General features: G+C 45.5%; 8 protein-coding genes and 2 long non-coding RNA genes across 21 annotated transcripts; 2 read left to right on the forward strand and 8 right to left on the reverse strand.

Moving 5' to 3' along the window:
- The first annotated feature begins 594 nt into the window (after window positions 1-594).
- YTHDC1 (YTH N6-methyladenosine RNA binding protein C1) lies at window positions 595-23,017 on the forward strand. Of its 3 annotated transcripts, none has more exons than XM_079949548.1 (17): window positions 595-755; window positions 6,518-6,619; window positions 7,573-7,904; window positions 8,016-8,391; window positions 9,945-10,034; window positions 10,512-10,565; window positions 11,209-11,303; window positions 11,862-11,970; window positions 12,057-12,174; window positions 13,898-13,982; window positions 14,864-15,030; window positions 17,241-17,323; window positions 17,916-17,952; window positions 18,036-18,075; window positions 18,165-18,227; window positions 20,666-20,800; window positions 22,020-23,017. In XM_079949548.1, the coding sequence occupies exons 1-17, from the start codon at window positions 728-730 to the stop codon at window positions 22,236-22,238; spliced, it is 2,133 nt and encodes a 710-aa protein (XP_079805674.1). In that variant the 5' UTR covers window positions 595-727; the 3' UTR covers window positions 22,239-23,017. The 3 variants fall into 3 exon arrangements, with proteins under 3 accessions (XP_079805674.1, XP_079805675.1, XP_079805676.1); XM_079949549.1 differs by having other exon boundaries at window positions 6,518-6,607; XM_079949550.1 differs by lacking the exon at window positions 10,512-10,565.
- An 814-nt stretch (window positions 23,018-23,831) lies between these two features.
- Window positions 23,832-54,369, reverse strand: LOC307200771 (UDP-glucuronosyltransferase 2A2-like). Of its 5 annotated transcripts, none has more exons than XM_079949679.1 (6): window positions 53,595-54,369; window positions 33,991-34,139; window positions 30,644-30,775; window positions 27,772-27,859; window positions 25,996-26,215; window positions 23,832-24,888 (listed from the first exon to the last, which is right to left on the reverse strand). In XM_079949679.1, the coding sequence occupies exons 1-6, from the start codon at window positions 54,352-54,354 to the stop codon at window positions 24,609-24,611; spliced, it is 1,629 nt and encodes a 542-aa protein (XP_079805805.1). In that variant the 5' UTR covers window positions 54,355-54,369; the 3' UTR covers window positions 23,832-24,608. The 5 variants fall into 5 exon arrangements, with proteins under 5 accessions (XP_079805805.1, XP_079805802.1, XP_079805803.1 ...); XM_079949676.1 differs by lacking the exon at window positions 53,595-54,369 and adding an exon at window positions 47,402-48,319 and having other exon boundaries at window positions 23,835-24,888; XM_079949677.1 differs by lacking the exon at window positions 53,595-54,369 and adding an exon at window positions 40,868-41,763 and having other exon boundaries at window positions 23,835-24,888.
- An 853-nt stretch (window positions 54,370-55,222) lies between these two features.
- On the forward strand, window positions 55,223-84,878 carry LOC307200772 (UDP-glucuronosyltransferase 2A2-like). 2 transcript variants are annotated; one of them, XM_079949680.1, is made up of 7 exons: window positions 55,223-55,539; window positions 66,673-67,564; window positions 70,340-70,488; window positions 75,973-76,104; window positions 78,201-78,288; window positions 83,934-84,153; window positions 84,422-84,878. In XM_079949680.1, the coding sequence occupies exons 2-7, from the start codon at window positions 66,829-66,831 to the stop codon at window positions 84,690-84,692; spliced, it is 1,596 nt and encodes a 531-aa protein (XP_079805806.1). In that variant the 5' UTR covers window positions 55,223-55,539; window positions 66,673-66,828; the 3' UTR covers window positions 84,693-84,878. The 2 variants fall into 2 exon arrangements, with proteins under 2 accessions (XP_079805806.1, XP_079805807.1); XM_079949681.1 differs by lacking the exon at window positions 55,223-55,539 and having other exon boundaries at window positions 66,665-67,564.
- Window positions 59,258-59,701, reverse strand: LOC307201093. Its single transcript, XR_013832523.1, has 2 exons — window positions 59,543-59,701; window positions 59,258-59,340 (listed from the first exon to the last, which is right to left on the reverse strand). It is a non-coding gene; the product is annotated as an uncharacterized lncRNA (long non-coding RNA).
- Window positions 84,879-89,264: 4,386 nt separating the features above from the next.
- Window positions 89,265-89,878, reverse strand: LOC307201137. The gene is made up of 2 exons (XR_013832576.1): window positions 89,604-89,878; window positions 89,265-89,435 (listed from the first exon to the last, which is right to left on the reverse strand). It is a non-coding gene; the product is annotated as an uncharacterized lncRNA (long non-coding RNA).
- Window positions 89,879-94,678: 4,800 nt separating this feature from the next.
- Window positions 94,679-106,023, reverse strand: LOC307200779 (UDP-glucuronosyltransferase 2A2-like). The gene is made up of 6 exons (XM_079949704.1): window positions 105,203-106,023; window positions 103,618-103,766; window positions 102,629-102,760; window positions 102,186-102,273; window positions 99,902-100,121; window positions 94,679-94,988 (listed from the first exon to the last, which is right to left on the reverse strand). Exons 1-6 carry the CDS (start codon window positions 105,936-105,938, stop codon window positions 94,700-94,702), a joined length of 1,614 nt encoding a protein of 537 aa, XP_079805830.1. The 5' UTR covers window positions 105,939-106,023; the 3' UTR covers window positions 94,679-94,699.
- An 18,763-nt stretch (window positions 106,024-124,786) lies between these two features.
- On the reverse strand, window positions 124,787-136,348 carry LOC307200782 (UDP-glucuronosyltransferase 2A2-like). Its single transcript, XM_079949713.1, has 6 exons — window positions 135,556-136,348; window positions 133,992-134,140; window positions 131,662-131,793; window positions 129,635-129,722; window positions 127,615-127,834; window positions 124,787-125,240 (listed from the first exon to the last, which is right to left on the reverse strand). The coding sequence occupies exons 1-6, from the start codon at window positions 136,313-136,315 to the stop codon at window positions 124,961-124,963; spliced, it is 1,629 nt and encodes a 542-aa protein (XP_079805839.1). The 5' UTR covers window positions 136,316-136,348; the 3' UTR covers window positions 124,787-124,960.
- Window positions 136,349-148,220: 11,872 nt separating this feature from the next.
- Window positions 148,221-168,833, reverse strand: LOC307200604 (uncharacterized protein). 3 transcript variants are annotated; one of them, XM_079949201.1, is made up of 8 exons: window positions 168,693-168,833; window positions 163,362-163,419; window positions 161,775-161,868; window positions 154,560-158,024; window positions 154,188-154,529; window positions 152,389-154,157; window positions 150,972-151,028; window positions 148,221-148,360 (listed from the first exon to the last, which is right to left on the reverse strand). In XM_079949201.1, exons 1-7 carry the CDS (start codon window positions 168,706-168,708, stop codon window positions 151,016-151,018), a joined length of 5,757 nt encoding a protein of 1,918 aa, XP_079805327.1. In that variant the 5' UTR covers window positions 168,709-168,833; the 3' UTR covers window positions 148,221-148,360; window positions 150,972-151,015. The 3 variants fall into 3 exon arrangements, with proteins under 3 accessions (XP_079805327.1, XP_079805328.1, XP_079805326.1); XM_079949202.1 differs by lacking the exon at window positions 150,972-151,028 and having other exon boundaries at window positions 154,746-158,024; XM_079949200.1 differs by lacking the exon at window positions 150,972-151,028.
- A 3,881-nt stretch (window positions 168,834-172,714) lies between these two features.
- LOC307200926 (sulfotransferase 1B1-like) lies at window positions 172,715-186,804 on the reverse strand. Of its 2 annotated transcripts, none has more exons than XM_079949998.1 (8): window positions 186,622-186,804; window positions 183,220-183,420; window positions 181,309-181,434; window positions 176,834-176,931; window positions 176,564-176,690; window positions 174,315-174,409; window positions 173,608-173,788; window positions 172,715-172,907 (listed from the first exon to the last, which is right to left on the reverse strand). In XM_079949998.1, exons 2-8 carry the CDS (start codon window positions 183,365-183,367, stop codon window positions 172,795-172,797), a joined length of 888 nt encoding a protein of 295 aa, XP_079806124.1. In that variant the 5' UTR covers window positions 183,368-183,420; window positions 186,622-186,804; the 3' UTR covers window positions 172,715-172,794. The 2 variants fall into 2 exon arrangements, with proteins under 2 accessions (XP_079806124.1, XP_079806123.1); XM_079949997.1 differs by having other exon boundaries at window positions 183,220-183,410; window positions 186,622-186,803.
- Window positions 186,805-194,041: 7,237 nt separating this feature from the next.
- LOC307200903 (sulfotransferase 1 family member D1-like) lies at window positions 194,042-220,320 on the reverse strand. 2 transcript variants are annotated; one of them, XM_079949956.1, is made up of 9 exons: window positions 220,154-220,320; window positions 217,400-217,555; window positions 207,321-207,469; window positions 204,049-204,174; window positions 203,575-203,672; window positions 200,909-201,035; window positions 198,293-198,390; window positions 197,471-197,651; window positions 194,042-195,900 (listed from the first exon to the last, which is right to left on the reverse strand). In XM_079949956.1, the coding sequence occupies exons 2-9, from the start codon at window positions 217,471-217,473 to the stop codon at window positions 195,788-195,790; spliced, it is 966 nt and encodes a 321-aa protein (XP_079806082.1). In that variant the 5' UTR covers window positions 217,474-217,555; window positions 220,154-220,320; the 3' UTR covers window positions 194,042-195,787. The 2 variants fall into 2 exon arrangements, with proteins under 2 accessions (XP_079806082.1, XP_079806083.1); XM_079949957.1 differs by lacking the exon at window positions 217,400-217,555 and having other exon boundaries at window positions 194,043-195,900; window positions 220,154-220,310.
- Window positions 220,321-248,019: the final 27,699 nt, after the last annotated feature.

Consider the following 248,019-nt stretch of genomic DNA (forward strand, 5'->3'; position numbering starts at 1 on the left):
GCGCCGCGCCCCGTGACGCCCTGTGGGGGGGGGGAGAAAGTGAGGGGCGGAACTTCGAACCTCGCCTCGAACCCTTTGCAACTCGCGTCTCTACGTTTTATCTCTATGGCGATCTTTTCATTTACCCCCACCCTCGCGAGAGAGAAGAGCGCGTACGACGCCGTGAGGTAACGGCGCCACGCCTTGTGACGCCGCGCGCGCGAGCGAGAGAGAGAGAAGAGCGCGTACGCCGTGAGGTAACGGCGCCACGCCTTGTGACGCCGCGCGCGAGCGAGCGAGAGAGAAGAGCGCGTACGACGCCGTCAGGTAACGGCGCCACGCCCTGTGACGCCGCGCGCGCGCGCGCGAGAGAGAAGAGAGCGTACGCCGCCGTGAGGTAACGACGCCACGCCCTGTGACGCAACGCGCCGAAGCGGCTCCGTAGGGCCTTGTGGGAATTGTCGCGTAGGAAGTATAAAGCCGGGAAGGAGGAGGCGGGGCTTTCGGGAGGAGGAGGAGGCGGGGCCGCGAGGGGGGGGAAGAGCCTCCATTTTGCTCGGCGTCCTGAAGGGAGCAGCAGCTCGTGAAGGGGCCTCCCCGTTGGCCTCCCTCGCGTCCTTCGCCTGCGCCGCTCCTCTCCTCGTCTCCCCAATACTCCTCCGCCTCCAGAGAAAGCCGCCGTCGCCGCCGCCGCCGCCACCGGTTCTTCTTCCTCCTCCTCCGCCGGGTTGTGGGGGCGGGGAGGACGATGGCGGCCGAGAGCCGGGAGGAAAAAGGTACCGCCGGGTGTTTCCTTTCCCCTCAGTCCCTAGGCCGCTCGTTGCCATGGCAACCGGAGCTGGGGGGGTGGGGGGAGCGGCGAAGGCCCAAGGTATGTGGGGAGGGGGCGGGGAGAGAGAGAAAGAGAGACCTGAGGGCCTTACTGCTGCCTCCGCCCCCCCCCCCCGGGAAAAAAGTGGGCAGGGGGGCGGCGGTTTAATTGCCTTGAAATGAAATGTTACTCGCCATCAGCCTTCGGGGGGGGGGAATTGGGGCGGGGGGGGCAGTAAGCTTAAGGGATGGCCGTTTAATAGGCCTTGAAATATTGGTTCTCGGCCTTTGGGGGGTCACGTTGGGGCAATTGGGGGGCATAGGTTGGGGGCTGGATGGAAAGGCAACGTTGTTGCGAAAGCAAGGGGGAGGCGTAGGGTGGGTGCTGGGGCTTTAAGGGGGTCAAAATGAAATTCAAGATTTATTTACAAAAATATTGTAATTTGGTTGAATGTTAAGAAGGATGCTAGATCATAAATAATTGCCCACCACTGAATTAAATCTGAATTTGACGATAAGTGAGATTAAGGAAAATACAAATTTTTTTGGAGAATTGCTAGATTTTATGTAAATGAGCGGAGATAAGATTGCAAACAAGTGGGTAATTTGCTTGGAAAAAAATTTTTTTGTAACGATGTAAGTGCGAGCGGAAGACGTGAGGGAGTCCAAAGAAGTGGCGAAATTATGTTATGATATAATGTTGCTTATTATTTATGCATTTGTATTCAAAAAACTTTAATAAATATGTATTTTTTTAAAAAAAGAAAAGAAATCTTGCTCACCAAGATTTTGAGGGTATTTTATTTGTTTACTGGATTTATGTACCGGCTTTGCAGAACAAATTCAAAATATAAAACCGCAATGTGTATAATCAAAGTAAAAGGAACTCAGTAACACACACACAAACCCTTGCACCGCCTTTCCGTAGTTAAAACCAGTCTGGAGACAGCTTACAAGATGAAACGTTTTGGTACACAACCGGATTGAAACAGTTGCCACATAAATCGTAAAAAAAAGGGAAAAAAGTCTTATCAGTTGTTGTTGGCATCTGTCTGTCTCAGAAGACAACGGATGAGGGCGCATTTGGGGTTAAGGTCAAGCTGTTGGATCGTTACAGCAACAAAAATGCCCCAGCCCATTGGTGCAGCCCAGCCATTGATCTCAAGTAGGAAACATTTTAAGCTTTCCATTTAAAATTGGTTAAAATAGATAAAAGATATAAAAAGTACGCAGCCAAACTGAACAGTTTCTGCATAAATCATATTAATATCTAAAAATTAGAATTGATGTTAATAACAGCAACAAACCCCTCCAGCGAAACATCCTAAGCAATGGTGCAGTCTAGCCATTGGTTTCAGGTAAAAAATGTCCGCAGGCTGTTTGTGCTTTAAAATAATGATTTTTTTATAAAAAACACACCTGTTTTTTAAACAGTCTCCTAGTGAGTTTTGACTGATTGCTTTCATCCTCCTCCCTCACATTCCGTGAATATTAGCTAGTAATCCTGGCAATTAAAGTTAAAATGCTGCTGTGTTCTGATAACATTTCAGTAAGACTTATAACTGCCCTGTAAGATGGACCACTTCCGTTTTCCTAATGCAGATGAGAATGAGAGGATAGTAGTGTACCTAAGACCAGCCAGTAAGTTCTTGGTTGGCCTTACGTATCTTGGCTATATTATAAAGTTCAGACACTTGGCTGCTATGTTAAACTAGCTTTCTGTTTTTTCATATATATACACGCACACAGCTCTTAGGCAGGGATATTATAATATTATACTAGTGACCCCCTCCACTGATTCAGCTGATGCTGACTAGATTTGTGTGTGTCCCTTCTAGTTGGTGTACAATAAAAACAATAAAACAGCTGATCTGTGTTATTCCCATGTCATGAGATGAAGTACAGCTCTGCAGCGCTTGAAGCTTTTTGTTTGCCTGTGTTAGAGATTAGGTTTATGTTACTGTGCTATTCAGCATTTATTCAAACTGCATTACAGAATAAGATAAACAGTGGAGGAAATGTGGCGAGCAAGAAGGTATCTGAGGTTAGAGGTGAAGGCTGCAATTTGAAACATACAAGATTTGATTTAAATGATGTAAAGTCTGACAGGACTTCTTAGTAAATCTGGGTACCATTGAGCTGCTTACAAATAGAGAAGACAGAGTGGACAATAATATGGTGAAGCAGGCTTACCTTAGAAGAAGGCTGAACTAATACTTGGACGGTTTTAAAAGAGGATTAGACAAATTAATAGAGGATAAGGCTATGTTCTATATCCATTTTTGGAGGCTATGTGCCTCTGAGTACCAGTTGCTGGGAATAACAAGTGAGGAGAGTACTGTTGTGAGTTCTGCTTATCAAACACTTTGATAATGGGATTTTCATAGAGTTGGAAGGGACCGCAAGGGTCATATAGTCCAACCCACTGCAATTTAGAAATCTTTTGCTCAATAAGTGTCTTCAAGCCACGACCCTGAGAATCTCTTGCTCTACTGACTGGGCTATGCTGGGCTAGGTGGGACTTTTGCCTGATCCAGCCGGTTATTACATTCTTTTGGCCATGTTTAACTATGCAGCTTGACCACTGGCATAATTATGTATTGTTTATGTACATACTTGTTTCCTAATTAGATTAGCTTTAGTAATCCTGTTACAACAAGAGGGACAGCTTCTATTAAAAGCTTGCTTTTTGCATCTAATAGGAGCAATATGACTGCAGAGCAGTGACTGCAGCAGTTCTGCATTGTGTGTGCTGAAGGGAATTTTATCTTGCATGGCCTGGTTTATGTAGAAATGTATTGATGAGTATGAAGCAAACGGAGCGATAGTATATCTACCAGCTGCATACTGGGGCACTCTGTATTTAAAGGAGTAGTATCATGGACGTTCCACCAAAAATTTATGTTGGCCTTCATGTATTTGAGGTCTACCACATCTCCATAGCTCTGTTGTTATGTCTTTGCAGTTGTATCTAAGAGGAGGGGTCAAGGAAAGGTCCTGAGCTGGTCATAAGCCATCCTACTTTGGGCCTTTTCCAAAATACAGGTTAGGGTATTGTTATGCAGTAATTAATTTTATTGGCAATTACTCTAGTACATAACAGTTGCTTGTTTAAGATAAACTGCTACAGATTTTTTTATCTAAATGGCACACCAGTAAAATACACTGTTCAAGAACAGAAAAATTGTTTCGGATGCCCTGTCCTAAAAGCATTAGGGTGTTTTAAGAAGAAGAAGAATGATGTTTACAAACACAAAAACTAGAGCTGTATACTACAAGATGTTTGGTGGTTTAATTAACAAAGTCACCTCTGAAAGATTCTTGGGCTTGGGCAATCTTCCAATAAGAGACTGTGCTACCTTGCAGTCCTATGTCTAATGTATAGATGGTATGCATTGTTAATGAAACACAGTGGTGCGGGAGATAAATGGAGCTCTGGTCATTCAGGACTCCCAACACTTAAGGGGTGTTTTGTGCAGATGTCAGGATAGGGCAAGTGTAGATAATGGAAGACAAATGCAATTTGCTCCTGATGTCTCATATCCAGAAGGCTACAGGTCTCTGGCATTAGCTGAACCTTCCAAAGTCATCATCAAAAACAAATTTCCGTGAAGTACATTAAAATAGGAGTGGTGTTAAGTTAGGTCCAAATTTAAGATTGTTGGCACTTAGACGTGGTGAGTAAACCAAGAATGCCTCAAGGCAATGAATTATTTTAAATATGAAAATACTCCCCCCTCCAAATAGATCTGAGTTTCAAGAGACCATTGGATTGAGGTCCCAGCCATACCCCACAGTTGCCATTAGTTGAATATTGTCTGGATTAGGTTTTAGTCTGTATGCCTGTATCACTGAGAAATCATTGAGAAGCTCTTGAAAACCAAAGAGTCCAGAGAAGCTAGAAATATAATCGATTTTTCAAGGCAGCTCCATTTTTAATGGAGTTTTGTACACCACATTAACTGTACTTGAATCTTTGGTAAAACTCTTTGAATTTTATTGTAGATAATTAAATGTAATAATGTTTGTCTGTAGTTAGTAATGGCTTGGTACTAGTCTACACATGATTTGTTAAAACAAATCAAAACTGCTCAAGGAGATAGAATTATGAAACAAATTCTTGCTGTGGTTCATCTTAAAGTAAAATGATTGCCTGAAATGGAAATTTCAGGAATTGCAGTCCCTCCTGTTGCATGCCAAACCACTTTTCAATATCGAAGGAAGTTTGAAAAGGTGTTCATGATATGACAGTAGGGATCTGATTATGTTTTTTATTGTTTTTAGATATGCTGTAAGCTGCTCAGAGTGGCTGGGGAAACCCAGCCAGATGGGCGGGGTATAAGTAAAATAATTATGATTATAATTCTAAAAATGGAAAAGTAAAAATCTATGTGCACCAGTTGTTGGGATCCTAGTCCATATTTTTACAAGCTTTAATTATACGTGGCTGCCTGAGAAGAGGTTAGCCAGAAGGGGGAGGTGCCCTCAACTGTTTGACTCCTCCCTTTACAGAACTTGTTCTTCAAGAACCATTCCACCCGTCTGTATTTTCAGGAAAGGTGGCCTAGGTACCATATAGTCTTCCCTTCTGGGAATCACTGCTCTGTGACTAATATAGCAAATACTACAGGAAGTATGGGGCATCCCTGTCAGATTCCCCCAAAATATTACTACTTTTTCTAGTAGTGAATGATGGGCATAAAATCTAGCTCTTTAATATACACAGCTCTAGGATGAATGGCTCTGCAAACCTGTGAAGGATCACAGTTGTTTTTTTAGGAGGCTGTTCCTTACCTAAGAAATTTCATGAGAGTAAAATCAGTGCAGACTCATCCTAGCCTCTATGCCTTCTTTGATAGTCCATGTTTGTCTAATTATGGCCCAGTCTGTGGTCAGGAATAAATCTCAACTGGCTGGTGTGAATAAAGGTTGCACTTAACATATTAATCTAATTGCCATAATTGTATTAAACATTTTAATGTCCTGATTAGGGTCTAAAGCAGGGGTCGGCAAGGTTTACCTTGCCTGGGCTGGTTCACTCCAGCGGAGATCCAACCGGGGGCCAGATTGCATGCCTGTGATTTCTGGCATCTGCAGAGAAGCAATTTCCAGTGTCGCAGAAGTGAGTCCCCATGCTGTGCTGCACTGGTTTAGCGCAGCGCGTGGAGACTCACCAAGCAGGCAGTTCAGTTCGAGGGCGCCTCCTGGGTCGGTTAAACGAGCCCAGTGGGCCGCTTGTGGCCCATGGACCTTAGGTTGCCAACCCCTGGTCTAAAGCAAGCCTATAAGATTTACCAGGTCAGTTGTCCCTTATGTAGTTTAGGGATTAAAGCAACTGAAAGATAGATGAGAGGTTTGTCAGTGAATTTGGTTAAACCTGTAGTAGGGAGTTCATCCATATCTTGCTTCTCCCCAATTTAAACAGTTTTGCTTGGCAGTTATCCAATTTAGTCTTGTGAAAAACTGTCTTGCTATTCAGTTTTCACTCTTAATTTTAGAAAAGCTTCAAATGGGTGGGCAGATGTAAGTGCTGAAAGATAATGTGTGGGTATTGGATTTTAGTATCACTTTAAACCATTTTAACTGCTCATTTGGTAAGAGCATTGCAGCGGGTTGGTCCCTTCCAACTCTAGAATTTTGTGGTTCTAATTACACTATTCTAATACCATTAAAGCAAACGGTGCAGCTCTTCTGAATGCCATTTCTTAACCTTGTGTTTTGTTTACAGATGGCGAACTGAATGTTCTGGATGACATATTGACTGATGCACCTGATCATGATGATGAACTGTATAACCCTGACAGTGAGCAAGATAAAAGTGAGAAAAAGGGTATGCTACTTTACTAGTTGGGTGCCCTTTTGAAAAGGTGGACAGCAAGATCAGCCAACCAGCTTGAGGGCTGCTGCCAGGGTGCACAGAGACTTGTGCATGCCCACTGGGCAGCCCCTCTTTTTCCTAAGAGTTCTTTGCTCTGCATTACAAATTCTTTTTGAAGTATCCTTATCTCCCTGCCACATTTGATTTTTTTCGAAGTCAATGTGAGCTATTAAAGTAAAATATGTCACATATATGCAAAGAACCTGCTGTGCCGATACCTTGGTTGTAGCCTTCATATCTGAATGTTTTTAAAGGCTTTAAGATCCTTTGTGGAATATGGCATGCCGAACAAGACAGTACAGTTTGCTAAAAAGCAAGTACTGTCCTTGCTTATAAAATATTAACAAGTTGAAATAGTTTTCCTTCCTCAAGCATGTAATCTTGGCTCTTTGGCTATAGAAATACATAGGGAGTTGTCTTTCTCCTGAGGAAGCCAGAAGCAAGGTTCTATTTCAGCTTATTTCCCAAGTCAACTTTCCACAGCCTGGTGCCCTTCACATGCTATTGGAATGCAACTCCCATAATCCCTGATCATTGGCCATACTGGCTGGGCCCAGTTGGAGATGTGAGTCCAATAACATTTGGAATGATATTACACCAGGGTTTGGAAGGGCTGTCCTAAGTTGTGTTTTGGTCTTTTAAGTCATTCCAGCCATTGGTCATCAATTTTCTCATCTTTAAATAGTGAGAGATACTAGGATTTCCAAGGAGGCAGTTTAGTTAACACAACATCCCGGTTTTAAACCTAATAGCTTTATGTGCTTTGTCTCATGCTAAATGTGAAAAAAGTTTGCTCATCGTGCTTTCTGAAGATAGCTTTAGCAGCGTTTTGTTAATGCTATCAAGTAACTATGAAATGCTGATTTCAAAATTTGTTGGTGCTTTTCTGAAAAAAAATATTTCAGGATCCAAAAGGAAAAGTGAGAGGATGGAGACAGCTGAGAGCAAAAAGCAGAAGCCTTCTGTGCATTCCTCGAGGCAGTTGCTACCCAAACCTCCAAGCTCATCCGTTAGCAACAACAAGCGAATAGTGAGCACAAAAGGAAAGCCAGTATTGGAATATAAGAATGAGGAGTATCAAAGGTCTGATAGGAGCAAGCGCCCAGAAGGTGACAGAAAGATGCGTATGACAAGCAGCAGCTCGAGAGACACCTACAAAGGGCAACCTGAGAAGGCATGCATGAGGAAAAGAGATGCTGACAGAAGGGCAAAGTCTTCCACTCCAGATACCTCTGGGGTAAGCAGCGGCTTTTGCAGTCATTAAATGCATCAGTTCTTTAAGGTGCTTGCTCCGAACTCTCTGTGCATCCTGACATGTAAGGCGTTTGTTTTATTCTCATTTAAACAGAGGCTAAGGCATGAGGTGGACAGACAGCCAAGCAGGTCCAGTCACTCCTCAAAAGAAGAGGTGAACTCCGAGGAGTACGGGTCGGATCATGAAACAGGCAGTAGCGGATCCTCTGACCAAGGAAACACAGAGAATGAGGAGGAGGAGGAGGGGATGGAGGAAGAAGAGGAGGAGGAAGACGATGACGGGGAGGAGGAGGAGGAGGAGGAGGTGGAAGAAGAGGGAGATGATGAAGAAGAGGATTATGATCAAGATGAAAGGGATCAGAAGGAGGGAAATGATTACGACACACGAAGCGAAGCTAGTGATTCTGAATCTGAATCTGCATCCTTTACTGATGGGTCAGTCCGATCTGGTTCGGGCTCGGATATATCAGGTAGCTGATATCATTTCTTTCTGCTCTGGGTCTTGTCATATTCAGTTATTTATTTCTAAATCGTACTGCAGATGATTGGCTCTGGTGTGAGAGAGCACCACCAGTAAGGATAGCACAGCAGCAAAGTGTTCATTTTTGTCCAAAGGGCTTCCTATGGGCATCTGATTGGCCACTGAGAACAGTGTTGGACTAAATGGGTCCTTGGTCTCATCCGGCAGAGCTCTTCCTATGCTCTGGTGCTCATTAGTGTCTCTCTAAGCAGTTTCCTTCATAGTGCTGGTCTCTTGGCCAGAGGCTGTGAGGAATGGTGGAAGTGGAAACATAAGATGAGTTTTCTGGTGGTGTACTTTAGGTTACATTCCTTTAGGGGGAATTTCATGGGAATGAAAAAAGATCTTCAAACCAGTGTGTCACACAGGTTCTACTTACGTTTCAATTTGAATACTTTTATGTACCAGTGTTCGTAATACTAGTCTAGGTTAGCCTTTCTCAGTCTTGGGTCCCTAGATGTTGTTGGACTACAACTCTCATAATCCATAGCCAGCAAGGGATGATGGGAGTGGCAGTACAACAACATCTGGGGAACCCTAAGTTGAGAATGGCTGGTCTGGGTGTATTTCTGTGGTGAAAGAATTGATTTTTTAAAATCATTTTTTTTAAAAAGAGGAGTAGATTATAACTGAAGAAACATTAGTGTTTCCAGCAGTATATAAAGCTAGTTGGCACATTCTGGTTTAAAAAAACCTGGAAAGAAACAATTCAGAGCAAAGCAGCTGAGTTTTAGCTGAATTTCAAACTTCTAGCCAAATACTTACGTTCTATTAATTTATTATTGCTCACATTTTATTTAAGCAATGTCCCTCCCAACTCCGCCTTCCTCGTTTTATTTTTTTGGTGCCCCTAATTGTCCCAAGTATCGTGACAGGGACAGTTCCATTTCAGAAGTTTTGGAATAGTGTTGTCAATGTGATGTGTTTGTCGTGTCACATGGCTAGATCATTTGAATAACATGGCAAACACCCCAACCAGCATTGTAGGTTCACATCCATGGTGTGCGGAAGAGGCAAGCATACATACCTGGCAATGTATAAATCAGGCTTTAGGGGGATGTGTTTGCTGTATTTCTAATAATGTGCATAAACTATGTGGTCCAGGGGCATGCTGGGACTCCAGCAGGAGGCCTGATCTATATCAGTCGATTTCTTGACTTTGTGAAGACCTCACACTCGTACACACGTGTGCACACCATACCGTATCAGAAACTGCTTTTGAAATTTCTGTGTGTTTCAAAAGCAGCTTTCCATGTAATGTGGAATATTGCTGTTCAAGGCAAAAAAAAAGTTTAAAGCTCCTTTGCGCTCTGCAAAACAACACCATGGATCTTTAGATCCTGACTAAAGAATGAAGGGCTAATGAGATGATAGTTCTGAATGTTGAGAGCCAAATATGCATTTAGCTAATGTAAACTGCATTGACCTTCTTGCAATCATTCCTGATAAAGTTTTTCGTGTCGGCCTTAAAAGTACTGCTGTTGCTTGTTTTGATGGTCTTAGATGAGAAAAAGAAGGCGAGAAAAAGAGCTAGAGGCATCTCTCCGATTGTTTTTGATAGAAGTGGAAGCTCTGCATCAGAGTCATATGCAGGTATTATTATGTTATTGCTTATCTTACTGAAATGATCTGTAGCAAAACCCTTGAACTGCATTTTCCAAAATAAATAGTGGGCCATAGAAACCTATTGGACATGTAGCTAAATAGTGAAAATTGGTATTTTGGCATGTTCTGTGTGAATAATTTGGGGAAGTAGGTTTTCTTGTTATGTTAATGCTATTTTGTTGCTTAAGTGGAATTTTCACTTTTTAAAACTTGGAAGATGATGATTCATTGACTAGTTTTCTGAAGAGAAAACTGGTCCACCAAAACAAACAAACAAAATGAAACAACCCAAAAATCCAAAACAAACCCTCGTGCACATTGAGCAGCATTCTTTGTGTGTGTGTGGGTGCGCGTCAGGAGGAATAATTTGTCATGAATGAAAATAGTTATGTGAAAAGGCTGTAGAATTTATATCGTATCTCTATTAAGGCTCAATCTGAACAAATGTACTTTGGCTAAACACAGGTTCAGAAAAGAAGCATGAGAAATTATCATCTTCCGTTCGTGCTGTCCAAAAAGGTATAATTTAAATTCGATTTTTTTAATGCATGCTCCCATTGCAAGGTGTTGTGGCAAGTCTTTGTTAACATACATCAAATGTGGTAATGTTCCGATGTATAGTGCAACTAAATCAAGTGAGCAAATTGTATTGCCTCTCAAATTACTTCTTGCATGCATCTTCATAAAGGCAAATATATATATCTTGTTGCTGAATTGGCAAGCAAAGAAGTAATGAAATGGTGCTGTTTGAAAGATAAATTTTTGTAGGTTCTTCATTCAAGAATGTATTTTACTCCAATAACCAGGAAGCAAACATATCGGAACATTACTGATGTTGCATTGGCTTTTTACTTGAAATAGCTTATTTTGCTTTCTACGCTTAGCATTGCATGCTATGACACAGATTTCAGGTCTGAAATATGTGGTATTCAGCTACTGACTTGCAGCACAATTCCTCAAAATTTGGTCACATAGCTTCAATATATTAAAATGGAATTTGTGCAGGAGACCAATATAAGCCCCTCTGAAGTGAAGAATAGTTGTACCACAATATAAAAGGGCTTGTCTCACAAAGGGGCTATAAATATGTGTTGGGTGTTTACTTAGGAGATGCAGAGGGAAATGCCAATAAAATTACATTTTGCTTTGTTTCCACCCCCAGACCAAACTAGCAAACTTAAATACATTCTCCAAGATGCAAGATTTTTTCTTATCAAAAGTAACAACCATGAAAACGTCTCACTTGCCAAAGCTAAGGTATGCCACATTGCACTTACAGACTACGTTCATTATGAAGATAAAGCTCTGATTGCAGAATACGGAATACGGGCAATTGTTCTTTTAATTATCAAGCCTTTATTTAGTTCTCTTAGCTCAACCCTGTCACAAAGAAATAGAATTAGTTAGGATCTCACCAGCTGTATCTCTGTTACTTTGAATCTGCTGGGAGCCTTGTAGAAAGAAAGGGGAACAACAAATTCTGGTTTAATGCTTTATTTTTACTGTTTAATGCTTTCCATAATGCTTTGAACTTAATGGATTATGATTTTCCTGGTCCTCCCCAAGCTTTTGTTGGATATGTGAGCATTTATGAAATATGAAGCTATATCAGTCATACTGGCTTGCCTGTAGTACCTCAGTTAGAGATATTTCTCAGCTGTCACATCTTTTAACTGGAGATTACAAGGACTGAACTTGGGACCTGGTGCATGTCAAGCATGTGTTCTAGCACTGAGCTAAGTGCAAGGTGTCCCTGGTGCATCCATTGAACAGTTTGGGTTTTATAAATTGCGTGTCTGTTTCATCTCTCTACAGGGTGTCTGGTCAACCCTCCCAGTCAATGAGAAGAAGCTCAATGCTGCCTTCAGACAAGCAAGGAGTGTTATCTTGATATTTTCTGTGAGAGAGAGTGGGAAATTCCAAGGTAAATAAGAGGGAATGCCTGCACTCAACTTTAACCCAAAGTTGTTTGGGTTATGTCGTCTCATTGCAGTGTTCCGATTCTTTCAGGATTTGCAAGGCTGGCTTCTGAATCCCATCATGGGGGATCTCCCATACACTGGGTGCTACCTGCAGGAATGAGTGCAAAAATGCTGGGAGGCGTATTTAAGATAGATTGGATATGCAGGTAAAAGGGTTAAAATGTGAAAATTCTGGTTCGTAATGTTTACTTTCGGATATTCTGAGTAGGTTCACAAAGTGTATCCTCAAAATAGACATGATTCATTTGCTGGAACAATAGGTTACCACCCATTTGCATAGTCTGGAGATAGTTCACAGATATCTCAGTTGGTAGAGCATGAGACTCTTAATCTCAGGGTCATGGGTTTGATCCCCATGTTGGGCAAAAGATTCCCTCATTGCAGAGCATTGGACTGCATTATCCCCACGGTCCCTTCCAACGCTATGATTCTAAATGACTTTGGTCTTAGCAGAAGGATTATTTTTGCCCTACCATGAGTAGGTTATATATCTTTTGTCTTATTTTTGCCACGCTTCAGAGATTTTGTTATTAACCATCATCTTCATAGGTGGCAAAATATTGCCTTAAATTGCAGGTGGCGCTGTGGGTTAAAGCTTCAGCGCCTAGGGCTTGCCGATCGAAAGGTCGGCGGTTCGAATCCCTGCGGCGGGGTGCGCTCCCGTTGCTCGGTCCCAGCGCCTGCCAACCTAGCAGTTCGAAAGCACCTCCGGGTGCAAGTAGATAAATAGGGACCGCTTACCGGCGGGAAGGTAAACGGCGTTTCCGTGTGCGGCTCTGGCTCGCCAGAGCAGCGATGTCACGCTGGCCACGTGACCCGGAAGTGTCTCCGGACAGCGCTGGCCCCTGGCCTCTTAAGTGAGATGGGCGCACAACCCCAGAGTCTGTCAAGACTGGCCCGTACGGGCAGGGGAACCTTTACCTTTTTATGGTCTTGCAAGTGTGTGTGAGAGAGAGAGAAAGAGAGAGAGAGAGAGAAAGAAAAAGAAAGCCCCCAACTGATTATGTAAGGCTCTTGATAGCTGCCTCTAATGCATGGATTTTGAGACATTGAAGTATAGGATGGGAATAGGGAGCCTCTTTCTCCTGCAGTAGGATGTCGTCAGAAATTGACTCTCAAGATGTTGACTTTCAGACTAGTAGTCTATGAAGCTGGGAAGCCAGAGATTGAGCTGCAGAAGATTCATTCTTCACACACCCCAATCCTGTCGTTGAAGTCTAGCTTTTTCAGTGTTTTGCATTGGTTTTCTCTTGTCTTTGAAAAGAATCAAACTTCTCATGAAACACATATTCTGTATTGAGTTATGAATGTCAAGCTTGGTTTTTGTCATCACCTGAAATGTTCAGAATAGTGATGGGTGAGTTTCCCCAAGTCTTAATTTTAAATCAAGAGAGAGAGAGTTTCTCAATCTGGGAAGATAACTTAATCCTTTTGAACATTTTTCCAGTATTACTACTATACTAGAAGTCCACATTTTTTCCAGTAGTGCTGGAAGTCTACATTTTTTCATAGTTTGTTTACTTCCCAGAAAGTAATAGCAGCATGCTAGGTGTTAAGAACGCTGCCAGAATGTCAAAACAGTGTGGTGGGTAGGATGCAAAGGCAAGGCTTAAGTTTCCTTCTGGCGATAGAGAACTTGCAAGGTTGTCCTGCTTGCTTTGTACTAAGGTGAGCATTACGAACCTAACTCAGTTGGTCTTCCAAGCTACACTTTGATAATATTTATATCTGCCAGTTCAGAATGCTCATTTTGCTGGTTTGCTGTTTTCTTTTTAATGTTCAAGTTATAGTCCATAAAAGCATCTTTGTATAAGATTTAATTTAAATGCCAAATACACAAAATGTATTACATGTCACTTATACATTTAGGCGTGAGTTGCCATTCACGAAATCTGCTCACCTGACCAATCCTTGGAATGAGCATAAACCAGTAAAGATTGGACGTGATGGACAGGTTTGTCATTTGTGTTAATTATTCCTCTTCAGTATCTTAAGGCCAGTAGTTAAAATTTTGGAATGCCTTTGTTCTTATTTTATTTTATTTTATTTGATACTCATTTGAAAGACAGCCACCATTAATCCAAGCACAAAGAGATCCTAGACCAATGATGAGTAGTAACCTCTTAGAAAAAAAGTCACAGCAAAATATCTTCTTTTGAAGTATCTTGACGTGTAGTCCATTCTTTATTAAAGCTACTGTTAGGCTACTTTCTGCCAAAAGCGGCCTTGAATCTAGATGAACTGTGACTCCCACCATTCTCAAGTCTCTAAAATGGGTTCATTGTGAGGGAGAAATATAGGCTCGTTCTCCTGCTATACTAACTGGGAGGTAAGGTCTTGTGGAAAAAGCAGCCCACATAGACATGATTTCCTTCACCTTGCATGGGTATTTGCAATCTCAGTGTGCTTTTTTAAAAGATAGCTGTAACACTATTTGGCATGCTGCAAATACAATTTTTGATAGCTAACAAAATAAAGATCTGCACTCTTTGTTGCTTCATGGGCAACATATGTCCTAAAATTCCGTAAAAACAAATTTACCTAATCTATTTGTTTGTGCCGGTGAGCTTTTGATCCATGATTCTGGGCTACACATGTTGGTTGAACAAGGTATGTGATACAACTCTTTCTTACTTAGGCTGTAACATTTTTCTAGAAATCCCTCTGTTGGTATTTATAGCTGTTTCTAGTATAACTTTCTCGTAGAAATCAGCAAAAACATGTCGTTAAGCGTTATACTTCGTTGTGTCCATCTGGTTGGCTGCAGAAGCTGTCTTTGGAAAATTTGGATTCATTCAGAGTTCATCTTGTAAAACGAGCGTTTAACTGTTCCAGGAAATTGAGCCTGAATGCGGAACCCAGCTTTGTCTCCTATTCCCTCCCGATGAAAGTATTGACTTGTATCAAGTCATTCATAAAATGCGGCACAAGAGAAGAATGCATTCTCAGCCCCGGTCAAGAGGACGGCCATCCCGCCGAGAGCCACTCCGAGATGTGGGAAGGTTAGAAACGTTCTTTGGACTGATAATAGGCACATGTGTCAGAATTACGTGATGGAGGAATGTGATTCATCAAAAAGCTTTCCCTGCAATCAAGAAGAGAGAAAATCCTCACATCAAGCTGCATGGACGGGTTTGTGGCTTCATTGAGGATTTCACACTGTCCCCCCTCCCCCAGTTTGTCACTTTCAAGAGGAAAACGGGGACCTTTGGCTCATGCAGAAAATACGTTCTTGTAAACCTAGCTTAGACTAGATCTTTGGTCAGATAATGCAGATAATCTGTTCGTGTAGGTAAGCGGATTTATCATGAGCAGGCTAGGTGGAGGAAGAGCAAGTCTGTGTGTTCAAAAATGTGTTAATATCTTGTAAAAGCCTTTTCTTTCAGGTATATCTGGATAAGCCTTGTCAAAATATGGGACTTTTATCAGGATCACTTATAATTTTGCAGAAGATGACCGCCTCATTTTGAGGATAAAAATATTTGTGTTATTTTGCTGTTCAAGAAGAGCGTGTTTGGGACTGTCTCAAATTGTATCACCGTGCTGTGGTTAAGCCCATTACCAAATATTCTCTCACATCTTGCTGAGCTTCTGGAAGCCGTAGGTTCTCTCCAAAGGGGGAGGAAGTGGCCTTGGAGACCCGGCAACAAACCAAAAAGAATGGCTGTTGCTGTGTCTGTATACACAACCTTTCCAGATGCTGGCAGCACCTGTGGACTTAAGAGTGGTTTTAGAGGATCGCCACGATTATTGATCACTGCTCTATGAACTTGCCAACATTCCCCAGAAAAGAGGGGTATATCTTGTTACAGAATTGGAGAAGTCTTTGCAAAGGACTGATATAAGCCCTTCTATATCCATCACGATTCCCTGACCCCCTGTGTAGCCACTTTGCTTTCTGATAAATCCAAAGCCTTTCCGCTAAAGACTGTGTAGTTTGGGCTGAAACCTTTTTCGGTTGCAGTTTCCTGTTTGTGGAAACGTCCTGTGGTAGGTAACAGATATCCAACGAGCCCCCATATCCTTGCTGTTTAAAAAAAAAAAAAAGGACACCGTAACCTGTAGGTAGGAGGAATCCTGGCAGCACCCCCCTTTCTTTGGGCATAAGAGGACTGAGCAGCGATGGCTTTTGAAGTTAAGCCTGAGAGGTTTCCAGTGCAATAAAGTATTTACAAGTGAAGGTTTTGCAATGGACTGCAAACTATACATTATAACACCACCACACCTTCTCAAGCCTGCCAGGGCCTCCATTTATGTATGTGGCTTTCAGCTTAAAGTCAGTAGTTGGACTACTATATGAACTGTTACTATCATATATTATACCGGTCGTAAGTGCACACTCAAACTACAAGAAAGCGGTATGTTTATTCTTTACACCAGCTCTTATTTTCTAAATCTATTTCTGCTGTACATACAGTTGCTTTGTTTGCTCAGAATTGTGATACTTGCTTTTAAAATGGTAATGCAATATACTTTAATGGTAGTTGGGGAGGAGGGAGGGGTAATTGCCTATGGCCTGTATAATTGTTTCACCTTTTGATGGTGTATTTGAAGGGTTGGGGGGGGGCATTCGGTGACCTGCTGGTGGTGAGCAAAGGAGAAACCCAGTCTGGCAGCTGCAAAATACCTTCTTCAGAAAGCACAACCATTTCAGCTAGTAATATCTCTTAGCTCTAATCTTGAGAACATAGGAATAGGCAATATTCTAGAGATCCTTCCTGGCTAGTAATCTTTGTATGTAAACCGGGGGCTGGGGGGGGGGGAGAGGGATGGGTCCAAATGATATCAGTCCAAGTGAGGCAGAGTATTTAGAGGTTTGGAACACGTCCGTAAGATGCATCCAAATTGTGTGGCTCTGTGCTTGTAGGGCGAGCATCAATATAGCAATTGCACAAGTTACAAGTAGGTTTAAATTAGGTTTATGGCTACAGTTCTGTGTGTAACGGAGAGTAAGCCCTAAAGAAATAGGTTGGAATTAAGAGGTATGGCTAAGTGAAGGATTTCAGGTTCTTTGCAACCATAAAATGCCAGTTAAGCATATTTACATCAACACAAGAAAGGATTGAGCGGTGAATTTGGTAAGGCTCACACAGCTGCCTGGGACTTCAGAAACCTCCCAGAAAGTCGTCCTGGGTTACCTCCTGTTCCTTCTGAAGGTATTTACTTTAAGGTTGCTCCAAACAATTGTTTAATTATTGTCTAATTTATGTAGGCGTCGACCAGAGGATTATGATATTCATAACAGCAGAAAGAAACCAAGGATTGATTATCCCCCTGAGTTTCACCAAAGACAAGGTTAATATCTCGTTATGCAAATACATTTGCACAAACGTACAGATTTGTGTATTAACAATTTTGACTTTGTGTAGAATGTGAAGTTTGAAATAAAGCTTTGAGGGTGCATCAGGGCTCTAGTTAAAGCTCATTTTGAATAGGAAGACTTAACGGAATGTGTGGGATCATGGTGCCCTTGGAACATGGTAGGGGGATCTAGCTTAGAGCAGAGACAAAAATGTTATAAATGTCCTTACTTCTATTATATGAGTGAATATGTAGGTATGTCTTAATCTCCTCAAAGCAAGCTACATTGTACTTTTGTTGATGTTTAGATTAAATCTTGGCATCAAGCTAAAATGACCAGATTCAACATTCTTTATCCAATAGCTAGATAATTACTGGAGTCTGCTCTATTCTGCTATAAAGAAAAACTTGGTACATTTTAAAGCTCCTTACACAAATTGTTGAAGCCACCATTGGGAACAGCAGAATTACCTTTCCTTGTTCTCTTTGCCAAGGCAGGTGCATGCTTGTGGGAAAGATGCTAATTTCTGTTTATATATTGCTATAGCGTTAAATATGATATATAATGCTGCTTGATTTCAAACAGGCTATATAAAGGATCCCAGATACCAAGATGCAGACAGGTAAGAGATGCTTTAGTCTTTGTTTATTTTACGCTGCGGTAACTTAGCACTGTGTTTAAATTCACAAATCTCATTCCCAACAGACGATTTTCAGGAGTGCGCAGAGACGTCTTTTTAAATGGGGTAAGTGTCTGCCTTTTCGTGTGCTGTAGCTGCAAGTGCTTTAATGCTGCCTGTGTTTATGACATTCCCTGTATGTGTTTATTTTCCAGTCCTACAATGATTATGTGAGAGAATTCCATAGCATGGGTCCGCCGCCACCCTGGCAAGGAATGGTTTGTATTTTTAAATGCACTTTACTTTTGACCATGCATTTGATTGAATGCATTCCTTAGAGTAACGATGATAAGGGTAGTTCCATTTATTTTTTATGAACTTCCTTAGGGATCTAAAAATGACAAGCGATTCCTGCTGAATCAGACCAAACCCATCTAGTCCGTCCAACTGCATGCCAATAGGAAACCCTGCAAGCCAGGATATAAGCGTAGAGTCGTGCTCTTAAATCCATGCAAGAAAGATGTGCTACGTATAAAAGAAGCACTGGTGGGAAAGAGCAGGCAGTATGAAAGAATGATGTCGGGGGGCTACCAAAGTTGTAGCAAAACAAGGCCATAGAAAAAAGAGGGAGATCTGCAAGCCTGATACTGTTGAAGTACAATTGGGAGGGACACGGGTGGCGCTGTGGGTTAAACCACAGAGCCTAGGACTTGCCGATCAGAAGGTCGGTGGTTTGAATCCCCGCGATGGGGTGAGCTTCCGTTGCTCAGTCCCAGCTCCTGCCAACCTAGCAGTTCAAAAGCACTTCAAAAGTACAAATAGCTAAATAGGTACTGCTCCGGCGGGAAGGTAAACGGCGTTTCCGTGTGCTGCTCTGGTTCGCCAGAAGCGGCTTAGTCATGCTGGCCACATGACCCGGAAGCTGTACGCCAGCTCCCTCAGCCAGTAAAGCGAGATGAGCGCTGCAACCCCAGAGTTGGTCATGACTGGACCTAATGGTCAGGGGTCCCTTTACCTTTACTTACAATTGGGAGGGGGCACAAACCAAAGGAGGCGGACATGGAGCAATGGATCCAAACTACAAGAAAGAAGATTCCACCTAAACATTAGGAAGAACTTCCTGACAGTAAGAGCTGTTCGACAGTGGAATTTGCTGCCAAGGAGTGTGGTGGAGTCTCCTTCTTTGGAGGTCTTTAAGCAGAGGCTGGACAACCATATGTCAGGAGTGCTCTGATGGTGTTTCCTGCTTGGCAGGGGGTTGGACTCGATGGCCCTTGTGGTCTCTTCCACCTCTATGATTCTATGAGGATAAAGAGGACTTGGCATGCCTAATGGCTGACCTCTTCAAAAGGAAAACTGAATCTGGTGGGGAAGCTGCACCTAGAATGCAGACTGGAGTGGTCTGTTTGGGGTGCATGGAACGCAGGGCAGGCAAGATTTCTTTAGGAAGGAGGATATACCACAGCAGGCCCCACTTGTAAAGTACACTTAGATAGTATCCAGGTAAATCATAGAATCATAGAGTTGGAAGAGACCACAAGGGCCATCGAGTCCAACCCCCTGCCAAGCATTAAATGAACCATTCAATCTCAGAAGTTCCCAAACTGTTGCAGTGTGTCCGGATTTGTGGTTGGAGATGGAAGACAGCACAACCATACAACATCTTGCACAGGGTTACAGCGCATAGCTGTCAATATTTCCCTTTTTTAAAAAGGGAAATTCCCTTATTCCGAGTAGGTTTTCCCTTAAAAAGGGGGGGAAGGTTGACAGCTATGTAACAGTGGCTACAAGAGGCAGAAAAATCATTAATTGGTCGCCAAAACCCTCAGCGATTTTCAAGTGGTCCAAGACAGGAGAGTTTGTAAGCTTCTGATCTATGTAATAACATTGAATTTCAATGTTCTGGGTGGGTTTGGTATCAAGACACTTGTGTCAAACTACAGTATCTGTTCAGCTCCAGCCTCTCACCTGCTTTTGTAATCAGTTCTAAGCAAATGCATGCATATTGATTTTGACTGTAACATTAAGAGCATGTTTTTGGCATTGCGATAATCCTCACCCCATTCATCCTCCCTAGCATTCTGGAAGCCTTTTATTTTACTTTGCAGAACATAGCCCACAGTGGCATGGTGATTATCCCCACTGCCAGTTTAATTCTGCACAAGGTATGGGTGCCCCTTCCACACGGAGAATCGTGTACATAGTATGTTTGTACCTATACAAATTACACTGTTCAGTCGCTGCAGCCTACTCCTGTGTCTGGTTGTGGAAATGTGGGGTTAAGTGTACAGTTTGGGCTAGTTATTAACCACTATAAGACCATATTTTTTATTCTATAAGACTCACTTTTTCCTTCCTAAAAAGTAAGGGGAAATGTGTGTGCGTCTTATGGAGCGAATGCAGGCTGCGCCGCTATCCCAGAAGCCAGAACAGCAAGAGGGATGGCTGCTTTCGCTGTACAGCTATCCCTCTTGCTGTTCTGGCTTCTGAGATTCAGAATATTTTTTTTCTTGTTTCCCTCCTCCAAAAACTAGGTGCGTCTTATGGTCTGGTGCGTCTTATAGAGTGAAAAATACGGTCTTTTAGCGTGCCACACTCAAAGTGCCATTGAATCTTTGAAGCGCTTTCTTTATTACAGTTGCATTTCAGCGTTCCTTGATGCCGATTGTGTTCTAAGGAGGAGAAATTTAAGTGAATAACACCATTTTCTTTTTAGCCTCCTTACCCGGGTATGGAACAGCCCCCCCACCATCCCTACTACCAGCACCATGCTCCGCCACCACAAGCTCACCCTCCTTACTCAGGGCACCATCCCATTCCACACGATGCACGATACAGGGATAAGCGGGTGGTAAGTATGCCCAGAATGGCTGGTACCATGCCAGTTGAGGATCATGGGCAGATCTTATGCTGTCGAGAGACCTCTATACAGTCTTAAGTGTCAGGCCTCTACGTTCATTGAAACGTTCAGTGCGTGTTCTGTCACATTTTAAAGCTGCCGCTTGTGCCAAAATAAATAGTAGAATGCAGGCACATGAGACCGGAGAGCAAAACCTAGGTTGTTGTTTTGCAGAGTTGTTGCTTTTGCACATGCCCATCACCGATATTTTTGCATATGCTCCCAAGTTAGCTTGAGCCTTGAGAGTCTCAGTTGTTGAAGACTTGGAAGATTTGCAAGAAGTATTTGTATGTGGTTTGAGTTTTCCCTTTCAAAAGAGAAACTACGCTCCAGGTGCATGTTGAATCCCGATACAGTGGTACCTCCGTTGTCTCCGTTGACAAAACGTTTCGGAACTCGAACCGTCTTCTGTAACGGATTACATTCGAGAACCAAAGTATTTGAACGCAAAGCCCGTTTTCATTTGTGATTTGTTTTGATCCTACTTTTAAAGATTAGCATAAGGAATGTTAAAAAGGGACGTGGGTGGCGCTGTGGGTTAAACCACAGAGCCTAGGACTTAACGATCAGAAGGTCGGCGGTTCGAATCCCTGTGACAGGGTGAGCTCCCGTTGCTCGGTCCCTGCTCCTGCCAACCTAGCAGTTCGAAAGCACATCAAAGTGCAAGTAGATAAATAGGTACCGCTCCGGCGGGAAGGTAAACGGTGTTTCCGTGTGCTGCTCTGGTTCGCCAGAAGTGGCTTAGTCATGCGGGCCACATGACCCGGCAGCTGTACGCCGGCTCCCTCGGCCAATAAAGCGAGATGAGCGCCACAACCCCAGCGTCGGCCATGACTGGACCTAATGGTCAGGGGTCCCTTTACCTTTACCTTTATAAGGAATGTTGGAGGGTTGAGGCCTCCGGGTCCATAATAATATCAGTACATTGGTGGGTCAGTCCAAAGGTCTGTCTACGCCAGCATCCTCCTTATCCCAGATACCCATGAGAGACCCTTAAGCATCATTTGAGGGCAACAGCCTGTCCTGCAGCATTACCTAGTGACTGGCATTCAAGAGGCATTCCACCCCCGATCCTGGAGGCAGCATAAAGCTATAGTGACCAGCAACCTTACCTGTGCTTTGTAGCTTTTTAAAATTAGGTGATCTATAAAAACATTTCTGTCTCCTACAGCATGATTATGACATGAGGGTAGATGACTTTCTACGTCGGACACAAGCAGTTGTCAGCGGCCGAAGAAGCAGACCCCGAGAACGAGAGCGGGATCGTGAGAGGGATCGGCCCCGGGATACCAGAAGGGACAGAGATCGGGATCGGGGGAGGGAGAGGGAGAGGGAGAGGATATGCGATCGGGACAGAGACAGAGGAGAAAGAGGAAGATACAGAAGATAATGCATTGCGGAACTGCAGTCACTTAAAGCAAAGGCTTGTATATTTGTGTGTTTACAGGTAGTAAACTTCTATTTTCCTCTGTCTACCTACTTTATTGTGTAGAAGGATTTATAATTGACCCTCTTTGTTCTAAGCATGCAGTAAGCTGTGAACTGGAAAATCCCCATCGGCTAAACAAAAAAAAACAAAAAACGTGCAAACTTGACCCTTGAGTTGGTGACTTTCATTTGAGCAGTTTTGAAAAAGTTTAAAGAAGGTAGATTAATGATCCCTATGTGTTTATCTTAACTGTAATTTAATCATCTGTTTGTTTGAGTACCAGTTGACAACTGCCATAATATTTTTGCTTTTGTTTCCTTCCATGTAGTTTTTTACATGATTCTGTGGGGGAAAATGCTGCTATCAGGTATGCAAATACTGGGTGTGATGGTTTGGCTGTATGTCCGTGTTGAAACAGCCACGTCTTGGTTTTTCTGGTTGTTCCTTTTTTATGAGAAAAAAAAACCTGTAAGAGTCAAGCTTGTTCAATAATGAAAGCAATATTAAGATGACAATATTGATATCTAATTTTTAACCTTTTAAACAGCTTTCCTGTGTTCTGCTGGCATTTTGGTTAATGCTATTGTTTGTTCGCCTCTCCCACTTCCATATTACACCCCCCCCCAAAAAAATGTCCATATTGTTTGGAATGTCCACCGTGTGTGTGTGAGCACAAAATCTTGCTGTATTCTACATTGCTACCATTTTTTTTATAATAAATTGGTAACACTCAACTTTCATGGATGTGCATGTTTCTGATGAGTTGTTTTGTTTTGTTTTTGAAGGGGGGTGGAGCAAAAAAGCCTCGATCTGAAAAGGTCACTTCTGGCTCAATAGATCCCTTATCTATTACTGGTGCGGCAAAAAGCGGTTTTAGTATGCTTTAAGTTGCATCCTAACTCCAGATGGGGCAGTGGTGAGCCCCATCTCTCCCTCCCCTGACCTGACAAAGTGCCTCACATGGACTGAATTTGCACTCTCTGAGCATCTTCAATTTACTATGTTTCTGCGATGGACAAAAGAGTTCCTGGAAAGTAGAAAGCTTGAGACACATTGACTTAGGAAAATGGATAAAATTCATTGTGGAGGAAGAGATTGGGGCGGTGAGCGAGGTGTTATGCATCACTGAGAAGTGTGTTCATAATGCAAAAGCTGGACAGGGGCAATGTTTCAGAGGTAGCAAAACCTCCATCTGGGGAACAAGAAGTCCACTAAGGTCAGAGCAGAGTTTGGGTTTAGAGTTCTGGGCAGAGGGGCAGCATCACGGGGAGATGATGGCCGGGACAGAGAGCTGTCCTATTTATGCAAAGCAAAAGCTAGGATGATCTTGTGGTAGTGACAAAGGTGGTGTGATGGAATTTTGTGCCATGAAAAGCGGAATTGTATGTACATCCATCTTTGGCCTCGCTCCTATTTTGCTAGTCATGGTGAGGGGTAAAGCAGCTGGTCGGGTACCCAAACCTGAACTGCAAGCATTGCAAATATTCTGAGCTTTTACTAGATATTTCCAAGCATACTGTTGCTGACATAAAGGCGAAAGTTGTGCATATATATATCCCTATGATCCTGAGGAAACTGAATTCTACACCAATATTTATTCCAGTCCTGAATTGAAGTGTGCATGCAGCTCTATCACAATAATAAAAAAAAAATATTCTTAAGAATTACAATATTAATCATTTCAGCAGATGTGGAATTAGACACATTTTTTCCTGGATCACTGTGTCATTATTGGAATGGCTTCGGTGCGGACTATCCAGCATGTGGGACTTAAAACATTAAATTTTGCATTTTTAGTCCATTGATTCCAAGCAGATTCAGGCATGGCTAGTGTCTGTTGGATCGTATCGATTGTGCACGTGCTGTACTCCAGCAGCAGGTGACAGATGTCCACAGGAAACCTTAACTGCTGTGTTTCAGAAATAAACGGTTCTCGATCTTGAAAAGGACCACGTTGTTTATGCGATTTCCCAGTTTAGCAACACTTAGATGTATATTTTGAGAGATTCCTAGAGAGTGTCACTGCCTCCAAATAAAAAGGTTCTGTGCTACGTTGCCAGTTGTGGAGTTTTACAGAATAATCTCAGTTCAAAATAAAAATGAGCGCTCTCGAAGTGTGAACCATCATCAATACATACAATACTCAGGTGCTGAATGGAGCAGAGTTAAGCTTGGCTTGCTTGTACATCTGTTTGAGTTGAAAAGTGTGGCAAAAAAATTAGAAGTTTTAGGTGCAGTTTTCATAAAGGGGGGGGGGGGTATTAGCACATCTAGTCATGAGCATGCTGAATAATGCAGGCCACACAATGATGACCGAGTCCCGGGGGTAAGTTACTCTGTTTTTGTTTTCCTAATGATCCTGCCACATTTCCGACAACAAAATGAGCAGCATTTAACAGCAATGAATATGAAAACTGCCATGCAACCGATCAAGAAGGCAATGACGTCCAGGGAGTGATACTGGTACCAGGTCAAGTGATGGGCAGCTGCTCTCAAGTGCTTGGCACCTTTGTGGCGCATGACAAACTCAATCCAAAAGACAGCGCGGTCTAGCGGCTTTATCGGTTGGTCGTGGTGGATCTGTGACAGTCTCATTGCATTTTCCTTATATCTGGAGCATTGGGTAAAGATAGAGAAACAAGAACAAATTAGTATAGAGCCAGAACTCGGAGGACTGCAGTCTTTAATTGCTCCCAGGATTTGAAAATAAGACTGTTGTGGCAGCTTACTAACTAATGTATTATGGCAAGTAACCCAAAGAAATTAAGGGAAAACATTGCTCTGATTTGCCTATAACTTCTGCTGATTTTCTTAGGCAAGTGGCCTTGTGAATGTTCCAGAAACATGCTATGTGCATTTTGTAGACTGGTAGCGTCATTTGTTGCAAAAATCTGAATGAGTGACTGACAGGCGCCTGAAATTCATAGACTGAAGAGATTGACTACCGTTGCAGTGTTACTTTTGGCTCCATAACCATATGGGGGACTGAATAGAAGGGAACAAGATACACTTGCCTTTCAGGGTCGTCTGCACCTCAGACTGAGGGCAAGAAGTAAAAAAGGTAAAGGGACCGCTGACCATTAGGTCCAGTCGTGGCCGACTCTGGGGTTGCAGTGCTCATCTCGCTTTACTGGCGAGGGAGCCAGCGTGCAGCTTCTGGCTCATGTGGCCAGCATGACTAAGCCGCTTCTGGCAAACCAGAGCAGCGCACGGAAATGCCGTTTACCTTCACGCCGGAGCAGTACCTATTTATCTACTTGCACTTTGACGTGCTTTCGAACTGCTAGGTTGGCAGGAGCAGGGACCAAGCAATGGGAGCTCACCTCGTCGCGGGGATTCGAACCGCTGACCTTCTGATCGTTAAGTCCTAGGCTCTGTGGTTTAACCCACAGCGCCACCCGCGTCCCTACAAACGCCCGAGCAGGGAAGTGAGGGCAAGAAGTGTTTGGGGGCAAAAGCCTTGATGAGTTCCATAGTAGAACAAAAGTCAGAAGCTAGATTCAAATGTGGTTTTGGCAAGAGAAGCAAACACTTGTGGCAAGAAGACGATCACAGCAGGGCAGGAGGAAATGGGGTCAAGTGGGAATGGGCTTGGTTATAGAATATTAATAATATGTGCTAACGATTTCTCGGCTACATTTTTCTCTTGCAAAACCTATTGCTGAAGTATCTAGCTTGCTCTAGGCATGGTATAGAGAAGGCAATCTGTCTCACTCACGTGGCATTGTGAATGACAGTGTTCACAGCATCCACTAAGTCTTCCGTTTTCATTGTATGAATGTCCAGCTGTACAGCCATTCCCTTTGCCTTCATGTGCACAACATTATCGGGTTGGTCAGCAAACATGGGGATCCCAACCATGGGAACACCATGGTAAATAGCTTCATAAATCCCATTGGTTCCACCGTGTGTTATAAAGGCTTTCGTCTTGGGGTGTCCTGGAATGGGAAGATGGGTAAAATGTGATAAGGAATCATTCATAAATTTTCCCATCTATGTACCCCCCCCCAAAAAAAAATTTTGATACCACTGCATACTTTGTGTATGACATGCTATTTTTTCACTGGTTCCAAGACCCCAAAATGCCTAATTTCATTGAAATATCCGTTTAAATTTCCCTATCCTATACAGTCGTACCTTGGTTTTCGAACAGCTTAGTTCTCAAATGTTTTGGCTCCCAAACGCTGCAAACCTGGTAGTGACTGTTCCGGTTTCCAAACTATTTCTGGAAGCCGAACATCCGACGGCACTTCGGTTCCTTCCGACTGGCTTCAGGAGCTTCCTGCAGCCAATCAGAAGCCGTGCTTTGGTTTGAGAACATTTTGGAAGTCGAACAAACTTCCGGAACGGATTCTGTTCAACTTCCAAGGTACGACTATAGTGGTTTATATCTTTTGATTACCATTTTCGCCCATATTTTTCTCAACTAGTAGTCAGTTGTTAAGAAAAATATGGGCGATCATGGTAATCAAAAGATATAAACCACTAGTAGTTGGGGACGTGGGTGGCGCTGTGGTCTAAACCAGAGCCTAGGGCTTGCCTATCAAGGTCGGCGGTTTGAATCCCCTCGACCGGGTGAGCTCCTGTTGCTTGGTCCCTGCTCCTGCCAACCTAGCAGTTCAAAAGCACGTCAAGTGCAAGTAGATAAATAGGTACCACTCCGGCGGGAAGGTAAATGGTGTTTCCGTGCGCTGCTCTGGTTCGCCAGAAGCAGCTTAGTCATGTTGGCCACATGACCTGGAAGCTGTCTGCAGACAAACGCCAGCTCCCTGGGCCTATAGACCGAGATGAGCGCGCAACCCCAGAGTCGTCCAAGACTGGACCTAATGGTCAGGGGTGCCTTTACCTTTTTACTAGTCAGTTGATACCTGCTGAGACCTCCAAACTATCACAACTCCAGCTGCTGATAACATGAGACCAGCACTGAAGTGACTTCTCTGGGGTGCAAGCCTGGGCAGTGTGTGTCCTGGGCTCGGCCTCACGGATGTGGTTCAAAGGAAAACAGAGCAATATAGTTAATGTTGTAAGTTATGAGTGTCTTGACCTGTGCAGCTGTCCCATACAAGGCTAAAACCTGCAACTATGGTGTTAACCAGCACCACGCTCTAACCATCAGAGCTATCCAAAGATCACAATGCTTTAAGATCTGGACTCCATCTGATAAAAGCAGATTATTGCAATTGATTATTGGTTACAGCATTCAGGCTTAGTCCAGTTGACATACAATCCCTTAATATTGCCATTCACACACACACACACAAATGTGTTTCAAGAATTTTCAGTGCTCAAGCACAAAATAGCACTTTCTAAAATGCACGTATTTTGCAGTCACCCAAATTATGAATACTTGGAAACTCGGGTTTTCAAATACATTTTGTGGGTTCCACAGTGCTTTGCGTGTGTAGTTTCCAACATGGAAACGCAGAGGTTGTATTTCCTAGCAATTGTCAGAATGGAGCAATGAAGCCAATGTTTGCAGCATAAGATCTCTCACCAAGAAGGTCGTTTTGTGGGATCCAGTCATAAAGTCTGGTGTTGGCTCCTAATGTGTCTGGCCTTTTTCCTTTGTAGCGCCAGAGAACCTGGGATTTTGGGGGGGGGGGGGCAGGGAGAAATGAAAGAATAATTGCAAAGATAATTAAGCTTGATGCTGGCCTGCAGGTTATATTGACCTTTTATCAACACAAAGGAAAGGGAAAAGATTAAAAGTTAAAACATTGAGCATGAATACAGCTAAAGCCGAACATATTTTTAGCACATTGCTTAAGTACAGTGGTACCTCGGGTTAAGTACTTAATTCATTCCGGAGGTCAGTTCTTAACCTGAAACCGTTCTTAACCTAAAGCACCACTTTAGCTAATGGGGCCTCCTGCTGCTGCTGCATCGCCAGAGCACGATTTCTGTTCTCATCCTGAAGCAAAGTTCTTAACCTTAAGGACTATTTCTGGGTTAGCGGAGTCTGTAACCTGAAGCGTATGTAACCCGAGGTAACACTGTATATGCTTAAATGCTCTCTATAAAAACCAGCGCTTCAGCAGTTGTGGGGTTTTTTTCTTTACACAAAAAACAGAACCAGTTTTCTTTTGAAAAGCTCAAATATGTGCCTAAATGGCCAACAAGACTTAAGTTCTATTCTGTTCATTGATCTATTAATATGTGGAGCCCTGGTTGAGATTGTACCCCATCCTAGACATAATGCTGTTTAATTAAAGTGTGAGGAGAATACTTATTTATATTATGTCTTATATATTTTATTTAGCTAAACTTTCTCCAGTGTTATTTTATGTCCCATATTGGTATTCAGTGGACATTTACTCCCAGGTATCTTCGAAAGGTCGGCGGTTTGAATCCCTGCGGCGGGGTGCGCTCCCGCTGCTCGGTCCCAGCGCCTGCCAACCTAGCAGTTCGAAAGCACCTCCGGGTGCAAGTAGATAAATAGGGACCGCTTACCAGCGGGAAGGTAAACGGCGTTTCCGTGTGCGGCTCTGGCTCGCCAGAGCAGCGATGTCACGCTGGCCACGTGACCCGGAAGTGTCTCCGGACAGCGCTGGCCCCTGGCCTCTTAAGTGAGATGGGCGCACAACCCCAGAGTCTGTCAAGACTGGCCCGTACGGGCAGGGGTACCTTTACCTTTACCTTTATCTTTTCCCGGAAGAATTAGTACATCATTTGCAAAGTAACTTTTGCCTCTTGCCCACTATGTTAAAGGGAAGTGGGGGGTGTGTGTGTACAGATAACTTCAAATATATAAATATATATAAAAAACGGCTTCATATTTCAGAGAAGTATAGCATCCTGAAAATATCACAAACAAAAGTCAAATGAAAAAATAAGGTTAAAATTCCACATTTGATAGCAGCATAGATAGCAATTGCATATGATATCCTCTCAGACATCACTATAAACTGAAATCACATATGAGGACCGTAACGACAACTACTATTTATTAAATTTGTTAGTCATTTTATCTTGCCCAAGGCAACCCAAAGCAACCTACAAACGAAGCAAAACCCCACATATAGAAAACTAAAGCTTTAGAATCATCCCACCCATTTCTAAAAGGCCACAGTTGGTTAAAGGGCATCCGCCGCCACAGAAGAGACCTGTTCTTATGTTGCCACGTTCCAAACTTCTCATGGAGGGTACGCATGGAGAATGGCCTCAGAGGATGATCTCATTCAGGGGTCGGCAACTTAAGGCTTATGGGCCACAAGCGGACAATGGGGGTCATTTAACCGGCCCATGGACCCCCGCCGGGCACTCGGTTGGCTCCCGTGCACTGCGCTAAACTGGCGGTCCGCCTTCCATGATGCTGGCTGGAGCCTCCTGCAGCCAATGGGAAGTTGCGCATGCCTCCTCCACGCCAGAAGGAGTGCCAGAAATAGTGTTTGCGCATGCACGGGCACTCCAGTCCACTGCGGTGTCTGCGGGACCATGAACCGGCCCAAGCCACAACAACTTTGCCAACCCCATATGGTTGGTTCATATGGACAGAGGCGCTTCTTTCAGTATTGTGGTCCTGAGGTGTTTAAGGCTTTATAGGTCAAAACCCAACACTTTTAATTGGGCCTGGAAGCTAACTGGCAGCCCATGAGGTTGGACCAGGATTGGTGTTATATGCTCAAGCCATCTTGCCTGGGTGTGAGCAACCTGGCCATGGATTCTACAGAGACAGCCATTTCTCCCACACCCAATATGCAAGCATATTTTTTATCCATGGGTAGGCAACTCCTGTCCACCTAGCAGTTCGAAAGCATGTCAAAGTGCAAGTAGATAAATAGGTACCACTCCGGCGGGAAGGTAAACTGTGTTTCCATGCGCTGCTCTGGTTCGCCAGAAGCGGCTTAGTCATGCTGGCCACATGACCCGGAAGCTGTACACCGGCTCCCTCAGCCAATAAAGCGAGATGAGCGCCGCAACCCCAGAGTTGGTCACGACTGGACCTAATGGTCAGGGTCCCTTTACCTTTATCTTAGGCAACCATAAGGCCCGGGGGCCATATCCGGCCCAATCGCCTTCTAAATCCAGTCTGCGGTCGGTCCGTGTTTTTACATGAGTAGAATGTGTGCTTTTATTTAAAATGCATCTCTGGGTTATTTGTGGGGCATAGGAATTCGTTCATTCTTTCCCCCTTCCAAAATATAGTCCGGCCCCCCACAAGGTCTGAGGGACAGTGGACCAGCCCCTTGTTGAAAAAGTTTGTTGACCCCTGTATTTTATCAGTAGTAGGAACACCCTAGCCTCTCCCACTTTCTTCCCAACTGAAGCATTGTGTTCACTTTTCCAAAGTCCAGCATACAACTTTTTTATATATACCGGTATATATAAAAACAAACAGCACGAAGCAGGCATCCAAAAGAACATACCTTCTGTGGAAGCTGGCTGAGGGCCAATGCGATCATGTTCCCCTTTTCCTCTGTTAAGTTTTTTATCATTGAGCCCAGGGAGAAGACCACAATGCCGTGTTCTCCTGAACTCTGGACAAATTTTTCCATTTCCTATTAAAAGGCAAAAGCAATTAAAAGTAACGTTCCCTCTGCTGCTTGAAATGCATACATGACTAGCTGTGGTAATCCATTTTTTCTTGGCTTGTTTTATAAGTTGTGCTGTAATAACATCCTTAACATTGGCCGTGCTGACTGGGAAATGGGAGAGATCTTCTAAGTAAAGCAGAGTGTCTAACATTTGGAGCACACCAACGTCTGGAGGGCCACAGGTCCCCAACTTCTGAGAGAGAGAGAGAGAAAATAACTAAAATGCAGAAGACAACAGTAGTGAGGAATTTAATTTGTGAGAAAGATACATTTTTGTTTAACGTCAGTGGAATTTCATCATTCATCATAAGGTGGCAGTGTCCCCCAGCAATACCGGTACATGAAATTCATCTTCCAGTTTTTGAGAATTACCTTGAAAGATATACTTACTACTACTGATAATAAATATCAGGCTTCAGTTAATGAAGTGTTTTTGTACTACTAAGCCTATGGTATTTATGATGATAACAAGGACAAAAGCTGCTTCTCCTTCCTGTTACGGTTGTCAAGTATTAAATCTTGGGAGCATATTTTATAGCTTTATGAATTGCAGTTCATATATAATTTTACTCTGCCTTTGTCAACTTGCCTTATTTGACAAGTTGAATCTAATCCACATCGTGTGTGTGTGTGTGTGTGTGTGTGTGAGAGAGAGAGAGAGAGAGAGAGAGAGAGAGAGAGAGAGAGATTGGGGAGGGAATTAAATCCCAGTAAACTGGTTGGCTACTAAGGACCCTGAATATAATAATGACAACAAGATCAATATTAACACCTGGCCTAGTCTAACATTATCAGTTCTAAAGTACCAAAAGGGGAACTGATAACTAAGGTGTGATGGCCTGGGAATCCGATTCAGAGGCTGAACTGGAGGAATCCCAGCCTGCACAGGAGTCCCCACCTCCAGGGCCGGCTGAGCTGGAGCAGGGGCTTGATTCTGAAGCGCCTGCACCTGTGCCAGATCCTCAGGAGCAGGAACCAGGTGAATCCACTCTGGCTCCGGAGGTGATTGAGGACCCATTGCCTGCAGGTGCTCCCCTCCCAGCCCTGTCAGGGGAAGGTGAGGTTGCCTCTGGGTCCAGTAACCCTTCAGCCTCTCCTGAGCTGCAGAGGCTCAGGGCAGAGAGGCGGAGGGAACTGGTTTCTCCCAGGAGGAGTGCTCGCCTTAAGGCCAGGAGAGGTGGGTCACCTGTGGGCCGGGACCACCCTAGGCCCCATAGGAGATAAAGGCCAGTCAGCCCAGTCCCAGGTTGCGGGAGCAGCGACGTTGGAAACCTGTTTCTGCCAGCACCCAGACCTGTTTTTCCGGAGTTCCCGACCACACCCGGCTTCTTGCTTTGGACCCCACTTCCCCCTTGGTGGACAGTCTCCAGACCCTCGGCCCAGGACCGGACTTTGATCATGCCTCACGGTAACCCGCCCCCTGCCCCCCGGGACCAGCACATAAGGTCTTTCCTGAAGCTGCCTACAATGGACTGTTGTTTCACAGAGCCATTCCTGGCCCATGGTCTGAAGCCTCTTTCTTGGGGCTGTGTGATAAGAGTGGCCCTTTAGAAGAAGAAGAAGAGTTTGGATTTGATATCCCGCTTTATCACTACCCGAAGGAGTCTCAGAGTGGCTAACATTCTCCTTTCCCTTCCTCCCCCACAACAAACACTCTGTGAGGTGAGTGAGGCTGAGAGACTTCAGAGAAATGTGACTAGCCCTAGGTCACCCAGCAGCTGCATGTGGAGGAGCGGGGAAGCGAACCCGGTTCACCAGATTACAAGTCTACCACTCTTAACCACCACTCCACACTGGCTGTCTTTAGCTGCTGAGCTACTGACTTGAGGGCCCTCCTAGCACTCTGATGGCTCCTGAGCCCTATTCCCAGCCTTTTGCTGCACCACACCTTGTGCTTAAATATGTCTGGGGCTTGAGTGGGACTGACATATTTGCCCACTCCACTTTCAGAAGCGAACGTGATGCTGGCAGGTTAATCATCTGCAGCCCCAACTGCAATCTCTTTGCAGCTTCTAGAGAAATCTGAAATGGACTGAAACCCAGACCAGAATCCATCCCCACATAAACATGGGACACAATCCATGTCTCTGCACAAGCTCCACTGGGATGAACACAAGATAGTCCTGGCTTCCTCAACCTCGGCCCTCCAGATGTTTTGAGACTACAATTCCCAGCATCCCTGACCACTGGTCCTGCTAGCTAGGGATCATGGGAGTTGTAGGCCAAAAACATCTGGAGGGCCGAGGTTGAGGAAGCCTGAGATAGAATGTGTCCTCCATGTCAGATCTATCCATCTTCCAGGCTTCCACTCTGAATGTCACCCCTGAATTTGCCCCTCGATAAACCTTCAGATATGGATGCTGTGAAACCACCAGCTACCTCAGATTTGGAGCTGATATTCAGAGCAAGCCCATGAAAGAAAGCCTCCACATATATGTAATTAAGGGGAAGAAATGGAGGCAGTGAGAGATTTTACTTTCTTGGGCTCCATGATCACTGTACATGGTGACAGCAGCCACGAAATTAAAAGATGCCTGCTTCTTGGGAGAAAAGCAATGACAAACCTAAACAGCATCTTAAAAAGCAGAGACATCACCTTGCCGACAAAGGTCAGTATAGTAAAAGCTATGGTTTTCCCAGTAGCGATGTATGGAAGTGAGAGCTAGACCATAAAGGAGGCTGATCGCCGAAGAATTGATGCTTTTGAATTATGGTGCTGGAGGAGACTCTTGAGAGTCCCATGGACTGCAAGAAGATCAAACCTCTCCATTCTGAAGGAAATCAGCCCTGAGTGCTCACTGGAAGGACAGATCCTGAAACTGAGGCTCCAATACTTTGGCCACCTCATGAGAAGAGAAGACTCCCTGGAAAAGACCCTGATGTTGGGAAAGATGTAGGGCACAAGGAGAAGGGGACGACGGAGGACGAGATGGTTGGGCAGTGTTCTTGAAGCTACCAACATGAATTTGACCCAACTGCGGGAGGCAGGGGAAGACAGGAGTGCCTGGCGTGCTCTGGTCCATGGGGTCACGAAGAGTTGGACACGACTAAACGACTAAACAACAACAACAACAACAACTTGTCTTCGCCACCACACATCCTCCCCTTTCCTGGTGGTGTTTTGAAGGAGAACCAGGCACGATTAGCACGACCAGTTGATGGACAAAGGAGGGAATTACCTCTGGCAAAGGCTTGGCTGGCTGGCAGTGCAGACCCCCCACAAACTCAAAATTGGGTAGGAAAGGTCGCGGGAATTCAAAGTCCCAGTAGGTGCGAATCAACCAGATCTCTGCTTTCCCCATCACTTCACATAATGTTGTGGGTCTCCCTGTTGAGTGAGAAAAAGGAAGGGGGGTTAAATTCAGCTCGACTCTTCTTCCCAGATTCAACCGCTTTGGCAAACTTGCTTCCAGAAACACTGTGGTTCAGACATTACATTTCAGCAATGTAAGGTGCACCTGAAAAAAGAAGAAAATAAATGTGAACCACAACAGGGGACTGAGCTTGCAGAAATGCATGTACTGCACATCCTTGCTTGTTAGGATTGGAATGGCTCCTTGGTAGATACTCTTTCAGCGGCACACCCAAGCTCACTGTTGTGTAATAGTTGAAAGAACCCACTGCTTCAAAGTCAGGGTTGATAGCTGAAGGCACATCACTGTTCCTTCCAATCTGCTTAGATCAGCTTTCCCCAACTTGGCTCCTTCCTGAAGTTTTGGACTACAGAGACCATCAGCCTTGGCCAGCATGTCTGCACTGACTGGGGCTGATGGGAATTGTAGTCCAAAACCTCTGGAGGGAACCAGGCTGAGGGAGACTGGCTGAAACTGCATTTCTCAGGGTTTTTGAGACCTTATGGGCAAATTCTCAGTGACCCACTAGGAAAGAGTTTGGAATGAACCATCTTGAATATATATATATATATATTTTAAAAAAAGGGAGGAATAAGAAACACCTAATACAGTGATACCTCAGGTTACATATGCTTCATGTTACATTCTCCACTAACCTCCGCTAACCTCGGGTTAACAACTTTGCTTCAGGATGAGAACAGAATCGTGCTTTGGCGGCGCGGCGGCAGCAGGAGGCCCCATTAGCTAAAGTGGTGCTTCAGGTTAAGAACAGTTTCAGGTTAAGAACGGACCTCCGGAACAAATTAAGTACTTAAACCGAGGTACCACTGTATTGAAAAGGAAACACAACGTTTATTTTTCAGGAAGGATCACTTCCTGCTCACAGGTCATTCCTATATATCTCACATAGTTGTTGTCTTCCACTGCCCCAATTCTGTCATATTTCTCCCATTCTTCCACTGCCAAAAACATTCCCAGTGCCCTCCTGTGCTTACGATGAAAGCAAAAGAGGAGCAGTGCAGGATCAGACCGAAGTCCATTTAGCCCAGCCTGGTTTTTGCAACAGTGGTTGGGCAGATCTGCTTGTAGCAAGTTTCCAAGCTGGGCTTGAAGGCAATGCCTCTGCTTCCCTCTCTCCTTTCCCAGCACCTGGTGCTCAGGGATATATACTGTACCACCTTCAAACATCTGGTTGTTCGTTGAGGAGGGCTGAGTTAGCCTTCACATCTCTTTGGTTACACTTTTTAAAATGCACCCCTCAAGAGTCCAGTATCTCGGTTGGCAGGTGTCAGGAGCCGGTTGGCAATAAATCACACAGCGTCAGTAAAGTTAACTCTTTATTCAAGGAAACATGGTTGGCTCAGGAGGCCAGGCCTACTGAGCACAGCAACTCTTCCCGGTAGATCTTGCCCCTGTGAGGCCGTTCCCTTCTGTGTGTCCTCACCTTCCCAACAGCTCCCTAAGTCGTCTCCTCCCCTGGGTACTTTCCAAGCAATCTGAGCATCCACCAGCATGCCTATCTTTGCCCCATCCTCTTCATACTTCTTCTGGTTCTGGGTGACCAGGCAGGAGGGGAGCTGGTCACAGCAGGAGGGGGAGACCCCCTGGTTTCTTCAGCAGCCTGCCTCATCTCTGCTTCATGGTCCTCCTCTTCTCCAGCCTCCACTTCTGCCTCTGAGTCTGAACTGCTCTCTTCCACAGCCTCTTCCTGCTCACTAAACCCTGTTGCCTCTTCAGCTTCCAACACCTCCTCCTCCCGGTCTGCTCCCTCTTCTCCCTCTAGCCACTCATTGTCTTCCCATCCCACCCCCTGGGCTCTGAGCCTTCTTCCTTTGGGGGTTCCCCAGCTGGGGCCTCCCACCGCTTCTCTGCGTCCAGCCAGTCCATGACACCAGCCTCAGCACCCACTTTATCACATTAACAGGAAACCCAGAACTATGCTGGGTGCACAGCCCACTTGCTGCCACTTGGCTCTTCCCCTGCTGCTGCCAGCAAGTAAACAAACCCGGAAGGGGATGGCTCAGTGCTACTAGGATCACAAGCCAGCCTCAAACTGCTGCTTGTTACTGGTTTTATGACTCCTGGCTTGTTTAAAGTAAAATGAGATGAGCCACTGTTGCTCATGCCATGCATATTTCTCTGTCCCGTTATCATCTGTGGTCAAAAAGGTTTTGCAATCTTTTTCCGCGTACTTCAAAGCCCCACAAATCAACAGCAAACAACAGCAGACCCTGTTGGCCAAAGATGCTAACATTTTCAACTTTTTGGGGTGGAAGCATCAGAAGATAGGAAGCTGCCTTATACTGCCTTGGTCCATGTAGTTCAATTCTGTCCGCACTGGCTGGCAAGGGCTGTCCAGGGGCCTCACTCTCACAGCCACCTGGAGATGCTGAGAACTTTCTGCATGCAAACCTGATGTTCTGCCCCTGAGCCACAGCCTGCCCCAGAGCATCTGACTGTAACTTTGGATAAATAAAACCCTGGCACCTCTGAAGAACAAAAACCCTACAGTTTGCCTAAGGTAAAGGGACCCCTGACCATTAGGTCCAGTCGCGGACGACTCTGGGGTTGCGGCGCTCATCTCGCTTTATTGGCCGAGGGAGCTGGCATACAGCTTCCAGGTCACGCAGCCAGCATGACTAAGCCGCTCCTGGAAAACCAGAGCAGCGCATGGAAATGCCGTTTACCTTCCCGCCGGAGCGGTACCTATTTATCTACTTGCACTTTGATGTGCTTTCGAACTGCTAGGTTGGCAGGAGCAGCGACTGAGCAACGGGAGCTCACCCCGTCGCGGGGATTCGAACCGCCGACCTTCTGATCGGCAAGTCCTAGGCTCTGGTTTAACCCACAGCGCCACCCGCGTTCCATAAAGTTTGCCTATACTTACCTAAAATCTCGCTGTAATATCGATCCCACTCGCTTGCCAAGGAATACAGGAAAAATCCATCGTTGAAAGCATAGAAGAGGACATTTTTCATCCTCTCAACAAAGCTCATCCTGTCACTCATCCCTCCAGTGCTGGCACCGACGTAGGAAGGAGGAGCTGGGAGTTGTCCACAGAGTCTCTCCATGCTGTTGCCATCTGAGAACCGCAAAGTGTACAGAAAGGGGATTCCGAGCAACTCGGCCAGCAGGTCACCACAAGGTGTCAGTGGGTCTGAGATGAGGACGTTAAAGCCCTCCTTCCTCAGCCTCGCTACCCGCGTCTCATTGTGGAAAACGCTGTCGCAGACCTGTTTGGACACTTCTTCGAAGGAAGCAATTAATTCTCTCATCTTCTGCATAGCTTTCCAAAAAGGGAGCGTGGGCAACTCATACGTCGCTACATCCAGGAATTTCTGCAGAACAGCTGACACCTCCTCTTTGGTGAAGGTCACAGGCAGGACCTCAATGTGGTAAGAGGAAGACGATGCCTCTTTCGGATCGATCAAGTAAGAGGCTGAGGGTATCAACACCGTCACTGAGTGGCCCCTCAAGGCCAGCTCATTGAGCATCATCTTTATATTAATCCAGTGGCTGCCATCTGTGGGCCAGACAAGAACTTTCCCACCAGAACTGGTGCTCCAACAGCACACCTGTAGCCAGAAGAGGATGAGAAGCTTCTTTCCCTGCATAGCAGCAAACAGAAACGTTTCCCCAGCAGAGTGACAATGACCCCAGCTGATGATTGCACAATTAAATAATGAGTCTATTTGCCCAGCCCTAAGCAGAGCAAAGATCCTTTATGCGGTGATTATCAATGGCATGTAACAAATCCCGGAATGGACTGCTTCAATACAGTTGTACAGTGGTGCCTCGCAAGACGAAAAGAATCCGTTCCGCGATTCTCTTCGTCTAGCGGTTTTTTCGTCTTGCGAAGCAAGCCCATTGACGGCTTAGCGGATTAGCGCTATTAGCGGCTTAGCGGCTTTTAGCGGCTTTTAGCGGCTTATCAGCTTAGCGGATCAGCTGATAAGCGGCTTAGCGGCTTAGAAAGGGGGGGAGGAGGGAAAAAAAGTCGGAAAAACTCGCAAGACATTTCGTCTTGCGAAGCAAGCCCATAGAGAAATTCGTTTTGCGAAGCGCCTCCAAAACGGAAAACCCTTTCGTCTAGCGGGTTTTTCGTCTTGCGAGGCGTTCATCTTGCAGGGCACCACTGTACCTTGGTTCTCAAATTTAATCCATTCCAGGAGGCCATTCGACTCCCGAAATGGTTCCAGAACCAAGGCATGGCTTCTGATTGGCTGCAGGAGCCATGGAAGCCACACCGGACATTCGGCTTCCGAAAAACGTTTAAAAATTGGAGCCAAATTGGAGTTCAGGAGCCAAAACATTCGAGTTTAAAGGCATTCGACTTCTGAGGTTCCACTGTATAGGCTATTCAAAAAGATAACGTCAAGTCACTCCCTCTACTAGATTCTTCATGTAATATACTGCTCGTTTCTGAAACTAGGCTCCCATTCTCAAAAGGCAGGAAATGGAATGGAAACTCCATAACTGATTGAGTTAATTGTGATAGCTGAGCTGGTAGAGCATGAGATTCTTCATCTCAGGGTTGTGGGTTTGAGCTCCATGTTGGGCAAAAGATTTCTGAATGTCAGGGGAGTGGACCAGATGATTCTTAGGGTCCCTTCCAACTCTTACGATTCTATGAAATGATAAGATTACCTGCATGGCATTGTGCGATTTGTTCATCCGTCTAAAACATTTGTCACCGGGTCTTCATTAATAAATAACAATAATATTTTTTTTATTTATACCCCGCCCTTCCCGGTTCAGAAAACCAGGCGCAGAGCAGCTAACAACAAATTTAAAATGCTTAATTGATGCAACAAAAAACAGCATAAAATACAGTATAAAACGTGAACAACAATAAAATTCAGAATTCAAAAATCAATTTAGGGGGGAAATCCATGCAATAAACATTAGATGATCACCAGGGCTAGCTGGCTATTTTAGTCCTATTTGGGCCAGCGAGGAGACCAGGGGAGAATTAGCTGTGGGATCCCAGAGTGGGTAATCTTCATAAAAAGGGGGAGGGGGAGGGAAGGAAGGGGAATAAAAGATCAGGCTAAGTTCAAATTGAAAACCAGGCAGAATAGCTCTGCGGAAGGAAGTTAAATCCTGCTGGGCCCTGGTCTCATGGGACAGAGCATTCCACCAGGTCGGAGCCATCACTGAGAAGGCCCTGGCCCTGGTGGAGGATAGTCTGACTTCCTTAGGGCCCGGGACCTCTAAACTATGATTATTCATGGACCTTAAACTCCTCTGTGGGGCATACCAGGAGAGGCGGTCCCATTGCTGCACTGCTGCAGGCAGTCTCAGAGTGGGGAACAATACTTAAAACTAAACCGATACAATAAGACACAGCTAAATATATCAGGGAAGATAGACTAAAGGATTCCACCCAAGGCCTGATACCGCCAAAGTTGTGACGTTTTGCTACGGGAAAGGCAAACCTGCCAATGCAGGAGAATTCCTTTCCGGCCCTTCAACAGTGACCTTGACGTAACAGCGCCTGCATACCAGTGGAGAAAAGGTTAACCTGCAAAAGAAGTCTTAACTGAGGGTGGGTAGGGTGGGAGAAGCTGTGGAGCCAACTGACGATTCCCAGGTAAGATCCTCCCCCTATTGTGTGGGCAGGTAGTCCCTCCCCCTACCTGGCCTGATCACCTTGGCAACGCCTCCCCAGGCGGGACTGGGCAACTGACTGAGGTACCTTCAGGTATCCCACCTGGGGGGAGGCGAAGCCAAGCCTTTGCTAATGGTGCCACATAAGGTCCAGGGGGCTGCGCGTGACCATGCAAAGGGCGCCACCCCTTTAATGTGGGGAGCAGTAATTGTGGAATGCTCTGCCCAGGAAGTGGTGCTGTGGGTTAAACCACAGAGCCTAGGACTTGACAGTCAGAAGGTCGGCAGTTCAAATCCCCACAACGGGGTGAGCTCCCGTTGCTTAGTCCCTGCTCCTGCCAACCTAGCAGTTCGAAAGCACGTCAAAGTGCAAGTAGATACAGTGGTGCCCCGCAAGACGAAAAACCCGCTAGACGAAAGGGTTTTCCGTTTTTCGAGGCGCTTCGCAAGACGAATTTCTCTATGGGCTTGCTACGCAAGACGAAAACGTCTTGCGAGTCTTGCGAGTCTTGCGATTTTTTTCGCTTTCCCCCCCTTTTTCTAAGCCACTAAGCCACTAATAGCCGCTAAGCCGCTAATAGCACTAAGCCGCTAATAGGGTTGCTTCGCAAGACGAAAAAAACCGCAAGACGAAGAGACTCGCGGAACGGATTCTTTTCATCTTGCGAGACACCACTGTAAATAGGTACCGCTCCGGCAGGAAGGTAAACGGCGTTTCCGTGCGCTGCTCTGGTTTGCCAGAAGCGGCTTAGTCATGCTAGCCACATGACCCGGAAGCTGTACGCCGGCTCCCTCGGCCAATAAAGCGAGATGAGCACCGCAACCCTAGAGTCGGTCACGACTGGACCTAATGGTCAGGGGTCCCTTTACCTTTACCTGCCCAGGATGGCAAGTCTAACACCATCACTATCCCTGCTTGGTTGCCTAAACCCCCATTCCATCTCAATCTTCCACTTCAGCACTGGAGCTGGACTGGGTGAAGGACCAGGCAAACTAGAGAGCGAAGCAATACAACAGACATGTCTCCATGCATCAGAACTTACAGGTGCGGATGTCAAAAATACAGTAACCAAAACTCGGAGCAGGATCTTACCTAGAACATCGCTATAGAACTGATGCCAGTCGCCATAGAGAACTTGATGGTAGAGGAAATCATTTGAGAGGTAGAAGAGCATGTTTTGGAGTCGCTCCACGAAGGACATCCTGTCTGTTAGCGCCTTCATGCTTGCAGGCACATAGGATGGAGGAGCTGGCAATCCTCCACAAAGACGCTCCACTGTGTTTGCCACAGAGAATCGATAGGTGTATATAAATGGAATCCGCAGCTTCTGAGCCAACAGTTCTGCACAAGGATAGAGTGGGTCTGCAAGGAGAACATCAAATCCAGCTGATTCCATCTTCTCCAGCAGTTTCTCATTCGTCACAGCCATCTGACAGAAAGTTTTCTGCCGATGCATTGTCACAGTTACGATGTCAGACAACTTGTTGAAAAACTCCCAGTAAGATAGTTCATGAACATCATACGTCATAAAATATATTAAGTTCTGCAGGAGATCTTCCATCTCTGCCTTTGAGAACGGAGTGGATATCACTTCTATCTGGAAAGGAGAAGGTTCACTGGGGTCAATTATCCGGAAGAATGAAGGCAGGAGCACAGTCACTCGGTGGCCTCTGGCTGTGAGCTCATTCGTGATGAATTCCATATTGATCCAGTGGCTGTCGTCTGCTGGCCAGATGAGGACATTCCCACTGGAGGCTGAGCTCCAAAAGAACACCCAAACCACAGAAAACACCAGCAGCCGTTTTGCTGCCATTGTGTCCTGGCTTTCCCACGCTTGATTCAGAGAGCTCCAAGGTGGTTGTGACAGGCTTGGGCTAATGCAGGGCACTCCTCTAATCTGTGCCTCTCCTCCCTGTTTCACCTTTCCCGTACTTTGGCACAGAGTTCGTCAAAGCAAAGGTGGTTTTCTGCTACAGCAAAATCCTGTTACAGATGGCATAGCATGATCCTGTCAAAACGTGGGTTCATGATTGTCACTCCGCCTAGTTACGAAACAGCCTCTCTGCTCAATGTACACTTTTGCTTGTCTTACTAGGAATTACTCTCAGGTAACCTCTCTATGGGGAAGTGGGTGGTGGCGCTGTGGGTTAAACCACAGAGCCTAGGACTTGCTGATCAGAAGGTTGGCTGTTCGAATCGACATGACAGGGTGAGCTCCTGTTGCTCAGTCCCTGCTCCTGCCAACCTAGCAGTTCGAAAGCACGTCAAAGTGCAAGTAGATAAATAGGTACCGCTCTGGCGGGAAGGTAAACAGTGTTTCCATGCGCTGCTCTGGTTCACCAGAAGTGGCTTTGTCATGCTGGCCACATGACCCGGAAGCTGTACACCGGCTCCCTCGACCAATAAAGCGAGATGAGCGCCGCAACCCCAGAGTTGGCCACGACTGGACCTAATGGCCAGGGGTCCCTTTACCTTAACCTCTCTATGTGGTCCATAATATTCGCACACAAAACTTGAAGCAAATGAAATGGTTTTCCTATAAGCACAGGACTGGAGAAACCTTTTTTTGCTTGTGGGACCATAGTTTCTTCTGGTCAACTGTGAACAGTGGCAGATTGAGGGCAGCGTGACCAGTTTCCCAGCACTGGTCAACATGCCATGGGGGGCATCGCAGGGCTTTGCAGCTATGGCGTAGTGCACATACAGAATGGAAGGTTGGAGGTTGTGATGGATTTTGGCTGAAATTTGAAAGACCAAAGTCCACACCTACCGTAAACATCAGCCTCGAATGCAGAGGCACCTGCCGTTTTCAAAGAAAATGGTTGATATTTAACAAAGTCCTGCCCAGAGCAGACTCACTGATATTAAAGAATCTAAGGTAGTCCGTCACGTCCATTAAGCTCAATAGGTCTACTCTGAGTAGGGCTAGGTCTAAAAATCTCTGGCAACCCACTATCCTTTGTTGCTGAGGTGCTAGGGCCATTCCCAGTGGCTCTGATGCCTAAAGCCTACAATTAGACATATAGAGAGTGTTTCTAGCATACACAGGTGGGGAGATGCAAGCCAAGATAGAGTAAAGATGGCTATTGGTTAAGATGACATTCTCCTGCAGTTTCGTGCAGCAGATGAGGCTGCATTCTCTGTGGTGCTAGTGGTTAAATGAATCAGTGTCAACTGCTAAGGGATGCTGTGGAAGGAACAAGATTATGTGGGTAGTCACTTTCACAAGGCAAGTCTTGTATTGTCTCCAGTTACATCAATAAGGCTAGGGGTTGTTGTTGTTGTTTAGTCGTTTAGTCATGTCCGACTCTTTGTGACCCCATGGACCAGAGCACGCCAGGCACTCCTGTCTTCCACTGCCTCCCACAGTTTGGTCAAACTCATGCTGGTAGCTTCGAGAACACTGAATCATAGAATCATAGAATCATAGAGTTGGAAGAGACCACAAGGGCCATCGAGTCCAACCCCCTGCCAAGCAGGAAACACCATCAGAGCACTCCTGACATATGGTTGTCAAGCCTCTGCTTAAAGACCTCCAAAGAAGGAGACTCCACCACACTCCTTGGCAGCAAATTCCACTGTTGAACAGCTCTTACTGTCAGGAAGTTCTTCCTAATGTTTAGGTGGAATCTTCTTTCTTGTAGTTTGGATCCATTGCTCCGTGTCCGCTTCTCTGGAGCAGCAGAAAACAACCTTTCTCCCTCCTCTATGTGACATCCTTTTATATATTTGAACATGGCTATCATATCACCCCTTAACCTCCTCTTCTCCAGGCTAAACATGCCCAGCTCCCTTAGCCATTCCTCATAAGGCATCGTTTCCAGGCCTTTGACCATTTTGGTTGCCCTCCTCTGGACACGTTCCAGTTTGTCAGTGTCCTTCTTGAGCTGTGGTGCCCAGAACTGGACACAGTACTCCAGGTGAGGTCTGACCAGAGCAGAATACAGTGGCACTATTACTTCCCTTGATCTAGATGCTATACTCCTATTGCTGCAGCCCAGAATTGCATTGGCTTTTTTAGCTGCCGCGTCACACTGTTGGCTCATGTCAAGTTTGTGGTCAACCAAGACTCCTAGATCCTTTTCACGTGTACTGCTCTCAAGCCAGGTGTCACCCATCTTGTATTTGTGCCTCTCATTTTTTTTGCCCAAGTGCAATACTTTACATTTCTCCCTCTTAAAATTCATCTTGTTTGTTTTGGCCCAGTTCTCTAATCTGTCAAGGTCATTTTGAAGTGTGATCCTGTCCTCTGGGGTGTTAGCCACCCCTCCCAGTTTGGTGTCATCTGCAAATTTGATCAGGATGCCCTTGAGTCCATCATCCAAGTCGTTGATAAAGATGTTGAATAAGACCGGGCCCAAGACAGAACCCTGTGGCACCCCACTAGTCACTCTTCTCCAGGATGAAGAGGAACCATTGATGAGCACCCTTTGGATTTGGTCAGTCAGCCAGTTACAAATCCACTGAGTGGTAGCATAGTCAAGACCGCATTTTACCAGCTTCTTTACAAGAATATCATGGGGCACCTTGTCAAATGCCTTGCTGAAATCAAGGTAGGCTACATCCACTGCGTTCCCTTCATCTACCAGGCTTGTAATTCTGTCAAAAAACGAGATCAGGTTAGTCTGACGTGACTTATTTTTCAGAAATCCATGCTGAAATCCATGCTGAAATCAAGGTAGGCTACATCCACTCCGTTCCCTTCATTTACCAGGCTTGTAATTCTGTCAAAAACCGAGATCAGGTTAGTCTGACATGACTTATTTTTCAGAAATCCATGCTGACTATTGGTGATCACAGTATTCCTTTCTAGGTGCTCACAGACTGTTTGCTTAATGATCTGCTCCAGAATCTTCCCTGGTATTAATGTCAGACTGACTGGGCGGTAATTATTTGGGTCCTCTCTTTTCCCCTTTTTGAAAATAGGGACAACATTTGCCCTCCTCCAGTCTGCCGGGACTTCGCCTGTTCTCCAGGAATTCTCAAAGATGACTGCCAGTGGTTCTGAGATCACATCTGCCAGTTCTTTTAATACTCTTGGATGCAGTTCATCTGGCCCTGGAGACTTGAATACATCTAAACTAGATAAGTATTCTTGTACTATCTCCTTAGTTATTCTGGGCTGTGTTTCCTCTGCTGAATCATTTGCTCCAAATTCTTCAGGTCGGGCATTGTTTTCTTTATCGGAGAAGACTGAGGCAAAGAAGGCATTGAGGAGTTCAGCCCTTTCTGTGTCCCCTGTTTGCATTTCACCATCTTCTCCTCTGAGTGACCCCACTGTTTCTTTGTTCTCCCTTTTGCTACGAACATACCCATATAAGCCTTTTTTGTTGCTTTTAACCTCTCTAGCAAGCCTGAGTTCATTTTGTGCTTTAGCTTTTCTGACTTTGTGTCTACACGTGCTGGCTATTTGTTTGAATTCCTCTTTGGTGGTTTCCCCCCTTTTCCATTTTTTGTACACATCCTTTTTTAATCTTAACTCAGTTAAAAGTTCTTTAGATAGCCACCCTGGCTTCTTTAGGCACCTTCCATGTTTCCGTCTCACTGGTATTGCCTGAAGTTGTGCTTTTACTATCTCCCTCTTAACAAACTCCCAGCCATCATGAACTCCCTTTCCTTTTAGTATTACTGTCCATGGGATCTCACCCAGCACTTCCCTAAGTTTTATGAAGTCGGCTTTCTTAAAGTCAAGAAATTGAGTCCTAGTATGCTTGGCTGCTCCTTTCCACTGTATAGTAAACTTCAGAAGAGCATGATCACTCGCACCTAATGATCCTTCCACTTCTACCCCACTAACCAGGTCATCAACATTGGTTAGGACCAGATCTAAAATGGCTGTTCCTCTTGTTGCTTCTCCCACTTTCTGGACAATGAAGTTGTCTGCAAGGCCAGTGAGGAATCTGTTTGACCTTATGCTCTTGGCTGAGTTTGACATCCAACAAATATCCGGGTAACTGAAGTCCCCCATTACTACTATCTCCCTTCCTTTTGCATGCTTGGCCATCTGTTCCAGGAAGGCATCATCTATGTCCTCCGTTTGGCTTGGGGATCTATAGTAAACTCCCACAATGAGGTCACTGTTATTCTTCTCTCCCTTAATTTTGACCCAAATGCTCTCACTTTGGCTTTCAGGTTCTAAATCTTGGATCTCTTCACAGGTATACACATCCCTGACATATAACGCCACTCCTCCTCCTCCTGTCCAACCACCTCGTCCTCTGTCATCCCCTTCTCCTTGTGCCCTCCATCTTTCCCAACATCAGGGTCTTTTCCAGGGAGTCTTCTCTTCTCGTGAGGTGGCCAAAGTACTGGAGCCTCAGCTTCAGGGTCTGTCCTTCCAGTGAGCACTCAGGGCTGACCTCCTTAAGAGGTAGGGCTAGGGGTAGTCTTGGGTGAAGAAATGTCAAGGGTAAGAATTCACTCCTGCTCTCAGAGAACCTAAGACTCCCTCACCTGGGGTGATGCCTCTGCCAGACAAGGAAGCAGCAGTGGCAGGCTGCTTCCCTGAACCTGTAAAGATGAGCAGGTCCTCAGGCAATGGGAGGTTGCTCACTGCTGGGCTGTCAAGTACAGGAAAATCCTGGCTGGCTCATAAGAGCACACCTCTTTCTACCTTGTCCTGAGCCTAGCACCTTCCAACTCGGGCTAGGTGTCTTTCCATCTCCTGTCCGCATTACCACTTCCTGCGTTCTTATATGCTCCACCTCCTGTGCCTCATCAGACCACTGAAAACGGTCCTAACTTAACCAGCCTACCATGCCCCCTCACCCCATCAGAGTGCTTTGTGGATCCAGCCAGCAGCTAGGCCATAGCTGTCAACTTTCAGATTTGAAAATAAGGGATCAGCAGCCTTGAAAATAAGGGATCAGCAGCCTCACCTGTCCCAGGGACAGTCTACGGGATATCTAACAATCCGGGATAGCAGGAAGCAGCGGGAAACGGTGCTGAAATAAGGGAATTTCCCACACAAAAAAAGGGAAGGTTGACAGCTATGAGCTAGGCAGGATCGCTGTAGGGGGTTGCACAAGCAGGTGGGCATCTTTGAGAGTCTCATTTGGTCCATGTGGACTAAACCAATTCACACTTTCACAAACCACCGCACAGAATGGAACAGAACAGCTAGAGTCAGATATCACACCTCTCAGAATTTCATCATGTAGTTTTTGGCTCAAGCAAGGCATAAAATACTTGTTTTTAAATCGTAGCCCAAAACGTGGGCAGTGGATACAGGAAATATAAGCAGACGTTATCTGAAATATGGTAACAGTGTGCATCTCTGCTTGCATTTTAGTGTGATATATCCACAAATTAGCAAAAAAGAATAACTTACATTTCTGCACTGTTCTTCTACAAAGTGGGGGTGCAGAGTTCATTTGTAGCATCAGAAAGAGATGTACAGGTAAGGGGAGCTGAAACACCTCTTACCCTTGCACTAGATTCATACCTCATGCTCAGTTGCCTAAATTCTGCTTTCCTTGCCATCTCCCACCTCAACACTGGAGCTGGACTGGGTGATGGACCAGGCAAAAATGAGGAAAACCACAGCACAGAAATGTGTATGTGAAACAACACTTTTTGATGTTGATGTCAAAAATACAATGACCCGAACGAGGAGCGAGCTCTTACCTAGAACATCACTATAGAACTCATCCCAGCCTTTATATTGAACGTGCTGGAATAAGAAATCTTGGAAGAGGTAAAAGAGCAAGTTTCGGACCCGCTCTGTGAAGGACATCCTGTCTGTTAGTTCCCCTGTGCTAGCAGGCACATAGGATGGAGGAGCTGGCATACATCCACAGAGACGCTCCACTGTGTTTCCAAAAGAGAATCGATAGGTGTATATAAATGGAATCTGTAGCTTCTGAGCCAATAGTTCTGCACAAGGAATGAGTGGATCTGCAAGCAGAACGTCGAAACCAGCTGATTCCATCTTCTCCAGCAGTTTCTCATTTGTCACAGCTATATGACAGACTGTTTTGTATCGACCCATCACATGTGTTACTAAGGCATTCAACTTGCTGAAAAATTCCCAGGAAGAAAGTTCTCGGATCCCATAAGTGCATAGATGTATGTAGTCCTGCAGGAGACCTTCCATCTCTGCTTTTGAGAATGGAGCAGAAATCACTTCTATCGGGAAAGAGGAAGGTTCACTGGGGTCAATTATCCGGAAGAATGAAGGCAGGAGCACAGTCACTCGGTGGCCTCTGGTTGTGAGCTCATTCATGATGAATTTCAAATTGATCCAGTGGCTGTCGTCTGCCGGCCAGATGAGGACATTCCCACTGGAGGCTGAGCCCCAAAAGAACACCCAAACCACGGAAAAGACCAGCAGCCATTTTGCTGCCATTGTGTCCTGGCTTTCCTCCACTTGATTCAGGGTGATCAAAGGTTACTGTGACAGGCTGGGCTTGTTCAGAGCACTCCTGAATTTCACTGCTCTCCACCCTGCTTAAACTTTGCCGTTCTTTGGCACAGAGACTTTCCAAGAAAGGAAGGTTCTCTGCCGCAGGAAAATCCTGCTGGGGATAACATAGCATAGTTCTTTCGAAATCCGGACTCCTCCTACAGCAAGTAACAAAACAGGTTCTCTGCTCAGTGGACAAGTTTGTTTATTTCTCCAGGAATAACTCTGAATGAGTCATCCAATGGCTTCAGCTAAACTCTCCATATGGCCCATAATATTCACACCTAGAGCTCGAAGCATATGAAATTGTTTGCCTGTAACTCAGGAGTGGAGAAATATTAACATGGCAGCAAGGGAAAAGTTGTGGCAAGTAGATATGAAATTTACTGCCCGTTACACACTAAAGGAAAACTATTTGAAAATGATATGCAGATGGTATTTAACACCTAATAAACAGGCTGAGATGTACAAGACTGTATCAAATAAATGCTGGAAAAGCAAACAGTCCAAAGGGTTATTTTTTTCATACGTGGTGGACTTGTAAAAAAGCAACAGGCTTTTGGGAAATGATACACAATGATACACAATTTTACGTCATAGTTGTAGCGCCCCCTGCAGCGCTCCTGAGGCTCCGCACCCAGCCCGAAATCCACCTCTGAGCAACCATGGTGTTGTAAACAAAAACTGCACGTTCCTATCACAATGGTCAGCCTAGGAGAGGTCCTGGCATGTCCATGCTATCTCAACATCCGCTGCTCGTGGGAGACAGCTCTGTGGGTTGGGTCAGGCCCCTGCTGCACCACTGATCACAGCAGCGGGATAATTGTATCATCTCTTTTTTCATTCCATCACTGTCTTGTTAGAACTGGAAAATAAATAGCTGACTGCAGCAGAATAGTGATAAGAAGCTCAGGGAATGTGGGGTCAAGGGGCCATGCAACTTATTATGCCAACTGCAGCAGGAATTAATTCTGCTGATAAGATAACAATCCTCAGATTTGCACAGGAGCCAAGGGGAGTTGAAGAGGCCCTGCAAGGGGCAGGATGGAACCCAAGATACACACACACAACTTTTTGGAGGCCTGTTCACAAGCCATCAGGAATGGTTATATAAACCATTGTCCCCACTGCAAAGCAGATCAAGTAAACACCATACCATTCAAAACAAAGAGCCTGCATGTGAACTGCAGTGTCGAATTCCTGTGTGTGTATTTTGCTTACGGAACCTAAGCTTCGGCTATTTGTAAAAATAATCTAATTACCAGAAAGCATGGGGGTCAAGGGGGTTGTGATGTAAGCAAATCTCCAGGCACAAAGAAATCTTTGTACCTGCTGAGATATTGAGATGGCTCATACGGTCTTTTATTGCCCTTTTTAAAAAAGCTGTTAGGTAAGTCTGCCATATGAAGTGTGTTCAGAACATAATAGAACATACAGTTTAGGGGCATTTTCATTTAGTCCTCCCTCTGTTGTTGCAGATTTGCAAAGAAGAAATGAAGCCAAGGTGATGAGATCTGGCAAAAGAATTTCCCTGACAGATGCTGAATGGATAAAGTGTTGACCTCTTGCCAGCAAGTCTTGGTTCCAAATCCTCATTCACACATGAAGCAAACTGAGTAGCCTTGGCAAGGAAATAAATGCCACTCCACCCTGTTGGTTTTGTATAAGAACCAGAAGATGTGCATCTACCCTCACATTGTTGGGGAGGTGGAAATAATAATCTACAAACCCCCACCCCACAAAATACAAAAAAGGGGGCAGAGTTAAGGCAGGAGGGATATATATCGTCTTAAACTGGCCTATGGGGTGCCCCCCAAAAGCCCAAAAAGTGACTCTGAGGAATCATCATGTGACCATGCTATCATGGTTATGTTAATAATAATAATTTATTATTTATACCCCGCCCACCTGGCTGAGTTTCCCCAGCCACTCTGGGTGGCTCCCAATCAAATGTTAAAAACAATACAGCATTAAATATTAAAAACTTCCCTGAACAGGGCTGCCTTCAGATGTCTTTTAAAGATAGGATAGCTGCTTATTTCCTTCACATCTGAAGGGAGGGTGTTCCACAGGGTGGGCGCCACTACCGAGAAGGCCCTCTATCTGGTTCCCTGTAACCTCACTTCCCGCAATGAGGGAACCACCAGAAGGCCCTCGGCACTGGATCTCAGTGTCCGGGCTGAACGATGGGGGTGGAGATGCTCCTTCAGGTATACAGGACCGAGGCCGTTTAGGGCTTTAAAGGTCAGCACCAACACTTTGAATTGTGTTCGGAAACGTACTGGGAGCCAGTGCAGATCTCTCAGAACCGGTGTTATGTGGTCCTGGCGGCCAGTCCCAGTCACCAGTCTTTCTGCCGAATTCTGGATTAATTGCAGTTTCCAGGTCACCTTCAAAGGTAGCCCCACATAGAGCACATTGCAGCAGTCCAAGCAGGAGATAACTAGAGCATGGACCACTCTGGCAAGACAGTCTGCGGGCAGGTAGGGTCTCAGCCTGCGTACCAGATGGAGCTGGTAGACAGCTGCCCTGGACACAGAATTGACCTGCGCCTCCATGGACAGCTGTGAGTCCAAAATGACTCCCAGGTTGCGCACCTGGTCCTTCAGGGGCACAGTTACCCCATTAAGGACCAGGGAATCCCCCTCACCCGCCTGCCCCCTGTCCCCCCAAAACAGTACTTCTGTCTTGTCAGGATTCAACCTCAATCTGTTAGCCTCCATCCATCCTCCAACCGCCTCCAGGCACTCACACAGGACCTTCACCACCTTCACTGGTTCTGATTTAAAGGAGAGGTAGAGCTGGGTGTCATCTGCATACTGATGAACACCCAGCCCAAACCCCCTGATGATCTCTCCCAGTGGCTTCATATAGATATTAAAAAGCATGGGGGAGAGGATGGAATCCTGAGGCACCCCACAAGTGAGAGCACAGGAGTCTGAACACTCATCCCCCAACACCACTTTCTGGACACGGCCCAGGAGAAAGGAGCGGAACCACCGTATAACAGTGCCCTCAGCTCCCAGCCCCTCTAGACGGTTTAGTGTCCTAACTACCCACCTTCTTTCCTAACCTTTATGATCAAGGAGAAAAGGCCCTGAAACATGTGTGTGTGATTTCTAGTTTTAATAATCTGCACCTCTTCTCGATCAGCTGCAAGCAGCAACTCCTGGCACCACGTAATATATCAGGAAGGACGTCAATGGAAGTAGAGAACTCCAGCAGAGCTATGAGGAATCTGCAGCTTCTAGGGCTGGGGTGCGGGAAGTGTGGTCCTCCAGAAGTTGCTGACTTGCAACTCCTGTCATCACTGACCATTGGGCATGCTGGCTAGGTAAGGGCTGATGCGACTTGCAATCCAGCAACTTTTGGACTCCACAGATCCACCCCGCTCTGCACACTAGAGCTACTCCTCACAACTTGGGCTCTTTGAATCCCTTGAAAGCAAAGCAACAGCACAATCTTAAGCATTTCTTCTCAGAAGTAAGCTCTACTGGATTCAAGGGGGTTTATGATCAGGTAGGTGGAGTGAAGGGGACGCAGGTGGCGCTGTGGGTTAAACCACAGAGCCTAGGACTTGCCGATCAGAAGGTAGATTGTTTGAATCTCCGCGATGGGGTGAGCTCCCGTTGCTCTGTCCCTGCTCCTGCCAACCTAGCAACCTAGCAACCAAGCCCATTCCCACTTGACCCCATTTCCTCCTGCCCTGCTGTGGTCGTCTTCTTGCCACAAGTGTTTGCTTCTCTTGCCAAAACCACATTTGAATCTAGCTTCTGACTTTTGTTCTACTATGGAACTCATCAAGGCTTTTGCCCCCAAACACTTCTTGCCCTCACTTCCCTGCTCGGGCGTTTGTAGGGACACGGGTGGCGCTGTGGGTTAAACCACAGAGCCTAGGACTTGCAGATCAGAAGGTCAGCGGTTTGAATCCCCGTGATGGGCGAGCTCCCATTGCTTGGTCCCTGCTCCTGCCAACCTAGCAGTTCGAAAGCACATCAGAGTGCAAGTAGATAAATAGGTACTGCTCAGGTGGGAAGGTAAACGCCGTTTCCGTGCGCTGCTCTGGTTTCACCACAAGCGGCTTAGTCATGCTGGCCACATGACCCGGAAGCTGTACGCCGGCTCCCTCGGCCAGTAAAGCGAGATGAGCGCCGCAACCCCAGAGTCAGTCACAACTGGACCTAATGGTCAGGGGTCCCTTTACCTTTACCTTAGGTGGAGTGAGGGTTGCTGCGGAATTTGAAAAGATATATACTGTATAGAGACAAGGGATTTGGAAGGTAGTCAGGGTGTGGGGTGATAGGAAAAGAGTAGCTATAGCGAGGTGTGCTGGGAAAAAGAGGAAGAAAGGGAAAGATCAAAGGCTGGGCTCCATCTTAGGAAGGCTCTCTGAAGGAAGGGGCGTAGGAAGGGGGGCGGGTCACCCCAGTGCCATCATGGAGGGGGGTGACAAATTATCAAGGAACAGTTACTGCCCTACTAGGGCGGTTCATAAAAAAAACTTTTTGGAAAATGCCTGCTCCAAAGGTCTTATCTTACTACACTAGGGATTATATAGCTATATATGAAATGTCATGCATATCAGTTAATATCTTGACCCTCCTCCACGAAAATAGCTGTTTATTTGGCCGTTTTACTATGTTGTGAAGGCTGAAATTTCATTTCAGTGGGGCAGGGTCAAGATATTAACTGATATTTGTTTTGTTTTGGTAAACCACTTTGCAGGTTTTTAAAAAATATTTTTTTTAAAAAAAAAAAAGCAATAAATATAAATAAAATAGCACAAGCCAAAACACAATCCATCCTGTAGATTTAAGTATATGTCCACAGTCACCTACTTGTTATCAGAGGCCCAGAATCCACATTCCTTTGTAAGAAAATATGAAATATCATAAAACCATTTTTGCAGGCAAAATATAATAATAATAAATCAATGGGGGGGGGGACGACAAGAAATTTTCCACACCGAGTACCACCTGACCTTCCTACGCCTCTGTCTGAAGGCTGGCTGGGAGAGATCCCATTGACTCCAATGCTGCACTGCTGTGGGGAACAAGCCCTGTTTGAAATGCTCCAATATCTGGAATCCCTCCTAAGGTATTAAGGAGGAACAGAAGTAGAACAGAAGGCAGAGCAACTCAGTGAAGCAATAAAAGAGCAAAGCAGGCGAGATCTGCTACTCCTTCCATTACATGTGGCCAGGCTACCTGGCTTGGTAGTGTCTACCTCCAACTGAGAGTGGCTCCACAAAGCCTCAGGATGAGGCCTTTCCAGTCCTGCAACCTGGGTCCCCCTTTTTATTGGCTATGCCAAGGACTGCTCCAAAAACCCTCTGCATTTTCAGAGCAGCTACTCTACCAAATAATAGGACTTTGAGGAGGAGGAGGAGGAGGGGAACAACAAAAACAGGCTTACCTAAAACCTGACTGTAATACGAGTCCCATTCTCCCCAGTAGGTCTGGAAAACATAATCCTGCAGGTGGTAGGATATCAAATTTTTCACCCTTTCCCCAAACGACAATCTGTCCGTGAGCTCAGACAGAGTAGCAGGAGCGTACGAAGGAGGGGAGGGTATTTTCCCACAGTGTCTCTCCACCGTTGAAGCCGGAGTGAAGCGCAGGGTGAACACAAATGGGACGTCCAATTTCACAGCAATCAGGTCACCACAGATTGTCACAGGGTCCACAAGGAGTACGTCGTATCGGCTCTTTGCCAGCCGGGCCATGAGTTCCTGATTGGCCAACACCCCTTCGCACATCTGCCTGTTGAGCACGACTGCTTTCTCCATCAGTTTCCCCAGCTCTTGGTAGAACGTGTGGAAGGTCAGCGTGGTGGGCATATGGTTGAACCACAGCATTATGATGTCCCTGAAAAAGGCTTCGAAGTCGCTCGTTACGAAGGGCACAGGGTAAACCTCAAACGTGGCACCTGATACATCATCACTAGGTTTGATGGAGACGGCACCTGTAGGAACTAGGATGTTGACATTGTGACCTCTGTGCAGCAATTCTCGAATGATGACCTTAACGTTGAGCCAATGGCTGGCTTCTGTTGGCCAAATAAGCACATTCCCACAGAAGACGTTTCCTACTAGGGTGACCTGAAGTATCACCAGCTGGATTACAACCGCTCTTGCTGAGATGGAGGTCCTGATGTGGTTTTTTTGTGTAGCCATGTTTTCTTCTTCAATAATTCCCCAACAGAGGAGCGTTATTTAGCATTTCACTTCTCTGGGAAAAACTTCTGTCTCATACTCTCCTTTACTTTTGGCCAAAGGCGTTTAATGTTTATAAAGTTTCTAACAGGAATGCTGCTGTTGTTGAAGAAGAAGCTAAAATGAAAAAAGGCAGAAGGGTCATTTTTTCACCTATTCTGCACAACTAAAACCAATGCATATTTCACCCATCTTAATATATACAGTGGTACCTCGGGATGCGAATGGGATCCGTTCCGGAGCCCCGTTCGCATCTAGAAGCAAACGTAACCAGTGACGGCACGTCTGTGCATGTGCGAGTCGCTTTTCGATGCTTCTGTGCATGCGCGTGACATCATTTTGAGCGTCTGCGCATTTGAGTTGCGCTCCGTCATTTTGAGCATCTGCGCATGCGCGAGCAGCGAAGCCCGGAAGTAACACGCTACATTACTTCCGGGTTGCCACGGAGCGCAACTCAAATGCGCTCAACATGAAGCATATTCAACCCGAGGTATGACTGTATATGGGTGGCCCAGAAACCACCAACATTTAATTTTTGGCCATTTTTAGTGAAGGGGGAGAGTGATTTCAGGCCCCCGAGCAAACAGCTTGTCAATCCACCATTAAACAACCAAAAACCCATAAACACAAATTGACAGTTGAAACAAAAATGTAACCAGATAAAAATCTAAGGAAGGAGATGAAGAGCAGCGGCTATTTTGTTTTATAATACGAACCAACTAATGCAGGCACAGCTGTTACCACAGTAACTGCATCCTCACATCTACAGCATCATGGGACATACAAGAAAGCTTTTCCCTGTGGATCTCAGGGAAGGGGGAAGCACAGATGGGAAGAGAGGCTCCCCAAGGCTTCAGCCTTTCTTGTATGGTTTTGATGTTCATTCCCAACACTTGGAAATGGGCTCTGATGTTAATCAGAAACTGAGCTGAGCTGAGCTGGAAATCCATCTGACAACGTGTCCCTGTGAAGAAGTGAGCCACAACATTCTACACTGGTAGCAACTCTCAGACCACCTTCAGCGGTTTGCATCAATCAGCATCCATAGTTACCTATTTCCCTCCCAGACTCACAGATGCAGAGGCGTGCGAGCTGTCGCGACCGTTCCAGTTTCAGGAGCTGTTTTTATGTAGCCAGGATACCAATGTATGTTGCCAGGTGAACGTAAGCATGTGCATGAGAAATGCTCTATTGAATTTGTAGGCATTATTCTGCTAAGAAGACAATAACCCAGTCTTTCAAGATGCCCATGGAAGATTAGGAAAGTTGCTAAATAGGAGTTATTATCAATACGACAGGAAATTAACCATCATGTCTGTTAGGACTTCATGGGGAGCTTTTAATGTCTGGTGTTTTCTTGTTATTATTTTTTTAAAAAATATTCTGAGTGCCTAAGTAATAAATTACCATCATGATGATGATAATAATGATAAACCAGATCAATGTTGCCCCATTGACACCTACCTGGTCTTCTCCTTTCCAGATTCAGCAGTCTTCTGCATGGAGAAAAGGAAAAGAAGCTTAAATAAGATTTGTTTTGAGTAGAGGTATTAAATGGAAAGGGAGAAATGTGAGAATCGGACAGGACATGCCCCTGGCATGTTCAGGGGAATAATGTAGGAACCGATGGAGAGGGTGGTAGCAATGCTATTTGATTTCACATAAACCTTACCAGATAAACAAAGGTTAATCCGACAGGTCTTTGATGCCCAGAACCTGAAAGCAGGTAGTCAAAACTTTTCACATAGGAAGGTCCAGAATTAACTCCTGCCGTACCCTGAATGTTAAAGGACGTATCTGCACTGAATACAAACTGGTTTAATAGACAGGAGCTGTCTCAGTTAATAAGTCCTGATCAAACTTGTATCTTCACCACAACACAGTGTGTGAGATGTTCTTGAGTAGAGCATTTGGATGGGTTTATTTTGGAAATGGTGTGGCAGCTGCAATGACTGAAAGCATCTTGGCAATCTGAAGTGCATGGATGACAAAAACCTGAACAACTTCCCATATCACCTTGAAATATACTTGGAGTCGAGAGTGGATTTCATGCTCTTTATTCAGCTCATAGTGGTGAGGAGGAATGGAAGTTCCCCCAGAATGTCTGCTTTAATATGCATTATTTACACAATGGGCCCCACATGATTGGCTAATTCCAGGATTCACCTGTAGGCCAATCAGGTTGCGGATTCCCTTCCACCTGGAGCTGGATTGGGTGGCTCCTGTGGACCAATCAGACTGCTGCATTCTGAATCCTATTGTTCTAGGACCAATCAGACTGTTGCCTTTTGGATCCTATTCAACTCAGTACATAACACCCCTGTTCCAACTTTCTTGTAACAGGATTTTCTTGGGGGTGGATCCAGCGGCCTGCAGTTGCTAAAAAGCCCATGAGATTTGACAATGTGATGCACCATGTTTCAAAAACAAACCTACAATCTTGGTATGAATAGGAATATTGGGGGTAAATACCTGAGTGGTGCCAGTCATGTTTTTCACCTATTAACACTCATTTGATCTATTAATGCCCCAGAGTGGTAACCAGTAACTGCTGATGAAATTACTGATTTAATTGCCCAAGTTCAAACTGGAAAACAAACAGGTCCCACTTTACTCCTCTCGGTCTGTTAAAATCCAACCCAGATTTACTAAGTGCCCAGCCTAAATTTCTCACATGTACCTGGGCACCAGTGTTTGGGCTCTTTTAACGCTGAGACCCCTCAGCACATTTAGGAACTGGCACCTCAATAGAGTTAGTGGGTTGAATGGGGAGTGTGGTGGATGGACTGGACGTGGAGGGGGGAGAGTATACTGAGTCGCTGTGTTGTAGCAGCCTGATATTTTGGATATGCCAGTGTTGCAGTGAAGAAAGACAGTCAGTTACGTTACCCTAAAACCCTAAAACTGTTTGTGAATCCCCCCCCCCCCCGGCCAGGCCTCAAAGCCTCGTCTCAGGCAGTTTCAAACTGCACTCTCAAAGTTTTTTCTCCCCAAGTCTAAAGCTTCTAGCCAGTGGCATAGCGTGGGTTGTCAGCACCCGGGGCAAGGCAAGTAATTTGTGCCCCCTAACCCGTGGATTTGCGCTCCCTAACCCGTGGATTTGCGCCCCCTAACCCTAACCCCCAGATGTTGCGCCCGGTGCGGCCGGCCCCCCCTGCACCCCCCACGCTACGCCACTGCTTCTAGCTCAGCATCTTTCTATGTAACGAAGGTAGAGAACAGAGTCCATTGTTTCTCAGAGCCTTTTTGTTTCTAAGGCCAGTGGCCTTGTTAAACCAGATTGCAATTTTCTTTCCGGGAACTATGCCAGAACAAGAGAATGAAACATATCTTGAACACTCTGAAACCCCCTTTGGTTTCTCACCCCCTTTCCTGGGAAGAGTCCAAAATAGTCCCGAGACAGGAACTTTCTGTTCATGCTCAGGGGAACTCATGGGACAGGACTCTTGAGGAGGAGGAGAAAGGGGAGGGAACTGGAAGGGAAATATATACTCTGTGTAAATGGCTGTGAACTTGTGCTTGTTTTGTGAATCTATCACACTTGCTCCTCTGCTCCCCCCCCCCCCATGGCAGAATAAAGCTCTTTCTCTGGATTTAACCACTTGGTGTCGTTTTGACTCTTTTCGTCCCTGCTCGGGTGCAACATTTCCTATCCATGGTTAAAAGGCCTAGAAAGGCTACAGCAGGAAAAAAAACCCCATCATTCAGTTTGTACAAACACGACACACACACTCTCACACACGACATACGCGACGCTTCTGTTATAAATTCATAGAAAATCAGCCGTACATCGGATCTGTGCGGTTCCACTTTTATTTTACACCATGAAGGAAGGACTATCAAAGGAGGGAGACTTGACACAAGGCAGCCATAATTCCCCAAGCGTACCAATACGTCCTCATCGAGCCCTACCCAGTTGGCATGCCAACCTTGATGGTCCTAGACAGAAGATCATTACACTCACAAAGGACCTGCATATGGAAGTGGATTCAGTATGGACTGAAACAAAGGACAGTGACCAGTCCTTCCCTCTGGGGGCAGGAAACAGTGAACTCCTCTTTGTCCTCAGTAATGTAATCATGGGGAGGGGGAAAGGAGGAACCGGACAGGTGACAAGACACTCAGGTTACCACCACAACTCCTTCCTGAACCCCTCCTCTTTGTGATGTGTCAATGATGTAGTCATGATGTAGTCATGATGCAGTCTTAAGGGTGTAGCATGGGGGATTAGTAGCTAATGAAAGTTGGGGTCTTCTTTTGTTCAGGGCTTCCATCTTGCTTCATCCTGTAGTGAGCTGGAGTCCTGTCACAACAGTCTCAATAAAGACCAAGCCTGCTGGATGCCGTTTTGCTCCAATTGTCCTGGTTGGTGTCTTTGCTTTTTGTCCAAGGGAGCCCTTGGATTTCTCCGTTAACACCAGAGAGAGCTTCTTGAGAAAAGAGCACAGCAAAGAGGAAAGGGTGGGGGAAAGCAGGTCACTGCTAGAAGGAATAAACTGGATAAAGCGAGAGAATAGTCTTATGTTGGAGGATTTTAACATTTGGGGCAGTGTCTTTGTGTAGTGGGTGAGAATGAAGGTGCATGTGCTGCCCCACAGACTTGAGGAGAAAGGGTTGAACTCATGCAGAATGAGCTATGCTACCATGAACAATTTAGGGCTATAGACTGAATTAAATTGACTGGTTGATGTGGAGTCCAAGTGCACAATCCCGAGGTTTTCAGTTAGTGGAAAAATATGATCCCCTAAATGGAGTAGGAGTAGAAGCTGGCACTTTGAATAGTAGCTCACCTATTGTGATTCGAGGACCCGATCCCCGCTTGGGTAATGAAGACACGTGGACACAGTATATTAGGTTAATGGGCAAGAAAAGGCCACAACTTTATTGATTACAGCATGTGAGAAGGTATTGGCTTAGGCATTGGAACATAGCAAATTTGACTCCACCCTCTCGGAGAGGGGTGAGTCTGCAGAGGGGTTAACCACCAGTAGGGGGAGCCTGTTGATGCTAATACAACTATAAGCTCTCCCCTGATGTCACCGAGGGTCGTGCCATGGCCCCCCGCCACACAGGGCATCAGACAGGATCCACGACCGCCAGATTCCTTTAACGGAATACCTATAAGTGAAGGGGTAGGCGATGGCCACACCTTGCCCTTCCATACACCAACAACACATTCCAATGCCTAACTGTCACCCGAGCCCAAGAGGCTTGCCGCCAATACCCTCACAGCTGCAACCAATCCCTAAGACTTCTAATGATGTTGGCCAGCCATATGTCATTGCCGCGATCTGAAAGATGAACACCATCATCCTGGAACAAGGCCTGGTCGCCAATCTGGATATCATCATGTGGGATAACTAGGCCATTCATGAAATGCACTTTGCGCACTACCACACGATTTAAGAGTTTCCTGGATTTTTCATTGGCCATAATGTTATGTGAACCGCGCCATACCCTTCTCTTCAAGAGTGAGGGCCAAAACAAGGCTGTACTGGGAAATAAAACAGCCAACTCATCCAAGTGGAAAATCTGAAGCGCAATGGCGGGGAGAGCTGGTGCGGCCGCATTTGAGCGGCTAAACCACGCCCCTGCGGTGGCACCTGATTGGGTGCCCAACTGGGAGGCGTGGCGCGCCAGCGATGATGAGAGGATTCCCGTAACGCGGTAATCGTCTCACACTCACAATCCCTCCCCTCCGGAAGGAGGAGAGGCTTTTTCCTTCCCTTGAGTGAATTAGACAAGGCAACACTTGTCCACCCATATCTACAGAAAGCATAATACCTAATAAATTGTTTTTCTTTCCTTTCCTTCTCTTTTCTATGGGCTGGTAGGTTGCCAAGCAAGGGAAAAGGTATATTTTTTACTTTACTGAGGAGCACAAACACATAACACCACCTAGTGGATAGTCAAAATTATCTTCCATATCTGGAACAGTAGAAAAAAATGTAGTCTTGTATGAGATGGTAAAACCAAGACACTTGGAGGGTATGTGTTCCTTCTGTCCATCCATCCGTCCTTCCATCTCTTTCTCTGTTAATTATTATTTTCTCTTCCATTTTTCATGTTCTTTCTTTCCGTTACAAAAAATTCTTTTGTCCTTTTTTGCAGTTTGGGTGGGGGCTCTGTCACTGCTAAAATGCATCTTGTATCCTTAAACATGGTTTTTAGTGGGTTGGCAGAAGCTATAGAAACAACTTGTGTATTTGGCGCCCTATTAAGTTAATGTTTTATTAGAGACATTTTATGCTTCTTTTTATATATACAGTGGCACCTCTGGTTGAGAACAGGATCCGTTCTGGAGGCCCGTTCGGAACACAAAAATCCCGCAACCTGAAGTGCCATATCTGCGCAGATGCACAGCATGCTTTGGTGTTTGTGCGCATGCACAAAGTGCAATTTAGCGCTACTGTGCATGCGCGAGTGGCGAAACCCGGAAGTAGCCCTTTCTGGTACTTCCGGGTCGCTGTGGGACGCAACCTGAAAAAACGTAACATGAAGCAAACGTAACATGAGGTATGACTTTAACCCTTTTAAAGACTTGTATCATACCTCTACTGTTGTATCCTTCCATTTATTTAGTTAAATTTCCTTGAAAATTCAGTATCAGTCACCTTGATGCCAAGCCAAATACTCATTGGTGATTGCTTGGCAACCAGAACAGAACAGTTAAATTTTTGTGTGCATATGTGCTTTTGTGAGAGTGATTTTGATCTGAGATCTTTGGACTCGAGCAATTTGAATTCTGGTTGCTTATCCTGGCACCCCTGCATTTCCCCATACAAAGGAGAGATCCAAGTTGCATGTTGCAAATAAAAGCTGAGCCATTTTGCTTATTGTTCTCTCCCAACTTGTCAAGACAATATGTCTATTGTTGTTGCTGTTTCTCTCACACACATCTCTGCCTATCATGTAAATAGTTCCTTCATGAATAAAGCCTTTGAACTCCAGAAACTGGAAGTAATTGTTCCAATCTCATTCACCCAAGCTGCAAAGTCTGCTAACATGGACATGGTGGTAATTCAAAGGGCATTTTTAAAACATTTAAAAATATATTATTGTCATTGCTTAGCAAGCAAAAGGCCAAAATCTACTTCAGGGGCTCCTCCAGATGCCCTCAGCATTCATCCTGTTACAAAAGCACAGTCTTAATTGAGATGTCATCTGATGGGTCCCTCACAGTCCCATGATTCTTGGCTGTAAGGCTGAGGTTTGGTCAGGGAATACGTCAGTCAGAGAGCAAATGGCAAAGATTTTGAATATGACTTATGATTGCTTGATTCATGAACACACGCATGCTGTTTAGCATTATAATTGTGTGTTTTCCAGTTGCACTAATGCACATCTTTATTTCCCCATACAAAGGAGAGAGTCAAGTTGCATGTTGCAAATCTGATCAATTCGGCATGCACAACAAAGCTGTTGTCTAAAGTGCACTGCCTGGTTCTGGCCCCCAAACCAGGTTATAGCAGGACAAAGCGCTTGCTCAGCAGAGAAATGAAGGAATATCATCAAAAATCATGCAACAGTACTGGGAGACTGAAAAGTTAATAATTCAAAGAGGGGTCAATACCCACCCTTATAGAACTGCACAAGGTGAACTGCAGTCCAGCCCATAGTCAAGCTCTGTTATCTGGGTCTGAGCCTCAGGACACCTTTGTCCTTTTCCTACCGCAGCAGGGAGTGAGCATCTCAGCATATCCAGGTAAGTCAGGAGACCCTGAATAGATTTTGTCTGGGAAGGCAAAGCGAAGTGTTGGCCAATATAAGGGGAATCATGTGGCCCAATGTATACGAAGCAGCCACCATGATGAAGCCACAGCAGATTCACCCAGTTAACTGCCCCCAATTAAATCTAGCGAGCCCACCACATGGCAGGCCAGTCAAGAGAATTTCTACCATTTACCACAAGCTATTTCATGGGGGGTCTTGTGTGAGGGAAACTTCGATTCAGGGAGTCTCCAGCAGGAGTTGATCAAACAAGAAAAATTTAATTTGCAAAAAGAGGTTGGTGAAACAAAGTTGGATGAGGAAATGCGTTCTTTGAGGTAGAAGTCAACTTATTACTTAAACTAAATGATGATGATGATGATGATGATGTATTATTTATACCCCTGCCCATCTGGCTGGGTTTCCTCAGCCACTCTGGGTGGCTCTCAACAGACTATAAAAAATACAATATAAAGCTGTCGCAGGATTGAACCGTTTTCAGTTGCTAAAAATCTGTTGTTACACTTCAGGTAGATGTTCAGGTTTCTAGAATAGGCGGTAAAATGACTATAATTCAATTTCTGCTACTTCACTCTCATTCCTTTACTTAGTTATGACAGGGGCTACAGTTAAATACTTTCAACAGAGCACAGCTTCCTTCACAGTTAATACTTTGGTTCATGAGTGAGGGGCATTTTTTGTCAGTTAACAATCACACTCCTGAGGTATTCCAACAAACTAGTTGGAATACCTCAGGCGTGGGCTTGTTAACAGACCCAGGGGGTCGCCTCACTCCTTGTTACTGGTTTGGGATTCTTCTTTATCTAGAACAGGCATAGGCAAACTCAGGCCCTCCAGATGTTTGGGACTACAATTCCCATCATCCCTAGCCAACAGACCAGTGGTCAGGCATGATGGGAATTGTAGTCCCAAACACCTGGAGGGCCGGAATTTGCCTATGCCTGATCTAGAAGACCTCTCCCTCCTGACTGGAATGAGTCCCAAGAAAGCTGTGTCCTCACAGCTTCTCCCTCTCCTGGCACAGACTCAGCCCTCCAGTTTGTGGGGTGTGAAACGCAGAGCAGTCAAATACAACATTCATCATGCGAAAGGCTGGGCTGGATGAATCCCTAGCCGGAATTAAGATTGCCGGAAGAAATATCAACAACCTCAGATATGCAGATGACACAACCTTGATGGCAGAAAGTGAGGAGGAATTAAATAACCTTTTATTGAGGGTGAAAGAGGAGAGTGCAAAATATGGTCTGAAGCTCAACATCAAAAAAACGAAGATCATGGCTACTGGTCCCATCACCTCCTGGCAAATAGAAAGGGAAGAAATGGAGGCAGTGAGAGATTTTACTTTCTTGGGCTCCATGATCACTGCAGATGGTGACAGCAGCCATGAAATTAAAAGACGCCTGCTTCTTGGGAGAAGGGCAATGACAGGCCTAGACAGCATCTTGAGAAGTAGAGACATCACCTTGCCAACAAAGGTCCGTATAGTTAAAGCTATGGTTTTCCCAGTAGTGATGTATGGAAGTGAGAGCTGGACCATAAAGAAGGCTGATCGCCGAAGAATTGATGCTTTTGAATTATGGTGCTGGAGGAGACTCTTGAGAGTCCCATGGACTGCAAGAAGATCAAACCTCTCCATTCTGAAGGAAATCAGCCCTGAGTGCTCACTGGAAGGACAGATTGTGAAGCTGAGGCTCCAGTACTTTGGCCACCTCATGAGAAGAGAAGACTCCCTGGAGAAGACCCTGATGTTGGGAAAGATGGAGGGCACAAGGAGAAGGGGGCGACAGAGGACGAGATGGTTGGATAGTGTTTTCGAGGTTACCAGCATGAGTCTGACCAAGCTGCGGGGGGCAGTGGAGGACAGGAGTGCCTGGCGTTCTCTGGTCCATGGGGTCACGAAGAGTCGGACACGACTAAACGACTAAACAACAACAACAACAGTGGACATGTTTAGACATGAAGAGGGATGTTTGTCCAGCCAGTAGATAAACTTCCTGTTTTCTCCTGGGCTGAGACAAACTTCCTCTACGTGTGACCAGAGGTGGGCGTGACCTCACCTGTGCAGGTAACAAAAGCACAGGACTGGCCACCACATCTCTCTCTAACTCCATTCTGCAAAGAAGCAACATCTCCTTAGCCTAAGATGCTCTCTTGTCTTCCAGCCAAGGGAGGACAAAGTAACTATCTTCTTATGGGATAGATTCCAGGTGTATATATTTTGTAACTTAAGTCTGTCTTCTAGGATCCATCTGTGAACGGAATGTGTGAGTAAACTATTTTATACTTTTTATATAAGACTGTGTCGTGTCTATTCTTTTTAGGAGGGAATAAAGGGGAATTACCAGGAAATTTATTTTAGAGGCTTAAGCAGGCCTGGCAAAACGTTATCCGCTGTGTAAGTTGTTTTTTTTTTTAATAATTTTTTTTATTAACCGGCCAATCACAGCGAATCAAACCACATCACATAGATTCCAAATTACAGTGCCGAATTTTTAAATTTTGTTGGGGGGTCCCATACTTCCAGATCCGAGGAGGGATTCTGATCTAATCATTACTTCTGCATTAATGTCCAAATCAGTCCAAATAAGTCCAAATAGATGTTCAAACAGTCCAAACACATATTCATAGTTCTTTCCAGTCTTATCTTGCTGTTTCCACATCACTTCTTAATCAAATATTTTCTCTTTCGCTGTGTAAGTTTTTAAAAGGGGAATGTTTCTCTGTTAAATTATAGAACTTTTTAACACAAGTTGGGAAGGATATAATTAAACAATATATCCTCTCTGCCTCCCTGAACATTCCCACACAGTTAACTCTGTATACCTTCCCCAGATCCTCAACCCACTCTCCCTATCTAAGCTGTGAGGCTCCTTCCTCCAGCTATAGATATTCTCCTCAGAGCAGATGTTCAACTCAAATCAGAACCCTATCCTAATTCCTATCTGCCATCTCAAATCAAGCCCTGTCTCTCAAACTATCTCGCTCCAGCTCTTTCCCTTCACTGCCCCTATCTAACTTTCTCCCTCAGAAACGGCTCCTTTTATTCTCCCACCCAAAGTGGTGGCTCCACCCCCCTCTGACTAGCTGCCATGGTAGCCAATCAGAGAGGGGCTCCAGCCCTCTGGTGGAATTCTGAGGGACTGCATCACCAGATTCTGGTCTGACTCTGCTGTCCATCACAGAAGCCTAAGCTGGTCTGCACTTGGCCAGTTCCTTTGTGATTACAACACCTTGCATGAGGCCAGAATTTGGGAACTTTTAGGGGCTGAGGGCTGGATGTTGAAGCTTTACATTTCTGGTTTCCTCTTTCTGCTTTCTTCTTGTTCCTTTTAATGCTCTATTTTACCACAAAATAAACTAATGAAAGAGAACCAGTAATTACAACTGCCCAGCCCAGCAAAGCAACAGGCCCCTAAGGTAGCTAAGGCTGCCGGCTTGGGACACTTACTTTGGAGTTAGCCACTGTCACAGAGTGCTGTGAAGTTAAGGGTTATATTACATAACATGCCTAAAGCTTTTAAGTTTGCCCTTCTGTTGTGTCCAACTTCCCAATATTCTTTCCTCCCTCCCTGAATGGTCACGGTATACTGTGTACCCACAACCCTGGGACTGTTCCATTTCAGACTAAAAACAGAATTATTATTATTATTATTATTATTATTATTATTATTATTATTTATTTGTACCTTGCCCATCTGGCTGGGTTTCCCCAGCCACTCTGGGCGGCTTTCACAAAGACAAAAAATACACTAAGATGTCACACATTAACAACTTCCCTGAACAGGGCTACCTTAAGATGTCTTTTGAATTTCAGGTAGTTGTTTATCTCTTTGACATCTGATGGGAGGGCGTTCCACAGGGCGGGCGCCACTACCGAGAAGGCCCTCTGCCTGGTTCCCTGTAACTTTGCTTCTCGCAATGAGGGAACCCCCAGAAGGCCCTCGGTGCTGGATCTCAGCGTCCGGGCAGAACAATGGGGGTGGAGACGCTCCTTCAGGTATACTGTGCCAAGGCTGTTTAGGGAAGATAGCATGTGCATGTACTCACTGCAGATGGAAATCTAGCTTGTTAGAGAAGGTGCTTGCACCTAGACCTCTGCCCTGATATGCTAGTGTTTTGTTCACAAGGAGAGCATTGGCATTCAATCTCCCACCTGTATCCTACAGTCACACAATCCCAGGAAGATTGCTTCACGTGATGTCTGCATGTTTGAATGGCATGAATGAAATTAGGGGCAGGATTCTCCAAGGTGGGCAAGAATATGGTTAAATTGTACCTGTGAAAGTAACGGAGTAGTCCAATATTTCCCAACCATGCCAGGGCAGCTACACCACTGGAACAGCTGCGATATCCTATACCCCCTTGGCCTGGAGGGTGTAACCCAGAAGATGTATATATCCTATATCCTATAGCTGTATAAAACAATATGCTAATAAGTTGTTGTTTGAGGGTGGGAGGTACATTTGCATTGATTCCGGTTGTGTAAAAATATCATTTAGTTGAAATAGTGATGGAGGAATGTTGTGCCATTTGTTTTTTTCATTCCAGAAATCTCCAACGACAGACTTGACTCAACACATTTGGTTAAAAAGTCTTCTGGGAAAGGAAAGTTAATATTGTGAGGTTTCCGCACAAAATGAAATACTGAATAATAATTCTGTTGAGGAGTGACAGAAGAAATCGGTTGTCCCAGAAAAGAACATCATGACCCCCACATCAGCAGGAGTGGCATTAATTCATTTCTTAACGCTTCAGCTTGTCTTAGTGGGAAACATTTTCTGTGGGAATGTGCTTATCTGGCCAGAGGATGGCAGCCACTGGCTATATATCAAGGTCGTTATTCAGGAACTGCTGTATAGAGGTCACAACGTCAGCATCCTAACTCCGTCAGCAACCTTTTTAATAAAACCCAGTGATGATATAGCGGCTGCCAGGTTTGAGGTGTACCAAGTGCCGTATGGAAAGAGTGCCATGGACTCCTCTATGCAGGAGCTCACAATGTCGGGGTTGAACAACAAACCAACCATCATGACTTTCCACAGCTTCTACAAAGCAGCAAGGAAATGCATAAGAAACATAAATGAAATTCATAGGCAGAGGTGTGAAGCGGTGCTGGGCAATCCGGAACTCATGGCCCGCCTGAAAAAGAGCAACTATGATGTTCTGCTTGTGGACCTGATCTCACCCTGTGGCGACCTCATTGCTCTGAAGTTGAACATCCCATTTCTGTTCACCATAAGGGTTACGCCAGCCTCAACGCTGCAGAGACACTGTGGCAAAATGCCTGCTCCTCCTTCGTATGTTCCAGCTATCATGTCTGGGCTCACAGACAGAATGTCTTTTGGAGAAAGGGTGAAGAATATAATATCTTACCTTGTGCAAGATTATATTTACCAGAGCTGGTGGGGAGAGTGGGACTCTTATTACAGTCAGGTTTTAGGTAAGCCTGTTTTTGTTTCTTCTTCCCAAAGGTAGAGTAGATACTCTAAAGATGGCGAGGATTCCAACTTCAGTCCTTGGCATGGCCAGTTAGAAAGGGCCTCCAAGTAGCTGGGTTGGAAAGGCCTCATCCTGGGCCTGTGTAGAGCCACGGTCAGCTGGGAAAAGACTCTACTAAGCTGGAGAGCCTACTACCTGTAATGGAGGGAGGTGTAGATCTCACCTGCTTTGCTCCTTTATCGCTTCACCCAGGTGCTCTGCCTGCTGTATTCAACTTGAAGTAGAATAATTTCTAAAATGAACTTGGAATTGAAGCATGGGCATTCTTTTGGAATTTTCTGCTCTTTTCCACCAATGTTCAAGCATGGAGAAAGCAAATTTGATATTGTAGCTATTGCTCCACCAGCATTCTTTTGTGCTGCTTTATTTACTGATGTGTTCTTCTGGGGTTTGGGAAGAAACTTTGTTTGGTTTGCAATATTATGTGAACCTTCCTAAATTGCATTTAATAATAATAAGTATAATAATTTTTTATTTATACCCTGCCCTTCCCAGTTTGGAGGCTAACAGCAAATTGATTAAAATGTGATTTTAAAACAACATAAAATACAACATAAAATGCAGCATCAGTATCAATAACATTTGAAAATTCAGGGGTCATTTTTTTTTGAGGGGGGGGGAACCCAGTCAGTAGACATCAAAATGATCACCAGGGCTAACTGGCCAAGTTGGTCCTACTAGGGCCAGCAAGAGGACCAGGGAAGAATTTAAATGTGGGGTCCCAGAAAGGGTTTCTTCATAGAAGAGAAAAGGGAAAAGGGAAAAAAGTATCAGGCTAATTCAAATTGAAGGCCAGGCATAATAGCGCTGTCTTACAGGAGATCAAGTCCTGCAGGGCCATAGTCTCATGGGACGGAGCATTCCAGCAGGTCGGAGCCGTCACTGAAAAGGCCCTTATTATTTCCTTAAATAGCTATTTCCTTAAGTTATTTCCTTAAATAGCGCACACACGGAGACACATACTTGCAGCTTCCTGAATTTTGCGATGCCATTCAACCAACCAAATAATTTGTACAAAATATGCGGATCGGTAACGTAGAAAGAGACACAAGGAAGATGGATGTTATGTACTGAGTCAAATAGGATCCAAACTGCAGCAGTCTGATTGGTCCTAGAACAATAGGATTCAGAATGCAGCAGTCTGATTGGTCCTAGAACAATAGGATTCAGAATGCAGCAGTCTGATTGGTCCTAGAACAATAGGATTCAGAATGCAGCAGTCTGATTGGTCCTAGAACAATGCAGCAGTATGATTGGTTGGCAGGAACCACCCAATCATGCTCCAGATTGAAGTGAATCCACAACCTGATTGGCTTACAGTAGAATTCCGGAATTAGCCAATCATGTGCAGCCCATTGTGTAAATAATGTATATAAAGCAGATACTTTGAGGGGACATTCATTCCTCCTCACCACTATGAGCTGGATAAAGAGCATGAAATCACTTTGCAACTCTGAGTATATTTCAATGGAGGAATTGAAAGCTTCTGCAAATGGTGTTTGCCCTTGTGTTGTATACACAACTCAGTAACAAGAGGTTCCAGTGCCTTAGCAACAACTCTTTGTTTCCCCCCCCCCCAAGAATATTTATTAAAATTTTCAATAATAATACAATAAAAGTCAAAAAGTAAAAAAAAACAGAAAAATAATAACAAAAATACAAAAATAAAAATAATTAAAAAAACAGATAACATTTCCATTTACTTATTTTTCATTAACTTATTTCCAAGACCTCCTCAAAGCTCCCTTTTTTGTATTCCAATTCAAATTATTAGTTCAGCAAATCCTTATTAATAAATTTTAACCTATTTCTAAATTCTTTTTTTCCATATTTCTCTTAAAGCATTACAGCTGGAAACCACTTAATTTCTATCCGACATCCTTCTAACATTCCTTAATTTTGCAATTTTTCTGTAAATAGTCTTTAAATTTCTTCCAATCTTCTTCCGACGACTCTTCTCCCTGGTCTCGGATTCTGCCAGTCATTTCTGCCAGTTCCATATAATCCATCACCTTCGTCTGCCATTCTTCCAGAGTGGGTAAATCCTGTGTCTTCCAGTACTTTGCGATGAGTATTCTTGCTGCTGTTGTAGCATACAAAAAAAAAGTTCTATCCTTCTTTGGCACCAATTGGTGCCAAGAGTTGTTAGCAACAACTCTTTGGACCTAGAAGGTCCTGAGATCTATACATCCTGTCCGAAGCTTTCACTCCACCATCCCTGGGATCTTAATAGCCCTTTTCAGACATTTGTCTGAATGTGTGTGTGCTGAAGTTGGGGAGGAAGGAGCATGAATACATGGTCTCCTCCCCCAGTTGCTGCCCTGCCCACTTTTGTGCTCCAGATATTTTGGGCTACAACTTCCATTAGCTCCATCCAGCAACTGGAAGCATCAGGTTGGGGAAGGCTGGCCTTACTAGTTCTGATTCATATTCAGCTACCAATGCTGACTTCAGAGCTAAGGGTTCTTTCAAAAAATATCAAACATGGATTTTCCTCTGAAAGAATATCCATCAAGGAGCCACCGCCCATCTTAGTTCCTAATGAATAAGTGTACATGTATTTTTTCAAGCACAGCTTTGTCCCCAACTATTGTTCAAATCTTTAGGTGTTCATTTGAAATGTAATGTGCAAACTAGCTTTCAATATTTCTAGAAACAAGTTTGCCAAATCCTTTGCATTTGTGAAATAACTCTGTTTCTCTTCCTCATTCATCAGGGAGACCCACAACTCGTTGTGAAGTGATAGGGAAAGCAGATATCTGGTTGATCCGCACCTACTGGGACTTTGAATTCCCGCTGCCTTTCCTACCAAATTTTGAATTTGTGGGGGGTCTGCACTGTCAGCCAGCCAAGCCTTTGCCAGAGGTAATTCTCTCTCTTGACCTTCACTTGTGCATGATAACCATGCCTGGATCTTGTTCAAAGCACCTCCAGGGAAGGGGAGGGCGTGTGGTGGCATGATAAAGAAGTGGCAAGGTCAACTTAGTTTACAGAGGTGCCCACTTGGGCCCCACACTGTGGGTGCCCAACATTGGTTCGCACGGCACCACACCGTAATGACGTCATAATGTTGTGGGATGTAAGAATCAGGTGCAGTCAAACACAACATGGCTAGAGTAGACATGAAGGTTGTCTCAGTCCTCCAGTCGGAACTTCCTGCTTTCCAGGACTGAGATGAAACTTTCTATGTGTAACTTGAGATGGGCGTGGCCTCTCTTGTAGTAGAATGAACCAGAATCACAGGCTGGCGACCATCTTGTCTGTCTTGTCTCTATCGATGCCATCTTAACAAGAACACTACTAAGATGCACCCTTGGCTCCAGGCCCATAAGGAGATAGTCACCACATTTAAACTATGTTCTAACCTTTTAAGTCTGCCTTCTAGGTATCTCTGTGTGAACAGATGATTACTTGTGAGTAAACATTTTATACTTTACAGAAGACTGGGTAGCATCTTATTTTAGGAGGGATTAAACGGGGAAAATACCAGGAAATATTTACAGTGACTCTAACAAGTCTGGGCAAGCTTTCTGCTGTGCGTGTGTTTAAAAAGGGGAAATGTTAACTGCTGATTTTGTTGAACTTGTAAAGACAAGTTGGGATAGGATATCTTAGACAATATATCCTCCCCCGCATCCCTAAACATTCCCAGAAATGTGACATGAGGCAATGACATCACGGCATGGAGCACCATTGTGATGACACAGTGCATGCGCTACGGAGGCCACCGGGCATTGAGTGTTACGATATGGATGCAATGCTGCTGCAAAGTGCTAGCTTGAAAAGTAAACATGATGGGAATGTTGGGACTGCCCGTGGGAAACACAGTCAATTCACAGTGCGAAGCACCGGAATTAGCTCAGAGTGTAATATGAGCTCTTCCGTTTGTTCCTGTCCAGGAAGTGTTTGTCACAACACTGCTGGAGTTTGAAGAGAGCAGTCACGTTTTTTGTAATGCTGCAAAGACAGAAATAAAGACATGTAAATACGTTTCTGTCTATCTCTTTCCCCTGCCGGGGGGGGGGCAGGAAAGAGGGGTGTGTTCTTCTCACGTTTGAGAAGAATCGCCTATTGAGACCTTGCCTGCACTTGCTGGGGAATGCAGCCAGGGAGGTCAACAGGGAATCATGTCGGGTGCCTGGGAGAGTTGCCAGTTTCTCCTGATATGGGCTTGAATTCCTGACATCTGGTAGCACGGAGCCGATGACATCGATCCATGAAAGCAGCTAAAGAGGTTGATGGATCGTATTCATCCTCTGCAAGGAGATAAAGGAGTTTGTGGTAGCGTGCGGATGGAGGCTACAACGAACGGCTGTACACCGAAGCAGACGTTTTTGCTGATAAGCAAGGAGCAACGGAACCCCCAAGGTATGCTGATTTATGAGCTAAAAGAGTGAACGCAGATTGATTCTTCTCTGGTTCACAAAAGCTGCTTTTTGGATAGAAAACCAGCACTGAGAGACAGCCACATTCTTCACATTCCTGGGACTGATAACGGTTTGCTGCTCAAACTTGGGAATGTCCAGTTGCTAAGCAACGAGACTTCAGTCTTTTCAGCTACTTCGAAGATAGTTAGCTTGAAAAGAAAGTGGAAAGTTACTAGCCAACACGCCTGACAGTGTAAGAGGCTAGAAAAACGTTTGTTTGTCTGCTATCTCACTGCTCTTGGAGGGACGTCCAAAGCAGCCTGCGTTTAGCTGCCAGGTGCAAAGAGTAAACAGCCAGCTATTGGAATTTTACAGGCTCGAGAGTGAGAGCTGAGGCTTGAGATTGAGATGGCTTTGTTCTCTCAGAAGCTCCGAAAAGCTTGTGAAGCTGGAGTGAGAAGCGAGAGCCGAAGGTTGACTACCCCAGAAGGGGAGAGCCAAGATGACGCTGGCCAAATTCTTGAAAGCTTATCGAAAGCTGAGGAGAGCTTTGACCCCAAAAGGGGGAGTGAAGGAACTGTTGCTGCTGTTGCTGTTCCTGTTCTTGCTGCAACGGATGTTGCTGACAGGGGGAGTGAGGCTCGGAGTAGCGCCCCCACTGATGCTGCAAGTGAAGAACAGGCTGTTGCTTTAAACGTTGTCCGTTGTTTCAATTGTGGACAGACTGGGCATCTTCAGCGGAATTGTAAGAAGCCACGTCAACAGAAAGGAGCTAAGGGGAGCTCTGCAAAGCCTGAGGCGTCAGGCAAAAGTTGTACCAAGTCCCAGATGAAACCTGCAAAGGGTTTGATGTCACTAAAAGCCACACCAGGAGTGGAAAACGCTTTTGTTTTGGACACTGGTTGCACGCAACACATGACGTCACGCCAAGGACTGTTTTCAACGTTTAAGAAGCAAAGCTTCATTGTAAAACAGGCCAATGGCCAGGAGCTGGAAGCGACCGGGTTTGGAACTGGGTATCTTGAAAGTCTGAACTTGACTATTAACAATGTGTATTTGGTTCCTGATTTAAAGTTCAATCTGCTGAGTGTTTCGCAGATCACAAAGAAAGGACTGACTTTGTCCTATGATAGAGAAAGCTGCAAAATCTACAAAGATGGAGAGCTGTATCTTTCTGCCAAAGAGAAAGATGGACTGTATTTGTTGACTTTTGATCAAAGTGATTGCATAAATTGTAATGCATCTGAATCTAACATGATTTGTCTTACAGGTATAACGAAGAACGTCCAGAAGGCGACCAAAGTTAACAGTGCATTTCAGCGAGTGTATGCTGATGTGATTGGTCCTCTAGCACCATCTAGAGGCAATGCAAGATATTATCTTGTGTGTGTGGATTATTTCACTCATTATGTGTGGGTATACATATTGCAGAAACCACAAGAAGCCTTAGAAAGGTTTAAAGAGTTTGTGACAAGGTTAAGACTTGTTCATGATGCTAACATTGATTGTCTTTTCACAGATGAAAAGCCAGTTTTTCTTTTACAGGATTTTCAGGAGTTCCTGGATAAGGAAGGCATAAGGCACAAGGTTGCTGTTTCTGCAGGAGCATGGAACAAAAGTGTCTGTGTGCAAGTGAACAAAGAATTGCAAAATGGGATGAAGGCGCAATTGCTGAGTTCACATTTGCCACATGAGTTTTGGGAGGAATCGTTATTGTGTTTTTGTTACTCTTGGTTGAGAAAGGTTTCAAAAGGTTTAGGATGTTCTCCTTTTGAAAAGCTATTCCACAGAAAACCTTCTGTAGCCCATTTTAAGGTTTTTGGCTCTCATGTCTTGACTGATGCTCCAGGTGGAGTAGAGAATGCCAGAGGCATTTTTGTGGGTTATGAAAAGGGTCTCTACAGAGTAATTTTGTCTGAATCTGGTCAGGTGATTCTCACAAAATTTCTAGAGAGCGCTCCTGAACAGGAGAGAGTAATTGTTCACACATTTCCCACTGAGGACAATTCAGATGATGATGATGATTTTACTGATTACAGTGGTACTGAGAGTGACAGTGATAGCTCTAAGAGCTCAGTTGACGCAGTCATTGAGAGGAAATATCACATAATGGCTAGACCTTCACAGGTGAAGGATGAACCACTGTTTACTATTGGAACTGGTTCTCCAAAGAGTCCTGAGACTGAACCAGTGAGCAGAGAGGATCAGCACCTCATACGCAGGTCTGAGAGAGTTACAAAGGGTGTACCACCCAAGAGGTATTCAAAAGAGTTTGCTAACTCAGCTGTTGCATGTGTTACTATTGTTGACAACTCAAGACAGGTTGAAGCTGTGTCTAAGTCAGAGACAAAGACACAACAGGGAGTTGCTAAGCGTAACACTACATTCCCTAGCCAAGATAATGCAGATGCACTCGTTCCTTGGAAGTCAGACAACCAGAGAGGTACACTGGGGAAACCAGTGGCGGGTAGTTCCAAGGGTGGAACTGAAACAACAGGGGATTGTTATATGTATAACAACTGTTTGTTTTCTTCTCTGGATCAAGCTATGTTCGCAGCGCACATTGATTCATATGGGGGAGTATGTTACGATATGGATGCAATGCTGCTGCAAAGTGCTAGCTTGAAAAGTAAACATGATGGGAATGTTGGGACTGCCCGTGGGAATCAGAGGGACAGTCAATTCACAGTGCGAAGCACCGGAATTAGCTCAGAGTGTAATATGAGCTCTTCCGTTTGTTCCTGTCCAGAAGTGTTTGTCACAACACTGCTGGAGTTTGAAGAGGGCAGTCACGTTTTTTGTAATGCTGCAAAGACAGAAATAAAGACATGTAAATACGTTTCTGTCTATCTCTTTCCCCTGCCGGGGGGGGGCAGGAAAGAGGGGTGTGTTCTTCTCACGTTTGAGAAGAATCGCCTATTGAGACCTTGCCTGCACTTGCTGGGGAATGCAGCCAGGGAGGTCAACAGGCATTCATGCCGGGTGCCTGGGAGAGTTGCCAGTTTCTCCTGATATGGGCTTGAATTCCCGACATTGAGCACTGCAGCTGCCTCCATGCACCACCATGTACTGCAGCTTCTGACACAGCGCACCACCCATTGCGGCTGCACACCATCTTACTTCTGGTGCTCAGGCCCCAGCTGAGTCACCACTGCAGCAGCCTTACTATGGGGTGGGTTTGGGGCAACATTCTTAGTGGCAGAAAGGGAGAAGAGCACATCTGACGTGTGGAACACACAGTCTACTCATTGTAACAGCTGTTCATTCCAACGAAGCTCGTGAAGACACATGGATTGTGTCCCATGTTTATGTAGGGAGGGGTGTGGAGTGCTTTCTGGATGGGCTACAAGCTTAAAGGTAAAGGTGCAGTAGAAAAAGTGGGGAAACAGTGTCTCCAACTGATGTGACCTGTCGTTCTGCTTGTTGTCTGTCCTGCACCCCACCTCTCCAGTCCTAAAGGCCAGTAGTTGCCATTGGAAGCTCCTTCTGAGGAGCCTGAAACATACAGTAGTTTGAAAACTGGACTTTAAAGACCACCTTCCCTGTTACAAGCCAGCACGCCTTTAAACATTGCTACAGAGCCTAGGACTTGCCAGTCAGAAGGTCGGCGGTTCAAATCCCCACGACGAGGTGAGCTCCCGTTGCTCCGTCCCTGCTCCTGCCAACCTAGCAGTTCGAAAGCACGTCAAAGTCCAAGTAGATAAATAGGTACCGCTCCGGCGGGAAGGTAAACGGTGTTTCCGTGTGCTGCTCTAGTTCGCCAGAAGTGGCTTAGTCATGCTGGCCACATGACCCGGAAGCTGTACGCTGGCTCCCTCGGCCAATAAAGCGAGATGAGCACCGCAACCCCAGAGTTGGTCACGACTGGACCTCATGGTCAGGGGTCCCTTTACCTTTACCTTTACTCGTGCATTAGGTTTAAAAGCATGGAGAAATGTTGTTTGTTTGTTTGTTTATAAAGATGGCTTTTATCTCTCAACAGGAAATGGAAGAATTTGTCCAGAGTTCAGGGGAACATGGCATTGTGGTGTTTTCTCTGGGCTCTCTTGTTGCAAGCTTAACAGATGAAAGGAGTAACATGTTTGCATCAGCACTCAGCCAACTTCCACAGAAGGTCAGTGTTCATGTCATTTGGTTAAAAATGCAGTTGTATACAGTACCGGATTTGTGAAAATGCTGCCCTCATTTCCTTATGCCTGCCATGATAAGGGAACACTTTCCACATTTGTTTTCCTTAAAATCTACCCGTACTTAAACATCATCACTTTTTATTTTATTTTTTAAATTTTATTTAATTATTTATTGAGTACAAATTAGAAAAAAAATACAAAGGAAAATACATGTAACCAAGAGAAAGTTAGAAAAGATTTTACCTCTTCTCATATTTACAATTATTTACACCTCTACAAAACAATATCCACAATAAAGAAAAGAAATGAAAGGTAAAATATAAAAGAAAAGAACAAGAAGAAGATAAAGAAAAGGAAGAAATAAGATCAAAATGAGAGTTTTAAAAGTAGATAAGTATTCACTATACTTTTTATTTTTGTAGATTATGAGAATTCTGAACAGCAGTGTCTTGGGTTGTTTTCAGATGACCTATTTGCTGAGCATTCATCCTGTTTTATTTGCACAAGGTTTTCAGGGGGACTACAGTATGTTTGTAGGAAAGTTATAGGATGTTGCATCAAGAAATGGTTACCCCACACTTTCCAGGGCATTTTCCTGCCACTTTCCTTACCACAAAAAGTCCAATTTTGGGGAAGCAGGTTTGTTGTTCAAGAGTGCCAAATCCATTTTAATTGTGCCGCTCGGATTTAATTTTGCACCTTGTATATCTTCGTAAGTATAAATGCCCTATTGCTTAGTTGCCTACTGTCTTAATGTTGCCCGTCACCCCAATCTCTCAGCAGTGTGAGCAGTGTTAGAAACTGAGATTTGAAAGCTAGGAGCTAAATGTTATGGGTGCAACAACGGAATGTCTAGGCATGCTTTTTTTTAATAACAAGAATACAAAGCTGAAAATGAATGAATTGCAGCTAAAATATTATGTTCATTTTTCACATGGTCTAGTCCTTCCGCTGCCCACGCCCCATATATTCTTAAGAGGGTCTCTGCTCCAGTCTTCAGAGAGTAGCTGAGAGTGGGGAGGCAGAAAAATGTCCTCCTTTCCTTCCACTCTGTAGTTTTCATCTACAGATAGGTAGCCGTGTTGGTCTGCCATGGTCAAAACAAAAAAAATTCCTTCCAGTAGCACCTTAAAGACCAACTAAGTTAGTTCTTGAGCTTTCGTGTGCATGCACACTTCTTCAGATACACTGAAACAGAAGTTTCCAGACCCTTCTATATAGTGAGAAGGTGGGGAGGGGTATTACTCAGAAGGGTGGTGGGAATGGGTGATTGGCAGATAGCTGTGATGAGCCTGTTGACGACTCTTAACGACTGCAATAGGTCTTACAGGAAAAAGCAAGGGGTGAGAAGGTGAAAAATGGCTTTGTCATGTATAATGAGATAAGAATCCAATGTCTTTGTTCAGACCAGGTCTCTCCATGGTTTTAAGTTTGGTGATAAGTTGCAATTCAGCAGCTTCTCTTTCCTGTAGCTTTCCAGACCCAGGGTCTGTGTTTCCTTTTGGAAATGAGGCACAATGGAGACTGTGGCGTCTTCAGGATATATGGTTTATTTATGCATATATACAACCAAAGCCTGCAATGGAGGGGTTCACAGCATGAACACCCCTAGTGGGTCTTCTTTCTCCCATAGCTGCAGCTTTGGATTCAAGCAGACATCCAACATCTCTCTCCCTCTCCCTCCCTCCCTCCCTCCCCCCCCCTCTCTCTCTGCAGCTTGCTGCTTTCCTTCCTGGTCACATCACACAAATAGGCTTGATTAAATTCAAACACTTGCTGGATCCAGGGATTTACAGATGTCTAGCGCCCACAAACTCATAATATGTTATAGGCTCAGATGTACTCCAGAAATATGGTGCACGATCATTTTACTGTCACTAAAGAAGGTGGTTCAGCAGTTAGTGTTGATGAGCCATATTAGAAAACAGATGGGCCAACAGTTATTGGAGAAGCTTTCAGAATCAACATGGTCCTGTTTAAAAGCCAAGCAAAATGAGTAGACGGCCTGTGAGCCAGTCTAGTTTTCTTTGCAATCTGAGCTACAGATAACAGTTTTTCCTCCCCCCCCCCCCCGATCCAGATTATTTGGCGCCACAAAGGGAAACGGCCAGAAACCTTAGGAGCTAACACCAGGCTTTATGAATGGATACCACAAAATGATCTTCTGGGTAAGAGAGACGTCATGTTTCATTGCACCTTTGGCTTCATTGCAGCGTTCTGCCAATTCCTAGGAAATATCTCCTCCATCCTCACTTTCCTCACTCACTGACAGCCCTGGATAGTGCTAGCAATGAGCATCTTCCCCTTCATTTATTCCATTCCTAATCAGTAGCTTCACCCTGCCCCTTGTATTCTGTTCTGCCTGTTTGATTGCTGAGCTTGGATCATTTTCAAAATTAATCACAGAAATGGCAATGTGTGTGTTGGGCAGGGAAGAAGGGAAGATGCAAACTGGAAAATGGTGAGCGCACACATGCTGTAGCCCAGGGGTTGGCAACCTAAGGCCTATGGGGGTCGTTTAACCGGCCCGTGAGCCACCCCTGAACCAAGCCAACCACTTTCGCGGCGCCGGAAACTGCATCTGTGCAGATTTAGATGCCGGAAATCGTGTCTGTGCAGACGCAGGTGCCAGGAATCATGGGCAGGCAGGTGATCTAGCCCACGAAGGGATCTCCGCTGGAGTGAAGTGGCCCATGTAAGGTAAACCTTGCTGACCCCCACTGTAGCCTGAAAAAGGACATTTACAAAACACAGAAAAGAACTGTGGTTTGCTTATGCATTGACAACACACCATAGATCCAAAGAAACGTTTGAATGGGGAGAATCTCAACGTTTCCTTTCTAAATGGTCAAGGATGCACATTATAGGCTTCTGCACATTCCTCTCTCACCTACGGCTTTCCGGTTTGACCTGACTCCTTGTCTGGTGCAAGCTGTTGGAAGAAGCTCTTTGGTTGTGCTTCTCCTGACCAATAATAGAAGCAGACCATTATCCAGAATGGATGCTGGTTGACCTCCCCCTGACCGCACAATATAAGATATAAACTGTCTCTGCTGTTTGCTTCTAGTCCTTCTCCAGGCCTCCTGCCATCACCAATTTGTAGAGTTCTAGATCAAACTATTATTCTTCATACCACAACTGTTTCCCATACTTCCCCCCTCTCCTGTTTCTGCTAGAGTAGGCCAGCTTCTCTTGGGTGCAATTTCTTGGAATCCTTGAGGGAAAGGGCAAAGAGGCAGGGGAAACAGCTGGGGTACACCCCAAGGAAAGCCAAGGCCCCAGACAGTGCTAAATTTTTGGTACTTCGTGTTTTCAACTATTCAGGACACCAAGGACTGCAAACTCTCTCTGTTTCACAAAGCTGCTGTTGTTGTGTGCTTGGCCAGGGTCAGCGTTGAGTTCTAGAAACATTACTATGTGTTAAGTTGTGGGCGAACATAGCAGACGACACAGCGATTTCTTGAGAGCAGCTCTTTACTTGTAAGCTGGACAGAACTGAACAGCAAACATTGTAGCAACAACAACCCAGAGTTTCCTGCCTAAAATAACTGACGTGGACCTGAGTGAAAACTATCTACAGACCTGAGTGAAAACTATCTACAGTATCCCCCTGCTGGCCCAGGGTGAGAACTTCACTACATAACACCCCTCCCCACCGAGATAAGACGTTAGTTACAATTGTAATGGTTTCCTTATATACAGCACTACACGTAATGGTTCAATTAGGCACAAAAGCATATCGGTTACATTTCCTATACTTAAACCAACAGTGATACATGTCCAACAACATAGTCCTTTAAATAAGTTGGGCGCTTGGAAACTCTGCCAGACCGCCGGGGACTGGTAGCCAAGTCCGGAGGGCCACACAGTTCTTGCTGAGGCTGTGGTGCGACCCTAGGTGGCATTGAAACCAAATCCCCTGGGTCCGCTGCTGTGGGTGGAGCCTCCGCAAGTGGAGTGGTCTGAGTCTGTGGTAAGTCTGGCAGACCCTCTGAAGTGGCTTGGTTCGGCTCCACGCTGGCAGTTTGCGAGGGAGGTGTAGGTGGAGCCTCGCCATCTGTAAGTGTCTCTTCTGGAGCCACAAGCGCAGTTGGGGGCACCACGGTAGTGTCCAAGTCCCCAACCCTGCGCCTAAGCTGGTCTATGTGCCGGCGCCACAAGCGTCCGTCTTCGAGTGCCACCTGGTACGAGTGAGGTCCAGTGACTCCCACTACTGTGGCTGGCACCCAAGGAATGTCCCCCACATAGTTCCGGGCAAAGACCTGGTTTCCTGGAACAAATGACCGTGGCGCGTTGGCACAACCTGGGGGTTCAGCCACGGCAAAGTCCGGGTGCAGCCGGTCGAGCGGTGACCTGAGGCGGCGGCCCATAAGCAGTTCAGCAGGACTCCGCCGTGTGGCCGCATGAGGGGTGATGTGTTGCACGAACAAGTATTCGGCGACCCGCTCGTGCCAGTCTCCCTGGTCCAGGCGCGCCAGTGCCTCTTTTGCCGAGCGCACCATTCTCTCTGCTTGCCCGTTGCTGGATGGATGAAAAGGTGCCGTTAGGGCATGGCGGATGCCCAGTCCCAAAAGATACCACTCAAAAGTGCCTGTCGTGAACTGCGGTCCGTTGTCGGAGACAAGGACATCAGGACACCCATACGTCGCAAACAGGCCTTGCAGGACACGGATGACGGCCTCGGTAGTGGTGGAGGGCATCAGGGCCACCTCCAGCCATTTGGAATAGGCGCCCACCACTACCATAAAGGTCCGGCCGTGAAAGGGGCCAGCCAGATTGATGTGCACCCTCGACCAGGGTGTCTTTGGTGTCTCCCAGGTGTGTCCCTTACTTGCCGGTGGTGCAGGCCTCGACTCTTGGCACGCTTGACAGGCGGACACCCAGGCAGTGATGGCATCATCCATATTAGGCCACCAGATGTAACACCGAGCCAACGCCTTCATTTTGACAATTCCCGGGTGGCCAACGTGCAGAGCCTCCAGGACGCGCTGACGGAGTCCCTGGGGAATCACGACGTGGTCTCCCCACAGCAGACAGCCGCGACCACGTTGAAGGCCGCCATCTCCCGATGACCCCAGGCCCAAGGCGTCTTTGTGCTAAGGAGTCAGTGAAGAGGCTCAGCCACTGTGGCTTTGTGGGGCAGGAACATGTTATAAAAGTTCAGCAGCCCCAGGAATGCCTGCAACTCCGTCTTGTTCTTTGGGATGGGAGCCTGCTGGATAGCGCAGATCTTGGATGTGGTCGGGTGAAGGCCGGAGGCATCGATAAGATAGCCCAGGAACTCTACCTGTGGAACGGCGATCTGGCACTTCTCCCTCTTTACCTTGAGCCCGGCCTCTTGGAACCTGGTCAGCACGGCACGGAGGCGCTCGAACAGCTGCTGGTGTGAGTCTGCGGACACCAAGACGTCATCAACATATGGTACCACGCCCGGAAGCCCTTGCAGGAGACGCTCCATAAGGCTTTGGAAGATGCCAGGAGCCACACTCACCCCGAACTGCAACCGGCGGCAACGGAATGCCCCTCGGTGGGTGACAATCGTCTGGGCTTCAGCAGTGGCATCATCGACGGGCAGTTGTTGATAGGCTTGGGCAAGGTCCAGCTTAGCGAAGACCTTACCCTCACCCAGGGAATGCAGCAGGTGTTGGACAACAGGAACCGGATAAGTGTGCTGCTGAAGTGCCTTGTTGATCGTGCACTTGTAGTCAGCGCAGATTCTCACTGACCCGTCTGGCTTGACAGGCGTGACGATGGGGGTTTCCCACTTGGCGTGATCAACCGGCTCCAAAACTCCTTGGGCGATCAGCTTGTTCAGTTGTTCGTCCACCTTAGCCTTGAGAGCAAAGGGAACCCGGCGTGGCTTTAGCTTGATGGGGGCGACTTGTGGATCAAGGCTAAAGGAGATGGGCGTACCTGTATATTGCCCCAAGGTGCCGTCAAAAACCTCGGCAAAGTCTTTGACCAGACCCTCAGTCTCTGCGTTAGAGATGCAGTTGATGCCAGTGACTTCCAGGCCGAGGGCATCAAACCAGTCTAGCCCTAGGAGGCTTGGCCGCTGACCTTCGACCACCACCAACCGGAGCAGGCCCGAAAAATCCTTGAAGGCGATCCGGAACCGGCCAACGCCTACCACGGGAATGTCATTTCCCTGGTAGTCTCTCAGGTGTACGCGGTGAGAGTCGAGTTGCCTTTTGGACACTCTGGGTACCAGTCTTTTGATGGTGCTCCAAGACACGATGGACAGGGCAGACCCGGTGTCGATCTCCATGTCACATGGAGCTCCTTCAATGAGCATCGTGACGTTCAGCTTGCGTCGCGTGGGCGAGTCGGTTTGGCCAATTGTGGTTCCAGACGGGCAGCGGCAGTTGGTGAGAGCGAAACAGCTTTCCTTGGCAGACTGGAGTGAAGACTTGGACTTGTGAGTCGGTGAAGGGGGGGTGTTAGACGGAGCCGATCGGCAGACCTTAGCGATGTGGCCCCTTCTGGAACACTTCCTACAGATGGCGTCTCTGAATCGACACTTGGCACGGGAATGGTTGCCTCCACAGCCGGCACATTCCGGTTGGCCCTTGGACTTCTGTTGGAACTTCCTGCGCTCCCGCTTTGTCTGGTGCACGTCATCGTCTTCACTGGAGGATGCCTCATCACTGCTGGCCTCTTCATGATGCACTGGAACTGGCTTCCTAGCAAGACGCGGGCTGCTGGACTTGCGGATCTGCTGGGCGGAGCGTTCAGCAGCTTCTGAGGCCACAGCCTCCTCAATGGCTTTCTGTAGCGTGAGGTCTGGCTTGGCGAGGAGACGCCGTTGCAGATGGATGTCCCGGACCCCGCAGGCGATTCGATCCATCAGGGCATCATCTAAGTCTCGGAACTCGCAGTGCATTGCAGCCTGTCGCAGGGCGGTGGTGTAGTTGTTGATTGACTCCCCCTCTGCCTGGTTCCGGTGGTAGAAAGCATGGCGGGCAGCAATCTTGGACGGCTTTGGTGCGTAGTGGTTGCAGAGCTTCTCTTGGATCGTGTCCCATGGTGTTGCCTGGACTGCTTCAGGCGCAACCAATGCTTGCGCCGTCTCAAACACCTCAGGCCCATAGAGGCTGAGGAATAGGCCCCGCTTCCGATCCTTTGATACTGCTGTCAGCTCGTTGGCTTGGAGGTAGCAGTCGAACCGAGCGAGGTAGGAGTCCCATGATTCAGAGGCTGGCGCAAACGGCGGTAGAGGCACAAGTGAAGCCATGATTCCGATGCCGGCGTGAAGGGCGATGGATGGAACACCGTGCTCTAGCCAGAACAGTCAGCTCTGAATTGGTTCTGTCCAGTGATTTCGCTCAGTGATTTCGCTCTGTGATTCAGCTCAGTGATTCAGCTCTGCTCAGAGGTGGCTGCATCTGGCTGTGCTCTGATGTCCATCTATCCCACCTTCATCGCCAGTGTTAAGTTGTGGGCGAACATAGCAGACGACAGAGCAGCTCTTTACTTGTAAGCTGGACAGAACTGAACAGCAAATAGCTCAGCCGGCCTGCTTTTATAGGCAGCCGGCTGTCAACATTGTAGCAACAACAACCCAGAGTTTCCCTCCTAAAATAACTGACGTGGACCTGAGTGAAAACTATCTACAGACCTGAGTGAAAACTATCTACAGTATCCCCCTGCTGGCCCAGGGTGAAACTTCACTACATAACACTATGTATAGTGAACTGCAATCTCCAGAGATTGCCTGACAGTTGGACTATGCTGGGCACTGCTGCTAAAAATCAATGCTAATAACCTACTTGTCACATCCCATAGTCAACAGAGTCTCATCTTCTCCTTCCAGGACACCCCAAGACCAAAGCCTTCATAACACATGGTGGGATCAATGGGATTTATGAAGCTATTTACCATGGTGTTCCCACAGTGGGGATTCCCATTTTTGCTGACCAGCCTGACAACATTGAGCACATGAAGGCAAAGGGGATGGCTGTAGGGCTGGACATCCAGACAATGGAAGCCGAAGATTTAGTGGATGCCGTGAAGGCTGTCATTCTCAACGCCACGTGAGTCAATCGCAAACTCTCTTCTGAAGAAGACATCTGAAGGCAGCCCTGTTTAGGGAAGTTTTTAATGTTTGAAGTTTTATTCTGTTTTTAGTGTTTTGTTGAGAGCCACTCAGAGAGGCTGGGGAAATCCAGCCAGATGGGCAGGGTATCAATAATAAAATTATTATTATTATTATTATTATTATTATTATTATTATTTAAAGACTGCCATCTTTTGAGTTCTGGCTCTATACTGATTTGTTCTTGTTTCTCTATCTTCCTCCAGATATAAGGAAAATGCAATGAGACTGTCACAGATCCACCATGACCAACCAATAAAGCCACTGGACCGCACTGTCTTTTGGATTGAGTTTCTTATGCGCCAGAAAGATGCCAAGCACTTGAGAGCAGCTGCCCATCACTTGACCTGGTACCAGTATCACAGCCTAGACGTCCTTGCCTTCGTGATCGGTTGCATGGCAGTCTTCACATTCATTGCTGTCAAATGCTGTTTATTTTGTTGTTGGAAATGTGGCAGGAAAACCAAAACACAGTAGCTTCTCCTGGGACCCTGCCATCGTTCTGTGGCTTGTGTTTTTCAGTATACTCAGATTTAAGCCCCATCATGAAATCTTCTTCCAAAAGCTTTAATCGTTTCAGCTGAATTGAGAAGCCAACCATAGCCATGCTCCATTCAGCAGCTAAGAGAAAGTTATAGGTATCAATGATGGTTCATTTTAGCATTGCTTTCCCTGCTTCGTTTTTTTCTTTTCCCCAATAATTTTTATTAATTTTTTCCAAATATCTTAAACACAATACAGCTTAACAATATTATTCTCCTTTCAATCTATATCTTACCCAAATTAACTTCCCTCCACCCCTCTTCTAGCATCTCTACATTGCTCTTACTTAAGCGTAATTACTATATATACGTTCTATAAATATCTATAATTTCTTAATAATTTTTGTATTATACTTTAGACATACATTCCTTATTATATTACAGCATTACATCCTGTGGTCTAACCAAATGTATACAATAAATGTTATGAGTTTTATTTCAGTCCTGTGAGTGTCTTTATTTATGTACAGTTTTCTCTAAGTATACCATAAATTTAGACCATTCTTTTTGGAATTTCTCATCGTCCTGCTGTCAGATTCTTCCTGTTAGCCTTGCTATTTCCGCATACTCCAATACTTTCTGTTGCCATTCTTCAATTGTCGGAATATCCTGTTGTTTCCATCTCTGTGCGAGGAGTACTCTTCCTGCTGTTGTGGCATACAGGAAGAATTTCTGATCTTCCTTTTTAATGTCCTCTCCAACCACCTAGCAAAAATGCCTCCAGCTTTTTATAAAAAGTGTACCTAAATATCTTTTTTAACTCACTATACACACTATCCCAAAAAGTCTTCCCCTTGTCACACAACCACCACATGTGGAGAAAATTTCCCTCTTTTACAGTGCATTTCCAGCAGTTCCTTTTTTTCATTTTGTACATCTTTGCTAGTTTGTTGGGTGTTAAGTACCACCTATACATCATTTTTGTGGGACGCAGGTGGCGCTGTGGGTTAAAGCCTCAGCGCCTAGGGCTTGCCGATCGAAAGGTCGGCGGTTCGAATCCCTGCGGCAGGGTGCGCTCCCGCTGCTCGGTCCCAGCGCCTGCCAACCTAGCAGTTCGAAAGCACCTCCGGGTGCAAGTAGATAAATAGGGACCGCTTACCAGCGGGAAGGTAAACGGCGTTTCCGTGTGCGGCTCTAGCTCTGGCTCTGGCTCTGGCTCTGGCCAGAGCAGCGATGTCACGCTGGTCACGTGACCCGGAAGTGTCTCCGGACAGCGCTGGCCCTTGGCCTCTTAAGTGAGATGGGCGCACAACCCCAGAGTCTGTCAAGACTGGCCCGTACGGGCAGGGGTACCTTTACCTTTTTATAAATCATTTTTAACAAATTCTCTTTTAAGGTCATGGATGCGGTAAATTTTATTCCTAAATTCCATAGTTGTCCATTTCTCATACTCGATATTATATCCTAGGTCCATTTCCCACTTAGTCATGACCTCCTTAATTTCTTCATCTTTTGTATGCCATTCCAACAAAAATTCATATACTTTAGACAAAATCTTTGTATGACCTTGTAATACACCAGTCTCCAGTATTGATCTATTATGATTAAATCCATATTTTTTTAAAAATCTTTAAGGAATAGATCATTAATTTGGTGATTGTCAGGGAACTGCCATCGGAGCCAGAGGCAGAGGCAAGGCTCCCAAGCGATGCTGGAGAAGGGCCCAGCAGGGAGAGAGGCAGCTCATTGGCTGGGGAAGAAAATCAGCGTAACACCAGGGATAAAGGGGGGCAGATGGGGGAATCGGCGAGGGGGCTCCAGGACTCTTCACTGGAGACCAGCGGGGGGGAGCACGGGTCCTCCGCTGCCCACACCCACCCTGCGCAGAAGACTTCTGCGCAGGGAGAGTAGGCGGAGACTTGGCGTCAAAGAACTTCTTTGCTGGAAGAGGTTCAAGAAACGCCCACTGACGGATTCTGCTAGCGACTGAAACAGCCACGAAGTGAAGGGCTGTCCAGACAGAAAAGGTTTAACCAGGCAACCTAGGCAGGAGCAACCCCTATAACCATTACAGTGATATTCCATCCATCCTGACAATCTAGGTTTTAGTTCTTCATAAGGTCTGATTTTGATTATGTTATTGTCTTCTTTCAACAAATCTCTATAGGTCATCCAATCTCCTTTCATATTTAATTTTTTAACTGAAAAGGCTTCCCTGCTTTGATTGAGCTTATTCTGTAATCTCCAGAATTAGTATTGTGGCTCAGTAACTGCTTATTTGGAATTGGTGGAAACCCTCAACACATGTCTCAAAAATTGTGTGTTACTATTGCCAAAACTGGGGACGCAGGTGGTGCTGTGGTCTAAACCACAGAAGCTAGGGCTTGCTGATCAGAAGGTTGGCAGTTCAAATCCCTGCGATGGGGTGAGCTCCCGTTGTTCAGTCCCAGCTCCTGCCCACCTAGCAGTTCGAAAGCACATCAAAGTGCAAGTAGATAAATAGGTACCACTCCAGCGGGAAGGTAAACCGTGCGCTGCTCTGGTTTCCGTGCGCTGCTCTGGTTTGCCAGAAGCAGCTAGTCATGCTGGCCACATGACACTGAAGCTGTCTGCGGACAAACGTCGGCTCCCTCAGCCTATAGAACGAGATGAGCGCGCAACCCCAGAGTCGTCTGTGACTGGACCTTACAGTCAGGGGTACCTTTACCTTTTATTGCCAAAACTAAAGCCAGAAATCAAGTATATCACATGGAGCCACAAGGAGCATGCACTGATTATTTGAGGTAAATGTTTTCCCCAAAATATAGGCAAGCGTTTACACTGCTTTGAAAGGAAGGCTTAAAGACTCTCCTCCTGCATTGGAATAATGTGTTGTGGTGTGTCGAAGGGCTAGGTGTGGCCATCGCCTATGCCTTCAATTTTTGGGTATTCCATTAAAAGAATCTGGCGGTCATGTATTCTGTCCGATGCCTGCTTGGCGGGAGGCCATGGCACGACCCTCAGTGACATCAGGGGAGAGCTTATAGTTGGATTAGCATCAACAGGCTCCACCTACTGGTGAATAAACCCCCCTGTTTTAGACTCACCCCTCTCTGAGGGGGTGGAGTCAGCTGACGTAATCCAATGCCTAAGCCAATACCTTTTCACTTGCTGTAATCAATAAAGTTGTGGCCTTTTCTTGCCCATTAACATTATATCACGTGTCCTTGTGTTTTCATTCCATTACGCGGGGATCGGGTCCTCGAACCACAACAGCATTTTATATATACTGTTTGTCCGTGTGGAAAGTAAAGAGTTAGAAACTGTACCAGGCATTTAAAAAAAAAAAAAAATTACTTTTGAAAGAACCAGATTTCTCCTTTCCCCAAAAGTTGTTTAAAGTGCTGTAGATCATAGCATAAGTAAGAAAGATTGCTATAACTTCAATATGGCATGATATTCTCCATTGTGAGCTTGGTGCAAGCCTGAAATCAGCCTCATCAGCCAACACAAGGAAATTTAACTGCCAGAGAGCAAACAAAGGATAGCCAGTTCAGCCAGAGGCCACCAGGATGGCTTTAATTCAAACACTTAATTAGCAAGACGGGTGAGGTGAGAAGCAGGGAGGAAATTCTGAGATAAATTCAAAGGCAGGATAAAACTAACTGCTCATCTCAAGGTCTCTGTCCCTTCTCCATTGGTATGCCTTTACCAAAAGGGTATAAAAGACCCCTAAATATAAGAAGTCTGTTGTGTTCTTCTTGCTCCAACTGAGAAGAGATCTGCGCTTCCAAAGAATCACCACACATCCTCTTTGCTTAAGAATAGATATATTATTTCCAAGAATTACCAACAGAGGAGGAATGGCAGACAGTGGCGTAGCGTGGGTTGTCAGCACCCGGGGCAAGGCAAGTAATTTGTGCCCCCTAACCCATGGATTTGTGCCCCCTAACCCGTGGATTTGCGCCCCCTAACCCGTGGATTTGCGCCCCCTAACCCGTGGATTTGCGCCCCCTAACCCTAACCCCCAGATGTTGTGCCCGGTGCGGCTGGCCCCCCCCGCCGCCCCCCCCCCCCGCTACGCCACTGATGGCAGATGAAGATGATGGACTTTTTGGAGCTGGCTGACCAGACTGGAAGAATCCGCGATCAGAAAGAGGAGGAGTACCAAGAAGAATGGAAGAAATTTAAGGACCATTTAGCTAAATATTCGAAGATAATATAACTAGAATTACTTGTAAGTACCAAATTGGCCTAGGAGTTAAACATGTTAAATTGTATAACATTATGGACAGAAGATAATTTGAAAAGAAAGACAGATGTTAATCGATTACTGTATTTTTCGCTCTATAACACGCACCTGACCATAACACGCACATCGTTTTTAGAGGAGGAAAACAAGGGAAAAAACATTCTGAATGAAACAGTGGATGTATCATTTTTGTGCTTCATGCTGTGGCCACAGACATGAGATCTGATGGTGAATTTGGGGTGACCCAATGCAAAAATCCTGAGAATCCCTGTGCATCCATGGTTTGTAACCACGTTTTTGCACCATTGCAGCCCCAGGCAACAGTGGGTGCGTGATTTTGGGGGGGGGGCAGGCTGTAGCCATGGACATGCTATGTGCTCTGATGGTGAATTTGGGCTGACCCAATGCAAAGATCCTGAGGATCCATGTGGATCCATGGTTTGTAACCATGTTTTTGCACCATTGCAGCCCCAGGCAACAGTGGGTGTGTGATTTTTGGGGGGCAGGCTGTAGCCATGGACATGCTATGTGCTCTGATGGTGAATTTGGGCTGACCCAATGCAAAGATCCTGAGGATCCATGTGGATCCATGCTTTTTAACCACATTTTTGCACCATTGCAGCCCCAGGCAACAGTGGGTGCGTGATTTTTGGGGGGCAGGCTGTAGCCATGGACATGCTATGTGATCTGATGGTGAATTTGGGGTGACCCAATGCAAAGATCCTGAGGATCCATGTGGATCCATGCTTTTTAACCACATTTTAAGTGGGGAGGGAAGGAAAAACACAGAACGGACAAGGAGCAGGAGAGGGGTGTGCAGAGAAGCAGCTGGCTAAGAATGCAGGAGAGGGGTATAACGGGAGGGAGGAAAGGAAGGCAAAAGTTTTCCCTCACCTACCCACCCAAGCCAGCCAGCTCTCGCGCGCTCTCTCTCTCTCTCTCTCTCCCTCCTGCATGTTTTCAGCTTTCCCTTCTGCTTGCCTGGAGGGGAGGGGCTTTCCCTGCTCTTTGTTCCATTTGAGCAAACACAGCAAGGAAACAGAAGTGGGTGGGTAGTAAGACCCTGAGGCAGAATGCAGGAAAGCAGCCGCTTCCTCTTTTCAGGTTTCCCTTCTAGGAGACGCGCGATTTTTGCCTGCTTTTTTTTTGCCTCCCCTTGCACTATTTGGCTCCAGGGACCACACATTCGCTCAATAACACGCACAGACATTTCCTCTTCCTTTTTAGAAGAAAAAATCTGCGTGTTATAGAAGGAAAAATAAGGTAAGTTAATTTTACTTAAAAGTAGTATTGGAAAACTGCTACAATGACCTATATGGAAACTCAGCTAGGGGGATTTGAGGAAGTCATTTAACAATGATAACAAAATTGGGATTTTAACAGTGAGGATAAATGTTTGTTTGTTTGTTTGTTTGTTCGTTCTTTATATTGTAATCTTTTTTGTTTGTTATAATTTTTTTATTTTGTTTGTTATAAATTTTGGAAATTAATAAAAAAAATGGAAAAAAAGAATAGATATATTATTTCTTCCCCCACCTCCTCCCTCCATTTATTAACTTAGTGTGGGTCAGATTTAGATTTAGATGAAGAGAGGCCCTAAGCTATTCCACTTGTGAGGCCCCACCCTCATGACTAGAAGAAAATGGAAGAGTGTTATAGACAAAACTGAGTGAAGCCAAGGATGATGACGGGTATTTAAAATTCTGAAATTCACCATTTCTCCTCTAAAGGACAACAGAAAAACTTCATCCAAATTTGTTTGTCATTTTCAGTGTACAGACTGCTCAGTGCGGACAACCTCTCTTGAGACATCGTGACCCTTAATTCATTTTTAATTCTTTGGAGTCTCGACAAACTCCTCTCTCCTGAGCAGTTAGTGGCCATAAAGCTAAGAAATAAGCCGCAAAATTGCTTCCACATTAAGAAAGGCCATCTGAATTTTTTCCTCTATATAATTGGATAAAGGTTTGTATGAGGCAGAGAGTGCTCTGCTGTAAGCCTACGGCTTTGTCTCACGTACAGGTGAAAGTCCAAAAATTCATCAATAAGTTTCAGGTGTTGTAAACAAAATCTGCCCTTTTTCCGTTATGGGGTATCCAAGAGCCCGTATAGAGTCCTTCGTGCGTTCCCTATTGGTAGGAGAAAACAACAGAGGCCAACCAGAGAATATAGAGAAGCAAAGCAGCTAACTTGTATCTTTTGATTTCTCTCGCTCTGCCGTGAGAATAAAATATTTCTTTTTTGGAACTTGAAGGTATGTGTGTGGACTGTTAATACACTTCCACAGTGTACATTGAATTACCAAGTGGTAGCAACAAACAAAACAATTGTTTGACCCTCAGACAAATCCGGCTTCCTTTTTTTTGAGTTTTATTTATTTATCAACATTCTTATGTTATATTGGTAAATATTATCATATTATTACATCATATTACAAGGCTTATTATAATATAATTTTCAACATGTATACAAAGTTTATATACCTAAAGAAAAGAAACAAGGACAAAAAACTATTCCAAAATTATATATGTACCATCACTTTGGACTTCCTGTCTATCCCGTTGCAGATTCCTTTTTTCCAAATGAATGCACTCTTATTATTGTATATTTCTTTACATATTATCTAATACATTCCTATATCAATATGTACCCTTGGTCTTATTTCTCAACTCAGTTTCTCTCCAACGTCAAATGCTGGCATAGATAGCGAACCTTTACTGTATTTTTGAATGTATATCTGATGTCTATCCCACTTTTCCATAAATTTTTGTTTTGAATTGCCTCTCAGGGTATTTGTCAACAGTGCCATTTCAGCAAATTCTTGTAGCTTGTTATGCCAGTCCGTTATTGTCAGGACTTTTTCTTCCTTCCACCCCTTTGCCACCAAAGTCCGAGCTGCAGCCGTTGCATATAAAAATACCTCCCTAAAGGCATTCGGGATGTCCCTGCCAACAATACTTAACACAGATCCAGCTTCCTAAGATGTGTGCATACACACACTGATCCCAACAGCGAACATTACAGAATAAATATGGGCAATCTCTTGTTTGGGGCTTTGCCATTTTGTGGTTTGCTTCAGGTGCCGAAAGGTCTTGGGCTGGCCCTGGGTGCAACAACTACCAGACCAGTCAAATTTGATTTCAGAGGAAAGATACCATGAGGGATGTGTATCGGCTTGGGGTGTGTGTGTGTGTGTGTGTGTGTGTGTTGCTGTGTGAATGTCCCATGTTTGCCCACTACCAAGTGCCTTAGCTCATGCAGCACAACAAACTATTTTCCCTTTTATGTGTCCAACATCCACCCAATCTTATCCAAAAGATAGAATAATGCCATTGTGCATTTTAAGGCTAGTGTCAGGGCCGGATTTAGGTTTGATGAAGCCCTAAGCTCCTGAAGGTAATGGGGCCCTTTATATGTCCAGCTGTCCTTTTGTCAACAACAAATTGTCACTGTTTTTTGTGTTGAATATATGCTATATGCTGATTTATGGACGTAATAGGTATCTAAAGCCATTTGCACGTAACAAAATATGTATTTTATCAAAGTAATCGTTGAACTGAAATACAATTAAGAAGAAGTATATTAATAGTGCAATTGGGGGGGCAAGAGAGTGGGGCACTAAGCTGTAGCTTGTTTAGCTTATACATAAAAATAGCACTGGCTAGTGTCTGCACTGGGGACTGGGAGTGGAGCAGTAAATGAATGAGATGGATCTTGCTGCTTTACTGCGTGCCTGAATCTCTGTGTTTCTGCAAGCAAGGACGATAGACCTGTCAAGTTCTCCTGAGACAAAGAATTCCAAAGCATTGGGGCCACCACTGAAAATGCCCTGCCCTGATTCCTTATTGGCTTGTACCAAACACGGAACGCAGAGCAGTATTTTGACACCGTATCTCATGGGGATAGTCACAAAAGGAGCATTAAAGGAATGTCAAATGCTGTCTTATATGGAAGAAGACAGCTCGGTATTGCCTGTGTGGACTGCTGGCCTGGCTTTGAGACCGGGTTCTCTCGCAGGTCTACCAGATTTAACCTGGGAGATTGCTCTACCATAGAGATGCAATCTTCAGTTCACTATCCGTGTATTGTATTTGCTGCAGTAGTGGAAGGGAGGAGTATTTATGCCCATGTTGAGATGGTGTGATTTAACTTTATTTTGTCTTTTTCAAATAGCAAAACCATATGATAGTTTGTTAATGAGCTTTATCCTTTTATTTAGTTTATAAAAAATGATCTGTATTCTGAGCAGTGCAGCAAAGCCATTTACAGTATAAAAGCTGTGGCCATTGATTCTTTTTCTTCATCACTATTACATTGCTTTTACTTTACTACCTTATTATGCTGCATTTTCTGGATCTTTATTTTTATAGAATAATCTCAACGTGGGGGGAGTAACCCTAAAGTGAACCATTATGGATACCCAGTGCTTTTTTCCTAATAAGTTTAGGGATGCGAGTGGCGCTGTGGGTTAAACTACAGAGCCTAGGACTTGCTGATCAGAAGGTTGGCGGTTCAAATCTACGATGGGGTGAGCTCCCTTTGCTCGGTCCCAGCTCCCGCCAAACTAGCAGTTCGAAAGCACGTCAAAGTGCAAGTAGATAAATAGGTACCGCTCCAGCGGGAAGGTAAACGGCATTTCCGTGCGCTGCTCTGGTTTGCCAGAAGTGGCTTAGTCATGCTGGCCACATGACCCGGAAGCTGTACGCCGGCTCCCTCGGCCAATAAAGCGAGATGAGCATCACAACCCCAGAGTCAGCCACAACTGGACCTAATGGTCAGGGGTCCCTTTACCTTTACCTATATATATGTTTAGGGGTACTCTCATTTTGACTCAAGAAAATCACCATTTTATAGTTCAAATTGGGTGGAAATAAATACAGTAAATGGACAAAAGTACAAAGAACATGCATTACACCGGGAAAGAAAGTGAAGTCGATATTGGAGGTGGTAACAACGAAACTGACCAATCACCGTGCTAGATTCCAACTCCTACTTCACACATTAAACGCTCGCTTCTGTCTAAGACTCAGGAAACACCGTGGCAGGAAAAAGCACTGTGAATACCTACAACTCTCCTCTTTCCACTGCTGAATAGAGGGTTGTTAAGGCTGGCTTCAGCTGAGCATTGCAATAATAATAATAATAATAATAATTAATAATAATAATAATAATAATAATTTATTTATTCCCCGCCCATCTGGCTGGGTTTCCCCAGCCACTCTGGGCAGCTCCCAGCAGAATATTAAAAACATGATAAAATACCGAACATTAAAACCTTCTCTAAACAGCTGAAAATGCTTAGCACTTAGTTTATCTTCAAAAATATTGCAAAATTAAGGATTGCTAGAAAGATGTTGGGAAAAGAAAATTATGTGGTTTTAGCAGAAATGACATAAAGAATTAAGTAAAAATGAACTGGTGAAAGAGAGAATGTAAAATTATAGTATATTAAGACAAATTATTAAGATAAAAACAAGGTTGGAAGGATTTGCTGAAATAACAAATTGAATTAGAATACAAAAATGGGAGGTGTGAGGAGGTCAAGGAAATAAGCAAAGGAAAGAAAGCTATGTAAAGGTTTGATCTGGTTTTTTTTTTAATTGTTTGTATTTTTTCTGTCTTTTTATTTTTCTTTTTTCTCTTTTTTCTCTTTGTAATCGTTAAAATTTGAATAAATATTTTTAAAAAAAAAGAAAAAAAGAAAATGCTTAGCACTTTTGGAAGCAGATTCCATAAAGGGGCACACAACAATGGCAGAATCCCAAGAGAAACTATTCTGTTTTCGTCTTCATAATGATCCGAACACGTTTCTGACAATACAATAAACAGCATAAACAGCATTTGACAGCAATAAATGTGAAGACTGCCATGCAACCGATCAAGAAGGCAATGGTATCCAGGGAGTGATATTGGTACCAGGTCAAGTGATGGGCAGCTACTCTCAAGTGCTTGGCACCTTTGTGGCGCATGACAAACTCAATCCAAAAGACAGCCCGGTCTAGCGGCTTTAACAGTTGGTCATGGTGGATCTGTGACAGTCTCATTGCATTTTCCTTATATCTGGAGGAAAGGGAGGTGGGGAAGAGAAATAAAAACAAATTGAGGTAGGCAGAGGCGTAGGAAGGTCAGGTGGTACCCAATGCGGAAAATTTATTGTCAACCCCCCCACGTTGATTTATATACCGTATTTTTCGCTCTATAAGATGCACCAGACCACAAGACGCACCTAGCTTTTGGAGGAGGAAAACAAGGAAAAATATATTCTGAGTCTAAGAAGCCAGAGCAGTAAGAGGGATTGCTGCTCAGTGAAAGCAGCAATCCCTCTTGCTGCTCTGGCTTCTGGGATAGCTGCGCAGCCTGCATTCGCTCCATAAGACGCACACACATTTCCCCTTACTTTTTAGGAGGGAAAAAGTGAGTCTTATAGAGCAAAAAATACGGTATTTTTTTGGCCTGCAAAAATGGTTTTATGTTATTTCATATTTTCTTACAAAGGAATAATAATTAATAATAATAAGAAACTTTTATTTATATCCCGCCCTCCCTGACCAAAGTCAGGCTCAGGGCTGCTAACATCAGATACATAACACTGGTATAAAATCAAACAATAATTAAATTACCTCCTAAAAGCATGTCAAAATCAAATTAAAGTCTAATTAGATGGCTTTCCGCAAGGTTAGGGTTGGGAACAGGAAGAGCTCCACTGAATTGAAATTTCAGCCTTCAAGACATAGGAAAACGGCCAAGTAAAAAGCTATTTTCATGGAGGAGGGTCAAGATATTAACTGATATGCATGAAATTTTATATATAGCTCTATAATCCCTAGTGTGGGACGCGGGTGGCGCTGTGGGTAAAACCTCAGCGCCTAGGGCTTGCCGATTGCATGGTCGGCGGTTCGAATCCCTGCGGCGGGGTGAGCTCCCGCCGTTCGGTCCCAGCTCCTGCTCACCTAGCAGTTCGAAAGCACCCCTAAGTGCAAGTAGATAAATAGGTACTTCTTTATAGTGGGAAGGTAAACGGCGTTTCCGTGTGCTGCGCTGGTGCTGGCTCGCCAGAGCAGCTTCGTCACGCTGGCCACGTGACCCGGAAGTGTCTCCGGACAGCGCTGGCCCCCGGCCTCTTAAGTGAGATGGGCGCACAACCCTAGAGTCGGACACGACTGGCCCGTACGGGCAGGGGTACCTTTACCTTTACCTTATAATCCCTAGTGTACTAAGATAAGACCTTTGGAGCAGGCATTTTCAAAAAAAGTTTTTTTATGAACCGCCCTAGTAAGGCAGTAATTGTTCCTTGATAATTTGTCACTCCCCTCCATGATGCCCCCCCCCCCTTCCTACGCCCCTGGAGATAGGACCAGAACTCAATTTTTGATTTCAGTTTAGCAAGCACTGTAGCATTAAAGTCCTTGATGATTACCCCCAAAATTCAAAATCAACACCTTTATTATGTCATCATGATCAATTGGTTAGCCTTTTGTTGCAACACACCCACATGGGCACACCTCTGGAAACTGTTAAACAGCATTAAAACTTGCCTACTGTTTTCCATTCAAGATCCAAAAGTGACTTATTGCTAATGTTGCAGCTGCTTAACTGAAGGCAATATCCTGCCCAGGTTAATATTTCGGAAATATTGCAACAAAGCCTGTTAGTAAGCAGTAGCAATGGGTGTGGACAGTGAGGTGCCAGGAGCCTGACCAGTTGTGGTTTTCTCTCCATCCTTCTCCCTTGCAAAGATATCGTGGGCACCTAAGTATTTGTACAATTGCAATGCTTAGGTAAAGGTAAAGGGACCCCTGACCATTAGGTCCAGTCGTGACCGACTCTGGGGTTGTGGTGCTCATCTCGCTTTATTGGCCGAGGGAGCCGGCGTACAGCTTCCGGGTCATGTGGCCAGCATGACTAAGCCACTTCTGGTAAACGAGAGCAGCGCACGGAAACGCTGTTTACCTTCCCGCCGGAGCGGTAACTATTTATCTACTTGCACGTTGACGTGCTTTCGAACTGCTAGGTTGGCAGGAGCCAAAGATGTTGGCTATTTGCAGTTTAGTAGCACTGCAGAGAGCTTGCTGGGGAGACCATGCATGACAAGGAACTCAAAAATAACTTTAACAAGGTTTTAATAACAAAAACAAAACTCCTTTTACACTAAACATAACAACAAACATGACCCAACCACCAACCCATCCTCCAGGGTAATGAGAGAGCTAGGTGCTGCTCCTTATATACTATGCCCAAATGCTGACACAGCTTAATTAACACAACCTAGCAGCACCTGCTATGTTTCACAGCTGTAAGACTGGGTCTTGTTATTTGCCCTGGCCCTGGCCCTGGCAACGGGAGCTCACCCTGTCGCGGGGATTCGAACCGCCGACCTTCTGATCGGCAAGTCCTAGGCTCTGTGGTTTAACCCACAGCACCCTCCGCAATGCTTAGCATCTAACTAAACTGAAAATGTGTCTTACTTTGGTTTAGAAGGTGTCCCTGCTATCCAGTTGCTTCACTGCTGGGAGAAAAGTTGTGGGGCCACCACCTCTTAGACCCTCTCTCTATCCTCCTACTTTGCAGTGAAATGGGGCATTTAAACACTGCAGCTGTATAAAAACTTAGCACCTAACTAAGGGCTCATCCACACTTCTGCTTGTGCCGTGCCCAGAAAGCATGCGTCCCAGCGGTTTTCCCCTTGCCCCGTTCCTTTTCAAGGGAAAACTCACTCTTTGGCGATAGATCAGAACAAATGACAATCCAGGGCCAAAAAGGAATTGCTGTTTCCTCCAATTGAGCACTAAAGAGCAGCTTTCTCTTGGGTGGGGGGAAGCAGCAAGACAAGAGGAAGTGTGGATAAGCCCTGAGTGCCATAGCTTGGTTCAAAGTTGGTATCACAATGTCTAGGGTGGATTCATGCCAAAGAAACGGTACATTACTCAACCCATATAAATAGCCAAAGGCGATGACCAATCTGCAGCAACAGAACAAATAGAGTGATACAGATCATACATCTATAACATGAGCTAACACACAAGAAGTGAGAGGAAGGTTACCAGAGACATCAATAAACTGAAAGCCAGGTTGATTTCAAATCAAACAGTTTTATAGTGGTTTTATCCAACTCCTTTTTCCTGATTCTTCTTTTACAGCCAGTGCAGCCCTACTGAATTCTATGGGGATTGCTTCCCCATATGTATGCTGAAATATACTCAGAGTCGAAAGTGGATTCCATGCTCTTTATTCAGCTCATAGCGGTGAGGAGGAATGGAAGTTCCCCCAGAATGTCTGCCTTACAGTGGCGTAGCGTGGGTTGTCAGCACCCGGGGCAAGGCAAGTAATTTGCGCCCCCTAACCCTGGATTTGTGCCCCCTAACCCTACCCCTAACCCTAACCCCCAGATGTTGTGCCCGGTGCGGCCGGCCCCACCTGCACCCCCCACGCTACGCCACTGCTGCCTTATATACATTATTTACACAATGGGCTCCACGTGATTAGCTAATTCCAGGATTCTCCTGTAGGCCAATCAGGTTGCGGGTTCCCTTCCACCTGGAGCTGGATTGGGTGGCTCCTGTGGACCAATCAGACTGCTGCATTCTGAATCCTATTACTCTAGGACCAATCAGACTGCTGCCTTTTGGATCCTATTCAACTCAGTACATAACATATGCACTGCATGGCAGCCTGCATAGCTTAGTCTTAAAGGAGCCACACAGGGCTGTTAATAAGTTGCCCCACCCCCCATAAATTCCCAGACCTGTGTGAAAAGATTATTCCCCTCTTTCCAGAATGTGCAGTAATGTGGAGGCATATTAACTGGGCTAGGAGCTGGGAGATCAGAGTCAAAACCATCACAGAGCCATGAAGTTCCCTCTGTGATCATGGGCCAATTACTGTCTCTCTCAGCGTCAACTCCCTCACAGGGTTGTTGTGAGAATAACATGGGGGGAAGAAAACCACTGTCCCTGATTTTGAACTGGGGGAGGACTGTGTGTGTTGCCAGGTTTGGAGTCATGAAAAACAAACACCTACAAATCAAAGGAGGTGCAAATCTGTGACAGAACCACAATATTTAGGCATATGAGCACCTGACTTTACATGCATATCTTCAGCAAATCCATACTTGCCCGGGTGAGGTGTGCAAGCAGGGTGCAATACATGCCTTGATACTATGGACATTAATTTGAACCATCCTACTTTTTACAGTAGAGACATCACCTTGCCAACAAAGGTCCGTATAGTTCAAGGTATGGTTTTCCCAGTAGTGATGTATGGAAGTGAGAGCTGGACCATAAAGAAGGCTGATCGCCAAAGAATTGATGCTTTTGAATTATGGAGCTGGAGGAGACTCTTGAGAGTCCCATGGACTGCAAGAAGATCAAACCTCTCCATTCTTAAGTAAATCAGCCCTGAGTGCTCACTGGAAGGACAGATCCTGAAGTTGAGGCTCCAATACTTTGGCTACCTCATGAGAAGAGAAGACTCCCTGGAAAAGACCCTGATGTTGGGAAAGATGCAGGGCACAATGAGAAGGGGACGACAGAGGACGAGATGGTTGGACAGTGTTCTCGAAGTTACCAGCATGAGTTTGACCAACTGCGGGAGGCAGTGGAAGACAGGAGTGCCTGGCGTGCTCTGGTCCATGGGGTCACGAAGAGTCGGACACGACTAAACGACTAAACAACAACAACTTTTTACAGTAGCATTTTGAATCTAACACCATTTTGAATTTATCCTTAAAGCAACCCTGTAAAGTAGACTGCAGTGCAATTCTAGGAAATTTTGCAATTCTAGGAAAACAACATGCTCAGTGCTAAGGAGCAATACTCTTCCATAATCAGCTTTTGACACTCTGCATGGTTTATGCCTATTTCCACAGGTAAAGCTGCCATACACCTGGCCCTGAAGCAATTTCACATGCATTCTGCAGACTAATGGAGACCACTATTCATCTCTCACTTTCAGAGGAGAGTTAGCGACTGACTCACGTGGCGTTGAGAATGACAGCCTTCACAGCATCCACTAAATCTTCGGCTTCCATTGTCTGGATGTCCAGCCCCACAGCCATCCCCTTGGCCTTCATGTGCTGAATATTGTCAGGCTGGTCAGCAAACATGGGAATCCCCACTGTGGGAACACCATGGTAAATAGCTTCATAAATCCCATTGATTCCACCATGTGTTATGAAGGCTTTGGTTTTGGGGTGTCCTGGAAGGAGAAGGTGAAACTCTGTTGACTATGGGATGATAAAAGTAGGTTATTAGCATTGGTTCTCAGCAGCAGTGCCCAGCATAGTCCAGCTGTCAGGCAATCTCTGGAGATTGCAGTTCACTATACATAGTAATGTTTCTAGAACTCAACGCTGACTCTGGCCAAGCACACAACAGCTTTGTGAAACAGAGAGAGAGTTTGCAGTCCTTGGTGTCCTGAAGAGTTGAAAACACAAAGTACCAAAAATATAGCACTGTCTGAGGGCTTGGTTTTCCCTGGGGTGTACCCCATGTGTTTCCCCTGCCTCTTCCTGTTATGGGAATGGTTGCTAAACATGGGAACCCCCACTATAGGAATACCATGACAAACAGGTTCATAAATTCCACTGGTTCCACCATGTGTTATAAAAGTACTGGGGTGTCCTGGAGAAGGAAGAGGAAAATTTACTGGATACGAAATGGTTAAATTATAATTGATCTTAAGCTACAGCATTCGAGCTTAGTCCACATGCCATGCTATCCCTGAATGTTGCATATAGATATATCCTCAACAAGAAAGCAGGCAGCACAGAACACAGGAGCGGAGTATACTTGCTGGTTGGACTAGAAAACTCTCAGGGTCCCTTACTACCAGTGGCGTAGCGTGGGGGGTGCAGGGGGGGTCGGCCGCACCGGGCGCAACATCTGGGGTTAGGGTTAGGGGTAGGGTTAGGGGGCGCAAATCCACGGGTTAGGGGGCGCAAATTACTTGCCTTGCCCCGGGTGCTGACAATCCACGCTACGCCACTGCTTACTACACTACAATTCTATGATACTATTGAAGTGTAGATGGGTTCCCATGAAGCAAAACAAAGTGATAACTGCAGGAACCTTTATTGAACTAACAGAACTGGACAAAATAATAATAATAATAATAATAATAATAATAATAATAATAATAATAATAATAATTTTTATTTATACCCCGCCCTCTCCAGCCAAGGCCGGGCTCAGGGCGGCTAACAAGCAATAATAAAAACAAATTGAATGAATACAACTTTAAAAACAAGGTTAAAATACAACATTAAAACATTGAAACATTAAAATATTAAAATGCAGCCTCATCACAGGAGGAGAAGGAAGAAGAAAGGGGGGGGGGGATCAAATTGGCTCCAAGCCAAAGGCCAGGCGGAACAATTCTGTCTTACAGGCCCTGCGGAAAGAAATCAGATCCTGCAGGGCCCTGGTCTCACGAGGCAGAGCGTTCCACCAGGCTGGAGCCAGTGTTGAAAAGGCCCTGGCTCTGGTTGAGGCTAATCTGACTTCCTTAGGGCCCGGGACCTCTAGGGTGTTGCTATTTATGGACCCTGAGGCTCTCCGTGGGGCATACCGGGAGAGGCGGTCCCGTAGGTACGAGGCTCCTAGGCCGTGAAGGGCTTTAAAGGTCAAAACCAGCACCTTAAATCTGACCCTGTACTCCATTGGGAGCCAGTGCAGCTGGAAAAGCACTGGGTGAACATGCTCCCATAGCAGAGACCCTGTGAGGAGTCCCGCTGCAGCATTCTGCACCCGCTGGAGTTTCTGGGACAGCTTCAAGGGCAGCCCCGCGTAGAGCGAATTACAGTAGTCAAGCCTGGAGGTGACCGTTGCATGGATCACTGTGGTCAGGTCATGGCGGGAAAGAACAGGGGCAGAGCAACTGCTTATATTCATTTCTGAATGTCTGGGCCACTCCCAACGTGATTGGCTATCTAAACTTCTAAGCTGCGAATCATAACTCAGAGTTTAAGGGCCAATGGCAGTGGCCCAAATGCTGAAATGTTCTGTGGTTGGATTATCATGTATCGAATCAGGACACAGGGGCTCAGAATCCCTAGTCCGGACTCAAGCTCAGGCAAACACAGACCACTGGATACATAACAACTACCATTTTGTGATCAGGAATGGATCAGAATAGAACAAGGGGAGAATGCTAATTGCTGTCATGAGTGAGGAAAGTGAGGATGGAGGAGAGATATTTCCTAGGGATTGGCAGAACACAGCAATGAAGCCATAACTGCAACAAGCATGAGGTCTCTCTCACCGAGAAGATCATTTTGTGGTATCCAGTCATAAATCCTGGTGTTGGCACCTAAAGTTTCTGGTCTTTTCCCTTTGTGGCGCCAAAGAACCTGGATTAGAAAAAAAGAGGAAAGCTTCCATGACTCCTACATTCATAGCGTAGGTGTAAAATTTAAGAAAAACAAACTAAAAGTTATCCAGAGCAAATTCCATCTGCTTCTCAAAGCAGACCTTGGGGAGTCTACCTTCTTCTCTATGAATTATTCTGCACCAATAATTAACTCTCATAACATGTATTAGACAAGGATAGCTTCAACGTCTAACACAACTCTAATGTATTTAAGTAAAGGGATGTAAAGGGATGCAGTTTCACAGGTCAGTTAAGGGAATTGACGCAGCATTTTCACATGTCCACTATACAACTTTTTGTTTTTGTTTTCTTTACCAAACAACATGAATACTGACCTTCTGTGGAAGCTGGCTAAGTGCCGAAGCAACGATGTTGCTCTTTTCATCCGTTAAGTTTGCAACAAGAGAGCCCAGAGAAAACACCACAATGCCATGTTCCCCTGAACTCTGGACAAATTCTTCCATTTCCTGTTAAAAGTTCAAAGCACATTTTAAAAATAAATATATTGACAAGTCACATTCCTAAATGTCTTTTCCGTTTGAACCTGATGCATGAGTAGCAATGTGAATATTTTTCTTGATATTTAATGTTGTGAGGGAGTGTTTGAGAAATGATCTTTAACTTCCAGCTTCCAAACTGTTCTTTAGGCTCCATGGAAGCCTATTAGAGTTCTAAAGGTAAAAGGTAAAGGACCCCTGGATGGTTAAGTCCAGTCAAAGGCAACTATGAGGTGCGGCACTCATCTCGCTTTCAGGCTGAGGGAGCCGGTGTTTGTCCACAGACAGCTTTCCAGGTCATGTGGCCAGCATGACTAAACCGCTTCTGGCACAACAGAACACCGTGACAAGTGCCAGAGCACACAGAAACGCCAGTTACCTTCCTGCCACATTGGTACCTATTTATCTACTTGCACCGTTGTGCTTTCTAACTGCTAGGTTGGCAGGAGCTGCTACAGAGCAACGGGAGCTCACTCCATCGCGGGGATTCGAACCGCCGACCTTCCAATCGGCAAGCCCAAGAGACTCAGTGGTTTAGACCACAGCGCCACCCAGAGAGCAGAGTAGTCAACAGACAAAGTCACTGGTCACTCCAACTGCAGACACCTTTTCTCCACTTTTTCACCTGTGCTTTTCACATCAGCCTGAAAAGCAGAAATTAAGCAAGCCAAGTTCTTCCTGGCACAACTATATCAGTGATGATAAGCTTCCATCCTGCTCATTAACTACATTTGCTACACTTCTCATAATGTATAATTCACTCAGCAAGAACAATGGGACCTTCTCTGAAGAAAGCACGCCTAACTGAAATTTGGTTTCAGAATTACCTCTGGCAAAGGCTTGGCTGGCTGACACTGCAGACCCCCCACAAACTCAAAATTTGGTAGGAGAGGCCGTGGGAATTCAAGGTCCCAGTAGGTACGGATCAACCAGATTTCGGCTTTCCCCATCACTTCACACTGAGTTGTGGGTCTTCCTGTCGAATGAGAAAGAGGAATGAGGTTACATTCAGCTTGTCTCTCCTTCACATTTTCAACATTTCCACAAATAGTGAAAGCTGGTTCATACATTACATTTCAACTGGACACCTAAAAAAAAGTAAGAGATGTGAACAGGAACTGTGGACAGATAGAAATACATGTATTATGAGCACTCATTCACTAGCAAGCCTGGACTGGCTATGGCTCCTTGACGGATATTCTTTCAGGGGAAGTCCAAGTTTTCTCCTCCATAATGTTAGAAAGAACCAATTGGCCTGAAGTCAGCATTGGTAGCTGAATGTGCCCCAGAACTAGTGACAATCTATTGACAAACCAGGCCATTGGTTCAGTTCTTGTCACTGAATTCTGCATAGAACCCTGTGCAGATACTATCTGTTGCAGTTTTTGGTTCCTTCGGCTTCCTTGACTTTCTTACCCCCTCAACATTACCGATGCATTGAGAACACATCTTCCCCTCAAAACAACAACAGTGTGGTGGTGATCACACATACAGCTGTATGAAGATTATCTTCATGTGGTATCTTTCCGATGTGCAGGAGCTAAGGACAGGTCAATTGTGGCTGCTCTCAGTTTCTTTCTTCCGCAATCAATTGTCCACATTAGTGCATTAAAATGTCATTCATTTAAAAAGTTTTCACAAAAAAAGTGTCACTCCTAACAGACATATTATTGTATGCACTTTTGCATATTATACACATCTTTGCAAGCAGTTTCCCCTAATATACTAAGCTATTCTCACAAATGTATGCATTTCCCTGCATGCTTCACATAACTTACACATTTTTGTACAATTCTTTTGGTCGATTGAACTGCATCGCAAAATTCTGGTAACTCCAGTTTCAAAGCATAGTTGTGTGTCTGTCACTCCGAGAAGTGGAATTTACTTTTTTTTAAAAAAAAAAAATATTTATTAAATTTTTACATAGCTTTACAATATCAGATCAAGTTTCTCCACCATCCATTGCAATAAAACACATCAGTAAAATACCACACAGAAGGATCCTGATGAAATTATAGATAGAACGACATAAAAGTTGCTTGTTCATCATTTGTTGAGTGGTGGAAAAGAGCAGAAAATCCCAGAATAATGTCTGTGCTTCAACTCCAAAGCTAATTTTTGATATGATTCTAGTTCAATTTGCACTCAGGTGAAGCAATAAAAGAACAAAGCAGGTAAGATTCACTCCTCACTCCCTTACAGATGATTAGGCTCTAAAGCTTAGTAGAGTCTTTTCCCAGCTGACTGTGGCTCTACACAGCCCCAGGATGAGGCCCTTCCAATCTTGCTGCTTGCAGGCCCTTTCTAACTGGTCATGCCAAGGACTGAAGTTGGAATCCTTGACCTCTTTAGAGCATCTACTCTACCAAATAATCACAATACTTTGGGAAGAAGAAACAAAAACAGGCTTACCTAAAACCTGACTGTAATAAGAGTCCCAGTCTCCATACCAGGTCTGGAAAACATGGTCTTGCACAAGGTAAGATATTATATTCTTCACCCTTTCTCCAAATGACATTCTGTCCGTGAGCCCAGACAAGACAGCAGGGGCATAGGAAGGAGGGGCAGGTATCTTGCCACAGTGTCTCTCCACCGTTAAGCCTGGCGTGAACTGCAGGGTGTACACAAACGGGATGTCCATTTTCACAGCAATCAGGTCGCCACAGGGTGTCGCAGGGTCTGCAAGGAGCACATCATAGTTGCTCTTTTTCAGGCGGGCCATGAGTTCCTGATCAGCCAGTACATTTTCACACTTGAACTTATGGAACTCATGTACTTTCCTCATCATCTTTCGCATCTCTTGGTAAAACCTGTAGAAGGTCAGAGCAGTTGGCTTGTGGTCCAGCAACAACGTGACGAATTCCTCAAAGAACGTCTGGGCCTCATCCTTTCCATAGGGCACAGGGAACACCTCAAACTTGGCAGCTGATATATCATCACTGGGTTCGATTAAGATGGACGCTGAAGGGGCTAGTATGCTGACGTTGTGACCTCTATGCAGCAGTTCCTGGATAATGACCTTAATATTTAGCCAGTGGCTGGCATCCTCTGGCCAGATAAGCACATTCCCACAGAAAATGTTTCCTACTAAGGCAAGCTGAAGTATTAACAATTGAATTGCAACCGCTCTTGCTGAGGTGGGGGCCATGATGTGTTTTTCTGGGAAAGCCAAATATTCGTCTTCTGTCACTTGTCAACAAAGATGTCATTCAGTGCATAAAACTCCTATTCCACACCCTACTTCAGAGAAGACTTTTTACCAAGTGTGTTGAGTCTTGATTTTTAACTGTCCAGGTGGAACACTGTTTGAAGATTTCTGGAATGAGAAGACAAATGGCACAAGCCATCTCCATCACTATTTCAACTGAATGATATTTTTACATAACCATAACCAATAGAAATCTACTACCCACACCAATAAAATTACTCGAATATCATTTTATTCAAATAGATGAGGCACCTATCTTCTCCTAGGCTATATCGCTCAGGTCCTTGGGGTATAGGCTAATGGCAGCTGTTCCAGTGGCATAGCAGCTTCGATATATTTGGGGGTATAGGATTTGTCAGGGAACTGGCATCAGGGCCGGAGGGAGAGAGCAAAATCCAGAGGGATTCCAGAGAGCGTCCCGGGATTGGGAGAGGCAGCCCATCTTCTGGGGAAGAGAATCAGCGTAGCACCAGTGGAGAAGGGGGGCAGATGGGGGAAGCGGCCAGGCGGTCCCATGACTCCTTGCCGGGGACCAGCAGGGAGAGCAGGGGTCCTCCGCTGCTTACGCCCTCCTTCCGCAGAAGGCTTTCACGCAGAGAGAGCAGGAAGAGACTAGGCGTCAAAGAGCTTCTTTGCTGGAAGAAGTTTAAGAAATGCCCACTGACGGATTCTGCCAGCGATTGAGACAGTGAGTGGCTGTCGGGACAGAAAAGGTTCACTCAGGCAACCCAGCCAGGTGTTTGCACCGGCTTACGCACGAGCAACCCCTAGAACCATTACAGGATTGTTCATGGAGTTTTCTTGGCAGGGATACTGGAGTGGCTTGCTGGTTCCTACTCCAGGTGACAAACCTAGACAGCATCTTAAAAAGCAGAGACGTTACCTTGCCAAAAAAAGTCCGTATAGTTAAAGCCATGGTTTTCCCAGTAGTGATGTACGGAAGTGAGAGATGGACCATAAAGAAGGCTGATCGCCAAAGAATGGACACTTTTGAATTATGGAGCTGGAGGAGACTCTTGAGAGTCTCATGGACTGCAAGAAGATCAAACCTATCCATTCTGAAGGAATTCAGCCCTGAGTGCTCACTGGAAGGACAGATCGTGAAGCTGAGGCTCCAGTACTTTGGCCATCTCATGAGAAGAGAAGACTGTTGGGAAAGATGGAGGGCACAAGGAGAAGGGGATGACAGAGGACGAGATGGTTGGACAGTGTTCTCGGAGCTATGAACATGAGTTTGACCAAACTGCGGGAGGCAGTGGAAGACAGGAGTGCCTGGCGTGCTCTGGTCCATGGGGTCACAAAGAGTCGGACATGACTAAACGACAAATTGGATTGTTCTACTACTTTCACCAAGCACAACTTAACCTTTTATTTCCCCAGCTTGGATGACCCTCCTACTAACTGCGTTCATGGCATTCCAACATGCAGACATCATGCCCATTATATTTGCAGAGCAGAGTAGACATGTGAAGCAACCTTCCTGGGACTGTTCCACTGGGAACAGGGGGGAGATTACCTGTCTATTTCCTCCCTGCACACTGAAAGCTCGCATGTCAGTGGGGAGAAAGCAGGCTCAGACATTTTTCCTTGCCATCTGCTAGGAGTGCATAGACATGCTATCTTGTATGTGGACATGAGTCCCAATCTGGGAGGACGGCAGGATGCAAATATATTAAAATGATAATAAGAAGAATCGACTTCCACATGCAGCCTGCAGTGGTACAGTGCCAGTGTTCTGTGTTTGCAGTGCCGGATTAAATGTTTTAGAGAAGGAAGTGTCCCAGAATTGCAGCCTTAGCTGCCTTAGGGGCCAGTTCCTTTGCAGGGCTACACTGTTGTAATTGCTGTTTCTCTTTCATTATTTTATTTTACGGTAAAATGGAGCATTGAAAGAAAAAGAAAGAAAACAAAAAGAGGAAACAGAAAATAAAAGTTCCACATCTAGCCCAGCCCTCAGCCCCTCAAGGTTCCAACATTTGGGGACCCTTCATCATTACGAAGTCATCATGGCGACTGCATCATAAACCGTACTTTTCTGTGTATAAGGCAAGATTTTTGGTGTTATTGGTGGCTGCGGGAAGGGCTGGTGTGGATTTGCTGTCGCTGCGACAACTGGGCAGGCAATTGGCGATTTCTGGTGGCGATGGGACATATGAAAGGCAGCTTTGGGGATGTGCGCGAGTGGCAGTGTAAGTCAGGTGGGTGAGCGATTTTCGTCAATCCCCCCTTTAAAAAGCTCAATACCAATCCTTCCCCCCCCCCAAATATTTTGAAATACGGGGCATCTTATACACGGGGGTATATTATACACACAAAAATACGGTACCTTGGGTCACATGATTCCCTTCGCCCTCAGCTTGGCCAACAATTCACTTTGCCTTCCACCAATACAAAATATTTTAGGTGTCTCCTGACTTACCTGGCTTTGTTGAGATTCCCACTCCCTGGTGCAGTAGTAGAGAAGCAAAGGTTTCTTCAGTCTCATAGGAAGACTGCACACTGCTGGTGGAAATTGACTATTTAAGCATAAAACACAACTGAGCCCCATGAGCTCTAATAATTACAATCCACACCCTTACCAGTAACAAACAAAAAGCCTAAAGGTTTTCCTGTAATATTTTTTGCAAAGCTGGTGATCACCAAAATTACTAAATTTTAACATTCCTTCCCTCAGGTTGTATTATAAGCATTTCCTGCTATGGCGCAAGCAGAAAGCACACTGTTCACTTCCAAAAAATCAGAGAAAGAGACGGGAAGGAAGAAAAAAAGAACAGAGAAATGTGGAAAGGCAGGAAATTTGGGGAAATGAAAAAGGCGAGAGGAAGCAAGAAAAAAAACAGGTGCATTAATTTTTTTGTTGTTTATTAAATTTTATATTTCCCTTCAGCTGTAGATTTGAGGGTAGTTCACAGCATAGAACTACAAGGAAATTTAAGAACGTTTTCATGTATGCGACAACGGCGGCAAGAGTCTTAATAGCACAAGGAGGGAAGAATAAAGAAACCCCGACTAAAGAACTGTGGCAAGAGAAATTGATGGACTATGCGGAATTGGCGAAATTGACACACAAACTGCGTGACAAGGACAACTGTGACTTTAGAGAAGAATGGGAACCTTTTACAAAGTATTTCAAGAAACAACAAAATGAATTGGACTCCTTGGCAGGTTTTGAATAAAGATACACAAATTTATTATTAATAACACATAGAAAAGGTAAAGGGACCCCTGACCATTAGGTCCAGTCGTGACCGACTCTGGGGTTGCGGTGCTCATCTCACTTTATTGGCCGAGGGAGCCGGCGTACAGCTTCCGGGTCATGTGGCCAGCATGACTAAGCCGCTTCTGGTGAATCAGAGCAGCACATGGAAACGCCATTTACCTTCCCGCCGGAGTGGTACCTATTTATCTACTTGCACTTTGATGTGCTTTTGAACCGCTAGGTTGGCAGGAGCAGGGACTGAGGAACGGGAGCTCACCCCATCGCGGGGATTCAAACCGCCGACCTTCTGATAGGCAAGTCATAGGCTCTGTGGTTTAACCCACAGCGCCACCCTTCATTAATAACACACAGATAGATAAATTAAGGATCTTTATAACTTTATAATCTGCAGAGAAGTATATGTATTGTAAAACCAGAGAGAGGACCTGAGGACCTGAGGGAAGTCAGGGGGGAGGGGAGGGTGGGTTTTTTTCTGGGGAGGGGAAAAAATGGGGGGGGGGAGAGAAATTAAGGATGATGTGACTTTTGATAAAATGTTATGTTGAAATTCCTAATAAAAAACTTTTTTAAAAAAAACACGGTAACATTAACAACCTTAAAAAAAAAAAGAACTACAAGATAAAAACAAAATATACACAATAAAAACAAGAATGGGGGTGTAAGGGAATTCCCCCAATTATTTGGGGGAAATAGGTTATCTACATTCCTTAAGCTATAGTTGGGTCTTATTACCTTCTCTGAGCCTACACCCAAAATTATAACTTGTGATGAGGATTTGTCGCAAAATGGCTATTATCCCTGTAAAATGTGTTGGAAGATTCTGTTTATAAGGACCGCTTCCCTTCCAGGAAGGCGGCAGTTGCAGCCCGCACAACTCCTCAGTGGACAGGGGGCGGCCTCTACGTCTTTCGTGCCTGGCCATTTGCCTTGGGTTCGGCCAGTCACAGGGGAGGACAGGATAGCCCGGTAAATTCTAAATTTAAATTAGCCAATGGTAGTGTGGGTGTGTTGTAGGGCTTCAGTGGCAGACTGAAGGAACCCAGCTGCCCAGAGTGGATAATAATGGGCTTGATGCCAGTCCATCGCTGTGTTATTGGGAGCCAGCAGTGCAGTCAGAAACCCACCTTAAAAGGTAAAGGTAAAGGGACCCCTGACCATTAGGTCCAGTTGTGACCGACTCTGGAGTTGCAGCACTCATCTCGCTTTATTGGCTGAGGGAGCCGGCGTACAGCTTCCGGGTCATGTGGCCGGCATGACTAAGCCGCTTCTGGCGAACCAGAGCAGTGCACGGAAACACCTTTTACCTTCCTGCCGGAGTGGTACCTATTTATCTACTTGCACTTGGACATGCTTTCGAACTGCTAGGTTGGCAGGAGCAGGGACTGAGCAATGGGAGCTCACCCTGTCACAGGGATTCAAACCGCCAACCTTCTGATCGGCAAGTCCTAGGCTCTGTGGTTTAACCCACAGCGCCACCCGCGTCCCTGCCTGAAACCCACCTTACAAATTGGAATTGCCCTCGAAGTAAGTGGGCAATGTATATTGAGCACCTTGATGTGAGATAATCAGACGCCATATTTGGGGCCAGGAACAATTTTGCCTGCAAACAATTTGACCCCATTTGGAGGCTTTGCCTTCCTCATAGCAGTTGTCACAACTCTCAGCGGATAATGCATTAGGTTGAATCCTGAGTCCAGTGGTTTTCAACCAGTGTACCCTGGCACTCTGGGGTGCCTTGAATAATGATCAGGGGTGTCATGGGCAGGGCCGTCTTTAGCAGATGCGGCGCCAGGGTGCAAATATTGTGTGCCCCCAAATTACCACGGATAGTAGGGGGGTGTGAAGCTGCACACTGCCAGCCATGGGGAGGGGTCCGCAACTCTCCCCCATGCCGCTGTGGCTTGGGAGGGAAACTGTGTGCCCGTCAGCCATATGCCGTATTTTTCGCTCTATAACACGCACCAGACCATAACACGCACATAGTTTTTAGAGGAGGAAAACAAGAAAAAAAATATTCTAAACGAAATAGTGGATATATGATTTTTGTGGTTCATGCTGTGGCCACAGACATGTGATCTGACAGTGAGTTTGGAGTAGCCCAATGCAAAAATCCTGAGGATCCATGTGGATCCATGCTTTGTAACCACGGAGGAGGGAAGGAAGGGGAAGCATGGATCCTCTGCAGCAGATCCCCCCCGCCATCCGCAGGCATTCGCTCCATAACACGCACAGACATTTCCCCTTACTTTCTAGGAGGAAAAAAGTGAGTGTTATGGTGCAAAAAATACGGTAGTTTATATATATAATTTTTTATTAGGGTTTTTTTTTTACATATCATTTTCGACAGTAATTAAACATACTTTTACATCTTATTCAAATTTTTGACTTCCATCAATCCTGTCTGAAAATTTTCCAATCTAATCTCTCAGTAGGCATTTCCTATCTTCCCGATTACATTTCAAACTCATAACCAATATCTCTATCTTTTTCTACTTTGTAACACTTTGTATGTTTCTCCTTACAAAACTTCTTGTAGTCCTACTAGTGTAATTTGTTGATTACAGTTGCTCTTCAAATAATTCATATACTTCTTCCAATCTTCTGTAAATCTCTGGTCTCACAGGCTTCAAATCCTTCCTGTCATTTTGATGGTATATTACACCAGTGAAATTAGCTAAAATGTATAAGACAAATAATAAATGTTGGAAATGTAAAGAAAAAGAAGGAACATTTTATCATATGTGGTGGGAATGTAAAAAAGTAAAGAACTTCTGGGAAATGATATATAATGAGATGAAAAAGATGTTGAAATATACATTTAAAAAAACAACAACACAGAAGCATTTTTACTTGGCATTACAGGTCAAGACATTAATAGGCAAGATGTTAAATTGTTTTTATATGCAACAACTGCGGCAAGAGTATCGTTAACCCAGAAATGGAAACAAGAAGAAATTCTGACGAACGAAGAATGGCAGATGAAATTAATGGGCTATGCAGAATTGGACAAAATGACCCGCCAGCCATATAGTTAGAGGGGTGCAGCTTCCCTCCTAAGCCTCTACAGGGATTGCTCTCCTCCTGTGGGGGCTTGGGAAGGAAGCTGCGCACCCGCCAGCCATATAGTTGGAGGGGAGCAGCTGATGGGTGTGCTGACGGGAGGCCGCTGGCAAAGCTGTGCAGCTCCCCACTCGCTGGGGCACCCCTGAGAGGCCGGCGCCCTGGTGCAATGAACCACTAAGCCCTATGGGAAAGATGGCTCTGGAAATGAGCAACACTGGCCTCTGTCCCTCTTTCCTCCCCTCTCTCCTCTGATGCCCTCTTGTGTCTCTGCCTCCCCAAGGCTTGCACAGCTGTTGGTTGCAGCAGCCCTGGCTACTAGCTCTACAGGCGAGTGGTGCCTCTGGGGCTGGTCCTGGGGCACTGGTTGCCAGAAGCTAAAGCAGCCTTGGAGTAAGCAGGCAAGTGGGCGAGGAAGCCCAGCCAGCCAATCTGCCAGCCCCTGCTGTTGGGAATGGACAGACAAGTGGGAGGCTGGCAGGCGCTACGCTGGCCTTTCTTCTGCTTGCTGTGTGCAAGGTCTGCCTGGGAGCTGAGTGCCCAGTGCTGAAGGAGAGGGCCTGGCAGCGCCCACTGCTGCCACCTAAGGTAAGGTGCTGGCCTCCTGTTCACCTTTGGCCAGTCTCTGTTGCGCCACTAAGGCTGGGGGCATCCTCTTCCCAGGGCCCTGGTGGGCAGTGTCAGGAGGCACCTCTCTTGGGGGCTGGAGGGGGCAGCTCAGAGATCGGGACAGCAGCTGCCCAGAGGACTCCCAAGGAGAGAAGGCTGAGGGAACACTCCACAAGGGAGGGTGTTCGAAAAAGGGTGAGAGCTCTGCAGGCAAGGGGTGACATAACTGGGCTTCAGAGCTCCACAGGGGTGCCACAGAAAGAATGTAACTGGCCAAGGGAGCTGTGGACTCAAAACAGTTGAAAACCTCTGCATTAGTCTATTACCGGGGATTGAGGTGGATCAAGTGCAAGATCTCAGGGTACTCTGGTAAAGGGGTCTGGGTGGAATATTCTATCCAGAAGCCCAGTTGGAGAGCGAAAGAGCCATTGTTGTTTAGTTGCGTTCGACTCTTCGTAACCCCATGGACCAGAGCACGTCAGGCACTCCTGTCTTCCACTGCCTCCCGCACTTTGGTCAAACTCTTTTTTTTTTTTTAAGATATTTATTAAAGTTTCAAAAAAAAGATTACAGCATAAGAAAAAGAAAAAAGGGGGGGGGAATACAGAATACAGAAAAATAAAAACAGTTAAAAACAAATCAGTCTTTTCATGTCTTGTCTTTCATTTGCTTGTTTCCCTGACCTCCTCACACCTCCCTTTTTTTGTATTCCAGTTCAGTTAGTTAATTCAGCAAACCCTTTCCCTCCTTATTTTTATCTTAATCCTTTACCTTGATGTATTATAACTTTGCATTCTCACCTAATAACAATCCATTTTTACATACTCCTTTATAACATTGCTGCTAAAACCACTTAACTTCATTCCGACATCATTCTAGCATTCATTAATTTTGCAGTATTTGTGTAAGTAATCTTTAAATTTCTTCCAATCTTCTTCCACCGACTCTTCTCCCTGGTCTTGGATTCTGCCAGTCATTTCCGCCAGTTCCATATAGTCCATGACCTTCATCTGCCATTCTTCCAGGGTGGGTAGATCTTGTGTCTTCCAATACTTTGCAATGAGTATTCTTGCTGCTGTTGGAGCATACATAAAAAAAGTTCTATTCTTCTTTAACACCAATTGGCCGACCATGCCCAGGAGAAAGGCCTCTGGTTTCTTCAGAAAGGTATATTTAAATACCTTTTTCATTTCATTATAGATCATCTCCCAGAAAGCCTTAATCTTTGGGCACGTCCACCAGAGGTAAAAGAATGTACATTCATTTTCTTTACATTTCCAACATTTATTATCAGGCAAATGATAGATTTTTGCAAGCTTGACTGGTGTCATGTACCACCTGTAAATCATTTTCATTAAGTTTTCTCTTAAGGCATTACATGCCATAAATTTCATACCTGTGGTCCATAACTGTTCCCAGTCAGCCAACATAATGTTGTGTCCGACATCTTGTGCCCATTTTATCATAGCAGATTTCACCGTTTCATCCTGAGTGTTCCATTTCAACAGCAAGTTATACATTCTTGATAATATCTTAGTTTTGGGATCTAACAGTTCTGTTTCCAATTTTGATTTTTCCACCTGGAAACCAATTTTCTTGTCCAAATTGTAAGCCTCCCTTATTTGATCACTTTGGTCAAACTCATGCTGGTAGCTTCGAGAACATTGTCCAACCATCTCGTCCTCTGTCGTCCCCTTCTCCTTGTGCCCTCCATCTTTCCCAACATCAGGGTCTTTTCCAGGGAGTCTTCTCTTCTCATGAGGTGGCCAAAGTATTGGAGCCTCAGCTTCACGATCTGTCCTTCCAGTGAGCACTCAGGGCTGATTTCCTTCAGAATGGATAGGTTTGATCTTCTTGCATGTGATGGCCCGGGAATCCGATTCAGAGGCTGAACCGGAGGAATCCCAGCCTGCACGGGAGTCCCCGCCTCCAGGGCCGGCTGAGCTGGGGCAGGGCCTTGATTCTGAAGCGCCTGCACCTGTGCCGGATCCTCAGGAGCAGGCACCAGGTGAATCCACTCTGGCTCCGGAGGTGGTTGAGGACTCAGTGCGTACAGGTGAGTCTCCCCCTGGGTCCAGTAACCCTTCAGCCTCTCCTGAACTGCAGAGGCGAAGGGCAGAAGGCGAAGGGAACTGGTTTCTCCCAGGAGGAGTGCTCGCCTTAAGGCCAGGAGAGGCGGGTCTCCTGGGGGCCAGGACCGCCCCTGGCCTCAGAGAAGATAAAGGCCAGTCAGCCCGGTCCCAGGTTGTGGGAGCAACGTCGTTGAAGAGCTGTTTCAGCCAGCATCCAGTCCTGTTCCCCCAGAGTTCCTGTCCTTGCCCGGCTTCTCGCTGTGGACCCCGCTTCGCCCGTGGAGGACTGTCTGCCGACCCTCAACTCAGGTCCTGGACCTCGCCCCACGGTAACCTCCCCCCTGGACCAGCAAATTGCAGTCCATGGGACTCTCCAGAGTCTCCTCCAGCACCATAATTCAAAAGCATCAATTCTTCGGCGATCCGCCTTCTTTATGGTCCAGCTCTTACTTCCATACATCACTACTGGGAAAACCATAGCTTTAAGAGCCATAGAGTTTCCCAATGGCCACCTGGAAACCAGCTTGGTTGACGTATGTCTTGAGGTGACCCTTAAACTGGGCACAACCCTGTTCGACATCAGCCTTCAGGCAGGAGACTGACTCAGAATGCTTACCCAGTGCCTAAGCCAAGGCCTACTGACACCTGTAACCAATAAAGTTGTGGCTATCTTCAATTCCAGAAAGTTGTGTCTGCTTATTCTAATGTTTCTCAGCCCCCCCAGGGCTCACAAGAGTTAAGGGTCTTCACAAAATGGCTACAAAAAAAAGAGCCAGTGTGGTGTAGTGGTTAAGAGTGGTGGACTCGTAATCTGGTGAACTGGGTTCGATTCCCCGCTCCTCCACCTGCAGCTGCTGGGTGACCTTGGGCTAGTCATACTTCTCTGAAGTCTCTCAGCCCCACTCACCTCACAGAGTGTTTGTTGTGGGGGAGGAAGGGAAAGGAGAATGTTAGCCACTTTGAGACTCCTTAGGGTAGTGATAAAGCAGGATATCAAATCAAAACTCTTCTTCTTCTACTACTCAAAAACTGCCTGGTTCTTGCCTCTAGCAATGTCAAACAGAGGTGTAAGCCTGCCCGCCTGAAGGGCGGGTCACCATCGAGTCCCTAGAGCAACGTAAATTTCCCAACATGCATTCCATGACAGGTAATTTTATACCAGGCAATGACTGCCCATGCATTTTAGAGAGAGCAAACCCAAAGAGTGCTCAGAGACTGAGAGACATATAATAAGTGGATGGTTGTGAGGAGAGAAAAATAGATGGAAGCTGGCGGTGGCAAAAACCTCTAGGAAAGCAGAAAAAGCCAATTCATAAGGGATGGGGGACACTTTCTCAAAAAGTGACTCTTTATTTCTCTACTCCCCATTCCTATACCAGCCAAAACATATTTCTTCACCCAGATTAAGGATGCTCGGTCCCTGCTCCTGCCAACCTAGCAGTTCGAAAGCACGTCAAAGTGCAAGTAGATAAATAGGTACCGCTCCGGCGGGAAGGTAAACGGCGTTTCCGTGCACTGCTCTGGTTCGCCAGAAGCGGCTTAGTCATGCTGGCCACATGACCCAGAAGCTGTACGCCAGCTCCCTCAGCCAATAAAGCAAGATGAGCGCCGCAACCCCAGAGTCGGCCATGACTGGACCTAATGGTCAGGGTTCCCTTTACCGTTTTATCATCTCTTTCCCCCAAATAACTGTGGGCATTTCCCAAATAACTCCCCTATTATTCTCAAGGCACCTCTGCTCTTTTTGCTTCCTCTCTGCCTTTTACGTTTCTCCAAATTCCCCATCCTTTCTTCCCCTCCTTTCTTATGTGTTCCCCCCCCTCCTTCCCATACCTTTCTCTGCTAATTCTTATTTTCTGTTTCCTCTTTCCCATTCTTCATTTCAGTTACGAGAAGTTTCAGAAAGGATAGCATGTTTTTTGCTTGCGCCACACCCAAGGGGAAAGTTCGAAATAAACCCTGAGGGAATGAATGTGCTCAAATGTGTGCAACGGTAGTTGGGGAGTCAAAAGTTAGTAAGTGTAAGGGTCACCAGCTTCCAAAGGACAGCCTTGGGTGACCTTTTATGTTAGTGATGAGAGTGTGGGCCGTAGCAGTTGAATTCCTCTGGTGCTCAATTGAGCTTGATACTGGAACAGACGCAGTATCAAGAGGGGACGCAGGTGGCGCTGTGGGTTAAAGCCTCAGCGCCTAGGGCTTGCCGATCGAAAGGTCGGCGGTTCGAATCCCTGCGGCGGGGTGCGCTCCCGCTGCTCGGTCCCAGCGCCTGCCAACCTAGCAGTTCGAAAGCACCTCCGGGTGCAAGTAGATAAATAGGGACCGCTTACCAGCGGGAAGGTAAACGGCGTTTCCGTGTGCGGCTCTGGCTCGCCAGAGCAGCGATGTCACGCTGGCCACGTGACCCGGAAGTGTCTCCGGACAGCGCTGGCCCCTGGCCTCTTAAGTGAGATGGGCGCACAACCCCAGAGTCTGTCAAGACTGGCCCGTACGGGCAGGGGTACCTTTACCTTTACCTTTACTGGAACAGTCAATTTCCATTTGCAGCAAGGAGTGGCAATCTCAGCTAGCTCCCCCTCTGCCAAGAATTCTTGCAGTGAGGAAGTGGAAGAATGAAACAATACTGACAATTACAGACTGGCAGATACTCGTGTTAGAATATTTACAACTAGCAAAACTGACGGGAAGAGTTAGAGGTGTATTGAACCAGAAAATATTTGGAGAATGGAGAATATTTAAGGATTATATAAGATCATATTGTACCAATCACACCATATTAGCAGAACTTGAGTGATACTTGTAAACACAACAAATAACGTTTGTGGAGTAGACGGGAACAATATTAAAGAATATAAAACTGTGCGGGCGGAAACGACGACAATATAAACAGTACAATGAGAATGATTGGAAGACTCGTTTTGTCAGAAGTCTTTTTTATTTAAGTGTTTATTTAAGTATTAATTAGGAAGATTAAGGGTTTTTTATGTACGTAAATTTGCTTTTCCCCCCTTTCTTTTCTCTGTATTTTATTTTTTCTTGTTTTTTCTTTAATTTTCATTTTGTAGTATGAGATTGTTAATTCTTTGTAAATTCTTTGTATAAGTGTGTAGTTTAAATTAATAAAGTTTTTTTTAAAAAAAAAGAAAAAAGGGCGAAGCTAAGCAAGTCTGTCTCCACATAGCATGGCTGTAAGATGAGGGTAGGTGTTTTTCTATGCACTGAGTCCCTTGGAGACACACTTGCTTTTAAAAAGTGAGAGCTAGCATTCAGAGTAAACCGAACCCTGCACCCAGGACCATTTATTCCTGTCCTGGAGAACTGAAGCATATTTGCAGCCTTGTCAAGAAACGAAAAAGCAAAATGTAAGTCATCTTAAGAATTGCAATGTTTATACCTTCAGCAGATTCAGAATTGGACTCTGAAGCAGCCATTGGCTCCTCCTTTTTGGATCACTTTGGATCAGCATTAGGAAGACATGGAACTTAAACATTTAGTTTTGCATTCTTTTATTGTGTAATGCTTTTATTATGCTTTTATATTTGTTGGAAGCAGCACAGAGTGGCGAGTCAGAAGGGTGAGGTACAATTATTATTATTATTATTATTATTATTATTATTATTATTATGGTACCTCGGGTTACATATGCTTCAGGTTACATACTGTCACAGGAAACCCCCCCCCCATCATCATTCAGTTTGTACAAACTTGACACACACTCACACTCACACACTACTTACACTACGCTTCAGTTATAAATTCATAGAAAATCAACCATACATCAGATCTGCACCGTTCCACTTTTATTTTACTCCATGAAGGAAGGACTACAAAACGGGGAAGGTTTGAGGGAAGGTTTGATACAGGGGAACCATAATCCCTTGAGCATACCAACACATCCACAGGAGCCCTGCCCAGTTGTTATGCCAACCCTGATGGTCCTAGACAGAAGACCATCAAGGTCACAAAGAACTTGCATATAGGAGTGGATTCAGCACGGACTGGAACAAAGGACAATGATCAGCTCTTCCCTCTGGGGGCAGGAAACTGCAAACTCCCCTTTGTCACCTGGAAAGTACTCATGGGGAGGGGGGAAAGGAGGAACCAGCCAGGTGACAAGATACTCAGGTTACTTCCACAACTCCTCCCTCTATCCCTCCTTTCTGTGATGTAGTTGTGATGTAGTCTTAGGGGGTATAGCTTGGGGGATTAGTAACTAATAAAGGTTGGGGTCTTCTTTTGTTCTGGGCTTCCATTTTGCTTCATCTTGTTGTGGGTGGGAGTCCTGTCGCGACAGTTTCCAATAAAAAGCCAAGCCTACAGGCTGCTGTTTTGTGTTTTTTTTAAAATGATATTTATTAAAATTTCCAAAAAATCCAGAATAAAAAAAGAAAAAAAGAAAAAAGAAAAAGATAAATTTTGCATTTAAAACCTTACTTTCATTAACATCTTTCCAGGACTTCCCCACCCCTCCCCCTCTTGTATTCCATTTCCATTAGATTAGTTCCACAAATTCTTACCCCAAATTTTAAAACCTTATTATAATTATAATTAGCCCATTATTCAAATTTAGTTTATCTTGTACAACCATTTCTCTTTATAGTTTTTTGTACTTCCCTAAGATCGACCCCAGTTCCCTTCCACGAATTCCCCTTTTTTATCACACAAAGTAAAACAAGAGAAAATAAAAAAATATAATTTTACAGCCTTTGGGTTCCAAATCTCCCTCCCCCCTTTCCCGGTTTCGATCCCCAAAATCCATCCATCTGTCTACTGCCGGCCTGGAGATCCCACGTCTATGTCTAAATCTCTCTCGATTCCACTTTACCGTCTTTTTGGTAATCTTTAATTTCAGAAGGCCCAATCTTAGAGAAACTCTCAGAAAAGATCATTCTTCTTCCTTCCAGACCTCTATATTTAAGAGTATAACTCAAATTCTGTTTCTTGATCCTTTTAAAGTCTGGATGTCCCAAATGTTCCAACTTCGAGCTTAGTCCAGTTCTTATTCCTCAGGTTTCTTTTCCTGTTCCGCTGCAAAAACCTTCTAATTCAAAAACTTCTAGTTCCTCTACAGAGGCTTTATTTGTTCAGGAACACAAACTTACGTCAAGTCCCTTCCTTTCTTCAATAGATAAATCCATTGTCTCCTTTAGTGTAGAGACCTCTGTAGACAAAATAATGCTTCGTTTTTGCAGCTTTCCCAGGAGATAAAAAGTCCTGTTCAATTCCATGAGTATTTTTCCACTTGCTGCCATTCTTGCAATGTCCCAGAACTCCCTCTAGAGGGATTATGGTAACTTAGTTTCCTTCCAGATCACACCCAAAAGTCAAATTAACTTGTTGCCCTTGTTTTCAGTAATTTATATCCAAATTGTAACGAATCTAACCAGCAAAGTCATCGTAACAAAGTTCTCTTTTATTCTCCCACTTTGACAGCTACTTTGACAGCTGTCAAAATTTCTATATCTCTTCACCAGTCTCTCATAACGGATCGCTCCCGGTTCCCGGGGGGTTACACTTTAGTTCTCACAAACCACTCTTCTCCTCCAGCACAATTACTTGTAATTTCCCTTCGTGAAGTTAATAACTTTTTTCAAATAAACAGATTCTTCTCTCGATCTTAGTTGTCAAATCCTTGCGTTAAAACATCTACAACAGGGGGGGCGGACTTCCTTTTTGCACCTCCCCCGCTCACTCCGAATTCGTAAAGCAAATTTTCCCTTTTAAGTCCGATAAATTTACTCACGGGTTGTTCTTTTTAATCCAAATTTTCAAAAGAAGAAGTCGGTGCTCTCCGTCGAATGGCATGCGGCTTCGCTAGGCAGGGGAAGCAGTGGACTCATAGCACCACACACACACACACACACCCCGGTCACCCGCTCCGCAGCCTTTAAAAAGGCTCCTTCGCGGGTCGGGGGCGCAAACGGTGCCCGCCGAGTCACCAAGTCCATGGGCATCACCGCCCATGGTTTTTGAGGGTCCCCGCGTCGCCGGCGTGGCGGGACCCAACCCCTGCCCAGCAGGCTCCCTCCGGAGCTCGGAGGGAGTCCGCCATTCGGCGATGGCGCCAACCCGGAAGTCCTCTACAGGCTGCTGTTTTGCTCCAAATTGTCCTGGTTGGTGTCTTTGTCTTTTTGTCCAAGGGAGCCCTCGGATTCCTCCGTTAACAATATGCTTCAGGTTACAGACTCCGCTAACCCAGAAATAGTACCTCAGGTTAAGAACTTTGCTTCAGGATGAGAACAGAAATCGTGCTCTGGCAGCGCAGCAGCAGCAGGAGGCCCCCTTAGCTAAAGTGGTGCTTCAGGTTAAGAATAGTTTCAGGTTAATAATAATAATAATAATAATAATAATAATAATAATATCTTTATTGTCATTGCCCCCTCTCAGGGACAACGAAAATTACTTGGCTGCTCCATCCACCCAGGTAGGGCACTCCACACAAAATCAGAACAACTATAAAAACACTAATTAAAACAATACAGTATAATACAGCAAGGAAGATTAGATGACTTTCAAAGTCCAGGTTTCCCATTCAGGGCTGAGATCGCTCTGGAGAAGAAGCTGTTCTTGAGACGGCTCGTTCTTGTCTTCATCGTCCTGTATCTCCGTCCCGACGGCAGGAGCTCGAAGAGACAGTGACCAGGATGCGATGGATCTTTTACTATGTCCAGTGCCTTCCTATGGCACCTTGTGGCATAAATCTGCTCTAAGGTGGAGAGTGGGCAGCCAACAATGCTCTCTGCTGCCTTAACAACTCTGCACAACCCCATCCTGTCCTGGGTAGTACAGCTTCCGTACCACACACATAAGCCATAAGTGGGCACGCTCTCAATGGCACAGTGATAGAAGGCAAGCAGCAGTTTCTGCGGAAGATGGTTTTTCCTTAGGATTCTCAAAAAGTACAGTCTCTGCTGCGCCTTCTTCACAAGCCCCCTTGTGTTGACACTCCAGGACAGATCCTCTTGTAATTCAATACCCAAAAATCTGAACGTTGTTACCCTCTCCACACAGACCCCTGGAACGGACCTCTGGAACAAATTAAGTACTTAACCCAAGGTACCACTGTATTATTATTATCTACTACAAGCAGACTCTGGTGTGCCTGATGTACATGGATCATAATCATTGTGCATGTATTACAATAGCATCAAGTGACAAATTTCCACAAAAGACCTCAACTGCTGTTTTTCAGAAACGTGTTCTCCCTTTCACAAAGGACTATGTGACATAATTTTCAACTGTTTAGTAACTGTTTTGGGGCAATAATCAGGGCCGGATTTAGGTTTGATGAGGCCTTCAGCTACTGAAGGTAATGAGGCCCTTTATATGTCCAGCTGTCCTTTGTCAACAACAAATTGTCACTGTTTTTTGTGTTGAATGTATATGGTAATTTATGGACCTAATAGGTATCTAAAGCTATTTGGACATAACAAAATGTTTATTTTTTCAAAGTAATTGTTGAACTGAAATACAATTAAGAAAAAGTATATCAACAGTGAAAAGGGACACGGGTGGCGCTGTGGTTTAAACCACAGAGCCTAGGACTTGCCGATCAGAAGGTCGGTGGTTCGAATCCCCACGACGGGGTGAACTCCCGTTGCTCTGTCCCTGCTCCTGCCAACCTAGCAGTTAAAAAGCACATCAAAGTGCAAGTAGATAAATAGGTACCGCTCCAGCGGGAAGGTAAAGGGCACTTCCGTTCGCTGCTCTGGTTCGCCAAAAGTGGCTTAGTCATGGTGGCCACATGACCCGGAAGCTGTACACCGGCTCCCTCAGCCAATAAAGCGAGATGAGAGCCGCAACCCCAGAGTTGGTCACGACTGGACCTAATGGTCAGGGGTCCCTTTACATTTATATTAATAGTGAAATACAATTAAGAAGAAGTATATTAATAGTGAAATAATTATTAAGCTCTAACTTAAAATGATTTTTTATTCATAACAAACACATTGGCATTTGGCAATAACAAAAGTTCCTTTAGAAACACAATTTAGGTTTCATTTTATTTGTTTTTTATCTTATATTTTGGAAATGTACATCCAGTTCTTTTTTTCCTTAAAAAATTTTTGGGGCCCCCAAGAGAGTGGAGCCCTAAGCTATAGCTTGTTTAGCTTATATGTACGTAAATCCGGCACTGGCAATGATACACAATTTTAAGAAATGTATGGGGGGGCACCATTTCCAAATAAGCAGGTAAGGTAAAGGTAAAGGGACCCCTGACCACTAGGTCCAGTCGTGACAAACTATGGGGTTGCAGCGCTCATCTCGCTTTATTGGCCGAGGGGCCGGCGTACAGTTTCTGGGTCATGTGGCCAGCATGACTAAGCCGCTTCTGGTGAACCAGAACAGCGCACGGAAATGCCGTTTACCTTCCCGCCGGAGTGGTACCTATTATCTACTTGCACTTTGAAGTGCTTTTGAACTGCTAGGTTGGCAGGAGCAGGGACCGAGCAACGGGAGCTCACCTCGTCACATGGATTCGAACCGCTGACCTTCTGATCTGCAAGTCCTAGGCTCTGTGGTTTAACCCATAGTGCCACCCGCGTCCCAAAATAAGCAGGTACTGAGCCACAAAGCCAACCTTGGAGATTACAGAATAATCTCATTTAAAGAGAGGAAAGCAACCCTACAATGAACTATCATTGATATCTACAACTCTCTCTTAGCTGCTGACTGGAGTGTGGTTAAGCAGATTCTCCTTCATAGAGAGCACGTGTTGCGGTGGGGGCTACCATGACATCCCCTGTTGCTGGGCAGGTTAGTATGGATGGCCACATATTTGATTGGGCACCTCCAATTGTTGCTGGGGATAATTTAATGTTACAAAATGTTTTGGTTGATGGGGGTGCTATTTATTCCCTGTGCGCAGCATTGCGCTTCCTCTTTTCGCTGCTCACATCGGATTACCTGCCCACCCTCCCTATATTTAGGGTTTGTTCGCTCTGACCTTGCTATGCCTGTCATGGGCTCGTCTGCTTTGGAACAGGGGCCTGGTAGGAATTTTTACCATTTGGCTGATTGGCTGGTGCCATTTGGTTTTTTGCCTAAAGTTAAAGGTAAAGGGACCCCTGACCATTAGGTCCAGTCGTGGCCGACTCTGGGGTTGCGATGCTCATCTTGCATTATTGGCCGAGGGCGCTGGCGTACAGCTTCTGGTTCATGTGACCAGCATGACTAAGCCACTTCTGGCGAACCAGAACAGCGCACGGAAACACCATTTACCTTCCCGCTGGAGCGGTACCTATTTATCTACTTGCACTTTGGTGCTTTCAAACTGCTAGGTTGGCAGGAGCAGGGACCGAGCAACGGGAGCTCACCCCGTCACGGGTATTCGAACTGCCAACCTTCGGATCGGCAAGTCCTAGGCTCTGTGGTTTAACCCACAGGGCCACCTGCGTAGCAAATTGTCACAACTTGTAAGGTTGCTGTTAGGCTTTGGTTAATTTTGGTTGGTAGAGGGGATGGTTGGCTATGCCTCCCCCTCCAATGCTGCTACTGCAAGGGTATTCCAGTAAAGGAATTCAGGGGCTTGCCATGCTCTTGTCTGAACCCCTGGCAAGGGGCTAGGGCCACGCAAGAGCCCCTGGGAGCATTTGGGGAGAGGTGAAAGCCTGGCGCCCAGCTCTATTCTCTCCCCAAAAATGTTTTCCCTTACTGACTTCCGCAGGCTTGCGGTTGTCAGTTCTGTTCCTACCTCTATGTGGGAACAGATAGTCGCTAACCAATGCTTAAGCAACCACTCACATACTGTAATTCAATAAAGTCATGGCCAAAATTATGCCAAAAGCCAAAACAAAAATGTTGTGGGAACTGTGTCTTTATTTGGGGGTGTCCTGGGGGGCTTTGACACACAAAGGTTGGTTTATTGTACATTCAATTCAGTTTAAAGTTTTTGCAAATGATTACAGCTTTTGGAAGTGATTTCCTGAAGGGGCTTCAGCACACCAAGTCTGAGCGTACCAAATAACGCAAGTGAAACAATGATGTCCGAGTCCCAGGAGAAGCTACTCTGTTTTTGTTTTCCCAAGGACCCTGCCACATTTCCGACAACAAAATAAACAGCATTTAACAGCAATAAATGTGACGACTGCCATGCAACTGATCAAGAAGACGAAGACGTCCAGGGAGTGATACTGGTACCAGGTCAAGTGATGGGCAGCTACTCTCAAGTGCTTGGCACCTTTGTGGCGCATGACAAACTCAATCCAAAAGACAGCGCGGTCTAGCGGCTTTATCGGTTGGTCGTGGTGGATCTGCGACAGTCTCATTGCATTTTCCTTATACCTGGAGGATTGGATCAAGAAGGGGAGGGGGAAAGAGAGAAAAGGAAGGACAAATTGGAATAGGGCCCAAACTCACGTTTCCATTGCAGTTTAGCAGGTATTACAAGTCCCGTTTGTGTTGTCATGGATGCAGAGCTCGGAGCCCAAGGAAGAAGGAAAGGAACTTAAGAGTGTTGAAGGACACCAGTAGAGTCCTCATGAGACAGGGAAATTGGAATTGACACCCCATGAAATGTCTGGTCCTGAATGGGATTGCTTTAAAAATTATCTGACAAAATATGGTTCCAATAACAACACTGGGCTGTGCCTAGACTAACTTCACAGATATAAGGGAATTTTCTTTTTTAATAATGGAATACGGATTACTTAAATGTAAGAGAAATATGGAAACCGCAAAGAGATAGAGGGAAGTCAATTAACATATAAGGGACTCGATCCAGTTGAGTGGAATAGAAAGAATGTGACGGTAAAGAAAAGAAAAGATGGAATATGAAGGTAATGTCTTTCTAGGAATTTTGGATGTAGAATATTCAAACTATGGTTTCTACTCCTTAAATAATTTGGTGTATTTGACAAATATCTTTTTCTTTTTTAATTTTAATTTTTATTTTCATATTTTATTTTCTTTCGGTATATGTGGGTGTAAGGATTAATTTATTTTCTTTTTTTGTAAATTTTAAAAATGCAATAAAGATTAATAATAAAAAAAATAGAAATGAACAACAAAGGGAAAGAAAGAAATGTCTGAACCTGGGAAGAGGTTCAGTGGTCTGTGGTTAGATCTGGTTTGCAAAGAGAGGCTGAGTGGGTTTGCAGAGGAGCACCCACCTCTATGGTATTGGACACCCCTAGCCCAACACCTCCCAATGTGGAGCAGCCTCCAGCATCTCTTCCTATCAGTGAAGGGCGTCCTTCACCTGGAGAGGCAGCTGAAAGCAAAGATGATGCTGAGCCAGCCCTGACTTTGTCTCCATTTTTATGGACACAGAGATGCCAGCACCAGTACAAAAATTCTACAGAGAGTCAGCCCATTCGACAGAGTGCCTTTTTGCTTTCCAAGTCTTGAGACTCCAGCCACTTGCCTCCCCCTCTTCAAAAGGAAGGTGTAGGAGGTGTGTTGCTTCTTGGGTCAATGTATTAGGCTTGTGTCTCCTCCCTCTGATGTACCTTTGAATCTGTAGTTTACCTTATGTACCAATCTGATTTGAGCATTAAAGCCTTTGCACATTGGAGTTCTTCATCTGACAGTGAAGGCAGACCCTCCAAGTGTCCCTATTTTCCTGAGACAGCGCCAGATTTGCAGAAGCCTTCCCAGTTTCTGATTTGATCCTGGAATGTCCCACTTTTCCTTTAAAAAGGTAAAGGACCCCAGAGAGTTAAGTCCAGTCGCGAATGACTCGGGGGTTCATCTCACTTTACTGGTCGAGGGAGCCGACGTTTGTCCACAGACAGTTTTTCCAGGTCATGTGGCCAGCATGACTAAGCCGCTTCTGGCGAAACCAGAGCAGTGCATGGAAACACTGTTTACCTTCCCACCACTTTGATGTGCTTTGCAACTGCTAGGTTGACAGGAGCTGGGACCGAGCAATGGGAGTTCTCCCCATCACAGGGATTAGAACCACTGACCTTCCAACTTGCAAGCCCTAGGCTCAGTGGTTTAGACCTTAAAGGTAAAGGGACCCCTGACCATTAGGTCCAGTCGTGACCAACTCTGGGGTTGTGGCACTCATCTTACTTTATTGGCCGAGGGAGCCGGCGTACAGCTTCCGGGTCATGTGGCCAGCATGCCTAAGCTGCTTTTGGCGAACCAGAGCAGCGCACAGAAACACCGTTTACCTTCCCGCCAGAGCGGTACCTATTTATCTACTTGCACTTTGATGTGCTTTCAAACTGCTAGGTTGGCAGGAACAGGGACTGAGCAACGGGAGCTCACCCCGTCGTGGGGATTCGAACCGCCGACCTTCTGATCGGCAAGTCCTAGGCTCTGTGGTTTAACCCACAGCGCCCCCCGCATCCCTCCATTCTAGACCTTAAGAGGTGCCTATTTTCACTGGAGAATTGTTGGAGGGTATGGTGTCATGTGAGCCCCTGAGCCAAGGAGATAAGTAACTATACAACCTTTAGAAGACATCTGAAAGCAGCTCTGTTTAGGGAAGTTTTTAAATGTTCAATGTTTTATTATTATTTTTATATGTTGGAAGCTGCCTAGCGTGGCTGGGGTAACCCAGTCAGATGGGCAGAGTAACAATTAAAAAACCTAGTATGACATCACTCAAAATCCAAAGTGACTTAGTGCGAAGGGGCTTTGAGATTTGGGAGAGAGGTTTTCTTTTAAAAATTGCTTGACATTTTAAATGGGAGGGTTGACCACTCACGTGGGATTGTAAATCACAGCCTTCACAGCTGCCAACAAATCTTCTGCTTTCATTGTTTGAAGGTGCAGTTCCACAGCCATCCCCTTTGCCTTCATGTGTACAATATTGTCGTGCTGGTCAGAAAAAAAAGGAATCCCCACTATGGGAACACCATGGTAAATGGCTTCATAAATCCCATTGATCCCACCATGTGCTATGAAGGCTTTGGTCTTGGGGTGTCCTGGAGGAGGAAGATGAGAATCTGTTGACTATGGGATGGTAAAGGCAGGTTATTAAAGTTGCTAGAATTCAAAACTGACCCTGTCCAAGCACATAACAGCTTCGTAAAACAGAGAGAATTTGTAGTTCCAGATCTCCTGAATAGTTGAAAACACAAAGCACCAAATATTTGAACTCGGCTAGCTTGCTCAGGTTTGGGCCAAGACAGCACTGTCTGAGGGCTTGGTTTTCCTTGGGATGGATCCAGGTGTTTTCCCTGCCTCTTTCCCCTTTCCGCCAAGGATCCCAAGAAGTTACACCTGTGAGAAACAGGCGTGAGAAACAGCTGCTGGATGAGGGGTAATAACTTGATCCAAATGGGGGTGGCAGAAGAAATATGATAACCAGGGGCTACCTTTAAAGGTGGCCCAGAAACTGCAATTAATCCAGAATGCGGCAGCTAGACTGGTGACTGGGAGTGGCCGCCGGGACCACATAACACCGGTTCTGAGAGATCTGCATTGGCTCCCAGTACGTTTCCGAGCACAATTCAAAGTGTTGGTGCTGACCTTTAAAGCCCTAAACGGCCTCAGTCCGGTGTATCTGAAGGAGTGTCTCCAACCCCATCATTCAGCCCGGACACTGAGATCCAGCGGCGAGGGCCTTCTGGCGGTTCCCTCATTGCGAGAAGTGAGGTTACAGGGAACCAGGCAGAGGGCCTTCTCGGTAGTGGCACCCACCCTGTGGAACACCCTTCCTTTCAGGAAATAAGCAGCTATCCTATCTTTAAAAGACATCTGAAGGCAGCCCTGTTCAGGGAAGTTTTTAATATTTAACACTGTATTGTTTTTAACACTTGATTGGGAGCTGCCCAGAGTGTCTGGGGAAACTCAGCCAGATGGGCGGGGTATAAATAATAAATTAATTAATTAATAATAATAGCAGGGACAGCCTGCATCTCACCTTGTGTGGAGGCAGGGGCTGGGATGTGTGCTCCTTTATAGACAATGGTCTGATTCTACTCTTGGAATGGGGGAAGCTCAGTCAAAGAGCTTGTGCCAATTGCTTGCACTAGACAAGGAGTGGGGTCACACCAGCAAGCAGTAAGTGGGAAGGGAATGTGCAAAAGCCTAGAAATTGCATCCTTGTCCACTTCAAAAAAACAAAAACATACAAGTCTTCAATTGGGATTCTCCCTATCCAAGTGTTTCCAAGTACAGCAGGGGTTGGCAAGGTTTACCTTACCTGAGCCACTTCACTCCAGCAGAGATCCCTTCGTGGGCTGGATTGCCCGCCCGCCTGCCCACGATTTCTGGCGCCCGTGTCTGCACAGACACGATTTCCGGAATTTCCGGCAATTTCCGGCACCGCAAAAGCGAGTCCCCACGCTGCACTGTGCAGGTTTAGCACAGCGCACAAAGACTCAAGGAGTGGGCAGCTTGGTTCAGGGGCGGCTCATGGGCCAGTTAAACGACCCCATGGGCCTTAGGTTGACAACCCCTAGGCTACAGCATGTGTGCGCTCACCATTTTCCAGTTTGCATCTTCCCCTCTTCCCTGCCCAACACAAACATTGCCAATTCTGAGGTTATTTTTTAAAATGATCCAAGCTCAGCAATAAAACGGGCAGAACAGAATACAAGGGGCAGGGTGAAGCTACTGATTAGGAATGGAATAAATGAAGGGGAAGATGTTCATTGCTACTATCTAGGGCTGTCATGATGTGAGTGAGGAAAGTGAGGATGGAGGAGAAATTTTTCCTAGGAATTGGCAGAACACTGCAATGAAGCCAAAGCTGCAATGAAACATGAGGTCTCTCTTACCCAGAAGATCATTTTGTGGGATCCAGTCATAAATCCTGGTGTTTTCTCCTAAGGTTTCTGGCCGTTTCCCTTTGTGGCGCCAAAGAACCTGGATTTGGAGGGGAAATGGAAAGACTGTTCTCTGTAGCTCAGGTTGCAACGAAAACTGGGATGACCCCCCCCCCCAGGCATTCTACTCATCTTGCTTGGCTTTCAATCAGCACCACGCTGATCTGTAGGCTTCTCCAATAACTTGAGCTGTCCTTCTGCTTTCTAATATAGATCATCAACACTAGCTGCTTGGCCACTTTCTTTAGTGACAGTATTATAATACAGTGGTACCTTGGGTTACATATGCTTCAGGTTACATACGCTTCAGGTTACAAACTCTGCTAACCCAGAAATAGTGCTTCAGGTTAAGAACTTTGCTTCAGAATGAGAACAGAAATCGTGCTCCGGCAGTGTGGTGGCAGCAGGAGGCCCCATTAGCTAAAGTGGTGCTTCAGGTTAAGAACAGTTTCAGCTTAAGAACGGACCTCTGGAACGAATTAAGTACTTAACCCGAGGTACCACTGTAATGCACCATATTTCTGTACTACATCTGTGTTCCTGATATATAGTGCCTAGTAGACAACTGAACAATACAGCATTTATATATTTGTAAGTTACATCCAGTCACTAACACAGATATGGGTACAGCTGTATACGTGTAGACACACATACAATATATAGTATAAATAATATAACTTGGTTCAGTTGCAACACGAATAAAATAAATGAATATACAGTATCTCCACAATTAAATGGAAAGACTCAAAGAGTTTCTGGGTTGAAGGGGGGAAAGATGCAAGCGGGGAGGGGGGGAGTCTCACATTGGAGTCACATTCTCATATGACATCAGTTTATTCAGTGACAAAGAGAGTGAGGATATTTATTTATATGAATTAAAATATATCTGAGCCTGGCAAAAATTAGGCTTGCCAGCTTTCCACCTTTAAATGTGTGCAGAGTAAAGTGAAGACATTCCTTTCGCTGGAAAAAAGAAATCTGCTGAATCTTTGTTAATCTTGCAGCTGCTAACTGCAAAAGAGCCTGTCATTGGAAGGGTGTCGCTGTGCTAACCCTTAATTTTGTTTGGCTGTGTGATAATGATACTTATGTCATAGCTGCGCTTACAAAATGCTAACAATCACTTTACTAGTAGGGTAACATAAGGAACCCCACTGGAAATATCGTCATGTCTCTGTATTCTGTAATCAAATGGCAGCAGCTCTGACATAAGTATCATTCCAGGTTCCTACTGGAAGACCGGACGAAAGCTAGAACGTTGGCAGTGGCAAAGTTTTTATCGGTGGTTGCAAGAACAAATGAGCACTATATGCCAAACAAAGTGCTTGATTAACCTGGAGGTGGGCTGTATGAACTCTGTATTGATTTGTAATGTTTTGTTGGGTCTCTGGACCGTAATAAAGATTGCTGTTGTTATTAAAAGGAAGAATGTTAGAGTGCTACCTTTTTGGAGACCCGACTTCTGTTTTACATCAACAGCAGTTTTACATTTTATTCCCTTTCTTAAGAAACACATTCAGAAGACAAGCATTTATACATTAAGAAAATATATAAGCTACATTTAAACAATCAAGTATGTTGACTTCAGGCTATGTTGGACTGTTCTGACTCCATATTCCCCAGCACTGAGAATTCATAATGTATGAGTAAATCTGAAAAAAAGATTCAAACTAAAAGTTATCCAGAGCTAATTCCATCTGCTCCTCAAAGCAGACCTTAGGGAGCCTATTTTCTCCTCTCTGAATTATTTTGCATTATTCTACATCTCATAACAAGTATTAGGCTAGGAGTAGCCTCATTCTCTAAGCCTGCTCTAATTTATTTAAGTAGGAGTAGATTTCAAGAAAAGCAAGTCTTTAAAACGTCTGTTGTAAAAGCATGCAATTTCACAGCCAGGGTAAGGAAATCAGGGAAGCATTTTCACAAGTCCACTATACAAGTGAATTGTTATTTTCTAACCAAATGACATGAACACTGACCTTCTGTGGAAGTTGGCTGAATGCTGATGCAACCATGTTACTCTTTTCATCTGTTAAGTTTGGGAAAAAAGTGCCCAGAGAAAACACCACAATGCCGTGTTCCCCTGAACTCTGGACAAATTCTTCCATTTCCTGTCGAAAGGTTAAAAGCATTCTTTATAAACCAACAAACCAACAAACCACCTTCCTCCATGTCTTTGCCATGTGAACCTGCTGCGTGAATTAGAAATGTTAATGTTAACACTTCAAGTTGTGCTGGCCTCTGAGGGAGAAGGTGGTATTTAAGGTCCAGTTTCCAAACTGTGTTTCCAGCATCTTAGAAGGAGGTTTCAGTGCTCTTTAGCACTGAGGAGTTACAGGTTGTGTGCTCAATCAGTCCGGTTACTCTGTGCTATCAGAAAAAGCAGAGCTGTGCTCCGGAAAATGTTTCAGGAATGTATGTCCCTTCTAGAGAAATCTGAAATGGTGTCCCTGGATTGACACGCAGACAATAATATCTCCCCCCCCCCCATTAATTAAATTTGATTACTGCCCTTCATCCATAGATCTCAGGTTGGTTCGCATCATAAAAAAAACCAACACAAAATACATAATAGAAACAAGAACAAATAAAACCTCCGCAAACCAATAACCGCCCTGCTCCCACAAACAGGGTATTGGATTTAATCATTTAAGCATTTTAAAGGGTACTGGATGTTAATCACGTTGGGATTTCATTCCTCCGTTGCTGGATGTGTGATTGTTTTCACCACATGTCTGTGTTAACATTCCGTACTTTTGGAGTCATGAGACCGGAAGTTCATTTACACTGTTTTGTTATATATGTAGTACTATTGCTTTTAGTCTGTTCTCTCTCAGAGAAGGAGAAGGAGAAGGAGAAGGAGAAGGAGAAGAAGAAGAAGAAGAAGAAGAAGAAGAAGAAGAAGAAGAAGAAGAAGAAGAAGAAGGAGAAGGAGAATAGTAGTAGTAGTTTGGATTTGATATCCCGCCTTTCACTCCCTTTAAGGAGTCTCAAAGCGGCTAACATTCTCCTTTCCCTTCCTCCCCCACAACAAACACTCTTGTGAGGTGAGTGGGGCTGAGAGACTTCAAAGAAGTGTGACTGGCCCAAGGTCACCCAGCAGCTGCATGTGGAGGAGCGGAGACGCGAACCCGGTTCCCCAGATTACGAGACTACCGCTCTTAACCACTACACCACACTGGTGGAGAGAGGAGCCATGTTTTCTTTGTTCTGTAACACTTGTATATAATAAATTAGCTTAGATTCCACACCTCAAATGCCTAGCTTCTGCTTGGACTCTGCAATCGGATTGTGTGCATATATCTTCGGATATGTGTCACAGAAGCACTTCGGGGGGAAAGAGTGATGAATCATCCCGAGGGTTGCTTGTGGGGGAGAACGCAGCTGCCTGGCATTTTCCAAGTTGGTTCAAGAAGCCCAGTGCGGTTTAACATACCAAAAATTAATCAAAGGCCTCGTTGAAGAGGAATTTTTTGCCTAGCACCTAAACGTGTATATAATGAAGATGCCAGACAAACTTCCCTTGATCTATCCCTCCCTCATTCTGCCACTCAGAATGTCATACCAGACTTCACCCCTTGATAAGACTGCCTGTGTCTTCAGATTTGAATGCTACGATGCTGCCACTCATCTTAGTGTCAGGGTTGCTCTTTATTTAGAGCAAGATTAGGAAATCAATCCATACCTCCTCCACGTATAATTAAAAGTTCCTAAGAGAGCATCTTAAAAAGCAGAGACACCACCTTGCCGACAAAGGTCCATATTGTTAAACTATGGTTTTCCCAGTAGTGATGTATGAAGTGAGAGTTGGACCATAAATAAGGCGGATCGCTGAAGAATTGATGCTTTTGAATTATGGTGCTGGAGGAGACTCTTCAGAGTTCCATGGACTGCAAGAAGATCAAACCTATCCATTCTGAAGGAAATCAGCCCTGAGTGCTCACTGGAAGGACAGATCCTGAAGCTGAGGCTCCAATACTTTGGCCACCTCATGAGAAGAAAAGACTCCCTGGAAAAGACCCTAATGTTGGGAAAGATTGAGGGCACAAGGAGAAGGGTGAGATGGTTGGACAGTGTTCTCAAAGCTACCAACATGAGTTTGACCAAACTGCGGGAGGCAGTGGAGTGCCTGGCGTGCTCTGGTCCATGGGGTCATGAAGAGTCGGATACGACTAAACGACTAAACAACAACAAGTTGTCCTTGCCACTTCTTTACCGTGCCACCACATCCCCTCCCCTTTCCCGGAGGTGCTTTGAAGAAGATCCAGGCATAGTTACCAAGCAGGCAAAGGGCAAAGGAGGGAATTACCTCTGGCAAAGGCTTGGCTGGCCTCACGTGCAGACCCCCGACAAATTGAAAATTTGGTAGGAAAGGCCGCGGAAATTCGAAGTCCCAGTAGGTGCGGACCAACCAGATCTCTGCTTTCCCCATCACTTCACATAATGTTGTGGGTCTCCCTGTTGAACGAGGGAAAGGGAATGAGTTTAAATGCAGCTTGTATTTTCTTTACAGATATGAGGGCTTTAGCAACCTTGTTTGCCAAAATACAGGAAGCTGGATTCCACATTACGTTTTAACTATATACTGTACACCTGTAAAAAGAAGAAAAGAAATATGAACAGAAACTGGGGACTGAGTCTGCAGAAATATGTGTTATGCTACACATTTGTTAGGAAGCCAGAACTGGCTATGGCTCCTTCAAAGATATTCTTTCAGTGCCAAATCCATATTTTCTCTTCTATAATATTTAGAATAATCCTTTCCTCTGAAGTCAGAATTGGTAGCTGAATGTGCATCAGTACCAGCCTCGGTCTCCCCAATCTGATGTCCTTCAGGTGCTAGCTGGGGCATATGGAGGTTTTAGGCTGAAACGCTCCATTAGACTGAATTTTTCAATTTGTGATTTATTTTTAAAAGTTACTGCAAAGAAATTACCAGCATTTTAGTGCATATTTTATTCTAACAGACACATTTTTGTGTGGCAGCTGCCCTATTGCGTGTTTTGCAATTTCCTCTATTATAATACATTTTCATAAGGTCTCCTCACTGATGTATGCATTCTCATGCCTGCTTCATTTAATGTCTCGTAATTTCTTTTGTATTGGTTATTTTCTAGTTAGTTGCTTATGGGATGCGGGTGGCGCTGTGGGTTAAACCACAGAGCCTAGGACTTGCCGATCAGAAGGTCGGCGGTTCAAATCCCCACGACGGGGTGAGCTCCCGTTGCTCAGTCCCTGCTCCTGCCAACCTAGCAGTTTGCAAGCACATCAAAGTGCAAGTAGATAAATAGGTACCACTCCGGCGGGAAGGTAAACAGTGTTTCCGTGCACTGCTCTGGTTCGCCAGAAGCAGCTCAGTCATGCTGGCCACTTGATCCGGAAGCTGTACGCCGGCTCCCTTGGCCAATAAAGCGAGATGAGCGCCGCAACCCCAGAGTGGGTCACGACTGGACCAAATGGTCAGGGGTCCCTTTACCTTTACCTTTAATTTCTTTTGTATGGGTTATTTTCTAGTTAGTTGCTTATAGCAAATCCCTAATAAAAAAAAGTTTTAAAAAGAGAGAAGTTCTTCAAGATCAATTTGAATTCAGGGAGAGTTGCCCAGAAGAGAGAACAATTTGATGGAGCAAGAAGGGAGCAAGGCAAGTGAGATCTGCTCCTTCCCTTATAGGTGGTCAAGTTTGGTAGTCTCTATTTCCAGCTGACCGTGGCTCTACACAGCCTCAGGATAAGGCCTTTCCAATCCTGCTACTAGGAGGTCCTTTCTAACTGGTCATGCCAAGGACTGATGTTGGAATCCTTGGCCTCTTTAGAGCATCTACTCTACCAAATAATAATAATACTTTGGGAAGAAGAAACAAAAACAAGCTTACCTAAAACCTGACTGCAATAAGAGTCCCACGCTCCAAACCAAGCCTGGAAAACATGGTCTTGCAGATGGTAAGATATTACGTTTTTCACCCTTTCTCCAAATGACATTCTGTCTGTGAGCTCAGACAAAACAGCCGGAACATACGAAGGAGGGGAAGGTATCTTCGCACAGTGTCTTTCAATGGTTGAGGCTGGCATGTACCTCAAGGTGTACATAAATGGGATGCCCAATTTCAAGGCAATCAGGTCACCACCGAACGCCACAGGGTCTGAAAGAAGCACATCATATTTGCTCTTTGCCAGGCGGGCCATGAGTTCCTTATTGGCCAGAACCGCTTTGCATATGTCCTTCCGTAAGTCAACCAATTTCCCCACCGCTTTCCCCAGCTCTTTGTAAAACCTGTAGAAGGTCAGGGTGGTTGGCTTGTTGTTCACCCATGCCCATATGGCGTTCGAGAAAATGGAATCAACCTCATCCTTTCCATAGGACACTGGAAATACCTCAAACTTAGCTGCTGATATATCATCACTGGGTTTGATTAAGACTGCTGACGTTGGAACTAGAATGCTGACGTTGTGACCTCTGTGTAGCAGTTCTTGAATGATGACCTTAACATTTAGCCAGTGACTGGCTTCCGCTGGCCAAATAAGCACATTCCCACAGGAAATGTTTCCTATTAAGGCAATCTGAAGTATTAGTAGCTGAATCACAACCACTGTTGCTGAGGCAGAAGACGCAAGACGCTTTTCTGAGGCAGCCATATTTCTTCTTCTATCACTCCACAACAGAGGAAAATTATTCAGCGTTTTGTTTGTGTGAGAAACCTCCCGTCCCAAGTTTTCCTTTCACAGAAGACTTTTTACCAAGTGTGTTGAGTCAGGGTTTTTTTTTTAACTCTCCAAGCAAGCAGAACGCTGTCACTGAATATTTCTGAAATGAAAAGACAAATGGCACAGCTTTCCTCCGTCACTATTTCCGACAAAAATCATAACCTGCCCATACCATTTCGGACCCAGTCAAGGTTAACTCTTCTTACAAACCCACCCAGACCTTCTCATTATGTTAATATGTGGTGAACTATATTTCTTCTTCAATTTCTTATTGAAGAAAGACTTCTGCTTTTACCACAGCTGCAACAGTGTGAGCTCCGATCGCAGTAAGCAAGTACACCGGTAATGTGAGGGGCAACGTTTGGCTAAACGACCCCTGAAAAGGCTTGGAAGAGACTTCCGGAGGCGGCGCGAACGGCAATGGCTGCCCTCTTCTAATCGGGAGAGGGAAGCTCCGCTGAAAACGGGTCGTCCGCTGCGGCGAAGCGGAAACCCATTTTGGAAAACCACAGGTGGCAGAAGCCTGTGGTCTCGGGACCCGGCGGGCGCCAGGAGCGGCCCCCAAAACATTGAAGGAACCCCGTAAGGGGCTCCGGATCGCGGAGGGGGTTGCGGCGCTGTGGGTCATTCCGCAATCAACGGAGCGAAGCCGCGTTGCTGCTGCCGGTGAGCGCTGACCTTTCTTCCTAAACTTCTGATTCGGAAAGCAACAATCCGTGAGTAATAAGGATCTTACAAAACTTTGAGACTTAAAAATATTGAACTTGGCTGAAAGCGGAGTGACGAAAAATAGGAAGTCCGTCTTCCGCTGACACTGAACTTCAAAGCAAAGAGCTGGAGGAGTGGAGGCAAAGAGTGAACTTTTAACTTAACTGATCTGGGCACCCGTGGAAATTATTTCCAAGCAGAATAAGGACCTTAAGTAATTGATTATATGACTTCTATTTGGACTATGATACTTTTCTTCCATTTGGATTACAATTTAAGCAAGAAACCCAGGTGTTGGAACTGCCTGAGTAACTGAGTAGTCAGCCTGCAGGGCTGGATACTTTGAACTTAAATTTTGAAACAATCTGAGGGAGTTTGGACTGGCTATTTTGAAACACCTTTAGGAATACCAGTAAGCACTGTCTGAAATACTGTGGCTTTTTAAATAACTCTGCTAAAACCTACCTTATTGAAGGTTCCTGGACATTAAACTAGACTGTATTAAATTTATTGGAATTGATTTCTTCCCTAAAGACATTTTAAGCTCCCCCTAGAGGATTTGGGATTTACAGCAGTGACATTGTTTTACTTTCCTTTTCCCGGCCTCCTGTTTGACTGTTACCATCTGGGCCGTTGCTTTCGCATGGGAACAACTCAGCTTGAATTTTGTGGGACTTGCATTTGAGCGCACATGTATAGACTTGCCCTGTAAATCTTTTGTTGCTTAATGGGTGAGAACAAAATTAGGGAAAGGTTGTGGACCACCGGGTTGAACTTCACTGCATGTAATGCTCTGAAGGAAAATGTAATGAAAATGATATATAGATGGTACATGACCCCAGTTAAACTTGCCAAAATATACCATTTGTCTGATAATAAATGTTGGAAATGTAAAGAAAATGAAGGAACATTCTTTCACCTCTGGTGGACCTGCCCTAAAGTGAAGGCCTTCTGGGAAATGATATATAATGAGTTGAAAAAGGTATTTAAGTATACCTTCACTAAGAAACCAGAGGCCTTTCTTCTGGGTATTGTCGGCCAGAAGGTGCTAAAGAAGGACCGAACATTTTTTATGTATGCAACAACGGCAGCAAGGATACTCATCGCTAAGAGCTGGAAAACTCAAGATCTACCCACACTGGAGGAGTGGCAGATGCAGCTGATGGACTATATGCAACTGGCCAAGATGACTGGCAGAATCCGAGACCTGGGAGAGGAGAGGGATGAGGAGGACTGGAGGAAATTCAAGATTTATTTACAAAAATATTGTAATTTGGTTGAATGTTAAGAAGGATGCTAGATCATAAATAACTGCCCGCCACTGAATTAGATCTGATTTTGACGATAAGTGAGATTAAGGAAAATATAATTTTTTTGGAGATTTGTTAGATTTTATTTAAATGAGCGGAGATAAGATTGTAAACAAGTGGGTAATTTGCTTGGAAAAAAATTTTTTTCTGTAACGATGTAAGTGTGAGCGGGAGACGTGGGGGAGTCCAAAGAAGTGATGAAATTATGTTATAATATAAGTAATGTTGTTTATTTATGCATTTGTATTCAAAAACTTTAATAAATATGTATTAAAAAAAAATGAAAAGGCTTGGAAGAAAGCTCAAGCCAAAGGAACTTCAGCAGTGTCTTTTTGGAGTCCCAGCACCCCTTGCCGCAAGAAAAAAAAAGGCTGAGGTGGGGGGGAATCCAGGCACAGAGAAGAACATCAAACAGACCGGTGAAAAGCCTCACATCACTGAAGCAGCTCAACATCAAAAAAACGAAGATCATGGCCACTGGTCCCATCACCTCCTGGCAAATAGAAGGGGAAGAAATGGAGGCAGTGAGAGATTTTACTTTCTTGGGCTCCATGATCACCGCAGATGGTGACAGCAGTCACGAAATTAAAAGACACCTGCTTCTTGGGAGAAAAGCAATGACAAACCTAGACAGCATCTTAAAAAGCAGAGACATCACCTTGCCGACAAAGGTCCGTATCGTTAAAGCCATGGTTTTCCCAGTAGTGATGTATAGAAGTGAGAGCTGGACCATAAAGAAGGCTGATCGCAGAAGAATTTGTGCTTTTGAATTCTGGTGCTGGAGGAGACTCTTGAGAGTCCCATGGATCAAACCCATCCATTCTGAAGGAAATCAGCCCTGAGTGCTCACTGGAAGGACAGATCCTGAAGCTGAGGCTCCAGTACTTTGGCCACCTCATGAGAAGAGAAGACTCCCTGGAAAAGACCCTGATGTTGGGAAAGATGGAGGGCACAAGGAGAAGGGGACGACAGAGGACGAGATGGTTGGACAGTGTGCTTGAAGTTACCAGCATCAGTTTGACTAAACTGCGGGAGGCAGTGGAAGACAGGAGTGCCTGGCATGCTCTGGTCCAGGGGGTCACGAAGAGTCGGACACAACTAAACGACTAAACAACAACAAACCCTTGGTCTAAATGATTAAGCACCAAAGTTTGAAAAGTGGGGGCTATTTCTATCTATGCAATGTCAAAATACTGGGTGAAATGGTTCACATACACAGCTGGGCTTCCAAGTGGGAAACCCAGATTTTATGGAAGCTTATCAGCAGTTCCTCAATGAGAAAATCAGAAATGGGCAAATATCTCTGATATTTGCATACAGCGTTTGTTCTTCCTCTTCAATATGGAGTCGTAAGGGCAGGTATATTGGGTGTATTTTGGTGTATATTTGTGGTTCTTCTTTTGCTAAATTTGGTATTCATTTCATTTATATCTCAACTTTCTTTTTTTCCCTTGGAACTCAGGACAGGGTACACAGGGTTCCCAGTCAAATTCCATCCCGGAACTGACCAGGTCCAGACCTCTTTAGCATCCAGAAGGCTGTGACATCACATACCTTCTGACCAAGTCCCGGGCCATATTGTTCCCTTCACTGTCATGCTGGCCAAAAATTCACTTTGCCTTCCCAAACAAAATATATTCAGAGTCTCCTGACTTACCTGGGTTCACTGAGACCTCCACTTCCTGTCACTGGTAGTAGAGAAACAGGTGTGTCCTCAGGCTTATACGGAGAACAAACACTGCTACTCACTAAGGGAACTTGGCTATTTATTTTTGACCAAGGTACAAGTGAAGCCCAGAGCCTTTAACTACATCCAGTCAGCCTACCAATAACGCAAGAATGAACCGGGGGTTCTTATCACCATGCGGCATCTAAAAGGTCCCTCCTACAATTAATAACTTGTCATTCTCTCATTACTATTGAATACACTCTACCACATTCCTTCCCAACAATTTATTAACTAATCACAAACAATTCAAGTCCAGAGGCCCCTCTCTGCTTTGGACCAGGCATGTCCAAAGTCCATTTTGGGGGCCTAATCCGGTTAAATCCAGTCCCTGTGGCAGTTTATTTCCTAGGGTAAAATCCCAAAAAAAGCTCAACAACAAAAAGTGTGTCCTCCCTAAAAGATGGCATGTGTTGCGGTGAGACCTGGAGACTGACCTCTTGGTTGTGGGTGGGTCTATTGGATAGCCACAACACCCGATTGGTAGGTCCCTTGTTACTGGGTTTAATCTGGCCAATGGGGAGCTGTCTAAATGGGCCGAGGGACCTATATATACCTATGCACGTGACCCAGACCTCGTGCATCAGAACAGCCACCCACCTCTCCCTACTTTTAGGACATTTTGCGCTTGACCTTGCTATGCCGCCGTGTGTCATCTGTCGTTGGGACAGGGGCACGGCAGGAATTTTCCCCACTTGACTGATTGGCTGTTGCCATTTGGGTTTCTCCTGCCGCGTAGCAAATTGTCACAACTTGTAAGGTTGCAGATAGGCACTGGTTCATGTGATAGGGATGGAAGAACAGTCTTGCTATCCGTATGTGAAGGGTATTCCGTTAAAGGAATCCAGGGACTCAACTTGGTTTGGTCAACCCCCGAGAGGGGGTTGTGCCCATGCATGAGTCCAAGGCAGCATCTGGGGAGTGGACATAGTCTGTTCCCGGTCTTTTCACCTACCTCAGGTGTTCACACTTGGCTGACCTATGATAGAGCTCTGGGTCAATACTACCTGCAAGGGTGCAGGGAGCTAGTCGAACCAGAGCCTATGCAACCACTCACTTTCTGTAATCAATAAAGTTGTGGCCTAAATTCTGCCAAAAACCAAAACTAAAATTTGAGTCAAATGTGTGTTTATTTTGGGGGGGGGAGGTCTCTGGGTCTCAACACGCAAAAAGGTCAACAAGTTTAATCCTAAAAGAAGCTCAACAACTCTGGGATAAAACCGTAAAAAAAGTTCAACAACTTCAATCCTAAAATGAGGTCAACATCTTTGGTTGGTCCCTTGGTCGGCCCTCACGCATGTTCACTTTGTCAAATCTGGCCCGCTTTGAAAAAAGTTTGGACACCTCTGTAATAGACCAATGTAGAACTGGTCATGGATCGTGTAATTTCAGGTCCTGGTCCACTTCACTCAAAGCGAATTTCAACTTTGCCATGTGGCAGCTGTGCTGGCAATATAGTTCAGAGTGATCTCCGAGTGCCTTAAGGCAGTGTTCCCCAACCTTGGGCCTCCAGCTGTTTTTGGACTACAACTCCCATCATCCCTCGCTAGCAAGACCAGTGGTCAAGGATGATGGGAATTGTAGTCCAAAAACAGCTGGAGGCCCAAGGTTGGGGAACACTGCCTTAAGGGTAGTACCCAATCCATCCTTGCCTTCCACAAGATATGAAACTGACCCTAATTTCTGGAGTACTTTGGATAGAATCCATTCACCTAAACCAGGCATAGGCAAACTCAGCCCTCCAGATGTTTTGGGACTACAACTCCCACCATCCCTAGCTAACAGGACCAGTGGTCAGGGATCATGGGAATTGTAGTCTCAAAACATCCAGAGGGCCGAGTTTACCTATGCCTGACCTAAACAAAGGGAGCCATAGTCCTCACCAAGTCCTTCTGCCTTCTGATAGACCTTACCATGCTAGAACTGAACTGGAACCTGTTCTGCTGGTGTGAGCTCACTGGCCATGACTCAACAGGTTGGGAATATAACAAAAGAAAATGGTGCATGTAGCTGTCTGCTGAAAAACATTGCCAGTATATCACCTGCTTTGTTTCGTGCTGTGGTTCAATAATTGAAAAAGGTTGCTGTCTCTGCAAATGTGTGAACTGTACAGTGGTACCTCGGGTTACATACGCTTCAGGTTACAGACTCCGCTAACCCAGAAATAGTACCTCGGGTTAAGAACTTTGCTTCAGGATGAGAACAGAAATCGTGCTCCGGTGGCATGGCAGCAGCAGGAGGCCCCATTAGCTAAAGTGGTGCTTCAGGTTAAGAACAGTTTCAGGTTAAGAATGGACCTCCGGAACGAATTAAGTACTTAACCCGAGGTACCACTGTACTTGAAAGCAGACCCGTCAATCTTTACTGATAAACGCAATAAATTTTGTCACCTATCAAAGCTAACGCCTCCTTTTCTATCCCTGCATATGTTGGTTTTGACTTGAAGAGACATGGAAGCAATGGGTCGTTCTCACCTGCATCCTTCAAGGAATAAGCTCCTTTATTCACACTGTGGAAGCATCACAGGCAAACAGCACTAGAAAAGAAGGATTAAATTATGCCAAAGGCAGAGCCCGTCTACCCATAAGGCAGGGTGAAGCGCCCGCCTCAGGCGTCACTGGGCTCCCCCACCGCTTCCGCCACCAGTGAGAGGGAGGTGTTCCTGTTAAAATTCCTGATCTATGATTACAGTCATGGGATTTTTGTCTATCACATGACGGTGTATGTTTTGACTCCACAGAGTGGGAAGTGATGGAGACAGAATGTTTGTGTTACTGTGTTCCATGAAGTGGGGCTGTTGTCCTTTGTTCTTTTTCTCTTTGCTGTCTGATGCTAGAGAGAGAGGGAGCCATGTTGCAGTGCTCCATGTATGTTTATATGTAAATAAAGTAGATTAGCCAAAATGCCGAGTTGCTGAGGTCTGTTACGCAAAGCTGCGAAGACTCTGCGGATCCTTAAGTGTGCCAGTGTCGGTTGGCATTGGTCGCTGTGATGTTTGTGCTAAAGAAAGCTTATGAAGCTCCCAAACGATCGACCAGGAGGAAGGGAACATGCCCGTCAGGCATGTGTCTCTGCCAGAGTCCTACTCGAGTGTAGGCTGAACTCCTGACAGTTCCAGCACATGGCATTGCCACTCACCCAACCCCCAGGGCAGAAGCCCTCAGTTTGGTGAGAGCCACATTGCCAATCTTCTTGAACCCCTCTGAGAGAGAAGCTGTGCAGCAACACTTTGAAGGAGCAGGGGCAGGAGGAAGCAATTCAGATTTTCCCTCAGGTGGCAAAATGGGATGGGTCCCCCCAGCCAATGGAAATGCACTTGTCAGGGCCAGCTTGCTTAAATAAAACGCCTGCTGAAAAACCAAGGAGCAAACCTATGTTTGTCTTTGAAACAGCAGCTCATACAATGTCTGCCTAAACTTTCCCCCACTATTTGATGACTGCCTGTTGATGAAACAAATACTGGTATTTATCCGGATTGGGGGAGGGGCACATGCCTTTTCCCGTTCACTTCCAGCCCTGCATTAGTGCCCACTATTTTTAAACAACAACAAATAAAAATCAAATCATACTTGGAGCCATTTTTTATTTGCAAATACAGGAGAGCAGCTATGCTTGTTAACGTTTGGACCTTTGCTCTGTTAAATGGAAGACCTGACAAGATTAGCAGGTTTCTGCTTAATGAACAACTTTGCCCCTGCAGAATCAGCTATATGTTGGCTGTACTGTGATCAAGGACACTTCCAGACAGGGGCTTAATTCGACATTAGCAAGAGGTGTTTTCTCGGTTGGGCCGGCCACCAAGGGAACTCCCATCCAAACTCTGCTGGCATTGGCCAATTAGCTGGCAGCCATGCAATCCAGCCTTCCATTCGCTGGGACACTTGGCATGGACCAAGGACTTATATATTCCTGAGAAAGAGTAAATTTGGGTTAAATAAGGTGGGGAGGGGGTTGGCATTTTGATGTCAATAAGTTTGTGTGGATACTGCAAACAAGCAAGGAAGGAAGGAAGCTTGCTTGGCGAAATGTACTAATCTCTGAAACTGGACACTTCCAAATGGTCACTATTTTGGGTGGAATTTGTTCACATCCCAGCATATTCAGTTTGCACAATTAAAGCTGATCTGGAGCTCTTGCAAAATAAGTCCATCTTTCCCAATGATTATCCTCCCAACGGGGAGGTGTACTCCAAAGGATGGTGTGGCACTTGCTTCATGCAATATCATCTACTCTCTCCATGTTGTTGTTGTTTAGTTGTTTAGTTGTTTAGTTGTTTAGTCGTTTAGTCGTGTCCAACTCTTCGTGACCCCATGGGCCAGAACACGCCAGGCACTCCTGTCTTCCACTGCCTCCCACAGTTTGGTCAAACTCGTGCTGGTAGCTTCGAGAACACTGCCCAACCATCTCGTCCTCTGTCGTCCCCTTCTCCTTGTGCCCTCCATCTTTCCCAACATCAGGGTCTTTTCCAGGGAGTCTTCTCTTCTCATGAGGTGGCCAAAGTACTGGAGTCTCAGCTTCAGGATCTGTCCTTCCAGTGAGCACTCAGGGCTGATTTCCTTCAGAATGGATGGGTTTGATCTTCTTGCAGTCCATGGGACTCTCAAGAGTCTCCTCCAGCACCATAATTCAAAAGCATCAATTCTTCGGCGATCAGCCTTCTTTATGGTCCAGCTCTCACTTCCATACATCACTACTGGGAAAACCATAGCTTTAACTATACGGACCTTTGTTGGCAAGGTGATGTCTCTGCTTTTTTGCTCTCTCCATACATGCACACAAATCAGAATGAAAGCTCACTAAATAGCTGCCATTGTCTAATCACTCTGCAAAAAAATCTGGCTTAATGTGCATTAAACATTAAGCCAGTCATCTGGAAGTGACCTCTGATAGGTTTCCGTTTTGGGAATGATGCTTTTTGTTACTGGAAAGGTAGCTAATTTTTTTTTTGTTTCACTACAAATTAGGAAGCCGAACTACCTTTTAGCTTCTCTGTGGATTTGTTTGTACCTTTCAAACCTTTTCCTGGGTACATGATTATTACTATTACAGTGGTACCTCGGGTTAAGTACTTAATTCGTTCCGGAGGTCCGTTCTTAACCTGAAACTGTTCTTAACCTGAAGCACCACTTTAGCTAATGGGGCTTCCTGCTGAAGCAAAGTTCTTAACCCGAGGTACTATTTCTGGGTTAGCGGAGTCTGTAACCTGAAGTGTATGTAACCTGAAGCGTATGTAACCCGAGGTACCACTGTATTATTATTATTAATAATAATAATAATAATAAATTTCTATACAACCCTTCTTCTGAAGATCACAGGGTGGTTTACAATATAAAAACACAATAATACAAACAAAAATAACAAACACAATTTAAAAGCCCATATATTGTTTAATCAGCCAAAGGCTTGGGAGAAGAGGAATATTTTCTCCTGGCACCTGAAGATAATGTAACAAAGGTGCTGGGTGAGTCTTCCACAAGCCACCACATAAAATCCATTAGCACCATCAAAGAATTCTCTACAATCAGCTTTTACCTCTCCATTGTTTTCCTCCGTTGTTTTATTATACTGAGTTAATTCTTTCTGAAAATAAAAATTTTCAAAAGGAAACGATCAGAGCAGTACCCTTAGTGCTCTGCGGTTGACAGACTTCTAGTTTTGTTCTTGTTCATCAATTTAATGGCTGATCTAGATGGCAACATCTGCCTGGTCCCTTCTATTATTATCAATAGCATTCCTCTGGCTGTCATTAGCAACCATTTTGACCAGCTCTCTAATAGTTGTACATTTTGGACAGCTATTCTCGCAGAGCCTTCTTTTCTGCTTTCCACTCTAGATGTCTTCCCGACCATGTTCAAAGCATTCATGTAGCCATCCCTGAATCTCTCCACTGTGATACTTACTTACTCTGTAATCCAAACCATGCCTACTCAGAATTCAATGGGTCTTACTCCCAGGTGAGTGGGGTGAGGAATGCAGCCTTATATCGCCTTATTTCATAGTCCAGTTCTCCCAGGGGATCTATCAGGTATGTTGGATGTTCAGATATGATTTTGACCCAAGTGGTTACAATCATGACATACTGTGAGAGATAACATGACCCAATTCATCCCAGTACATCTCATGCCGAATAATACACCAGAGTTAGTAGGTCATACAGCGGGTGGCATTGTGGTCTAAACCACTGAGCCTCTTGGGCTTGCCAATTGGAAGGTCAGCGGTTTGAATCCCCACGATGGGGTGAGCTCCCATTGCTCTGTCCCAGCTTCTGCCAACCGAGCAGTTTGAAAGCATGCCAGTGCAAGTTGATAAATAAGTACCACTGAGGTGGGGAGGTAAACAGTGTTTTCATGTGCTCCGGCTTCTGTCACAGTGTCCCGTTGTGCCAGAAGCAGTTTAGTCCTGCTGGCCACATGACCTGGAAAGCTGTCTGTGGACAAATGCCAGCTCCCTCGTCCTGAAAGCGAGATGAGTGCCACAACCCCATAGTCGCCTTTGACTGGACTTAACCGTCCAGGAGTCCTTTACCTTTGCCTTTTACCCTGTGTTTCTTATGTGGTATTTCCTGTTGTGAGATTGTAAAATGTGTTTCCCATTGTGGCATTATATGCTGTTCGGAGAGGCCTGACCTCCCCTCCATCAATCAAACAAATCCTCATTTTCCTGCACACATTTTCTCAAACAGGCATTGTCCCTATGCATTGGCTCAGTAAGAAGAAGAAAAAGAAGAAGAGTTTGGATTTGATATCCCACTTTATCACTACCCAAAGGTGTCTCAAACCGGCAAACAATCTCCTTTCCCTTCCTCCCCCACAACAAAGACTCTGTGAGGTGAGTGAGGCTGAGAGACTTCAGAGAAGTGTAACTGGCCCCAGGTCACCCAGCAGCTGCATGTGGAGGAGCGGGGACGCGAACCCGGTTCCCCAGATTACGAGACTACCGCTCTGAACTATTACACCACTCACAGCTGTCCATGGAGGCACAGGTCAATTCTGTATCCAGGGCAGCTGTCTACCAACTCCACCTGGTATGCAGGCTGAGACCCTACCTGCCCGCGGACCGTCTCGCCAGAGTGGTGCATGCTCTGGTTATCTCCCGCTTGGACTACTGCAATGCGCTCTATGTGGGGCTACCTTTGAAGGTGACTCGGAAACTACAACTAATCCAGAATGCGGCAGCCAGACTGGTGACTGGGGGCGGCCGCCGAGACCACATAACACCGGTCTTGAAAAACCTACATTGGCTCCCAGTACGTTTCCGAGCACAATTCAAAGTGCTGGTGTTGACCTTTAAAGCCCTAAACGGCCTCGGCCCAGTATACCTGAAGGAGCGTCTCCACCCCCATCATTCTGCCCGGACGCTGAGGTCCAGCGCTGAGGGCCTTCTGGCGGTTCCCTCATTGCGAGAAGCAAAGCTACAGGGAACCAGGCAGAGGGCCTTCTCGGTAGTGGCGCCTGCCCTGTGGAACGCCCTCCCATCAGATGTCAAAGCGATAAATAACTACCTGACATTCAGAAGACATCTTAAGGCAGGCCTGTTCATGGAAGTTTTTAATCTGTGATATTTTAGTGTATTTTTGGTTTCTATGGAAGCCGCCCAGAGTGGCTGGGGAAACCCAGCCAGATGGGCGGGGTACAAATAATAAATTATTATTATTATTATTATTATTATTATTATTAATTATTATTATTATTATTATTAACAAATCCTGTATAGGTCCCACCTTACTATAGTCACTCTAGTATGCTATGTGCAGTGACACGGGTGGTGCTGTGGTCTAAACTGCTGGGTACATTCTGAGAGTCTACATCTGCTGTCACTAACTGGCCTTTCCCCATGCTGTTGAATCCATGACTAAAATATTTGAAGTGGGATTACAGGGGTGTTGCCTTACAGTTGCATTACAGACAAAACACGCACACGCATGGACTGTGTGCCATCCCACAGCCTTTCTGCAACTAAAATGTGCACCAGTTGTTCCTGCATTTTCTCCTAATGACGGCTTTGCTGCACCTGTCCTTGCTCACGCCCCTTCGCACGCCTCTGCCTGCTTCTCTGTTTGCTCACCCACCTACAGAAATAGCCGTTGGTTACGTTTCTGGTATTTCGCAATCCTTTATTTCTTTAAATTCAAGAATTCACTATTTCTTTTCATTGCTAGTTTGACGCTTTGGAGACATCTTTACGTGTAAGTGCACGGACACTGGCGCTGCTCGCTTCGGACCCCTTGGTACCCTGGAACACAAGAAAAGGGAACATTAGGAAGGGTTTTCAGATGCAGGTAACCATTTTGAGGGCAGCCCCTTTGCGTGATGAACAGTCACAATTCGTTCAGCCCTCTGTTGCTCTCTGGCCAAAACAGGCTCTGCTTGTTTTTGAAAGAATATAAAGACCCTCCAAACCTATTTTGCACCAGCATGTCAGGATGGAGTATTAAAATAGTCGGGGAAAGAATCATAGAACTGTAGAGTTGAAAGAGACTTTGAGGCTCATCTGGTCCAATCGACTGCAAAGGAGTTGTGCCATACGGGGAATGAACCTGCAACCCTGGAGTTATCAGCACCATGTTCTAACCAACTGAGCTATCCAGGCTCATTTCTCAGAGACAGGAATGGAATACATGAACACAGCATAAACGGTGATCTCTCTTTCAATTCTCACCTTCAATTCTCTGGTGGTTGTGGGGGTTGGGGAGAGACTAATGGGATGGATCCACATGAAGCTACACTTTGGTCCCAATGAAATGATTTTATTTATTTATTACATTTCTATACCGTCATACAAAGATCACAGGGCAGTTTACAATATACCGTATTTTTTGCTCTATAAGACTCACTTTTTCCCTCCTAAAAAGTAAGGGGAAATGTGTGTGCGTCTTATGGAGTGAATGCAAGCTGCGCAGCTATCCCAGAAGCCAGAACAGCAAGAGGGATTGCTGCTTTCGCTGCACAGCAATCCCTCTTGCTGTTCTGGCTTCTGATATTCAGAATTTTTTTTTTCTTGTTTTCCTCCTCCAAAAACTAGGTGTGTCTTATGGTCTGGTGCGTCATATAGAGCGAAAAATACAGTAAAAACAATTCTGTACCAACCTATCAGCATTTATTTACCAAAGCCAGGCTAAATGTATTTCCTCTGGAAGTGCTAAATGGTAGGCTGAGAGGCAACCCTTATCCGAAGAGGCTTTGTTTATGTTCTCAGGACGTTGATTGCATGAAGCATATCTTACTGCAATTGTGGGCAGTATGGGCAAGCAGGGACGTGGGTGGTGCTGTGGGTTAAACCACAGAGCCTAGGACTTGCCAATCACTAGGTCGGCGGTTCAAATCCCCATGATGGGGTGAGCTCCCGTTGCTCGGTCCCTGCTCCTGCCAACCTAGCTGTTCGAAAGCACGTCAAAGTGCAAGTAGATAAATAGGTACCACTCCGGCGGGAAGGTAAACGGCATTTCCGTGCGCTGTAATGGTTCACCAGAAGTGGCTTAGTCATGCTGGCCACATGACCCGGAAGCTGTACGCCAGCTCCTTCGGCCAATAAAGCGAGATGAGCGCCGCAAACCCAGAGTCGACCATGACTGGACCTAATGATCAGGGGTCCCTTTATCTTTACCTTTTATGGGCAAGCAAGGGATCAAACCCCTACAGGCAAATCTGCCGGGAAAATCTGAAGATATTAAATATCTTTTGGGTGACAGGTCTAATGATATAACGCTGGCCGTGGCAAAGTTTCTTTCGGAAGTCAAAAGAGACAAAGACCATCAAGCTCGAAACAAAACAAAATGACCGCCCCAGTTTCTCTCTCTTTTGTGGTTGGCTGTCTTAACTGTATTTTGTTCTGAAATTGTTCTATGGGTCTTTGGACCGCAATAAAGATTTATTTATTATTGCTAGATGTTTGATCATTTCGCTCATGTGGCATTGTAATTCTACGTCCCAGATACGCTGGCAAATTGTAGTCCTGGCTTTCTCAAAGCCTGTCGCTATCAAAGTCTGCCGTGGGATCCCCAAGCCTTTAAGTTTTTCCAGCAGTGTAGCTTTCCATCTGGATTGGTAGGTATCTAATAAGGTTAAAGGTGCCAGCCCAACCGGGAAGAAAATAAGCTTTAGCCAATAATGGATCTTCAATATCCATATCCGAGTACTGATAGGAATTTGCCCAACCTCCAAACGGACCGCTATGTTGGATACGCAAGAGGGGATCCCCAGCAGGCAGCGGAAAAACTTAGTTTGGAATACCTCTAAAAGAGTAAGGTGATATTGTGTGTGTTGATGCTGGTCTGTGACCGTGTTAATAAATTCATTCATTATTTATTATTATACCAAAACACGAAACTGCATTGCATACTACTAACAAACAAAACAGTAGCAACCCCCAACTCCACCCGCACACAGTGTAAAAGGCTGTAGATTGTTTAATAAGCCAAAGGCCTGGGAGAAGGGGAATGCTTTTGCTTGGGGCTTAAAGATATGTAATGAAGGCAACAGGCGAGTCTTCCTGGGGAAAGCATTCTACAAATGGGGAGCCACCGCAGAAAAGGCTGCTTCTCATGTTGCCACGATCCGGACCTCTCACAAAGAAAGGCCTTGGATTATTATTGCAGGGTCCAGGTTGGTTCCTACGAGGAAAGGCGGTCCTTGAGGTACTGCAGTCCTGAACCATTTAAGGGTTTGTAGGTCAGAACCAGCACTTTGAATTGGGCCTGGAAACTAATTGGCAGCCAGTGCAGTCAGACCAGGACCTGTGTAATATGATCAAACCATCTTGTCCCAGTGAGCAACCTAGCTGCTGAATTTTGCACCAACTGAAGTTAAGAACCTGTTGATTTCAGTGGGAACTAAATGCGACTCACTTAATCTGGATCCATCCAATTGCCTTACAAGGGAAGCCTCCACACTAGCAGTTTAGTCTGGAATGAACATAATAAAACACTCAGTTTTTATGGGGAATCCAGACAGTGTCATTCATTGTCAACTCATTGTATTCCTACTAAGTCCTCCTGAGCTTTCCTGAGTCTCTGCGTCTATAAGTTTCCTGTTCAGATTTCATTGCTTTCTGTCTACTGTCTACTCACAGGACAACCTATCTAAAGTGGGGGGGGGGCGCCACTTCCACACTAGCTGTTAGCATATTGGCAGTATCCCAGGCAAAACTTTCTGCTTGACTTGTACAACTCCCAGTTTTCATCCACTGTTAATGCATTTTTTTATTTTAAAAAAATCAGGTGAGACCTGCTAGGGCCAGCAGAGATGCAAAAACTTTGCTGTTTCAAAGCAGAACTCTTAAGTTTTTGAAGACAGTTTTGACATTTCTTGGCGGGGTGCTCTATTTACCCCATGGCCAGAGGAGCAAGGCGACACTTCTGGCGGGATCCCCACGAGAGCCCCGCAAAATTACACAGAGGCCTTGCACAATCTCGCAGGGCTCTTGCAAGATCTCACCGGATCCTGGAAGCTGCTGATGTGCGACCCCAGAAAGGGGGAAGGAGGGAAGGGGGCAGTGGCGCACAACATGTGCACAGTGCAGCACGTCCCTGTTTTGCCTCAGGCGGTGATATGGGACAGACCTGCCTGTGTGCACAAGTCCCACTCAGCAATTAATAAGGCAAGAAGGCAAACATGTGCTGGCGGGCAAATCCCTCCAATGCCCACGGAGAGGAGCTATGCCTTGCCCGCCTCCCTGTCTGTGCCTGCTCACTGTGGAGCTAGGCTGCTCTACCACTTTCGCTGGGACAGGGATCCCCATGGAAGCCGGCGCCTACGTGGGGATGCCTGGTTGCACCCTCTCAGAATTTTGTGCCCGGGACCACGGCCCCTCTGGCTACACCACTGAGGCTTGCTTTAAAACCTCTCTCCAATGCTCCAGCTTTGTATGTACAGTGGTACCTCAGGTTAAGTACTTAATTCGTTCCGGAGGTCCATACTTAACCTGAAACTGTTCTTAACCTGAAGCACCACTTTACCTAATAGGGCCTCCTGCCGCTGCCGTGCCACCGGAGCACGATTTCTGTTCTCATCCTGAAGCAAAGTTCTTAACCCGCGGTACTATTTCTGGGTTAGTGGAGTCTGTAACCTGAAGTGTATGTAACCTGAAGCGTATGTAACCCGAGGTACCACTGTACAGGGAGCAATTAACACGGAGAGCCCACCTTCCAGGTTTCTACTCATGTGCTTCAGCTGTCAACCTCTGAAGCAGAGGTAGACCGCAGAACGGGAATGAAAACCATCACAGCACAGTAAAGCTACAGCAGAGCAGTATTCGTCTCCTACCTTTTGGCTGCCACGTGATCACGCAAAGTCGGGGCCCTTTCTTTCACATGGAGGTCTTGAAAAGAAGTCTGGACTTGGGCCTCCGCAAATATGCGAGATGCACGCCATTTCTTCCCCCGGGGTATTTCGACAAACGAGGTCTGGACCTGGGCTTCAGCAAACGCAGGAGCTTTCGACTTTTTCGGCACTTTAGAAACTTGTTTTGGTTTCTTCCCTTCAGGTTTCGTCACCTCTGCAATCTCCACCTGGCTGTCTTCCAGCTTTGGGAATAAAGGTAAATCCTCGAGGTGAAGCTGAAGTTGGTCAGTTTGCTTTTGAACCTCGGCCTCCTCTCGTGTGGTCCATAATTCCAGCAGTGTTTTTTCCATCGAAGCTCTTTTCTGCTCTGCGAGGTCAGAGTGCTGCTCCTCTGCGTACAGCGATGCAGGTGAGGGTGGTCGAACTGGGCTGGGAATTTCTGATGCGGCAGGAGATGCAGGAGTGTATGGTGAGACAGGAGAAACAGCGGGGTGGGAAGAAGCTGGAGAGGCAGCAGGGCGAGAGAGGGCAGGAGAGACAGTGCGAGAGAGGGCAGGAGAGACAGCAGTGCGAGAGTGGGCAGGAGAGACAGTAGTGCGAGAGTGGGCAGGAGAGACAGCAGTGCGAGAGAGGGCAGGAGAGACAGCAGTGCGAGAGTGGGCGGGAGAGACAGCGGTGCGAGAGAGGGCAGGAGAAACAGCAGTGCGAGAGAGGGCAGGAGAGACAGCAGTTTGTGATGGAACAGGGCTCAAAGATGTGTGTGATGAGACAGGAGTTACAACTTTGGCACTTGCCAAACTGGTCTTTGAAGACTGCTCCTGCGCTATGGGTAATTCTTCTGGTGTCTGCATATCAGGCTGGGAGGTCTGGTCCTTGCTGTCACTTGGTGATGGGGGAAGTGACTTTGGAACATCCACTGGCTTCATTGTCTTGGGCATTTCAGGTAAGGAAGTTGGCTCCTTAGGTTCAGTTGGGGGTGGAAATTCAGGAGCTGTATCTACTGAGTCAGGCATGGGTGACTGTATTGGGCTTTCAGCTTGTGATGAGAGAAGCACTTCCTTGGTGCCTTGTGGCAAATCTGCCAGGGAACTTTGCATCTCAGCGTCAGCTCGCTCTTTTTTCCGCCATATGTCAGAGAAGGAGGTTTGCACCTGGTTGTCCATTCTGCCTGGAGGAGCAGCCTCTTTTATCTCAATCACAGCTGGCTCAATTGGGCTTTCAGACTGTGGTAGGAGGGGCACTACCTTGGTGACCTGTGGCAAATATCCCAGAGAACTTTGTATTTCAGCATCCGCTCGTTCTTTTTTCCACCATGTGTCAGAGAAGGAGGTTTGCACCTGGTTTTCCATTCTGGTGGGAGGAGGAGCCTCCTTTATCTCAACCACAGCTGGCTCAATTGGGGTTTCAGACTGTGGCAAATTTCCCAGGGAACTTTGTATTTTAGCATCCGCTCGCTCTTTTTTCTGCCATATGTCAGAGAAGGAGGTTTGCACCTGGTTGTCCGTTCTGCCTGGAGGAGCAGCCTCTATAATCTCAACCAATGCTGGCTCAATTGGGCTTTCAGACTGTGGAAACAGATGCACCTCCTTGGTGCCTTGTGGCAAATCTGCCAGGGAACTTTGCATCTTAGCATCCGCTCGTTCTTTTTTCCGCCATATGTCAGAGAAGGAGGTTTGCACCTGGTTGTCCATTCTGCCTGGAGGAGCAGCCTCTATAATCTCAACCACAGCTGGCTCAATTGGGGTTTCAGACTGTGGAAGCAGAGGCGCCTCCTTGGTGACTTGTAGCAAATCTGCCAGGGAACTTTGCATCTTAGCATCCGCTCGTTCTTTTTTCCGCCATATGTCAGAGAAGGAGGTTTGCACCTGGTTGTCCATTCTGCCTGGAGGAGCAGCCTCTATAATCTCAACCACAGCTGGCTCAATTGGGCTTTCAGGCTGTGGTAGGAGGGGCACCACCTTGGTGACTTGTGGCAAATCTGCCAGGGAACTTTGCATCTTAGCATCCGCTCGTTCTTTTTTCCGCCATATGTCAGAGAAGGAGGTTTGCACCTGGTTGTCCATTCTGCCTGGAGGAGCAGCCTCTATAATCTCAACCACAGCTGGCTCAATTGGGGTTTCAGACTGTGGAAGCAGAGGCGCCTCCTTGGTGACTTGTAGCAAATCTGCCAGGGAACTTTGCATCTTAGCATCCGCTCGTTCTTTTTTCCGCCATATGTCAGAGAAGGAGGTTTGCACCTGGTTGTCCATTCTGCCTGGAGGAGCAGCCTCTATAATCTCAACCACAGCTGGCTCAATTGGGCTTTCAGGCTGTGGTAGGAGGGGCACCACCTTGGTGACTTGTGGCAAATCTGCCAGGGAACTTTGCATCTTAGCATCCGCTCGTTCTTTTTTCCGCCATATGTCAGAGAAGGAGGTTTGCACCTGGTTGTCCATTCTGCCTGGAGGAGCAGGCTCTATAATCTCAACCACAGCTGGCTCAATTGGGCTTTCAGGCTGTGGTAGGAGGGGCACCACCTTGGTGACTTGTGGCAAATCTGCCAGGGAACTTTGCATCTCAGCGTCCGCTCGTTCTTTTTTCCGCCATATGTCAGAGAAGGAGGTTTGCACCTGGTTGTCCATTCTGGCTGGAGGAGGAGCCTCTTTTATCTCAACCACAGCTGGCTCAGTTGGGCTTTCAGGCTGTGGTGGGAGAAGAGGCAGCACCTTGGTGCCTTGTGGCAAATCTCCCAGGGAACTTTGCATCTCAGCGTCCACTCGTTCTTTCTTCCACCACCTGTCAGAGAAGGAGGTTTGCACCTGGTTGTCAATTCTGCCTGGTAGAGGAGCCTCTTCCATCTCAAGCATAGGTGGCTCAATTGGGCTTTCAGACTGTGGTGGGAGAAAAGGTTCTTCCATGGGTTCTGGCACATCTATCCAAGAAGTTTGCTTCTGAGCATTATGGAGTTCTTTTGCCTTCCAAATGTCAAGGAGAGAGGTTTGCATCTGAGCGTCCATTAGGGCTGGTGGAGGAGACTGTTCTTCCTCAGGCATGAAGTACTCAGATGGGCTTTCAGACTGTGGTGAGAGAAAAGGATCTTCCACATCTGTTGGGAAATCCATCCAAGAAGTTTGGATCTGGGCATCATGGAGCTGTTTTGCCTTCCATATGTCCAGAAGGGAGGTTTGTGACTGGATGTCCTTTTGTGATGAGGGGAAAGCTTCTGATTCTTCCTCGTCAAATTCCAGTGAAGTTTGCTGTTGAACATCAGAATGCAAGCGAGATGAACGCCACGAGCTCCCCGCAGGTATTTCAACATTTGAGGTTTGCACCTCAGCATTGGTTGGTTGCGCCAGAGGAGGCTCTTTTTGTGCCTCTAGGAAATCAGAGATGGAGCGTTGTGCCTGAGTACCAGTCCCCACTTCAAAGTCACGTTGTAATGGGGGGAAATACGTTCCTTCAGGATCCGTTAAGTCCGTCTCAGATGCCTTCTGCTGCATGTAGTCTTTTGATTTCCCCAGATCAAGAAAAGATGTCTGCACCAGCTTGTCAACCTGTTCAGTGGGAGAAGGCCTGATTCCTTGCTGTAGAATTTTGTCTACTGAAGTCTGTGTTTCAATATCCATTTGTTCCTTTGCTTTCCAAAAGTCAAAATCTGATGTTTGTGCGTGGCTATCAACTAGTAATCCATGAGGGAACTCCTCTGTTTCGGCTTCATCGAAGCCGCAAGTCTGGTTCTGGGCTTCAGCTAACTCTCTTGCTCGCCATATTTCAAGCAAGGATGTTTGGGTCTGGTTGGCCTTCTGCACTTGGGGAAAGGATTCCGCTTTTTCCACGGGTACTTTAAGCCCTGAAGTCTGCACCTGAGCTTCGGTTTGCAAACGTGATTCACGCCACTTGTTTCCATATGGTATTTCAACATGCGATGTTTGTACCTCACTGTCAATTGTTGGCGTCCAAAGAGGCTCTTTTTGAGAGGCTGATGTCTGAACTTCTGGGAGTTCATGATACCATTTACGGATCTGAGCTTCCATCACCTGTGGGGTAATAAGGTACTCCTTCCCTTCTGTTAAAGGTTCCTGATTATCATCCCCACCCTCAATCAATGACAAAGAAGAGTACTTTTGAACATCAGTGTCTGATACCTTCTTCTGGGGTTCAGCATGTGACATGGAAACGTAGCTTTGGAAATCACTGTCCAATATCTTCTCTGGAGTTTTTGCAAATGATGCAGAATGGGACTTTGGGAAATCAGTGTCTGAGGTCCTCTCCTGGGGTTTGATATATGACGCAGAAGAGGACTTTCGGAAGAGAGTGTCTGTTGACCTATCTGACAAAAGCTTATTAATGAGTTCTACCTCAGATGTTTGTATCTGGGCCTCCTTGGTTGTTGACTTGGGAGAAAGCAACCTTGCCAGTTCATAATCTGAGCTTCTAAGCACTTGTGCCGAAGATGGACGCTTCTTCAGCAGCAGCTCATCACTTAAGATCTGGTCTTGGACCTCGGAGTTTGACCAAGAAGAAGCCTTCCTCAGTAATTCAGGACTTGAAGTTTGCATGTGGGGTTCACCCACTGACAGGGAGGAAGCTTTCTTTAGTAACTCGGCACGGGAAGCTGATTCCATGCTCTGAATCCGGGATAGCAAAGAAAGCTTCTTTAGCAGTTCAATGGTGGAGGTTTGCACCTGTGCATCAGATCGTGGCTGTAATGAATGCCATTGCTTCCACTGCCGAAGCAATGTCTCAGATGTCTGCATAGCTCTTTCAGCCCGTTCAGAAGGCAGAGGTGCCTCTTCTATAGAAAAAAGGGATTCCACTTCTCCTGCTGTTTCCTCGCCTTTTCCTAACCCAAGCATTGGCCGTTGTTCTGTCATCGAAGCAAAGGACGTTTGCACCTGGGCCGCAGTATTTAAACGCGCAGAACGCCAGTCGTTGCCAGGCGGTATTTCCACAGGTAAAGTTTGTACCCCAGTATCAATATATACGGGATATATCGTGCTTTGTTCTATCACTGATGACTGGGGTGATAGCTTACTCTGGGGCTCAGAGGAGGATGCATACTCTCTTTCTGATATGTAGTCCGAAAACGAAGTCTGCAGCTGAATGTCGATTTCCGAAGGAACTCTTATGTCAAGATGTGAGGTCTGCACCTGGGCCTCAGATAACATGGGCAGAGAGGGAAACTTCTCTAACAACTCTAGATAGGAAGAAGAGGACAGGGCAGATCCTGCGAAAGATGCCACAGACCTCCTTTCTGGCAACGAGCTGAACGAGGTTTGGGCATGCATCTCCTTTTCTCCAGGTAACGAAAGCAAGGATGTTTGCACCTGAGCTTCCGCTTCTCTTGGCAATTCCATAAATGAAGTTTGCACTTGAGCGTCATTTTCTACCGGGGTTGGAGACCGCAGGGAGAGAAATGAAGTTTGCGCCTGGGCCTCCCTTCCTCTTGGTAGGCTCGAAAACGAGGTTTGGACCTGAACGTCTGCCTCGGATGACGTCTCTATCTCTGGAATGAGTACAGCCGTCCTTGAGGTTTGCTGCTCTACTTCTTTGTGTAATCGAGACCACCTCCACCTATTTCCTTCTGGGATATCCACTTTAGAAGTTTGTATCTCATTCTCAACATACAAGCCATCTTCCTGTTTGGGGAAAGAAATAGTATGTATGTATGACCACCGACACCTTACATTCAAAATAAGAGTTGACTTACGAAGTTAAAGAGACACCCTTTTTGCTGATAGGCAGGCAGGGGTCTGGGCTCTTAACCAGATGCATTACCGTGGTGCCCCGCAAGACGAATGCCTCGCAAGACGGAAAACCCGCTAGACGAAAGGGTTTTCCGTTTTGGAGGTGCTTCGCAAAACAAATTTCCTATGGGCTTGCTTCACAAGACGAAAATGTCTTGCGAGTTCCTGCGGGGTTTTTTTTCCTTCCCCCCCCCCCTTTTCTAAGCCACTAAGCCGCTTAACAGCTGATCCGCTAAGCCGCTTATCAGCTGATCCGCTAAGCCGCTTATCAGCTGATCCGCTAAGCCGCTTATCAGCTGATCCGCTAAGCCGCTTATCAGCTGATCCGCTAAGCCGCTTAACAGCTGATCCGCTAAGCTGCTTATCAGCTGATCCGCTAAGCCCCTAAGCCACTAATAGCGCTAATCCGCTAAACTGCTAATGGGCTTGTTTCGCAAGATGAAAAAACCGCAAGACGAAGAGACTCGCGGAACGGATTCTTTTCATCTTGCGAGGCACCACTGTACTTGAAAGCCCTTAGGATGGGTGAGAGCGGGGAAGAACATAATGTGAGAAATTGGCAGCCCAACCTGACAGATGCATATTCTTGCTAGTTAGCATCAGAAGTGGCTAAGTTCACAGAGCTGTATTGCTGATAGGTAGATAGACCATAGAAAAACAAAAGAGGACTCTGTGTGATGCCATTTCCCCTTCCTCTCCTGGAGAGGAAGGAGCTTATAGCACTTATAGCACTTATAGCACTTCCTGTTCCTCTCACTCTGCCTTGGACCAGAGTTGGATGCTCTGAAACTGACACATGCCTGAAGCTGGTTATACTGTAATATTTTGCCTGCATAGTTTTTACTGATGGAACCAATGCATGATTATAAAGTTAATCTTACTTTTACACTTATTTTACAAGTTGTTGCCTGATTTTTTTTTATAAAAAATTATTTGGTTTTTCAAGTTAAAATTTCACAGAGATATATCAAACATGAATCATAAAAACAAGATTCCAAGGAATCTCCTGGACTTCCGTCCTCCCCTTTGTGGGTCCTATTATAAATCATTCCCCCCTGCATCTTGTATTGTGATCCAAATCTTTTACATCTCCACTGTGTCCAGAATTCGCCCTTAAACTGCAAGTGATATTCCAATCCTGCTAACGATTTTAACTGTTTACAGTGGTCTTTTAAGATAAATTATAAATTTTCCCCATTCCATATTAAAATTTTGGTCTTCCTGATTTCTGATTCTTCCGGTCATTTTAGCCATTTCAGTATAGTCCATCACCTTCATCTGCCATTCTTCTCTGGTAGGAAATTTATCTTCTTTCCATCTCTGGAAAGTTGTTGCCTGGTTCTTTATTAAGCAGGGTAAGAGGAGGGAAGCCAGCTTACTTCATAAAGGTAAAGGGACCCCTGACCATTAGGTCCAGTCGTGACCGACTCTGAGGTTGCGGTGCCCATCTCGCTTACTGGCCAAGGGAGCCGGCGTACAGCTTCCGGGTCATGTGGCCAGCATGACTAAGCCGCTTCTGGCAAACCAGAGCAGCGCACAGAAACACCGTTTACCTTCCCGCCGGAGCGGTACCTATTTATCTACTTGCACTTTGACGTGCTTTCGTACTGCTAGGTTGGCAGGAGCTGGGACCGCGCAATGGGAGCTCACCCCGTTGCGGGGATTCGAACCGCCGACTTTCTGATCGGCAAGTCCTAGGCTCTGTGGTTTAACCCACAGTGCCACCCGCGTCCTGGACTCAAAACAAGGTTTTACAGCCTAATTCCTATGCTTTTACTTTTACTGCCAAGGATGGGACTTGGAAACTCTGTTGAACCCACACATGTGGGAACCTGGAGGGATAAATTGCAATTAATATATCCTCTCCTTGTTAGGATCACCCTACTCGCGTGTAGGACCCTGGCAGAGACACATGCCCAACTGGCATGTTCTCTCCCTCCTGGTCGATTGTTCAGGAGCTTCAAAAGCTTTTTCCAAACCGAACAGCACAGCGACTGATACCAAGAGGCATTAGCAAGCTTAGGGATCCTGCAGAGTATCTGCAGTTCGCGTAACAGACTCAATAGCTCAGCATTTTGGCTAATCTACTTTTATTTACATATAATACACTCGGAGCATTCTGACTTAGCTCCTTCCTCTTTCTCATCAGACAGCAAAGAGAAAGAAACAAAGGACAATAGTCCTACATTCCGGAACACAGTAGTACAAAACATCCTGTCTCCGTCACTTCCCACACTGTGGAATGAAAACATACACCGTCCTGTGTTCGACAACAATCCCATGACTGCAAGCACGGAGCAAGAATCCTAACACTCCTACCCATAGCACACATAAATGCTACTATTCTTTTTACGCTGCACTGAACTGGTGATTTAGCAACCAAAAAGAGCTAAGCAGTCGTGTCAGTTCTGAGCATATGCACACTATAGATATTCCCTCTACCTGAGAAATCCTCTCTAGCTTCAGCCTTCATCCTCTACAACCCACTGTATGCTTTGCGGAAAGCCATGGCAATTAACCAGGCCTAAAACTGATGCAGTGGTAGAAAATTATATGAATATGATGCATCAGTGGTACCTAACACAGAGTAAAGGGGCAAAAATGTATAAATCGAAATAAAATAAGTGTTGGAAATGTAAAAGAACATTATTTTTATCATATGTGGTGGTCTTGTAGTAAGGTTAAAGCTTACTGGTAAATGATATATAATGAATTGAAAAAGATGTTTAAAATAACATTTGTTTAAAAACAAAACAAAAAAACACCCAGAAGCCTTCTTTTGGGGAATTATAGGGACAGAACTACCCAAGCTGTATAGAAATTTATTCATGTATGCGACTACAGCGGCAAGAATGCTCCTTGCTCAAAAATGGAAAGAAGAAGAAATCCCAAATAAGAAGTATGGGTACAAAAACTTATGGGATATGCAGAAATGGCAAAACTTACCAGAAAAATAAGAAATCAAGATAACAAACTTTTTATAAAAGAATGGAAATGGTTTATTGGATATTTACAAATAAACTGTAAACACATAAGAACATCGGCAGGATTCTTGCAATAACCTGCAGTTTTATAATACAGTGTCATTGTGGGCAGGTGGGGAATCAATACTGTGTCACCTCCACAACTGAGACCATGAGCACACACCTGACTTCCCACAGTGAGCAGGATGTTGTCCTGCGATAGGGCGTGGGGTGTGTGGACATTAAGGACTGCAGTGTCTAATTTTGTGTTGTGCCATGCCTCCCCCGGCGATGGTGTTTTACGTTGCAACCCCCCCCCCCCCCCGCAACCCTGCCATGGTGGCCATTTTGTAACTTCTCAAAATGGGCCCAAAAGGTTGGTGACCCCAGGAGCAACAAAATTTTAAAATCTCAAAGTTACCAGAAGATGCCTTGCTGTTTGGCCACCACAAATTAACACACCTCCCTCAAATGTGTTGGTATGGAAGACTATACAGTGGTGCCCCGCAAAACGAACGCCTCGCAAGACAGAAAACCCGCTAGACGAAGAGCCTCACGGAACGGATTAATTTCGTCTCGCGAGGCACCACTGTATCTGTATACCACCTGAAACAAATGTTCTCTAAGCAGTCCATCTGAATTAGGGATGGCAATATAATGAAGATATAGAATGAATTACCGGGTCCTGGTTTGACTCCATCTCTGAGGGGTCTGGTTCTGAGGGGTCTAGCTCGGAGGGAGGCTTGAACTGCTCAGACGAAGCGATATTAAGGCTGAAAGACACAAGGCAACAAATAATTTCAGGGCTTGTAGGGACGCAGGTGGCGCTGTGGGTTAAAGCCTCAGCGCCTAGGGCTTGCCGATCGAAAGGTCGGCGGTTCGAATCCCTGCGGCGGGGTGCGCTCCCGCTGCTCGGTCCCAGCGCCTGCCAACCTAGCAGTTCAAAAGCACCTCCGGGTGCAAGTAGATAAATAGGGACCGCTTACCAGCGGGAAGGTAAACGGCGTTTCCGTGTGCGGCTCTGGCTCGCCAGAGCAGCGATGTCACGCTGGCCACGTGACCCGGAAGTGTCTCCGGACAGCGCTGGCCCCTGGCCTCTTAAGTGAGATGGGCGCACAACCCCAGAGTCTGTCAAGACTGGCCCGTACGGGCAGGGGTACCTTTACCTTTACCTTTTTAGGACAGACAGCGATAGTAACCAAAACTTTAATATGTATTAGCGGATGTGAAAATGTTTTCTTAAAGTGGGGGATAAGAGGGGACCGTAGTCAAAGCCAGACCTATATATGTATTTTATATGATGTCCAAGTCAGAACAATTTCGTCCATAAATGCAGGCCACCCAGAATTCCTCCAACTTGCCCTATGGTCCTGATGACTCCCAGCAACACAGCTGGCCATCACTGGTGGAAAACCTACTATGTCTCTCTCTTACAAATGTAACTTCAACTTGTGCTAGGGAACCCAATCTGATTGCTAGTGTTCTTGCCTGCTATTGCAGACACACAACGCACCACACAGAGGGCCTCTGTTTTACTGGGCAGTATTTGCATTTTTTTAGGGACGCAGGTGGCGCTGTGGGTAAAAGCCTCAGCGCCTAGGGCTTGCCGATTGAAAGGTCGACGGTTCGAATCCCTGCGGTGGGGTGCGCTCCCGCTGCTCAGTCCCAGCGCCTGCCAACCTAGCAGTTCGAAAGCACCCCCGGGTGCAAGTAGATAAATAGGGACCACTTACTGGCGGGAAGGTAAACGGCGTTTCCGTGTGCTGCGCTGGCTCGCCAGATGCAGCTTTGTCACGCTGGCCACGTGACCCGGAAGTGTCTCCGGACAGCGCTGGCCCTCGGCCTCTTAAGTGAGATGGGCGCACAACCCTAGAGTCTGTCAAGACTGGCCCGTACGGGCAGGGGTACCTTTACCTTTACCTTATTTGCATTTTTTAGGTTGCACAAGCAGGTGTCACAATGCAGAGTAACACTTGCCTCAAATAAGTCACCTCCTTCAAGCATGCATTGTTCAGCTCCATTGTTCTCACCTGGGGTGAATAGTTTATGCAAAATATATGCAACTGGGTGACTTGCTCTTCAACAAGCTCTCCATACCCTACAGTTTTAACTTGCAAGCAGTTTGATGAAACCCATATAATGGGTTGGTACATTCACTAAATTCCTGTTCTGTATCAATGAGACATACATCTCATGCCTGGGCCAAACATCCAAAGGGCGTACATGGTTCCCTTGCGTTCACTAAGAAAAGGGAGGTGTAGCTCACCATGTTGAAGACTGCGTTTCCGGTGGGCCAGTACAACAGAAAAATTTTCTCCAGCCTCCTATAAAAACAGACAGAAGTAAAAATAAGCTTTAGCCTGTGTTTCTCACAGGAATCCATCCTCAAAACCAGATAGGAACATATGATGTCCCTACCATCTGCCAAAGCTATAATAAAAACTAGGTTGTGGGATATTGAACACCAGGAACTTACAGTAGCAGCAAAGAAAACATGCTCCCCTCTTTATTTTCAACTTTCTTGGGCTCATGAAACTAACCATAATTACCTTGAATTTTTGTTTAACCCTCAAGAAAGAAGGGCATTTTCGCTGGCCATTCAAATCCATCAAACCTCCTTTGGGGAGGGTTCTCAGGCAGGGTGGAAGGAGAAAGAACTTGCCCATGTGAAGACCAGCTGGTGGAAACCCTTACACATATGGTTCTCAATTGTAAACTATATGCTGATCTCCGTCAGCAATTTCTAGATCAACTCTGCATACCCAAATGGAAACCAGAGTTGGAGGTCATACATTTTCTATTACTGGGGAATGATCAGGAGCTCACCAAGTTAGTGGCTAAATATCTCTAAATACACTGCAGACATCTGATCTCCCTGGAGACCAAGAGATGTGACGATAGACTGCTCTGCCTCCTTTCTTTTAGCAAAGGTTTTGTGCCACTGGGGAAGGGGTAATTCTGTATTGATTTGTTTTGGATGTTTGTATGCGATGCCAATAAAAGGTTTACAGTGGTGCCTCGCAAGACGAAATTAATCCGTTCCGTGAGGCTCTTCGTATAGCGGTTTTTTCGTCTTGCGAAGCAAGCCCATTGACAGCTTAGCGGATTAGCGCTATTAGCGGTTTAGCGGCTTTTAGCGGATCAGCTGATAAGCGGCTTAGGGCTTAGGAAAAGGGGGGAAAGGGGGAAAAAACCCCGCAGGAACTCGCAAGACATCTTCGTCTTGCGAAGCAAGCCCATAGGGAAATTCGTTTTGCGAAGCGCCTCCAAAACGGAAAACCCTTTCGTCTAGCGGGTTTTCCGTCTTGCGAGGCGTTCGTCTTGCGGGGCACCACTGTATTAATTAATTAAAATGAAGAACCTACTGGATCAGGCCAAGGGCCCATCTACTCCAGCATCCTGTTGTCATAGTGCCCAGCGAGATGCCTACGAGAAGAAGCCTGCAAGCATCACTTGAGCGCAACAGTCCCCTCCCCTCCTACGATTTCCCCAAAACTGGTATTCAGCCTCTGATAGTGAAGGTAGATCATCGCCATCAGCTTTAGCAGCTACTGATAAGCCTTATCCTCCATGTACCGTATTTTTCGCTCTATAGGACGCACTTTTCCCCCTCCAAAAATGAAGGGGGAAAGTGTGTGCGTCCTATGGAGTGAATGCAGGCTTTCACTGAAGCCTGGAGAGCGAGAGGCGTCGGTGCGTACTGACCCCTCTTGCTCTCCAGGCTTCAGGAACTATACGCAAGCCTGCGGAGCCCGGTGGGAGTTCCCGCCGGGCTCCGAAGGCTTGCAGATAGCAACCTGCAGCCCGAAGCTGTTTTGGCTTCAGGGACAGCCTTTCAAGACTCCGCGGGGCGGCGGGGTGCCTTCACCCCGCCGCCCCGCGGAGGCTTTGTGCAACCACCCTGAAGCTAGAACAGCGAGACGGGGGTTGCGCAGCCCTTCGTCTCGCTGTTCTAGCTCCGGGATGGCTGCGCAAAGCCTCCGCAGAGGCTTGAAAGGCTGTCCCGAAGCTGCGCTCCAAAGCCTTCAGGGATCTTTGAGGTTGGCAGTGGGGGAAAGCAGCGCTTCCCCCCACTGCCAGCCCCAGAAGCTTGGGGGGCAACGGCAAGGCTGCGCGCAGCCTTTGCGCTGTTCCCCGACCTGCTCTTGAATGCACCTTGTTTTTGAGGAGGAGAACAAGAAAAAAATATTTCCTGTTCTCCCCCTCCTATGGTCCAGTGCGGAAAATACGGCATTTGTCTAATCCTAATGTTTTTAGCCATCCAAGTTGGTGCCCACTACTGTGTTCCATAGTTTAACTGTGCACCGCATGAAGATGTCCCGGAGGCAGAGAGAGGTTTTTTCTCTCCTCCTCTTAAAAACCTTTTTAAAAGGAAGGGTAAATGGCAGTGCTGGTTGTGCTTCCGTCAGATTGCAACCCAACCGTAGGTCAGGAACACAGGGTAGGTGAATACCAATGAACAACGGGTTGTGCAGGGAAAGGGAGCAAGCACACACGAGAAGTATCCCATGTACACAGAATGTTTTCAATGGCTAGTAGTGGTTGGGGCAGAGGGAGAAAACTGAACAGTGGTACCTCAGGTTAAGTACTTATTTCGTTCCGGAGGTCCATTCTTAACCTGAAACTGTTCTCAACCTGAAGCACCACTTTAGCTAATGGGGCCTCCTGCTGCTGCTGCGGCGCCGAAGCCCGATTTCTGTTCTTATCCTGAAGCAAAGTTCTTAACCTGAAGCACTATTTCTTTATTAGCGGAGTGTGTAACCTGAAGCGTATGTAACCTGAAGCGTATGTAACCCGAGGTACCACTGTAGCAGAATGGTTTTTGGTTCAGGTGTATTAAAAATCCACACAGAGACCTTCAAATTCCAAAACAAACGTTTACATTCCGTGCAACAAGAGAGATTCAAGAATATAAGACAGACCTGTAAATATACGTTCTTTTCATTGTTCAAGAAGTTTGTGACAAAGTTTTAGAGTTGCTTATGAATCTTTTAAAGTATGGAACACAAACTTTGCAGCTGATTCTAAAAATTATGTATCTGTGGCCATAATACAATTTTTATAGAGTCAAAAGAAACAGATTTATTTGTCCTTTGGTTGTTCCTTTCGTTAAAAGAAACATAAACTACCGGTAACTCTTCACTAACACGTGGATATAGACAATAGTGATAGAGAATGTCATCAAATCTGTTTTAACAGAAAAAGAGAGAACATTAAAGTGATTTAGCGTGAATGTTTTCCTATGTTTGGGAAGAAATAACAACCTCAAATGACTAGCACAGCTTCCTTGTGGGTCTATAAGCAATCCTCAAGTGTAACGTAGAACAAATCTTCTTGGGAAATGTTATAGAGCTCTAAAAATCAATATTTTTTACCTACTAGAATACAACAGATTTTACTTAATTGTAGCCCAAGGGGAAATAATTCAGGGTACCAACATACTGTAAGCTCAGCTTTTATTTTCCAGGAAATTCTTCTTTCAGGTCACTTCGAGATGACGCGTTTACTAAGCATTCAATCATTCTTATAGACATTTCCAAGGAGATTATGTGACAGTCATTATTATTGAGCATTTACTCAGATTTTTTTTTCAGTTGAAGAATATAATGTCAAGCAATCATCATCCTTTACTATCCTTGTTGTGGAAAGTCTGGGTGGGTGGAGAAGAGGTGGGGAAACAAGTTTGTTTCACGACCCGAATTTCCCTGTAGTGAGGATCTGGATTAAGTGAGCCTCAATCATGCCTATTAGAGTCTTCAAATATTGAAGGACATGTGGGTCCAGAATTGGCCTCCACAGTCACTTACGGACTCATTGTTAAAACCGTGTTTATGGAAGACAATCTTACTCGGCTACGAGTGATCGCAAAAGAAGAAGAATCCAGGAGCACACTAAACTCCCTTTATAGTGATCAGGTCTCCAAGTGCCAATCCATATACAGTGGTACCTCAGTTTACGAACTTAATCCGTTCCGGAAGTCTGTTCTTAAACCAAAACCGTTCTTAAACTGAGGTGCACTTTCCCTAATGAGGCCTCCCGCTGCCGGTACCCTTCCACTGTTCAGCTTCCATTCTTATTTTTTTTATAAAAAAAATATTTATTAAGGTTTTGAAGGTTACAAATAAAACAGAAAAACACCAAATTAAACAAAAAACAAAACAATGTATCACATTAAAAAAAAGAATACCATACAAATAAGAAAAAAGAGAAACAAAAAAGGTCAAAGAAAAAAGAAAAACAAAAGCAAAAAACACATCAAACCTTCACATAGTATATCTTTCATTTGCTTGTTTCCTTGACCTCCTCCCACCTCCCTTTTTTGTATTCTAATTCAATTAAATATTTCAGCAAATCCTTTCCCTCTTTTTCTCCTTAAAATTAATATATCTATTTGAACCTAAACTCTTAAAACATTTCCACTAGGGTCATAAAAATTTCATTCCACGATTTTTCTCTCTGTTCAGCTTCCGTTCTTAAACCAAGGTAAAGTTTGCAAACCGGGACACTACTTCTGGTTTTACAGAGTTTGTAAACCAAATCGTTCATAAACAGGACTGTTCTTAAACCGAGGTACCACTGTAGAAGGTAAAACAGCATCAACCATACACAATAAGAAGCAGCAACAGGATGGGTTGAACCCCAAGATTTGCAGAAGTAGAAAAAAAAATCCCTTTGGGGAGGTCCCCCCAAAACCCGAAAGAGAAATATGTGTGCTTGGGAATCATGGGATGCCGATTTGACTGTTGGAAGGGCGGGGGGGGGCAGAGAATGGGAGAGAACAAGAGAGAGCAGGAGAGGCAGCAACATTTTATTGCAGGTCTCACTTGGCCTTCTTAAAACCTACTTCAGCCGGCTACGGATGATGGGAGTTGTAGTCCAACAAACTGTGGCATGGCGCTGTGGTCTAAACCACAGAGCCTAGGGCTTGCCGATCAGAAGGTCGGCGGTTCGAATCCCCACGACGGGGTGAGCTCCGGTTGATCGGTCCCTGCTCCTGCCAACCTAGCAGTTCGAAAGCACATCAAAGTGCAAGTAGATAAATAGGTACCACTCCGGCGGGAAGGTAAATGGCGTTTCCGTGCGCTGCTCTGATTCACCAGAAGCGGTTAAGTCATGCTGGCTACATAACCCGGATGCTGTACGCTGGCTCCCTCAGCCAATAAAGTGAGATGAGCACCGCAACCCCAGAGTCAGCCATGACTGGACCCAACGGTCAGGCGTCCCTTTAACTAACCTGTGGCCACCCAAAGTTCAGAAAGAGATACAGTGGTACCTCGGGTTAAGTACTTAATTCGTTCCGGAGGTCCGTTCTTAACCTGAAACTGTTCTTAACCTGAAGCACCACTTTAGCTAAAACCACTGCACAGCCAGAGCACAATTTCTGTTCTCACCCTGAAGCAAAGTTCTTAACCCAAGGTACTATTTCTGGGTTAGCGGAGTCTGTAACCTGAAGCATCTGTAACCTGAAGCGTCTGTAAACCGAGGTACCACTCTGCAGAGGTAGATTTCCTCTGAATATGGAGGCTCCTTCATAGGGCAATAACCCCCGGCAGCTTTAAGCCTAACATCCCTCCCCCCTCCATTGAAAGAGGCTCACCTCTTTTCTTCCCCATCTTTTGCACACCCAGTGTAGCCCCGCATGCAGTTGTTAACTCGGCAGCAGCCGGGCGTTGCTTGCTGCCGGCTCCCCTTTGGGCCCGACACTGAGCGCGCCCAGCATCCCGCCGCTCCAGCCAGGAGACGGGCTCTGAGCGGGCGTGACGTCACCCAGAGGCTTTTTGACGTCACGCGGGCAGGATTCCGCTGTTGCGCCCCGTCCTCCTCCTCCTCCTCGCAACTAAGCGCAGCGAAAGGGGGCGCTCGCGTCCAGCAATTGCGGTGCCAAATTTGGTGGGGGAGAATAGGAAATCGAAGCCAGCTCCAGTTCAAAATTCGGTTTGGCAAGGATTTCAACTGGATTCAAGTTCGTGTGTCTGGTCGCAGTCCTCCCCCATCCACCTCCCTTACCTGGGAAGGACTAGATCCTGGCATCTTCGGATAAAAAGCAGTATAAAAGTTGAAACAAACAAATAAATATGCCTCCCTGTGTCTGGATTTCAGAATCCTAGTCTTGCAGAGTTAGAAGGGACCCGCGAGTCATGCAGAAATGAATCTGTCCTCAAGGTCCCTGACAGGTGACCTGCTTTATTTTATTTATTTATTTTAAGAATATTTATTAAGATTTTACCAAATCATAAATACTAAAAATACATAATCAAACAAAAAGAAAGATAAAATACAAAATACAAAAAAATGAACAAAAAAGAAGTTAAAACAAATCCACTTTTTTATAACTTTAAAATCATAAGCTTGTTTCTTTGACCTCCTCACACCTCCCGTTTTTGTATTCCCATTAATATAATCAGATCAGCAAATCCTTACCCTCTTTCATTTATCTTAATTCTATATCTTAACATGTTAAAACTCTATGTTTTCACCCATTATCAGTTCACTTTTGCATACCCTTTTTAACTTTGTTGCTAATACCACTTATTTTCAATCCAACATCATTTTAACATTCATTAATTTTACAGTGTTTCTGCAGGTAGTCTTTAAATTTCTTCCAATCTTCTTCCACCAACTCTTCTCCCTAGTCTCGGATTCTGCCAGTCATTTCCGCTAATTCCATATAGTCCATCACCTTCATCTGCCACTCTTCCAGGGTGGGTAGATCTTGTGTCTTCCACAGGTGACCTGCTTTAAAACCTCCAGTGAGATTTCACTTTAATGGGATTTAACTTCCGAGTGCGCAAACCTACGATTGCGCTTTCGGTTGCTTTGGCAAGGCAGCCCTGCGGACGCACAAACACACCAGAGAGGAATAAGCAAATTCATGGTGAGGAGAGCGCTATGGATAGCTACATGCGCTCAGATCCTGTTGGTGTGTTTTCCCCTTGGGGCATCTGGTGGTTGGCCACTGGGAGAACAGGATGCTGGGATGGATGGGGCCTTTGGCCTCATCCAGCAAAGCTTTTCTTATATTCTTGTACGTTTCCAAGCACAATTCAAAGTGTTGGCGCTGACCTTTAAAGCCCTAAATGGCTTTGGTCCAGTATACCTGAAGGAGCGTCTCCACCCCCATCGTTCTGCCTGGACACTGAGGTCCAGCACCGAGAGCCTTCTGGCGGTTCCCTCCCTGCGAGAAGCCAAGTTACAGGGAACCAGGCAGAGGGCCTTCTCGGTAGTGGCACCCGCCCTGTGGAACGCCCTCCCACCAGATGTCAAAGAGAACAACTACCAGACTTTTAGAAGACATCGGAAGGCAGCCCTGTTTAGGGAAGTTTTTAATGTCTGGCACTGTACAGTGGTACCTCAGGTTACATACACTTCAGGTTACAGACTCCGCTAACCCAGAAATAGTACCTTGGGTTAAGAACTTTGCTTCCGGATGAGAACACCTGCGGCGGTGGCAGCAGCAGGAGGCCCCATTAGCTAAAGTGGTGCTTCAGGTTAAGAACAGTTTCAGGTTAAGAACAGAACAAATTAAGTACTTAATCTGAGGTACCACTGTATTGTTTTTGATATTTGGTTGGAAGCTGCCCAGAGTGGCTGGGGAGACCCAGACAGATGGGCGGGGTATAAATAATAAATTATTATTATTATTACTATTATTATAGCGTCAAACTAGGACCTGGGGGAAACCAGGGTTCAAATTCCCCCTTGGCCATGAATATCACTTGGGTGGCCTCGTGTGTCAATGGCTGCCACTCGGCCTAACCTACCTCACAGGGTCGTCTTGAGCATAAGATGGAGAGGAGGAGCAGAATCTTCAGCTCCTTTGGAGACAAAGGTGGGGTGTGAACGGAATAAATGTATAATCGGGCAAACCGGCGAGACAATTATTTGTATGGTTTTAATAGATTTTCTACAGTACAGTGGTGCCTCGCAAGACGAAAAGAATCCGTTCCGCGAGTCTCTTCGTCTAGCGGTTTTTTCGTCTTGCGAAGCAAGCCCATTGACGGCTTAGCGGATTAGCGCTATTAGCGCTATTAGCGGCTTTTAGCGGCTTTTAGCGGCTTATCGGATAAGCGGATAAGCGGCTTAGCGGCTTAGAAAAAGGGGGGGAAGGGGGAAAAACCCGTAGGAACTCGCAAGACATTTTCGTCTTGCAAAGCAAGCCCATAGAGAATTCGTTTTGCGAAGCGCCTCCAAAACGGAAAACTCTTTCGTCTAGCGAGTTTTCCGTCTTGCGAGGCATTCGTCTTGCGGGGCACCACTGTAAATGTGGGTTTGCTATATAAAACCTATGAAAACCGTACAAGTTGAGGAATTTATGCAGGGGTTCGGTTCTGGGGATCGTGCCTAGGCCCAAAATCGTGTAGTCAAACACATGGGGTGCAATAGCAGGTGGGATTGTCAAAGTGTTTTTTCCCCCCTGGGTGCCCACCTCATTTATTTATTTCTTTATTTGTTGGTTGGTTGGTTGGTTGGTTGTTTTGTTTGTTTTCCCATCCACCCGTCCATCCAATTGAATATTGATGATTTTCAATACTATACTACAGAATAAATTAGTAGAAATCTGCAGAGAATTAACTCATAACTGAGAAATGCCTGTACTCTGCTGCAGAATTTAGTATGTTTCCCTTCACAATCAAACTCACACAAAATATATTCACCCAGATCAGCACAATATACTCAAATATGACTAAAAGCCACCAGATACGTCTGTTTTATCCTTAACTTTTTAATAATCACATTTTGTGAATAATACGTGATGGGGTGGCATTTGGAAGTTACTGGCATAGCTCAACTGGTTAGAGCGTGGTGCTGATAATGCCAAGGTAGAAGGTTTGATCCCCGTATGGGACAACAGCATATTCCTGCCTTCCAGGGGGTTGGACTAGATGATCGTCAGGGGCCCTTCCAACTCTGCGATTCTATGATTCTTTCCCTATTTTAAAAATGTAAAGCCGCATGTCACTGAAAGCAGGGAGAGAGGAAGGGCCCGCTTCAACATTTACCTTCTTGCCAATTGTCCATTCAATATTGTTGTCCCAAGCTGCTACTGGGACGCAGATGGCGCTGTGGGTTAAACCACAGAGCCTGGGACTTGCCGATCAGAAGGTCGGCGGTTCGAATCCCCACGACGGGGTGAGCTCCCGTTGCTCGGTCCCTGCTCCTGCCAACCTAGCAGTTCAAAAGCACTTCAAAGTGCAAGTAGATAATAGGTACCGCTCCGGCGGGAAGGCAAACGGCGTTTCCGTGCGCTGCTCTGGTTCGCCAGAAGCGGCTTAGTCATGCTGGCCACTTGACCCAGAAGCTGTACGTCGGCTTCCTCGGCCAATAAAGCGAGATGAGCGCCCCAACCCCAGAGTCGGTCACGACTGGACCTAATGGTCAGGGGTCCCTTTACCTTTACCTAAGCTGCTCTTAGAAGCAAAATTGTGGAAGAAAACAAGAAATGAGGTATAGGAGAGGTTTATTGATACATGATCAGAGTCTCTCTCCCTCTTTGTGTGTGTGAGAGAGAGAGACGGGGGAAAGGGAGAGATTGCTTGTGCAAATCATGAGATCTAGCCCCTGAATACTTTCCCAGAGACTACATACACGTTTTTTCAAACGTGTATCCCACAACCATCAAGATCAGCGGCTTTCTTCTTCCCTTTATTTGTCTACTGAATGACAGGTGGGTTTGGAATGAAAGCACAGAACACGGGGCTTCAGATCTCCATTCGGAATCGCAGCGTTGTGTCTGCCATTTTCCTCTTATAATCTTCATCAAATACCTCATTCTGAGCCACTGTAAAGTGATTCTTCCAGTCTCCAGCGATCCCTAGAAGAAAGAAGAATACGAATCAGATGTTCACGAGCTCTCTGGAAGATTAAGCCATTTAAAAAAGGGTGGACAGTTGAGAGCTCTCAGTGGTAGATTAATCAACTGACATTTTAATCTGTCTACGGACAAACACTGGCTCCCTTGGCCTATAGAGCGAGATGAGCACCGCAACCCCCAAGTCGGCCATGACTGGACCTAATGGTCAGGGGTCCCTTTACCTTTAACTATAGAGCAGAGGTCTACCATTGGATATTAGCCAATCCAATACCATTGGATATTAGCTATGCCCCACCCCCACAGTTCCAGGGGAAGCAGGTGGCTCTGGCCTTTACCTTTTTACCCCCACAGTTAGAGGCAGGAATGCTTCTGAATACCAGTTGCTGGAAATCTCAGAAGTGAGGAGTGCTGTTGTCCTCAGGTCCTGCTTGTAGATTTCTTGCAGGCATCTGGTTGGCCACTGCAAGAACAGGGTGCTGGGCCAAAGGCCTAATCCAGCAAAACTCTTTTTTATGTATTTATGGCTTTTCCTTCTAGTACCAATATTGAGGTTTTGGTTTTATTCAGATTTATTGTTCAGTTGAATTGGGGTGGTTAATTAATCAATAATAATAATAAAAACCGAAGTCAGTTACTGATCTGTTCATGATCCTAAATCTTTACGGAATGGTGGTCAGAGAGGACGGTGCAAGTCTTTTACCTTTGCGCATAAATGGGGAGATGCTGTGATCCATCACAGCAGCTGGAGCCATCCTATAGTTTGTGGCAGGATTGTCCTTCATCAGTTCAAAGGATGTGTTGTAGGCAATCTTATCCACTACCGAATCTTCCAGGTTCTTTCCCAAGAAATGTACCACTTTCTTTATCTCGCGCTTTGGATCCTATGGAAAACGGTGTTGAAATAGATCAGCATTTCGATGGTTCTTGGGTATTCAGTGAAGCAATTGTGCTCCCAATTCAGCAAGCTTTGCTAAATACAGTGGTACCTTGGGTTAAGTACTTACCGGTAATTCGTTCCGGAGGTCCGTTCTTGACCTGAAACTGTTCTTAACCTGAAGCACCACTTTAGCTAACGGGGCCTCCTGCTGCCGCCGCGCCACCAGAACACGGTTTCTGTTCTCATCCTGAAGCACTATTTCTGGGTTAGCAGAGTCTATAACCTGAAGCGTAGCTAACCTGAAGTGTATGTAACCCGAGGTACCACTGTATATAAAACTCCACACAGGATAAAATGAAGGACAGCCATTATCTTTTTGCTGGACCAGTGGCCCAAGTCAGGAAGGCAATTCTTAAGATTTTCCACATTTTTAAAAACAAAAATTATACGGCATATAATCCCCTGCAAGATTTGCTTCTTCCAATATGTCACATAAAATAACCTCAGGGGCTTATCCTGTTGGCTCCTACCTCTTTCATGTCTTCATAAAACAGGTATAGGATGGGGTGGTCGTTCCTCTTATCCCACCAGCTTTTCACATGGTCATACCAGGATCCAAAAGCCACTAAATTTTGAGAAAGAGCAGAGAAGTGGGGAAATAATAGATGGTATATATATATATATATATATATATATATATATATATATATATTTAAAACCCCTAACAAGTTGAATCTTGTAATAGAATACAAGGGCCTATTGACTAAATTGTAAACTGAGAAGTCCCCAGACCTAATCCTGTCTCAGTTACATATTTGCTAGGGGGCTTTAAGCAAGCCACACTTTTCTCAGCCTCAACTCCCCATCTGCAAAATAGAGGAAATGATGCTGGCCCACCTCCCATAGTTGTTGTAAAGATCACTGAAAAAAACGCACACAAGGCATTTTGAACACTCAAAAGGGGTTACAAAAATGCCAAGTGTTGTTTTCATTCTCACAATGATCTCAGCTTGTGGTAGCAGTAGTTTTCGACTAGCCACTGCTGTCTTATTCATTCGTTTGTTCGCTTCATAAAACTTGCACGCTGCTTCCTTCTGTTTCCACTGGCTGACTCAGGGTTGTGCAGCCTCTGATATTACTCCAGATCAGCTATTGGCACAACAGCATGAGAATAGATTGGCCAGGGGTGAGTTAGGCCAGGGGTTCTTAGCATGTGGCCCATGGACCCTGTGAGCTTCGGGGGGGGGGGTCTGTGCACCAGACACAAAAGGAAAAATGTTTGCCAGTGCAAAAAAATTAAGTGCATGCAAAACTTTGTGTGTATGTATTTATAACTGCATTTTTTTTCTGAAGAGATGTGGTCTGTAGTTTTCATCAGATTCTCAAAGGGGCCTGTTACCCCACTCCAAGGGTTAAGTATCACTGCTTGATTTCAGTCCACCATCCTGTGTGTGCCCAGTTCCATCTATGGCAGCATTACTTAAATCTTAAAGAAAACCAAGGCTAAAATGGTTGTGAGATCAGAACCCAATTCCACTGACGTTCCCTGTGCATTTCTGCATGAAGATGGTGGATCAACATAGATCTGTAATCCACAGGTGCTGGATCTAATTCCCTGTAGTTTTAACATCTGGATGGTGATGATAAGTATAATATAAACCACATATTCTTGAGCTTTGACACACACAGAGTTTTCTCCTGGCTTTATAGCTTAAATGCCTGGAGTGCCCCACCACTTGGGTCTTTGAGATGCTGATGAGAGCACTTTACTGGCTAGCTATTAACCAAGAAACTGGTTTGAACAGCATCTTCTAGTACAGGGGTCAGCAAGGTTTACCTCGCCTGGGCCTGTTCACTCCAGCAGAGATCCCTCTGTGGGCCAGATCACACGCGCACATAAGTGTGCACCCGCAATTTCCGGTGTCTGCTTCTGCACATACGCAATTTCCGGCGCCGTGGAAGCGAGTCCCCATGCTGCACTGCGCCGGTTTAGCACAGTGGGCAGGGACTTGCCGAGCAGGTAGCTCAGTTTGGGGGCAGCTTGGGGGCGGTTAAATGACCCCCACGGGCTGCTTGTGGCCCATGGGCCTTAGGTTGCCTACCCCTGTTCTAGCAGATCAGAGGTTCCCAAACATTTTTCAAAGAGGGCCAGATTTGATGAAGTAAACATGCGTGAGAGCCAACCAAAGTTGTTGAGCTTTTTTTTAGGATTTTTTTACCCCAAACAATAAACTGCAACGGGGGCCAGATAAAGCCGGCCAAGGGGTCGGATTAGGCCCCCAAAACAGACTTTGTTTGGTGCCCCGCAAGACAAATACCTCGCAAGACGAAAAACCCGCTAGACGAAAGGGTTTTCCGTTTTTCGAGGTGCTTCGCAAGACGAATTTCCCTATGGGCTTGCTTCGCAAGACGAAAACGTCTTGTGAGTCTTGCGATTTTTTTCGCTTTTTTCTCCCTTTTTCTAAGCCGCTAAGCCGCTAATAGCCGCTTAGCCACTAAGCCACTAAGCCGCTAATAGCCGCTAAGCCGCTAATAGCGCTAAGCCGCTAAGCCGCTAATAGGGTTGCTTCGCAAGACGAAAAAACCACTAGACGAAGAGAATCGCGGAACGGATTCTTTTCGCCTTGCGAGGCACCACTGTACTAGATTATCAAGCTCACTGGATGCAGGATCACAGACTGAACTGACCCTCCGCCCCAAACCCATAACAATACTTTATGTTTCCTGGGAAAGTGAAAAGTTTAGCTACATACAGTGGTAAATGGATGGGCAGACTTGCCTCTTCCAGCCATGAATTTCTCCAGGTAGTTTTCCCAGGGACCTGGGTCTGGGTGCAACTTGTTCATCATGTCAAAGTGGTAAAAGGAGACAGCGACATCCTTTGCATTGCGAGCCACGTAGATCATCTTCATAGAAGGAAAGCGGGGGGGGGGGGGAACACACAATCCAAATTGTACTGGTAGTTTTTGACACTAGGTACGTCTAAACCGGTGGATTATTTATTTATTTATTTTGCAAAACTTTGAAACTAGCTGCCTTATAGGATTACCTTGCAGCCCTTTTCCCAGAAGGACTTGGGAAGGAGGTCAATTGGGAGGTGGGTCTTCACCAGGCGAGGAGATGGCATCTGAGTTAATTGTTCTGTGCCTGGTGAGCAAAAGAGTGTTACTAGGTAATATGGTTGAACAGTTGACCCAGTGGCGTAGCGTGGGTTGTCAGCACCCGGGGCAAGACAAGTAATTTGCGCCCCCTAACCCGTGGATTTTAGCACTCGAGTGCGAGCGCCCCCCCCCCCCAGATGTTGTGCCCGGTGCGGCCAGCACCCCCTGCACCCCCCATGCTACGCCATTGAGTTGACCTGGGGTATGAAGGAGAGTTCACTGTTCCTGTCTGCCATCATTACCTAGCTGTGGGCAGAAGAGGGAACTGTGGTGAGATCTGTGACTTGCGGGCCAAGGAAACTTCATTGCACCAGTAGGCTAAAGCAACTCAGGCAAAGCATGGATCACTAGAAAAAGCTTTCAGTATGGTAGTTGCGGGAAACCTTTTGTGATGGCCTGGGATTCAGACTCAGAGGCTGAACCTGAAGAATCCCAGCCTGCACAGAATTCCCCGCCTCCAGAACCAGCTGAGCCAGGGCTGGGGCTTGAGCCTGAAGGGTCCTCACCTGTGCTGGATCCTCAGGTGAGTCTGCTCTGGCTCCTGAGGTGATGGAGGACCCATTGCCTGCAGGTGCTCCACTCTCAGCCCCGTCAGAAGAAGCTGAGGTTGCCTCTGGGTCCGGTAACTCTCCAGCCTCTCCTGAGCTGCAGAGGCTCAGGGCAGAAAGGCAGAGGGAACTAAGTTCCCGCAGGAGGAGTGCTCGCCTCCAGGCCAGGAGAGGCAAGTCACCTGTGGACCGGGGCCGTCCTATGCCTCAGGGCAGATAAAAGCCAGCCAGCCCCAGTCCCAGGTTGCGGGAGCAATGTTGTTGGTAGCCTGTTCCTGCCTGCACCCTGTCCTGCTCTTCTGCCAGAGTTACTGACCTCACCCGACTCCCTGCCTTGGACCCAGCTACAGCTTTGACGGACAGCCTCCTTACCGCACCATCGACCTTGGACTAGAATCGGACCTCGCCTCTCAGTTAGCCCCCAGGACCGGCGAACCTTTACCCCATGCTCGCCGATGTTACAGAATCATATAATTGTGGAGTGCGTGACCCCAAGGATCATCTGGTCCAACCCCTTGCGATGCTGGAATATTCAGGGACTGAACCTGCAACCTTGACATTACAGTCATACCTCATGTTACGTTTGCTTCATGATACATTTTTTCAGGTTGTGTACCGGAAGTACCGGAAAGGGTTACTTCTGGGTTCCGCCGCTCGCGCATGCGCAGAAGCGCTAAATCGCTCTTCGTGCATGCGCACAAGGGCCAAATCACGCTGCGCACCTGAGCAGATACGGTGCTTCAGATTGCGGGCTTTTCTTTTTGTGAACAGGCCTGCGGAATGGATCCTGTTCACAACCAGAGGTACCACTGTATCAGCACCATGCTATAACCAACAGAGCTATCCACTTGCTGAACTATGACTCTTATCAGCCCAGCAAAGCATGGACAACGGCCTGGCATGATGTGGTTCAGTAATATCTCATCTGGAGGGGCACAGATTCCCCACCCCGTTCAATGACCTGAGAAACAAGGGAGCGTATTGTCCAGGCATTTGCCCAGGGTTCAGTTTCCTTGGAATGAGGCACAGCGGAGACCGTGGTGTCTTTATGATGTATGGTTTATTTATAGATATATACAACCTGAGCCTGGGATGGGGCGGGGGGCTTCCAGCTTTAGACTCCGGGACGATCCTATTTCTCCCATGGCTGCCACATTGGATTGAAACTGTCAGCCCCCATTGCACTGTGACCCACTTAACTCCAGCTTGCAAACTGCTTCCCCAAATACAACTATTTCCCCTCTTGCTTACTCCGGCCTACTGCAATTCTGAAACTCCCTCTCCCAACTCTGTATAGTCTTTTGCAAACTACCCAGAGTCCAGGGTGTGACCCCCACCCTCTGCGTTCCTTGATGGGCCATCACCCTGTCCTTTGCGCTCTCTTAATGGTCCATCTCTTAAAGGCAATTACTTCACAAGGAAGCCTGCCTGGTTTATTTTTTTTTAACATGGATATACTTTAACATGGGACGTGGGTGGTGCTGTGGGACGCGGGTGGCGCTGTGGGCTAAACCACAGAGCCTAGGACTTGCCAATCAGAAGGTCGGCGGTTCAAATCCCTGTGACGGGGTGAGCTCCCATTCCTCGGTCCCTGCTCCTGCCAACCTAGCAGTTTGAAAGCACGTCAAAGTGCAAGTAGATAAATAGGTACCACTCCGGCAGGAAGGTAAATGGCGTTTCCATGCGCTGCTCTGGTTCGCCAGAAGCGGTTAAGTCATGCTGGCTACATAACCCGGATGCTGTACGCCGGCTCCCTCAGCCAATAAAGCAAGATGAGCACCGCAACCCCAGAGGCGGTCACGACTGGACCTCATGGTCAGGGGCCCCTTTACCTTATACTTTAACATGCTAAATTCAATGCCTGGTGCCCCAGAATTAGAAGGAGGTGGTCCAGGCACCCCACAAATTTATAACACTATTCTTCCCCTCTATGGGAAATATTCCCAATAGCCATATTAGAAGACTGGGTTTTTTTAGTTTTCACTGTGGTAGGGTTCCTGTTTCTAGTCATCCTCAGCGAGAGACATGCTGGCAGACAGCATAATTTTGAGAGCTGCTTTGGATTTGGGATGGCAGGTCCTTTTGGGGTGGTTCAGTGTATGTATTTAAGACTGATAAGTCATTTATTTTTGGCTGGCATGCTACTCAACAATTTGTCAGTGTGCATGCCTGCCCTCATCACCAGAGGTCGTTTTCCTCTGCTTCAGGTATATGAGTCTCCCCCATCTCTTCTTTCACTGTCTACAGCAGGAGTAGGCAAAGTAAGGCCTGAGGGCCGGATCCGGCCCAATCGCCTACTAAATCCGGCCCACAGACGGTCCGGGAATCAGAGTGTTTTTACATGAGTAGAATGTCTGCTTTCATTTAAAATGCATCTCTGGGTTTTTTGTGGGGCATAGGAATTTGTTCATTTTTCCCCCCTCCCAAATATAGTCCAGCCCCCCCCCCCCAGGTCTGAGGGACAGTGGACCGGCACCCTGCTGAAAAAGTTTGCTGACCCCTGATCTACAGCAGGCATAGGCAAACTCAGCCCTCCAGATGTTTTTTGAGACTACAATTCCCATCATCCCTGACCACTGGTCCTGTTAGCTAGGGATGATGGGAGTTGTAGTCCCAAAACATCTGGAGAGCCAAGTTTGCCTAGGCCTTGTCTACAGGCTTTTACTACAGGTCCACTTAAGGTTGGTCCAAGACTTGGGTCCAATCCAGCACATACTTCTCCTGATCTCCACTGCTAGTGATCACAGTGCTAGGCTGTTGTTTGAAGTGAGGTGAGCTGTCATCTGACTCATTTTCAGGCAGAAGTAGTCGAGGCTCCATTTGCACTATGCAGTTAAACCAGTATCACATCACTAAACAGTCATGGCTTCCCCCAAGGCATCATGGGAAATGTAGTTTGTTAAGGGTGCTGCTGAGAGTTGTTAGGAAGCCCCGTTCCCCTTCACAGTGCTACAATTCCCAAAGAAGAGGTGTAGGCTGTTAAACCAACTCTGAGAATTGTAGCTCTGTGGGCAGGAAATGGGCCTCCTAAGAGCTGTCAGCACCCTTAACAAACTATAGTTCCCACAATGCTTGAGGAAGCCATGACTGCTTAAAGGGACGCGGGTGGCACTGTGGGTTAAACCACAGAGCCTAGGACTTGCCAATCAGAAGGTCAGCGGTTCGAATCCCCACCACGGGGTGAGCTCCCGTTGCTCGGTCCCTGCTCCTGCCAACCTAGCAGTTTGAAAGCACGTCAAAGTGCAAGTAGATAAATAGGTACCGCTCCGGCGGGAAGGTAAACGGCGTTTCCATGTGCTGCTCTGGTTCGCCAGAAGCGGCTTAGTCCTGCTGGCCACATGACCCGGAAGCTGTACGCTGGCTCCCTCGGCCAATAAAGCGAGATGAGCTCCACAACCCCAGAGTCGGCCACGACTGGACCTAATGGTCAGGGGTCCCTTTACCTTTTTTTATGACTGCTTAAAGTGGTGTGATACTGCTTAACCATCCTAGTTTTCCCCCCTGCACCTGCTCCCACTTTTTTCTCCCAGTTTGGGTGCCGGATGTTATGAAGAGGGAAAACCACCCTCTGAAAATTACGTGTGATCTAAACATATAAAATAGTCTCACTCACCTGCCAGAAATGCAGGTTTCTTTTATGCTCCCTTTCCTCAAGGCAGGGAAGAGGAGCTTTGATCCTTGGCCAGAGATCACGAAAAGATAGGAAAGCAGGAATCCAGAGGAAACTGCTTATTCCGCCACCCACTTTAATTTTTACCTGTTCACCTCGGATCTCCAAAATGCAAATTCTCTCGGTAACTCGCACGCAAGTTTACCTGGTGGCATCTTTCCTGGGGCAGCAAATTCCAGCATGGGCACTTTATTGAAAATTGCCCGTTTGCTTTTGTCAGGGTTGCCATCGTTCCTAATCATGTCCACAATTTCACTCATCCATGTGGTGCCTGGAAACAAACAAACAAACAGAAACGAAAAGTAAGACAGGGAATTTTCTCAGAAGTCAAAATGGGCTGATACAACTGCCGAAACATCTCCAGCCAATGATCAATAGGGTGTCCTATGCAGCCAGTGGGTTGTAGGGTGTGTTTTGTGGAACCCTCAAAAAGCTCCTAATAATTAAAATCTATTGACACGCATAGGTTACAGCCATGTAGCTCAACCCCGTATGTGCTTACTAGGGTGCAAGTCTCACTGTTTTCTTGTAGAGCTTACTCAGCCATACATAGACTCTCTATAGCAGGCATAGGCAAACTCTGGCCCTCCAGGTGTTTGGGACTACAATTCCCATCATCCCTAGCTAACAGGACCAGTGGTCAGGGATGATGGGAATTGTAGTCCCAAACACCTGGAGGGCCAGAGTTTGCCTATGCCTGCTCTACAGGGCATGCTCTTCTTCAGGCATTCCCTAAATGTGTAAACACATGGGGGTGGGGCAGTGGGGACAAAATAGCAGCTTGGCGTCTTCTTGTACAAGATGGAAGCCCCCTTACAGGTGAGCCTTCTGTGCTACCTACACATTTCAGAAGCTGCCCTCCTAACTCAGAGGGCAACGATGGCAGCGAATGGGTGCAGGGGTGCCAAGTTGAATAAAATATTGGGGTGGGGCCCAAGAAAGCCCCGTCCTGCATAATCAGTCACATGACGCAGTGCGCACGCACCATTTGAATGGCAATGCCCATCAACTTGTGGGAATGTTCTGGGGTGCAGGAGAGGATATATTGACTAATTATATCCTTATCCAACTTGTGCTAACAAGTTCCCAAAATATCAGCAGAGTTTATATGCATTCCCCTTTAAGTTCGCAACGGTAACGCTTGCACAGGTTCGCTAGAACCTCTATAATAATTACTCTGGTAATTTCCCCTTTTGTTCCCTCTTAAAATACAAGACACGACACAGTCTTTATAAAAGTATAAAAGAGTTTACTCACGTTCTGTTCACAATATGATCCCAGAAGGCATACAGCTTTAAAAAGGTTACATACACTTAGAATCTATCTTGTAGCAAGATAGTCCTTATCTCCTCTCTTGGCTGGGAGCCAAGAGAGCATCCTTAGATGTTTCCTCATCGAAGGAAAATGGCAGAGAGAGAGGCAAGAGAGAGAATGGCTGCCTGCCCTGTGCTTTTATCATTACCTGCACAGGTGAGGCCACACCCACCTCTGGTCACATGCAGAGGAAGTCCATCCCCAGGAAGTTTACCTGCTTGCTGGACAGACATCCCTCCCCATGTTCTAACATGTACACTCTAGGAATGTTGTCATTGACTGCTCCTGTGTTTACATCCCACACAACTTTGGTAGAGCTTGGCCCCCTCAAATATTTTATTGGGGAGGGGCTGAAAAACCCTTGGCCTCTAGGAGTTGGCTTCCTCTCATGGGCTTTGTGATGTTCTGGTGTTTATAAATAATAGTGTGTCCGTGTAACAATATTAGAGTAATCAGGGCAAGTTAATAGGTGGGGTAAGTGTGTAAGAAAGGGGGATACAGGGCAGGGCCTTCCTGGTGGCTGCTCCCAGACTCTGGAACTCCCTCCCTGAAGAAACTACCCTGGGTCCCTCCTTGCTGTCCTTCCGGCGGCAGGTGAAGACTTCCTTGTTCTAACAGGCTTCTGGCAACTGACTGCCACCGTTAGACACACCGAGATGGGCCACACCAGACAGCGAATTTTGGGCGGTCATCAAAAGGCAGCAGATTGTCAACGCGGTCCTGTTCCCCACGCAACGCTCACCAGATTTGGGGTACGTGGATATCACGATATCATCTGGCCTGCTCTGGAAATGGTCAATCCTGTCCCAGTCAAAGGAGAACGCGCAGACCATGGGGATGCCACGGACCATCTGCCAGTCTTTCCGAAGATAAGAATCTGGGCTGCCCATCTCTCAGCAGTGCAGTCAAAATAAGAGAAGACGAGAGGACCACCTGCAAGACACTTTGCTGAATAAAATGCAGGAGGGGGGAGAAGTGGAGCTACGGCTGAATTTTGGTGGTCAAAGTCCCCAAATTATCATCCAGAGAGGGACAGGTGATGGGGCCAGTGGCAAACAGACCCAATGCCATCACTTAGGCCACTGTGGCCATGCTCTGCCCCCACCCCTCCGGAGTTTATTTTGGCCATTTATTTTCATTTTAAAGGTGTTATAGTACGGGAGCGAAAGGGACGTGGGTGGCGCTGTGGGTTAAACCACAGAGCCTAGGACTTGCTGATCAGAAGGTCGGCGGTTCGAATCCCCGCAACGGGGTGAGCTCCCGTTGCTCGGTCCCTGCTCCTGCCAACCTAGCAGTTCGAAAGCACGTCAAAAGTGCAAGTAGATAAATAGGTACCGCTCCGTCGGGAAGGCAAACGGCGTTTCCGTGCGCTGCTCTGGTTCGCCAGAAGCGGCTTAGTCATGCTGGCCACATGACCCGGAAGCTGTATGCCGGCTCCCTCGGCCTATAGAGCAAGATGAGCGCGCAACCCCAGAGTCGGCCACGACCGGACCTAATGGTCAGGGGTCCCTTTACCTTTACTTAGTACAGGAGCAGCTGGCCAGGCATATGGTTACTGCTACTCATTTATTCTCACCAAGAGCCAGGTGTGGAGCTGAAAATGTTGGCTTTACCACCCAAAGCCTGCTTTCTTTTGCCAATGCAGAACAGGGAGTGAATATCAAGGCTTTGGTAGAATCATCTTATAGGATCAAAGGTGTTGGTAAGGGTGGGGCTGATTGGGAGGAAAGGTCTCATGGGCCCAATTTGAACTCCTGGCCAGAGGTTCGCCAACGAAGGTCTAGACTGAAGTTTGCTGTGAAAACCTTGTGTAACACTGGACTTAACCGAAGCAGTAATGCGTAGAGGTTCTCTCATCTATATACTGCTTTGATTGGCAGAACTGGCACTCCTACAAACGACATATAATATCCATTCTGCATTTTTAAGTTTGGCAACATGTGAACTTTGGAACTCCCTGCCTATTGAGATTGAGCAGGTGCATTCACAGTTCTCTTCTTGGCACCTGCTAAAAACATCCTTGTTTAAACAAACCTGCCCAGATGCTTAGAAAGTTGAGGTAATTTTAATCTGTTTTAGTAATGTTTTGTATGTTTTAAAGTAGGGTTGTAAATGTTTCTCAGTATCACTTTTTTCTCTTTTTGTCAACCGCTTTGAGGGTGTTTGGTTTGTTTTTTTACAAGCAAGAGGTGTATAAAAAGGTAAAGGTAAAGGACCCCTGACAGTTAAGTCCAGTTGCAGATGACTCTGGGGTTGCGGAGCTCATCTCGCTTTACTGGCCGAGGGAGCCGGCGTTTGTCTGCAGACAGTTTTTCCGGGTCATGTGGCCAGCATGACTAAGCCGCTTCTGGCGAACCAGAGCAGTGCACGGAAACGCCATTTACCTTCCCGCCAGAGTGGTACCTATTTATCTACTTGCACTTTGATGTGCTTTCGAACTGCTAGGTTGGCAGGAGCAGGGACCGAGCAACGGGAGCTCACCCCGTTGCGGGGGTTCGAACCACTGGCCTTCTGATCAGCAAGTCCAAGAGGCTCAGTGGTTTAGACCACAGCGCCACCCACGTCCCTTTAAGAGGTGTGTATAAAAAGGTAAAGGTACCCCTGCCCGTACGGGCCAGTCTTGACAGACTCTGGGGTTGTGCGCCCATCTCACTTAAGAGGCCAGGGGCCAGCGCTGTCCGGAGACACTTCCGGGTCACGTGGCCAGCGTGACATCGCTGCTCTGGCCAGAGCCAGAGCCAGAGCCAGAGCCAGAGCCGCACACGGAAACGCCGTTTACCTTCCCGCTGGTAAGCGGTCCCTATTTATCTACTTGCACCCGGAGGTGCTTTCGAACTGCTAGGTTGGCAGGCGCTGGGACCGAGCAGCGGGAGCGCACCCCGCCGCAGGGATTCGAACCGCCGACCTTTCGATCGGCAAGCCCTAGGCGCTGAGGCTTTAACCCACAGCGCCACCTGTGTCCCGTCAAGAGGTGTGTATAAACCTTATTAAATAAATAAATAAATTTAAAAGATTTTAAGAACACATGTTAAGCATATTACATACTAAATAACTAACAGTAAAACTATATAATATTGATTTAAACACATACAGCATTATAAATCAGTCAGATATAAGATTTTCACAGAACAGCAACCGCTGTTCCAGCAAAAACTCAGCCTCTGCACATGGCAGAGAGCATAAACTTCAAGCGAGAGACAGCTCAAGAGAGAGTGAAGCAGTCAAAAAGAGGAAGTGAGTTTTTCAAAGATTTACGGACAAAAATATCATATCAGAACCAACTCGAGAGCAGCCCCACCTCCCCGTCCACATGCAGACGCTATCTTTGAGCAGCAGTAGATCATTGCCAGAGCTTCTGCCTTCACAACCGCGCCAGGAGGCAGGGCCGGCCCAAGACATTTTGACACCTGAGGCAAGCGACAAAACAGTGTCCCTCCCTGGCAGGGTTGATGGGCAAATGAAGATGTATATCAGGGACAAGGTGGGGAATCAAATCAACCATAGCAGGTGGCTGAAGTGGGAATCAAAGGCCCGCTTCAAATCATGTCAGACCCCAGGAGACCCCAGGGAGCAGTTTCTGGGCTGGGGCGAGACCACCTCCTATTTGCCAAGAGGCTGCTGTAGAGACAACATCTGGAGCGGGGTGCCAAGGAGGTGGCAGAACCAGCCTCCAAGGTGCGCATGGATTGGTGGCACTAACAGGTGATGGATTCCTTGGAGGCTGGGTCTGCTGCCCCGTGGGTCCTGCCGCCTGAGGCGGTCGCCTCACCTTGCCTGATGGTGGGGACTGGCCCTGCCAGGAGGATCTGAACAACCAGTCAGCCAAAATTGCACCCCTGAATATTTCAAGTCACTCCTCGTTAAAGAGTAGCCGAAAAATGTCCACCTCACATTAGAAGTTCAGGCACCTCGTTCCTCTTTGCTTTTGCAGCTTTCAAAAAGGCAAACTTTCCTCCCAAACTTTTAACAACAATTCCAAATTGAAGTGTTGTCTTTCCCCCTTCCTGCTCTGCTCCGCTCCGCCCTGTTTCAACAAGTTCCCAAACTTGGAGCCCTGATCGACTTTCGGAGAAAAACAGGCACTTGTTTTCTGAAAAGCTGTGGCGTTATTTAGACGGACAAAAGGGGGAAAACGGAGGCTTACCTTTCCTCATAGACAGATGGTACTGCTTTAGTGGGCGAAAGACAGCGAGTTGCCCAGGAGGTGGTGTGATTTTTTCACAGGGAAGGGTTTAGGGAGGCTTTCTTCACAAACAAAAGAAAATAAACCCTCGGGAACAAGGCCAAGGAAACCAAAGGTCTCAGTTGCCCAAACAGAGTGTGTGTCATGTGGGAGGGGGTGGGAAATGGAAGCTGGGTTCGATGCCAGCGGAGAAAGAATGTCCTTGGCTGAATGGTTTTGAAATAAAAAAAAAGTTTGAAGGAGAAGTCTGAAAACAGCCAAGTTTAGCCGCATCTGAAGGGAGAAGAAATCCCAAATGCCTCCCTTTGCTGCTCTTGGTTTTCAAGAGATCTGTCCTTACTTCTTCCTAGTCAATGGTTTCCTTTTTTTTTATAATAATATTTATTAAATTTTGTATAACCAATAAAAAACATACATAATAACATAATATTTTCCATTATCCAGATTTCATTCTCAACTTTGGACTTCCTCACATCTCTTGTTCCTGCTTTCTAAACATAAGTTTTACCAGCAAATTATTAACTTGATTTAATTCATATTATATAATTTTCCAATATTTAATATCTCAAATTTTGGGATTTAACATACACTTATTGAAGCTTACTCATAAAATATTACTTATCCCAGATTTATCTTTTCATCTTCCAGTTGAATTTAAATTTATATTCTTTATAGCTAGTTTGTTGAAGCCATGTTTTTGCTAATCTTACATCTTTCTTAACAATCATACAATTTACAATGTTTTTGTAGATAGTCCTTGAATTTCTTCCAGTCTTCCTCCACCAGTTCTTCTCCCAGGTCTCAGATTCTGCCCGTCATCTCCGCCAATTCCATATAGTCTATCAGTTGCATCTGCCATTCTTCCAGTGTGGGTAATTCTTGAGTTTTCCAGCTTTTAGCGATGAGTATCCTTGCTGCAGGGACGCAGGTGGCGCTGTGGGTTAAAGCCTCAGCGCCTAGGACTTGCCGATCGAAAGGTCGGCGGTTCGAATCCCTGCGGCGGGGTGCGCTCCCGCTGCTCGGTCCCAGCGCCTGCCAACCTAGCAGTTCGAAAGCACCTCCGGGTGCAAGTAGATAAATAGGGACCGCTTACCAGCGGGAAGGTAAACGGCGTTTCCGTGTGCGGCTCTGGCTCTGGCCAGAGCAGCGATGTCACGCTGGCCACGTGACCCGGAAGTGTCTCCGGACAGCGCTGGCCCCTGGCCTCTTAAGTGAGATGGGCGCACAACCCCAGAGTCTGTCAAGACTGGCCCGTACGGGCAGGGGTACCTTTACCTTTACCTTTATCCTTGCTGCTGTTGTAGCGTACATAAAAAAGGTTCGATCCTTCTTTTGCACACTCTGATCAACAATGCCCAAGAGAAAGGCCTCTGGTTTCTTAGGAAAGGTATACTTAAATACCTTTTTCAATTCATTGTAAATCATTTCCCAGAAAACCTTCACTCTAGGGCAAGTCCACCAGAGGTGAAAGAATGTTCCTTCAGCCCTAGTCAATGGTTTCCACCCCCCTGACCTATATTTTCTGAACAAATACGATGTGTGGGCAAGGTTGCCAGCTGTCCCTGCTGGCAATTCTGAACAGGAAGCCAGAGTCAGGTTTGCTAGCCCTGGTGCAACACCGCAGGCTTGTTGCAAACCAGGGACTGGGAGACTGTGGGACTCACCAGTCCTAGCCAGTATGGTCAGTGGTCAGAGATGATGGGAGTTGGGAATCCAAAAACGTCTGGCAAGGCCACGGTCCCTCACCCTGTTATAAACAACCCAGAGCCTGGCCTGCAAAATTCACTATGTGCAACTTTGCAGGGTGGCCGTAAGTAATTCGATTCAAGCTACAGCCCCTCCAGTGTGAAATATGTGGACGTTGAACTGTATTGGCTCTGTTCTGCAGGTGTTTTAATGTCTCGTGCTAAAATAATAACAGAGTTAGAGAGACCAAGAATTTCCCCCTCTGCTGCTACCTTTCGGATTTGTCTGTTTTTCAGGTGAGTAAGGGCGTACATAGGGACGCAGGTGGCGCTGTGGGTTAAACCACAGAGCCTAGGACTTGCCGATCAGCAGGTTGGCGGTTCGAATCCCCTCGATGGGGTGAGCTCCCGTTGCTCGGTCCCTGCTCCTGCCAACCTAGCAGTTCAAAAGCACGTCAAAGTGCAAGTAGATAAATAGGTACCGCTCCAGATAAATAGGTACCAGCTCCCGGAAGCTGTACGCCAGCTACCTTGGCCAATAAAGCGAGATGAGCGCCGCAACCCCAGAGTCAGCCACGATTGGACCTAATGGTCAGGGGTCTCCTTTACCTTTTAAGGGCGTACATACAAGGGCCCAGTCCCTGCCAGATTAACAATTTGAATTTATCCATTCATTTCTGTGGGAAGCGCTCGCTTCTGTTCCTGAGGATGCTTAGAAATAGGTTTTCCATGTGAACGAGGAATCAACCGAGACAACAGCGGTTTCTACACTTCGTTTCTCTGCCGCCATGTTCTGGTTACACCATTCCGTCCTTCCCTCAGAGCCTTAGCTATGGGTGGGGGGCTAGTCAGGGTTTTTCTTGCCCCGGGTGAAGTCTCCAGAGGGGTGCCATTGAGGCGCCCAGCCTGTGTGTGTGTGTACCCGCAAATGCATGTGTGTGCGTGGGTGCCAAACTGAGTCTTTGACCTGTGTGAAATAAAGCTTTTCAGGCATTCAGCTGAACATGTGTGGGTTCCAATTGTGTTTTCAGTCGGGTGTGTGTGTGTGATTCAGTCTCTGCCCACCAATGTTCCCTGCATGCTTGGGCTCCTCTCAGGCCATCGTAGGTTCAGAGCAAAGGTCTGCAAGGAGGTTTCTACACTCAGTCAGCTGCACGCTTTGAAGTGCCTGAGCCATTGGGATTCCTGCCACATGAAAGGTCAAGAGAAGAGCCCAAGGACATAGGGATTTTGAGAACAGGCCTTGCCCCTGTACGTAGTTTTGACCCTCACGTGTTCAAGTGAGCACTCAAAGAGAGCTTCAGCCTCTTAACAATCCATGCCATTGAGGTATTGCAGGTTCCTTCTCCTCAGGGCCGGATTTAGGTTTGACAAGGCACTAAGGTCCTGAAGGTAACGGGGCCCTTTTTAGGTCCAGCTGTTCTCCCCTCCTGTCGTCAGGTATTTTTTGCCCTCTCAGTCTCTCATCATTATGTGCCATCGAGCTAAGGTAAAGGTAAAGGGACCCCTGACCATTAGGTCCAGTCGTGACCGACTCTGGGGTTGTGGCGCTCATCTCGCTTTACAGGCTGAGGGTGCCGGCGTACAGCTTCCAGGTCATGTGGCCAGCATGACTAAGCCGCTTCTGACGAACCAGAGCAGCGCACGGAAATGCCGTTTACCTTCCCGCCGGAGCAGTACCTATTTATCTACTTGCACTTTGATGTGCTTTCGAACTGCTAGGTTGCCATTGAGCTATTATGGGGCTAATTATGGGTTCCTCTGTGGGGGGTTTTCTGTGGCATTTTTTAAAAAATGTGCACATATCTCAGGGTTACCCTGAGTCTGCTGATACATCTTTTCTGTGCAGCGTGTGTGTCATGACAGCTGCCTAAGCATTAAAAGACACAACTTGGTATCAGCACATATGGACAAATGGGACCATGTGACAAAATGTGCTAGAAGGCTTCTGTTCAGGGTTCAAGCCACCCCATTCCACCTCTCCTTCCGTTGGTTTTTTCACCCTCCCATTGGTCAGTATGCCATGCCTTCTGAGCATGCTCACTGGGCTGCCTGAGTTTCTTCATCTCCATTTTAGTTTCAGTGGACGCTCCTGCCCAATCCCAGCTACACTCAATTGTTTAATTCCTCCATTGTTGGTTATGGGCAGGTGACTCATCTCTGTTCTCCTGCTCCAGCCATTCCGTTCTATTTCCCCTCTCCCCTCCCACCCAGTCATGAGGGTTTCCGACAGCAGTTTGAGGTGCACACTTCACCAGTTGTTTGTTGGCATCCATCTGTCTCAAGTGGACCATAAAGAAGGCTGATTGCCGAAGAATTGATGCTTTTGAATTATGGTGCTGGAGGAGACTCTTGAGAGTCCCATGGACTGAAAGAAGATCAAACCTCTCCATTCTGTAGGAAATCAGCCCTGAGTGCTCACTGGAAGGACAGATCCTGAAGCTGAGGCTCCAAGACTTTGGCCACCTCATGAGAAGACTCCCTGGAAGAGACCCTGATGCTGGGAAGGATGGAGGGCACAAGGAGAAGGGGACGACAGAGGACGAGATGGTTGGACAGTGTTCTTGGAGCTACCAGCAGGAGTTTGACCAAACTGCGGGAGGCAGTGGAAGACAGGAGTGCCTGGCGTGCTCTGGTCCAAGGGGTCACAAAGAGTCGGACACGACTAAACGACTAAACAACAACACAATCTATCTCAAGAGAAAATGGAGTGTGCCTCTGTGAAGTCAAACTGCAGAAGAAAACCCTTGTTTTAGGGGCCAAAGAGCAAGTCATGGTGGCTTTCCTTCTAGTCAGCTAGCAACGTTCATCAACCATGATGGTGACAAAGCCATTTATTGAAAGCAGATCTGCCCAAATACTGTATTTTTCGCTCCATAAGACACACCTGACCATAAAATGCACCTAGTTTTTAGAGCAGGAAAACAAGGGGAAAAAATCTGAATCAAATGTTGTACTAAACTATTTAAAACAGCAAAGCAGATGGCTCCTGTCCACTTTGCTGCTTTAAAGCGAGCCACGGTATATAATGAAGAGAATGGAAAAAGGACAGACATTCCATTAAAATGTAGCTGTTTTCATTATCACTGGGAAGTCAGTATTGGCAGCCGTCACATAAACTAAAATTTGAGCATTTTACCGTTATTAATAATGGTAATAGTCGGGGAGAGAAACCAGGGCTGTGCAAAGGAGAAGTGGTTGGAGTTTGGAGGAACAGCAAAGAGATCAAATGATTGCGCTCCAATTCCTAAATCTGTGACGTTTTCTCAAAACAGACATGGTTGTTTTGAAAGGAAGATTCAAAATGGAGTGACTGAGCAAAGAACAGAGGAGGAAAAGAGGGCAGATAAATAGCTTCCATTCAATACCAAGAAAACACAATGTTTTTGGTTTGGTATAGGTGGACTGTATTTGTAAGAATTTGTATAATGAATTATATATTTCGAGTGGAATATCAGTGCCTCTTTTCAGCAGTAAAGATTAGCTGCTAGAACATGGTCTACACACAAACACACAGGATGTCTGGTTATAGTTGTGCAGTTTAAACTGTTACTGAGCCAGATGCCTGCTCAGTTTTAGCTGAGCTCACTATTACTGGTTTTTGGAGATGCTTTGCATGTATTTATGACTAGTTCCGCAAAACTGCTACTTGAAGAAATCCCCAAACTTAATATTTTTAAACTTCAAATGGAGCTCAGAATCCAGTTAGGCAATCAAGCCTTTGCAGTTGAATTAGGAGACACTGAGAGATGGCAAATTCGCTTTAAAGCAGCAAAGCTGGACAGGATCGTGCCTCCCCCCCCCCCCCAAAGAGCAGCCCAGGAGCGCGGGGCAATGGCACACAGCCTGCCCGCTGCTCCAAAACCTTCCCAGAGCTTCAGGGGAAAGAGGAGGCTGCCAGCAGAGCAGCGTGGCTCCCTCCCCCACCTCCAAAGAGTAGCCCAGGAGTATGCTGCACTCGGGCGATTTGGCTCCAGGACCACACATTCGCTCCATAAGACGCACGGACATTTCCCCTTACTTTTTAGGAGGAAAAAGGTGAGTCTTGTGGAGCGAAAAATACGGTACCCTAAACCAGGGGTGTCCAACTTCCAAGAGACAGCGATCTATTCATACTGTAAATAAACTGGCAGTGATCTACCTATTGGATTGACTCATAGCTGTCAACTTACAGATTTGAAAATAAGGGACCAGCAGCCTTAAAAATAAGGGACCAGCAGCCAAAATAAGGGACCTGCAGCCTCACCTGTTCCAGACACTCCAGTCTTCCTGTCCTCCTGCAGTCTGGTCAGACTCATGCTGGTAGCTTCGAGAACACTGTCCAACCAACTTTGTAACCAGAGGTTCAACTGAATAGAATCTGAATCACATGCACCACAAGGCCGATGCAGCCTCAACTTAAGATGGCTCCCCGGCCTGGCTTTGCACTGCAAAGTTTGCAGCAGCACGTGCAACAAACTGGCGTCCAGCATTCAAAAACTCCCTCAGCTTGCATTAACTAGCCACACACAAGGCATGCAAGCTCCATCCCCCAGTCGTTCTTAGACTTCTTATTGGGTGAGCAACACAGCCAAGCAACACAGTTGGAGCCTCCCTCCTCCCTGGCCAGCAGGGAGGGAGGGAGAGGAGCTGCTTCCTTTGAAATTTAAGGGACATCATTTAAGGGACATTTAAGGGACATCCATCAATAAGGGACAGCAGCGGGACATGGTGCTGGAATAAGGGACTTCAAATAAGGGACATTTGACAGCTATGGATTGACTAAAGTTGTTGAGCTTTTTTGGGGAGCCACAGTTGTTGAGCTCCCTAAAGAAAGTTAGCAGCACAACAGCCGAGGGTCCAATGACCAACCAGGATCGACCAGGGACACCCCACGAACAACCAGTAGATCGCGATCAACCTGTTGGGCAGCCCTGCCCTAAACCATGACATTGAGAAATCACTTCAGGCAAGGAGCCCTTCTGACTGTCTGCTTGAGATGCCGGAACAATGCCTCAGGGTGCCGGCGCTGAGGAAATGTTATAGCTGGCCAGGTGTGACGTGCCAAACAGATTAGCAAATATACTTTGTATGGTAATTACAGAAGCACCTGGTCTGAAAGAGGGAGGACTTTATTGGAAACAAAAGTCAACTAAGCATGGGAAGTGAAAACAAGATAAAAGCCACTCCTTCAGGACTCTCTCTGAAGCAGTTTCATTAAAGTCAGAAGTCCCAGAGGCAGAGCTGTAGTCGGGTCAGGCAGAGAGCCAAAGTCCAGGGGAGCAAGCATAGATCAGAAAGGACAGAGGCAGGGACCTTGCAAAGGTTAGGCAAATGGTTAGCTCTGAGGAAGGAGCCGTCTGAGAGACGAGACGCAAGCTGCAGGATTCTTCGTGGCTCTTCTTATTGACGGGTTGTTGAGGAACCTAGCCTGAAGGAATGGTTATATGAGGCAAACCTATTGGCTCCTCAGGACAGCTAAGCTGCTGAGATTCAATGATGTAGCACCCTGCTTGTGGTTAACGCTTAGCTGGAATGAAATATTCAACGCAGCAATAGAGAAATTAAAATAGTAATTTATTCGTCAGACAAATAAATATGAGGCACAGTGGTATATGGTTACCAAGCTCTGGCCTGGCCTCTTGCCATTCTGGCCAGCACTTATATTTCCTTAATCCAGCCCCCTTGCTCCTCCTGTGGCTGCCTCTGTCCAATCAGCCTGGTTAAAATTCCTATTGGCTGTTTGCTAGAACCAATCACAAAAGATACACCCATTTCCTCTTGCCTTTTATGGAAATCAAAAAGCTATATATTCTTCTATCTATAAATGACAAATAAGTAGTAATATATCTTACATGTGTCTCAACAAGGAATCTTAATTACCAGCTCACCTCTTGCCCTCCTTGCCCTATTGCCTTCCAAAACAGATAATTAATCTTGAATTTTTATCTTATGCATATGTCAAGGATTGAGTTCACATCAACATTGAGAGATCTCCTTCATTTGAAGGTTTCTAAACAAAAGGCCTGACAACCATATATCAGGAGTGCTCAATGGCGTCTCCTGTCTGACGGGGGGGGGGGGCTGGTGGCTGACTTAATTTCAGGATAGTTACAACTCTTACAACTATATGAAATAAGAATCTAGCATTTCTTAAATCCTTTGCATAATTATATTTAAACTAATATATTTAATACATAAACAACCTTTTAAAAGGAAAAGAAATCTTAAAAGGATCTTAGTTTAAGAAAGAAACAGCTTTAGAAAAGTCTTCCCAAAAATGTTCTCTTTCTGCCAGCTAGATGCTTTTTCACTGCTCTTGACCTTCTTAACCTTAGGAAGAAGATATGGCTCATTTTACTATTTATCCACCCTTAATTTGTAGGGTCAGTGTAACCTTGGCTGTCAGCCTGTAATTCCCTTTTTACGACTTTGAGAATTGTTTTCTGCTATAAATCAGGGGGGCCCCTTGTCTAGGAGTAAAACATCTTGCCAAGGTTTTTAGGCAACTGGTCTTCTGCCTGGCATGAAACAGAACATTTTTAAGCTCATTCTTAAAGTACAAGCCCTGATTAAACATATAAAGCTTTAATAAAAATGCAAGCTTATGATTAGATGCCTCAATGACTTCTTCTGGGCTATTATCTGTGTTACGGAAATTGCAGGGGGGGGGCACATCTTTAAAGTTAAATGTTACAAATATTATGCCTGAATGTATCCTTTCAACTTGATAGCTCAGGGAAGTTACCTAGCTTTAAAAATAATATAAAATCAACTCCTTTGCCAGTTTCCTCCATTCCAAAGCTATTTTCCCCTTGAAAAAGGACTCCAGGAAGTTCCTGGAGGTGACAATTGCTGGGCTACTTGTTAGCCAAGGGAAGCCAAATCTCATCACCTGACTTGCCTCAGGCTCCAGAAATGCAAAGGAAGTTCTATTGTACTTTTGGGTGGTGGGTACTTAAGACATATTTGTCTATGCTAATCTTATACCTGAGTCTTGCCCTGCCATGTCTCCTTATGCTAATCTTGTACCAAGGACTTGTCTGGACATGTTTGCAAAGGTTAAACTAGTGTAACCCCTGTCTAACCCTCCCCTTTTGTGACATGTCAGTGATGTAGCAATGATGCTGTACGAACTGTATTCTGGGATATGGTGGGAAAGTTTTAAAACTCTTTGTCACCCTGTCCTCAGGGTTCAAAATTCCTCTTTGAACCTGTTGCGCAATAAACTGATCTACAGCTATTTGCTCGGTTGGTGGCTGGACTCCTTCCTTTATTCCGCAGGGACCCACAGGCTCTGCCCGACAAGCTGGGTGACTGAGCAGCCTCACACCTAGATTTTCCCGTAACAATCTGGGTAGTGCTGAAGCATAACAAATCTCAAATTAATCATTGTGGGAGCAGGGCTGAGAGAGGAGAAGCCAGTGGCTTTCACCCCCCCTGTAGAGAAAAATGTTTGTCCCTTAGATCTCCGTTCGAAAAAGCAAGGTAGATCCCTTCATTTTCTCCGCATAATCCTCATCAAATCTCTCGCTCTGAGCTACGGTGAATTGGTTTTTCCAGTCACCTGCAATCCCTGTGGAGAAAGAAACCAAAAATCACTAGGTGACCATCATAAGGCCTATGTTCTGTTCTGCAGATAACCATCAGCTGTGTAATCATTCTAGCCCAGAGCTAGGTACATTTCAGACCATCGAAATCAGAGTTTTGCGTAGGTTTTGACCCAGATGGCATGGGCACAAACCATTTGCTGGCAGGGTGGGTCAAACAATTCCATTTCCCAGCGCTTGAGACAATTTGCTTTTCTTCAGTAGAAGTAGCTAATAATAGCTAACATTAAAGAGCCACGGTTATTTCACTATTATTAGTTTTTAAAAGGGAAGGGAGAGGGAATTGGGAGCAAAGCAATACGTAAAGATTTCACTCTCTGCAGAGAATATAAACTGGTATTGGGAAACAACAAACAGCCCTTTCATGGGGCATGGTGGCTTTTAAAATGAACTGGTAAGACCTGCAAAGAGGAAGTGTTTAATTTTAAAGCACCAGATTCTTGAAAAGCCTTAACAATGCTTTGGGCTAGTCTACACTGACCTCGGGCCCCACACTTTCTAGACACAGGTTCACACATTCAAGCTCCATGTCTGAGCACTTCTCTCTTTTGCCCAGCCGCTTTCCCCAGGAAAACCCGCTCTTCAACGCTGAATCGGAACAAAGGGCAATTCAGGACTTCTGTGGATTGCCGTTTTCTCTGATTCCGCAGTAAAGAGCTGGTTTTCGCTAGGAAAACGCTGGGGCGAAGAAGAAGGAGGAGGAGGAGGAGGAGGGGAAGGAAGGAAGGAAGGAAGGAAGGAAGGAAGGGAGGAGAAAGAAAGAAAGAAAGAAAGAAAGAAAGAAAGAAAGAAAGAAAGAAAGAAAGAAAGAAAGAAAGAAAGAAAGAAAGAAAGAAAGTGAGCCCCCAGTAAAGAAGATTGGCAAGTCAAATTAATGGACTATGCCAAAATGGCTAAATTAACTGGAAGACTTAGAAATCAAGAAGACAACAAATATAAAAAAAGAATGGAAAATGTTTATTGCATATGCACAAAAGCATTGTAAGGAAGTTAATACAGTAGCAGGTTTTTAAAAACACTTGTAACATTAAGGAGAATGTTTAAATTTTGAGATAATTAAAGATAAGGAAATTATTGACATGTATAAATTAAGATAATTTATTTAAGAAGTGAGGGAGGGAGTGGAGGAATCTGAGGGAACCCAAAATGTGGATTTAATATTGTGTGAAAATGTTTTATTTTCTATTTTTTGTGTGTGTGTGATGATAATGTTTAATTGCAAAAATTAATTTTTTTAAAAATCGAAAAAAATACACGTGTTGTATACGCACGGAAAACTATTACATTTATTAATGTAAGTATTTACAGATCTTGCGAACAAGAATTCTAACTTTCGTATCTACTGAGAACTTGAAAATGTGACGTGAAAAAACTCGGCATAATATTAAAATAATCTAAAAGGCGTAAGGATCTTAAATTGCCAATTTTTAAAACTATTGTTCTGTTGTTGTTTTTTTAAAAAACACTCTGGTCCCAATTAAGGATTTGTGGGAAGCTGAATGTTGCGAGGTCATACTGCATATAAAGGAGACTGACCTTTTCTCATGAAAGGTGACACACTGTGGTCCATTTGGTGAACTGGCATCATGGTATAGTTTGAAGTGGGGTTCTTCTGCATCTCCTTGAACGACGTATGGTGAAGAATTTTATTCACCACTTCCTCTGACACCTCCTTTCCCAGAAACCGAATCACCCTCTGTACTTCACGCTTGGGGTCCTGCAAAAAGAGAGGCAGTGGATGCTTCCTGACTGTCAATCTTTTGGGGTGGGATTCATTCCCCTGACTATTAGGTCCAGTCGTGGCCGACTCTGGGGTTGTGGCACTCATCTCGCTTTATTGGCCGAGGGAGCCGGCGTACAGCTTCCGGGTCATGTGGCCAGCATGACTAAGCCGCTTCTGGCGAACCAGAGTTTACCTTCCTGCCAGAGTGGTACCTATTTATCTACTTGCACTTTAATGTGCTTTTGAACTGCTAGGTTGGCAGGAGCAGGGACCAAGCAACAGTAGCTCACCCCGTCATAGGGATTCGAACCACTGACCTTCTGATCAGCAAGTCCTAGGCTCTGTCAGCAAATTTACTTTTTGACATTATTATCTGATTGGGAGTTCTTAGGTGACAAACCCAAAAGATCAGACTTTTGGTAATGAGCAAAAATGACTGGAAAATGCACTAGGGAGTGTGGGATAACACTTGTTTTGATGCAAGACCGTCTCAATCCCTGGGAAGCAAATAAGAATAAATGCTCATTAAATAGCCCAACGTGTTGTCTGCTCTCCCTAAAAAGAAATCAGCAGTAATGCTCAGTAAACAGGTTGTCTGGGACCATCATGCCTTTAGCATCCGAGGTTTCACACACCTCCTTCATGTCTTCATAGAAGAGATACAGAATATTAGGGTGGGTCTTCTTCTTCTCCCACCATCCTTTTACATGGTCGTACCAGGATCCAAAAGCCACTATAAGGGTAGTGGGAGAGAGACAGGCAAATGCTTCTTTTAAAACTCAGATTACAAAAAAGAATGCAAATAGAATATCAATATGAAAAAGAATAAATGGTCAAATATCAAAATAAGGCTACTAAGAAGTAAGTCTGATTGAACAAGTGGACCTTGCTTCTACACGGGCTCTGACTAGATGAGATGGAGGGGGTTCTGCACAATATTTGTTTTCTTTCTTAATTCTTCCAGCTTTGCACATACCACAGAGGCTACCTTTCTATTACAAATATATCACATTTGCTAAACCCCGAGTGTACTATACAGTGGTACCTTGGTTCTTAAACTTAATTCGTTCCAGAAGTCTGTTCCAAAACCAAAGCGTTCCAAAACCAAGGTGTGTTTTCCCATAGAAAGTAATGCAAAACGGATTAATCTGTTCCAGACTTTTAAAAATAACCCCTAAAACAGTAATTTAATATGGATTTTACTATCTAACGAGACCATTGATCCATAAAATGAAAGGAATAATCAATGTACTGTACTATAAAATAAATGAAACAGTATTGCAGATGATAAAAATTAAAATTATATTTTTTTTCTTACCTGCACTCATGATAGTCATTGTTTGAATGGGGGGCTTTTATCCATTTCCACAGTCACACAATCAATCAATCAATCAATCAATCAATAGCTGGACTGGGATCCACACAGTCACAAAAACAAATTAATTGAAAAAGCCTCAAAACCAAAAACGCAAAATAAATAGCAAAAAAAAAAAAGCACCAAATATAAGCTCCAAATATCACATCAGAACACTGCAACCAGAAAAAGAAGGCTTGAATTACAATGAGGGGGGGGCACAAATTAGCAGCGCAACAGAAAACACAGGGGGACTCAAAACTGAGCACGTTTGGCTTCTGAAAGAAAGTTCGAAAACCGGAACAACTACTTCCGGTTTTGCAGCGTTTGGGTTCCAAGCTGTTTGTGAACTAAGCTGTTTGAAAACCGAGGTACCACTGTATTTTGAATGGCAAATATGTTCAAAGTCACATTCCTAGTTATATGCAGTTCATATCTAGACTTCTGTTCCTGCATATGAGCAGCAGTTGTGTTGAAAGGCCATTATTGTTTTGTGTCCTGCGTACCACAGACATGAAGGGCAACTCTATTCTTCAGGCTTTAAGGGGTTCAACAGTCTCCCCCTCCTCTATGGGGGCCTTTGATATTTTTATTCCCTGGTTGAAGGGGGTAAAGGTAAAGGTAAAAGTACCCCTGCCCGTACGGGCCAGTCTTGACAGACTCTGGGGTTGTGCGCCCATCTCACTTAAGAGGCCAGGGGCCAGCGCTGTCCGGAGACACTTCCGGGTCACGTGGCCAGCGTGACATCGCTGCTCTGGCGAGCCAGAGCCAGAGCCGCACACGGAAACGCCGTTTACCTTCCCGCTGGTAAGCGGTCCCTATTTATCTACTTGCACCCGGAGGTGCTTTCGAACTGCTAGGTTGGCAGGCGCTGGGACCGAGCAGCGGGAGCGCACCCCGCCGCAGGGATTCGAACCGCCGACCTTTCGATCGGCAAGCCCTAGGCGCTGAGGCTTTAACCCACAGCGCCACCTGCGTCCCTGGTTGGAGGGGGAGGGGGACCCTATTAGACCCTAACAGAGAATGTTTTGCGACCAAAGCACATACTTCCTTTTAAAACGTGCATCTCTCCCATATGTGAAAGGAAGGAAATTTACAGTGAAAAGGTATCTGTAGGCAAGGAGATACTAACCCCTTCCTCAGAGGTGCTTTTTAGGTAGCGCGACTGGGCACTGCAGTGAAGGGGGCACCACAACAATGCTATGGAATGGAGTGGGGAGGCACCCAATTTGAGCATCGCACAGGGTGCGGCTGAAGTCTGAGAGACCAAAGTCTGCCACCACCTTCCTGATTTTCATCCTAAATCACTATACCTCCACCCCTGTCTTACACATGATGGGAACAGACCTGCCCTTAAGACAGGAGCCTGCTATTTGGCCCTCAACAACAACTTAAGTAAAGGTAAAGGGACCCCTGACCATTAGGTCCAGTCGTGGCCGACTCTGGGGTTGCAGCGCTCATCTCGCTTTATTGGCCAAGGAAGCCGGCGTACAGCTTCCGGGTCATGTGGCCAGCATGACTAAGCCGCTTCTGGTGAACCAGAGCAGCGCACGGAAATGCCATTTACCTTCCCGCCGGAGTGGTACCTATTTATCTACTTGCACTTTGACGTGCTTTCGAACTGCTAGGTTGGCAGGAGCAGGGACTGAGCAATGGGAGCTCACCCCGTCACGGGGATTCGAACCGCCAACCTTCTGATTGGCAAGTCTTAGGCTCTGTGGTTTAACCCACAGCGCCACCTGCGTCCCTCCCAACAACAACTTACCAGACTACAAATCCCAGGATTCTTTGGGGGACACCATGACTGTTTAAGAGGAACAAAACTTTTGCCTAACTAAGGACCAGGAGAAGGTCCACAGGTTGTGCTCAGAAATGAAATGTTCTTTCCAAGTTCTACCTTCCCCCGCCACAAATTTCCCGAGAAACTCATCCCAGGTTCCAGGTTCTGGGTGCATCTTTGCCATCTTGTAGAAGTGGTAATAAGAGACAGCTACATCCTTGGCATTCCTGGCCACATAGATAATCTGTAGGAACGAACATTGAGTGTTTCTGTTAACTGCGGATTTGTCCAAATTTGCAAAATGTACATTTGAAAAACTGATCCTTTTATTGAAAGTCTTAAATTAAAAAAAAAAAAAGTTCTATGTTCCGTACACCCCATTCCTCATTCTTAAATAAATTCATAATGAACTTAGGTAAAGGTAAAGGTACCCCTGCCCGTACGGGCCAGTCTTGACAGACTCTGGGGTTGTGCGCCCATCTCACTTAAGAGGCCAGGGGCCAGCGCTGTCCGGAGACACTTCCGGGTCACGTGGCCAGCGTGACATCGCTGCTCTGGCTCGCCAGAGCCGCACACGGAAACGCCGTTTACCTTCCCGCTGGTAAGCGGTCCCTATTTATCTACTTGCACCCGGAGGTGCTTTCGAACTGCTAGGTTGGCAGGCGCTGGGACCGAGCAGCGGGAGCGCACCCCGCCGCAGGGATTCGAACCGCCGACCTTTCGATCGGCAACTTACTAACTTATAAAAAGGTAAGGCTGCATTTTATGGAATGACATTTTACCCAAATTTCAAAAACATTCCCTATCTCTTTCAACACTGGTGCACACTGTCTGTATTGCTCCCTTTATACCTGCGTGAAGTGCCCTGACTATCAAAGCTGACAGATCTGTGAGGTAAATATGGGACCAATACAAATAGTCATTTGCCTCTTTGATACATGATGAAAGATCCCATCTGAAAGGTCCACTAGGTAATTTGGGAAGGTTGAGAAGTTGGAGACATTCCAAGACAGGAAGGATATAAAATCATTAGACCAAATGAAGAATAAACTAGACCTTGAACCTCCTATACATTCATGTTCCAGTACATGCAAATTCTACCTTTCCTAAGTAGGTTTAGCAAAAGTCAACAGTTTGGGAGTGGAAAGAACGAATATGAAATATTATTAGATGTCAACAATGTACACAATGAGACAACAGTACACAAATACATAATAAAATGGAATAAAGATATGAAAATTGGAATCTCACAAGATGTATGGCTATTTTTGTTTCAAACAAATGAAAAATCGTTTCAGTTCCTCAAGCGCAACATCCTATGAGAATTGTATAAAGATGGCAGTCCAATGGCAGTGGACTCCATGGAAAAGCAAATCAGGAGATGGGAGACAGATATGTCAAGAGCCAAAAGGGGACTAATAATGTATTTCTTATACCCTGCCCATCTGACTAGATTGCCCCAGCCACTCTGGCAGACTTCCAACAAAAATACAGGAACAACCACAGCAAGAACAACAGCAATAACGAAAACCTTCCCAAAAAAGGGCTGCCTGCAAATATCTACTGCAATGCGCTCTATGTGGGGCTACCTTTGAAGGTGACCCAGAAACTACAATTAATCCAGAGTGCGGCAGCTAGACTGGTGACTGGGAGCTGCCGCCGAGACCACATAACACCGGTCTTGAAAGACCTACACTGGCTCCCAGTATGTTTCCGAGCACAATTCAATGTGTTGGTGCTGACCTTTAAAGCCCTAAACGGCCTCCGTCCAGTATACCTGAAGGAGCGTCTCCACCCCCATCGTTCTGCCCTGACACTGAGGTCCAGCGCTGGGGGCCATCTGGCGGTTCCCTCGCTGCGAGAAGTGAGGTTACCGGGAACCAGGCAGTGGGCCTTCTCAGTAGTGGCACCTGCCCTGTGGAACGCCTACCCATCAGATGTCAAAGAGAAAAATAACTACCAAACTTTTAGAAGACATCTAAAGGCAGCCCTGTTTAGGGAAGCTTTTAATGTTTAATAGGTTATTGTATTTTAGTGTTTTGTTGGAAGCCGCCCAGAGTGGCTGGGGGAACCCATCCAGATGGGTGGGGTATAAATTATTATTATTATTATTATTATTATTATTATTATTATTATTATTATTATTGCAGTGAGGGAACCACCAGGAGCCTTGGCTCTGAAACTCAGTGTGTGGTCTGAACAATGCGGGTGGAGATGCTCCTTCAGGTATGCCGGACTCCTTGTTCATTCAAAGAATCAAATCCAAGGCTGAAGCAAATTCAGAAATGGTTCAATCAGAATGTGTAGTCAGGCAAAAGTAAGCATTAGCGTCTGTCAGGGAACTGACATCAGAGCGAGCAGAGCGAGAGGCGGAGGCAGGGCTCCAGAGCGATGCCGGAGAGGGGACCAGCAGGGGGGAAGGAATTCAGCGTAACACCAATAGAGAGGAGAGGGAGATGGAGGATTCGGTGTCAGGGCTCCAAGACCCTTCACCCGAATCTAGTGGAGAGAGCGCTGCCTTCCCCTCACTTGCGCAGACGCGTCCCGCGCAGGGAACATAGGAGGAGACTTGGGGTCAAGCAGCTTTTATGCTGGAAGAGGTTCAAGAAACGCCCACTGACAGATTCTGCAAGTGACTAACAGGTCACGGAGGGCGAGCTCCAACCCTAAACATGGTTGAGCAAACAAACAGACTAAACTGAAGGCAATTTACGCACAAGTAACCCCCTTACAACTATTACAGCGTCTGTAGTGCATCCTAATGAAAAGCAGATTTATTTTACCTTGCAACCATTTTCCCAAAAGGACTCGGGGACAAGTTGCACTGGGAGGTGAGTCTTAACTAGTCGCGGAGAAGGTATCTCAGCAAGTTGTTCTACACCTTGAAAACATAGAGAAAATAATTAAAGTGGGCCGGGGACAAAAACTTTTGAAAAAATAATTTCTTCTGGCCTGGTCTAGAGATGCACCTGAATTCTTGCACAGGTGGAATTTGTCAGTGAATTTGTGTGTCTACCCATGAAGACTTGCCCAGCTAAAACAGGTTATTTACCAATGACAGAGGCTCTAACATCCCAATAACTGCACAGAGCTCACCTGTTACAAGAAGGATACCTGCCTGTTGCTTTCTTAAAAAAATATTTTTAATTGATTTTTTCAATGTATACTTCTTCTAACAATATATCTACCATTTACAACATATATTTGAAATACTTTATTGTCACTTGTTAAACTTGTAATACAGCAAAAGGCTTTACCATTAATAATGCCAGGAATAATCAGCTCCATGAAAGGAACACGATTGAAAATGGCATCTCGTTTACACTTTTCCACATCTGCATCGTTGTAAATCATGTCCAGAATCTCACTGACCCAGGTTGTGCCTGAAAATGTAAATGTATGTGCAAATTAGATAAAATTACCCAGAGAGTAATTTTAGCATAAGGTATCAGCTGGGTTTGTAAAATGGGTATAGATTGCGGGCACTGCACACAAGCTTAGAAGGGAGTCCTTTAAAATCAGCTGGTTAATACAGAAAAGGAATACAGGAAAATTGGTTTTAATTCAAACTGAACATTACTCAGCTTCCTGTGAAGCTTAGCTATCGTTAAAAACAAAGAAAGAAAGAAAATCTATCCTTTAGAGTTGTGAAGATATGCTTGAAGCTTCCTGTGAAATTCCTCTGAAGTTGTGGAGCTGCCTCTGATGACGGTACAAATTCTGGTGCAGAATTCAGTGGCCAGGTTACTCACCAGGGCAAGACAGTTTGAGCATATAGTTGTGAGCATTAAACGCCCATTTGCAGATAGTAAACTCAGACCTTTACAGCAGAATGCAGCAATCTTGCTTCGACTGCGCTGGCTGTCAGTTAGTTTCCAGGCCCAATTCAATACGCTGGTTTTGACCTATAAAGCCTTAAAACGGCTCAGGACTGCAATACCTCAAGGACCTCTTCTGCCCATATGAACCGACTTGGCTCCTACATTCAACATCTGTGGCCTTTTTTCATGTGCCTCCTCTGTGAGAGCGTGGCAAGATGTTGTTGTTGTTTAGTCGTTTAGTCTGTCCGACTCTTCGTGACCCCATGGACCAGAGCACGCCAGGCACTCCTGTCTTCCACTGCCTCTCGCAGCTTGGTCAAACTCATGTTTGTAGCTTCGAGAACACTGTCCAACCATCTCGTCCTCTGTCCTCCCCTTCTCCTTGGGCCCTCCATCTTTCCCAACATCAGGGTCTTTTCCAGGGAGTCTTCTCTTCTCATGAGGTGGCCAAAGTATTGGAGCCTCAGCTTCAGGATCTGTCCTTCCAGTGAGCACTCAGAGCTGATTTCCTTCAGAATGGAGAGGTTTGATCTTCTTGCAGTCCATGGGACTCTCAAGAGTCTCCTCCAGCACCAGAATTCAAAAGCATCCATTCTTCGGCGATCAGCCTTCTTGATGGTCCAGCTCTCACTTCCATACATCACTACTGGGAAATCCATGGCTTTAACAAGATGAGTACAGGCCTTTTCTGAGTTGGCCCCCTGTTTATGGAATGCTCTATCCCTAGGGAGGCTCGCCTGGCTCCTTTGTAACATATCTTTAGGCACCAGGCAAAAACATTCCTCTTCTCACAGGCCCTTGTTCAATTAAACAATCTAGGGACTTTTAATCTGGAGATGGGCATTGGTTTTCTTTGTAACTATGCTTTGCAGGTGCTGACCTTTAAAGCTCTAAATGGCCTCGGTCCTGTATACCTGAAGGAGCATCTCCACCTCCATCATTCAGCCCGGACACTGAGGTCCAGCGCCGAGGGCCTTCTGGCGGTTCCCTCATTGTGAGAAGTCAAGTTACAGGGAACCAGACAGAGGGCCTTCTCGGTAGTGGCACCCGCCCTGTGGAACGCCCTCCCAGCAGATGTCAAGGAAATAAGCAGCTATCCTATTTTTAAAAGACATCTGAAGGCAGCCCTGTTTAGGGAAGTTTTTAATATTTAATGCTGTATTGTTTTTAACACTCAATTGGGAGCCACCCAGAGTGGCTGGGGGAACTCAGCCAGATGGGTGGGATATTGTTGTTGTTGTTGTTGTTGTTGTTGTTGTTATGTGTTTTTATATTGTAAACTGCCCTATGACCCTCCGATAAAGGGTGGCATAAAAACCCTAACCTACTTTGGGAGGCTGTGTTTGTCAGCCCACAGCCCTGGTGCCATTTACTGGAAACAGAACTTGGAGCTTGAAATAGATCTGGAAGCTAGAATCTGAAGGGCAACAGGAAGAAAGCTGGTGTTGCACATCCCCATTCTTTTTTTATGTCAGAAGAAAGCTCTGGCATGAGCACAAACAGCCCCAGTCTCAGGCCATAAGGTCTGCCATTCCAAACCCTGGAGCCCCTGACAATTAACATAAGGCGCAGATTACAGCAACAGCCAAGGTAACATTTTTCCACCTTCGCCACATCAAGCAGTTGGTCCCTTACCTTTCCCGCCCCAACCTGGCCACAGTGATCCATGCGACGGTCATCTCCAGGCTTGACTACTGTAATTCGCTCTACGCGGGGCTGCCCTTGAAGCTGTCCCAGAAACTCCAGCGGGTGCAGAATGCTGCAGCGAGGCTCCTCATGGGGTCTCTGCCATGGGAGCATATTCACCCAGTGCTTTTCCAGCTGCACTGGCTCCCGGTGGAGTACAGGGTCAGATTTAAGGTGCTGCTTTTGACCTTTAAAGCCCTTCACGGCCTAGGACCCTCGTACCTACGGGACCGCCTCTCCTGGTATGCCCCACGGAGAGCCTCAAGGTCCATAAATAGCAACACCCTAGTGGTCCCAGGCCCTAAGGAAGTTATATTAGCCTCAACCAGAGCCAGGGCCTTTTCGACACTGGCTCCAGCCTGGTGGAACGCTCTGTCTCATGAGACCAGGGCCCTGCAGGATCTGATTTCTTTCCGCAGGGCCTGTAAGACAGAGTTGTTCCGCCTGGCCTTTGGCTTGGAGCCAATTTGATTCCCTCCCCCTCTTTCTTTTTTCTTTGCCTTTCTTCTCCTGCGATGAGGCGACATTTTAATATTTTAATGTTTCAATATTTTAATGTTGTATTTTAATTTTGTTTTTAAGTTGTATTCATTCAACTTGTTTTTATTATTGCTTGTTAGCCACCCTGAGCCTGGCCTTGGCTGGGGAGGGCGGGGTATAAATAAAAATTATTGTTGTTGTTGTTGTTGTTATTACTTTGGCACAAAAGATTCTTAGAGATGAATCCAATGGGAGAAGACAGCTCAACATGGCATGGAAGTGACCTTGCATTGTCATCATGAGTATCATGGGCAAAGATGTAGCAGTCTGACAACTGCCAGCCACATATTCTCATTTGACATGGCAATCTCACAAGCACTGCCAGCATTCCTGGCAGAAGTGCATATTTTTCAAGCAACATTTTCCAGCGTGTAACTAGACTGAATCCCACTCCTGTAGATGTCCCAATTCCCTGCAACAAATAAGTTGTGCGTTCTATACATTAAACATAAAAATCCAGGGAAGCCCTTAGGCACAGGCACCTGATTTTGGGTAGGTGGCAATCAGAAGATCATCTTTCTTGGCCTGGAAGTTCTCCACCTGGCTCCATGCCTCAGCGATGCTCCAGAACAAGGAAACACCATGAACATCTACCAGTTGCCGCCTGAAGATACTTTCATTCGACTCCATCCTGTGGCAAGGAAGAAGAGGAAGAAGTTGCAATGCCCCTTCCGATCTTCAGGAGGAGGGGGGGTTGTGGGATCAGGACCCAGCCCACACTCACTCTCGCGAGGCTGGCGTCAGCCTCGCGGGAGACAGGGATTCACCCAATTAGCATACCCTGTGGCGCCAGCCAATTGGCTGGCGGCAGGGGCGGGCCTTCGTAGGGTCAGCAGAGGTGCTTCAGAATTTCCTCATCCTTCCTCCTTTGCCCCTTCTCCCCCTCTCTCCCCGTGGTTTGAATGCTCTTTAATCAGCTGATTTTACACGGTCTCCGTTCTGCCCCTTCGTTTCTCCCCCTCCCTTAAACAGCTGACTTTAATCCAGTGTTTCCCAACCTTGTGCCTCCAGCTGTTTTTGAACTACAACTCCCATCATCCCTGGCTAGCAAGACCAGTGGCAAGGGATGATGGGAATTGTAGTCCAAAAGCAGCTGGAGGCACAAGGTTGGGAAACACTGGCATAGGCAAACTCGGCCCTCCAGCTGTTTTTGGGACTACAACTCCCATCACCCCTGACTAGCAAGACCAGTGGCAAGGGATGATGGGAATTGTAGTCCAAAAACAGCTGGAGGCACAAGGTTGGGAAACACTGGTTTAGGGGAGGCATAGGCAAACTCGGCCCTCCAGCTGTTTTTGAACTACAACTCCCATCGTCCCTGACTAGCAAGACCAGTGGCAAGGGATGATGGGAATTGTAGTCCAAAAACAGCTGGAGGCACAAGGTTGGGAAACACTGGCATAGGCAAACTCGGCCCTCCAGCTGTTTTTGGGACTACAACTCCCATCACCCCTGACTAGCAAGACCAGTGGCAAGGGATGATGGGAATTGTAGTCCAAAAACAGCTGGAGGCACAAGGTTGGGAAACACTGGTTTAGGGGAGGCATAGGCAAACTCGGCCCTCCAGCTGTTTTTGGGACTACAACTCCCATCATCCCAGACTAGCAAGACCAGTGGAAAGGGATGATGGGAATTGTAGTCCAAAAGCAGCTGGAGGCACAAGGTTGGGAAACACTGGTTTAGGGGAGGCATAGGCAAACTCGGCCCTCCAGCTGTTTTTGGGACTACAACTCCCATCATCCCAGACTAGCAAGACCAGTGGAAAGGGATGATGGGAATTGTAGTCCAAAAGCAGCTGGAGGCACAAGGTTGGGAAACACTGCTTTAATCAGTCTCCGTTCCGCCCCTTCGTTTCTCCCCTCTAAACCACGTGGTTTGACTGCTTTTTAAACAGCTGATGTTGAACAGTCTCTGCTTCTCCTTCTGTTATTTGTTATTTGTTATTCTGTGATTTGTTGTTTGCGGACATTGTAATTGCTCCCATTCCCTGCTACCCTCCCCACCAGCTTGTTTAAAGTGGGCATTTGACTTCCCTGTCTGCTTGGGTTTTTAATTCTTCCCTGGGCTCCGAGCTCCTTCCCCCCCCTCCCTACCCCTGCTGGGGCTGCATTCTGTGCTTGTCATAGAAACGCTATTGCTGTTACTCCATTAAGGAGGCTTTTGTTGCAACGTCTTTGTGTGCTGGCCGGCAGGTCAATTCACAGCTAACGAGCGATAATTAGGGGCATTGTCTCCAGAGGCTGATCTGCTACACGCTGTTGCATAGTACTGAGTTTGGTTCCTTATTCCCCTGCCGGTCGCCATTTTGGGAGGCCACGTGCGAAGCTGGGGCAGCCATTTTGTTTAAGGGAAAGGGGCTGGCAACCGCATTTAAAATTTTAAATATTCTTGCCTGCGATTTGTTTTGAGTTTATATAGATTTCCCGTGGTTCTAGGCTCTGATACACTCAGGTCTTCTATCAGCGCGCCTCTAAGCCACCAGCAGGGGAGCCCCTGCCAGTGCAGTTCGCTGGGAAATAAATAAATAGACAAATAAATAAATAATAATAATAATAATAATAATAATAATAAAAGCCTCATACTTACGCTCCTAACTACTAATCAGTAAAAATCCAGAAGACAATACTAATATATATCACATTTGCATTTGGCAGCTACTGTTTATTTAGCGTTTTGGTGAACAACAAATTTCTATTTTAAGTTTACGTTGGTTCCCGTCTTCTGCGGTGGGTTTAAGCGAATTCCTGGCGAACACTGCCACCTAGTGGCAAGAAGTATAATTGCAGCATTTTGTGAAGTGCATTTCAGATCCCTTATTTACAGCAACAGCCAGTGATTGTGGGGCAGATCAGGTTGCCTGTTTCCCATTGCGGTTGTTGATTATAAACAAGAATTATATAAATAAATAAATAAATAAATAAATAAATAAGTAAGTAAGTAAAGATAGACAAATATAATAATTAAATAATTAAATAATTAAATAATTAAATAATTAAATGAATAAATAAATAAATAAATATAATAATAATAATAATAATAATAATAATAATAATAATAATAAATTGTTTTGGTAAAAGATAGGTAGAAAACAATAAATAAACAATAAATAAATAAATAAATAAATAAATAAATTCCCGATTTGCATAAAACTTGACTGCCCCCCCCCCCCAAGTCGCTGCTTTTGGCTTGGACATGGAGAGCAACAGCAATCCCCAACAATCTCAGCGTGGTAACGCCCTGGTACCAACAGGCCCTTGTAACCCTCAGGCCATGGCCCAGCTTTTTTCCGCGCTGCAAGCATTCTACGCACAGTGCAGGACACCCATCACTCCCTCCCCGAACATCGTCGAGGTGTCACAAGATTGCATACCAGACACCCCCCCCCCAGTCAGCAGGGTCAGGATGGTCCCTCCACTAGTGCAGCCAACGTGGTTGAGCAGGCCCCCAGCAGGCCACGGACACGCTTACAACCTGCCCGAACTCAAAAATCTAAGTCTAAAGAGTAATCTGGGATGCAAGTAAAGCTGTAATGAGGGGGTTTTTGATTCAGCAAAATGCTATAAAGAGGAAACTTCAAGAGGAGAAGAAAGAAAAGATTTTAGAGAAAATTAGAGAAGGCGAGAAGAGATTAAGGATTAAACCTAAGTCACAGGATATTCTACGAGAAATTAAATTACATCAGGCACAATATTTGAAAATGGTCAACCAGGATATAGAATGGAAAATTAAACAAATGAGACAAAAAACCTTCGAATCGGCCAATAAGTGTGGAAAGCTGCTAGCTTGGCAGCTGAAGAAAAGACAGAAATTAAATACTGTCATCAATCTTGAAGTAAATGGACGAAATATACAAAACCCACGGGAGATTCAAGACTGCTTCCAGAGATACTTTAAACAACTGTATTCACAAGGGCCACAGAATGAGATCAAAATCGAGAAATTTTTGGAAACAAATGGATTACAAAAAATATCTCAAGAGAATAAATTAATACTGAATGACAAAATTTCTGAACAGGAGGTTGAAGGTGCCATTAAGAACCTGCAACTGGGCAAGTCTCCAGGCCCGGATGGGCTAACCTCCAAATACTACAAAGACATGAAAGATTATTTAATTCAACCTCTAATGGAGGTTGGCAATGAAATTATGGAAGGGAAAAGAGCGCCGGAGTCGTGGAAAGAAGCTTACATCACGCTTATACCGAAAAATGAGATAGAAAAGACACAACCAAAGAACTACCGCCCCATATCCCTACTTAATGTGGATTATAAAATTTTTGCTGATATTCTAGCTAGAAGATTGAAAAAAGTTTTAGCAACAATGATTCATAAAGACCAAGCTGGCTTTCTCCCAGGCAGACAATTGTCAAATAACACGAGAAACTTAATTGACATTTTGGAAAAGCTACAAGTTAATATAAACACAAAAGCTGTCTTGATATTTATTGATGCGGAGAAAGCCTTTGACAATATTTCTTGGAGTTTTATGAGGAAAAATTTGCAAGGGATGGGGGTTGGAGAAAGGTTTGGAAACGGTATAGGTGCGATTTACTCAGAACAGAAGGCGAAATTAATAGTGAATAATGCAGTTACGGAAGAAGTTAAGATAGAGAAAGGGACACGACAAGGCTGCCCAATTTCCCCTTTGCTTTTTATTTCAGTCCTGGAGGTCTTGCTGAACATGATTAGAAGGGACCAACAGATTCAGGGTATACAGGTCGGAGTTAAACACTACAAACTTAAAGCCTACGCAGATGACCTAGTACTGACACTACAGGAGCCAATCCCTCGTTCTAAAAGAGCACTGGAAATAATACAAGAATTTGGTCAGGTGGCAGGTTTTAAATTGAATAAATCTAAAACTATGGTTTTAGAGAAAAATTTGACAGCAGTAGAGAAGGAAAGGTTTCAGGAAGAAACAGGTTTAACATTGGTGAAAAAAGTGAAATACCTAGGGGTGAACTTGACTTCGAAGAATGTAAATTTATTTAAAGATAATTATGAGAAGTGTTGATCAGAAGTGAAAAAAGATCTTGAAATTTGGACAAATTTTAAACTTTCCTTACTGGGTAGAATTGCTGTTATCAAAATGAATGTACTGCCAAGAATGTTGTTTTTGTTTCAGACGCTACAAATCATTGACAAAATGGACTGTTTTGAGAAGTGGCAAAAAGAAATTTCTAGATTTGTCTGGCAGGGCAAAAAGCCCAGAATAAAACACAAAATTCTCACTGACGCAAAGGAAAGAGGGGGGTTTGCCCTGCCGGACTTTAAGTTATATTATGAAGCAGCAGCTTTTTGCTGGTTGAAGAATTGGCTACTTCTTGAAAACACGGACATTTTAGATTTGGAAGGATATGATAACGTTTTTGGGTGGCATGCATACTTGTGGTACGGTAAGGCTAAAGTGTACAAGACATTTAAAAACCATATTGTCAGGAAAGCATTGTTTAATGTCTGGATGAAATACAAAGATTTATTGGAAAATAAAACCCCTAGGTGGCTCTCACCTATGGAAGCAAAGGCCTTAAAAAAGCTTAATATGGAATCTAACTGGCCAAAATATTGGGAAATTCTGGAGCAGGAGGGAGATAAAGTGAAATTGCAAAGCTATGAGAAACTTAAGGATAAGGTGCGAGACTGGTTACATTATTTTCAAATAAGAGAGGCCTATCACTTGGACAGGAAAATTGGTTTCCAGGTGGAAAAATCAAAGTTGGAAACAGAATTGTTAGAACCCAATGCTAAGATATTGTCGAGAATGTATAACCTGCTGTTGAAGTGGAATACTGAGGATGAAACGGTAAAATCTGCTATGATAAAATGGGCACAAGACGTTGGTCATAACATTATGTTTGTTGACTGGGAACAGTTGTGGACCACCGGTATGAAATTCACGGCATGTAATGCCTTAAGAGAGAATATTATGAAAATGATATATAGGTGGTACATGACCCCAGTCAAACTTGCAAAAATCTACCATTTGCCCGATAATAAATGTTGGAAATGCAAAGAAATTGAAGGGACATTCTTTCACCTTTGGTGGACGTGCCCAAGGATTAAGGCTTTCTGGGAGATGATATATAATGAACTGAAAAAGGTATTTAAGTATACCTTCTTGAAGAAACCAGAGGCCTTTCTTCTGGGCATGGTCAGCCAATTGGTGCCAAAGAAGGATAGAACTTTCTTTATGTACGCTACAGCAGCAGCAAGAATACTCATCGCAAAGTATTGGAAGACACAAGATCTACCCACCCTGGAAGAATGGCAGATGCAAGTAATAGACTATATGGAACTGGCTGAAATGACCGGCAGAATTCGAGATCAAGGAGAAGAGCAGGTGGAAGAGGACTGGAAGAAGTTTAAAGTCTATCTACAAAAACACTGTAAAATCTTTGAATGTTGAGGACATTGAAAAGGAAAAGAAGGGGTTCTAGTGACTGAGTTAAATAAGAGCACAAAGGGAGGGATCAAGAATCAAAATGAACAAAGATTGAGCTTGCTGAACTAATTATTACATAGAATACAAGATCGGGAGGCGGGTGGAAGTAAGGAAAATAAGGTTTTGAAGGTTATAATTGGAAAGTGAGTTTTTTTTAATGTTAAAATCTCCTTTTTTCTCTTCTTTTTTTGTCTATGTTTTCTTTTTCTTTTGTAATGTTTGTGAAAATTCTTCTTTTTGTAATGTTTGTGAAAATTCGCTTTTTTGTTCTTTTTTGTGAAAAATGCAATAAAAATTATTAATAAAAAAAAAAAAATCTAAGTCTGGTTCACTAAAAGGCAAGGCACCAGCTAAAAAACCTAGCGCGAGCGCTCAAAGTGCCGGGCTGGCGGTGGCCTCTACATCAGCCCCCCGCCAAGAGGTGGTGGATGTTCCCAGTGTATTTCGGGACAACCCTAGGCGACCGGGCACCTCGGAGGAGTCATCTTCCGAGGAAGAGCTGCCCCCTCAGCAGGTGGCCTCAGCCAGCGACCCGGCCCCCGGTGATGACACATCACGGAGCGGAAAGCAGAAGGCGAAGAAGAAGCACCGGTCCAAGAAAAGCAAGAAGAGGGATACTTCAGACTCCGACGATGAAACAGGTACCTCCTCCTCAGATGGGGATAGTGACGCTCCAATGGAATCATATTGGGGAGAGGGGGAGGACATTGGAGCTCCCCAGTGGGTGCACGAACGGAGGGCCAACTCACACAGGAAGACATTTAATGGCACGCTTGATTGGAAGGATGGGGCCCTGGTTCCAGACGTTAAAGTCTCAACCAACGCCGCCACTGACTTTATTCTGGGGAACCACCTCTCTAAGAGGAAGAGGAACAAGATATTGAATGGCAATTATGTAGATATGTTCTCCTTGCTGCCCAAAGCTCAGGTCAAGGGGAAAGGGGAGAAAATTAAGTACTATGGGAAAAGGAGGTACAGGGTACCCCGGGTAGAGCGAACGTTTGAGAATTGGCTTAATGGCTATCAAGTGTTTATGGCTGTGGTGTCAAGTTGCTATCCCTCATCATGCAGATGAGGTTGGGGGGGAGGAACGCCATCACCTCCCCCAATGCTTGAAGGGTAGTTCGTTAAAGGACTCCGAGGGGCGACGCCTCGTCCGAAACCTACAGAGGCTAGGGCCTAAAGCGCGCCCCCGAGCGGTAACCCCTCGGGGAGCGCCTAGGGATATGCATCTCGGGTGGCTCCCCCTGTTGGTGTTTAACCCTTCCCGGTCAGACCGGATAGTCGGTTAGGGCCAATGCCTAAAGCCAATACCCTTCTTTCCTGTAATCAATAAAGTTGTGGCCATTTTCGCCCATTAACCTAAAACTGTGTGTCCGTTGTCTTCATTTATTCCACCTGTGGGGGGGAGGGAATAGCCACACAATGCCCCTTCCGATCTTCAGGAGGAGGGGGGGTTGTGGGATCACGACCCCGCCCACACTCACTCTCGCGAGGCTGGCGTCAGCCTTGCGGGAGACAGGGATTCACCCAATTAGCATACCCTGTGGCGCCAGCCAATTGGCTGGCGGCAGGGGCGGGCCTTCGTAGGGCCACTTAAGGTCAGGGCAGCCCCTGGCTCACCCCCTTTCTTTAGGTTTTGCCACTGACCTTTCTATGGGCTTCGGCTGGTCGCCGCAAGGGGCCGGGTAGGAGTTTTTCCATTTGGCTAATTGGCTGGTTTTGTGAGCCACTTGGTTTTTTCGCCTACCTCGTAGCAAATCGTCACAACTCCCTCGGTTTGGCGGTAGGCATTGGCCGGGGTATTATCATGCAGATGAGGTTGGGGGGGAGGAACGCCATCACCTCCCCCAATGCTTGAAGGGTAGTTCGTTAAAGGACTCCGAGGGGCGACGCCTCGTCCGAAACCTACGGAGGCTAGGGCCTAAAGCGCGCCCCCGAGCGGTAACCCCTCGGGGAGCGCCTAGGGATATGCATCTCGGGTGGCTCCCCCTGTTGGTGTTTAACCCTTCCCAGTCAGACCGGATAGTCGGTTAGGGCCAATGCCTAAAGCCAATACCCTTCTTTCCTGTAATCAATAAAGTTGTGGCCATTTTCGCCCATTAACCTAAAACTCTGTGTCCGTTGTCTTCATTTATTCCACCTGTGGGGGGGGAGGGAATAGCCACACAAACAGCAACAGCTTACATGTGTAAGCCTTTTTTTTTTATTTCAGTAATGGACATATTGCGTATTCCAAAACTATCTAAAACACAGCAACATTGCAGTGGTTCAACATAGACAATTTTCTTCTGTTATCAGTGAAAGAAACGGGCTTGAAACATATCGATAACTCGTCTCCCAATTACATATGTGTTTCGAATTGTGGAAATTAGAGCACGGAATTGATTTTTTAAAGGTCCATATAGTAAAAGCTATGGTTTTCCCAGTAGTGATGTATGGAAGTGAGAGCTGGACCATAAAGAAGGCTGATCGCCGAAGAATTGGTGCTTTTGAATTATGGTGCTGGAGGAGACTCTTGAGAGTCCCATGGACTGCAAGAAGATCAAACCTATTCATTCTGAAGGAAATCAGCCCTGAGTGCTCACTGGAAGGACAGATCGTGAAGCTGAAGCTCCAATACTTTGGCCACCTCATGAGAAGAGAAGACTCCCTGGAAAAGACCCTGATGCTGGGAAAGATGGAGGGCACAAGGAGAAGGGGACGACAGAGGACAAGATGGTTGGACAGTGTTCTCGAAGCTACCCGCGTGAGTTTGACCAAACTGTGGGAGACAGTGGAAGACAGGAGTGCCTGGCGTGCTCTGGTCCATGGGGTCACGAAGAGTCGGACACGACTAAACGACTACACAACAACAATTGATTTTATGGTTTTTCACAGCCAAAGGTACACCTTAGTTATGAAATCCTTTGTTGGCATTACACGAGAAGGATTACCTGCAATGAATATGTCCCACCAAATAGAAAAGAAAAGAAAAGAAAACCATTGTGATGTAAAGAATATTATGGCATTGAAATCCTTAGCAGCTGTGAATAATCTTGTGCACAGAAATTCAGCAGACTCATACTTTGTGGTGGCTTAAGGTGCCCTTCATAATGTCAGGAGGTGTTGGTTTGCACTGACATCATTGTTTACTTAATGATAGGAGAGGACCCTGGAGATTAGCGCACTCCAGAAGCAGCACATTAATGAGACTCTCAGCTATGGCAAGCTTTTATTAATCCATGTTTACAACCGCCCATGGAATTTGGGCAAGGGGAATTTCACAAATTATATGGAGGCAAACCCCTGGATTTGTCACAAAAGGTACCCCCAGAGCAACAACCAACCAAACTCCTTGGTTAGTGGCCCTCTTTATATACCGCTCCCGTGTGAAGTGGCCTTAAAACTTATAATAAAGGCTTTGTAATTGCAGGGTTATAAAAAGCAAAAACAAAATAAGCTTCTGGGCTGCTTGAACCTCTGCCCATTTGAGGGCCGGACTCGATCAGACATGGGAGATTTGTGAATAGACTCTTCTGATATCTTGTTTGTTTTGAAGTGTCAATAAGCGCAAGGAGGTTATTTGGATTGGGGATATAGCTATGGGAAAGCAGAACTTTAATTTCTGCCCCAGGTGCCGCCACCCCTTCTAAAATCCCCCCACAACTGCTACTTGCAGAGGCAAAAGAAACAGGTAGCCAGTGGCCCCCCAGAAGTTATGGGATGCCAGCTGCCATCAGCCTTAGCAAGCATGGCCAATGGCCAGGGAGCAGGGAGCTGTGGTTCAGCAACATCTAGGGAGCCAAAGTTTCCTCAGCTCTCTTCTAGAAGAATGGCTGGATTATTTCCAGAGGTAAGAACTGTTAAATTGTGGGTGAACATATCAGACGACACAGCGATTCTTCAAACAGCTCTTGTTTATTCACAGGCCAGAACAGAACTGAACTGAAGGGTTCAGCCAGCCTGCTTATATAGAGCTCTAGTACAACGTAACTGTAACAACTTTCTGTAACTATCCAATCACTGAACGCCACTTTTGATCCCTTATTTGCATATGTGGACCTGAACTATCTACAGTATCCCCGTGCTGGCCCAGGGTGAGAACTTCAGTACATATCAAGAACAGAAATTGACACCAACCATTCTGAAATTACACTACCGATTTGTCTTTCCTCTCTCCAAAGCTGGTGATGCTGGCTTCTACTTGTCCCCATGCCATATCATGGATATCATTGCAGCAGTGCTGGGGAGCAGCTCCTGTGTGGAGCAAGAAAACGAGCCCCGTACATAGGGAACCTGCCCAAATGCATACTTCAAAAGAAATTATTTCTGTGTCGCAGAAGTACAAAATGTAACACCTGAATTGCCAGAAATCAGGCAAGGACCAGAATTTCCTTTGGGCAGAGGAAAGAAAGGCACACAACTGAACTGCTTCTCTCCCACACCTCTGTTGTGCTCCTGTGGAGATCAAACCTGTGGGGATTATCTCTTGCATAACGATGTTATCCAATGCTGTTTTATCCCCTTGTTCAAGGGGAGCAAATTACGCCACGTACACACAGTACATTTAAAACATATTATTTCTTGCAAAGAATCATGGGAGCTGTAAGTTGCCCCTCACAGAGCTACAATTCCCAGCATGCCTAGCAAACAACATGGGGGGGGGGGGGGAATAAAGTGCATTAAGGCAAAAGGTAAAGGACCCCGGACGGTTAAGTCCAGTCAAAGGTGACTATGGGGTTGCGGCGCTCATCTCGCTTTCAGGTCAAGGGAGCTGACGTTTGTCCACAGACAGCTTTCCGGGTCATGTGGCCAGCAGGACGAAATCGCTTCTGGCGCAATGGAACACCGTGACAAGTGCCAGAGTGCACAGAAATGCCAGTTACCTTCCTGCCACATTGGTACCTATTTCTCTACTTCTCTACTGTTGTGCTTTCAAACTGCTAGGTTGGCAGGAGCTGGGACAGAGCAATGGGAGCTCACCCTGTCACGGGGATTCAAACCGCCGACCTTCCACCGTATGGACCGTACGGACACCGTAACGGAAACCAGAGTGTGAGTTTTGCATGATGCAGGAAAGGGCCAGATCCTTGGGTTTTTCATATTTTGAATGCGCCCGCCCCTGCACCACCTCCCTGCCCCGCACTGCTGACGGCATACATGTCCTCTTTTTTGCTTTTCAAAATATGGCAGCCCTACTCATTCCTTCACCATAATCTCGCCTCTATATGTGAAGAAATAGCAAGAAGGGAGGCTGTGCGGATAGGGGCATAGACCAGGAAGACCTTAATTAAAATCTCTGCTTAGCCCAAAAGTTGTTGAGTGATCTTGGACCAATCATCATTTCTCAGTCTAACCTACCTTACATAGTTGTGTTGTGATAATCCTAACCCTGGGTTTCTCGCCGTAAGGGTGGGATAAAAACGTAACACATTAAATAAAGCCATGCCTTATTCCTGCAAGCCTATTCAAGTTATTCCCATAATGTTGAACTCAGCCAATATGCTTTACTTGCAACTGGAGCTTTAAAGGCACCCCTGACCGTTAAGTCCAGTCACAGACGACTCTGGAGTTGCAGCGCTCATCTCGCTTTACTGGCCAAGGGAGTCGGCGTTTGTCCACAGACAGCTTCCGGGTCACATGGCCAGCATGACTAAGCTGCTTCTAGTGAACCAGAGCAGTGCACGGAAACGCCGTTTACCTTCCCGCTGGAGCGGTACCTGTTTATCTGCTTGCACTTGACATGCATTTGAACTGCTGGGTTGGCAGGAGCAGGGACCGAGCAACGGGAGCTCACCCCGTCGCGGGGTTTAGAACTGCCGACCTTCTGATCGGCAAGCCCTAGGCTCAGTGGTTTAGACCACAGCGCCACCCGCGCTCAATTGATAGGAAATTGATAGGAAAGCTGTCATTGCCCTGATGACAGATGAAAAACTGTGGGTGGAGACAGGCTGGATTTAGGTTTGATGAGTTACTGAAGGTAATGGGGCCCTTTATATGTCCAGCTGTCGTTTGTCAACAACAAATTGTTCCTGTTTTTTGTTGTTGAATATATGCTATATGGTAATTTATGGACCTAATAGGTATCTAAAGCCATTTGCACATAACAAAATATATATTTTATCGAAGTAATTGTTGAACTGAAATACAATTAATAAGAAGTATATTAATAGTGAAATACAATTAATAAGAAGTGTATTAAAAGTGATAGTGATATTTTAGTGAGCAGGCTAGCAGGAAGGGCCCATTGCTTACATCATAGGAGCAAAACTCTGTTGCTGTATGGAGGTTTTATTTTATTTGTTTTTTATCTTATATTTTGGAAATGTACATCCAGGTTTTTTTTCCTTTAATTTTTTTTTGGGGGCCCCCCAAGAGAGTGGGGCCCTAAGCTATAGCTTGTTTAGCTTATACATAAATCTAGCACTGGGTGGAGAGAGTAAGCTCTGCAGTGCTAGAGTCTTGCACCATCAGCCTTAAGGAGATGATCATGAGTAAGATATAGATGGTGATACAGACAAAAATAACTCACTGTCTCCATGTCTAAACTGGTGAGTAATCAGTTGTTTGGGAAACGACATGCCCACTACTATGAATTTGTGTTGTCATCGATATCTAGATGGAACCTGTTTCTAAAGCCACCTTCAGCTGAGTTGCAACCACATAAGCCTAGCCTCTCCGCTAGTGGCAACCACCCTCCAACCCCCAGAAAGAGGACGGAAGGTGCCCCTCGATAGCGAAACATCCTGTAGTCTTGTTCCACAGAAAATGAGCAAATATTGTTACCCTTAAATCAAATCTCTTTCTGAGTGGGCCTTCAAGAGAGCCCTGCGGCTGCACTGAAGGAGCTTGAAGCACCTGCCGGTAATTTCATTACAAAAGAAGCTTGCTTACCTGTAGTTAGTTTAGTGCTGTAAGATGCAACTAATATATGGTGTACTCAAAGTGCAGTACGAGTTTGGTAGCTGATCTGAAGCCACAATTCCAACTCCTTGAAGCCTTTGTGAGTGAATTCGTTGCTTTCACCTCTCAGCCAAGCGTCAGACTGCACAGACTTTTCTCTCAAACAGATTGCACTGCTCTAGCGGTAGATTTCAGCGTTCTCAGGAGAAGCTAGCTTAAACACGGAAATAAAAAGCTTTATGACTGCAGTGTAAAGGTGCCTATAGAGGGTTTTTTTAATGGGGGGGGGGGGTGTTTCCTATGACATAGTCCAAACTCGTATCGCACTGATAACAAAAGCCTTGAGATCGAATAAAAGGAACAGGGAGCTTTAATTCATGAAGTAATCTGAGCAAATGCTTGCATGGGCACAACCGCCGGACATTTCTCCATATAATATTTCATATTTATAAGTTTGCCCTTCTGACTGTGCTCGTCCAGGTGCATTAGAGACCATTGGAGTGTCTGGAGGCGGTTGGAGGATGGATGGCGGCTAACAGATTGAGGTTGAATCCTGACAAGACAAAAGTACTTCTTTTTGGGGGGACAGGAGGCGGGCGGGTGTGGAGGACTCCCTGGTCCTGAATGGGGTAACTGTGCCCCTGAAGGACCAGGTACGCAGCCTGGGAGTCATTCTGGACTCACAGCTGTCCATGGAGGTCAATTCTGTGTCCAGGGCAGCTGTTTACCAGCTCCATCTGGTACGCAGGCTGAGACCCTACCTGCTCGCAGACTGTCTCGCCAGAGTGGTGCATGCTCTGGTTATCTCCCATTTGGACTACTGCAATGCGCTCTACGTGGGGTTACCTTTGAAGGTGACCCAGAAACTACAACTAATCCAGAATGCGGCAGCTAGACTGGTGACTGGGAGTGGCTACTGAGACCATATAACACTGGTATTGAAAGACCTACACTGGCTCCCAGTAGATTTCTGAGCACAATTCAAAGTGTTGGTGCTGACCTTTAAAGCCCTAAACGGCCTCGGTCCAGTATACCTGAAGGAGCGTCTCCACCCCCATCGTTCTGCCAGGACACTGAGGTCCAGCGCTGAGGGCCTTCTGGCGGTTCCCTCACTGAGAGAAGCCAAGTTACAGGGAACCAGGGCCTTCTTGGTAGTGGCACCCACCCTGTGGAACACCCTCCCACCAGATGTCAAAGAGAAAAATAACTGCCAAACCTTTAGAAGACATCTGAAGGCAGCCCTGTTTAGGGAAGCTTTTAATGTTTAATAGGTTATTGTATTTTAGTGTTTTGTTTAAGATGCCCAGAGTGGCTGGGGAAACCCAGCCAGATGGACGGGGTATAAATAATAAATGATGATGATGATGATGATGATGATGATGATGATGAAGCTAAGAGAAAGGGGAGACCCTTTTGTGTTTGTTCTGCTTGCAGCCTTCCCACCTGAAATAAACCTCCAGTGTTTATTCTAAGCCTTTTCCCCCTACTGCACAAGCAGCCAAAACACTTCCCCATTCCCAACCATTCTGTAACTGAAAGAAAGAATGTGACAGAGAGGGAAGAGAAAATAGGAATTAACAGAAAAAGGAGGGAAGGAAAAAATAACAGAAAGAAGGAAAGCCGGCAGATTTAGGGAAATGAAAAAGACTGCGAGAGAGCAAGAAAAACAGAGGCGCCTGGAAAAGAATGGGGGTATAAAGGGATGCCCCCCTCCAGATATTTGGGGAAAATATATTATCTCCCTTCCTTAACCTATAATTGAGTGCTGATTCCCTTCGTGAACAAATCATAGCTATGAAGCTGAGCCCGCCCGCCCCCATTATATATTTTGTGACTAGAATTTGCCCTCTGTTACAAAATGGCCATTTCCCCGTAAATATATATTGAATATTCTGTTTATAAGGGTCGATGGAGGAACTTCACAAAATGGCTGTACAATGGTGCCTCGCAAGACGAAATTAATCCGTTCCGTGAGGCTCTTCGTATAGCGGTTTTTTCGTCTTGCGAAGCAAGCCCATTGACGGCTTATCGGATTAGCGCTATTAGCGGCTTAGCGGCTTTTAGCGGCTTTTAGCGGCTTAGCGGCTTATTGGATCAGCTGATAAGCGGTTTAGCGGCTTAGAAAAGGGGGGGGAAGGGAAAAAACCCCCGCAGGAACTCGCAAGACATTTTCGTCTTGCGAAGTAAGCCCATAGGAAATTCGTTTTGTGAAGCACCTCCAAAACGGAAAACCCTTTCGTCTAGCGAGTTTTCCGTCTTGCGAGGCATTCGTCTTGCGGGGCACCACTACAAAAATTGCAGAGTTGTGGCCTCTAAGCCATGTATTATTTACAACACTGTCTGGAACAGGGTCTAAAGACACAAACTTATTAATAGCAATGTGCTGTATCTGTCTGCCCTTCAGTTTGTCTGGGAACGTGGTGCATCCTGGCCAGAGTAGTTTAGTCCATTACGTCCTACAGTCTTGTTGGGCTTAGTGGAAGGAGGTGTCATCTCAGTCTGCGAATCTCTCCCAGATGCTGCCTTGATTGCACCGAACTTCCATGATATGAGTCAATTGCAAGGATTAGTTCTCCAGCATAGGTGAAAGCCAAAACAAACCTTGACAAAGAAGAGGGAAGATCAAGGAATCCTGGAAACCGTAGTATGATGCAGGAGCAAATATTATAATTGAGGAAAGCACCCAGCAAACTCCCATTTGGAAGGGCAGAAGGTAAAAATAACAGCAGCAAGAATACTTATTGCAAAGTACTGGAAGACACAAGATTTACCCACCCGGGAAGAATGGCAGATGAAGTTGATGGACTATATGGAACTGGCGGAAATGACTGGCAGAATCCGAGACCAGGGAGAAGAGTCGGTGGAGGAAGATTGGAGGAAATTTAAAGACTATTTACAGAAACATTGTAAAATTAATATCTGTTAGAAGGATGTTGGAATAATATTATATGATTATAGCAGGAATGATATAAAGGATTTGGGAATAACTGACTGTTAATTGGTGAAAGGAGGAAAAGTAAAGTTACATCATATTAAGACAATTTACAGGACAAAAATTTTAAAAGAGGGAAAGGATTTGCTGAAATAGATAATCGACCTAGAATACAAAAAAGGGAGGTGTGAGGAGGTCAAGGAAATAAGCTAATGAAAGAATAGTAATGAGATTTGATGCATTTTCTTTTTTGTGTTTTTGCTTTTGTTTAATGGGTTTTATTTATCTGTTTTTTTTTTCTCTCCTTTTTATATTGTGGTGTGTTGTTTTGTTTTTGTTTAATGTGGTATGTTTATTTTTTCTTTCTGTAATTGTTGAAACTTTAATAAATATTATTTTTAAAAAATAAAAAATAAAAAATAATAATAATAATACTTTTTTGGGGTTTTTTACAATAAGTTTCATGTGAAACCCAAATGCTAACTCCCTGCTTTCTGATTTGTAATTGGCCCTAATGAATATATAATAGGCTGTTTGAATTACCGTATTTTTCTGTGTATAAGACGCCCCCCCCCCCCTGTATAAGACGCCCCTTACTTTTGGGGACCCCAAATTTAGAAAATGGACATATGCACTATCCGTGTATAAGATGCCCCCAGATTTTCAACCTTATTTTAAAGTAAAAGAAACCTAGTCTTATACACGGAAAAGTACGGTATATACGAAGATGCTGGCAAGTTATTGCACTTCCCAGCTATGTTTTATGTGACCCCAGTGCCAGGCTTGCAAGATAAGCCTCGGCAGTAAAGTGCACAAGAGTATTAAGAGTTATGTAAGTTACCGGTGGAGATCAATTAAAAAGGATTAAGTGTGTCAACTATGGCCTCTAGTGTTCAATGGAAGGAAAGGCATACATGGTCACACAGCACAGTAAATGCATTGCAGCCGTTCCAAAGCATGCAACTCATCTCCACTGATAAATCAGGGGAAACAGTAGCATGCAACTGACATATGAACGGCCCTCCTGGATCAGACGCTGTGGGTTAAACCACAGAGCCTAGGACTTGCCGATCAGAAGGTCGGCGGTTCGAATCCCCACGACAGGGTGAGCTCCCGTTGCTCGGTCACTGCTCCTGACAACCTAGCAGTTCGAAAGCACGTCAAAGTGCAAGTAGATAAATAGGTACCGCTCCGGCAGAAAGGTAAATGGCGAGCGGTGCTCTGGTTCGCCAGAAGCGGCTTAGTCATGCTGGCCACATGACCCAGAAGCTGTACGCTGGCTCCCTCGGCCAATAAAGCGAGATGAGCGCTGCAACCCCAGAGTCGGTCACGACTGGACCTAATGGTCAGGGATCCCTTTACCTTTTTACTTACATATAAGCTCCCATTGTGAGCTTATATGTACCGTATTTTTCGCTCTATAGGACGCACCTGACCACAAGATGCACCTAGTTTTTGGAGGAGGAAAACAAGAAAAAAATATGCTGAATCTCAGAAGCCAGAACAGCAAGAGGGATCGCTGCGCAGTGAAAGAAGCTATCCCTCTTGCTGTTCTGGCTTCTGCGATAGCTATGCAGCCTGCATTCGCTCCATAAGACGCACAAACATTTCCCCTTACTTTTTAGGAGGGAAAAAGTGAGTCTTATAGAGCAAAAAATACGGTAAGTAGTTGTGAGCTCCCGTTGCTCGGTCCCAGCTCCTGCCAACCTAGCAGTTTGAAAGCACGCCAGTGCAAGTAGATAAATAGGTACCGCTCTGGCGGGAAGGTAAACGGTGTTTCCGTGCGCTGCTCTGGTTCACCAGAAGCGGCTTAGTCATGCTGGCCACATGACCCGGAAGCTGCAAGCCGGCTCCCTCGGCCAATAAAGCGAGATGAGCACCGCAACCCCAGAGTCGGCCACGACTGGACCAGGGGTCCCTTTACCTGGATCAGACCAGTGCTCCAGCATCTACGTCGTGCTGTGGCCAACCAGATGCCTTCTGGCAAGTCCGGAATAAGGGCATGAAGTCAAGAGCCCTCTTCTGCTGTGGATCAGGAGATTCTGTATGACTAATAGCCTCTCCTCCGTAATAAGTTCATCAAAACCACTTGTACAGCCAATTTAGCTAGTGAACATCAACACTTGTTGTGGCAGAAGATGCCACAAAACATGCTATGCAAAAAAGAGTCCTTACTTTTGCCTCTTCTTTATCTCCTACTGATCAATTTCATTCATACGAAAGAGGCTCATGTCCTTTGCGTGGACAGGCGGAGTCCCCAGATCCCACGCGGTCCCCCCCGCCATGTGGAATAACGACTCAAGACAACATGCTATGGGATTAAATTGGCCACAACTTTATTAAATTTCAAATGTGGGTAGACCTTGGCTCAGGCATTGGGCGTTCTCCCTCCCCAGTCCCCAGTCGGGGACCTAGGGAACATCAGGGTTATCCAGTGTGGGGGGGGATGGGCCGGCTCTGGAGAACATGTGTTCAAGCAGAGATAGCTGCCCCCGTTACGCCGCCACCGCAGGGGAGAGCAATGACGACCTTTCAGCGTACGGTCAAAGCCTCCCTTCAGAAACCCCTTTAACGGGGAACCCTGGTATCGCCGCCGCAAAGAGGAAGATGGACTAAAGGATTCTGCCCAAGGCCTGATACCGCCAAAGTTGTGATGTTTTGCTACGGGAAAGGCGAAACCTGCCAATGCAGGGAAATTCCTTTCCGGCCCTTTAACAGCGACCTTAACGTAGCAGTGCCCGCATACCTGTGAAGAAAAGTTAACATGCAAAACCTGTGAAGAAAAATTAACCTGCAAAATAAGACATTAACTGAGGGTGGGTAGGGTGGGAGAAGCTCTGGAGCCAAGTGAGGATTCCCAGGTAAGATCCTCCCTCTGTCGTGTGGGCTGGTAATCCCTCCCCTACCTGGCCTGGTCTCCTTGGCAACGCTTCCCCCAGGCGGGATTGGACAACTGACTGAGGTAGGCGGAGACCTCCAGGTATCCCACCTGAGGGAGGCAAAGCCAAGCCTATGCTGATGGAGCCGCTCCAGATCTAGGGGCTGCGCGCGTCCATGCAAAGGGCGCCCCCCGTTTTAAGCGGGGAGCGGTCATTATTTGTGTATTTATTTATTTGTTGTTTCAGAAAATTTATAGACCCCCAAACTCACCAAAATAATCAATCTCCTCACTGCCAAATTCAAAAGCCTCTGCTCCTCCCTCCTTCTTTTTGTGGCCATTAATACCTGTTATCACTTTCTTGTTTAGCCTTTAGCCTTTAAGTCTCACTTAATGCTGTTTTCACTTGGCTCGCCTCCTACATCACAACTTAATCTTTCAGCGTTTCCATAGTGGGAATGCTGTTTTCTTTTAATCAGATGTTGTACTGAAAACCAAGGCCCGTTTGTAAGCACCAGCCACAAGGACCTGCTTCTCCTGACTCCAGCAACCTTGTAGAACCACCTTTCCAAATAGTCAGAAGAAGAAGAAGAAGAAGAAGAAGAAGAAGAAGAAGAAGAAGAAGAATAGTAGTAGTAGTAGTACAGTGGTGCCCCGCAAGACGAACGCCTCGCAAGACGGAAAACCCGCTAGACGAAAGGGTTTTCCATTTTGGAGGCGCTTCGCAAAACAAATTTCCCTATGGGCTTGCTTCGCAAGACGAAAATGTCTTGCGAGTTCCTGCGGGGTTCTTTCCCTTTTTTCCCCCTTTTCCTAAGCCCTAAGCCGCTTATCAGCTAAACCGCTAATAGCGCTAATCCGCTAAGCTGTCAATGGGCTTGCTTCGCAAGACGAAAAAACCGCTATACGAAGAGCCTCACGGAACAGATTAATTTCGTCTTGCGAGGCACCACTGTAGTTTGGATTTGATATCCCGCCTTTCACTCCCTCAAAGCAGCTAACATTCTCCTTTCCCTTCCTCCCCCACAACAAACACTCTGTGAGGTGAGTGGGGCTGAGAGACTTCAAAGAAGTGTGACTGGCCCAAGGTCACCCAGCAGCTGCATGTGGAGGAGCGGAGACACGAACCCGGTTCACCAGATTACGAGTCCACCACTCTTAACCACTACACCACACTGGCTCTCAACCATTCTAGTCAGCCATTCTTCGCACATCAGTGCAAGTTGTAATTAATTGCATTAAAACAGAAATACTAGTTACGAACAACAGTGGACCTGAGAACATTCGCACACAAAAATCAGATTATTTTCTTATCTTGCTGTATAATAAAATTGTAAGGCATGACCACTCTGTTTTCATCGGCTAGTTGCCAAGGTTCAAAAGGGTTCAAAAGGCAGGCACAGGGTGAGGTTGCTCCCAGAAACTAGTGTGATGATGGTGGGGGAGCAAGAGAGAGAAGGGAGGAAGGAAGGGAGTTCCTGAGTCTGGGAGCCGCCACCAGGAAGGCCCTGTCCCATGTCCCCACCAAACAGGCCTAAGAAGGACCTTCCCTGAAGATCTCAAAACCTGTGCAGGTTTGTATAAAGGAATACAATCTTTCACATAGCCATCGCAGACACAAACAAAGCAAATGTTGATTGGCAGGTTCTTTTGTACATGCAGTGCTCATTGGGACAATACAGGAGTTGAACTGGGAACATTCAGATCTGTGTACAGCTGCTTTGTGTTGTGAGCTGTTGAACTGCAAGCCATGGCATCTGCCTAGTTCGCTTCAGCCATGGACTACCGTATTTTTTGCTCCATAACACGCACTCCCCCCCCCAAAAAAAAGGTAAAGGGAAATGTGTGCACGCCTTATGGAGCAAATGCAGGCGGGAGGAGCCGGTTTTGCTGGCTTTTTGGCGAGGTGGGAGAAGGGAAGCAACCTCCCTTCCTCCGGCTCGCTGGAGTACTGTGTCCAGTTCTGGGCACCACAGTTCAAGAAGGACACTGACAAACTGGAACGTGTCCAGAGGAGGGCAACCAAAATGGTCAAAGGCCTGGAAACGATGCCTTATGAGGAACGGCTAAGGGAGCTGGGCATGTTTAGCCTGGAGAAGAGGAGGTTAAGGAGTGATATGATAGCCATGTTCAAATATATAAAAGGATGTCACATAGAAGAGGGAGAAAGGTTGTTTTCTGCTGCTCCAGAGAAGCGGACACGGAGCAATGGCTCCAAACTACAAGAAAGAAGATTCCACCTAAACATTAGGAAGAACTTCCTGACAGTAAGAGCTGTTCGACGGTGGAATTTGCTGCCAAGGAGTGTGGTGGAGTCTCCTTCTTTGGAGGTCTTTAAGCAGAGGCTTGACAACCATATGTCAGGAGTGCTCTGATGGTGTTTCCTGCTTGGCAGGGGGTTGGACTCGATGGCCCTTGTGGTCTCTTCCAACTCTATGATTCTATGATTCTTCTATGATTCTAAGAGCTGCGCAGCGTGTCTGCCCGCTCTTTGGCTTTTCAGCAAGGTGAGTTTATAGTCTGATGGGCTGACTGTAATTCAAGCAAAGGGAGAGCTGCTTACACGCATGTAAGCGGCTCTTACTCTGCTTTCTTTACAATGAGCCAGAAGGAGGAACAAAGAGGGCATCCCCTTCCGTCCCTCCCCCAGCACCTCACCGGTAAATTCAAGCAAAGCGGCTTACAAGGCTCCTGCCCCTGCGTCTCCTCCTCTTTTTGCTCCGGTTCCAGCGAGGCAAGGCAGCTGCACAAATGTGAGCTCCCCCCTCTCTTCCTTCCCTCCCTCCCTCTTCCAACTTCAAAAAATATGGGGGGGGGGGCAGGTAAGCCCCATCTCACAGACCGCAATGGATCTCAAGACAAAGTACATGCACACTGGTATATGAATGGTAATGCCCATCAGCATCGCATGGGGGGAATGACCCCCTCAAATATTTAATGGGGGGGGGGGTGAAGGCACCTATGCCTATAGGAGTTGGCTGCTTTTCCTAGGACAAATGTGAACTCTCCATCTCTCTTTATATATATGTATAGATTTTTATTAGGATTTTTTTTCTAAAAGGTTACAGAAAAAAAAGAAAAAATATAAGTAACAATCAAAAAAGGAAAAGAGAGAACAATACATATAAAACAAACATCATCCAAAAACAGAAAAGAAAAGAGAGGGGGGGGGGGACAAATCAAACCTTTACATCACTTATTTTCATTCGCTTACTTCCTTGACCTCCTCACACCTCCCATTTTTGTATTCTAGTTCAATTAGATATTTCAGCAAATCCTTCCCAACTTTGTTTTTATCTTAGTAATTTATCTTAATATATTATAACTTTGCATTCTCTTCTTTCACCAATTCATTTTTACTTAATCCTTTATATCTTTTCTGCTAAAACCACCTACTTTTATTCCAACCTCTTTCTAACATTCCTTAATTTTGCAATATTTCTGAAGATAAACTTTAAATTTTTTCCAACCTTCTTCCACCAACTCTTCTCCTTGGTCTCGGATTCTGCCAGTCAGTGAACTCTCCATCTCTCTTCCGGTTGTTTATTAAATAGTTTAGTACAACATTTGATTCAGAATATTTTTTTTCCTTGTTTTCCTCCTCTAAAAACTACGTGGATCTTTTGGTCGGGTGCGCCTTATAGAGCGAAAAATACGGTAACCTCACCCACGGTCTGGTCACCAGATCGTCCTGGACAGGAAGGTCTATCAGAGGATTTTCTGCTTTATCTAAGCCTTGCTTGAGTGGCAAGGTCTTCCTGAGCTCTGCTGCATTCCTATATTCTTTGGTTGTCCTTCAGTCCTGTTCTCCAACTTGCTCCTGGGATAAGGTTACCATATTTTTTTTCAATGAATCGGGGGACACTTTTCAACTTCAGCCGAATTCAGTGGATTTTGTCAGAGGACTGATCTGTGAATCTGGGGGCTGCCCCCGGAAAAGGGGAAGTCTGGTAACCTTATCCTGGGGACTCTTCTGTCCCAATTGCTAGCTTTGTCCCATGGTTCCTGACTGGTGGCTCCCCTCAGACAGCTTTCCGCGGCCCAGCTCAGACTTCCTTACCTTGTAACTTGAAAGGGTGAATATCGTTCCTACTTAGGGATGCCATCCAGACCATGGGTAAGCAAAGTAAGGCCCGGGGGCCAGATCCAGCCCAATTGCTTTCTAAATCCAGACTTCCGGAGGCGGCGCGAACGGCAATGGCTGCCCTCTTCTAACTGCAAAGAGGGAGCTCCGCGGAAACGGGTCGTCCGCTACGACGAAGCGGAGACCCACATCGGAAAACCACAGGCAGCAAGAGCCTGTGGCCGTGGGACTCGGCGGGCGCCAGAAGCGCCCCCCGAAACGGAGAAGGGACCTCATAAGGGGTCTCTGAACGTGGAGGGGGTATCGCGGCGCTGTGAGTCGATCGCTATTTCTGTGGAGTGAAGCCGCATAGCTGCTGTCGGTGAGCGCTGACCTTTCTTCCTGGAAACATCTAACTTTGAAAAGCAACAACCCGTGAGTAAGAAAAGTCAGTAAGAATTGGAAATCCAGCCCACAGATGGTCTGGGAATCAGCATGTTTTTACATTAGTAGAATGTGTCCTTTTATTTAAAATGCATCTCTGGGTTATTTGTGGGGCATAGGAATTCATTCAATTTTTTTTCTTTTTCCAAAATGTAGTCCGGCCCCCACAAGGTCTGAGGGACAGTGGACCCTGCTGAAAAAGTTTGCTGACCCCTGATGCAGACCATATATTTAAAGCAAATTCAACACACATTTAAATGGGCTTCCCCCAAAAAATCCTGGGAAATGTACTCTGTCCCTCACAAAACGATTCCCAGGATTCTTTCATGTGTAATATGGGTGTGACCTTCGATAAAGCTACTATCCTGGTAACTTATGATTCAGGCCTTACTGATCAACTCTGGCAGAATCATAACAAACCATCCTCCTCCGAGAATTTGGGGAACAAATATCACAACTGGAGAGAGACCAGTAGGAATGTAATGTAAAAGTGTTGTGTAGAATGTATAAGATATTATTGGAATGGGAGACAAAGGATGTGCAAGTAAAATCCTCAGTGACACACTGGGCAATAGATATCAGTCATAATACAGTGGTACCTCTGGTTAAGTACTTAATTCGTTCTGGAGGTCCGTACTTAACCTGAAACTGTTCTTAACCTGAAGCACCACTTTAGCTAATGGGGCCTCATGCTGCTGCTGTGCCACCGCTGCACAATTTCTGTTCTCATCCTGAAGCAAAGTTCTTAACCCGAGGTAATATTTCTGGGTTAGTGGAGTAACCTGAAGCGTATGTAACCCGAGGTACCACTGTACAATGAAATAAACAATCATTGGAACCAAATATAAGAACAAGAACTCACAAGGGCATATTTTAAAGGTCTATCAGCTTTGCTGCATGTTTTATGATTTAAAATTTCTTATTGGGTTCTCTCATCAAAGAATACTTGCCGCTGCCGCACCATTTCTGTTCTCATCCTGAAGCAAAGTTCTTAACCCAAGGTACTATTTCTTTGTTAGCGGAGTCTGTAACCTGAAGCGTATGTAACCTGAAGCATATGTAACCCGAGGTACCACTGTATAGATATGGCAGCAGGGGAACGATTGTAGAATATGGATATAAAATTTACGGCATGTTATGGTCTAACAGAAAATGATATATCAATGGTACCCAACACCGAGTAAAGTGGCAGAAATATATAAATCTGAATCAAATAAGTGTGGGAAATGTAAAGAGAAAGAAGGTTCTATTTATCATATGTGGTGGTCTTGTAATAAGGTTAAAGCTTCCTGGGAAATGATATATAATGAATTGAAAAATAATGTTTGTAAAAAACAAACAAACCCAGAAGCTTTTCTTTGGGGAATTATAGAGACAGAACTACCTAAATTGTATAGAGATTTATTTGTGTATGCGACTACAGAGGCAAAAATGTTACTTGCCCCAAAATGGAAAGAAGCAGAAGTCCCAGCAAGGGAAAAACAGATACAAACACTTAAGGAATTTGCAGAAATTGTGAAACTTACTGGAAGAATAAGAAATCAAGATAACAAACTTTTTATAAAAGAATGGAAATGCTTTATTGAGTAAATAAGAATATTGGCAGGATTATTGTAACAACCTGCAGTTTCATAAGAATATATATTTAAAGGAGATGGATAAATGAACAAATTGAGTTAATTTGGATATGCAGAAGATATTTAAAATAAATTTAAGGAACCGCAGAAAGAGGGGGGAAGGAAGTCAAGTTTGGAAATGCTAAAATGACTGTAAAATTATTAAAACGTATAAACCTGAAAATCATAAATAAAAATTAAAACAAAAGCAAACCATCCTCTCTTTGTTCCCCTGCCAGTTCTTATGACCCCCAAATAAAGTTAGCCTTCACTTCATAAGCTTTTCCTAGCATTAGACTGTCAAAATAATTTAATTTCTTCAATAACCCCTCTCTCTCTCTGGAAAACACTGAGCCTGAAAGCTCAGCATGGATAAGTTATTTTTAAAAAAGAAGATGACAGCGTGCGTGGTTCAGGTTTTTTTAAAAGGTCTTGTAAAAATGAAACCAGATATTTCCTGAATTGATGAGCGTTTCCACTGAACCAAGGCATCCTGGGTTCTTGGGTGATTTATTCTGCTCCATGAAACCCATTTTTAAATACACTTTTCATTAATGTAAATTGAGAGCATGTTATGAAAACCTGAGAGTGTATTAAGAAAATAGGAAGCTGCCATATGAGTCACATCACTGGTCCCTCTCTCTGAGTATTGTCTACTGGCTGGCAGCAGTTCTTTGGGACCTTAAAAGGGATGTTCTCTAATCCTGCTACCTCAAGAGCTTTTAAAAGAGACATGCCAGGGAACATCTACAACATAGCTGTCAACCGTCCCTTATTTGGCGGGAAACTCCCTTATCCCAGCGCTGTGTCCCGCTGCTGTCCCTTATTGATGATGTCCCTTGAATTTCCCGGGTTTCAAAAGAAGCAGCTCCTCTCCCTCCCTCCTTGCCGGCCAGGGAGGAGGGAGGCTCCAATCGTGTTGCTTGGCTGCGTTGCTCACCCAATAAGGAGTCTAAGAATGACTGGGGGGGTGGAGCTTGCCTGCCTTGTGCCAATCAAATCGGCCACCTTGCCTGGGGACTCGCCTCTGCTCAGCGCTTCCCAGTGGAGAGGTGATGGTGGTTTCCCTTGCTGCATCCCCTTTGCCAGGTTGCTGCGCTGTGGGAACCACCGCTTGAGGCTTCGTTTGGCTGCTGGCTGGGCTTTCTGCCTTTGGCTTGGAGGGGCTCAGAAGTTGAACCTACCTGTGCTTGGAAAATCCCTTATTTTGGCTGCTGATCCCTTATTTTCAAATCTGTAAGTTGACAGCTATGATCTACACAGAATCACAGAATTGTAGTTTGTCATCTAGTCCGACCTCCTGCAATGCAGGAATCTCAACTAAAGCATCCATGGCAGATGACCACCAACCACTTCTTGCAAACCTGCAATGAAGGAGATTCCACCGTCTTCCTTAGGAGTCCATTCCACTGTCAAACAGCTCTTTTTCTTTCTTTTTTTGAATTTGCATTTCATTTATTTGTTAACATTCTTATATTACATCGGTAAACGTTCTCATATTACATTACAGGACTTGTTGTTGTTTAGTCGTTTAGTCGTGTCCGACTCTTCGTGACCCCATGGACCAGAGAATGCCAGGCACTCCTGTCCTCCACTGCCCCCCGCAGCTTGGTCAGACTCATGCTGGTAACCTCGAAAACACTGTCCAACCATCTCGTCCTCTGTCGCCCCCTTCTCCTTGTGCCCTCCATCTTTCCCAACATCAGGGTCTTCTCCAGGGAGTCTTCTCTTCTCATGAGGTGGCCAAAGTACTGGAGCCTCAGCTTCACAATCTGTCCTTCCAGTGAGCACTCAGGGCTGATTTCCTTCAGAATGGAGAGGTTTGATCTTCTTGCAGTCCATGGGACTCTCAAGAGTCTCCTCCAGCACCATAATTCAAAAGCATCAATTCTTCGGCGATCAGCCTTCTTTACTATAATATAATTTCCAACATGTATACAAAAATTATATACAAATTTTATATACCTAGAAAGAAAATGGGACACGGGTGGTGCTGTGGGTTAAACCATAGAGCCTAGGGCTTGCGGTGATTCAAAGGTCGGTGGTTCGAATCCCCGCGACGGGGTGAGCTCCCGTTGCTCGGTCCCTGCTCCTGCCAACCTAGCAGTTCGAAAGCACGCCCAAAAGTGCAAGTAGGTAAATAGGTACTGCTCCAGCGGGAAGGTAAATGGTATTTCCGTGCGCTGCTTTGGTTCGCCAGAAGCGGCTTAGTCATGCTGGCCACATGACCTGGAAGCTGTACACTGGCTCCCTCGGTCGATAAAGCGAGATGAGCGCCACAACCTCAGAGTCAGCCACAACTGGACCTAATGGTCAGGGGTCCCTTTACCTTTAGAAAGAAAATGAAACAAAAAAGAAAGAACAAAAAAGAAAGAACAAAGAAAAGAACAAAGAACAAAGAAAAGAAAAGAAAACAATACATACCAACACACTAGGCTTCCTGTCTTTCCCGTCGTATATTCCTTTTTTACAAATGAATGTACTCTTATTATTGTATATTTCTTTACATATTATCTAATACATTCGTATATCAATATGTGCTCTTAGTCTTATTTCTCAACTCAGTCTCACTCCAACATCAATCAAATGCTAGCATAGATAGCGAAACTTTACTGTATTTTTGAACATATGTTTTATATCTATCCCACTTTTTCATAAATTTTTGTTTTGAATTGCCTCTCAGGGTATTTGTTAACTGTGCCATTTCGGCAAATTCTTGTAGCTTGTACTGCCAGTCCGTTATTGTCGGGGCTTCTTGTTCCTTCCACCCCTTTGCCACCAAAGTCCGAGTTGCGGCCGTTGCATATAAAAATACCTCCCTAAAGGCCTTCGGGATGTCCCTGCCAACAATGCTTAACAGAAATGCCTCTGGTCTTTTAAAAAAAGTTATTCCAAACCAGGAATAATAACGGAATGGCCTGGTTTGGAAAAGGAAAGTGGGAGAGATCCCCTTATGCAGGGATCAATCGACTTTTGGGATTTGGATTTGGGCCAGGAGGAGCTTGGAGCTTTGGGGGCCTTTGGACTTGGAGGAATTGTGAAACAAGATTTGGAATACTTTGTGGGCCCTGGCTTCAACTATGGAAACTTGGCGGACTTGTTAAGAAGGAATCTAAGCATCGTTGGGTTAGAGCTCCCCCGAGATCTGCTTTTTAGCATCAAAGGTTATCAAGAAGATCGGCAGAAGGGACGTCAAGAAGAGTTGAGAGCCTCGGATATAAGATCTCCAGGTTGATGGACTGTTGGAGGTTGATGGAACTATTGGCAGGGTCCGAGACCGGGGAGGAAAGACGGTGGAAGAAAATTGGGAATCTGAAGTGTATATATGGAGATTTTTAAAATAAAAAAAAAATAAAAAAAATGAGAGATGGAAAAATCGTGGAATGAAATTTTTATGACCCTAGGGGAAATGTCTTAAGAGATCAAGTTCAAATATATTAGTTTTAATGAGAAATAAGATTAAATAAAGTAAAAATGGAGGTTACTTGGTGAAAGAAGAGAATGTAAAATTACAGTATATTAGGATAAATTATTAGGATAAAAACAAGGATGAAGGATTTGCTAAAATATTTAACTGAACTAGAATACATAGAGGGGAGGTGTGAGGAGGTCAAGGAAATAAGCTAAAGAAAGAAAGTTATGCAAAGGTTTGATTTGTTCTTTTTTTATTGTATGTATTTTTATTTTTTTATCTGTTTTTCTTTTTTATTTTTTCTTTGATGTGACTTGTTTTTCTCTTTGTAACCTTTAAAATTTGAATAAATATCATTTTAAAGAATAAAAAATAAAAAAGTTATTCCAAACATTTTTTTCAACTCCTCATAAATTAAGCCCCAGAACACTTTGATCTTCCTACATGTCCACCACATATGATACATGTCGCCATTATTCCCACCACACCTCCAACCCTGTCAGACAGCTCTTATCATCAGAAAGATCTTCCAGATTAACGTTTCACAGCAAACAAAACTGGTCTGTAGGAAACACAACTTGAAAATAAAGAGACAAGACAGGTATTTTTGTAAACTGAGATATCTTTAATAAAAATATTTTTTATTTTATTTTTTAAAAAGGAAGATCTTCCAGATGTTTAGTTGGAATCTTCTTTCTTGAATCCGTGGCATGTGCTGTATGTACTGAGCTCTCTCCCTAGGGAGGGGTGCTAAGTTCTTCTTTAAAAGCTGAGCAGGAACAATAATAAGTAGTGGATCTTCTCTTGGATGGGGAAGGAGGGGAGAAACTGGACATTCTTTCTCTCAGTCTTGCCTGTTTGATAAATGGATTTATACCGCATTTAATGCTGTTTTTTGTAGCATCAATTAAGTGTTTTAAATTGGTTGTTAGCCGCCCTGAGCCCAGTTTCCTGAACGAGGAAGGGTGGGGTATAAAATTTTATTTATGTATTTTTTATTATTATTATTATTATTATTATTATTATTATTTGGTTGGGACCTCGCTCGTTTTCCACTTTTGAGCTAACAAAACACAGACTGCAGTGGTGCCATAAAGGTAAAGGTACCCCTGACCATTAGGTCCAGTCGTGGCCGACTCTGGGGTTGCGGCGCTCATCTCACTTTATTGGCCGAGGGAGCCAGCGTACAGCTTCCGGGTCATGTGGCCAGCTTGACTAAGCCACTTCTGGAGAACCAGAGCAGCGCACCGAAATGCCGTTTACCTTCCCGCCAGAGCGGTTACCTATTTATCTACTTGCACTTTGACGTGCTTTCGAACTGCTAGGTTGGCAGGAGCAGGGACCGAGCAACGGGAGCTCACTCCATCGCGGGGATTCAAACCGCCGACCTTCTAATCGGCAAGCCCTAGGCTCTGTGGTTTAACTAACAGCGCCACCCGCATCCCCTATAAATGTATATACATGCATATTTATCACTCAATTTCCCACAAGTGATGCTTTGAATGTGTGAAGGTCACCATACATCTAACTGCCACAGATCTGTTATTTCATATTGAGGTTCAAAACACGACTTTTTCCCCATGGAGTCAGTTCCGCTGCGAATCATCAACAGCAATGCAATCCAGCAGAGAGAAATGAAACCATGTGCACACACCATGTGCACACACCTCCATGGAGGTGGAGACGCTCCTTCAGGTATACTGGCCCGAGGCCGCTTAGGGCTTTAAAGGTCAGCACCAACACTTTGAATTGTGCTCGGAAACGTACTGGGAGCCAGTGTAGGTCTTTCAAGACCAGTCTTATATGGTTTCAGTGGCCGCTCCCAGTCACCAGTCTAGCTGCCGCATTCTGGATTAGTTGTAGTTACCGGGTCACCTTCAAAGGTAGCTCCACGTAGAGCGCATTGCAGTAGTCCAAGCGAGAGATAACTAGAGCATGCACCACTCCGGCGAGACGGTCTGCAGGCAGGTAGGGTCTCAGCCTGTGTACCAGGTGGAGCTGATAAACAGATCGCACGCACGCATGAGCACGTCCGCCCACGATTTTTGGCGTCTGCGCAGACATGATTTTTGGCGCCGCAGAAGTGAGTCCCCACGCCATGCTGCACCGGTTTAGCGCAGCATGTGAGTGGGCGGCTTGGTTTGGGGGTGGCTTGTGGGCCAGTCAAACAACCTCCACTTCCAGCCCACGGGCCTTAGGTTGCTGACTCCAGGGTTAGACAGTATTCCAAGAGGTATGAACTCAGGAAAAGTTAGAGGGGCTTGCTTCTGTAGCCCCAGTCCAAGGTTACACTTTAGGTCAGGCCCAGATTCAATGCAGATTTGTGGAGGCCCTAGCTAGCTTAAAAACTGAGGCTCTCAAGCAGCGTAAAAGGTAAAGATTGTACCTCACCTAGGTGCGGGGGAACAAAAATCAAATCATGAATATTTACAACAGGAGTGGGCAACCTGTGGCCCCACAAACATTGGACAGCAGTCACTGGCACCAACTAGTGGGTGGGCACCCACAAATTTTTTGGGGAGGTGCTCAGCACCCACACTGCAGGACTCCAATACAACCTCCAAGGTGACGTCCAAGGTCCTGAGAAGTCTCCGATGGAACTTCTGGTAGATAACAGAAATCACGCCAGAGATTCCATGAGGCCTTGGACATGGCTCTGAGCTCCTGCCAAGCCTACAACACAAAATCCGATAGAAACCGGAAGTTGCATTGGCAGTGTCACAAGGCAGGTCCGTCAGGCAATGGTGGTTTGCCTCAGCTGAGTTTGGGCACAGCGGGTACTGTACAGTGGTGCCCCGCAAAACGAATGCCTCGCAAGACGGAAAACCCGCTAGACGAAAGGGTTTTCCGTTTTGGAGGTGCTTTGCAAAACGAATTTCCTATGGGCTTGCTTCGCAAGACGAAAATGTCTTGCGAGTTCCTGCGGGGTTTTTTTCCTCCCCCCCCCCCTTTTTCTAAGCCGCTAAGCCGCTTATCAGCTGATCCGCTAAGCTGCTAAGCCGCTTATCAGCTGATCCGCTAAGCCGCTAAGCCGCTAATAGCGCTAATCCGCTAAGCCGCTAATGGGCTTGCTTCACAAGACGAAAATACCGCAAGACGAAGAGACTCGCGGAACGGATTCTTTTCGTCTTGCGAGGCACCACTGTACTTTTCTGTGTGTAAGACTAGTTTCCCCCCTTAAGAATCATGCAAAAAAGTGGGGGTCGTCTTATACATGGGTAGTGCATAGGGTGTATGTTTGATTGGTTGCTGCCGCATCTGTCAGTGGCTATTGTGCGTGTTATTGGTTCCTGCGGCAATTGGGTGGTCGATTGGCAGCTTCTGTCGGCAAGGGGCAGATGGGAGGCAGATTTTGCAACATGTGTGGGTGAGCGATTTTCGGCATTTCGCCCTAAAAAAAAGCTCAGCAACCCTCGGTAATCCCCGAGCCCCCAAAAAAGCTCTGGACAACCCTACCTCCAAAAAGCTCAATAATTGTTTGCCATCTCCCCCCATTTTCTGAAATAATAATAATAATAATAATAATAATAATAATAATAATATATTATTTATACCCTGCCCATTTGGCCGGGCCTCCCCAGCCACTCTGGGCGGCTTCCAACAAAATATTAAAATACAGTAATGCATCAAACATTAAAAGCTTCCCTAAACAGGGCTGCCTTCAGATGTCTTCTAAAAGTCTGGTAGTTGCTTATTTCCTTGACATCTGATGGGAGGGTGTTCCACAGGGTGGGCGCCACAGAGAAGGCCCTCTGCCTGGTTCCCTGTAGCTTGGCTTCTCACAGCGAGGGAACCGCTAGAAGGCCCTCGGTGCTGGACCTCAGTGTCCAGTAAGAACGATGGGGATGGAGATACTCCTTCAGTCCCCAAAAATACACAGAAAAGTAGTTAATTTTCCTTCCTTTTTTCCTTCTCCATTTGGGGACTGAGACGCAGGCTTGCTTTGCCTATTGATAAATCTGGTCCTGCCTCTGGCTGCTACTTGCGCTCCAAGGCAAGGCAGCAACGGCGCCCAACATGCTCAATAATGTCAAAGTCTGCAGCAATTCTCAGTTTTAACTTCCAGGGAACGAGCCACACTTTGGAAATGGACTATAACGGTTTGGTATGTGGGCTGGGTGGGGACGCAGGTGGCGCTGTGGGTTAAAGCCTCAGCGCCTAGGACTTGCCGATCGAAAGGTCGGCGGTTCGAATCCCTGCGGCGGGGTGCGCTCCCGCTGCTCGGTCCCAGCGCCTGCCAACCTAGCAGTTCGAAAGCACCTCCGGGTGCAAGTAGATAAATAGGGACCGCTTACCGGCGGGAAGGTAAACGGCGTTTCCGTGTGCGGCTCTGGCTCTGGCTCGCCAGAGCAGCGATGTCACGCTGGCCACGTGACCCGGAAGTGTCTCCGGACAGCGCTGGCCCCTGGCCTCTTAAGTGAGATGGGCGCACAACCCCAGAGTCTGTCAAGACTGGCCCGTACGGGCAGGGGTACCTTTACCTTTACCTTTATGTGGGCTGGGTGATGCTGCTGCCGCTAGAGAAAAGAGGAGCTTCTTAGGCACTTTGAAAATAAGCAGCAAGGCTTAAGCTGAGTATTAGTGGACTGCGGCCAAAGGAGTTGAAGAATGTTAAGTCATTAGCTGTAGGTTACTTAAGGCAGAGCGCGGGCAGGAAAAAAACAGGAGTCATGTTGTGCAACTGGAGGGAGGTGTGCTGTTCAGCGGTACTCTGGAACGTGACTAGTTAGATTAGCCAAACTGAATTGTTAAGAGGCTACGAGTCTTTCCCCCAGAGCAACACTGGTTTACCTCAGTAGCCTTACATGAAAGCCTCATGGCTTTCAAAATTAACTTTTATATCATTGCAATTTATACATTTTCCAATTCTAATTACACTCATTACAGAATATCTCAAAAATAGATAGATAGATAGATGATAGATGATAGATAGATAGATAGATGATAGATAGATAGATAGATAGATAGATAGATAGATAGATAGATAGATGATAGATAGATATAGATAGATGATAGATGATAGATAGATAGATAGATAGATAGATAGATAGATAGATGATATATAGATAGATGATAGATAGATAGATAGATAGATAGATAGATAGATAGATAGATGATAGATAGATAGATAGATAGATAGATAGATAGATAGATAGATGATAGATGATAGATAGATAGATAGATAGATAGATGATAGATGATAGAGATGATAGATGATAGAGATGATAGATAGATAGATAGATAGATAGATAGATAGATAGATATAGATAGATAGATAGATAGATGATGATGATAGATAGATAGATAGATAGATAGATAGATAGATGATAGATATAGATAGATAGATAGATAGATAGATAGATAGATAGATAGATGATAGATAGATAGATAGATGATAGATAGATATAGATAGAGGATAGACAGATAGATGATAGATAGATAGATAGATGATAGATAGATAGATAGATAGATAGATAGATAGATAGATAGATGATAGATAGATATAGATAGAGGATAGATAGACAGATAGATGATAGATAGATAGATAGATAGATAGATAGATAGATATAGATAGATAGATTAGATAGATAGATAGATAGATAGATAGATAGATGATAGATAGATAGATGATAGATAGATAGATATAGATAGATGATAGATAGATGATAGATGATAGATGATAGATAGATAGATAGATAGATAGATAGATAGATATAGATAGATAGATAGATAGATAGATAGATGATAGATAGATAGATAATCTCTCATTACAAGTCTTCAGACAACCCTGCTAGGGATGTTAATTGCTTACAATGATCTTTCAGATATCGGATGAATTTACTCCAGTGTTTTTAGAATACTTGATCATGCTGGTTTCGGATTTTTCCTATCAGCTTTGCCAGTTCTGCAAAGTCCATCATCGTCATCTGCCACTCTTCTTTCGTTGGTACTTCTTGCTGTTTCCATTTTGGGGCTAAAAGAATTCTTGCTGCTGTCGTTGCATACATAAATACTCTTTTATCTTCCCTTGGTATCTTTTCACCCACTATCCCCAATAGAAAGGCTTCTGGTTTTTTAACAAGAGTGTTTTCAAACACTTTCTTTAACTCATTATATACCATTTTGCAGAAAGTCTTTACCTGTTTGCAAGTCCACCACATGTCCTCGCTCAAATCTCGTCCGCAACTGTGAAAAGTTGTAGAGGCGTGGGCATCTACAAAGGATGAACTATAATCCCCCAATTCCCAGCTTTCATTTAGGAGAGAAAGAGAGAGAGAGAAGGTTTCAAGCAGTTGTAGAACCTGAGAAATGGGACTAAATGTGCATAGGGCAATTATTTTATTTTGGAGGAGGAATCAGCCTGCTTTCGGTGCGCTCTGCTGCCCCTCACCGGGAAAAATTCCCATGGACGACCATGGTTAGGGGTACTGTCCTCTTTTGAATTTGAAAACTCAGCTTATTCTCCTAAGGAGAGTGAACCAGAGCTCATTTTACTGCTCTCTGACGCACAAGGCCTCCCATTCAGCTAGGGTTTTCCCAATTGAGGATTCGTTTATCTGAGTCAGTTCACCAGTTCTCACAAGCCCAATTCCCATCACTTTGCCCCATGCAGTCAATTTACTGTAGGGTAGAGTTTTAATTCTAACACTGTTTGCTTTATAATGATATTCCCCCGCCCCCTACGTTTTCAGTGGTTCTTATTTTTTTCTGTAAGCCGCCTTGAGTCCCTGCCAGGGAAAAAGGCAATGTATAAATATATACTGTATTTTTCCGTGTATAAGACTATATTTTTACCTAAAATTTTGAAGTTTAAAATAAGGGGTCATCTTATATATGGATAGTGCATAGTGCATTTTCTTAATTTTGGGTTTAAAAAAATTGGGGCCTTCTTATACATGCGGGCGTCTTATACACAGAAAAATACGGTAAGTATAATAATATGGGCAGACCTCCTGAGTTATAGAACTGCTTTGTTACTTTGATATTGGGATGCAACTCCATCTGTCTGTGTCTGGCTAGTTCTCTAGCCAAAGGATGGAATCTTGCTGCTGCCTTGGGCTATAGGCTTAGCTTCATGTTCAACTGACCCAGGAGCTGTGGCATTGCTTTGCTATAACAACAACAACAATTTATTATTTATACCACACCCATATGGGTGAGTTTCCCCAGCCACTCTGGGCAGCTCCAAGCATCATCATCATCAACCAATCAAACATTAAAAATTTCCTAAACAGGGCTGCCCTCAGATGTCTTCTAAAAGTCAGATAGTTGTTTATTTCCTTGACATCTGATGGGAGGGCGTTCCACAGGGCGGGCGCCACTACCAAGAAGGCCCTCTGCCTGGTTCCCTGTAGCTTCACTTCTCACAGTGAGGAAACTGCCAGAAGGCCCTTGGAGTTGGACCTCAGTGTCTGAGCTGGACGATGGGGGTGGAGACACTCCTTCAGGTCTACTGGGAACCACTGTGGGATCTTTGTAGCAGCACACCTTGCGTTGTGTATGGAAGAGAGTATAGATCAGATTCAGTTTCTGTTTGACAGAGCAGGGTTCCTGCCATTGCTTCATGTTATTTGTACCCTCCGTGGATGGGTAAATGTAGGGGTGTTGTCAGTGAATGACCTTATGGCTGGTGGTTGGTGAGAGAATTGCTAGGAATGTGGTGGGAATGGCTGCTGTTATGACGTTCCGTCTCTTTCCTCCCTCTGCAGCTATGGTTGTGCTTTAGATGTTGCTGTGTGGTGGGTAGCACAGAATCCAAACAAGTTATTTAACTGGCATAAGAAGGCTGATCGCCGAAGAATTGATGCTTTTGAATTATGGTGCTGGAGGAGACTCTTGAGAGTCCCACGGACTGCAAGAAGATCAAACCTATCCATTCTGAAGGAAATCAGCCCTGAGTGCTCACTGGAAGGACAGATCGTGAAGCTGAGGCTCCAATACTTTGGCCACCTCATGAGAAGAGAAGACTCCCTGGGAAAGACCCTGATGTTGGGAAAGATGGAGGTCACAAGGAGAAGGGGACGACAGAGGACGAGGTGGTTGGACAGTGCTTTCAAAGCTACCAGCATGAGTTTGACCAAACTGTGGGAGGCAGCGGAAGACAGGAGTGCCTGGCGTGCTCTGGTCCATGGGGTCATGAAGAGTCAGACACGATTAAACAACTAACAACAACAACAAGTTTGTTATTGGTATGAGTTTTCGTGTGAGCTGCTGCTGCACAAAATCAAAAGTTTTCTGCTTGGCTTCTAAATTATTTGCTCATGCTCCTTTGTGGAATTGCAGAGTCTTAGCTCAAAATCCATTTCTCTGCGTTTCATAGAAGCGGCATGAGATGATGATATTTGAACACTTATTTGGCCCAGGGGGATCTAAATCGAGAAACCCAGTGACCCCGCAATCCCTCATGGGGCCAAAGAGTGCAAACATGCTGGTAATATTATATTATTTCGGATCATGAAGGGTTGGTTTATTTTTAGCAGCGGCATCTGCCGGAGCTAAGCTTCGCGTAAGCCAGAGCTTTGTTCTTAATTTTGTACACACCAGAACAGTTCCTGTGAGTGTCCCATGACTGGACGCACATTAGTGCATGTTAGGCAGGACTGTAACTCTAGAAGCGGCGACATTGTTTAGAAACATCTACCCCAATGCTATTTCTGCAGAACATTTTCCTACTGCAGATACGGTTACACACCATGTGCTTGTTTCAAGTGAGGCAGCTGTTCCTGTAGCTCACGGGGGGGGGGGATTTATGCCTTTAAATCCAGAGGTTCTGTCTCTGCAGCCTGAAGGCCTCACTCTTGCAGCAACACATTGGCATTAAAATTAAGGAAAGCCATACTATGAATCAAGAGATTAGCAGAGATTTATATGCCTCGGTGACACAGCAAAAGGCTTCGCCCAGGTGGAAAAGACAGATCACATTTATCAAAAGGGACAAGTTGACCTAGAGGTGAGAAGTCTGTTTAAGCTGCAAGTTATTCAGCTGCTTCTGCAGATACATGGAAAGTTCAGCTTGCCCATGAAGTTCCAAATTGCAGACAGGAAATGATTAATCCAGCCCCCAAAGGCAGGTATAACAAATTTATGGTGCCTTTGAGGAGGCCTCTCCCAGAACCATGGGGGGGGGGGGATTGCAACAGCAGAAAGTGCCGAATGTTACATGATTGCCCTATAAGGGCCTAGCACATGTCAGAATGTGGTTCCTGGATGTCATGACCCCCTCAAATGCAAAGTTCATGCTCTCGTCTTCAGATGGGTTCATCCTTTGCTGCCTGTTCTCTCCTGTGACCAAGAAATGGATGCTCTCACCCAACTATCCTGGATCAAGAGCCAAGATCAAAAGTACTTCTATATAACAGTGCACAGAAAAATGCTCCTTCAACTTCGCAAGAATGATTCCATCAAAATTATGCACCATGCAAGAGTTTGTGGGCAAATCCTCAGAGACATCTTTCAGAGTCAAGCTAAATGCAACGGGACAACTGTCCTTGTTCTTTACATGTCTTTTCTGTTTGTGTATTAAGCAAGGGCAGGTGGTTTAATTTTTACAGTACCAAAAATTATCCAGATTGGGAGGAAAAGGTCTGAAAAAACAGAGCACAAGGAGGTAGGCAGGGGAGCATGGGAAGATAAGCCCATCACCGTCTAGCTTGACCTTCAAATGTATCTGCTAGAAATCAGTTTAGAAGCTGAACTGAATTTAGGCATGTTGACAAAGCAGCACAGCCAAAGCTATGATGCATTATAGCACAATGCCAAGTTAAACTGAGGTGCTGAATACACAGCACTTTGTTCAAACAACAGCCAGATAGAAATCGAATCGCGTGTCTAGCCTGTCCAAAAGAATAATAATAATAATAATAATAATAATAATAATAATAATAATAATAATAATTTATTATTTATTATTTATACCCCGCCCATCTGGCTGAGTTTCCCCAGCCACTCTGGGTGGCTCCCAATCAAGTGTTAAAAACAGTACAGCGTTACATATTAAAAACTTCCCTGAACAGGGCTGCCTTAAGATGTCTTCTGAATGTCAGGTAATTGTTTATCTCTTTGACATCTGATGGGAGGGCATTCCACAGGGTGGGTGCCACTACCGAGAAGGCCCTCTGCCTGGTTCCCTGTAATCTCACTTCTCGCAATGAGGGAACCGCCAGAAGGCCCTTGGCGCTGGACCTCGGTGTCCGGGCTGAATGATGGAGGTGGAGACGCTCCTTCAGGTATACAGGACTGAGGCTGTTTAGGGCTTTAAAGGTCAGCACCAACACTTTGAATTGTGCTCGGAAACATACTGGGAGCCATTGCAGATCTCTCAGAACCGGTGTTATGTGGTCCCGGCGGCCACTCCCTGTCACCAGTCTAGCTGCCACATTCTGGATTAATTGCAGTTTTGGGTCACCTTCAAAGGTAGCCCCACGTAGAGAGCGTTGCAGTAGTCCAAGCGTGAGATAACTAGAGCATGCACCACTCTGGCGAGACACTTCGCGGGCAGGTAGGGTCTTAGCCTGCGTACCAGGTGGAGCTGGTAGACAGCTGCCCTGGACACAGAATTGACCTGCGCCTCCATGGACAGCTGTGAGTCCAAAATGACTCCCAGGCTGTGCACCTGGTCCTCCAGGGACACAGTTACCCCATTCAGGAGCAGGGAGTCCTCCACACCCGCCGGCCCCCTGTCCCCCAAAAACAGTACTTCTGTCTTGTCAGGATTCAAAGAAAATGTGGATATGGTGGTAAAAATGTTCTAAGACTGTTACCTGTTCACATTACCTGTAGGAGATTGCATAGCTGAATCCTTCTACATCAAAGAAACTTCATATGAAGTTACCACATCAATGAAAGGGCTGGGCTAATTCTCCCGGATATTTAGCTTTCTATGGGCAAGAGGTTGTTTATATAGCTGAATATTCAATCGTGTGATACCTTCTCACCAAATACTAACCAGAAGTGGTACAGGAGTCGTCACATTAATATTTTACGGCAAAAACGAACTGCAGTGACACTTTAAAGACTAACGAATTTATTATGGCATAGAAAAACTGCCTGGAAAGAGTTTTACTAACTGATATGCTGCATGTGAAAACTAGTAGCCAGGTTTCTGCAACACGCAATGAGGATCTGTGAATGTTATACAACAGCATTTTAATTGTTAGATGCTGATGGTGCCAAGTGATTTTATTGTACAGAAACATTCAGAATTTTGCCTATATGTCAATAGACACCCCCACAGAAAGAACTTTCATCACCACTTTATACTCAGGGTCCTTCATTGAAGCCCATTTATACATCTAGGTACCAAACTTCACATATCCAGCCATCAAGTGATCTTTGTGCAAGCCACATCCAATTGGCTAGTTTCTTGTCCGTTGCAAAGCAGTTCTAATGCAAGACCACAGAATGCTGGGATGATACCTGCATGGCTTGATATTCCCTTGTTCTGTTGCTTTTTTTTGGTAGCTGCAATAACTGAAACAATCAAGCTTTCTGCCATTATCCAAATCCTGAACACACTGCCCCAGGTGTGTGGATGGCAAAATGGGTGCAGGGCCTTTTCTGTGATGGTACCTTGTCTCTAAGACACGCTCCCTGGCAAGGTCTTGCACCTTTCTTTGAGGCAACTGGTGAAGACCATCAGACTCTTAACATGATTGCTTTTTTTCCGCTGCTGGTTTGCAGTTGCTCTGCTTTTCTTTTTACTGCGTTTTTATATTTGACACTGTGAGCCACCTTCCACAAGTGTGTGAAAAGGAAAGCTACAAAGCTTCTAAATGAATAAAATTAAATCATGAGTGCAGCCTTTTCAAAGTCACACCAGGCAAATGATACACTGCTATTTGAATATCTAGCATTACTGGAAAGAAGCTTGGAACGGGATTTAAAGTGGGGGTCAAGTCAATAAACAAAACTGAAAGCCAAGGGCTTTGTTTGCTTCAGTGCCAAACACACCTTCAGCTGTTGAGACATATAATGCCTATTGATAAGATGTTGGCAACCTATGCCCATTGACTGCAATGAAGCAAACTCCTGTTGCCATGGCAGCTGAGAGGGCCAAGACTGTTGGCTATAACCGGATAGCATGTTAACAGCACCCAGTCCCCTGCTAGTGATCACTTTTGTCCTAAACACACCAAAAAGAGGGAGCACATCTTTTGTTCATATTCCTCATGGACAGTCACACAGGTCAGGAATTGCAACAGACTTAAGGTACACTGAATGTTCAAATATATGTCTGTTGATCTCATCCTCTGCTCATGGAGCACTTTGTAAACACCAAAAAGCTGTCAAGCTCCTTAAGGACTGTGTTCCAGACTGGGAAGAATCTGTTTGCTTTATGAACATGCTCCTTTTTATGTGGAAGCAGAGAAGCATTCTCAAATTGTTGTACAAAGTTCACCAAGGGTTTAAATTATGCTGGTTGCGTCATTAGTGGGTTATATCATCCTGTCATGAGCCATGAGTTAATGTTCAGGTGCTTTGTGTTGTTAAAACAATGCAGAGTTGAGTTTTAA

This window comes from Podarcis cretensis, assembly GCF_951804945.1.
Source record: "Podarcis cretensis genome assembly, chromosome: 13".
NCBI classification, from domain to species: Eukaryota; Metazoa; Chordata; class Lepidosauria; order Squamata; family Lacertidae; genus Podarcis; species Podarcis cretensis.

Excerpts from the sequence above, each read along its gene's own strand:
- LOC307200926 (XM_079949998.1), bottom strand. The coding sequence starts at position 183,367 with ATGGGCAGCCCAGATTCTTATCTTCGGAAAGACTGGCAGATGGTCCGT. Across the intron at positions 176,932-181,308 it reads CCCAGGAAAGATGCCACCAG|GCACAGAACAATTAACTCAG; the intron begins GTAAACTTGCGT and ends TTTGCTCACCAG. Across the intron at positions 173,789-174,314 it reads TTTATGAAGACATGAAAGAG|GATCCAAAGCGCGAGATAAA; the intron begins GTAGGAGCCAAC and ends CGTTTTCCATAG.
- LOC307200604 (XM_079949200.1), bottom strand. Across the intron at positions 154,530-154,559 it reads CCCTGGCAGATTTGCTACAA|TCTGAAACCCCAATTGAGCC; the intron begins GTCACCAAGGAG and ends CTGCTTCCACAG. Across the intron at positions 154,158-154,187 it reads CCCTGGCAGATTTGCTACAA|TCTGAAACCCCAATTGAGCC; the intron begins GTCACCAAGGAG and ends CTGCTTCCACAG.
- LOC307200772 (XM_079949680.1), top strand. The coding sequence starts at position 66,829 with ATGACCCCCACATCAGCAGGAGTGGCATTAATTCATTTCTTAACGCTT. Across the intron at positions 70,489-75,972 it reads CAGCCAAGCCTTTGCCAGAG|GAAATGGAAGAATTTGTCCA; the intron begins GTAATTCTCTCT and ends ATCTCTCAACAG. Across the intron at positions 76,105-78,200 it reads TCAGCCAACTTCCACAGAAG|ATTATTTGGCGCCACAAAGG; the intron begins GTCAGTGTTCAT and ends CCCCCGATCCAG.
- LOC307200771 (XM_079949679.1), bottom strand. The coding sequence starts at position 54,354 with ATGGCTACACAAAAAAACCACATCAGGACCTCCATCTCAGCAAGAGCG. Across the intron at positions 34,140-53,594 it reads GTATTACAGTCAGGTTTTAG|GGAGACCCACAACATTATGT; the intron begins GTAAGCCTGTTT and ends CTCACTCAACAG. Across the intron at positions 24,889-25,995 it reads ACTGTCATTCACAATGCCAC|ATATAAGGAAAATGCAATGA; the intron begins GTGAGTGAGACA and ends CCAATGCTCCAG.
- LOC307200903 (XM_079949956.1), bottom strand. The coding sequence starts at position 217,473 with ATGGGGACAAGTAGAAGCCAGCATCACCAGCTTTGGAGAGAGGAAAGA. Across the intron at positions 204,175-207,320 it reads TGCCACCTACCCAAAATCAG|GCACAACCTGGGTCAGTGAG; the intron begins GTGCCTGTGCCT and ends TTACATTTTCAG. Across the intron at positions 195,901-197,470 it reads GTCACCTTTCATGAGAAAAG|GGATTGCAGGTGACTGGAAA; the intron begins GTCAGTCTCCTT and ends CTTTCTCCACAG.
- YTHDC1 (XM_079949548.1), top strand. The coding sequence starts at position 728 with ATGGCGGCCGAGAGCCGGGAGGAAAAAG. Across the intron at positions 13,983-14,863 it reads AGATTGGACGTGATGGACAG|GAAATTGAGCCTGAATGCGG; the intron begins GTTTGTCATTTG and ends TAACTGTTCCAG. Across the intron at positions 18,228-20,665 it reads CGCCACCCTGGCAAGGAATG|CCTCCTTACCCGGGTATGGA; the intron begins GTTTGTATTTTT and ends TTTTCTTTTTAG.
- LOC307200779 (XM_079949704.1), bottom strand. The coding sequence starts at position 105,938 with ATGGCCCCCACCTCAGCAAGAGCGGTTGCAATTCAATTGTTAATACTT. Across the intron at positions 102,274-102,628 it reads TTAGCCAGCTTCCACAGAAG|GTTCTTTGGCGCCACAAAGG; the intron begins GTCAGTATTCAT and ends TTTCTAATCCAG. Across the intron at positions 94,989-99,901 it reads GCTGTCATTCTCAACGCCAC|ATATAAGGAAAATGCAATGA; the intron begins GTGAGTCAGTCG and ends CCTTTCCTCCAG.
- LOC307200782 (XM_079949713.1), bottom strand. The coding sequence starts at position 136,315 with ATGGCTGCCTCAGAAAAGCGTCTTGCGTCTTCTGCCTCAGCAACAGTG. Across the intron at positions 134,141-135,555 it reads TTATTGCAGTCAGGTTTTAG|GGAGACCCACAACATTATGT; the intron begins GTAAGCTTGTTT and ends CTCGTTCAACAG. Across the intron at positions 125,241-127,614 it reads GCTGTGATTTACAATCCCAC|GTATAAGGAAAATGCAATGA; the intron begins GTGAGTGGTCAA and ends CCAATCCTCCAG.